Consider the following 243,793-nt stretch of genomic DNA (forward strand, 5'->3'; position numbering starts at 1 on the left):
CTCCCTGTCACAAGTCCTACAGCAGGTCAAGCTGGTCTCCTTGTTATTTTCCACAAATAGCAAACTCATTCCTGTGCTGTGCCTCTGCTCGTGATGTTCTTGGTCACCTGATAAGCCAGTGGCCCTCTGCTGAGTGTCTGAGCCCCTCTCAAGCCTTTGACCACATCTTGCCTCTCCCTTTTACAAATCTCCTGTGTACCCTCAGGCCCACAGCAGCTTCTGAAACGAGCACTTCAGTGGGCTCTCCTTGATGTGAGACAGAGCAAGTGATTGCCGTGGTTGAGCTTTATGTCTTTGGTAGGCTTAAGTCCTTGAGGACTAAGTACAGGCTCCAGTTGTTTGGTACTTTTCTTATACGAGCCTTGGCATTGAGCGTGAGGCTGAGTGTGCTGTGGGTGCTTGTGTTTATTTCTCTGCCACTCCTCGTTAGGAAATTGCCTTGGTCCTAGAACCCATAATCCTCACTTACTCACGTATCCAACATTTGTCAAGTACCTCGTAAGTGTGGGCTCTTTGCTGAGCTCTGGAGGTCCATAGTGAATAGAACACAGGCAAGGAACTCACAGTCTAGTGGTGGAGATGTGTTAAGAATTAGGTAGAGCAGAATGATCTATATAGACAATAACTGTATCTAGCTTTTCCCAGCTGTGGGTTCCCCTCTGAGGAACGAAAGGCATTCCACAGCTCCTGGGGGAAGAGCCAGACATTGTCTCCTAAGGTTTGGACTTTCTTAGCTCCCATGAGGATTTGTATGTTTCTGCATAGAAAGGAAAAGCTGCAAACAGCAGGCTGCCCTGAAGACAACTGCACATAGCCTTCCTTAGCAGAGTTTAGGATTGGAGGCTTAATGGCTCCCAGATTGAAGACTGATGGGCCCAACACAGGTGGGTGAGTTGGAGTTCTCAAGTCTAAAAAGGGAAGGAAGGTATGACTTCCATCAGAGCAGGGCCCTGATCTCACACAAAGGTAGGTTCCCTGAGGTGGGAGGACCTAGGAGGAAGAATCTTTAGATGAATACATTCATGATAATAATAACAGCCAGCATTTTTTGCACACTTACTGTATCCCAGGCTCTGTGTTAAGCCCTTTATTCACTCAGTTCACACAAAAACTCTTTGAAGTGAGTACAATCATGATTTCCATTTTACAGATGAGCCAAGAAAAACTAAATAAATTGCCCAGGTTGCTGGTCTGAGGATTGAACCCAGGCAGTTGCTGAGCACCATATGTGACTGAGCACCGGGCCCCAGTTTGGGGAGACCTGGCAAAGGTAAATGAATAAAATCTTAAAAAATAGACAATCACCGGCAGTGAGCACTTAGTTCATGTGCTTAGGGACAGGGTGGGGTGCTTACAGACTGGCCTTAGTGGAGTGGTTTTGCTCTGCCCCATGTGTCTTTTATCCTCCCTCCAGCACAGTAGGCTAGCCAGGGAACAGACTGAAGAAGCACAAGACTACCAGCCCCCAAGGCACAAGCCTATTTTAGGTCTTTGCATATGTCAAGTCTGCTAAAAGACCCCTGTTCAAAATAAGTCATGTGGCCAAGTGTAGAGTCAAGGGATGGAGAAACACACTCTGCCCAAAGGAGTGGCATGCAGAGTTACCCAGCAAAGAATGTAGCTGTATGATCCTGTTGCCTAGGAGGGAGGGAAGGGATGGAACAATAGTCTAGTGTTCTGACAGAACTTAAGCTGGATTTACTTTTGATTTAGAGAGAGAATGAAATCTCACACTGTATCATGGAGCAGTTCATGCCTGTTGCAAAGATAAATTCTATATTCAGGGACTACAAAATTTACTGTGTGAATATTTAGTTTTTATTTGAGTGAAAATCTTAAAAATACTTCTTCATATAAACATTATTTGGGTAGCCTTGTCACCTTCCAGTTTCCAAAGCCCCAGTGACCACCAGGAGTGCCAGTGTATAACTTTTCAACGTAGGGTTTTTCAAACTGGGGACTGTATCCTTAGGAAGCCATGCATTTTCCAGGTTGGAAAACATTACTGAGGATGAGACACAATGGACAATGGATGAAAGAGGCCCAGATATAGTGTAATAGGGCAGCAGCTATGGCGCTCAGGACAGGACTTGTGGTGCCTTACAGGGGAGCAGTGGTGGCATTTAACTAGGTCTTGAAGGATGGCAGGGTGGTGTCCTAGGGATAATCTCCAGGTTCCCTCTCTGTGTGGACATCACCAGATTCCTTGTTTCTAGGCCTGCTCTGGACAGAAAGAGCTCTATCTTCCATCTCTGCAAATCTGGAATCTGTTTTTACGTGCTTTTGCCTCAAGACTTTGTCCTTCACCTTCACAAATATGCTGCTAATTACAGGTTTTGAAGAGGAGGCTGGAGAGAGTAATGGCTAAGCTCTCTGACTTTGAAGCCAGGTCAGCCGAAGTTCAAATGTGGGTTTGACAATTACTAGTCTGGGCCCAAAGGCAAGTCATTAGAACTCCGGGAAGGAGTTTCCTCCACCAAGGAAAGGAGTCCTCTTTCTCTAATGGAGTGTTTTCAGAATTTCTACTCACCAGTGAAGACTAGGTGTTCTTTATGGGAGTATTTTTGACTCCGATTAAATTTCTTTTTTTTTTAAAGATTTTATTTATTCATGAGAGACACAGAGAGAGAGAGGCAGAGAGAAACAGGCTCCATGCAGGGAGCCCGGTGTGGGACCCAATCCCAGGTCTCCAGGATCACACCCTGGGCCAAAGGCAGATGCTCAACTGCTGAGCTACCCAGGTGTCCCCTGATTAAATTTCTCTAATGTTATAGGATTATCCATATTAGTAAGGTGTGTGTATCAAGCAATATGTTTATTTCACATAAATCTTCAGTTTTATTGGTACAAAGTTATTCATAATATTCTCTTCATTTCTTTCTAATGCCTGAAGCATCCATAACAATATCCTTCTTTTTATTTATGACACTGTTTATTTTTGTTTTCTTTCAAGTTTTTCTTGGTCAGTATCATCAGAGATTTATCCACTTTCACAGAACTAATTGGCTTTTGGCTTGGCTGATCTTCTCTGTTGCATATTTGGTTTTTGTTTCTTCAATGTGATTTCCTTATCTTGCTGTTTTCCTTCTACATCCTTTGAGTTTATTTTGCTCTATTCTTACTTATTAAGATAGATCCTTAGCTCATTAATTTTCAATCACTTTGCTTTTCTGAGATGTGCATTTAAGGGTCTCCATTTCGTTTTGGAAGCTTTAATGAAAAAGATATATCTAAGTAGCTGATCCCAAATAGGCACTTAGTAAATGTCTCATCATCACCATCATCATCATTATCCAGTGTCACTGGTAATGAGACTCCCTAGCATAGGCCCAGATCCTTGCTCTCTAATGTGACATGTTCCCTGAGTTTTCATCAGCAGACTCTGTGAGGACTTATTCTGGGCCATAGATCTCCTCCTCTTTCAGGTTTCTGGGGAGGCTTCCTCTGTAGGTAAAGGCAGGGCTTAGATAGGCATGTGTCTTTGGCCCCATCTTTCTCAGGGAGCTCAGACTTTCTCTTCCTAGGATGGCTGGCAAGGTCCCAGCCATGGGGAAGTATGAATTCTAGCCTGCAGGCCTGGGCCAGAATGTACTTTCCAAAATGGGTACAATACTACCTCCCACCCCACATGTTTTCTAGAGCTTTTTCATTCCCCTCAACTCGGGCAGCCCCGGTGGCTCAGTGGTTTAGCGCCGCCTACAGCCTAGGGTGTGATCCTGGAGACCGAGGATCGAGTCCCATGTCTGGCTCCCTGCATGAAGCCTGCTTCTCCCTCTGCCTGTGTCTCTGCCTCTCTCTGTTTGTGTCTCTCATGAATAAATAAATAAAATCTTAAAAAAAAAAAAGATATTTAATTCCCCTCAACTAGAGGTAGAGTATACACTAGAGGTAGAGTATACTTTCCCTACCTTTGAGTCCAGGAGGCTTGTGACTCCCTTACACATTAGAGATTACAGACCAGTCAGTTGCAGTGGAAGTGGTGCCAAGGAACTTCTGAGGCTTTGTCATAAAAGGAGATGTAGCCGCCACCTTGTTAGCTGAAAAACTCATGTTTAGAGGCCTGAGTCACCACAGAGGAAATCTGACGACCCTGCAGCCACCTTGCTGTAAGGAAGCCAGGGCACTAGGGAGGCCACATATAGGCTCTCTGGTCTCCCGTCCTAATCTTCTTTTTTTTTTTAATTTTATTTATTTATTCATGAGACACACAGAGAGAAGCAGAGACCTAGGCAGAGGGAGAAGCAGGCTCCCTACAGGGAGCCCGATGTGGGACTCCATCCAGGACCCCTTGGTCATGCCTTGGGCCAAAGTGAGACTCTCAACCACTGAGCCACCCAGGTGTCCCAGTCCTAATCTTCATGTCAACCCAGCCTAGGCACCAGACATGTAAGTGACTGAGCCTTTAGGGATTCCAGCCCCCAAAGGCTGAGAGACCCACATCCTTTTAATCTTACCAGCCAAGGCTTTAGACACTGAGGAACAGAAACAGACCATTCCCCACTTTGCCCTATCCAAATTCTTGATCCAGAGAATCATAAACATGAAAAAAAAAAAAAAAAAAGATTGTTTTAAGCTCTAAGCTGGGGCACCTGGGTGGCTCAGTGGTTGAGCTTCTGCCTTTGGCTCAGGGGTCCTGGGATCGAGTCTGCATTGGGCTCCCTGTAGGAAGCCTGCATCTCTGCCTCTGCCTCTCTCTCTCTGTTTCTCTCATGAATAAATAAATAAAATCTTTAACAAAACAAAACAAAACAAAAAAAGCTTTAAACTTTTTGCTACACAGCAATAGCTACCTGGAACACTGTTCATTACCTACTCCGGGACCTAACGCCTCCACTCTCCACCTCCGGCATGCTCATCATGCTCTGTATGCTCCGATTTCCCACTCAGGTGCAAGCAGAGCCCACAGAAGCAGAACACAGCCAAGGTCTTCTGCATGAGACTTGTGGGAGCATCCTGGAAATGGAGATTTTCTGATTCTAGCAATTTGTCTAAACTGAGCTATGCTAAGACTCTTGGTTCCCATCCTTTCTGGTACTAGGACCTCCTATGTCTCACCCAAAAGGCTGGGTGTCTCCCATAGAATGGTGGTTGTACTTTCAGTGTGGCTTCATAACATCGCTCACATTTACGGAGATCTTACTAAGTGCTGAGCACCACGCTGAGTCTTTTACGTACATTATCTCTTGAACCTAATAACACAGCTTGCTCTTAGGTTCCAGCTCAGGTGCTTCAGATCCTAGGCAGCAGCCTCACTGGCGCAGCAGTTTTAAACAATGGTTGTCATCATCTCTCATTTTGCTCTTCTAGCCCTGGGGCTGATAGTGTGATGTCCCACAGTCACTAATCTCTGGATAGCCTCATCTCCCTCTTTTTGCTCCTCCAGCCCTTTGAATGTATTTGTTACCAATTCCTCAAGTTAAATCCCTCGCAGTGGAAATATTTAAAGTGATTTCTGATTTTTCCTGAGTATCTAGTGACTAATTACTTGACTTTACAAAACTTCCTATAACCTGAGCTTTATTCAACTCTCCAATCTGACTTCCAGTCGTTCTCCCTCCTCTCTCTGTGCTTCAGCCACTCTTGTCTCCTTTCTGTTCCTCAAATACTTGCAATCTTTTCCTGCTTTGGGGTCATTTGCACCTATTGTTTCCAGTGCTTAGAATGCTTTTCCTCCAGCACTTTATAGAGCTTGCTTCTTCACATGCCTCCAGCCTCAGCATAAATGTCAGCTTTGCCAAACAGCTTTCTTCAACTAGAACCTACAGTGAGTTTACCCTTCACTTAAGTACTCATATCACATAACCCTTTTATTGTCTCAGCACTTATTACTAGCTGACCTTATCTTCCTGATTTATTCCTTAACTTGTTTATTGTCTGTTCCTAGACTGAAACAAGACTCTGAAAGAGCAGAGAGCTTGTCTGACTTGTTAACTACAATATCCAGTGCCTGGCACAGAGTTGATATTTAATACATATTTTTGAGTGAACGAATGATGGAATGAATGACATGCAAGCCTCTACTCAGGCCTGAGATGTGCCCTCGCACCTGCTAAGATATTTGACATTAGAGGCTACCCAAGCGAGAGATCTCTCTGCCTCCCTGGAGGTAGGACCACCAAGATTCATGCCCAGCAACAGGGCCCTGAGCTCCATTTGTGCCCTCAGGTAGGTCCCTTCTGGTCAGTGGGAAGCCTCCCTGTGGCTTTGTCCTTGTTTTCTGGCATGTTCTAGTCAGCCTGTTTCTTTCCATGCTTCCAGGAGGCTGCAGGGCATTAATGATTAAAAGTGCAAACTTGCCCAGGACCAGTGTCAATTAGACCACATGCCCACAATGCAGGTAGCTCATTAATTCCAATAAGCCAGGACCCCTTCTCAGAAACCTATTCCATCTGAGTACTACACTTGGTAACTATAAAGAAAACGAGTAAGATTGTCATAAAATTAATTTTACTGATCATCGCATTCTTATCAAATAATAAGCAGAAAGTTTCCGTTACATAATCATTTTTTAAAGATGTTATTTATTTATTCATAGAAACAGAGAGGGGGAGCAGAGGCACAGGCAGAGGGAGAAGCAGGCTCCATGCAGGGAGCCTGACATTGGACTCGATCCAGGGTCCCCAGGATCACACCCCAGGCTGCGGGCGGCGCTAAACTGCTGCGCCACCAGGGCTGCCCGTGTTACATAATCATTTAACTGAAATCACTGCTGTAATGAGAAGCTGAATCCAAAACACAATGAAATGCATACGGTAATGCAACAATAAAAACCCATTATATTTTCCTTTTATGACACTATGAACAAAATAAATTCTGGGATCTTACTCTATACAAAACAAAACAAACCTCATTTTACTGCTGCCGTGGACTAGAGCAGCCAGCAGGATGGAGCATTCTTTGTAAGGTTGGGTCTTTTACCAGGTCATCTTGTCCATCTCCCGGCCTCTGGGACAACTCTTTTTTGTTTTAAAATCTCCTAGTGTGGGTTTTGGAGATCCCTGGGTGACTCAGTGGTTTAGTGCCTGCCTTCAGCCCAGGGCATGATCCTGGAGTCTCGGGATCAAGTCCCATATCAGGCTCCCTGCATGAAGCCTGCTTCTCCCTCTGCCTGTGTGTCTCCCTTTCTCTGTGTGTGTGTCTCTCATGAATAAATAAATAAAATCTTTAGAAAAAAAAAATCTCCTAGTGTGGGAATATCCTTTGGATGGCATGATCCACATAGAGGAAACAAGCAGAAGACACATAGAAACCTTTATAAGAACATCAGCAGTGTGATTTCTTTTTTTTTTTTAATTTTTATTTATTTATGATAGTCCCACAGAGAGAGAGAGAGAGGCAAAGACATAGGCAGAGGGAGAAGCAGGCTCCATGCACCGGGAGCCCGACATGGGATTCGATCCCGGGTCTCCAGGATCGCGCCCTGGGCCAAAGGCAGGCACCAAACCACTGTGCCACTCAGGGATCCCAGGAGTGTGATTTCTAATAGAACTTTGAAAGAGGCATTGGGAGAAGCTGAGTGTGGACTAGGACCTGGCCTTGCCCAAGCCAAGAAGGGCGGAGGAGTCTAGCCCAAGGCCACCCTGGGCTCCCTTACTAGGGATTGCAAGCTGTCTCCCAGGGCAAGAACCCTGGCTGGGCAGCCGGGGCAGGTAGCGATTAGCACTTGTGTCTGCTCCTGGAGGCTGGCAGACATAACCACTTCGCCATCTTTCCACTATTTGCTCCCAATTCCTCCACTGTAGGCTAAGTCCTTATTTACATTTCCCACTTTCCCTCTTCTCTGGCTTTCTCCCACCCTGTCTGCTATAATGCCCTGTCTCCTTCTATACCCACCCATCTAGATCCTCTGGTATTGTTCAAGACACAGCCCAAAAGCCGCTTCCTCCAAAAAGCCTTCTCTGATCTCTCCCGTTTGAACTTCTTATACCTTGGATCAAGGGCTCTGATTTCTTTCTTTTGCATACTGAGCATTTATTTATGTGCTTCTACCCCTTTTATTGTTTTTAAGATTTTATTTTATTTATTCATGAGAGGCACAGAGAGAGAGAGAGAGAGGCAGAGGGAGAAGCAGGCTCCATACAGGGTGCCCGACGTGGGACTCGATCCTGGGTCTCCAGGATCTTGCTCCGGGCTGAAGGCTGCGCTAAACCTCTGGGCCACCAGGGCTGCCCTTTCTACCCCTTTTAGATGTTTATATTATCTTCCCCAATTATTCAGTTCTTTAAAAAAAGGGGGGGGGGGCAGCCCCTATGGCGCAGCCTTTTAGCACCGCCTGCAGCCTGGGGTGTGAACCTGGAGGCCCAGGATCGAGTTCCGCTTTGGGCTCCCTGCATGGAGCCTGCTTCTCCCTCTGCCTGTGTCTCTGCCTGTGTCTCTGCCTCTGTCCGTGTCTCTCATTAATAAATAAATAAAATATTTTTTTAAAGATTTTTATTTATTTATTCATAGAGACACAGAGAGAGAGGCAGAGACACAGGCAGAGGGAGAAGCAGCTCCATGCAGGGAGCCCGGAAAGTGGGACTAGATCCTGGGACTCCAGGACCACGCCCTGAGCTGAAGGCAGCCGCTCAACCACTGAGCCCTCTAGGGGTCCCCCCAATTACTCGGTTCCACCCCCTGTAAAGTACAATGAGTCACCACATATTGCCGTGTTACTCAATTCCTCCTTTGGAAGCCGGATACTTTATTACCTTATCATCAGTTTGGTCATGGGACTTGCTTTGGCCAATCAAATGCTTATAGAAGCAATGGGCACAGAAGCTTTATGAGCCATCACAGTGTCCTCTTGACCTTCTGCCACCGGATGGCATGTCCTATCCGAGAGAGAAGACTTTCACTGAGACAAAACTCACCTCAAGAAATAAACCATTGCTGTTATAAACCTGAAAGACTGAGAGGCGCCTAGCGGCTCAGTCGGTTAAGCCTTAGGTCATGATCCCAGGATCCTGGGATGAAGTCCCGTGTCCCTGATGAGCAGGATCCACCGAGCAGGGAGCCCACCTTTCCCTCTCCTGCTCCCCTCGCTTGTGCTCTCTCTGTCAAATAAATAAATAAAATCTGGGCAGCCCCGGTGGCGCAGCGGTTTAGCGCCGCCTGCAGCCCAGGGCGTGATCCTAGAGACCCTGGATCGAGTCCCATGTCAGGCTCTCTGCATGGAGCCTGCTTCTCCCTCTGCCTGTGTCTCTGCATCTCTATGAATAGATAGATAAATAAATAAATAAATAAATAAATAAATAAATAAAATCTTAAAATTAAAAAAAAAAACCTCAAAGATTCTGGGGCTGTTTGTTACCCAGCACAACCTGTCAAGAGATGACTGATACAGCCTAACTGCAGGCTCTATGGGGCAGGTCACATCATAGTCATGATGTGGCTCCTTCACAAACCTAGCACAAAGCCGGGGTCACTTGGAGGCTTAAGTAACTGTTCACTGAGTGAATAAACAAATCCATCATTTATTAAGCACTGCAGTAACAACCCCTCATCTTGTGTAGAGCTGCGCAGTTCACAGCGCAGCTTTACAGACACTGCCTCACCAGGGCCCAGGGCAACCTTGTGACAGCAGTATGGGGACAGTGGACAGCTGTTGCTTTTTTCTCTGTCCAACACCCCAGTTTTTGCCTAACATCCCCTCCTCCACATGGCTCTGCTGGGGCTGTGGGTGACAACAGCAGCCACTCCAGCCCCAGGCAGGGGCAGGCATGGGACCCAGATCTGCCCAACCACAGGACCTCATCCTCCGAGTACAGTGCCTGGGCCAGACACAGGCACATGCCCGGAATAGGCAGATCAGAACTCCTTCCTGACAGGCGTTACAGACTCTGAAGAAAGAGGTCCAGAAAGAGTCCCACATGTGAACGGGAAATCTGTTTTTTTAGATTTTATTTATTCATGAGAGACAGAGAGAAAGAGGCAGAAACTCCCTGAGTGGAAGAAACTCTGACGTGGGAGCCCGACGTGGGACTTGATCCTCGGTCTCCAGGATCAGGCCCTGGGCTGAAGGCGGAGCTAAGCCACTGAGCCACCCGGGCTGCCCCAGAGTGATCAATTGATCGGTTTATTATTTATTTATTTATTTATTTATTTATTTATTTATTTATTTATTTATATTTTTTAAAGATTTTATTTATTTATTTATGAGAGACAGAGAGAGAGAGGCAGAGACACAGGCAGAGGGAGAAGCAGGCTCCATGCAGGGAGCCTGACTTGGGACTCAATTCCAGGTCTCCAGGATCTCCCCCTGGGCCAAAGGCAGGTGCTCAATGGCTGAGCCACCCAGGCGTTCCCAGAGTGATCTTTTTAAAACATAAGTTAGACAACCTCCCTCTGTTGCTTAAAACCCTCCAAAGGCTTTCCAAAATCCTTAGAATGCAATAAAAATTCCATATCTTGGCCTACAAGATCCTTTGTGCTCTGGTCCCCCCCCCCCCCCCCCCCCCCCCCCCGCCCTTGGTTGTCATCTCTTACTGTTCTTTTCCTGACTCACTGCTCTCCACCCACACAGGCTTCCTTCTCATCCTTGAACAATCTCATTCCTGATTTGGGACCTTTTTCACTGAGTATTATATTATCTCTGCCTGGAGCTGCCCTATCCACAGATCTGTTCGTAACTGATCTTTCCTGATGTCTGAACATAATGTGGGCCTAGTTTCTACCATATCACCAAGTTTCATTTCCTTCACAGGAAAGCATGTCCCTATATGCTGAGTCCCTGGTTCTAGTCCCTGTGGCCTTGGTTCTGGGCTTCCTTTGACCTTTTGATTAGAATCTAATCTTTGATTAGAATCTGTGAGTCAGTGCATTCAATTTTTACTTAAGAATTTGAGAGGCGGGGATCCCGGGGTGGCTCAGCGAGGGGATCCCGGGGTGGCTCAGCGATTTAGTGCCTGCCTTCAGCCCAGGACATGATCCTGGAGTCCTGGGATCGAGTCCCACATCAGGCTCCCTGCATGGAGCCTGCTTCTCCCTCTGTCTGTGTCTCTGCCTCTCTCTCTCTCTCTCTCATGAATAAATAAATAAAATCTTTAAAAAAAAAAAAGAATTTGAGAGGCATTTCTGATACTTTCAGTGGAAAGAGTCTTACATAATCAAAGGCTGAGCCTAGTCTGTAAAGGATCACACCCCAAGGAAGGCTGCTTGTATGTCCAGGCCCTTCTTGTGCAAGAAGCCTGCCGGCTTCAGATTAGCATCTTCAAACTTTGTTCGTTTGTCTAATTTTTAATTTTTTTTGCATTTGCATTCTTACACTTTCTGTTCTGTGATGTCAAAAGGCCATTTCTAGTCTCTACCAAGGGCAGAGGGAGCCAGAGCTCATAGTTTATCTACCAAATGTCTTCACGCCCTCAACCAGCTAGCAGAGTTCCCCTGACCCTTGTTTCCTTGCAGACTGAGGGGGAAGCAGAGCAAGATGGAAAAATGTAGGAAGAGAGGGATTGTGTCTGTGTGATCTGCAGTTGGCTCTCATCTCCAGAGCTGAAAGGAGCTCTGCGGTTCTGCAGGGCCTCTGGGGGATGATGATCGCAGTTTCATTTACTGAGTGCATTCTGGACACCAAGCACTGTGCTAGGAATTTAATGATGATAGTTCATCAACTGCTGCCCTTTGGTGAGTGAAATATCTGGACAGGGCACAGTCCTCAGTGCTCTAGAAGCCTTCCAGCGTCTCGTTCTCACAACACCTCTCTGAGGTAGGTGTTATTCCCATCTCACAGATGAAGAAACAGACGCACTGTGCAGAAGGGACTTGCCAGGTGGTTTCTACTGCGAAGCTATGGTCTTCCTACCACATGACATCTCCTCTTTGCTAAACCTTCTGGCACCCAGTTCCCAGCATAAGAACAACCTATGACTCCATGCAGGTACTGGGATCTGCAAGTCTCCATTTCAGCCAGTAAGTCACCTAAATCAAGATCTGCCACCCTGGACTCTGACCCCCCAGGAAGCTGTCTGCAGCCCTTCTTGGGTGGTGCTTCAGAAGAGGATACTAAGGCCTGAGTCACTTCCCTGGGGACTTCCCTGCGGGGACCATCCTCAGAACAAGGTATGGTAGGATTCTGAGCTGGACCAGGCAAGGAGCTGATTCCTGCCAACTGCCAGAGGTGATTCGCCTCAGCCTGTTCAGGTTGCTACTGTGAAGGTGAGCTTGCAGCAAGGCCCCAGCAGGAGCTGCTCCAGAGTAGGAGGTAGGCCAGGTAGACAAAAGCTGCTGGGGTGGGACAACAGCATGTCTAGAGGGCCCCTGGGGGTGGAGATCTGAGAAAGGGATGCAGTGGGCATCTGCCCCCAAGAAAAGGATTCCTAAGGCTTCCTCCCAGGAGCCTAACCAGAATCGCAACCTGAGATTCAGTGGGTTAGGGGTGAGGCTACATTAGTGAGAGCTCCTTGGCCTGAGCCCTTAAAGGAGACATGGAGGCCATTGCTGCAAGCATGTGCTGTGGCCAAGAGCTCAGCAGGGGTTTGGCAAGCAAGCACCAGGCGCCTCAGACGGGGTGCTGATATAGGTCTGAGGGCCCAGAGAGAGTTCTCTGTGGCATGTGGGTGATGGGAGCCTGTTAGGGACATGAATTCCAACCTCTTTACTGCACAGATGAAGAAACCATAGCCCAGGTAGGGGAAGTGACCTGCTTATGGTCCCATAGCAAAGGAATCATGGAGCTGGTGCCTCCCACCCCTCGGTACACCCCCCACCCCACCCCCCGTGACAAAGTCCCCATCTCTTCCTTGCTCTACCATTAAAAATAGAGCAGGAGGGATCCCTGGGTGGCGCAGCGGTTTGGCGCCTGCCTTTGGCCCAGGGCGCGATCCTGGAGACCCGGGATCAAGTCCCACATCAAGCTCCCGGTGCATGGAGCCTGCTTCTCCCTCTGCCTGTGTCTCTGCCTCTCTCTCTCTCTCTGTGACTATCATAAATAAACAAAAATTTTTTAAAAAATTAGGGATCCCTGGGTGGCGCAGCGGTTTGGCGCCTGCCTTTGGCTCAGGGCGTGATCCTGGAGACCCAAGATCGAATCCCACATCGGGCTCCCGGTGCATGGAGCCTGCTTCTCCCTCTGCCTGTGTCTCTGCTTCTCTCTCTCTCTCTCTGTGACTATCATAAATAAAAAAATAAAAAAAAAAAAAACTTAAAAAAAAAAAAAAAGAAATTTGCAGGCCTCTTTTTTAAAAAAAAAAAAAATTTTTTTAAAAATTTAAAAAAAAATAGAGCAGGAAATACAGAAGGGGAACAGTACGTAGCATGGCTGCTTCTGGAGGGCCTCTATGTGGGCTCACGTGCTGTCCTCTGAGTATCCCTGGAAAGCCAAGTTGGTGCTCTGGGTTGTGTGGGTGTGGTTTACGCCTGTGCCAGTCACACAACAGCCCACCTCCAGACACAGAAGGGTGTTCCCCAAACCCTCTGGGCACAGCGTCTTCGCCTGTGATTTTCCTCTGATGATATCTTGTTTTGCCAACTAAATTAAGACTATGACAGAGAACAGAGACTACCTCTAGCAGTTTAGTTCAATTAAGATTTCACATCAACAAATTAAAATGCATTCTCACCGTCTGCAGAGTAAATCTGCCTGCGTTTAGAAGGAGGCTCTGACATTTGCTGTTCAGACACCTGGCCAACGTGAGCTGCTTGTGGAAGAAGGCCCACTTTCTCTGGGATTGGTTCAGGGGTTCAGGGCCAGGGGTCATCTTCAGGGACTTACAGCCTCTGCACAGGGTCTTCCCAGTCACAAGTGTGAGAACTAGGCTAAGACGCCAGTACAGTTTTCACTGGGCCTCCGTAAAATGATAAAAATGAGAAGAATGTCATCACATTTGCCATATGTATTTTTTTTTTAATTTTTATTTATTTATGATAGTCACAGAGAGAGAGAGAGAGAGAGGCAGAGACACAGGCAGAGGGAGAAGCAGGCTCCATGCACCAGGAGCCCGACGTGGGATTCGATCCCGGGTCTCCAGGATCGCGCCCTGGGCCAAAGGCAGGCGCCACACCGCTGCGCCACCCAGGGATCCCTTTTTTTATATGTATTTTTTTTAATTTTTATTTATTTATGATCACATTTGCCATAAAACTAAGTCACTTCAAACTAAAGGACTTTCAACAAATACTTTCTGAGTGCCTCATCTGTCGGTCAGTCTTCAAGGGACAGAGGATACAGCAAAACAGACCAACTCCTGGCTCTCTGAGCCTTTATTCTGTGGGGGAAAGACAGACACTATACAATACAAATGAAACATGCAGTGAATTAGAGAGAGATAAGAGCCATAGAGAAACATAAAGCCAGGAGAGAAGACAGGGAGTGTGGAGGGCCAGGGATTTGTCATTGTAAATACGCCATTGGGGAAGGCCTCTGTGAGAAGGTGACAATTGAGTCAAGCCCTGAGGAAGGGAGGAAGGGAGTGGTATGAATTTGGGGGTATGGAGGCAGCACTCTGGGCAGGGTGTGCAAGACGCTTGTGGGGCTGTGTGTGGGCAGAGAAGGCTGCAGGAACAGTGGAGGCCTGGAGACCGTGAGACAGACTCCACAGCACCTCCTGAGGGGATAGGAAGGTAGCGCAGGGCAGGAGCTGAGAGGAGGCAGGCCCTGTCCTAGAGCTGACAGAGGAAGAAGGCTGGGACCAGGGAGATCAGATAGGTGACGGACGTGGGGTATGGCGATGACCAGGGTGACAGCTGAGGACCTCAGGGGCCCCTGGGCTCACAGTGGTCGACATCAGTGATATCCTAGAAACCCCAGCATGTAACGTCTGCATCCCCTGAGACCTTCACTGGAGGTGTTCAGCCTTGGGAGGCTATACCGGGCCCAGTAGCAGCATGTACACTACCCACAGTGTGCTCTCTAAAAAGTGAACCTTTTCCTCTGCGAAATGAAGTGGATGATCTTTTCTTTCCAGAGAAGGCAGGTAAAGGGTGTTCCTTCGCTGAAAATCAGAGTCGGATACCTGGATATGCAAGCCCCACAGAGTGCAGTGCCCGCATCCTATTCACACATCTTCCCCAGCACCTATCTCAAGGCCCAGGACATGGGCATCCCCAAAATATATGTTGCACAAGTGAACAAGTACCCTTTCTCTTGCATTTGAGGTAGGAATTTAAACATTTTTAATAAACTCTGAAAATATATATCTTTTTTTTTTCCTTAAACCCAGAGGGCCATTTGTATGTGGAGTATTTTGTGTGTTTTCTCTAAATATAAAGAATTGTTGGGGCCCCTGGCTGGTTTAGTCAGTAGAGTGTGTAACTCTGGACCTCAGAGTTGTGAGTTCAGGCCCCACATTGGGTGTAGTAATTACCTAAAAATAATATCTTACAAAAGAAAAAAAGAATTGCCTTTAAGTAAATTAGCTTTTGCTTTTGAAGGATTAGGGTAACTGGGGGGTTGTTTCTTGATCTCTCCTTTCTTCTCTGTTTCTGTCCTCTCACTTCCTCTGTAATTTTAGTTGGCCATCTGTAAAAGTAGAGTTTTATGCTTCCTATTTCTACTATTTAAAGTGGATAAGTGGAATGTTTTTTATTTCTATCTCTCAGAAAAATCCAACAAGTAAATTAAATTCTTTTTTACTTGTATAACTCTCAATTGATTTTTCTCTCACTGTGTGTCAGCATTCCCACTTTCTGAGGCTCAGGAGTTGATACCACTTCCTGGTGAGAAGGAAAACACACACAACATGCTATTGGACTTCCTACTACTTCAGACTTCTCCCGTATTTAACTTGCCTGGTAATTTGCATAGATCTACATATGTTATGCAATCAGCCTACTCTCCTTTTACGTTAAGCCTAAAATAATTTTTCTTTTATGATGTTTTTCTTCTCTGCTGCTGTCTTTATTTCTTACTGGTCTTGAGATTTAGATTTTTGTAAGAGGAATCAATGGAAGGTCAAAGTTACAGATAAACACACAACCCAAACGGCCATGGGGGAGAAGACTGGAGAGTAGCATGGTGAGGTTGGCTCTGTGATTCATTTATTTAATTCACCAAATGTTCACTGAGTGCCTACTATGTGCTGGGCTCTATGCTAGGTGCTAGGAATACAGCAGTGAGCAAGCCAGGCCCAGTTCTTACTCACATGGAGCTTATACTCTACTGGGATAATAGGCAAGTGAACACATTCATAAAAACATGATTTCTGATAGTAATAAATGCTAAAATGAAAACATAGTAGCTGGAAAACTGGTTTAGGTTGGGTAGTTCGTAAAAAGTCTCTCTGGAAAAGTGACATTTGAGCTGAGGCCTGAAGGAGATAGCCAGGTGAACATCTGGTGGAAGACTATTCCAGACAATGAGGACAGCCCTGAAATGAGAATGAGGTTAGAGGGCTTGAGGAACAGAAAGGAACTGTACCATTTAGCATTCTTTCAATGGAAAGAAAGAGAAGTTGCTGCAATTCAAAACGGCACAATAGGAAGGAATTGTATTACCTCACATAAAGAGGCTAGGTACAGAGTGGGTAGGGTTCCAAGGGTTTCTAATTTATAGGTTTCCAATTTAGCAAATCAGCATCACTTAGGGCCAGACTATTCCCATCTTTCTGCTCAGCTACCCGCTTGTGTTGACTTCCTTCCAGATGCCAAAATGGCTGCCAAAGCTCCAATTCCCCATGACGTCTTCTCCTCAGTGTTCAGAGGGATAGGGAAGACGGCAAGCTCTTCACTTCTCAGAACAGGGAAACACTTCCCTTGATTCTGGGGAAATTTCCCTTCACTCTCATAACATAGCAAAATGGTCATTTTAGAGAATGAATGACTCAGGTTGGTTGAGAGTTGCACAAGGGAGCAACCTAACTTCTAATGAACTTCACTGAAGGACCTGTGCTCCCAATTTCTGACAAAAACCAGGCTTCTGAGAGTGAAACTAGGTTTCTGTGAGCAAGGAAGAAGTGGGGAATGGCCAACTCTAAGCTTGTACTTGAGAAAATCAGTCTCAGGAGGCTAGTGTGGCTGCAGGTGATAGAGATGGAATTGAGGGAATGCAGAGTCTGTTTTAGGTTCTTCAGTTGTAATCTGTCAGAATCCTGTGAGTACCTATAGACCTTAACCCATTTTGCACCAGTTACTATCCCCCCCCCCAGTCCCCGCCCCCAGGCCCTAGCCCCACCCCATGTGCATCAGACACCGACTCTAATGTTAGCTGATGATACTGGGTAAGTCACTTCTTTCGTTTAAGCCTTGGCTTCATTATCTGTTGACATGACACAACATTTGTCCTGCTAGCATGTCAGGGAGGTTGTAAAGATGGAATGGGGGACTATCTGTATGTCCTTTGGAAAGCATAAACTGCCATGGTTATTATTATTGCTATTAGCGTCATTCATCTTTCAGGAGAAACAAAGGGGTTTTAGATTTTGAATAGTCACATCCTCCAGCTTCCTATGGAAAGGACAGCTGTCATTTTTGAAAAACTATGTACACTGAGCGGGTATGGAGAGCCTCCTTGAGCACCCTTTTGCCTTTGTTCCCCTAGACCTTTCTTCCACATCCCTAGCACCACTCCCCATGCCCCCCTCCCAGCAGCTTTCTGTGCTTCACATCAGAGATGTCGTTAGAAACAAGCTGGGCTGATGTCTGATGTTCAATAAAATGTAGGCTAAAGCTGGCTGAGTTATTATCTTTTTTCCTTGATAAAAAGAGTGGATGTATTTTCATTACTGGCAGAGTGCTTTTAGCTGGTGCGGACAATTAAGCCCTGGGAATGTAGCAATCCATTTCACACTGAGAGGAGATTTGAGGGGTGACTCTCACAAAACACCCAGGCCCTAGGGACCAAAAACATGGCCATTGTGGCCAACAATAAAAAGCCATAGAATCTTTGTGTTAATAAAGTAAAGCAGCCTACAGCTGCCCCCAAGCGATTTGCCCCACAGTGGATGCTGCTGTTGCTGTGGTGACCCTGACACTTCTTACACATGCCTCAAGACTCTTCTCCTCCTTATCCTTCTCTTGGAAAGACAGGCAGGGAGGGGTTCCAGACTATGGGCAGTAGCTTCTAACAAATGTTTCCTTTTAGATTTAGACACTCTGCTTGATTTCTCTTCATGATCTTTTGATCTTCTCCCTCACCCCTCAAATCAGAATCAATGTCCAGAGAACCTGATCTCTGAGACCAACAGAGTTGTCCATTCCAAAGCTATTGAATCCATGGAGAATCCAGAGATTCTGGGAAGCATGACATCCCTCCTACCTCCTTTCATTCCCACCCTTCTTTCCTTTTCTGTTGTTTGGTTCTTTTTAATTTTTTTAAAAGATTTTATTTATTTATTCATGATAGACAGAGAGAGAGGCAGAGACACAGGCAGAGGGAGAAGCAGGCTCCATGCCGAGAGCCCAATGCGGGACTCAATCCGGGGCCTCCAGGATCACACCCTGGGCCAAAGGCAGGTGCTAAACCGCTGAGCCACCCAGGGATCCCCTGTTTGGTTCTTTCTTAAATGATAAATTAGCACCTCTAATCCTCTAATTTCCAGCCCCTAGAAGCAGAGGTGAGATGACTCTCCACCTTCCCTGTCCCAACCCAAACTAAGGGAAAGAGTCTTAAGCTGCAGATTTTTTTTAAAAGATTTATTTATTAGATACACAGAGAGGAAGAGAGTGTCAGAGACAGGCAGAGGAAGAAGCAGGCTCCATGCAGGGAGCCCCACGTGGGACTCCAGGATTATGCCCTGGGCCGAAGAAGGCAGGTGCTAAACCGCTGAGCCACCCAGAGATTCCCTAAGCTGCAGATTCTTAGAAGCAGCAAATGTGCTTGTAGTATGCTTATCTGGCTACACATTTGTCTCCCCATTTATACTTAGAGCAAGTGGGGCTAGGCAGGGTTTTCCCCACCTCCCTTGTCTCTGCATGTACTGCAGCCAGCTCAGTGTCTGGGACAGTCAGCTTTCCTGATCTTTGACCAATGGATGAATGAATGAACAAGACCACCTATGGATTTGTTTATTTCTCGTGGCTTTATCTCTTTGTTCTGTTCAACACCCACAGCTCCTCTCATTATAACTTAGAAAGTGGAAATTACTTCAGAGATGCAGGGACTGAGTATCAGTGGAGTGATAGAAATCTGGTCCATTATTACTTTTTTTTTTTTTTTTTCCTTAAACCACTTAAGCTCTAGGTTCCCTCCTGTTAGGAGGGATCCCAAATCAGCTGTGAACTTTCACCTGCCTGGAGGGAGTAAAAGGAGAGGGCTGAGGTGGTTGTCCAAGCTTATTATCTTCCCCATTACTCAGGCCTGTTCCCCTGAGCTTTCACATGATTTTATTTTAATGTGGTTATTTGTATTGGGCAAGTCTCCAGCTCAGCTAGGCCAAGAAGGGAGGTGGGGGAACCAGGGAGGAACTGATGGAAAAATAAATACCCTGAAGGTTCATGATGATCTGACCATGGGTTTAATATGAATCAAATTTTCTCTAACCTGCTTTCCTACAGTCAGCATTTCTGCTAGAAATAATTTGTAATTATCAAACTCCAGTTAGGCCAGAAGACTCCTTGCGAAGACTTTGATTTGATTAGAGAAAGGCTTGGAAATATAATTTGCATGGTTCTTGTCCTCTCTGCCTATGACATTCCTGGAGAAAGCACCTTGTCCTTCCGGGCAGGAGAAATTCCAAGGGTAGATAGGATCTGGGAACCAGACTTGAGGGTCAGTAAGGCTGCTCCAAGACTGGCCAAAGAATGGTATGCTTTCCTGGAATATAATAAGCTTGAGAGATTTCCCATCTCAGTATTTGAGAGTTGAGAGCCAGTGAGTGGCCCAGAGTGGGACAGTGCCAGGTCATGCTGACCAACAGCTGTGCCTAGCACTTCAGCATGAAAGCACTTGGGTAACTGCCCAGCATCCAGCATGGGTCATTCTAGAGGAGTTCTGGTGTTGCCTTTGATTGAGAAATAGTGACAACCACCACCACCCGTTCTCACATCTTAAATCCTTCAGCTCTGCAGCAACTGAGCCAAGGAAGGACAAAAGTCAAGCAAAGGTAGAGTGAAAAATACCAAATGTTGTTGAACGAAATCAAAGAAAACCTAAAGAAGTGGAAAGACATCCCATGTTCATGGAAGGCTCGATATTGGAAAGATGACAATACTCTCCAAAATAATCTATAGATTCAACTCAATTCCTTTTTTTTTTTTTTTTCAACTCAATTCCCAACAAAGTCCCAGCTGCCTCCCAACAAGAAAAATGCTGGACAAACTGAAAATCAACAACTTTTCTTAGATCCATCAGAAACTGAGGTCACAGGATAAACTGTGACCCTGAAAGCTGGAGAAACAGATGAATACAAAATATAGATCAATTTACCTGAAGCGGAAGCTCTTGAAGCCAGGAACCAAGAGGAATAAAGCACTAACACATGCTACACTACAGATGCACCTTGGAAATATTATGCTAAGTGAAAGAAGTCAGTGATAAGAGCACACATTATATAATTCCTTGATGTGAAAAATCTGGAAAATGCAAATCCATAGGGACTGAAATTAGATTATTGGTATCCAGGGCTAGTGGGAAATGACAAACTGCTAATTGAAACAGATTTCTTTCTGGGGTGGTGAAAATGTTCTAGTGTGAGATTATGTCACACATATAATCAGATAATAGTTGCTCAATTTTGTGACTATTTTAAGAATTATTGAATTGTACATTTTAAAATAGTATGCCATGTGACTTATTTCTCAATTAAAAAACAAAAATTAAGCAAAGATGATTTGAGATAGGAAGTCCAAATTTCCCATCAGATTCAGCCTGTAGGGACGCCTGGGTGTCAGCGGTTGAGCATCTCCCTATGGCTCAGGGCCTGATCCTGGATTACTGGGATCGAGTCTCCCATAGGGCTCCTTGCATGGAGCCTGCTTCTCCTCCCTCTGCCTGTGTCTCTGCCTCTCTTTCTGTGTCTCTCATGAATAAATAAATAAAATCTTAAAAAAAAAAAAAGATTCATCCTGAAGACCATTTTTGGGAACCAGAATCTTGGTAAATCCCAGCCTTTGACTATCCTCCTCCCACCTCTTCACAAGGCCCTCCCTGTGTTTTCCTGATTTGATAGGAAGAAGTCTGGAGAATGAGAAGAAAGAGTGAGGAAGGAAGCTGAAGAAAGGGGTTTGGGGTGCCTGGGTGGCTCAGTTGGTAAAGCATGCAACTCTTGATTTTGAGGTTGTGAGTTCAAGACCCATGTTTGGTATAGAGATTATTTAAAAAATAAAATCTTTGAAAGAAAGGAAAGAAAGAAAGAGGAGAAAGAAAGAGGTCTAGGACTGGAAAATGCTTAAAACAAGACTCCAGGGAATGCCTGGGTGGCTCAGTAGTTGAGCATCTGCCTTTGACTCAGGTCACGATCCTGGAGTCCTGGGATCGAGTCCCACATCGGGGTCCCTGCATGGAGCCTGCTTCTCCCTCTGCCTATGTCTCTGCCTCTCTCTCTGTGTATGTGTCTCTCATGAATAAATAAATAAATCTTGAGATCCCTGGGTGGCGCAGCGGTTTGGCGCCTGCCTTTGGCCCAGGGCATGATCCTGAAGACCCGGGATCGAATCCCACATCGGGCTCCCGGTGCATGGAGCCTGCTTCTCCCTCTGCCTGTATCTCTGCCTCTCTCTCTCTGTGTGACTATCGTAAATAAATAAAAATTTTAAAAAAATAAATAAATAAAAATAAATAAATCTTTAAAAAATAAAAAATAAAAAGACTCCAGAGCCTTGTGATCCCAGCCTGCAGGAGGCCACCCCCTTCATGAAGTCTCCCTGTTTTTTTGTTTTTTTTTCTTTCCCTGAAGCTTTTTATCCAGTGAACATCATTTTGACCCAAAGACTTGAAATCCTTTACTGGATTGTAGGATCTCTGACTATTCCATAGAGACCTAGTTTACTTGTCCCAGATACGTGTCCCGTCTACAGGGACACCACAGTCTCCTCCAGGGTAGGACCCCTGTCTTAGTTTCACAGCCAGCCACCACCCCCCTGCCCACCCCGAGTCTACTTAGTCTCTATGCCCAGCCGCATCCCTTCCCACAGATCTTTTTGTTTTTGTTTTTTTTTTAAAGATTTTCTTTATTCATGAGAGACATACAGAGAGAGGCAGAGACACAGGCAGAGGGAGAAGCAGGCTCCATGCAGGGAGACTGATGTGGGATTTGATCCCAGGACCCTGGGATCACGCCCTGAGCTGAAGGCAGACGCTCCACCTCTGAGCCACCCAGGCATCCCCCACAGACTTTTTTTTTTTTTTCCCCACAGACTTTTAATGCAGGAAAGAAATTTGGGCAATCCCTGGCCCTCTGTTCCTAATTTAAATGTAGCCCTACTGTCAAACTCTTGAGTTTATCCACATCTCCTAGCCTCCTGGGATTATCCTTCTCTCCATGTTTAAGTACAAAAATTCACCTCATGCTGCCCTCCACCCCTAAGTACCATAGGAAGCCTCATGTCCTCAACTGTAGACCTTTGGGAATACTTAAGGGCTGGTGTTGGGTAGTGTTTAAGAAGATGGCTTGGAATATGGGTTTACATCCCAGCTCTGCCACTTACTGGTCGGTATGACCTTGGGCAAGTCATGTAACTTCTCTGTGCCTCAGTTTTCTTGTATATGAAAAGGGGGTAATCAGAGCTCCTCCTTCACAGCATTCATATGAGCATTAAATTAGTTACTAGTAAGATATGGATATAAAGCCCTGAGAACTGTATCAGCCACTCCACAAGTGCTATAAAAGTATTTGTTCTTATTACCTGTTTCTGCTGAATTTGTGACCTGCTCTGCACCTCATCCTTTTCTCCTCTCAGGCTACTAATCTCTCTTTGCTCTTTGAAGCATCCCTTATTCAAGGATCCACATGGTAGACCTACTGAAAGCTTGAGTGAAACAGAAGAGGCCAAATATCACAGAGCCATCAACTTAAAAGTATGTCTTGGGCATCGTTGTTATTTAAAATTTCTTGGTTATTCTTGCCACTAGGCATCTCTCAACTGCTGTCCTGCCTTCTCTTCTCTGAGACCATCTTGCTGCCTTGCTGTGTACACTAATTTTCCATCAACATCTGCTCACATGTCCTCTCATTCCCCCAGCCCTTGCCTCAGAAGCTCAATATGTCACATGCAGAAGTTCAGGTGTTTTGTTAAGCCACAGTGCTTCAGATGGGCAGGGGCATGTGGGGACTGGCTGGGAGATGTTTCTTTTACTTCCAAAGGGTCCTTCCTACTAAACAGGGCTCTCTCATTACCAAGACCTAAAGAGGCCCTGCCTCAAACTTCACCTAGGTAAGGAGAAGCTGCCATCTCCCCAAAGAACGAATTGCTCACCTAGGAAAACTCCATCAGGCCCATGCTGCACAGAGCATCAGCCAGAAAGCTGCAGAAGGAAAATCAACCTCTTTGCACCACTTGCCCTGTATAATGTGTTACTAGGCCCAGATAATTGGGAAGTTATTGTTTTCAAGGGAGGGTGGAGGTGATATTTCAGCCTATTAAAGGTTCTGCTTCCCAAGGCCTAATTTTCCTCTGGCACAGCGCTGAACTTTTTCTTGAGCTGCCAAGGAAGGCAGGATTTCAGCCCAAGGTAATTTATGTTAATTTTTTCCCTTTCTGGTCCATTACATTTTGTGATGTTAATATATCTTACATGGGGCCTCCTTGACACGCTAGCTGCAGGCATCCGCATCCGTTGGGGGCTGCTGGGCCCATGCAGGGGCCACCTCTGCGCATTGCCTCCAGGGGCCTGTACTAGCCCTTCCTCCAATGCTGGGGGACTCTTCACTGTTGGGGGCTTTGGTTGAGGGAGGTCCGCTTGGCTCCTTTCAGCTTAGATGCAAATTAATGGTCCCATCTCCTAGGTCTCCTGGGAGCTCTGGGAGGGTAATGCTGCTAATGAGACCTTCCCTGGTTGTTCCTTTGGAGTTCCTTTGGCTACCCCTGTTCTAAGCTCAAGATGATAGAGTGCTAATGGAGGATCTCCTGAAAGAGGCTAAGGAGGAATAAATTGAGCAACACGACTTTCATGAGCGTCTGTTACATGTACTGTTCTGAGAGGGTTGGCTTTGGGGTTTACAATAGGAATAAATAAAAAAATAAATAAGGAATTAAAAAATACTCCCTACCCTTCTGGTGTTTTCTTTCTTTCTAGTTGGGGGATGAAGGAGAGGAAAGATGTGCCTAAGTATGGTCAGTTCAGTTATAAGGTAACATATGTGCTCCTAAAAATCATGGAATTTTGCAAAATCCCTCAGGGCTTATGGGAAGAATGAGATTGGGCACACACCAGTGAAAACTTCACCAGTGACACATTAAAAAAAGATAGGAGGGACACCTGGGTGGCTCAGGGGTTGAGTGTCTGCCTTTGGTTCAGGGTGTGATCCCGGGGTCCTGGGATCAAGTCCCATATCGGGCTCTCCACGGGGAGCCTGCTTCTCCCTCTGCCTGTGTCTCTGCCTCTGTGTGTGTGTGTCTCTCATGAATAAATAGATTAAATCTAAAGGAAAAAAAAAAAGAAATTGAGGTGCCTGAGTGGCTCAGGTTGTGATCTCAGGGTTGTGGATCAAGCTACCCCCACGCCCTACTCAGTGGGGAGCCTGCCTGAGAGTTTCTCTGTCCTTCTCCCTCTGCCCCTCTCCCCCTCTTCCACCTTCCCTCTCTAAAAAATAAAATAAAATAAAGATAGGAACCTATTGAAAATGGTAACACATTTTTACAGATGTTAAATGGTTAAGAGAAACATAAATATTGTAGTACATATGGCACTTGGATTGGAAAAAGACCTGAAGTTGGCTTGTGGAAGTGGATGTTGGAAAAATGCAGCTCGGGGATTGTTGTGAAGCAGTGGTGGGAGGGTTACATGAAATCTCATAGCGTGTCATCACACCACTGTGGATGGCTCCGCACACTGTGTGTAGTGTCTGTGTGTGTGTTGTGTGTCTCCGTGTGGGTCAGTTCAGGTGCGGGCATTTTGTGTGTGCTCACCTGGTTCCTGAGGATGAAGTGGTATTGAAGCAGACAAGAAATTTGCATTTTTATTCAAAGAACAGCAAGTTTCCATTTTGCGTTATTTTGTTTTCTCCCCTTAAACCCAAGCTCACTGATGGGACCGTCCCCGAGCAGGTGGGAGAGGGGACGGTGCCCTGGATGGCAGCCAGATGGGGAAGAAATATAAACTCAGGGACAGATTGACCCGTACGTGGATCTGAATCTGGCTGTTGGCTGTGCTTCCGGGGTGCCCTAGAGTGCTCAGACCCCCAAGAGACCCTGCTTCGAGTCTGGCCCCCAAACAGCAGAGTTTCCTGGGCCAAAGGGATGGGTGGTGGCCTCTGTGGTTGATGTGTAGAATGGCAGCCAGATCCTGCCTGAGACACTGAGCTTCATGTTAGTGGGTGAAACATCTGGGCCTCTGTGTCCTGCCCACTTGAGAAATCAGCCTGTGAGTCATCCTCACGTGAAGTTGAAGAGAAGGGAATGTAGTTACTTGGGAAGCATTGTAGATGGGCCGGTGCCCAGGCCTGGGTGTGAGGGAGACTAGGAAGGGCAGCAGGTGGGGCTGGGAGGAGAGGTATTCCTGCCATGGGAGTTCTACATCCTGAGTCTGAGTCAACGCTCCAGGTGTCTTCTGGGACTTTTGTAAGGGGTATAAAGGATCCTCTCGTTCAAGTCATTCTATAAACATTGGCTAAGAAGAACTTTTAATCTTTTGTCCATTTTGAGGAGGGTGGGAGTTCCACACGGGCATACCCAGGCCAGGACAAGGACAATGAGTACCTCTCTCCCGCAGTAAGAAGATAAAGGATGCAGAGCAAACAACTCTGGGTTTGAGTCCCAGGTTCCTCTCAGACAGGCTGTGTGATTTGGGACAAGTAAGCTCAGTGAATGAATCACTTTTTTCCTAGCCTCAGTTTACTTCATCAAATGGGACCTTACAAGTTTGAAACAAGGAACACATAACATATGCAAAATATCTTAAAAGAGCTCAGTAAATGCTTATCCCCCTTTTCTGTAGAATTGGCCAAAGTGGCTCCTAACAGCTTTGGCTCCAGAATCTTCCTGCAGCATGCTGTCCTAAGTCTCCGCTGTTTGACCTGGATTCTCCGTGGCATGCTCCAATCCCTTCATGGGTTTTTCTCCCCTGCATTAATTCCGAGCATCTGCTTGTTATTAAAGCAAAATTCTCTGTTTGCCTGGTGCCTTGTGCTCTGAAACAGCAGCTACAAACAGAATGTGCTCCCTGTGACGCAGCACCACCACCACAGGCATCCTGCTCTTTAAAGGTTAATGGCTGGGGCTGTACCTCTGGAAGACTGCCTATAGCACTCACTGGAAATTATTGCACCTGGAGGTGGGGCTGAGGGGAGGTGGTGTTGGAGATCTGCACAGTGGCTTGGTGAGTCTCTAAGGAGACTGGTACATCCTGGTAGAAACGAAGGGCCTCTGGAGACCCCCAGCCATGACAGGTAGCAGGACTGTGGCTTCCATTTGGCCTCTTTCCTGGACTGACTTCTTATTGCCTGTCCCTTGCAGAAGAGCAAGGGCTCTTGGGAGGACTTGTGATGATAATTCAGTGTGTGGTCGTGCTTCACTTGCAATTTATTTAAAGTTGACAATAGGAAAAAATAAAAAATAAAAAAAATAATAAAGTTGACAATAGGGTTTCTGCCTTTTGTAAGCAGATTCCCAGCGCTTGAATCTCTGAGCCTCGGTTTTTTTTTTTTGCCTTGATGGAAAAGTAGTTAAATTTCACACTTATTATAGCACCTGGCACCTGACACCCTCCAGAGACTTTAAATGAACCCTCAGCACCACTGTAAACAGGGAACAGAGAAGAGAGACCAGATCTCATATCCCTTCTCCACAGGAGACAAAGGACCAAACCCGCCTCACCTCCACCCCTTTTTTTTAAAGGCCAATCTTCAAAGGGCTTTTGGTGGGTCCTCAGAGAGGTGCTAGCTCAGAGCATCTCCTGGAGGTCAGGATCTGCCTGAAAAATGGGCCAATCTGGCACCAGCATACAGGCCTAACCTACTGGAGATAAGACCTCCAGACCCAAGAACCCTGCTCCAGCTTCTCATTCTCAGCATCAGATAATAACCATTAGAGAAGCTAGATCAATCTTTGCCAGGTGTGTCCAAATGTCCAAGTAGGTGGGCATATCTGTCCTGAGATGGGGAGGTGGGTACAGGATTTGCAGTGTGATTCAATTAAGGAAACATGGAACCGTATGATTCTGCCCAACCCCACAATCTAGCGAGTCCATACATCCCATCCCTGACTGGATCCCTCTGGAAAAACAATGGTCCTTATAGTCAGAAACCTGAGTTCACACGGTCCCTCTCCACTTACTAGCCTTAAAGCTTAATTTCTCCGAGTCTCAGTTTCTAGCTCTGTGCAACACGAATACTAATACTGTTAATGGTTTTTCTATTGCTGTGTAACAAACAATCCCACATTTTAGTGGCATAAAAAAATATATCATGCTCATAGATTCTGTGGGTCAGTAATTTGGACAAGGCACAATGGGAACGGGGTGTTTCTGTTTTGTGATATCCGGGGTTCAGCAGGGATGACCTGAAACAGCCCAGTTGGGACTCTTGACCAGGGCATCTATCCATGGGCTCTCCACATGGCTAGGGCTTCCTCATAGGATGGTGGCTTCTGAGCTCTGGGACTTCTTCCATGATGACTCATGATGCTGACAGTTTGTGTCCAAGCCAACAGGGTAGGAACTTTATGGCCTTTTATGATATGGTATTGGGAGTCACATAGCATTATTTCCACCAACTCTGCAGTCCAAGATGTCACCAGTTGGCCTCCATTCAAGGGAAGAAGCCATAAAGTAGACCCCATCTCTTGGAGACAGAAGGAGCAAAGAATTTGAAGCCACGTTCTACAATTGCCACCAAAACCTCACTCACTTGGGTCCTGTTAGGAATGAAATAACAGGGGCAGCCCCAGTGGCGCAGCGGTTTAGTGCCGCCTGCAGCCCAGGGCATGATCCTGGAGACCCGGGATTGAGTCCCACATCGGGCTCCCTGCATGGAGCCTGCTTCTCCCTCTGCCTGTGTCTCTGCCTCTCTCTCTCTCTCTCTCTCTCTCTCTGTGTCTCTATGAATAAATAAATAAAATCTTAAAAAAAAAAATAGTCCTGTATATAGTAGAGACTCAAGTACCCTGTATCTCCTTATCTCCTTTCTGCCTTTCAAAACAATTGGCCCCTACTCCAAAGCGAATAGAGAACGGAAACGGTCATATTGCCAAAATAACTAGAACTGCTTCCATCTTTTCTGTCCTCTGACCTTTCCTGAACTATTATAAAACCTGGGGAAATGGTCCCTCAATGCCAAATCCTAGGGTGGTGGCCTGGGCCAGGCAGGTGGTTTAATGACTGTTGGGAATTTTCAGAGCTACTTCTCACAGAAAATTAAGACAGAGAGGGGAAAACCAAGCCCCAGAGCTTGAATCCCCTGCTGATAAAGAAGCCAGCCCTATAATTCAGTTCTAGACATGTCCACACCCTGCACTCCAGCTTTAAGATAATTCTGTATTTAAGTGTATACTTCCTTCATGCCCTCCAAGGAAGCCACCCAGGGAAGTGTTTATATATATGTGCTGGGAAGAGCAGTCCAATGAGGCAGACAGACTGAATCAGAGGACAGTGAGGAAACTTTCAGGTTTGGAACCCACTCAGAGAACACAAATTCCACATTTAAAATCTAACTCCATCCAACCTTTCTTGAGGTCCAAGTTCCATTTATTCTTGCAGGCTCACTTCTTTGGTTCACAGAGAGAATAGAAGCTTCGAGGGGCTCAGAGAGAGAGACCTCTCACACCAAACCACTCTTCGAGGGCCATGGGAAAAAAATGAGGGTAAAGGAATCAGGAACTTATGTTCCTGGTTTTTTTTTTTTAAACTGTGAACCACAGGCTTTATTTTTAGCTCCTTCTATGCCCTCTTCCTTTGTGCCAAATACCCTGGAAGTCTGCTATGGTTCACAGAAGGTATGCTCATTTGAAAATGTTTGCTCATCTCTATTGCTTCAGAGTTCACGTTGATTGCCCTGAGACCTTTTACTAGTAGTGACCATATCAATGGGCTGAATCAAGTTCAAGATCAATCAGCTTCTAACGTGAGCCTTTTCTTTTTGCAGCTTTTAAAAAACGCAGTCTCTGGCCTCACGCACACCTTAATGGATCAGGCACTCTGGGGGGCAGGGCCCAGCAATCTGTCTTAACAAGCCTTCCAGTTGGCCTTGTGGTTCCAGTTTAAGCCAAGCAGAGTAAGTGGACCCCTCCCCCCAAAAGGCTTATTTTTTCCCCCTTAAGTTATATAAGGGAGCATAAATTAAGGGAAAAACTAGTAAGGGAAAGAAAAATATGAAGGGTTCTAGTCAGTTTTGAGACTTTGGAAGCACCTTCAGGATCACACTATAATGCTTTCTGTTGGGCCCACCAAGAGATGCTGGTGAACAGGTGGACGACAGGAACCACATGGGACAAGCAGAAAGGCTCTGGATATTAGGGGGAAGGTGAAAGCATAAAAGGTGGTATATTAGTTATTTATTGCTGTGTAACAAATTACCCCAAAATATAGCGGCTTAAAAAGTCTTATTATGGGACAACTGTGTGGCTCAGCAGTTGAGCATCTGCCTTTGGCTCAGGGCATGACCCCAGAGTCCCATGATCAAGTCCCACATCGGGCTCCTTGCATGGAGCCTTCTTCTCCCTCTGCCTGTGTCTCTGCCTCTCTCTCTGTGTCTCTCAATGAATAAATAAATAAAATCTTAAAAAAAAAAGATTTATTATCTGATAGTTTCTGAGGATCAGAAATCAGGGAGCGGTTTAGTGGGGTGGTTCTGTCTCTTAGGAGGTTGTATCACCTGGGCCTTGACTGGAGCTGAAGGATCTGCTGCTGCTGCTTTTTTTTTAAGATTTTTTAAATTAATTAATTAATTAATTACATTCATGAGAGACCCACAGAGAGAGGCAGAGACACAGACAGAGAAACAGGCTCCATGCAGGGAGCCCGTTGTGGGACTTGATCCCAGGACTCTGGGATCACTACCTGAGCCAAAGGCAGATGCTCTTGTGCGTTTATGTGCGGGCTCTTGCTGCTTGTACAGCCTAGAACACTCTTGTCACAATTTTTGTCGTGTTCAAGAAAGGTAACTGATAACAGAATAAAGGGTTGAAAGAAACAGTGTGAGCGTGCATGTGTGCGTATGTGTGTGTGTGTGTGTACAAAAGCACAAGTAGAAGGAAACTATTCCAAGCCCAGAGCAAAGAAAAAAAGAACGGATGACAGAAGTGTGTCTGTAAGCCAGCTTCCTCACCCTGAGGCAGGGCCAACCCTCCACGTGGTCTCCTGAGCTTCTCAGCAGATATGAGCCCCAGTTGTCCCTGTAGGAACCCGGCACCTTCCCCTCGCTTTCTTACTCCCCTGCCAGCGTCTCCTGAGTCACCTCCTAGGCAAAGTATTGCATATAAACCCATTTCAGAGTCTGTTGTGGCAGAACTCAAACCAGAGCAGCCACTTCACAAGGCACCAGCAGAGAGGTCCGTCCTGAGGTCCTCCTCAGGGGCCTGCAGGATGGGGCCTGCCTCTTCAAGGCCTCGTGTGAGGAGGAAGTATCTGCAGAGGCTTCGCCCACTTCCCGTATGACTGGGACTTGCTATGCTAACATGGTCCTCTGTCCCCATCTCTTTTCTCCATTTTTTCAAAACCTGCCTTCCAATGGCCTCATTGTGTAGGTCACCCTCCAGCTGTGTCACACATGCCGTGGAATTCATTTTATGTCTGATGGATCTGAAAGAACTTGATGAACTGTATAGTGTTGAGTAAATGGAACAAGTGAGGAAGTGGGGAGGCAGAGGAGGAGGAGGAGGAGGAGAAAAGGGGGAGGAGGAGGGGGAGGAGGAGAGGAGGAGGGCTAGGAAGATAGAACATCTAGTGCAGCATGGGACACAGAGGGCCAGGGCAGGGCAAGGGGCAGGCAGGGACAGAACTTGGCCTGAGCTTGGGTGGGAAGCAGGGGCCGAGCTGAGGCCTGGAAGGCAGCGAGGGGCCTCTGCTTGTGGCTGGTCCCTGACTCCCCTTGACCCTGTTTTCAGTCCCCCAGGCAGGCGTGGGCTGCGCGGAGCTGTTGTGACCGTGCTGGGGGCTGGGGACCTGCAGTTCTGAGGCCAGGCCTCCCAGGCGTGTGGCACCCCCAGCACCAGGGTCCTCCCAGAGCTGGCCTGCAGCTGACCCCTGGGGTGGGCGGGGCCCGGGAAGGAGGGCGGGATGGGCTGGGTTGGATGTCCGCCAGGCAGCCCAGCCCAGCCCAGCCCTCTGGGCTTTCCAGGGAGCTGGGGAGAGGAGGGCTGCCTCTGGGGAGAGGAGGCCTGCACCGGGTGGGTAGGAGTCAGGGGTGGCTGGTAGGGAAGCCCTCGGGGCCTTTTCCCAGGGCAGCGTCCCTGCTGCCTGGAGCCCTCTGACCAGAAGCTGGAGCAAGGAGGAAGGCCGGATCTGCTACTCCTGGGGCTGGGGGTGTGGGGGGGATTGTCAGTGAACACAGGCCACAGGCCTGGGAGGGAGGGGAGAGCTCTAACCTGAGGCCAGTAGTGGCTAGGAAGGCTGCTGTGTGCGTTCATTCTTTCATGCATGGGCGCATTCACAGGTTCACCTACTCGCAGGCATTTATTAGGTCCCCGCAAGGTACTGAGCTCTGAGCGGCCAGAGGCCAGAGCTTCCTGGTTTGCTGTCAGGGCGTTGCCCAGGGATGGCTCACCCACGGTGGTCTGCTCTCCGAGGAGCAGATTAGGGGTAGGGAGGAATTCCAGACCGCTGCCCCTGGAGGGGATTAGCTTCCAGGGCTAGGAGGCCTGGCACCACCAGTGTGTCTCGCTGTTCCGTGGGCCCTGAGTGGGCACACTCGTGTCTCCTGAAGCAAGTCCCTTTTCCTTGGGCAGTCTGCCCTTTGGTTTCTGCACTTCTTCATTCCAGCACCACTTCAGTCCCCAGGATGGAAGGGATGTGCAAGATGACAGATTTTTTTCCTTCCATCTAACCTTTCTTTCTTTTCCTTCTAGTATTTACTGAACATCTCCCAAGAGCCTGGCAAGCTACCAGGTGCCTTCCTTAAAGCTGTTGAAGAGAAACGATGCTTTCCAGACAGGAAGTGTTCCTTTGTCATTCCTTTCTCTCTGGCCACAGGGAACCACAGAGGCTGTTTCTCTCCCACTCTTTTTCTCTGCCTGAGTTCATTTCTTTGAGGTTCCAAAGCTAGCCTTTGGCCCCCTTCTTGGTGACAGTCCATTACACCCCCCTTCCTTTCCCCATTCTGTGGTGCCTAGGGCCCAGATGAGACCAGGGCGCCCTGGAGCCTGCCGTCTTTGCCTGTGTCTGTCCATGAGCATCGTGGACACTTTAGGGCCTCTGGGATCAAGTTCTGAGGAGCCAGGATACTTTCTCATAAACCCAGAGGAGGCCACGGTATCCAGCTTTCTGGAAGCCAAAGGTTCCTTCCCATGTGGCTCTTGCCTTAATAACCTATCCCCTTTTTTGTGTGTGTATTTTTTGGGGTTGGGTGTTTTTTTTTGGGTTTGTTTCTGCTTCAGGCACATTTTCTCTGTAATTTTTGGAACCCAAATATAAGGGAAATCTCATTTGCTCTGTTCTGACTCATTTACAATTAAATACACTTGTTCCCATCTGTGTCTGTATACATCTGCATACATTTGCTATAGCATCGCCCTTAATTTTGGAAAATGATGCAGCTAGTGTTATTTTTACCCTGATTCCCAAATTGGCTGAGAAGACCAGTGGGTGTTCACCCACACAGTGACAGCCCCCACCTGGGCCTGTCCCTGAGGGGGTAACGACATTTCTCCCAGGCAGGACACCCAGGCCCCTGACCAGTACAGCTTTTTATGTTTCCTTGTCTGAGGGCTCCAGTGACCTGGCCTGGGGGGTTCCTGTCTATTTCGGTGCGAAGGCTTCATTGACTTGACTTTACTCCCTGGGCCACTTGCTGGCAGCTGCCTCCCCATGCACTGGATTTGGATGTGGGAGTGGAGGACTTGCTGACTCTCAAGGAAGATAATACTGAGGAAGTACTGCCAGGTCTTCTAGGCCCATCCCTCCCAGTCTGGGAGGGGAGAGGAGCTATCCTTACTTTTCAGGGGGATACGGTACATTTGTGGGTGTTACCTCCCCTACATACCTAAAAATACCACGTAATGGTCGGCTACTGCTTTTCCCCCCAAATACCCAAGTTACGTGGTAAAGATATTCACATTTAATGAGATGGTGGTGCCTTTCAGCACACGTTGAGCCCTTCTGATACTATCTCATTGAGTAATTTTATTTAGACTCATACGCTAAAATAGAACATGGCCAATAAGAATTAAAGGATGCAGGGATCCCTGGGTGGCGCAGCGGTTTGGCGCCTGCCTTTGGCCCAGGGCGCGATCCTGGAGACCCGGGATCGAATCCCACGTCGGGCTCCCGGTGCATGGAGCCTGCTTCTCCCTCTGCCTGTGTCTCTGCCTCTCTCTCTCTCTCTGTGACTATCATAAATAAATAAATAAAAATTAAAAAAAAACAAAAAAAAAAAGAATTAAAGGATGCAGAAAATAAGATGCCAGTTGTTCTCAATAAGAAAAAATAATATTACAGCAGTACTTGAAACAATATTTACCCTCTCCTGATCGCCAACCTATTGTGGAAATTCTGTGATGGGCAGTGCAGCTGTTGCTCTTTTTTTTTTTTTTTTTTTTTTGCTCTTGATTAATAATTCAGATCTACTCAGGGAAAGGCCAGGCTTTCATATTTTTTTCTGGACTACTTCTAAGACCCTAGACTCCTTACTTCATGTTGAACCAACTGCACTCCTAAGAGGTGGCTTGAGATGATGCCAGAATCACCTAGAGTGTCATCCTGTTGCCTACGGCCTCTTTAGGTTGGAAAACAATGATGAATGGTGCCAGTTACAACCAAGGTTCCTCTTTGTGTTTGGCTGTGTCTTGGGCCTAGGAGCTCCACGGAGGTGGAGAAGCTGCCATCTCCCTGCCCTCGGAGAACTGAACGTTTGGTTAGTATTTCTAGTCCAAGGTTGGGGATCAGTTAGCTCCTCTCCTCTGGTGGGTTCCTGAGTATCTGCTTTTGAAAGTCTCCTCCCAAGATTCCTTGACTGGTTAAGGTCTTACCTTCCTCAGTCTGAGTTGCTGAGGCCACACACACACACACACACACACGCACACACGCACACACACTCATTAATCATTGTTTTTTTCAGTTGTAGGCAGAGTCAGATGCTCCTTAGGCAATCAAACCTATTCCATATAGACCCTGTGCCTAGGTTCTAGCACTATAATGCCTCTTAAAATATCTTCTCTTTTGTCTGCTTAACTCATCATCATTCCTGAGGTCTTGATGTAGATGCTTCTTTCTCCAGGAAGCCGGTTTGGGCTTGATGGCCTGGCTCTGAGACCACACAGCAGTGTGTTGTAATTGCCTGCTGATGTGTCTGTGGTTCCACTTGACTGTAGGCTTTCTGCAGGCAACAGCTGTGTCTGTCTTGTATCCCTTGATACAGGACAATGTATCAAGAGCAGTGTCTGATACTTGGTATTTGTTCAATAAATATGTATTAAACAGATGGATGAATGGATGCATTCCTGAACTCAGTTTATGGAATCCACACTCCCTAACTTTATCCCCACCCAATTCATCCTATGGGGAAAACCAGTTTCCTTAAAGAGAAACGTATATGCAGAGCTAAACATCTGGAGGGATCTACCCCATAACAAAACAGTAACGATAGTTATAGTTGGAAATGATCCAGGGCAGTAAAATAACAGGTGAATTTAATTTTCTTTTGCCTGCTGTGTGTTTCAACAATGAAACATATATAACAAAAAGAAGTTTCAGAAGGAATATACTATTTAGAATGAGGTGCAAACATTTAATGGGTCTAGAATTTCAGCTTGGGAAGATGAGAAAGTTCTGAAGGTGAATGATGGTGATGGTTGCACAACAATGTGAATGTACTTAATGCCACTGATTTGTATATTTGAAAACAGCTGGGATCCCTGGGTGGCGCAGCGGTTTGGCACCTGCCTTTAGCCCAGGGCGCGATCCTGGAGACCCGGGATCAAATCCCACGTCGGGCTTCTGGTGCATGGAACCTGCTTCTCCCTCTACCTGTGTCTCTGCCTCTCTCTCTCTGTGTGACTATCATAAATAAATAAAAATTAAAAAAAAAAAACAGCTAAAATGGTAAATTCAGTAAATTTCATGCTATGTATATTTTATCACATGCACACCAAAAGTTGCCCATCAGAGGAGTCCTGTGCTGCTGAGGATTGGCTCAGCTCTGGCACCCCTGCTGTGCCGTCTTAGGCTGAGAGTGGCCCAGCGGAAGCATGGCCTAGGTGTGGATGCTGTGATGGGTCTCCAGGTGGGTCAGCTCTGTTCACTACAACAGTTCTCTCAAAGGGACATCTGAGCAGCACATCTTCAGGGTCACCATATCTAGGTGATGCCTCTGGACTCAGACTGCCTGGGTCCAACACCCCGGTCTGGCACCTTCTGGCTCTGTGGCCATTGTGAAATTATTTTACTTCCCAGTGTATGCCTTTGTTTCTTTATAAAACAGGGGTGATGATATTAATTCCTAGCTTATAGGATGTTACATAAATGAGCTAATATATGAAAAATCCTTAAAACATTACCTGTCATAAAATGTGCTGGTTGTTAAGAATTTGCTTGTATGACCATGAAGCATTTGCTGTGATAGAAGTTCGGTGATAGGGCAGCCCCTGTGGTGCAGCGGTTTAGCGCCGCCTGCAGCCCGGAGTGTGATCCTGGAGACCCGGGATCGAGTCCCATGTCGGGCTCCCTGCATGGAGCCTGCTTCTCCCTCTGCCTGTGTCTATGCATCTCTCTCTCTCTGTGTCTCTCATGAATAAATAAATAAAATCTTAAAAAAAAAAAGAAGTTCGGTGATAATGGGAATTTAGATCAAATGAAAGGCAAGGCTTCCTCCTCATCAGCCCATTGCCCGTGGTGCCTGCTGTGGCTCCATTCAGATAGAAGGGTTCCCTCCTGGCCCTTGTGTTAAAGGATAGCATCTTCACCACCATCATTAATTGCCATCATCTTCAGCATCATCAGCATCATCAGCATCATCCAAAAGACTTTATTAAAAGCATCTAATTGCACATTCTGCTGTTCTGTATTTTAGACAACAATAATTACGCACACTTCCAGGAGTTTAGTGACTAAATCTTGGATGAGCATGTTAAAGGCTCCTGAATAGCAGAATAAAGGCACTGCTAAGAGAGCACCTCACTCCTGATGGTGTTTCCTCAGGCAGCCTGCTGGACCCCCCTGAGTCTCATTGATAGGATGAAAATTGCTTTCCTTTGCCCCAGACTCTAGTGATATAAGGCTTGAGGACATGTTTGGAGGTATGGAAACACTATGCAAACTTTAGCTGGCACTTCTCCAGGCCTCCTGAATTGATCCTGCCAAGAGTTGATAGCATTCTCCTGTACTTCCCACCCCTGAACTAACTGCTGCTGCCCACTTGGGAGTACGTGGATGGTGAGAAGCAGTGTCTTTTTGGCCATACCCATCCCCTTTTGCTTTGCATTATCAGAATTTAGTATGGTGTTATTTTCCTGGTTTGGCCTATAGGAAGAGGCTGCATCTCTACTGTAGGTCTAGATTTATGACAACCCCTCCTACCACTGCCAGAAGAATAACTGTGGCTTCCTAATCCATGTTTCTATGAATCACATTTTTTTTAAAGATTTTATTTATTTATTTATGAGAGGCACAGAGCGAGAGAGGCAGAGACAGAAGCAGGCTCCATGCAGTGAGCCTGATGTGGGACTCGATCCTGGGTCTCCAGGATCACACCCTGGGCCGAAGGTGGCACTAAACCGCTGAGCTACCCAGGCATCCCTGAATCACATTTTTCTATGTAGTCAGTCAAACATGAAGTGCCTACTGTGTGCTGATGACTGTCTTGTGTACTAGAGAGAAGGAGGTAAATGAATGTCTGCCTTTAGGAGCTCACAGACATGGGCAGGTGGGGTGGATGACAGGTAAATAAATTTCTCTATTGCAGTACAGTGAGATGAGCCTTGACAGAGGTATGTACCAGGCTTGAATATCTGGGGAGATTCCAGAATCTGGGAGAAAAGGGAGATTAATTGTGGGAGCCAGGAGGTTGGTGGCTAGAAAAGGAGGAATGTCATTCCAGGTTGACAAATGACAAATTAGGAGCTTCCGTTAGCAAGGCAGGTCTGAAGGCCTCCAAGGACCTCCATCCCTCCAAAGCTTAGGGAATAATGCAGGAATGGAGTGGGATGAGGTTCAAAAGATGGGCCAGGACTATTCATTCTTCTTCTTCTTTTTTTTAAAGATGTTATTTATTTGAGGGCAGCCCGGGTGGCTCAGCAGTTTAGTGCCGCCTTCAGCCCAGGGCATGATCCTGGAGACCCAGGATTGAGTCCCACGTCGGGCTTCCTGCATGGAGCCTGCTTCTCCCTCTGCCTGTGTCTCTGCCTCTCTCTCTCTCTCTCTCTGTCTCTCTCTCTGTCTCTCATGAATAAATAAATAAATAAAATATTTAAAAAAAAGATGTTGAGATGGAGAGTAAGAGCAGGGGTGGGGGTGGTAGGGGAGTAGCAGAGGGAGAGGGAGAAACAGGCTCCCCACTGAGCTGGAAGCCTAATGCAGATTCTGGGATCATGACCTGAGCCAAAGGCAGATGCTTAATTGACTGAACCACCCAGGCGCCCCAGGACTATTCATTTAGTCGGTACCTACTGTGTACTGGGTACTGAGTCATTTAGTTGGTACCTACATTGTCCTGGGTACTGAGGATAAAACAGTAAACAAGACAGACAAGAACCAAGCTGTCAGCCCACGTTCTAGAGGGAGACGACCAACAATTAGCAAGTAGATAAACAACTAATTTTGGATGGTGACATATGCTATGAAGAGAATACACTGGGGTGATGGGATATAGTGTGACTCTCCAGTTACTTAGAGTGGGTTGTCAGTAAGGCCAAATGGAGTAGGTGACATTTAGTTTGAGACCTGAACAATAAGAAGGCACCACCACAGGAATATCTGGGGGAAGAGCCCTCCAGACAGGGGGTCAGCTGGTAGAAGGGATTGATCCCCAAGGGCCCTCTCAGCCAAGTTAAAGTGTTTATATTTTCTTCCTGTAACAGTGGGAAGCCATTTGAGGCAGGAAGGACCTACCTAGGCCACATTTTGGAAATTTCACCCTGGTGTTGTGATCCTTAGCCTCAATGGAGACACTGGATACCTTCTCTCCACCCCTAAACCTGAAGACCCCCTGGAGGGCAGGGCAATCAGAAGACATAGCCCACCACCAGGCTTAAATGGCTTTGGTGTAGAGAGCTACATGTTTGGCTGAAAGTTCAAGGTGAGAGCAAAATGCTGAGTGCAAATGGTAGTATCTGGGGGTTCATAGCCTCACCCTAAGCAAATTAATGAGAGGAATAAGCCACTGAGATTGGAAGGGCCCTTGTTCTGTGGGCCACATTATGGCCCATGAGGCAAAGGAAATGGTTCCTTGTGGGCCCAGTTATAGAGGTACAGGTAACTTGCTCAGCACAACAAGCAGAGGTCTTCCGAATTCATGCCTCCTGATGGTCCTGTGCTGGGCATGGACAGAATGAAGAGGCAGTAATAGAGCCAAATAAGGTGGCCCAACTCATTTCCTAAATCGTTCCTCCCTCAACCCAGAGAGTCCTAAGAGGGATTTCATGGAGGGCATGATGTCTACTTTCAGTAGGATCTGCTCTGCTTGATAAAGTATGGCAGGCTGTGAGGGCTCAGCCTGTCTCCTCTTTGTGTCCAGAGAAGTCTCTAATACTTCATCTGGCCTGGTCTTTCTCTTGCTTAAAGTCCTTTAGTAGTTTCTTGCTGCCCTCAGAATGAAATTCAAAAGAATTATTAGCAGAGCATGATTCTAATTCTGCTTACTTCTCCATTCTCTTTGACCGTGCTGGGCCTTTCTACTCTACATACAACTTAGCCATACTGAACACTTTGCCCCCCCCACCCCGCCCCGCCCCACCCCAGAATCCATGATGTTTTTTTGTCTCCATGCCATTCCCTTGTTCTGGAATGTCTTCCTTTCCCCTCCAGCTCCCCTCACCTGGCTAACTTCCTCTTATGCTTCAGGACTCAGCTTAGACGTCAGAAAGTCTTCCCTGGCCCATGAAGCTAGCGCTGGCGCACAGTACTCTACCCCTTCTTTCCATCCCTTCTTTATTGACTTAAAATTAACAATCTTAGTCTCCTTTTTTTTTACCTACTTAACTGCATACTGCAGCTCATCCTTCAGGGCTCCTGAATCCTCCCAGACTGTATCAGGCTCCCCTCCTAGCCAGTCACATTATTTGTCTTCCATAGCTCATATCACAATGGGTAATGATAGGTCTGTGAGAGTGTTTAATTGATGTGTCTCCTCCACTAATCTGTAGATACTGTGGGGATATGTGCCTTGTCTGTTTACTTTGCCATTGTATCTTAAGAGTGTGGCACATAAATAATTACTAAATGAATGAATAAATGAATGAATGAATGAATTCTTCTGGGTTCCCATATCCCATGAAGGTTACTCCTAGCACAGCACTTAGCTCATTATAAGAACCTACTCCTCTGTCTCTCCAATTCTTGTAAGCTCCTTGAGGGAAGGAATACTGTTTTGCTCACCATAATTTCCCAGTGCTTGGTACATTGCCTGGCAATCAGGCACTACAATAATATTTTGAATAGATGAATAGATGATGATAGGCACTTATGTTCCCTTACATTCCATTCTTTTATTTTTTTATTTTTTTATTTATTTTTTTTTCATTCCATTCTTTTAAAAAAAAAATTTAAGGATTTTATTTATTTATTCATGAGACACACAAAGAGAGGCGGAAACACAGGCAGAGGGAGAAGCAGGCTCCATGCAGGGAACCTGACATGGGACTTGATCCCAGGTCTCCAGAATCAGGCCCTGGGCCAAAGGCAGGGCTAAACCACTGAGCCACCCGGGCTGCCCTTACATTCCATTCTTAATGCAACAAAGCTACCTTTTTTTTTTTTTTTTTTTTTTTTTTTTATTTATGATAGTCACACAGAGAGAGAGAGAGAGGCAGAGACATAGGCAGAGGGAGAAGCAGGCTCCATGCACCGGGAGCCCGACGTGGGATTCGATCCCGGGGCTCCAGGATCGCGCCCTGGGCCAAAGGCAGGCGCCAAACCGCAGCGCCACCCAGGAATCCCCACAAAGCTACCTTTTAAAAACGCAAATCAGGGCAGCCCGGGTGGCCCAGCGGTTTAGCACTGCCTGCAGCCCAGGGCGAGATCCTGGAGTCCCAGGATTGAGTCTCAGGATTGAGTCCCAGGTCGGGCTCCCTGCATGGAGCCTGCTTCTCCCTCTGCCTGTGTCTCTGCCTCTCTCTCTCTCTCTCTCTCTCTCTCTGTCATGAATAAATAAATAAAATATTTTTAAAAATTAAAAAAAATAGGGATCCCTGGGTGGCGCAGCGGTTTAGCGCCTGCCTTTGGCCCAGGGCGCGATCCTGGAGACCCGGGATCGAATCCCACGTCGGGCTCCCGGTGCATGGAGCCTGCTTCTCCCTCTGCCTATGTCTCTGCCCCTCTCTCTCTCTCTCTCTCTCTCTCTCTCTCTGTGACTATCATAAATAAATAAAAATTAAAAAAAAAATAAAAATAAAAATAAAAGCTAAATTTAAAAAAATAAATAAATAAATAAAAATGAAAATCAGATCATGTTCATTCCACTTCTTCACCCCTCTGTGGCCTCCCATTGTCTGAGAGGACAACCCAAGCTCCTTACCATCACCTACAGGGTCTTACATGGTTTGGCTCCTGCTTACCTTTCTGACCTCATCTAGTACTACTCTTTTTTTCACTACCCCTCAGGGCACTGGCCCTCCTTCTGTTCCTTGAATGTGTTGGGCTGATCCCCATCCTGGGGCTTTTGCACTTGGGACATTTGGCTCATCACCAAGCTCTTCTGGTCATTCTAGTCTCAGGGCAGACATCATCTTTTTAGTGAGGCTGTTCCTGACCTCCCTATCTAAGTGAGCACGCCTCTTCCCCATCACTCTAAACATCTACCCTTATCTGAAATCATTCTGTCCTTTTGTTACCTACTTACTGTCTGTCTTCCTCTCTAGAGTATAAATTTATTTATTTTAAAGATTTTATTTATTTATTTGAGAGAGAGAGAGAGACAGAGATAGTGAGAGGGAGTGGGAATGGGGAAAAGAGGGAGAAGCAGGCTCCCTGCTGAATGGGGAACCAGGGCAACCTGGGTGGCTCAGCGGTTTAGTGCCGCCTTCAGCCCAGGGTGTGATCCTGGGGTCCCGGGATCGAGTCCCACATTGGGCTCCCTGCATGGAGCCTGCTTCTCCCTCTGCCTGTGTCTCTGCCTCTCTCTCTCTCTCTCTCTCTGTGTGTGTGTCTCTCATGAATAAATAAATAAAATCTTTAAAAAATAAAATAAAAAGTGTTTTAAAAAAAAGGAATGGGGAGCCAGACGTGAGGCTCGATCCCAGGACCCTGGGGTCATGACCCAAGCTCAAGGCACTCAACCACCTGAGCCCCCCTGGTACCCCCTAGAATGTGACTCTCACAAGGGCTGCCCACTACTGTGTCTACAGGGTCTAGTACAATGTGTGCTATACAATAGGTGCTCCAAAATGTTTGCTAATTGAGCAAGTGAATGGACGCATGGCTATGATAACAGCCTTCTGTGAGGGAGGGGCAGCGTCTGCCAGACTCCCAGGCAGACAGGAGAGTGATTTATTGTGATTAAAGACATAAAGAAGCTGGACTGGCAGGAACCAACGGAGGGGGTCAGGATGGAATGTAGGTTTGCCACGTTCCACTGGGAGCTCATGGATCCGGGAATCCCAGGGCCAACTCAACCCGGAACCAGATTCACTCTGGGTAAACAAAAAATAAAGGCTGCCCTGGCTTCCATTTTCAGTTCTCAGGTATTCAGAATGCTTATATGGGACCTACAGGGGCATGTAAAGATTCCTGGCAGATGTAGCTCTCTGCTCTGTTCTAATGGATTTTTATTTTCTCAGAGTTTCTTGGAAGCTAGAAAAATTGTTGTCAGGCAACAGAAGCAATGAATGGAGACACATGACTCATTCACCAATACATCTGAGATCTAAAGTGTATTAGTTTAATTCCGTTTATGCTACAATGCAACAATTCTTATTTTGATAGCACTTTTCATACTCTTATAAAAATCTAAAAATGCCGACAAAAAAAGAATTTTTAGAATGCTGAATACAAAGAACCAGGTTTTCATAATAAAGGCCACTGATACTTTTAAAGAGAAGAATAAAGCCCATCCCCTACTCCTTCATCCCCCTCCCCTTTTTAAAAGACTTATTTTTAGATATAATTTTGCTTGGTTGTCACAGTCTTTAACTTTTTTCCTTTCAATTTCTCTTTCTCCATTGTCATCAACAAAAATATGAGCATAAAAGGGGTGGGAAGTGTTTGTTGTTGTGTACACATCTTTGATCATATCAGAGAGGAGAAAATCATGAACACCCGCTGCTGACTGATTTTAAGAACTAAATCTTTATTTCATTTTCTGCAGGGAAGATGAATAGCATGAATAAAGAGAACCTTACACATGTTTCATAAGTGTCAAGGGCCTAAGCTTTTTTGTTTTTTGTTGTAAATTTAAAAACCCATTGGTTAAAACCAATAGCACGGTCTGTTAGAAGAGGCTGGGAAGAGATGCATGTGAGCCCTGTCCTTTCCCCACCCCCAAGCCCCCAAACAGCCCCATTTGTTGAATTGAAGTTATGCAAAAAGACAAAATGTATATATATTTTTATTTATATTTTAAAAGATTTTTAATTTATTTATTCATGAGAGACACAGAGAGAGAGGCAGAGACACAGGCAGAGGGAGAAGCAGGCTCCATGTAGGGAGCCCGACATGGGATCTGATCCTGGGACCCTGGGATCATGTCCTGGGCTGAAGGCAGACGCTTAATCGTTGAGCCACCCAGGCATCCCAAGAAAAAATGTATATAGTATGAGAACCAGGAATTTATTATTTTTTTATTTTTTTAAATTTTTATTTATTTATGATAGTCACACACAGAGAGAGAGAGAGAGGCAGAGACACAGGGAGAAGCAGGCTCCATGCACCGGGAGCCCGACGTGGGATTCGATCCCGGGTCTCCAGGATCGCGCCCTGGGCCAAAGGCAGGCACCAAACCGCTGCACCACCCAGGGGTCCCAGAACCAGGAATTTTTTTTTTTTTATTTTTATTTATTTATTTATTTATTTATTTATTTATTTATTTATTTATTTATGATAGTCACAGAGAGAGAGAGAGGGGCAGAGACACAGGCAGAGGGAAAAGCAGGCTCCATGCACCGGGAGCCTGATGTGGGACTCGATCCCAGGTCTCCAGGATCGCGCCCTGGGCCAAAGGCAGGCGCCAAACCGCTGCGCCACCCAGGGATCCCAGAACCAGGAATTTAAATTACCTCTGTCATGGTGTAGTCTTGACATGAAAACTATTTTGAATTTGGCTTTTCAACAGAGTTTGTTTTTTTTTTTTTAATTTTATTTATTTATGATAGTCACAGAGAGAGAGAGAGAGGCAGAGACACAGGCAGAGGGAGAAGCAGGCTCCATGCACCGGGAGCCCGATGTGGGATTTGTTCCCGGGTCTCCAGGATCGTGCCCTGGGCCAAAGGCAGGCGCCAAACCGCTGCGCCACCCAGGGATCCCTCAACAGAGTTTTTATAAGCTACTGATATCTCAGAGGCTACGTTGGGCGGTGCTTAGAGGCTGGTTCTGGATTCTGGCAGACCTGGGTCCCAGCACTGGCACATACTTGCAGTTTGACCTCATTCTTAGAATGAGGAATACAATAGTAACTACTTCAGGATTGTTTAGAGATTTGGTGACAAATGAAGCTCTTAGCACAGAGCTTGGCATAAACTAAGACACAAACTATTATTATTTGTGGTTACTGAGTGTTAAAATTATTATTATTGCATGAGCAAATGAATTAATGAATGAATTTTAAGTATACATGACTTTGTTTTCTGCCCAGGCTTAGACTGGTTATCAGTGATTCTCAACTCTGGGTGCATATTAGAATCACCCTGGGGGGGAATCCCTGGGTGGCTCAGTGGTTGAGCGTCTGCCTTTGACTCAGGGCATGATCCTGGAGTTCTGGGATCGATTCCCGCGTCAGGTTCCCTGCATGGAGCCTGCTTCTCCCTCTGCTTGTGTCTCTGCCTCTTCTCTGTGTTTCTCATGAATAAATGAATCAAATCTTTAAAAAAAAAAAAAAAAAGAATCACCCTGGGGGATTTAAAAATTGTTTAGTTCCTGTCTAAGAAGAGTTGAATCCCAGCTTCTGGGGGGGGCACCTGGGTATCATATTTTTAAAAAGCTCTCCAGGTGATTCTAATGTGCCACCAGAGCTGTGAGTTACTGAACTACACAGAAATGAGAAAGATACCCTCATGGTAGCTCAGGTAATAGATAAAACTTCCAGGATGGCAGGGCTTTAATGCTTTCTCCCCACCCATCTGAAGAGGAACAGAAAGGCAGCCAGGGCCACCAGGCATGGCATCCATTTGTTTTTGACCCTGATGGTCCCACACTTTGGTTACCTTTGATTTTTACAGACTCTTGTCCAAATCTCACTCCTTTTGTTGCCTTTCCCCAGGCTAAGCCAAAGGTCCCTTTGATCTCTTCTATGGTACTTAATGGTGATGGTGGTCATAGGAGTGAGGGGTGGTGATCCAAGAGATAAAAGATTCTCCAGTCTTTTTTTTTTTTTTTTAAGATTTTATTTATTTATTCACAAGAGACACAGAGAGAAAGAGACATAGGCAGAAGGAGAAGCAGGCTCCATGCAGGGAGCCCATGTGGGACTCGATCCTGGATCCCAGGATCACGCCCTGAGCAAAAGGCAGACGCTCAACTTCTGAGCCACTCAGGCATCCCTCTAGTCTTTCATTCCAAAGCTTCCAGGCCAATTCTCATCTTCATCATTTTTGAATCTCTACTTATTTTGGTTTTTCCTTCCTTAAGGGTTATGAAGTGCCTCAAATGAGGTAACATCTAAGAAAAGTGCTTTTCAAACTGAAGCTATTTAACCAGCCCAATGTAGATAAATAATAATGAGGCCCTCATAATATAGAGAGTCTCCAGAATGATCTCTGATGGTTCATCTTTATTGACATTTTGACATTATTTTGTATTACTTTTATTTTTTATTTTTTAAAAAAGACTTATTTATTTATTCAGAGAGAGAGGCAGAGAAAGAAGCAGGCTCCATGCAGGAAGCCCGACTTAGGACTAGATCCCAGGTCTCCAGGATCACACCCAGGCTGCAGGCGGTGCTAAACCGCTGCGCCACCAGGGCTGCCCTGTATTACTTTTTAGAATACTCCATAAAGTCTTGCTGATTGACTTTTCTGATTGCTTTTCTATAACATTTTTGATGTAGTTTAACCCTCACGATTATGTGTACCGTTTCAACAACCCTGATGTGAGTTGAAACCTTACCTAATGTAAGCCTCAACCCAAATGTCATCAATTGACTTTAGTGAATGATTCCTTGGCTTCAGTACCACTTGCTTTTCCTTTCATATCTATGGCCACTCATTCTTTATGCAAATACATTTTTTTTTAAAGTTGCATTTATTTAGATCGTCTCTGCATGTGACATGGGGCTTGAACTCATCCTGAGATCATGAGTTGCATACTCTTCTGACTGAGCCAGCCAGGCACCCTGCAAATATTTTTATTTTTATTTTTTAAAGATTTTATTTATTTATTCATGAGAGACACAGAGAAAAAGAGAGGCAGAGACACAGGCAGAAGGAGAAGCAGGCTCCTGCGAGGAGCCCGATGCAGGACTCTATTCCAGGTCTCCAGGGTTACGCCCTGGGCTGAAGGCGGTGCTAAACTGCTGAGCCACCCGGGCTGCCCTTTGCAAATATTTTTAAAGTGCATTTTATGTTCTAGGAACTGTGCTAAATTATAGAAGCAGAGAAGTTAAAAAGCCAGACAAGATTCTTGTCCACATGGAACTTAGAATCTAATGGAGGAGAAAGAAAATAAACAAGTAAACAAAGAAGGCAATTCTAGAGAGGGATGAGTGCTATAGAGACTAGAAAATGTAGAGTGGCTGGGGCATAGGGGGTATGGTCAGGGAAGGCCTCTCTGACTGGGTAATGTCAAAATTGGCCCTAAGAATGAGAAGCAGAGGGGCACCTGGGTGGCTCAGGGGTTGAGCATCTGTCTTCAGCTCAGGTCATGATCCTGGGGTCCTGGAACCGAGCTCCTTGTCAGGCTCCCTGCTCAATAGGGGAGTCTGCTTCACCTTCTTCCTTCCCCTGCTTGTGGTCTCTCTCTCTCTGTGTCAAATAAATAAATAAATAAAATCTTAAAAAAAAAAAAAGAATGAGAAGCAGAGGCTGGGATGCATAAGCAGAGCACAGAGGATTTTTCAGGCAATGAAAATATGTTGTATGATATTATAATGACACATACATATTATTACGCATCTGTCCAAACCTATAGAATACACACCAAGAGTAAACCTTTTTTTTTTTTTTAAAGATTTTATTTATTTATTCATGAGAGACACAGAGAGAGAAAGAGAGGCAGAGACATAGGCAGAAGGAGAAGCAGGCTCCATACAGGGAGCCCGATGTAGGACTCGATCCTGGGTCTCCAGGATCAAGCCACTATGACTTTGGGTGATTATGATGTGTCAGTGTAGGCTCATCAGTTTTAACAAATGCACTACTCTGGTGGGGAATATTAATAATGGGCATGGCTATGAATGTGCGGGGATAGGGACTACATGGGAAACCTCTTTCTCTCTCTCTCTGTGAACCTAAAACTATTCTAAAGAGAATACAGTATTTTAAAAAGTGGCTGAAAAGGTTGGGGGAAAAACAGTGTAAGTGATCTCAGAAATCCAGTATATAAGTAGACACTAAATAAAAAATTAAAAAAAAAAAAGAATGAGGCAAGATGAAGAGTTAGGGCAAAAAGGTTTTTAAGTACAGTGCACAGGAAATGGCAAGATCCTGGTGAAATTTAGATATTTAGAATTAATTTAGAAATTAAGAAATTTATGAAAAGGAAAGGAGGGCTCTGGGCTGCCCAAGGGAGCTTGGTGTCCTGTTCTGGCTCCTCTTCCTCTTAAATGTTGATTTTGGGGGACGCCTGGGTGGCTCAGTGGTTGAGTGTCTGCCTTCTGCTCAGGGCCTGATCCCGGGGTCTGGGATCGAGTTCCACATCGGGCTCCCTGCATGGAGCCTGCTTTTCCCTCTGCCTATGTCTCTGCCTCTCTGTGTGTCTCTCATAAATAAATAAAATCTTAAAAAAAAAAAAAAAAAGTTGGTCTTGGGCCTCCATCTCTTCTAGCTACACATTTTCCAGGTACAGATGAGTTTGACACCTCTAGCTCCTCTCAGGGCCTTTCCTGAGTTCAGATTTAGATTTACTTCTGTCTACAGGATATCTCTTCTTTGATGTTTGGTAGGCACTAAAACCAAATAGCTCCTTGTGTGCACTGTTTTCTCCCCAGCCAGCCATACCCGCTTTACCTCCAGGGCTCTCTATCTGGGTAAATAGCACTGTTTCCTCAGCTGATCAAGTCCGATAGCTCTTTACCCAGTCTATTGGCAAGACCTAGGATCCTCTGTCCCTTTTCATAGCTCCCAAATCGACCCACCATGAGAAACACACCGAGAGAGAGAGAGAGAGAGAGAGAGAGAGAGAGAGGCAGAGACACAGGCAGAGGGAGAAGCAGGCTCCATGCAGGGAGCCTGACGTGGGACTCAATCCCGGGTCTCCAGGATCACGCCCTGGACTGAAGGCAGTGCTAACCCTCTGAGCCACCCGGGCTGCCCTACACTTATATTTTTATACTATTCTATACACAGTAAACCTAAAAGTCCTCCTAATTCTCCTCCCTGCATGTAACCACTGTAACACTTTGCTGTGTATCCTTACACACTTGTAACCATTCATTCATTCATTCATTCATTCATTCATTCAATTGAGTAGGCACAGTTCTAGGTGCTGGAACCACAATAGTAAACAGAAGAAAAAGTTACCTGCTTTATTGACACTTATATTCTTTTTTTTTTTTTTAAGATTTTATTTATTTATTCATGAGAGACACAGAGAGAGAGAGAGAGGCAGAGAGAGAAGCAGGGTCCATGCAAGGGGCCCGACGTGGGACTCGATCCTGGGACTCGATCCTGGGACTCCAGGATCGTGCCCTGGGCCAAAGGCAGGTGCTAAACCCCTGAGCCACCCAGGGATCCCCCAACATTTATATTCTAATGGAAAAGACCGTAAGTAACTAAATAGCCCATAGAATGTATTAGGTGGTGACAAGTGCTTTAAGGTATAGTAGGATAAAGAAGTAAAATGGAGGGACACCTGGGTAGTGCAGATGGCTGAGTCTCCTATTCTTGGTTTTGGTGCTGGTGATCTGAGTCTTGAGATCCAGCTCCAAGTCAGGCTCTGTGCTCAGCGCACAATCTGCTTAAGACTCTCCTGCCCCCCTGTCCCCTCTCCTATACTCCCATGTGTGCTCTCTCTCTCTCAAAAATAAATAAATTTTTTTTTTTTTTTTTTTTTTTTTTTTTAGTAAATCTTTAAAGAAAGAAAAAGAGGGGCACCTGGGCTCAGTGATTGAGCCTCTGTCTTCAGTCAGGGCGTGATCCCAGGGTCCTGGGATCAAGTCCTGCATCAGGTTCCCAGTAGGGAGCCGGTTTCTCCCTCTGCCTGTGTCTCTGCCTCTCTCTCTGTGTCTCTTATGAATTAAAAAAAAAAAAAAAAAAAAATCTGGGTATCCCTAGGTGGCTCTGCGGTTTGGCGCCTGCCTTCGGCCCAGGGCATGATCCTGGAGTCCCGGGATCGAGGCCCACATCGGGCTCCCAGCATGGAGCCTGCTTCTCCCTCTGCCTGTGTCTCTGCCTCTCTCTCTCTCTCTCTCTGTGTCTCTCATGAATAAATAAATAAAATCTTGGGCAGCCCTGGTGGCTCAGCGGTTTAGTGCCACCTTCAGCCCAGGGCCTGATCCTGGGGACCCGGGATCGAGTCCTGTGTCGGGCTCCCTGCGTGGAGCCAGCTTCTCCCTCTGCCTGTGTCTCTGCCTCTCTCTGTGTGTCTCTCATAAATAAATAAATAAAATATTTAAAAAAATAAAAAATAAATAAAATCTTTATAAATAAATAAATAAATAATAAAAAATCTTTAAAATAAAATAAAATGTAAAAAAAAATAAAAAAGAAAGAAAATGAAACAAAAAGGAAAGAAAGAAAATGGAGAGGGGAAGGGAGGAAAGTGGGTGCTAGTGTTATTTTACAGGGAGTGGTTAGGGAACGCCTCTTGGACAAAGAGACCTTTGAGATCTGAATGAGGCCATGGGGTGAGATAAAATGTTATGGGGGAAGACCATTCCAAGGAGAGGAAACTGGAAATGCAAAGGCCATGAGGTAGGAAGGTGTTTGATGTGTTATGGAAAGAAAAGTCTAGGACCCCAGTAGGCAGGAGGGAAAGATGCAAGGAAAAAGCCAAAGATGGGTCTGAGGTTGCTAGGCGAGATCATGTAGATTTTATTCAGAATGAGATAGGAAGAATGGGAGGGTTCTGAACAGATGATAAGTTTTAAATGGCTCAGTGGCTAGGAGAAAAGAGCATTAAAATGGATATGTATATATTGTTCAAACATAAATAGGGTATTATGTGCACTGCTTTACAATCTGCTTTTTTCCAAAGTAAAATTTTGAAAAACAAAATAAGATTATGATATCTCTTTGTTTAAAATCCTTTGTGATGTCTCATTCTCCTCACAATAAAGTGTAAAGCCTTAGAAAGTCCTCTCCAGTCTGGCCTCTACCTACCTCGCCAGCTCCTGAATCACAGAATTTCTTTTCTGAATGCAACTTGGAGCCTTCAGTACTAGTCCCCTTGGTCTAGAATCAAACTCTTTCCTTCCTTCCTTCTCCATCTTGTCAATGTCTTTTTTAAGGTCCCACTGATATTTTCATTCATTTAACACATATTTGTTGAGAGATCTACTATGTACCAAGCACTATTCTAGGCAGCAAGGACATAGCACTGAACAAAACAGACAAAGATTCTAGCCCTCACGAGGCTTAAATTCTAGGAGGAAGACAGGAGAAAATGGTAAGTTAAAAAATACATAAATATAAATATATGTATGACTTTCTATGTCAGATGGTGATATACCCTAAGGACAAATATAAAGCAAGGAAATAGGGATGGGAAAGATGGGGGAAGGGGTTGCAATTTTAAATAGGGTGGCCAACAGGAAGCTTCCCTCCAAAAGTGACAGCTGAGCCTAGACCTGGGGGAGGTGAGAGAGTGAGTCAGGCAGCTACGGAAGAAAACATTCCAGGCAGAAAGCAAAGGCCCTAAGGCGAGAGCCTGCCTGATGGGTTCCAGGAATAGTAAAGAGGCCAGTGTGTCAGAGAAGTGTGTAGGAGCAGGTGAGGTCTGTAGGCCCTTATAAGGACCTTGCCTTTTACTCTGGGTGGGATACGAGCCAATGAAGACTTTTGGGCAGAGTAGGAAGTGACATGTTTGGACTTATATTTTAACAGGATCACTCCTGCTCCTGAAGAAAGGCAAGGGTAAAAGTAAGGAGACCAGTCAGGAGGCTCCTGTGAAATTCAAGTAAGTGATAATGATGGCTTGATTCGGAATGGTAACAGTGGAAATGGTTAAGGAAAAAAAAATGTATATATATACTACACACACACACTGAATATATTTTGAAAGTAGAGGCACAGATCTGTTGAGGAAAGAGATATAAAATGTGTGCGGGAAAGAACATAGGATGACTCCAAAGTTTTTGGCCTCAACAACTAGAAGAATAGAGCTACCAATTTGAAAAATATCTTATTTATTTATTTGAGAGAGAGAGATATGAATGCACGCCTACACAAGCAAGGGGAGGGGCACAGGGAGAGGGAGACACAGACTCCTCAGCTGAGTAGGAGCCAGATGCAGGCTCAATCCCAGGAAGCTAGGATCACAACCTGAATATAAGACAGTTGCTTAGCTGACTGAGCCACCCAGGTGCCCCTGAAGTTGCCATTTAATGAAATGAAGAAAACTGTGGGATTAGCAGGTTTGGACAGTTACCAGGAAATCAGTTTTAGGCATACAGACATACAAAGTGCGAGATGCTTAGGTGCCTACTAGGTATCCAAATGGAGGTATCAAGTAGGGAAATATTATGGAAGTTTACAATTCAGGAGAAAGGCTGAGGTTGTGATATAAACCTGGAATTGTCATCATACATTATGGCAAAAGACTAGGTGAGATCACCAATGGGATTATTGCAAACAGAAAAAGAGGTCCAAGAATGGAGTCCTGGATACTGTAACAGCAGTTAAACTTTTGGATCTCAAGAATCTTCTACACTCAAAACTTTTTGAGGACCTCCAGAGGGCTTTTGTTTATGTGAGTTTTATCTATTAATGTTATTGTATTATTACATTATCATAAATATCATCTTTTAAAGAAAAATGATAATTTTTTTAAAACAAAAGGAAATTCAAGGAGACATGTCATTATTTTGCAAGTCTCTTTACTGTCTGGCTTAATTTTTTCTTTTTAAAGATTTTATTTATTTATTCATGAGAATACACAGAGAGGAGAGAGAGGGGCAGAGACACAGGCAGAGGGAGAAGCAGGCTCCATGCAGGGAGCCTGATGTGGGACTCGATCCTGGGTCTCCAGGACCACACCCTGAGCTGCAGGCGGCGCTAAACCACTGAGCCGCCGAGCCACCGGGGCTTCCCTGTCTGGCTTAATTAAAAGTAACTGGGACGCCTGGGTGGCTCAGATGCTTGAGCATCTGCCTTCAGCTCAGGGCATGATCCTGGGGTCCTGGGATCGAGTCCCGCATCCGGCTTCCTGCAGGGAGCCTTGTTCTCTGCCTGTGTCTCTGCCTCTCACTTTCTGTAACTCTCATGAATAAATAAGTAAAATCTTAAAAAATAAAATAAAAATAAAATATAATGAAAGAGACAGCTATTAAAACAGGTATACTATAAAAAGAAAGTTAAGTGTGAAGATAGAAGTCACAAATAGATTTGGGGAGAAATTAACCTAGTCTGGGTTCAGGGACCTGAGGAAGTGACCTTTGTGCTATGAGGCACTCCAGTCACACTTTAGCACTCACCTCTCCACCAAAACTGCTCTTATCAAGGTCCCTGATGACCTCCACGATGTCACATCCAGTGGTCAGTCTTTTTTTTTTTTTAAAAAGATTTTATTTGGGATCCCTGGGTGGCGCAGCGGTTTGGCGCCTGCCTTTGGCCCAGGGCGTGATCCTGGAGACCCGGGATCGAATCCCACATCGGGCTCCTGGTGCATGGAGCCTGCTTCTCCCTCTGCCTATGTCTCTGCCTCTCTCTCTCTCTGTGTGACTATCATGAATAAATAAATAAAAAAATAAAATAAAATAAAGATTTTATTTATTTATTCATGAGAGACAGAGAGAGAGAGAGAGAGAGAGAGGCAGAGACACAGAGAGAGAGGCAGGCTCCATGCAGGGAGCCCGATGTGGGACTCGATCCCAGGACTCTAGGATCATGCCCTGGCCTGAAGGCAGGTGCTCAACCACTGAGCCACCCAGGTGTCCCCAGTGGTCAGTCTTTGTGCACAGTTAACTGGTACCATCATTCATGTTTGATCACCTTTATCTTTAAGATTGATTTTATTCATTCATTCATTCATTTAAAAAATTATTTATTTGAGAGAGCACAAGCAGGGGGAGTGGCAGAGGGAGAGGGAAAAATAGGCTCCCTACTGAGCAGGGGGCCTGATGCGGGGCTTGATCAGAGGACCCCAAGATGATGACTGAGCTGAAGGCAGAAGCTTAATGGACTGAGCCGCCCAGGTGCTCCTGATTAGTTTCCTTGAAACACAATCTCCATTTGGCCTCTAGGGCACTAGGTTGGTTAAGTGTCTGCGTCTGGCTCAGGTCATGATCCCCAGGTCCTGGGATCAACCCCCAAGTAGGGCTCCCTTCTTAGTGGTGAATCTGCTTCTCCCCCTCCCTCTGTGCACTCTCTCTCTCAAAAAAAAAAAAAAAAAAAAATCTTAAAAAAATATATTAAAAAATATATTTGCATCCCTTAAAATTCCTATGTTGAAAACCTAATGCCAAAAGTTATGGCATTAAGAAATGAAGTTTTTGAAAGGTGATTAGGTCATGAGGAGTGCCCTTGTGCAGGAGATTAGTGTCCTCAGAAAAGAGGCCCCAGAGATGTCCCTTGCCCCTTCTGCCTTGTGAGGACATAGCAAGAAGGATCACACTGTAACCCAGGAAGACAGCTCTTACCAGAACATGACCATGCTGATGCCTTGATCTTGGACTTCGCAGCCTCCAGAACTGTGAGAAATACATGTCTGCTGTTTATGCTACCCATTCTGTGGTATTTCATTAGAGCAATGCAAAGGCCCTAAAGATGACAGTGCAGGGGTTGTTTGGGGGAAGAGAAGGGTCAGGTGACAAAAAGGATATGATGATGGACTTGTAGTGTTTCCTGTAAGCTAAGGGGAGTCAGCTTTCTATCTCTGAGAAACCTTGAAAGCTTACCAAGAAAGACTTGAGCATTCAAGTCCCAGGTACTTGCTTTGTGCCCAGGGCAAGAGGGGGAGGACATGACTGTGAATAAAACTAACCTGATCCTGTTCTCCCACAAATTATTATTATTATTATTTTTAATATTTTATTTATTCATGAGAGACACAGAAAGAGAAAGAGGCAGAGACACAGGCAGAGGGAGAAGCAGGCTCCACACAGCCCAACGCGGAACTTGATCCTGGGTCTCCAGGCCCTGGGCTGAAGGCGGCACTCAACTGCTGAGCCACCAGGGCTGCCCTCTTCCACAAATTGAAATGTAATGGAAGATGGGATGCCTGGGTGGCTCAGCTTTTTCTTTTTAAAGATTTTATTTAAAGGGATGCAAATATTAAAACTATAGTAGAGCCTTATGCTTAGAAAGGCTTCATTAACACTCCACTGTTGCTGTCTTGAAATTGATAATTTTTGTTTAAGGGGCTTCAGCAATTAAGTAGTTGCTCCTGAGTGAAGTGATGGATGTACAAAGCTATGGAGTATGATCCCTTTAATTGTCTCTAGTTGGTTTAGATAGATATTTATTGATTGATTACTATGTTCTGAGGTAGCCAAGGGTGGTGGGGGGAAGAAGCCATGACCATTCCAGGAGGAGTGGATGCTAAAGGGGCAAAGACTCTGAAGCCAGAAACAGAATGGGGTACTGATAGACAAGAATGGCCCTTTTGGGGCACCTGGGTGGCTTAGTTGGTTAAGCGTCGGCCTTCTGCTGCTGTCATGTTCCCGGGATCCTGGGATCAAGCTCCACATCCAGCTCCCTGCTCAGTGAGTCTCCCTTCCCTGCCACTCCCCTTACTTGTGCTCTCTCTGTGTCAAATAAATAAATAAAATCTTTAAAATAATGGCCTTGTTAAAGTCTTTCTCTTTAAGTTCATTCTCTCCCTTCATGGTCCTATTGCCTATTGTTCACACCTTTTAAAGTTTGTTTTTTTTTTAAGTTTATTTGAGAGAGAGCACAAGATAGCATGCATGACTGGGGGTAGTGGTGGCAGGAACAGAGGGAGAGGGACAAGCAGTTTCTGTGCTGAGTGTGGAGGCCAAGGCGGGCTCAATCCCATGACCCTGAGATCATGACCTGAATGGAAACCAAGAGTCTCATGGCTTAACCGCTGAGCCATGCAGTTGTCCTGTCCACAGCTCTCACTTACCACTCCCATAGTGCTTTGAATTACTGTGAGCACATTCACTTGTGGATGTTAACCTGGCACTGCCTAGGGATGAGCACTGAGCCGGGTGCTATAGGGAATACAGGTTCTGTCTTCCAGGAGTTTGCATTTCCTGGGGGAGAGGGAGATGTGAGTAGTAAAGGTAGACATGCCGAGGCAGCGTCCCCAGCACCCTGTTCAGTGTTGGCTCGGCATCAAGGTGGCAGTGGGTATTGGTCTTGCATTATTTTGGATTTCTAGGCCAATACTGAAATCAGCCTTGTTCATCATCCCATGATGAAAGAGTCGAAACCTTATAAGGGTTTTCTATACCAGGCTGATAGTGAATATGTAATTGTTATGTTTATTTGTTTGTTTGTTTTGAAGTTTTTTTTAGAGCATTCGCCAGGAAGATAAGGAAGAGTGGGGATGGCGTTCCCTAAATGGCTGGAGGGATCGGGACAGAAGCCAGGTCCATCAAATGTGTGTGTGCGCGCGCGCGCGTGTGTAGGGGGCAATCTCAGCTGATAGTGAATATGTAATTGTTATGTTTGTTTGTTTGTTTGTTTTTTTTTGTTCTGTTTGTTTTGAAGTTTTTTTTAGAGCATTCGCCAGGAAGATAAGGAAGAGTGGGGGTGGCATTCCCTAAATGGCTGGAGGGATCGGGACAGAAGCCAGGTCCATCAAATGTGTGTGCGCGTGCGCGCGTGTGTAGGGGGCAATCTCAGGAGCGGACGCTGCTGTAACGTGCTTCTTGTCCATCAACAGGAGGGTTCTTGGGTTCCCAATCCGTCAAGTGAGGGCTTGGAGTAGGTGACTTCCAGGAGGCCGCCCACCTCACAGTATGAAGCCCCTAGGGTCGGCTTCTAGCACCACTCGGCCTGGGGCCTTGAGGTCGTACGGCCAGTGGGTGGGCCTGAAGTACTTTCCTGGAAGCCTGTTACTCGGGAGCACCTGTGGCACTGTTCGGAGGAGCGTCCCCTGGACGGCGTCGTCGCGCCCGCTCCCCGCGGCAGCAGCTGGGGGGGGTGGGGTGGGGGTGGGGCCGGCGCGGGCAGCACCCGAGACTCACCTGTGCGCGGAGCGGTGACTCACCTGCCCTCCCCCGCTCTCAGGCTGTTCCAGGAGTCACCGCTCCTCCTTCCTGGGGTGGTGGGGGCGGGAATCACTCCTGGCCTGAACCCCCACTAGGGGCCTGAGGTGAAGTAACTCAGGGGTACAGGGCGGAGAGCAAGAGGTCCCGGCTCGGCGTCACCGGGGTCCCCCGGTCGGGGCCTCGTCCCCAAGGCGAGGGCCGGGAAAGCGGGACGGCGGCGGGAGGCGCCGGGAAGAGCGCCGGAGGGAGGTGCCGGGAAGGGCGGGCGGGGCCGGGGCCGCGGGCGGGGGGCGGGCCGGGGGCGGGGGCGCCTGGCGGCCCATTTCCTCCTCGGAGTCGGACTGGAGGGAGACAAAGCGGCGGCCGTCGGCTCCGGGCCTCGGGAACCTTCCTGCGCTCGCCCCCCCTCGCCGCAGGTAACTCTCTTGACGGGGGCGCGGGCTCCGCAGCCGGCCCGAGGGGCTCCTCCTGCGCGCGGGCCGCGGGCTCCGGGGCGACCCCGCCCTGACGGGCTCCCGGCGGGCTGCGGGGCGGCGATCGCCGGCTTCCCGTGCGGCTTCCCGTGCGGCTTCCCGTGCGGCTTCCCGTGCGGGGCCCCGGCCTGCGCTCCGGCCCGGCGGGCGGGGCGGCGCTCCCGGCGCTCGGCAAGTTGGGGGGCCGCGCGGCGGCTGGAGCGGAGCGGGCGGCGGGCCCGGCGGGGGCGCGGCGCTGCCTCTCGGGAAAGTTTCTCCGGGCTTCCAAACTTTGTCCCGGGCGGCTCGGGGCGCGCGCCGGGCCCCTCGGCCGCCTTCCGCCTGGAGGGGAGCCCGCGCCGTGTTTCCGGTGCGGGAGTGGCGGGGAGTTGAGCTTTCCTGGGAAGTGATTGCGGCTTGTGGTTTCCGTGGTCGCACCCTCCTCCCCCTCCCCCCTCCCCCTTCCTCCTCTCCCCTCCCCCCTCCCCCGAAACTGGGCGGTGCGCGGCCGGGAGTGGCGCTGGGCCCGGGCCCCCGCGGAGGGCGAGGTGGGGCGGCGGGTCTGCGCCCGGCCGGCGGGGAGGGGGCGCCGCCCCCGAGCGGACTTCGGCGAGAGCGCGGGGAACCTTTGTTGTGAGGTTGCTCGGCCTTCCGTGCGCTGCGCCCGGGGCGGTCCTTGTCCTCACGGGCGGCGCCGCAGGCTCCCTCTTGACTCTGGAAGGATCGTGCGTGATTGGAAGCACTTGTTGGAAAAAAATGTGGCCCGAATGCCTGACCCTGGCTTGGCGGGAGTGGCTTCCCGAGGTGCGGGCGGCCCTCGGCTCAGGCCGGGATTGGCCGACGTCCTCTTAGGGCCTCTGGCGTCTCTGTGACATTTCTTCGGTGTTCGTTTGGGACGGAATTTGCAATTTAGAAGAGTAAGATAGGTTAAGTCTCCCAACTAAAATTAAGGGCCGTTTCGTACTTATGTTGAAGGAAACGGTTACATCATTGTATTGTTGCAACAGGATGTGCGTTTCTATGAGGATATTTTGTTCAGCAGTGACTTTTTCAACGACTGCAAGTATATGTTACTTTAAAAAGATATATAAATTAGATTAATGAGGATATGTTAACTTTGTTTTACAAGGCGAAAGAGAAATTATCCATAGCCTCTGCTCAGTTGTTTACCCTTCTGGACTTTATTAAGTTAAATAAGCTTTAAAAAATTTATTTATTTATTTATTTATTTATTTATTTATTTATTTGAGAGAATGAGTGAGCGGGAGAGAGCACGAGTAGGGGGAGGAGCTGAGGGAGGAGGAGAATCGGGCTCCCTCCTGAGCACTGAACCCCTCGTGGTGTCGATCTGGAGAGGGGCCTAATAAATTTTGTTTGGAGAAGTCCAGAAAGTGTCTGGAAGGGAGTGGCATTTATTTGAACTGTATGAAACGCGATTCGGGTTTTGTCAGTGGAGGAAGCATAAAAGGCAATAGGAATTGGTGTAATTACAATATGACTCTTCTGATTTTCCTTGTTTTTGGCTCTTCTCTCTCTCTCTCTCTCTTTTTAAGATTGTATTTATTTATTCACCAGAGACACAGGCAGAGGGAGAAGCAGGCTCCATGCAGGGAGCCCGGTGTGGGACTTGATCCTGGGTCTCCAGGATCAGGCCCTGGGCTGAAGGCACGCTAAACCGCTGAGCCACCCAGGCTGCCCTTGGCTCTTGCTTCTTATTGTTTTTCTTTTTAATCCACTCCTACCCAAGATTTCTTTCAAACCTATCCCAGTCTCTGACATCATTGAGGTGGTATCACAGTCATTGCCATCAGCAGCATCTCATTCTGTACAGTAATTGAGATCTCCCTCTAAGCTGAGAATCCCTTCTCTGCCCAGTTTCCATGTCTTCAGACTTCAGCGCTCAAGTCCCAAGTTTTCTATTTCGGTAGTGGATGTCTCACCTCACCTGTGTGGTCACCTGTACACCAGAGAGCTATGTGTCCCAGGGGCTTCTCAAATTCAGCATGCCCCAAATGAGACACCTTTCTTTTCTGGAAACCTAAACCATTTGTGGAGATCAACAGTAACTGTTGATCAGGAATTTTTTGAGAAAGTAGTAGCCTGAGACATGACAGACCCACCTGGTTGTTGAAGGTGGTTACGTGTAGTGGTGGTGAAGATCTGGACCAAGGGAACAGTCCTCGGCTTGTGTAAAGATCCTGAGACAGGAAGGAACTTCATGTGTTTTGAGACCTAAGACCTGTATAGCTTGAGTACTTTTGGAGTGGGGAGAAGGTCTTCCACAAGATTGCCAGGGAACAGGTTTAGATTTTACTCTAAGATCTGTTAGAAGCCATAGTAGGGAGTTTCATGATGTGATATTTTATTTATTTATTTAAAAAAATTAAAAAAATTATTTATGATAGTCACACACACACACAGAGAGAGAGAGAGAGAGAGGCAGAGGGAGAAGCAGGCTCCATGCACCTGGAGCCCAACGTGGGATTTGATCCCGGGTCTCCAGGATTGCGCCCTGGGCCAAAGGCAGGCTCCAAACCACTGCGCCACTCAGGGATCCCCATGATGTGATATTTTAAAGGAAGATGGTGGGAGTGAGGTGGTGCTGATGAAAGAAGCTGTAGTTTGGGGAAGTGAGACAGGGTTTAAATAAGGATTGGGTGTAGGGGCCTAGGCTTATCTATAACTTGTAGAAACAAGTTATAGATGTTCAATGATGCATACCTCTCTCCCCAACTGTATTCTGTCCCTTTCATGATGAGCTCTTAGTCACGCCTCATGACTCAGGGCTTTTCTTTCTGATAGCGAACCTCTTCTTACCAGGAGATGTACTCCATTATTCTGTACCTTATATTATTGAGTCCCCATTTGCCTTTTCTGCTACAAAAAAGTGGTCCTGTGAGCCCCTTGGTAGCCTTAGCCTTTGACTTGCATGACCTGGAGGGCAAATGAGATACTGTTGAATGAATGAGGAAGAAAAAGAGTTTAACATCTAGAGTCTAGCTTGTGGGTGGAACTATGACAATGAGGCAATGGTCAGATTATGGAGAGCTTCACAGTCAAAACCGTCTCCATTCCATTGTTCCTCCTTTTCTCATCATGTCTAATCAGAGATGAAATCCTGTTCATCCAGTGTTCCTCTTACGTTAATTCCTTTTTTCTCTTTTCTTTGTTCCACTGCAGTTTAGATTATCTTTTTTTTTTTTTTTTAAGATTTTATTTATTTATTCATGAGAGACAGAGAGAGAGAGAGAGAGGCGCTGAGACACAGGCAGAGGGAGAAGCAGGCTCCATGCAGGGAGCCCGACCTGGGACTCCATTCCGGGTCTCCAGGATCATGCCCTGGGCTGAAGGTGGCGCTAAACCGCTGAGCCACGCGGGATGCCCATCTTCTTATCTTTGAGCTATTGAAACTACTTGAGGTTCTCTGGATAAATTTTTCTATTTTTGTTTGCTTTGGTGGCTTTTTCATATTCTTCCTTTGCCTGAACCTGTTCTCTTTTTTTCATCCATGTGACAAACTCATTTACTCTTTAAAATCTACCTTAGATGTCAGTGCCTCTGGGTTTTCTCTTAGAACTCAGTGCTTCTTGGGTAGCTTGTACATATTCTGTGGTTGCATTTTTCATACTGTTTGGCAAGTATTTTTATATATCTTTATCCCAGCTGGGGGTTTCTTAGAAATGGGGCCTGGGCTTTTATTTTTGACAAAACTTTTTAAAAGATTTTATTTATTTATTCATGAGAGACAGAGAGAGAGAGAGAGAGACAGAGAGAGAGAGAGGCAGAGACACAGGCAGAGGGAGAAGCAGGCTCCATGCGGGGAGCCTGACCTGGGACTTGATCCCAGGTCTCCAGGATCATGCCCTGGGCTGAAGGCGGCGCTAATCCGCTGAGCTACCCGGGGCTGCCCAAAACTTTTAGAAATTAGAGTATGATATACAAGTAGAAGAGTGCTCAAATCATGCGTACCTAACTACTTAATGAAGTATTTTTTTAAAGATTATTTGTTTATTTATTCATGAGAGAGAGAGAGAGATGGGCAGAGACACAGGCAGAGGGAGAAGCAGGCTTCATGCTGGGAGCAGGACGTGGGACTCGATCCCGGGTCTCCAGGATCACGCCCTGGGCTGCACACGGTGCTAAACCGCTGCGCCACCGGGGCTGCCCACCTTTCAGTTTTTAACACCTAAGCAGTACTTATGTTCATGTGAGAAACTTACTGCTATCTCCTTGCTGAACTGATCAGACTCAGGTTGGCATTCAAGACCTTCTAAATTCTAGGGACACCTTGGTGGCTCAGTTAAGTGTCTGTTCAGGTCATGATCCTGGGGTCTTGGGATTCAGCCCTGTGTCCAGCTCCCTGCTCAGCGCAAGTCTACTTCTCTCCCCACTCTCTGGCTCATGTGCGGTGTGCGCTCTCTTTCTCTCTCTAATAAATAAATAAAATCTTAAAAAAATGCCCCTTCTAAATTCTGGCCCTAAATTAATTTGTTCAGCTTTCCCTCCCTGCTCTCCCTTCCTTCCTTTCTCTCTCTCTCTTTCTTTGTTTCTTTCAAATTTTATTTATTTATTCATGAGAGACATGCAGAGAGAGATAGGCAGAGGGAGAAACAGGCTCCTCCCAGGGAGCAGGATGGGAGACTCCATCCCAGGACCCCAGGACCATGCCCTGAGCTAAAGGCAGATGCTCAACTGCTGAGCCACCCAGGATGGTTTATTTTACTTAGCATAATACTTTCAAGGTTCACTTGTGTTGTAGCATATGTCAGAATTTCCTTCCTTCTTTCTTTTCTTTTAAAGATTTATTTATTTATTTGTTTATTTATTTATTTATTTATGATAGAGAGAGAGGCAGAGACACAGGAGGAGGGAAAAGCAGGCTCCACGCTGGGAGCCTGACGTGGGCCTGGATCCCGGGACTCCAGGATCGCGCTCTGGGCCAAAGGCAGGCGCCAAACCGCTGAGCCACCCAGGGATCCCCATTTCCTTCCTTTTTTAAAGCAGAATTATAATCTCTTGTCCGTTCATCTGTTGATGGACACTTTGGTTGCTTCCACCTTTTAGCTGTTAGTAATGCTGACACGGACATGGGTGTATACATAATGTGTTTGTATCCCTGTTTTCAATTCCTTTGGATAGGAACCCAGAAATGGAATTTTTGGGTCATAAGATAAATTCAGTGCTTACAATTTGCACAGTTGCACAGCAGTGCAACTGCTGTACTATTTTCTACAGTAGCTGTGCCATTTTATATTTTTACTAGTAGTGTATGAGAGTTCTAGTTTCTCTTCACATCCTTACCAACAATTGTTATTTTTTTTCTTTCTTTTTTAAATAGCCATCCTAACAGAAGTGAGGTGATATTTCTTTGTGGTTTTGATTTGCATTTCTCTGATTAGTGACCTTGAACATCTTTTCATGTGATTATTGGCTATTTGTATATTTTCTTTGAGGAAATCTCTGTTCAAGTCCTCTGGTAATTTTAATCGGGTTGTTTCCTTTTTTGTTCAGTTGTAGATGTTCTTTATATGTTCTGAATTTAAAAAAAATTCCAGTGTAGTTAACAGAAAATGTTATCGTTTCAGTTGTACAGTGTAGTGTTTCAGCAATTCTGTTCATTACTCAGTACCTATTCATGTTAAGTGTACCCTTAATCCCCTTTACTGATTTCACTCATCCCCTACCCACCTCCCCCCTGGTACGAATCAGTTTGTTTTCTATAATTAAGAGTCTATTTTTTGGTTATCGTTTTTTTTTCCTTTGTTTTGTTTCTTAAATTGCACATATGAGTGAAATCATATTGTATTTGTCTCTCTGATTTATTTCCCTTAGCATTGTACTTTCTAGATCCACCCAGTTGCAAATGGCAAGATTTCGTTCTTTTTGATGACTAATATTCCATTGTGTATACCACATCTTCTTTATCTGTTCGTTAATCAGTGGACGCCTGGCTGCTTCCATAAGTTGGCTATTGTAAATAATACTGCAGTGAACATAAAGATGCATCTATCTTTTTGTTTTTGTTTTCTTAAGATTTTATTTATTTATTTGACAGAGAGCACAATCAGAGGGGTGGCAGGCAGAGGGAGAGGGAGAAGCAGGCGCAGGGTGCCTGATGTGGGACTCCATCCCAGGACCCTGAGATCACAGCCTGAGCTGAAGGCAGACGCGTAACTGACTGAGCCACCCAGGCGCCCTGCATGTATCTTTTTGAATGAATGTCTTCATATTCTTTGGGTAAATATCCAGTAGTGAACATACATTCTGGATATTAATCCCCTTTTAGTATATGTTTTGTAAATATTTTCTCTTAAGTTTTTGTGTTGCCTTTTCACCCTGTTGATAATGTCCTTTGATGCACAGAATTTTAAATTTTGATCAAGGTCAGTTTATCTATTTTTTCTTTTGTTGTCTGTTTTTGGTGTTACGTATAAAAAGTCGGTGAATACAATGGGTTGGAGCGTCTCTATTTTTTTCTTTTTCTTTTTAAATCATAAATTTATTTTTTATTGGTGTTCAATTTGCCAACATACGGAATAACACCCAGTGCTCATCCCGTCAAGTGCCCCCCTCAGTGCCAGTCACCCGTTCACCCCCACCCCCCGCCCTCTATTTTTTTTCTTTCTTTTTTTTTTTTTAAGATTTTTTTATTTTATTTTTTTAAAAGCTTTTTATCTTTTTTTTATTTTTATTTATTTATGATAGTCACAGAGAGAGAGAGAGAGAGAGAGAGAGAGAGAGAGGCAGAGACATAGGCAGAGGGAGAAGCAGGCTCCATGCACCGGGAGCCCGACGTGGGATTCGATCCCAGGTCTCCAGGATCGCGCCCTGGGCCAAAGGCAGGCGCTAAACCGCAGCGCCACCCAGGGATCCCTATTTTTTTTTTCTTTCACCACTTTAGCTATACTGTGGATACCTTGAAGGCAGGAACTAAGTTACTATTGTAGACCCTGTTTTCCTCCAGCAAAGTGAGCCAGAGTGAGCAAGGAAAAAGTAAGGACAATTTTTTAAATATAATTTTTATTTATTTTATTTTATTTAATTAATTTTTAAAAAGATTTTATTTATTTATTGATGAGAGACACAGAGAGAGGCAGAGACACAGGCAGAGGGAGAAGCAGACTCCATGCAGGGAGCCTGACCTGGGACTGGATCCCCGGTCTCCAGGATCATGCCCTGGGCCAAAGGTGGCGCTAAACTGCTGAGCCACCCGGGCTACTAAATATAATTTTTAAAAGGTCATAATGAACAATAACCAGTTATGTTTAGAGTGGGGTGTTTCCTGCTATTGCTAATTTGTCATTGATTGTGTCTGTCTCATGAATTATGATGATAACATGTTTTTAGGAGTTTTTAATCTAAAAGTCCCAAGTGGAGAGTGTATGGAGTTTGAACTTTGTCACCTGCATAATGAATAAGATTATTTATTTATTTATTTAGTTTGTTTTTTTTTTTTAAGATTTTTATTTATTTATTCATGAGAGACACAGAGAGAGAGAGAGGCAGAGACACAGGCAGAGGAAGAAGCAGGCTCCATGCAGGGAGCCCAACATGGGACTCAATCCCAATCCCGGGTCTTCAGGATCAGGCCCTGGGCTGAAGGCAGTGCTAAACCACTGAGCCCCCCCTCCCCCCCACCCCCCAGGCTGCCCCAAGAAGAGAATTTGTAAAGAATATTTATTTGTTTATTCTTTAAGATTTTATTTATTTACTTGACAGAGCGTAAGCAGGGGGAATGGCAGAGGGAGAGGGAGAAGCAGGTTCCTGGGGATCAGGGAGCCCAATGCCAGGCTCCATCCCAGGACCCTGGGATCATAGACCTGAGCCGATGTCAGATACTTAACCTGAGGAGCCACCCAGGTGCCCCTATGAAGGATATTTAACTTCTAATGTGATAAAATGGTAATTTATTCTTTCATTTATGGAGTCCTGAACAGGAAATGTTTTTATCCATATTAAGTGGGTTGTCCTACAAGTAAAACTAGTGAACTAGTTCAGTATTTAAATAGTATTAAATTGCTGCTTCCTTTAGACTCTCTTAGACAACAAATTCTTTGGCTAGATGCCGAGCTCCTTCAGGGCAATTCATTCTTCTGAATCTTTGACTCCTGTGATACCTGACTCATTTGTAAACCCATAGCAGATACTCTTTGATAAATACTGTATAAGTTATAATAGGTATACATATGCTATATGTAGGATTGTGCCAGGGGGTGGAGGCATGGCTTTACATTCAGCTTATTCAAGTTTTTTTGGTAATAAAATTTATAGCACTTAGAGATAAACTCTGTTAATAACATTTTGGTGTACATCTTCTAATCTTTTTTTCTAGGTATGTATACTGTCTGTAACTTATAAATATTTTATTTATTTATTCATTATTTATTTGTTTATTCATTCATCCACACAGAAAGAGAGGCAGGCTCCATGCAAGGAGTCCGATGTGGGACTTGATCCCGGGAATCAGGTTCAGGCCCTGAGCCAAAGGCAGACGCTCAACCGTTGAGCCACCCAGGTGTCCCTGTCTGTAACTTTTATAAAAATTAGTTTTTAATGTATGTGCTCTTTTGTAATCTTTGTAATCTACTGGCCATTTATTATAATTTGAACATTTCCCTATTAGTGGGATAAGATTGACTTTTTTTTTTTAAGATTGACTTTTATTTTAAGTATCACTTAGAAAAAAAGACTGCCAAATAAACTAGGCAATGACGTCATATGTAAGATACATCCGAATTTTAGAGACTTAAAAATGTAAAATACATATGCTTTAGAACTGATGACATGATTAATTGTATAATCCTAATATAGCATGTTAATGTTATTAATGCTAATAATGCCCCTACTATTCTGTTATGTAGCTTCTTTTTTTTTTTAATTTTTTTTTTTTTTTCATTTATCAATGATAGTCACACAGAGAGAGAGAGAGAGAGAGAGGCAGAGACACAGGCAGAGGGAGAAGCAGGCTCCATGCACCGGGAGCCTGACGTGGGATTCGATCCCGGGTCTCCAGGATCGCGCCCTGGGCCAAAGGCAGGCGCTAAACCGCTGCGCCACCCAGGGATCCCTGTTATGTAGCTTCTTTTTAATCAACTCTCTGTTAAACATTTAGTTTGCTTCCAGAGCTTCTTTAGTGTAGCTAAATCTTCTGCCCATCCTTGATTATTTATTATGGATAACTTTGAAGTGGAATTCCTGGGGAAAAGTTTTGCTGTTGTTTAAAAAATTTTTTCAGGGGTACCTGGGTGGCTCAATTGGTTGAGCATTGAGCATCTGCCTTTGGCACAGGTAATGAACCCATGGTCCTGGGGATTGTGGGATTGAGCCCCATGTAAGACTCCCTGAGTCGGCTTCTTCCTCTCTCCCTCCTCTCCCCTCCTCTCCGCTTGTGCATGATCTCTCAAATAAATAAAATCCTTAAAGTTTTATAAATCTCAAAAAAAAATCTTTAAAGAAAATAAAAATGTCTTGTTATGTTTTATCAACATGGATTATTTGGTACGTTAATTAAAAATTTTTTTTTAAGATTTTATTTATTCATGAGAGACAGAGAGAGAGAGAGAGAGAGGGAGAGAGAGGCAGAGAGAGAAGCAGGCTCCATGCAGGGAGCCTGATGTGGGACTCAGTCCCCCACCTCCAGGATCACACCCTGGGCTGAAGTTGACGCTAAACCGCTGAGCCACCCGGGCTGCCCCCTAATTTTAAATTTTTTTTAGGAACTGTCATACTTACCATATTACATTCCTACGGGCAGTACACAAGGGCTCTAATTTCTCCACATCTTTGACAACACTTTCTGTCTTATTTTTTTCTTTTTTCTTTGATGGTCGCCATCCTAATGAATATGAGGGGTTATTTCATTGTAGTGTTGATTTGCATTTCCCTAGTGACTCGTGGTGTTGAGTATCTTTTGATGTGTTTGTTGGACATCCCTGTGTATCTCTGGAGAAATGTTTATTCAGATCCTTTGCACATCATTGAGTTGTTTTTTTGGTGTTTGATTTTAGGAGTTCTCTGTATTTTCTGAGAATTAATCCCTTATCTCATATGACTTGAAAATATTTTCTTCCATTATCTAAGTTGCCTTTTTACCCTGTGGATTATGTCCTTTGTACACGGAAGTTTTTATTTTGATGAAGTCCAATTTACTTGTGCCTTTGGTGATGTATGAAGGAAATCATCTCCGTATCCAATGTCATGAAACTTTTGCCCTGTGTCTTTTTTCTAAGAGTTTAATAGTTTTAGCTTAACAGTTAGGTCTTTGGTCCATTTTGAGTTCATTTTTCTGTATGTTATTTGGTAATGATCCAATTTCATTCTTTTACATGTGGATATGCAGGTTACTCCGCACCATTTGTTGAAAAGACTGTCATTTCCTCTTTGAATGGTTTTGACACCTTTGTTGAAAATAATTTGATTGTAAATGTGAGCTTTTGTTTATGGATTGTTTATTCTCTTGGTCTTTTTTTTATTTTTTAAGGTTTTATTTATTTATTCATGAGAAACACAGAGAGAGGGAGGCAGAGACCTAGGCAGAGGGAGAAGCATCCTCCATGCCAAGTGCCCAGTGCGGGACTTGATCCCAGAAATCCGGGATCACACACTGAGCAAAAGGCAGATGCTCAACCGCTGAGCCACCCAGGCATCCCTACCATGCTGTTTTGATTGCTGTAGTTTTGTATTAAGCTGATGCCAAATTAGCTCCTGACACTAGTAACATTTTGTACATTTTTATTCTGTGATTCAAATGTGTACATGTGTTGTGAAAATAAATTCATTTATGTTATATATATTTTTATTGTGGAAGTGATTACAGAGCTGTGAGAGTTTGATAAAACTTGTGGAATAGTACACCAGAGTAAATCTTACTGTGTGTGAAAGTGATAAAATAGGTAAAAAATAGTCATCGAAAAAAATTTTTTTTGCAAATTTGATCTTTGACATATACATAAATAATGAAAACGAAGGTTAATTATCATTTCTGCTTTCTCAGCTTAAATAATTTTTTCCTTATGAGTGACTGTGAAGACACACCCTTAAAAGTATTCAAGGAATACTTGAATACGTTAAAATGTTATAATGTACACATTGGAGGATTTGAATCTTACTAGTTCCTTCTGTTTTCTTTGAAGAAAAAAAAAAAGAGAAACCTGGGTGGCTCAGTTGGTTGAGCCTATGCCTTTGGCTAGGATGGTGGTCCTGGAGTCCTGGATTTAAGCCTCACAAACGGCTCCCTGCTCAGCGGGAACCTGCTTCTCCCTCTTTGTCCCTCCACCCTGGTCACCCACATGTGCTCTCTCTCTCTCAAATGAATAAAACCTTAAAAAAAAATTCAGAAAAGAAAAATAGATAAATGCAAAATATATCAGGCTTCTTGGGAGAGCCTTCCTGAGCAACAATTCCTAAAATATACCCAGATGCTAGTGTGCTAGCTTCCAGACCTTGAGGGTCATTGCTTGTGTAGTGTGTTGATCAGCTCAGCCTCTCACAAGGTATGCCTGGGCCAAACAGTCTGGGGAAGTGAACAGTATGGCTTGATATGCCCTGTCTAATGCTGTTTGTTCACTTGCAAGAGCACTATACTAAATTTATGCATTATTGAAAGTTCAAAGCATGCAGAAATAACCGTGCTTCAAAATAAAACTTCCAACATTGCCCTTTCTAAACTCTTGGAGTCTCTAAATGTTCATTATTTTTTTCTTTAGTTTTTTTTTTTTTTTTTTGTAACTATCAAACTTCTCCATGTGCAAGCATGCCACCAACCCCATTTCCAATGGAGCTTGAAATTAACATGCATTTCTATTTGCTTGTTGATAGACTGCCATCTATCACCTCTACTTTTTGATTGTGGTTTAATTTGTGATTTGTGCATTTTCAGTGGCTCAAGTTTGGAGTAATGCGTATAATGTAAATATGATTTGAAAGGCTACTTTGTTATTTTTTTAAAGATTTTATTTATTCATAAGAGACACACAGAGGCAGAGAGACATAGGCAGAGGGAGAAGCAGGCCCCCTGCAGGGAGCCCGATGTGGGGACTGGATTTCGGGACCCCAGAATCATGCCCTGAGCCAAAGGCAGATGCTCAACCGCTGAGTGTTATTTTATTTTATTTTTTATTTTTTTAAAGATTTTATTTATTCATGAGAGACAGAGAGAGAGAGGCAGAGACACAGGCAGAGGGAGAAGCAGGCTCCATGCAGGTAGCCCGATGTGGGACTGGATCCTGGGTCTCTAGAATCACACCCTGGGCTGAAGGCTGCGCTAAACCGCTGAGCCACCCGGGCTGCCTTGAGTGTTATTTTAAATGTTTATAAAGATTGATTGTTTGGAACAAGTGTTATATGAATAGTATGATTTGGTTTTTAAAGTTCCTTGTGGTGTGTCCTGTGTCGTAATTGTAGTAGAGGAAGAGCATGAATTACACTGTGGAAAGTTGTTATAATTTTAAGCTGTGAAAATTTTTTTTAAAGAGACTTCCAGGGCTTTATAGAAGAAACAAACTATCATTTGCTTTAAAAATTTGTAATGAGGGCAGCCCGGGTGGCTCAGCGGTTTAGCGCCACCTTCAGCGCAGGGCCTGATCCTGGAGACCTAGGATCAAGTCCCATGTTGGGCTCCCTGCATGGAGCCTGCTTCTCCCTCTGCCTGTGTCTCTGCCTCTCTCTCTGTGTGTCTCTCATGAGTAAATAAATAAAATCTTTAAAAAAAACAAAACAAAACAAAACACAAAGGCAGATGCTCAACCACTGAGCCACTCAGGCGTCCCATGAATAATCCAATTTAATCTTAGTGTTAAATAACTGGTTTTTCTTCTTCTTTTTCTTTTTTTTTTTTTTTTTTTTTTTCTTCTTAATTGCTAATTTTAAAGCTAGTTCTTTCCTGGATTACTTAGTTTTGGCTATTGCATTTCATTTTTATTGAGCCTTAGATTCCCCTCATTTTCTTATTCTGAGATTTCATTAGTAAATATTGTCATAAATAAGTTGACCATCAGTTGCTTTTGAAAATGTTTTATTGTTATGGCTGATTAATATTTGACTTTACGAATTGAAGATGTGAGTTGGAAGCCTAATTATCAGGTTACATAATCCTGTACTGGTTTATTAACCAGGTAGGACTGAATCCCTGTTCTTGAAATTGAAAGTGCTGTCATTAACTCAGGAAATGCATTCAGTGTAGCCCATTTCAAGTGACATGAAGGATAGGAATCTTTGCTAATAGTCCATTTACCCTGTGCAGCTCCGATACATGCTTTTCTTTCTAAGCAAAGATGCACTGTTACTATTCTCCCATGGTATATTGAATATTTCATTACGTTAAATATTTCATTATTAATCTAGACTCTTAATCATGGTTTGTGAAAAATGATAGTGCAGTGAATAAGGCAGAACTGAAAGGATAAGTTACTCATCAGTGTTCATGGGGTTTTCTCTTCCTGGGGATCTCTGAATTGGCAAAGGTTTCTTACAATCATCTGTTATCATTTTCTTGCTTCCTTGGACCTGGGGTCATCATGTTCTCAGAAAAGCTGTGGTCTAACTTTGAAGTGTATCTTTAGAAACCTGTCATTTTGCAGGGAAGTGGCTAAGTGAAATGTGAGCTCTATCCCTTGGGAGAAGGGGGAAAAAAACCAAGGGAATGGAAGAAGACTGCAATACTTGAGAGAAATTTAAGCATCTTTGGGGTCATTAAGACCAATGAAAGATGTAATGTTTTCTAGGTGTCTTTATGGAGTCATGATCAAAGGCAACCTTTAGTTTGCTGTATCTCAGTTACAGTGGGAAGGGTTCAGTTAAATGCAATAAACATTTATTAAAAGTCTGCCTTTCAAAGCACTTATTGGGGAAGATGTTAAGAATTTCTAAGTCACCATTGCTAACCTCAAGAAATTTACAAACTAATGGGAGTATTAGCCTTAGTGATATCACTGACAGGTAAGAATTAGCAATCTGTAGCTGTTTTTGCTAATTTATAATACACATTGTTTTAAAGATTTATTTATTTATTTTAGAGACTGCCTGTGTTCGAGCAAGTTGGGGTGGGAGGTGGCAGAGGGAGAGGGAGAGGGAGAGGGAGAGAGAAACCTCTCAAGCCAACTCTTCCCTGAGCCTGGAGCCCAACATGGGGCTTGATCCCAGGACCCCAAGACTGTGACCTGAGTTGAAATCAAGAATCAGATGCTCAACCCACTGAGCCACCTGAGTACCTTGAGAGAGACATTTCTTACTTCTTCAACAAGTGTCACTTGCTAGATGAAACCTGAAACTGTCAAGCCAGTTGTTGATTATTTATAGAATGTTGTTAGGTCAAAGTTATGCTTAAAAAAGCCTTGGTTTCCCTGCTCAAAGGGGAGCTCCCAGTTTCCTGGGAGATGGATGCACGGATCTAGTGCTGTGTATTAAGTGCTGTAACAGAGAAGCTTGTGAAGTGCTGGGGGAACCCAGAAGAGAGGGAACGGCTCTCTCTGTGGGATTAGAGGACACTTGTTTGTGTCTTCAAGGAAGATGGAAAAGACTGGAAAGGTGCTCTGGACAGAGGAAAAGATTTATATAAAGGGGTCTGGACATATGCGTGTGCATTGGAGATTCACTGAGTGGATTCAGGTGATGAGTCTCAGGCTGAGTCAGGTTTGTTTACAGGAGTTTGGGCTTCATCCTGTTTGTGGTGGGGAAGCATCCTCATTTTTTTCAGGGGGGAGTAGGCTCTTAGGATAAATGAGGCTGTCTGGATAATGATTGGAAATGAGAAGATGCCTAGGTATTTTCAACTGGGACCTAGGCCAGAGCCCTGAGACTGAAGGGTTAGTAGAGTGAGGTATTTACTGAGTGCAGAGGAGGGGGGAGGGAGAGGATGAAAGAAGGGCCTAGAGTCTAGTAAGGCAGCTGGTTTGGTGGAACTTTGGTTAGCAGAAATGGGGAAAGCCCATGAGGGAATAGATAGGGAGGAAAATGCTTTCTTTGCAACCTATGGAGTTGGAGGAACTCAGCTCTTCAGTTGCTTGTGGGGAGAAGTCCTTTGAATTTGGGAAATGCCACTCTGGCCACTTTTGGCCTTCACTGTGGCAGCTATGAAGAGGTGAGATTTGCTGCTTTTTTTCAGGTGGGTGAATGGGTGGATAGGGTTGTAGGATTTCTCAAGTAGTATTATAAACAGTAAGAATAGAATGGGCCCAAAGTATTTTTAAGTTAGGAAAAATAAAGACCAAACAAACCTGTAATGCCCCTTAATTTCTTTGGTTATCTTTAAACCTTATTTTTTGCCATTTATTTCATTTTATTTTCCGCCATTTAAATATTTATCTTCTGTTTTCCACTCATGCTTCTTTTTGGAAGGCTTCGAAGTTCTTTGGTGCTATTGTCCCCTCCTATAAACTGAAACAGTTACCTTCCTTCGTCTTGGACAGCAGATTCTCAGTGAGGACTCCCTGGACTTTTGTGGACTCTGCTCTTGTGCACTGATGTATTGTAACTATTTTTTATTTGACTATTTTCTTATATAGACTGAGCCTTTTCCTCCAACTTTTTTTTTTTTAACATCTTCAAATGAATGGAAAAGTTGAAAGATGGGATCCCTGGGTGGCGCAGCGGTTTGGCGCCTGCCTTTGGCTCGGGCACGATCCTGGAGGCCTGGGATCGAATCCCACGTCGGGCTCCCTGCATGGAGCCTGCTTCTCCCTCTGCCTGTGTATCTGCCTCTCTGTCTCTCTCTGTGTAACTATCATGAATAAATAAATAAAATCTTTAAAAAAAAAAAAAAAAGGAAAAGTTGAAAGAGTAATAGAGTAAGCAATTGATTCATCAATTCACTTAGATTTACCAATTATTAACATCTTTCATATTTGTTCAGTTACTCTATATAAAGTTTTCGAGGCATTTGAAAGTAAACTTCAGATTCCAGGGTACTTCACCCTTAAGTTCTTCAGCATGTAATTCCTAAGAATAAGGACACAGATTTTACCTAACTGCAATATCACACAAGACATTTTACATTGATAAAGTAGTGTAATTCCTTTTAAAGAGTGGTCCAAGAACATTGTCGGTTCTCTCTGGGAACTTGGGAGAAATGCTGTCTCTGATGTTCTACCCTAGACATAATGTGGGAAACAAAGGCAAAAGAAAAATTAAATTTGCTTACTACTTACAGTCCATTAACAAGTCCTTGAAACGGGCAGAGTGACCTTCTCTAGAAGCCCAACTGCCTCTATCTTAATACTTTGCTAAGGGCAAAAGACAGTCTTACCCCTACTCCCAGGATCTTGTGAATCTACTTTGATATATAAAAATTCCTTTGGGAACTTCTTTACCTCTACCCGTCAAGATGTATGTTGGCAATCATTTTTCAAGCATGTGACCCACTAATGTACACCTGAAGGGTCTCAAGACTAAGGTTTTATTAGAAAGTAATAAACAACCTTTTCCTAACAATAGCTAGCTCAGTTAAGGTCCTGGAAACATTGTTTCTAAAATTCCTTAGAGACTTAGGCTATCCCTGATCCCCTCCCAACTTGAAACTATATAATCAGCCACTCCTCACGACCCCAGTGCAACTCTGTCTATGGGTCCCATCTCCGTGCTTTAATAAAATCACCTTTAAAAAAAAAAAGATTTTATTTATTTATTCATGAGAGACAGAGAGAGGCAGAGACATAGGCAGAGGGAGAAGCAGGCTCCATGCAGGGAGCCCAGTGTGGGACTTAATCACAGAACTCTGGGATCACATCCTGAGCCAAAGGCAGATAGATGTTCAACCACCCCAGGTATCCTTAATAAAATCACCTTTTGCACAAAAGATGTCTAAATTCTTTCTTGGCCATTGGCTCTGAACTCAACACTTTCCTACATCAACCTGCTGAATCAGAATTTGTCTTTTAACAGAATTCCCAGAAATACTGGTTTTATGGTAGAGTCCGTATTAAATTTGGTCAGTTGTCCCAGTGATTTTTTTTTTTTTTTTTTTAATCCAGGAATGAGGGGCACCTGGGTGGCTTAGTTGATTAAGCATCTGCCTTAGGCTCAGGTCATGGTCCTGGGGTCCTGGAATCAAGCGCCTTGTTGGGCAACCTGCTCACTGAGGGGGTTAGCTTCTCCCTGTCCCTCTGCCCCTCCCCCTGCTTTTGCTCACACGCGCTCTCTCTCTCTCTCTCCACCCCCTTTCCTCTCTCTCAAAAAAAAAAAAAAAAGGAATCAATACAAGATCACATACTACATTTAGTTGTCATATCTCTTTAGAGTTTCTATTTCTGTTCCCCTCCCCCCTTCATGACACTGACGCTTTTTAAAAATTTACTTTTTGTTTTTATTTTAATTTTTTAAAGAGACTTTATTTATTCATGAGATGCACACACACACACAGAGGCAGAGACACAGGCAGAGGGAGAAGCAGGCTCCATGCAGGGAGCCGGATGTGGGACTCGATCCCGGGACTCCAGGATCATGCCCTGGGCCGAAGGTAGGTGCTAAACCACTGAGCCACCCAGGGATCCCCAATACTGATGCTTTGTAAGAGTTTGGGCTGATTTTGTAGATACTCTATAGTTTGGATTGGTCTGATTGTTTCCATTTTTGGCAGTACTATGCATGTGATGTTGCTTCTTAATGAGGGCATTGCAACAGTTGTCATTGTTCTGGTGGTGATGCCAAGCTTAAATGCATGATTAATTAGCATCTGCCAGATTTCTCCCTTGTAAGGCACCTGTTTCCTTTTGCACTGTTGGGGTGGAAGAATTTCTTTTACCCTTCAAAGTCCTTGTGTTGCTAGACTAAGAATCAAATTTATGTAAGACCCATTAAAGGGAGAAAATAAAATTTAATAGTATACATAAGGGGAATCTACACAAACACTGAGATTCTAAAGATAGGCAACGTATATACGTGAATTAAGGACAAAGGGAGGGACATGAGGACATAAAGGGGAGAAAGACCGTTAGTAGGAAGGTGAAAGGAAATCCTTATAAAACAAAGGTCGCCCTGTTACGTAGGTAAGTGTCTTAGGTAAAGAGAAATCTGTTAATAGCTCTCTTTCTAATATAAGCAGGCAGTTGATGGGGGTGATAGGGTTTTTCCTGAATCCGCTGGGTTTTGATTTTTTTTTTAAAGATTTTATTTATTCATGAGGGACGCAGAGACTGAGGCAGAGGGAGAAGCAGGCTCCATGCATGGGTTCACGACCGGAGCCAAAGGCAGATGCTCAACTGCTGAGCCACCCAGGTGTCCTGATTGTTTTTTATTTAAAAGAATTAAAAAAATTTTTTTTAAAAATTTATTTGACAGAGAGCACGTGTGAGCTTGTGCATAAGCAGGGAGAGTGGTAGGCTGAGGGAGAGGGAGAAGCAGGCCCCCTGCTGAGCAGTGCTGGTGGCTGGATCCCACATCTCAGCAGAAGGCAGGCACTTAACCAACTGAGCCACCCAAGCACCCCTTGATTGCTTTTAACTCAATGTTTAAACCAAAGTGCCCCATCTTGCAGAGATTTACCTCTAGCCCCCACAGTTCTTAATTAATTGCTATGATGATCTGATAAGCATTTCTGATGTGTCTTTTGTGTCCCTTGCACCTACCAGGATCCCAGGATGTGATAATTGGTAAGTCAATGAATGACAAAATAGGTCATCAAAAATCTATATTACGGGGCACTTGGGTGGCTCAGTTGGTTAAGCATCTACCTTTGGCTCAGATCATGATACTGATGAAGTTTTGGAATATAGGTGAGGTTTGGAGGGGTGAGGTCCAGAGGTGACAACCAAGAAAGAATTATTGAGACATCTTTGGTGTGAAATGGTGGTTTTATTAAAGCCAGGGGACAGGACCTGTGGGCAGGAGGAACGGCTGCCCCGGGCCTGTGAGGGGTGGCTAATTATGTACCTGGGAATTGGGACGGGTTGGGGATAGCAGTACTCTCTAAAGAATTTTGGAAGCAAGGTTTCCAGGACCTTGAGGGGGCTAGCTGCTATTGTGAAAAGCTCACTTATTACTGTGTAATAAAACCTGAGTCATGAGACCCTTCAGATGTGTATCTGTGGGCCATGTGCTTGGGGGGTGATCGCCAACGCGTATCCTGGGGGTTTAGAGATAAAGGAAATTTTCTTTTCTTTTCTCTTTTCTTTTCTTTTCTTTTCTTTCTTTTCTTTCTTTCTTTCGATTTTATTTCGAGTTTATTTCTTTATAAGAGACACAGAAAGAGAGGCAGAGACACAGGCAGAGGGAGAAGCAGGCTCTCCACAAGGAGCCTGATGTGAGACTTGATCCCGGGACACAGGGATCACGCCCTGAGCCAAAGGCTGATACTCAACCACTGAGCCACCCATGCGTCCTTAAAGAAAATTTCTAAAGGAGTTTTTATGTGTTAAAGTAGACTTACAGGCTCTTGGGAGTTGGGCTAAGATTGCCTTGTGCCCTTAGGAAAGTATGAACATCAAGGCAGCTGAGTCTGTAGAGGAGTGGCCCTCTGCCTGTTTCAAGGACTTGTCAATCAATGTGCTGCCCCAAGCTCATGCCTTGTCCTCAGCTAACCCTGTGTTCCCCCATCGATACCGGAGCCCCTACCAGAGCCCCGAGGTGGACTCCCTGCTCAGCGGGGAGTTTTTACCCCTACCAGCTTCTCTGTGGGTTCTCTCTCTCACTCAAATCTTTAAAAAAAAAAAAAAAAAAGTATATGTTACAAGTTTTATTTTTTTTTTTTTTTTTTTTTTTTTTTTTTTTTTAAACTTCTTTTTTTTTTTTTAATTTTTTTTTTCATTTATTTATGATAGTCACACAGAGAGAGAGAGAGAGAGAGAGGCAGAGACACAGGCAGAGGGAGAAGCAGGCTCCATGCAGGGAGCCCGACGTGGGATTCGATCCGGGGTCTCCAGGATCGCGCCCTGGGCCAAAGGCAGGCGCCAAACCGCTGCGCCACCCAGGGATCCCTATGTTACAAGTTTTAGAGGCAATTCTTTATTTTCTTCCTCAGTCTAGTTAACCCCCCCCCTTTTTAAAAATTATTTATTTATGAGAGACAGGGCACTGTCTCTAAAAGTGAGGCTCCTTTCTTTTTTTTTTTTTTAAATTTTTTTTTTTTTATTTATTTATGATAGTCACACACAGAGAGAGAGAGAGGCAGAGACACAGGCAGAGGGAGAAGTAGGCTCCATGCACCTGGAGCCCGACGTGGGACTCGATCCCGGGTCTCCAGGATCGCGCCCTGGGCCAAAGGCAGGCGCCAAACCGCTGTGCCACCCAGGGATCCCCGAGGCTCCTTTCTAGGACCCCGGGATCCAAACGCTCAACTGCTGAGCCATCCAGGCATCCCAATCTGGGTAATTTTCTAATCTCATTCCAAGTTCAGGGATCTTTTCCCCTGAGTTTCTAAGAAAAATATAATTTTTTTCCCTGTGGGCTGCTTCTCAGTTGTGAAAAGTTTCTTTGCCTTTTAGTCCCATTCCTCTAAAACAAAAACCGCCTTTCCCTTTGTCTCTTTTCTCTTGTGCCTTCAGTTCTGATGCCGGTTTCAATCTTCCTTGCTTTTTTGACTAGTCATCCAGCTTCTTAGGGACATAGGGACTTACTGCGCATCCATAATCAGTTGTTACCATGACTTAGTGCAGCTTTCTCTGGAACACTCTTCCATTGTTAATGGCCTCAGTCATATGGGGTGGAAGCTAAGTAAAGGAATATAGATATCTGGTTCATATTGTAAATAGTCACTTCAGGCAGCTCTGGAGCTTTTGTTTTTTCTTTCCCTTCATCTCTTATGTCTTCTTGCTCCATGCGCTGGCCACTTGGGCCTTCTCTTTCTGTAAGTCCTGGGATCTGCTGCTTTGTCTATGGTACCTCAGCCTGCAGTGTTCTCTCAGATACTCACTTGCTCAGTCTTCCTTGACTTTCAGGTTACAGTTCAAATGTCAGAAAGGCCCTTGAAAGACCCTACCTAACCCTATTATCATTATCCCCTTTAATTTTCTTCCTATCCTAGTATATGGTCTTCTTCCTAGCCTAGTATAGTCTTAGTGTTTCTTGAAGGCAGATTTTTTTAGTTCCCTGCCGGCTGGAATAATGCTTATAGGGAGAAGGGGCTCAAATAGTTGCTGAGGGAGTGGCTAAATGGTTGATTGAGTTTTTTTTTTTTTTTTTTAAATATTTTATTTATTCATGAGAGACACAGAGAGGCAGAGACACAGACAGAGGGAGAAGCAGGCTCCATGCAGGGAGCCCGATGCGGGACCCGATCCCGGGACTCCAAGATCACGCCCTGGGCCAAAGGCAGGCGCCAAACCACTGAGCCACCCAGGGATCCCCGAATTTTTTTTTTTTTAGGTTTACCTTTTGTCCTTTGCTTAGCGCTTTTGGTAATCATCATATCTTCTGATGCATGTGGCATGACAGTTTTTCATTTAGGTCTTTTGTCTTTTTTTCTTTCTTTCTTTTGTCTTGTCTCCTTGTCTTTGGTGCTCTCAAGAAAACAAGAAAAGGAACAAAATTTAAAGTGATAACTGGGATCCCTGGGTGGCGCAGCGGTTTAGTGCCTGCCTTTTGCCCAGGGCGAGATCCTGGAGACCCGGGATCGAATCCCACGTCGGGCTCCCGGTGCATGGAGCCTGCTTCTCCCTCTGCCTATGTCTCTGCCTCTCTCTCTTTCTCTGTGTGACTATCATTAAAAAAAAAAAAAAAAAAAAAAGAAATCATGGTTTATGGAATCCAGTTAGTTACTCTGCCTTAGATAAGAAACTTTTTACTCTGATTTTGGCTCTCCATTTAGATCAAGGTTAAGCTTTTTTTTTTTTTTTTTTTTTTTTTTTTTTATATTTTATTTACTTTTTCATGAGAGACACCGAGAGAGGCAGGCTCTATGCAGGGAGCCCGATATGGGACTTGATCCCAAGGACTCTGGTATCGTTCCCTGAGCTGAAGGCAGACGCTCAACCACCGAGCCACTCAGGCGTTCCATTTTTGTCTTTTTTGATGATGATATTGTACTTGGGTTTAGAAAGTGACCACATTGTGGAGGGAAAAAAAAAAACAAGTTTTCTTTTTGTTTACATGAGCCATCTGTGTTTTATACCTCTTATCTTACCCTTCTTTCCTCCCTCTGCCTGTATCACCAACCTGTTTACATTTTAGAAGAAAGTGACAGGCTTGGTTGTAGGGAATTTAGTAAAATAGGCATGTGTCAGAGTGAATCTTAATTATAAGGGTTACCTTATAACCGTCTTTGTTTTTGTTTTGATAGTTACTGGGAGATTTGGGAGTTGAGATTCCAACAGCTGTATTAACTCTGTTTAATGCAGATGCAGCCTGGCATCCTTGTTGCTGCAGTGGAGTAATCCATAATCCTTTATCTTGTGCAGTGTGACAGTTAACGTTACTGTAGGTACTTTTAATTTTAAAATTTCCTGATTTGCATTTAAATGAACCATCTTTACATTGCATTAACTTAACCTTGATGTTAGAAAAAATGGCTTCAAGTAGCAAAGTAAGGATATTCTATAGCTTTGGAGCAGACGGGATTTAAGAATGATGTGGCTATTCTGTTGTAAATGAACATTTAATGTCTTTAGAGAAGGTATGTAAGCTCTTTGCAGAAATGAGGCAGTTTGCCAACAATCAGCCTCCTGGTTCTGATAGAACTATGCTTTTATTTTCTGCTTGTTGCTTTTCCATTTCTCTTTCTATCCTAGAGATTGCTAGTCAAACGCCTACATCCCTGCCCCTTTCTGAATGTATAGTGAACTTTTGCGTAATAGCCAGGATTGCTATTTATAAATACGGTAATGAAGACTGAATAACTACAGTTTAACTTCTTACTTGGTTCCGCTAAGCATGATCCCTCCTAGATAAACCTTAAGGTTTCTGTACTACATTAAGGTTGGCTAGCTCTAGTAGGTTTTGCAATAGATCTTATGAAGAAGTACTCTGTAAGTTGATTGGAAAACTAGAAACTGCCAAGAGTTTAAAACTTATTTGTTTAGGTACTCTAAACAATACTATTAATTGTAAAGAAGCAAAGATATGACTAAGATTAAGGCAGGAGCTTTCTCCTGGTAGACTTGTAAATATTTTATTTTATTTTATTTTATTTTATTTTATTTTATTTTATTTTATTTTATTTTATTTTATTTTTTTTAAATTTTTATTTATTTATGATAGTCTCACAGAGAGAGAGAGAGAGGCAGAGACACAGGCAGAGGGAGAAGCAGGCTCCATGCACCGGGAGCCCGACGTGGGATTCGATCCCGGGTCTCCAGGATCGCGCCCTGGGCCAAAGGCAGGCGCCAAACCGCTGCGCCACCCAGGGATCCCGACTTGTAAATATTTTAAAATCAGTTTGCATAAATTCAGTTCAGCTAATACTATGCTCTGCATAAAGCAGCTTGCCAGCAACTTAAGTGATATAAGGAAGCATAAACATAGGTACTATCCTTAAACTTAAAATACAGCTAGGAAGACCATAGGCTAAACCTGGGAGAAATTAATTAAATTTAATAAAATAATTCAGAAGTTACTGAGAGGTGACGTAAATGAAAGGAATACTAGAATTTCAATCCTGGAAGGACTTGGAGCCTAGAATTCAACCCTTTGCTGTTTATAGACGAGAAAACTGAGGATCCAGAAAGGTCATGTGACTTGTCTTAAGGTCAGAGGGTAAGTTAGTGACAAAGCTGGTACCAGAAGGTATGTTCTTTCCAGAGAACATACTCTCATTAGATTTTATTTACTGTATTTTTAAATTTTTATTTTTAAAATATTTATCTATTCAAGAGAGAGAGAGAGGCAGAGAGAGAAGCAGGCTCCATGCATGGAGCCCAGTGCGGTGCTTGATCCCGGGTCTCCAGGATTACACCCTGGGATGAAGGCAGGCACCAAACCGCTGAGCCACCCAGGGATCCCTCTCATTAGATTTTAAATGCTCTACTTCTACTTTCTGAAATCCTTTTTGGGTTGGGGTCACCAAAAGCATAAATTGGCTCTGTTGTATAGTTTAATAATGTTGGCGTCACTCTTGGCAGGGCCTTTGATTAAAGGTGCTCCACAAGGCAGTCACTCTGCTTCCATCTTGGTTATTGAAAGACTTGAAAACATACTGAATGGGTTCTCAATTTTCAAATGTCAGTATATTTCAAGTGTTTCAATGTGAGTGAGTGATTGAGTCTTTTGCCTTAACACTTAGCAGCAGCAGCCTGAGTCTGGTGAATTTTTATGGGGACGCTGAAGACCTCCTCAGAGATATTACTTAACAGGATTGTAGAGTTCTGGAATATAGAACTGGAAGGGACCTCAGGGGAGAACTCGTTCTTAGTTACAAAGTCTTTTTTTTTTTTTTTTTTTTTTAAGTTACAAAGTCTTGACTAGCTGGGCAAACCTAGCACTCAGATGTTTTTGTTTGCTTTACACAGTGAGATATTTTGGAACAAGGAGATTCACATAAAATTCTGTGTCTCTGGGTCTCTTAAAAAATGATCTGCCAACCCTTCATCTGCATAATAGAGTGCCCGCCTGGAGCTAATGGGCAGCTGGCCACATGCTTTCTTCACTCACCTGTCCTGGCTTCTCCTGGTGGCCTCCCTGAGTGATTAGGTATCATTTGCAATTTCTTACTGTTCTTAATGCTTTGCCTTTTTTTCAAGTTAAGAGAATGGAGTAATTTTTATCCCTAAATATCAAAATAAGAAAAACAAAAGACCCTTTTTTTGAGGGGTGGGGGGACAGTGTTGTTATCAGCAAGTGTACAAATCTTCAGGGTACTCTTCTTCTCTAGGTCAAAAAGCTAGTTTTTCCTCCAAGTTTCAGAGAAGCCTTTTCTTTTTCTGACTTGGCCTACCCAGTCTTCACAGGCCTACTTTGGGCAGCTTCCTCCCTCTTTGTGGTATCTCCCAAACAGCTTTCCTTCTTTTCTGTGTCTTCCCTGGTGGCCCGAGACCTTGTTTCTCAGCTCAGGATTTTCACCTTTGTCCCCACTTTTGCTCATGAAGTAAAAGTTGGCCTGAGTTGTGGATTCTAAAGCACTAGGAAAAGCGATGCCTGGGTGGCTCAGTTGGTTATGTCCGACTCTGGATTTCAGCTCATGTCATGATCTCAGAGTCATGAGATCGATCCCTGTGTCAGGCTCCATGCTTACCTCTCCCTTCTGCTTGTGTTCTGTTTCTTTCTCAGATAAATAAATCTTAAAAAAAAAAAAAGGGCATTAGGAATGCATTTGTGCCGTTTGGACCTTGATTTGCTGCTTTTCCAAAGTTACCAAGTTCTCAGACCTAGTGATTTTTTTTTTCCTCAGGCAGAGGTTGAGCTAACTCTTCTTTTCAAGAAAAAAAATTTTTTTTTCCAAAAAAAAAAAAAAAAAAAAAAAAAGAGTTTATTTCTTTGGGAAACTGAATTGTTTCATTGTTGTATTTGCTTAATAATTAAAACACAGGTATGACCACGTCTTTCTGCAAGTGGCTTCACTTACCTCTTTGCACCTTCCCTCTACTATCCTTGAAAGGTTTTCTGTTTTGTGTTGCTGCAATGGTTGTGCAATGCAGGGTCCCTGGGGCAAATCATTCTTTCTGAAATGTCTTATCTGTGACATTTGATGACATTTGCTTTAGCTGTTGTCAGCCCTTTAGCAAACTAGAGCACTCCATCTCCTAAGGTTTACTGACTTGGGCTGATCAGTTGCATGGACAAACAACCTTTAAAAACCAAAGTGTAGGCCTGACATAATGTAAGTGTAGAGAGGAAATTTACCCACTTGGAATGAAACAAATTTCCTGGAAACTGGCATTCTGTGTTACCAGATTAAGCAAATCTAAATTTCTTTTGGCATCCCATCCCTAGTGATTGTAGGATGTTTTAATGCTTAGATAAATCTATGAAATGTTAGATGATGCCTGCACTAATGTTTTAAAAAGTATCTAAAGGGTCTATTTGTGCCTCAAGCATGCATTTGTGGGAGAAGACATTTTTTATTTTTTATTTTTTATTTATTTATTTTTTTTTTCATTTTTTATATTAAAGTTATCAAGTGGGCTAGTCACAGACATGTACCGTTCTATACTGGTTGTCATTTAGGTGTTTTTTTTTTTTTTTTTTTTTTTTTTTTTTCCATTTAGGTGTTGATGTTGCTTTCTGTAGGGTCTAGAACTGTGTTCTCTGATAAGGTAGTCACTAGTGGCTATTTAACATTAATTAAAATGAAATAAAATTAAATCAATCCTTCAGCTACACTAGCCACAGCTCTAGACACCCTTCTTTCTTCCTCTCTCCTTCCTCCTCCTCCTCTCCCTTCCTACTTTTCTCTCTTGGCTCTTTTTTCTCCTCTCACCTTCATCCCCTTCCTTCCCCTTCCCTTCCCCTTCCCTTCCCCTTCTCCCTTCCCTTCCCTTCTGCTTCCCCCCTTTCCCTTCCCTGCCCCCGCTTCCCCTCCCTTCCTCCCTCCCTTCCCCTCTTTGGTAAATATTTTATTTATTCATGAGGGACACAGAGAGGCAGAGACAGGCAGAGGGAGAAGCAGGATCTCCCTCCTGGGAGCCCGATGCGGACTTAATCTCAGGACTCCAGGATCTTGACCTGAGCAGAAGACAGATGGTCAACCACTGAGCCACCCAGGTGCGCCTTATCCTTCCCTGCTGTCTTTACTCTTGCTCCCTTCTCCTTCTACCCCTCACTCTGTTTACAGCTCCTCTCCATTTCCCCCTTTCCTTGTGCCTCTTCTTCGCCCTCCCTCCCTTTTTTCTTCTTTCCATTCTCTTTTCCACTTTCCATTCCTTTCTGTATATGGAACATATTTAGTGTATTATATTTTTTAAAACCATATGAGAGCAAGTTGCAGACATCATGTCCATTACATGCAACAAGGACATAACTACAGTAGAATGAAGACATGCAAATTTGATACAACACTATTGTCTAATTTAGAATCTACTTAGATTTTTATGGTTTGTCTCAGTTCCCCCCCCCCCCCCCCCCCCCTTCAAGTACAATTTCAGTCCAGGATTACAGCATTCTGCATTCAGTTGTCATATCTCTTTAGGCTCCTTTAGTCTGGAAGAAATTCTCAGTCTATCTTTGTTTTTTCTGATCTTGACATCTTTGAAGACTATAGCCATTTATTTTGTAGACTATGCTTCACTTTGAGTTTGGTATTTCCTCATGACAAGATTGAGGCTATGTAGTTTTGGTAGGAAATATCAAAGTGATGTTATATCCTTCTTAGTTCGTCATATCAGGAACTATATGATGTTAATTTGTCCTATTATTTGGGATGTTCATTTTGATCACTTGGTTAAGGTAGTGTCTGCCAGGTTTTTTCACTTTAAAGTTATAACCCACCCCCTTTCTGTGATCAGAAAATAATCTGTTGGGAATTACCATGTGAATATGTAAGCAATCAGTTTCTTTATAAACTTGGCAACCACTTGGTTTAACATTCGATTTTTGCCTGTATCAATTATATTATGATGGCTTTTATTTTTTTATTTTTTATTTTGTTATTTTTTTAATTTTTATTTATTTATGATAGTCACACACACACACACAGAGGCAGAGACACAGGCAGAGGGAGAAGCAGGCTCCATGCACCGGGAGCCCGAGGATCCCGGGTCTCCAGGATCGTGCCCCGGGCCAAAGGCAGGCGCTAAACCACTGCGCCACCCAGGGATCCCCTATTATGATGGTTTTTTTTTTTTAATTTTTTATTTATTTATGATAGTCACAGAGAGAGAGAGAGAGAGGCAGAGACATAGGCAGAGGGAGAAGCAGGCTCCATGCACCGGGAGCCCGACGTGGGATTTGATCCCGGGTCTCCAGGATCGCGCCCTGGGCCAAAGGCAGGCGCCAAACCGCTGCGCCACCCAGGGATCCCTATGATGGTTTTTAAATGGTGATTTTGTTAAACATTATTCCTCTGCATTTATTAGTTTTCTGTTGTGTGGGAGAACTTCTCCTTTTTCTTATTAGCCTGGGTTCTCATTGAGTGGATCATAATCTAATTTAATCTTCATGAAAGCCCTCTTTAGGTAATGATTGTCTTATTTTACAAAAGAGAAAGGAAGTTCACATGGTTAAGTGATGCTCAAACATGCCTTTTGATTGTATTGTCCTCCTAAAATAAAAATGTGAAGATTATAAAATGATTCAGCTTTAAAAAAAAATGATTCAGCTTTAAAAATTTATTTATTTATTTTTTATTTTAAAGATTTTATTTATTTATTCATGAGAGACACACAGAGAGAGGGGCAGAGTCACAGGCTTAGGGAGAAGCAGGCTCCATGCAGGGAGCCCAACCTGGGACTCAATCCCAGGACTCCAGGATCATGCCCTGGGCTGAAGGCAGGCACTAAACCACACAGGGATCCCTGATTCAGCTTTTTAAATTACAAAAGTAATTAATTCTAAATGCCTGTATGATTTTATATAAAAAATACAGTTAAATAAAAAGAATATTAAAACTACCCATAATTCTCAGTCTTGAGATAAAACTATCGGGCATGCCTGTGTGGCTCAGCCTTTGAGCCCCTGCCTTGGGATCAGGGCCTGATCCCGGGGTCCTGGTTGGAGTCCCACATCATGTTCCCCGCAGGGAGCCTGCTTCTCCCTCTGTCTGTGTCTCTGTCCCCCCCCCCCCCCCCCCCCCCCGCTCCATGAATAAATGAACGAAATCTTTAAAAAGATAAAACTGTTGTTAATATTTTGGTTTATACATCTAGATATCTTTAGTTCTCTCTGCGGTGATACTTCATATTGTTTTGAAACTCTTTACCATCTTTAATAGTATATACTTTGAGCATTTTTTTTTAAGGTTTTATTTATTTAAGAGACAGAGCATGAAAGAGCACAAGCAGAGAGGAGTGGAGGGAGAAGCAGACTTCCACTGAGCAGGGACCCCAATGCAGGGCTCCATCCCAGGACTCTGGGATCATGACCTGAGCCGAAGGCAAATGCTTAACCAGCTGAGCCACTCAGGCACCCCTATTTTGAGCTTTTTCTCATAAACTTCTATAACATCTTTGTCATATTTTTAGATGAGAAATTTCAGGTATACAAAGAAGCTAAAAGAATAAATCTAAGAACAGCCATCCACATGTTCACTACCTAGATTGATTTTTTTTTTTTTTTAAGATTGTATGTATTTGAGAGAGAGAGCAAGCACGAGTGGGGAGGAGGGGTAGAGGAGAGGGAGAAACAGACTGACAGCCAAGCAGGGAGCCAGATCCCAGGACCCCAGGATCATGACCTGAGCCTAAGGAAGACTCTTAACCAACTGAGCCAACCCAGGGGCCCCATCCTCTACTAGATTTAATAGTTATGAGTATTTTTTTTTTCATGGTTCCTTCATCTCTGTATGTACATATTTTAACTTTTGCTGAATTGTTTGAAAGTTGCAGACGTCTTAACATTTAACCCCTAAATGTTTCAGCATGCATTTCCTAGAAGTAGTCATTTTTCTATATAGCCACAATGTCATCATCACCTATGAAATTGAACAGTAATTCTGTGATAACATCTACTATTTAATAAGTATTAAACACCAGTTTCCTTATAAATATCATAGTTGCTTGTTTCAAACTATTGTCTAAACAAGATACTAGTAGTGCATGAGATTTCTTAGGTCTCTTGAATCTTTCTGTCTAGAATAGCCTTCTTACCTACTCTCTCCCCCAAAATACTGACTTTCTGAAGAATTGAGGCCCTCTTGTCTTCTAAAGTATTCTACATTCTGGATGTGTTTTCCCATGATGTTACATAATATGTTTCTTTTCTTTTTTTTTTTTTTTTTAAAGATTTGTTTTTTTATAATAGACATAGAGAGGCAGAGACACAGGAAGAGGGAGAAGCAGGCTCCATGCGAGGAGCCTGATGTGGGACTCCATCCCGCGACTCCAGGATCACGCCCTGGGCCAAAGGCAGGCACTAAACCGCTGAGCCACCCACGGATCCCCCACATAATATGTTTCCGTATCCCCTATAAGCTTGAAATTGAGTCTAGGTTAGGTTTTTTGCAGTGAATTTGAATTTGAAAAATTTTGTCTTTGTTTTCACTATTAAGGAATTTAGCATTTCTACAAACTACAGTTGAACCTGTAACTTTTTCACCAGTAGGAATCTCAGTTTTTCATATCTGCAATAATTATAATATTACGTCGAAAAAAATATGTGGGTTCATTATTACTTTGAAGTAGTTGTCAGACTTCTTGCTAAGTCTTATTTAATATTAATATAGAAGCACATATAATTACTGTATCATCCATTTGTAAAGTATCTCGATAACTATTTCATTAAATGTCTTTCCTTTGTAATCTTTTGGTTTGTGTTTTATGCATTTGAAAAATGTTTTGAGAAAGGGTCTTATAGCTGCCCTATCGAAGTACAGAAGCCACTAGGTTGGCTCTTAAACAGGTGAAATGTGGCTTCTTTGACTTTAAATGTGCCATGAGTGTAAAGCAAATTCCAGATTTGGACACTTAGTATTTATGTATAATATCTTTAATAATGTAAAAAATACTGTATATATGCTGTAACGATTTTTTGAATGTATTATGTTCAGTCATTTCTTTTTATTTTTTAAAATGATTTTATTTATTCATGAGAGACACAGAGAGAGGCAGAGACACAGGGAGAGGGAGAAGCAGGCTCCATGCAGGGAGCTGGATGTGGGACTTGATCCCTGGATCATGCCCTGAGCTGAAGGCAGACGCTTAATTGCTGAGCCACCCAAGTGTCCCCCATTTCTTTTTAATATCACTACTAAAAAATTGAAAATTACATAGGTGGGGCAGCCCTGGTGGCTCAGCGGTTTAGTGCCTGATTTCGGCCCAGGGTGTGATCCTGGAGACAGACCCGGGATCCAGTCCCACGTCGGGCTCCTTGCATGGAGCCTGCTTCTCCCTCTCCCTGTGTCTTTGCCTAGCCCCCCTCTGTGTCTGTCATGAATAAATAAATAAAATCTTAAAAAAAAATTACATAGGTGGTTTACACTGTATTTTTATTGGACAAAACCTTTGGTCTTTAGGCTTCACTAGACTGCCAAAAGGATCCATGGTATTGAAAAAGGTTTTGAATCCCTATATAGAAGCTTCAGTAGACTCTGGTTAAACATTTATTTTTGCTGTTGCACAGCTACTCATTTTACAGTAACACTGAGACTTAAAAAACATTTAAAGCTTTTTTTTTCATCAAGAGTACTTAATAGATAATACATTCTTTATATCAGGAGGCATATAATAATACCAGGTGTTTCATTATTAGTGATACTAAGTTTAGTTATCTGTTTAAGAGGGTGGCCATTAGATCACAAATTTATAAAAATAAGTCTTGGTCCAGTTAATTAATAAGTAACTTGTCAAGTGATACTTTGATACCTTACAAGTATTCTGTTTCCCAGTAGCCTTTCACTAAGGGTGTTAATAACATCCACTGATAATCATTGCCTGAATCAGTTACTACCCTGGGGTTTACAAAATGATCGTTTTCTTTCTTTTCTTTTCTTTTCTTTTCTTTTCTTTTCTTTTCTTTTCTTTTCTTTTCTTTTCTTTTCTTTTCTTCTTTTCTTTTCTTTTCTTTTTTTTTTTTAAAGATTTTATTTATTTATTCATGAGAATACACAGAGAGGAGAGAGAGAGAGGCAGAGACACAGGCAGAGGGAGAAGCAGGCTCCATGCAGGGAGCCCGATGTGGGACTGCATCCGGCGTCTCCAGGATCACGCCTTGGGCTGAAGGCGGCGCTAGACCGCTGAGCCACCCGGGCTGCCCAAATTATCCTTTTCTTTTCTTTTCTTTTCTTTTCTTTTCTTTTCTTTTCTTTTCTTTTCTTTTCTTTTCTTTTCTTTTCTTTTCTTTTCTTTTCTTTTCTTTTCTTTTCTTTTCTTTTCTTTCTTTTCTTTCTCTTTCTCTTTCTCTTTTCTTTTCTTTTCTTTTCTTTTCTCTCTTCTCTTCTCTCTTCTCTCTTTTCTCTTCTCTTCTCCTTTTCTTTCTCTTCTCTTTTCTTTCTCTTCTCTTCTTTCTTTTCAGGAAACCTTTTTTATTTATTTTTTATTTTTTAAAGATTTATTTATTTATTTATTCATAGAGACACACACAGAGAGGCAGAGACACAGGCAGAGGGAGAAGCAGGCACCATGCAGAGAGCCCGACGTGGGACTCGATCCAGGGTCTCCAGGATCACGCCCTAGGCTGCAGGCGGAGCTAAACCACTGCGCCACAGGGGCTGCCCTATAATTTTCTTTCTTTCTTTCTTTTTTTTTTTTGCCCTATCATTTTCTAATTCTGTTTTACATTCATGGTAAAGAAATTGCCTATTTCTTTTGAGAATCTCTGTGGTTACAGGATAATTTCCTATGTACCTACCTGCCTGCCTACCTGTCAATCAGGCAGTTGTAGTCATGCTTTTTATACTCAATTTGTCTTATTGGCCAGTGGAGCCTTTGGTTCCTCTCTGTTTTGATAGGTTAGTCTTTGTACCCTTCTTTACTTTCTGCAGAATAGAACAGCTTAGACCTGAAAGAAACTCCCTCCCTCTTTTTTGGAGGAGCCCTGGTTCCCTTTAACAGGAAATGGTATTTAATAGAAATAAAGACCTGGGCAGTGAGAACACTGTTTTCTTTTTTGTTTTTGTTTTTCCTAAATTTTGTAAACATTGTTTTTTAAGAGTGGCACAGGGTTGTGTGGTAAGTTATATGATTTATTTATTCAGTGTTCTCTGAAATTGAGGTAGTTTATAATTTTTAATGATTATATGTGCTGCTGTTGTGAACATCATTATATCCAAGTTTTTACATGCACCTTGGTTTTTCCTTTATTTATTTTTTAAAGATTTTATTTATTCATGAGAGACACAGAGAGAGGCAGAGACATAGGCAGAGGGAGAAGCAGGCTCCATGTGGGGACCATCCGATGTAGGGCTCGATTCCAGGACCCCAGGATCACGACCTGAGCCAAAGGCATATGCTTAACTACTGAGCCACCCAGGTGCCCTGGTTTTTCCTTTAGAATAAAATCTAAAAGTAGAATTTCTGGGTCATAAAACCTTTTTTTTTTTTTTTAAGATTTTATTTATTTATTCATGAGCGACACAGAGAGGCCGAGACATAGGCAAAGGGAGAAGCAGGCTCCCTTGGGGAGCCCTATGAAGGACTCATCCCAGGATCCCTACATCACACAACCTGAGATAAAGGCAGATGCTCAACCACTGAGCCACCCAGGTGCCCCAAGAACACATTCTTTTTTTTAAGATTTATTTATTTATTTATTCATTCAGAGAGAGCGAGAGAGGCAGAGACACAGGCAGAGGGAGAAGCAGCCTCCACGCAGGAAGCCCGATTTGGGACTCGATCCTGGGTCTCCAGGATCACACCCCTGGCTGCAGGCGGCGCTAAACCGCTGCGCCATCAGGGCTACCCAAGAACACATTCTTTTATTTTATTTTATTTTTTTTTTATTTATTTATGATAGTCACAGAGAGAGAGAGAGGCAGAGACACAGGCAGAGGGAGAAGCAGGCTCCATGCACCAGGAGCCTGATGTGGGATTCGATCCCGGGTCTCCAGGATCACGCCCTGGGCCAAAGGCAGGCGCCAAACCGCTGCGCCACCCAGGGATCCCAAGAACACATTCTTTTAAAGTTTTAAATATCTACCAAATTGGTTGTCTAGAAAGTTTATAGTTAGTGTTTACTTCCGTTATGTACCTCTCGTGTCTTTTTTTTTTTCCCTTTCTTTCAGTCACTAACTTTTATTTTTTTATTTTTATTTTTACTTTATTTTTTTTAATTTTTATTTATTTATGATAGGCACACAGTGAGAGAGAGAGGCAGAGACATAGGCAGAGGGAGAAGCAGGCTCCATGCACCGGGAGCCCGACGTGGGATTTGATCCCGGGTCTCCAGGATCGCGCCCTGGGTCAAAGGCAGGCGCTAAACCGCTGCGCCACCCAGGGATCCCTAGTCACTAACTTTTAGAAGCGAACACTAACTGGTATTTTTGTTGAGTCTTTTCTCTTAGTCGTAAAGCCTCTGTCTAATGGAAGTCTACATTGATACTTGACTAAGTGTGACTTGAAATTTCTTCTCACTATGAATGATAATAGCTGTAGGTGCAGAGGGCAGCAGACTTCTGCATTATGTTTTAATAGAGTAAGACAAGCTATTCTCCAAGAACCTATCCAAAAATGAAGGAGTTATGCCTTTTAGGTAATACTGTGATACAAATGTTGTGGAGTAAGATAAACCAGAATCAGGCCTTCATTCACTTTAGCTTTTCATCCTACGTCTAAGTTGGTGTTGAAAAACTGAAAGTAGAAGTGTCTTGGTGCCAGAGAAGCCCAAAGGGAGTGCCTCTTATAGTACTTCTACTGTTTATAAGCTTGACATCTGAAAGTGTAAGAGATTAAGTTACTGGGTTCTCTAGTGCAGGCTCTGTAAGAAATTTTTCCCCATCTAGAATGTAGCTGTGCTGATATAAAAGTCCTTTATAAAAGTAGGAGATTTGTTATATACTTCATGTTTGTGTTTGATGTTTGCCTAACTTTGTCCTTTTTGTTTCTTTTTCAGAAATGACTTCTGTCCACACAGGCAACATAAACTTCAAATGGGACCCCAAAAGTCTAGAGATCCGAACTCTGGCAGTTGAAAGACTGTTGGAGCCTCTTGTTACACAGGTAGGACTCTGCAGATAAATACATAGTTATAATATGATCTGTAGTAATAGGCCTAGGAAACAAATACAGAGCAAATTTAGCTCAAAGCTTTAATTTGAGTGGTTGAGTTTAGATTGATAGTATTTAGATGATGTGGCGCCACTAATTACTTAAATATTGATGCATTCATTTAACCCTATAGGAACATAATTACTGCATGTTCTTGAGTCTTATTGGTAGTAATAGGGGATAAGTGGTATATAATGCAACTTACCAAATGTTTGTATTTTGTAGACAATTTCTTGGCATCACTTTTTCTTGGAAAGGATAGGTTATATTCAAGAAAGATGGGCTATGAAGCCTTGACTGTTGTCTCTTTACCATGCCTAAGAAACTTTTCATTGTCCAGGATCACTTAGCCGGTAATTTGAGGTGTGGGTTTGGTATGTTCTGTTAAAATATCACATTGTGATGCCATTTCATTAATTGTTAGCAGCTAGTATTATAAATACACACATGTATATATACATATATATTTACATATTTTAATAATTATACGTAGAAGTGTGTGGAAAGACTCAGGAATATTTACTTTCTTGGAGTCCATCCAGTATAGCTCTCAGCAGGTCTCTTGCGTGGCAAGCTATGCTAAGTAACAAATCTTTAGTCATCTTTAATCTACAGATCATCTGGTACTGTATATATTAATGATGGTTAATGTTCTGGGACTTAAAGCACCATCACTACTTTGGGCATCCTTCCTTTGTTAAGGACCTTTACCAATTAATTCCTGAGATTTACTTGAATAAACTGTAAAACAAATTTAGAAACAAGTTACCTTAAAACATTTTGCACAGGTTGAAAACAGTGGAAAATGTGACCTCCATGTAAAATAACAAGTTCATTGTCAGCCTCTTTCTGGAATTTCTTGATGACATGTAGTGGTGTTTAACATGTTTCTAATCAGTTTCTGGTTTGTAAAATGAAACTAAAATCTAGTTATCATGTTTGAAGAATTAAAATATTGTCTTGTACATTGAGATGGCCAAATTATTTTGGGACCTAAATTGAGTATTGTTGTTATATATCTTAAATACGGAGAGTTTACTTGTTAATGCTTAGTGGAATTCATAAATGTGATGTTTCATTTTGTTAGGAATCATTAATCTTCCTATCTTTAACAATAGTCATCTTTCTGTTGTTTTCATTTTAATTGACTACAGTTTAATTTGTAAAAATGAAACTTTTAGGTCACAACTCTGGTAAACACCAATAGTAAGGGGCCGTCAAATAAGAAGAGAGGCCGTTCTAAGAAGGCCCATGTTTTGGCTGCATCCGTTGAACAAGCAACTGAGAATTTTTTGGAGAAGGGGGATAAAATTGCAAAGGAGAGTCAGTTTCTCAAGGAAGAGCTTGTGGCTGCTGTAGAAGATGTTCGAAAACAAGGTAGGTCAATATTGCTTTTTATTTAGAGAGAGGCAGGCTTTTCTAATTTTTTTTTTTGTAAGATTTTATTTATTCATGAGAGACACTGAGAGAGAAGCAGAGACGTAGGTAGAGGGAGAAACAGGTTCCCTGCGGGGAGTCTGATGCAGGGCTCAACCCTGGAATTCTGGGATCACTCCCTGAACCAAAGGCAGATGCTCCGCCACTCAGCTACCCAGGAAAAATAATTTTAATTAGAAAATCAATCCTTGAAGGTGACTTTTTTGTGGTCAGTATTCTCATTCTTACACTTGCTGTATGCTCAGTAACTTATAAGAATATTGAGTTGTCAGAGATGGATTAAGTTGTACTGACTTTTAATCAGGAGATAGGCTAATAAAGAAACATTGTATTTGGAGATTCTGAATCTACTTTTTTTGGGTGTGCCAAATAATACTTGAGTCTTAGAAATGTTCTAACAGTTTAATAGGAAATAAACGGAAAAAAAAAAGAAAAAAAAAAGGAAATAAACGGGACAGAAGTTTACCTTTCATCCTCTATAATACCTCTTTTTAGTTCATGCTTGAAGATATAGGGGTGATAAAATGGAAAAATGTCCAGCCCTTCTGAAAATACTCTAGAAGTTGCCTCATTCTGTCAGGTTGGTATGTTAAATTAGCCATACAAACTTGAGTGTTTAGAGTTTGAAATAAAAACAAATCTGGGCTTAAAGGAATCCTATTTTGGAAAACTCAGAATTTTTTTTCTTTTTTTTAAAGATTTAATTTATTTATTCATGAGAAACACACACAGAGAGAGGCAGAGACACACAGGCAGAGAGAGAAGCAGGCTCCACGCAGGGAGCCCGACGTGGGACTCGATCTCTGGGTCTCCAGGATCCTTTGGCTCTGGGCTGAAGGCGCGCTAAACCGCTGAGCCACCCAGGGATCCCCCGGAAAACTCAGAATTAATAAAAAGTGAAATTATAACCCGCAGCTTGCCAGCAGTGCCTATTAGAGAAACTTGTTATTATGATGCTTACAAGTATGGTAAGAAGACTTTACATCTGGAGCATTAAATTCTTGAAACTCGTACTTTTTTGTTAAACTTCTGGTTCAGCAGAAGGACTTAAAGAGAGAGAGTTTTTTGTAGAACTGTTGGGTAGCAACTAAGGTGAACTGAGCTCCTGCTCTGTCCAGTTGCTTTACTGGCCTTCGGGAGAACGTCACTGGATCTCTAATGGCTGACAGTAGTGTGCATAGTCCATTGGAGTCTTATGTCAAATTCATCCCTCTGACAATACTCAAAAAAAGGAGCAGTATATTAAATGGTCATGCTGTCTCCAGTTATTGTGAATTTATGAACTAAGAACCTTGAGTGGTAAATACTTTTCTTAATTTTCAGGCTCAAGATAAATGTTTCTAATATTGTAAATGATGACATTATTTAAATTTAATGTTACTAGCCATAATATGGGTGGATATATTAGTTATCTAGGGCTGTCATAATGTAAATTACTATAAACTTGGTGGCTTAGATAACAGAAGTTTACTCCCTCACAGTTCTGGAGGCCAGCTACCTGAAATCAAGGTGTCAGCAGGATTGATTCTTGGAGACTCAGTGGAAGAATTTGTTGCATGTTCTCTGCTAGCTTCTTGTGTTTGCTAGCAATCCTTGGCATTCCTTGACTGGTATAGATTTGTCACTCCAATCTCTTCATTTGTTGTCTTGTCACATGGCATTCCCCCTGTGTATCTCTTTGTACAAAGTTTCCTCTTATAAGGATATTAAGCATTGAATTCGAGTCCTCTCTAAATCCAGTATGACCTCATCTTTACTTGATTATATCTGCAAAAACCCTATTTGCAAAGAAGGCCACATTCATAGGTTCTGGGTTGGTATGAGTTTTGGGGGACACTATTCAGCACATTAGAGTGGACTTTGAATGAATTTATTTACTTTTAAAGATTCTGTTTATTTGACAGAGAGAATGAGCAACAGCAAGTGAGCACAAGCAGGGGTAGAGGCAGGCGGAAGGAGAGGGAGAAGCAGGCTCCCTGTGTAAAAGGAGCCTGATGGGGGCTCGATCCCAGGACCCTGGGATCATGACCCGAGCCTAAGTCAGATTCCCAACTGACTGAGCCATCCAGGCACCACTGGATTAATTTTATCTATCTATCTATCTATCTATCTATCTATCTATCTATCTATCTATCTATCTTTTAAAAAAGATTTTATTTATTCATGAGAGAGAGAGAGAGAGAGAGAGAGATTGGCAGAGGCACAGGCAGAGGGAGAAGCAGGCTCCATGCAGGGAGCCTGACATGGGACTCGATCCCAGGTCTCCAGGATCCCACCCTGGGCTGAAGGTGGCTCTAAACTGCTGAGCCAACCGGCCTGCCCAGTGAATTTATTTTAAAGCTGTTTAATTGTCTATCTAGTTCAGGACAATATTTGAGCTTCTTAGTAAGGAAATCAACATAACCATTACTTCATTGTCCTCTGAGAAAGTTTTGCTCCCAGGCCTTTTTGCCTCAAAATAATAGCAAGTAATGAATTTCACCAAATTTTCCTTGAGTCTAGTAACTAAGATGTTTATTTTCAAAATACATTTAATGGTTATAGGTAACTTTTAATTTAACTCTATATATTCCTTGTTTCGGAAGTTTATCTGATGTAAATTTGTAGCAATCCTGGTATAATACATGCACCCCCCCAAAAAAAATCCCACAAATTTTGAATGCATATCTGAATTTGTTTTCTTGTTTTTATTTATATCTGAGAAAATCTTTTATGTGGCTCAGAATCGTAAGTACTTGTCTGTCCTAGTCCAACTTTGCAATTATTTATGATCATGATCTATTCACCGTAATTTGCCTTCTCTCCTTGTTTTTTTGCCATGGGGGGAGAAAAAGCTAAAACAAAAATATAACTGCCTCCCATCATCATTACTGCATCAGATATGAAAAACTGAAGTGCCTTGCTTTTTTCTGTTGGCTTACTTTTTTTTTTTTTTTTTTGAGAATCATAGCAAGTGGTGATGAAACATCTCTGCTCATAAATAGAACAAAGTACATGTTATGAAAATGGTTAAGTGCATATTCTTTAATCAACTAAGCCTTGTTGGTTATGTTGTTAAAACTGTTTGCTCATCATTTGAAACCCTGTAGTGGTGTTAGTATGTTTGCAGATTCTTTGACACCCTCCCCTGAAAAAAGTAGAGCCCAGCTTTGATCCTCTTGAACGTATGTTGGACTTAAAGACTTTCACTTCTATAAAGAATAGGATATAGTGGAAATGATACTATCTACTTTGAAAGGAAAATCATAAAGAGAATATAGTATCTGCCTGACTCTTTCTCATGGGTTATTCACTTTGGGGGAAGCTGTCAGTACCAGTTTGCCAAACTTCTGAGTAATCTACTTTAGAAGCAGATCTCCAGCTCCAGTCAGGTGTTAAAAGATGGCAACCCTAACCATCTCGAAATTCTGACCCACAGAAAACTTAGAAGATAAATAAATGTTTAATTTAAGCTACCAAATTTTTGGGAGAATTTGTTAGGCAGCAAAAGATAATTAATACAAACACCTTTTCCCAGCCCTGGCTTTAGTGGTCCTGAGCCCTTATACAAAAATCTGACCTAACTGCTCTGAATTTTACTGGTATATAAAACACAGACTAGTAACGATTTACCTAGAACTCCACAGAAGATTGACAAGTAGAATTCTTTGTATTTTGAGTTCGTTGCTTATCCACTGGGATACTTCATTGTTAAAAGATACGTAAGATTTCTTTGTTCTGAAGCAATGTGAAGTACCTCTATCTATCTATCTATCTATCTATCTATCTATCTATCTATCTCTTAAAGATTTTATTTTTTATTTATTCATGAGAGACACAGAGCGAGAGAGAGAGATAGAGATAGAGAGAGAGAGGCAGAGACACAGGCAGAGGGAGAAGCAGGCTCCATGCAGGGAGCCTGATGTGGGACTTGATCCTGGGTCTCCAGGATCACGCCCTGGGCTGCAGGCGGCACTAAACCGCTGCACCACCGGGGCTGCCCAAGTACTTCTATTTAGTACACGTTTAAAAAAAAAATTTTTTTTTTGTAAAGGGCCAAATAGTAAATATTTTATACCTTATTGGTTTTAAGGTCTCTGTTAACACTATTCAGTTCTACTGTCGTGTTAGGAAAGGATGTATAAGTAATATATAAATAATTGGGTGTGGCCATGTTCCTTTAGAACTTAAAAAACAGATGGTGGGCCTCATTTGACCCATCGGCTCTGGTTAGCTGACTTCATATTAGGGTTTTCACAGAGTTAAAGATAGGAGCTTACTATTTTCAATAAACAATTTAAGTATTTATTTATAACACTTTTGAGCCAAAAGTTAAACTTTTTACATTTTTGAGTTTGTACAAAAGTGCTGTGTTTTCTGCGCAATCATCATTATAAATGGAGACTTAAATATGTTTTTCAGCATAACTTAATTTTCTTTTTGTATTTGCCCCTGATAACATCAATAATAAACACAAACATAGGAGTACATTAAAACCTCACCATACTAACACCGTCAGTAGGCAAAACATTCACATGCTTACACATGGCTACTCTACCTCAAGGCAGTGGACGCGTGAGCCTCCTGTGGTAGTTGGTAGCCAATTACCATTTGCATGCCATCCAAATTCTTGTGATCTAGGAGTTTCATTTTACTGCCAATCACCTCTAACTAGTTATTGAGTTAACTACCTACCTTATGTGGGCTGAGGCATATGCATGCCTCTTAGATGTGCTCTTTTTTCTTGGAGACCCTTTCTATCCCTATGCCCCCTACTCCAATTAGGTCATTCTTACTTATACTTTCTTTTCCTAGCTCTTTTTTTTTTTTTTTTTAATTTATTCATGAGAGACCCTGAGAGAGGCAGAGATACAGGCAGAGGGAGAAGCAGGCTCCATGCAGGGAGCTCAATGTGGGACTTGATCCTGGGACTCCAGGATCGTGCCCTGGGACGAAGGGCAGACGCTCACCCACTGAGCCACCCAGATGTCCCTCTTTTCCTAGCTCTTATCACAGTGGTAATTAGATAATTGGTGTCTTTCCCTTTCTAGGCTCCAGTAGGACAGGTTCTATGCTGGTCTGATGACCAATCTCTCAAGCTCCTGTCATGGTACCTGGTCTGTGATAGGCACTTAATTGTTTGGGGAGTATACTTGACCATATTCTCCAAGAAGTGTGTGACAAAAAAGGTTCTTGTCTCAAAAATTACAGTGAGTTTTTCCTTCATAGTGCCAAATGTAAATACAGGGGTAGGTTTAGAGAATCTTTCTTTAAAAAAAAATTGAGATACGATTCATATAACATATGAATGTTATAAAACTCACTCCTTAAAGTATATACATTGGTGGTTTTAGTAGATTCATAGAGTGGTGCAGCTGTCATTATTATCTAATTCCAGAATTTTTCATCTCCCCAAAAGGAAATCTTATATTAGCAGTGACTCCTCATATATACATATATATGTGTGTGTGTGTGTGTGTCTGTGTGTATTTTTAACAATACCTAAAAAAGAGTATCAGTGTATTTTATGAATGCTTGAATAGTAAGTACTCTGATGAAAAAAAGAGGGCTCTTAGCTGGGTAGGAGATATCCAAAGGATAGAGATAGAAAGGGCATTAATGCTTGAAAAAGGACAGACGTTAAAAAATGCTTGAAAAAAGACAGACCAGTGATGGTAAGTTGGAAGTAGAGTGATGAGGAATAGTTTTTACTAGAACAGAGTTATAAAAATCTTCTAGTTATATTTCATGATTGGGTCTCAGACACCAAGACCAGAGACTTTTGCATAATGGACATTTCTGGGTGGTTGAAGGAGAAGACCCAAAGAAGCTGAGGTACATGTTGGTGTACTCCTGCACTGCTTCTGAGGGTAATGTGTTGAGCAAAGTGGGTGGATGATAGGTGTACTGGACATTAGTATGTTTCCTGGGAAAAGTCTCACGTCACAGAAATCACAGTGCGGAAAGAACTGGGTGACCATGTGGTCTCTGAGGAGAGACTGTCTGCTAGCAGATAGGAGGCTGTTTTTCGAGTTTGTCCCAGAGCTTATATTAGGACACCTGGACATGAAAAGTAAGTAGCATGAGTAGGAGAGTAAGCATGGGGTTGGAAAAGCTTTCAGAGGTGCACTGGCTCTTCTAAGGTGAAAGGAGAGGAGAAAAAGTCATCTAGTTCAGAAAAACAGACTATGTAAGATGTGCATGGGGAATAATTGGGCCTAGATTGGTCAAGGGTGCTGGGAGAAAAGGTTAGAAGGAGAAAGGTTGGATCTAAATTTTAGTGGATAGTTTGGAATGCCAGGTGAAGGAGGGAGAATTCTCCAGGAAATGATAGGGAATCAGAATTCCAGGGTTGGAATAGTGTGGTCTCAAGGTTCAGGTTCCCCTATACTTGAATATATCTAATGACACAGGACTTGCTAACCTCTGGAAGCAGCTTTTCCCAGCATTGCTTTATGTTTATTTTTAAAGCTCTTTTTCTTCTTAAATTAAACTGAAATATGTCTCGTTAACATTCTTCCTGTTTTGAGAAGTTCTGCCATCTGGGTGACATGGAATATGAGGAAGAGGGGTGTTCTGGGAGATGAGTCTCTCAGCTGTGTGCAGGAAGAGTTAAATGGGTTGGGAGAGGCCTAGAGGCAGAACCAGTAGTCAGGTGACCATCACAGTGGTCAGGGGTTAGATGGAGCTGTTAAGGAAGGGACTGCTGTAATCGTCAGAAAGGAGAACTGGGCCAGTTCTGCAGGTTAACTGCCAGCTTGGCCTAAGCAAATAGCTGATCTTCTTTATAGATAAAAATGAGGGGCCAAGTGTGTGAAAAATTGTAATAATTTATTTTCCTGTAAGTTGAATCATTTAGGGTATATGTTAAGACTGTGTGTGCTCCTAAAAAACTTCAGGGGATTTACCTACTATTAGCATATTCTCCTTAGCTTAGAGCCATTAAGATTCTGCTGTGCCAGTTCTCAGTCAAGTCAAAAAAAATTCTGTTAAACTGTTTGCTTTAGTGTTTATTTACGCTAATAAAAAGTCACTTTTTAGTCACAGGTGAATTTTATTTTTCTTAACTTTTAATTTTGTATCTCAGGAATTTCCAAAGATAGCACAGAGTGGTTCAGTGTATCCTTTATTGAGTTTCTCCCAGTCGTTTTATGTTAAGGAACTGTGGTACAGTATGAACACCAGGAAATCCATACTGGCACAATATACCTGTATAACTCTCTGGTTTTATCACTTGTGTAGATTTGTGCAGCCACCAGTGCAATCGAGATACAGAACTATCACCTTCACCATAGTAAAGTCGTCCCCCATGCTTACCTCCATATATTTATAGTCACACCCATTCCGCTTACACTCCCCAGCACCCCTAACCCTTGTCAGCCAATCTGTCTCCATGTCTAATTCTGTCATTTCAAGCAAATGTATAAATGGAATCAGACTGTATATGACCTTTGAGATTGGCTTTTTTTAGTCAACAGGAGGCCCTTGAGAGCCTTTTAAGTTGGTATATCAATAGTTTGTAACTTTTTGTTGTTAGGTAGTATTCTGTGACTGCTTCATGGTGTGGATATAGCTTGTTGTTTCATCCTGTTAACAAGTGTTTTGCATAGTAAAGGTCTTTAGTTTGAGGAAGTCCAGTTTATTGACCTCCTACTTTCATGAATGGTGCTTTTGGTATCAAAGAAGTCTTCACCAGGGTTTAGTCAGGAGGATTTTCTATATATATATAATATATATATAATATATATATAATAAAATATAAAATATTTATATTTTATATATATTTTAAAGTTTTTTAGTTTTATATATATATTTTCACTCTCTATATATATATTAAAGTTTTTTAGTTTTATGTTTTACATTTAAATCTATGACTCCTAAATAAAATCTTAAAAAAAAAAAAAAAAGGGCAGCCCCGGTGGCGCAGTGGTTTAGTGCTGCCTGAGCCTGGGGTGTGATCCTGGAGACCTGGGATCGAGTCCCATGTCTGGCTCCCTGCATGAAGCCTGCTTCTCCCTCTGCCTGTGTCTCTGTTTCTCATGAATAAGTAAATAAAATCTTAAAAAAAAAAAATCTATGACTCCTCTTGTGTTAAATTTTGTATAACATGTGAAGTTTAGGATGCGTTAACCCCCTCCCGTCCCCACCCCATGGACATCTAGTTCCCCCATTACCATTTGTTGAAAAGGCTCTATTTTCTCCATTGAATTGCTTTTGCACCCTTGTTAAAAATTCGTCAGCTGTGATCGAGTGGGATTATGTCTGAGTTCTTTATTTTGTTCCATTGATTTCTGTGTCTTTCCTTTGCCAATACCCACGTAGGCTTTATTGCTATATCTGTGGGAGACTGAGAATTGGGTAGAATGATTCCTCCCATTTAATATTTTCCTGAATTGTTATTCTATCTCTTGTTTTTCCATATAAATTTTAGATAAACTTATCTGTATCTGCAAAAAATCTGGTGTTTTGATAGAATTACGTTAAACTTGTAATTAATTTGGGAGAATTGATATTTTTAGTGTATTTAATCATCCAGTCTACAACAAAAATATTCCTTCTATTTAGATCTTTTTTTGATTCTTTCATCAATGTTTACGTAGAAGTCCTCTATGTTATTTTAGATTTACACTATTACATTTTTTAATGATTATAAGTAATATTTTATATTTATATAGCTTTGTGTTTCCTTTCAAGTCTTTGGCTAAATGCATATGCATTTTACTCTAGTTTTTTTTTTTTTTTCTTTTTTAAGATTTTATTTATGTATTCATGAGAGAGAGATACAGGCAGAGGGAGAAACAGGCTCTATACAGGGAGCTCGATATGGGACTCAATCCTGGGTCTCCAGGATCATGCCCTGGGCTGAGGGCCCAGGCTCTAAACCACTGAGCCACCTAGGCATCCCAGTTTTTTTTTTGTTTGTTTTTTTTTTTTAAGATTTTATTTATTCATGAAAGACACCCAGAGAGGCAGAGACACAGGCAAAGAAGCAGGCTCCATGCAGGGAGCCTGATGTGGGACTCCATCCCAGAACTCTGGGATCACGCCCTGAGCCAAAGGCAGACAGACGCTCAACCACTGAGCCACCCAGGTGTCCCCATTTTACCCTTGTTTTAATTCTAGCCGTGACAGCATTTTATTTTCTTGTAAAAAATTTTACACTAATTAGAGGAATTTTTTTTTTTTAGCTTAGTGTAACTTTGGAATTTATAATGTTTAAAACTATTTTTTAGGGCAGCCCAGGTGGCTCAGCGGTTTAGCACCGCCTTCAGCCCAGGGTGTGATCCTGGAGAGCCAGGATCGAGTCCCACGTCAGGCTCCCTGCATGGAGCCTGCTTCTCCCTCTGCCTGTGTCTTTGAGCCTTTCTCTCTCTCTCTCTCTCTCTCTCTCTCATAAATAAATAAAATAAAAAAAAACCAAAACTATTTTTTTAAAGGATTTCTTTTTTTTTTTTTTTAAAGATTTTATTTATTTATTCATAGACACAGAGAGAGACGCAGAGACACAGGCAGAGGGAGAAGCAGGCTCCATGCAGGGAGCCCGATGTGGGACTCGATTCCAGGTCTTCCAGGATCACGCCCCAGGCTGCAGGCGGCTCCAAACCGCTGTGCCACCGGGCCTGCCTCCCAAAACTATTTTTTATTAAATAATTTCCCAGTTGGACTTAAAAGTTTTTATCTTTTTGATATCTGTGCAACAAGACTGTTAAAGATAAGCTCACCAATCAACTATAGCTACTAAGATCAAGCAGATGCTAGCAAACTGAACAGTTTTAACTCCATTTTTTTAAAAATTTTTATTTATTTATGATAGTCACAGAGAGAGAGAGGGGCAGAGACACAGGCAGAGGGAGAAGCAGGCTCCACGAACCGGGAGCCCGATGTGGGATTTGATCCCAGGTCTCCAGGATCGCGCCCTGGGCCAAAGGCAGGCGCCAAACCGCTGCGCCACCCAGGGATCCCTTAACTCCATTTTTTTAGTAGACCAATATTACTGTTATTTTGCTCTACACTGACAAGATATTTTCTACAGAAAAGATGGTTCTTTTAATGACTGAGACTTAGTATTGAATGACATCAATTGCTCTCAATAAGTTGAAGTTCTACTTCCATGCAAGGACAAAACACTTGGACTATAATCAAAGCTTACCTGAAATGGAATACCAATTCAAAAGCCAGAACTTGGGGGGAAAAAAAGCCTCCAAAGAAATCTTAAGACAAATACTGTCTAATATAAATAAACATGAAAAAGGGAAAACTATAAACCAAACATTAAAGTATTTGATTTTTATTTATTGGACAAGTTCAGTAAAAGAAATTTACTCTATTTTCACCTTCTAGCCATTTGAGAAGATCTATCTGGTTTCACTATTAAATGTTTTCTCAAGTGGTGCCTGGGTGGCTCAGTGGGTTAAATGTCTGCCTTTGGCTCAGGTCGTGATCCCAGGGTCTTGGGATAGAGCCCCACATCTAGCTTCCTGCTCAGTGGGAAGCCTGCTTCTCCCTCTTCTGCTTGTGCTCCGTCAAATAAATAACATCTTAAAAAAAAAGTTTTCTCAAAGGGTGCCTGGGTTGTGTAGTCTGTTCAGCATCCAACTCTTGGTTTCTGTTCAGGTCATGATCTTGTGATCGCACGATCTCAGGGTCATCAGAGTTGTCCAGGCTTTGTGCTCAGGGTGAAGTCTGCTTTAAGACACTCTCTCCCTCGCTCACTGCTGTTCCCCCTGCACACTTCCAACCCCATAAGACCTCTCAATCCCTGAGAATGTGGTAAAATTCCAATCAATAAGAAAAATAACAGGGATTCAACCAATCAATAAAGGAGGATGAAGAAGATTAGATTAGAAGAACCTTTCTTTTTTTTTTTTTTTAAGGATTTATTTATTCATGAGAATACACACAGAGAGGAGAGAGAGAGAGAGAGAGAGAGAGGCAGAGGCAGAGGCAGAAGCAGGCTCCCTGCAGAGAGCCCGATGTGGGACTCAATCCTGGAACCCTGGGATCATGACCTGAGCCAAAGGCAGATGCTCAACCGCTGAGCCACCCAGGTGCCCCAGCAATGAGGATTTTTAATTGATATTATGAGTCATTTTTTACTTTATTTTTTTTAAAATGTTTAAAGGGACATTCTTTTGTTTATCTTGGTAATTGTGTGGTTAAAATTGAGGACATAGGTGCCATCTTCTTTGGTATAGCTTGAATCATTTGTATATATAGAGAAAAATATACACATATATGGAGAGGTATTTGCACATGTATGTATGTGTATGTATTTTACATATATATATATGTGTGTGTGTATGTATATATATTTTAATGTTATGAATCTTGGCAAGGCAGCTTTAAGGAAAATAATGATGTATTTTATCCTTGACAAAAGGATATTGAGCACAAGCTGTCAGGTTCTCAAGGCATAATTTTCTCCCTGGCAACTGCCTAGAGTTAGATTGAAGGAGGTAAAAATTGGTCTCCTGTCCAGGGCAGATGTTGACAGCCTCAGACTGATGTACTCACATCTAATATAGGCAGCCTAGAAGATAGATGTTAAAAGGCAGATGTGATCAGGACAAAGTAACTGTCAATTACTTCTTTGAGTAGGGTTTGAGAGGTAGACAGGAGACAGTGGAATCTGGGTTTGGGAAGTTGATGATGTGAAGACTTGAAGCATTGCTTTGTATGTGAGAGATGGCATTTTAATTTGGTCTTGTTAGTGTGATTTTAATCAGGTTGGAATCATGAACTCTATCTTATATATGGGCTCTTTGATATTTCACAGGAGAAAATTGATAAGTATTCCTACCCTGGAATGTTGAGTATGGGTTTCAAAAAGTGTTCTTAATGATAGTCTAGAAGAGCAATAGTAGAGAAATATTTAACATTTTGAGAAAGATAAAAGTTAATTAGGTTTTCAGATTAGTATGATCATTTTCTTCATTAAAGCTACCAAGAAATCTGCTTTTTTTTTTTCTCATACTCTTGTTTTGAGTTCTGGCATCTTTGAGTGTTGTCCTGACTTTTCCCCTTGCCATCTTGGTATCATTTTCATCCTGTTTTCTCCTCTTATTGTTGTGGATGTCTTCTTTTATGTGCTCCCCTGATGGCTTGGTCTGATGTTGGGTCCCATTCCAGTTCCTTCCCTTGCCATGTTTCTGAGAACTGTGATTAATTTAAAACGTACTCATTATTGATTCCCATTCCTCCACTCCCATCATTTAATTCATTTTCTCTTGGTCTTCATTTAACTTGAGCAGGAAAAGCAAAATATAAATTCCAAAAAATCATTAACTGCTTGTCATCTGTATGTTTTATGTCTTAAAGTTGTCTTTCTGACTTAAACTGTAAGTCTCTAGGGTGGAGGGTATATTTTCTTTGACTTGGGATGTGTCAAGCATGCTGTCTGCTTCTGGATCACTACCCTTATGTAAGCATATGCTGCTCTGCAGAGACTTGGTTTCTGGTATAGCCAGCTTGAAAGTGAGGAAAGGAGAGTCATTAAATTCTAATGTTTCTTTTTGGGTTGAAATTCTTCTTTTTTAATTCTGTCTCGTTACACATTTAATAAATAACACTAACCAACACAATAATACTTTTAAGTTATAGTGGGTAATAGTATCGACTTAATATTTTTGTACAGTGTAGCTGAGGAAGTTATCTTAGGTATTAAAATTTTGACTTTGGCATGACTTCAACCATGATGTTGCAGTAACGTGGTTTCTACTAGTTAATTTCTTAAGAAAGTGATTCCAAGTTGAAATGCATGTTATGCATTTATTTGAATGTGTAATCAGGAAGTAAGTGCCTCTCTTTGAAGTGTTTCTGAATAGCAGCAGGGCACACTTGAATTAGTAAGGAAAATGAGAACATGAATATGTGTGGTACTCTATTTTAACTTTTAAAAAAAATCCATTTTGTCGCCTGGAAAAAGAAATTTCAAAGCTCTTTTCGTTATCCCTAGGGGAAGAGAAGCGGTGAGTAGTTTGAGAGTTTTTCTAGGCACTCCCTGAGCTGATTCAGAGGGGTTTATAGTAGTTATATAAGATGACATAAATGTTTATTTCCTGGGTTGATCTTCAAAAGATGAACAGTTTTGTGAATTAAAAATGGCCCCCAGGAGTTCTATTAAAGCATCTGTTAGGAATTCTTTGAATCATTGTCATTTTTTTCTCTAATTATGGAAGTATTATCTAGAGGTCTGTGATTTTTGCCATATATTCCCCACTGATGAATGGAAAGGGGAAAGAAGATTAAGTGCTCATCTTCCTGTCAAGGGGCATATGGGTTATATCTGACACATACTATAATTTGTTTCCTTCCTGTAAGGACTGTGTAATGAAAGCTGTTACTCTTTGCAACAGTATTGCCATTTTATCTTTATTCACAATTGAGAAAAATACTTTATTACTAGATCCTGGAAAATGAATTTTAAAATTTGGATGCAGGGTGGGTGGGGCAAATTGAGAAATGGATGTTAATTTTCTTTTTTAAGATTTTATTTATTTATTCATGGGAGAGAGAGAGAGAGGGGCAGAGAGGCAGAGGCAGAGGGAGAAGCAGGCTCCCTGCAAGTGGGACTCAATCCTGGGTCTCCAGGATCACATCCTGGGCTGAAGGCAGGCGCTAAACTGCCGAGCCACCCAAGGATCCCCCACTAGCAAATAATTTTTGAAGCCTTGCTCCTGTCAGTTTATTATTATAATTGTTAAAGATTTTATTTATTTATTTAATAGAGAGAGGGAGAGAACATAAGCAGGGGAGCAGCAGCAGGCAGAGGCAGAGTGAGAGGGAGAAGCATATTCCCTACTGAGCAGGGAGCCTGATGTGGGATTTAATCCTAGGACCCTGGGGTCATGACCTGAGCTGAAAGCAGGTGCTTAACTGACTGAAGCACCGAGGTGCCCCCTCTCAGTTTATTATTTTGTAAAAATGAAATTGGTAGAATAACAAATAACTGTTATATCACTTTTTGGTGAGATCTATTAATCAGATATATTTAGTAGGCCTGCCAGTGGACCTAAAGTATTAAAAAAGTAACTTTCAAGAATTAGGAATCCCATGGTAGGGAACTTTTAGCCATTCAGATTCAAGGCTGGGTATTTTCTACTTTTCTCTATAAAAATGCCAAGCTATCAAGTGCAGGGTGATTTATAACTGATTTACTTGTGATGTTGGTTGCTTGCTCTTTTTTTTTCTTTCTCTTCTTCTAATTCTACTCCTTGGATAGAATTGAAACCTTTTTTTTTTTTTTTTAATTTTATTCATGAAAGACCCAGAAAGCCAGAGGCAGAGACATAGGCAGAGGGAGAAGCAGGCTCCTTGCAGATAGCCCAATGTGGGACTCCACCGGGACCCTGGGATCTTGACCCTTGAGTCAAAGGCAGACGCTCAGCCACTGAGCCATCCAGGAGCCTTTGTGTTGACAGTCTTGATTTTATGGCACATAGAACACTGTTAGGGATTCTTTTTAAATTTCATCTGTTTTATATTATAGTGAATATACCATGCAGTGTGTAGTTAGTTGACTGGATACAGTTGGGACAAAGTGAGAAGACCTAGTTAGTTTTCACCCTCTAATGCTCACCACATGACTTTGGACAGATTGCCTGTCTGCTGCAGTTTTCTTAGTTTGCCTTGTTGTGTGCTGAAAGAATGTTTTTGATAACTCTTAAAACTTTGCTCTGTAAACTGACAGTTAAATTTTATTCTTTTTTTTTTCTTTAAGGATTTTTAAAATTTATTTGAGAGAAAGCATGTTAGGAGAGGGACAGGCAGAGGAAGAAGCAGACTCTTTGTTGAGCAGGGAGCCCGAATGTGGAGCACAGTCCCAGGACCCTGGGATTAGGACTCGAACTCAAGGCAGACGCTCAACCAATTGAGCCATCCATGCGCCCCAATTTATTGAAGAATTTTTTTTAAAAAAAGATTTAAAAAATTTATTTATTCATGAGAGATAGAGGCAGAGACATAGGCAGAGAGAGAGAAGCAGGCTCCATGCAGGGAGCCCAACATGGGACTTGATCCCAGGTTTCCAGGATCATGCCCTGGGCCAAAGGCAGGCGCCAAACCGCTGAGCCACCCAGAATCCCTGTTCTAAAGAATTCTTGATTCTTCTATTTATTTTTTAACACGTAGTAAACATCTCAAATCAGTCTTAGTGTAATGATCATTTTAGAGAGATGACCATTCAGCAGAAGCTTGCGGACCTTGTTTTTAGGTAATGGCTTATTTACATATTTGTTTATAGGTTTGTGAGTAGAGAAAATGTGAAGATTTTAATCTACCATATGGTTTATTTCTGATGTATTGTTTTCATTACTAATACTGTTAGCTGTGAAGTTAAAGATATGTCATTATGGCTTTGAGCTGGAAGAGATTAGGGTGGACGTATATGTACTGAATTTACTTTTCTTTTTTCCTGCTACTTATTTGTTGTCATTTGGCCTGATTTTAATTTGGACTGATATGCTAGCTGTAGAAGGCATGAGGCTATTGAAGAGGAACTTGTGTGGGAGTAAGAATTTAGAAGGAGGAAGTTTTGGTGAAAGAGATTAGAGTTGGTAAAAAAAAAATTGTGGGATTAATACAGTGATTATAAGTGATTAAAATTAAATTTAAAATTATCTACCATATTTGTCCATTTGAATGTAAGCTAATCATGAATGAATTTTGATTCATTTTAGTTGGAGTATAATTTTAAGAATCTACTTTAAGTTGATCCTGTTTAACCTGATCTGGGCCTTTTCTTCCACCTCCGGTTTTTTATACGTATCCCAGGCTAACTGTCTTTCATTTTCAGTAGCAGCTGATTCTGAGTTTATTCCACTCACCAGCCCTCACTTCCTTATCCACCCTGCTCAATGTTTAGGCTGAGCTTCATACTGTCTGGAAGCCAGCCTTTTGCTACCTCTGCTTTCACTTCTCATATGAGGGTCCAAGAACCTCCTTTTCCCCTTTCTTGGCTCTTACTTCCTCCTGTTGTCTTGAGTATGTATGTTCTGTTTGTGATCTAAAATCTTCATTTGTCAATTATGGGTCTTCTGTATCTTTTGCCTTCTTATCCCCCTTTATCTATAATTCCAGTAGTGGTAATAGATTCGTATGGGCATTCAGGCACTGTCATAAGCAGTTTATTGAACATTTTCTTCATCTCTTCATCATACAGCAACCCTAGGAAGTAGATACAGGCAATACTCACTTTTGCATGGTTCCACTATATACAGATTTCCCTTACACAGTTTCGTTAAATAATACCAGTCCTCCAGGACTTCTTGGTGGCTCATTCAGTTGAGCATCCAACTCTTGATAGCAGCTCAGGTTATGATCTGTGAGAAGGTTGTGAGATGGAGAAAGAACAAATTTGCTGGGCAGCCCCAGTGGCGCAGCAGTTTGGTGCCGCCTGCAGCCTGGGGTATGGTCCTGGAGACCCTGGATCGAGTCCCACGTTGGGTTCCCTGCATGGAGCCTGCTTCTCCCTCTGCCTGTGTCTCTGCTTCTCTCTCTCTGTGTCTATGAATGGATAAATAAAATCTTTAAAAAAAAAAAAAAAAGAACAAATTTGCTAACAAAGCTGGAAGTGCAGCAAAACAACAAAAAGGGATAAGCTTGGAATTTAAATTTGAATATAATGTAAACTAAGTTATAGGAGAAATAGCTGACTGGAAATGTTGACACCACTGCTGAGGGATGCAGCTGTTTAAACAGGCAACTCTTGGTTTCAGCTCAGGCCCTGATCTTGGGGTCGTGAGATTGAGCCCCATGTGGGGCTCAGTGCAGTCTGCTGGAGATTCTCTCCCTCTGCCCTCCCCCACACTCTTGCACATACTTTCTCTCTCAAGTAAATATGTAGAAAAATCTAAAATAATAATTTAAAAAACCTTCCCTCTCCTTCTGCCCTTTCCCTTTCCCCACCCCCCCCTTAAGAAGTCTTTTTTTTGTTTTGTTTTTTTTGTTTTGTTTTTGTTTAAAGAGATTCTAGATATGCAGTCAGAGGGACTTAGTGAAGGCAGAGTTACTGACAAAGGAGTTACTGGAGGAAAGTGGCTGAGATGAAGAGTGATGGTGTCCAAGACAGGGTGGTGTGTTCAAAACCTTTACACTAAAGGAACTCTTTGAGATATTTTGTGACATTGAAAGTGCAAAGGATAAGATGTTGGAAACTGATCCAAATTTAGAAGCGTAGGACAATTTGCCCAGGGGCAGAAGAGATCCATTATCTGTATCCTAAATTAAATGCTGAAGAAGGCATGTGGTGTTCAAAAACTTTGTGTAGTTCTCTTACAAAGAAAAAACACTAATTCTCATTGTTTATAATGTTGTAAGTAACAGTGTATTAAATATTAATTATACTATTTTTTCATTTCTCTATATATTTATACTTAGTAGTAAAGGAGCTTTTAACATTTTGTCAAAAAATGTTAAAGGTCACAGGGTAACCATAATTTTCCAATTAAGTTTACTTTGCAGTGTTAGAGCTTGTATGGTTGTTTTTATGGACCTGTACTACTGTGCAAAGCGAGGATTATCTGTATCATCTGTTTTACAGTTGTGGAAACTGAGGCCTGTTTAGTGGCGAAACTGCAGTTTCTGTCTGTGTGACTTCTAATTTTATGATCCTATTCTTTGCTATTTTACTGCTACCCATCTACGCACATGAAGAAAGTTTCTTTAATAGGCCCATGATTTCTCCTGGTCACAGACCAGATTCTTCAAAGAGTATTCTTGTTCTGTTATCCTTGAAATCTGTCTTTTGCATTTCCCACAAAGTTGCTCCCTCTCATTCCCTCCTTATCAGCTACACTGGCTTCCTTGACTTTATAGGATTGTTTTTTTTTTTTTTTTTAAAGATTTATTTATTTATTCATGAGAGACACAGAGAGAGGCAGAGACACAGACTGAGGGAGAAGCAGGCTTTCTGCAAGGAGCGTGATGTGGGACTGGATCCTGGATCCTGGGATCACGCTCTGAGCCAAAGGCAGACACTCCACTGCCGAGCCACCCAGGTGTCCCTACAGGATTGTTTTTGTGTGCATCTGCCCTGGGTCCTTTGAGTTGGTACTCCCTCTCTTTGGAACTTTTTTTAAAGAGCCAGATTGCTCCTGTGTTTCCTTTTTTAAGACTCTCCTCAAGTGGTGCCTTTTCATTGAAGTCTGACTTGATCCCCGTATGTATGTATGTATGTATGTATGTATTTATTTATTTATTTATTCATTCATTTATGATGTTAATGATTTTATTTATTTTTTAATTTCTTTTTTTATTGGGGTTCAGTTGCCAACATATTGCCTAAAACCCAGTGCTCATTCCTCCAAGTGCCCCCCCTCAGTGCCCATAACCCAGTCACCCCAACCCCCCCCCCCCCCCCCCCCCCCCGCTCACTTCCCCTTCCACTACCCCTTGTTCATTTCCCAGAGTTAGGTGTCTCTCATGTTTTGTCACCCTCACTGATATTTTCATTTTCTTTTTCTTTCCTTTCCCTTTATTCCCTTTTACTAATTTTTATATTCCCCAAATGAATGAGACCATATAATGTTTGTCCTTTTCCTATTGACTAATTTCACTCAGCATAATACCCTCCAGGTCCCTCCACGTCGGAGCAAATAGTGGGTATTTGTCATTTCTAATGGCTGAGTAATATTCCATTGTATACATAGACCACATCTTCTGTATCTATTCATCTTTCGATGGACACCGAGGATGAGCACTGGGTGTTATGCTGTATGTTGGCAAATTGAACTCCAGTCCCCGTATTTTAAATTATATATTGTATCCCCATTCTCCTTGTCCTTAACATCACTGCTGTTCTCTCTCACAAGTACTTTTGTTTCACAGCTTGATTGTGTTTATCATCTTCCCCTCACATTAGAATGTAAGCTCTCTGGAGGCAGGGATTTTTGTCTGGTTAGTTAGTTTTTTAAAAAAGATTTTATTTATTTACTTTAGAGAGAGGGAGAAAGATAGCATCTCTGCAGGGGGAGCAGCAGAGGGAGAGGGACAAGCTGACTTTACGCTTAATCCCCTAATCCTGAGATCAAGACCTGAGCTGAAATTAAGAGTTAGACTCTTTACCACCTGAGCCATCTGAGCACCCCTGGTTAGTTAATTTCTATCCCAAATGGTTAGAATGGTGCCTGGCTCCTAGAAGATATTCAGTAAACATTTGTTATTAAAAGGCATTAATTAATGCTCTTAAAGGTGGTTGTTGAACAGATAGATGCTCACGAAACACAATGAAGACCTTTTTCACTGTCTTCTCTTCTAATTTTACCTAATAATTTCTGCCAACCTTGTATTGTTTCCTAGTGCAAGCTGACGAAAGGCATTTTAGATATTTTACCTTGGTTCACCCTCATGGCAAAGTACTGCCTGTACTTTGGAAAGAAAAAACAGACAATGGAGTCTAGTCACATAGCTAGTAAGTGGAAAAGCCAAAATTTAGGCTTATCTCAAACTCCAAGGCCTGTGCTCTTTGAAGTCACTGCATTTGATACTCTTTAGGTCTTTATTGAGCCATAATTCACATTCCATAATATTCACTCTTTTAAAATGTACAGTTCAGTGCTTTTTAATATATTTACAAGGTTGTGCAGCCATTCACTACTATGTAACTTCAGAACATTTTCATTACTCCGGAAAGAAACCCCATACCTATTAGCAGTTAGTCCTCACTCTTTCTTTTTGCCCCACCTGCTGGCAACCACTAATCTGGCTTTTGTCTCTCTCTGGATTTACTTATTTTAGACATTACACATCAGTGGAATAATACAATATGTGGCCTTTTGTAACTGCCTTCTTTCACATAGTATATGCTCAGAAGATTCATTCATGTTGTAGCATGTATCAGTACTTAATTCCTTTTTATGGTTAACTGTCGTATGGATAATACCACATTTTCTTTATCCATTCATTAGTAGATGAATGTTTTGGTTGTTCTCACATTTCAGCTATTGTGAATAGTGCTGCTATGAACATTTATGTATAAGTTTTTGTGTAGACCTACATTTTCAGTGTTTTAGGAATATACCTAGGAGTGGAATTGCTGGATCATACTGTAACTTTACATTTAACCTTTTGAGGGCCTACTAGAGTGTTTTCAAAGTCACTGCACCATTTCACTTTCCTACCAATGGAGTATGACATTTCCAGTTTTTGAACATTTCTCACCAGCATTTATTATTATCTTTGATTTTAGCCTTCTCAGTAGACCTGAAGTGATATTGTGATTTTGTTATATATTGCCTTTATGACTGATGAGACTGAGCATTTTTTCATGTACTTATTAGCTGTTCATATATCATCTTTGGAGAGATACCTGTAATGCCTTTGCCTATTTTAAATTGGACTGTCTTTTTATTTAGTCATATGAGTTCTTTTTATATTGTATCTGCTAGATTTTTATTTTATAGACCGTTTTCAGAAAATTTCTTCTGTTGATCTTTTCACTTTCTGGTGGTGTCTTTTGAAGCACAAAAATTTCAGATTTTGATGATGCTGTTTTATCTAGTTTTTCTTCTATTATTTATCCTTTTGGTGTCCTAGCTTAGAAACTGTTGCCTGTTCAGAGGCCATGAAGAAATATGTTAATGTTTTCTTCTAAGTGTTAATAATTGTAGCTCTTAAATTTAAGTTTAGATCTGCTTTGAAACTATATGGTGTGAGGTAGAGGTCCAAGTTCATTCTTTTGCGTGTGGAAATCCATTGTCCCAGTACTGTTTGTTTGAAAGACTGTTTTTTTCCTATTGAATGGTCTTGGCAGCCTTGTTGAAAATTCATTGACTATATTTCTGGAATCTCAGTTCTTTTCTTTTGATCTGTATGTATGCATTTGATTTTTTTTGTCACCTTGGTTCTCTTTGTTTCTTTTTTCAGAAAAGGAAGTCTTTGTCCTCTACTCCTAATTTCACAGTCTGAGGGGCTACCTTTTACCCCCTCCCCTTTTAAATCTTCATACAGTGCTCTTGCCCTTTTCTCTAACTACAACCCTAGCTTGAAACCTTTAAGTCACCTTTGATGCTTGCTTTTTCTTCACTCTTTATTATGAAAGGTTGTTAAATCATTTGACGCCTATCTTTATAATCTATTACTATTCTTTCCTGGGCTCTCACTTTGGCTTCTGACCCATCTGTGTGGTCAGATTTATTTTATGTGCTTTTGTTGGGTTAATCCTGTGTATCTGTGACTTTGACTTCCCTCTTTGGCTCAGGAATTCTTTGTACTTTTTGTCCATGGCTTTTCCATCCCCATCTTCTTTTTCTATACATGTCCTTCACATCCCAGTTAGACTGGAGGGTTCCGCCTCCAAATATGCCTTATTATTATGTATCTCGACTTGATAAGTGGTTCTAACAGCATAAACATTGGCATTACAAATCCTGGCTCTTCCACTTAGTGTCTTACCTGATAGTGTGATTAAGTTAGTTAGCCTTTCTAAGGTTTAGTTGTCTCATTGGTATAGATGGGCTAATACCACCGACTTTTGGGGTGATTTATAGGACTAAATAAAATATGTAGAGTGGATATATAATAAATGTTGGATATTATGTTGCTGTTCCTTTTGCTTGAGATGCTAACTTCCTTAATATTACTGCCAAGAAATCCTTCCCATCCTTTGAGAGCATAGCCTGTTTCAGAGTACCATGTTTCCCATAAAAACTGTTGCTGGCATTTCACTTCTTCCTCAGGCTGGTTGTTAGTGCTTTCTCCTTTGAAACTCTGTACTTTCATGTCTTTCTTATAGCCTGTGCATTAAAATGCCACATAATTTCTGTATGATCATGTTCTTTTTCTGGATTATAAACTACTTGAAAGCAGAGATAGTCCTGTTCAGCTATGTATCCCTAGCAGTAGATTTATTTATTTTTTAATTTTAACTTTTTTTTTTAAATTTTAATTTATAATAGTCACACACACACACACACACAGAGAGAGAGAGAGAGAGAGAGGCGCAGAGACATAGGCAGAGGGAGAAGCAGGCTCCATGCACCGGGAGCCTGACATGGGATTTGATTCAGGGTCTCCAGGATCGTGCCCTGGGCCAAAGGCAGGCGCCAAACCGCTGCGCCACCCAGGGATCCCTAATTTTAACTTTTATTTTTAAAGATTTTATTTATTCACAAGAAGAGACAGAGAGAGGCAGAGGCACAGGCAGAGGGAGAAGCAGGCTCCCTGCAGGGAGCCTGATGCGGGACTCCAGAACCCTGGGATCAAAACTGGAGTGGAAGGCAGACGCTCAACCACTGAAGCACCCAGGTGCCCTGAGATGTTTGCCTTAATCAGGCTTTAATTGCTTATCTGTCTTCTGCCCCCACCTTTACAGTTCCATGAGGACATGGGCTGTGTCCTGTGTGCTGTATCACTGACACCTAATTCAGACTTTGATACCAATGGGTGCAATAAATATATGAATAAATGAGTTTGGTCTTTTTAAGCATCATACAATAATATTTTCAGTGTTATGTATCCATATAATCATTTCCATATGTCTTTATCTTTCTTTTTTTTTTTTTTTTTAAACTTTTTATTTATTTATTCATAGAGACACAGACAGAGAGAGAGGCAGAGACACAGGTAGAGGAAGAAGCAGGCTCCATACAGGGAGCCCGACGTGGGACTCGATCCCAAGTCCCTGGGATCAGGCCCTGGGCTGGAGGTGGTGCTAAACCCGCTGAGCCACCAGGGCTGCCCTGTCTTTATCTTTCTATGTCTGTTTATTTATTTATTTTTTTAAATTTTTAAAAATTTTTATTTATTTATGATAGTCACATAGAGAGAGAGAGAGAGAGAGAGAGAAAGAGGCAGAGACATAGGCAGAGGGAGAAGCAGGCTCCATGCACCAGGAGCCCGACGTGGGATTTGATCCCGGGGCTCCAGGATCGCGCCCTGGGCCAAAGGCAGGCGCTAAACCGCTGCGCCACCCAGGGATCCCCTCTTTCTATGTCTGTATCTTAGGTCTAGGAAAATGTTTTAACTCTGAAATTCTTCATTGTGAGTTAAATCTGACTTGACATAGGTAGAAATTATCTTTACTCTTTTTTTTTAAATCTTTACTCTTAATACTATATGGAGCTTCTGAGCCCAATTAGTACATGAATTTGAGACTGAATTCAACCTTTTCCCCCCTAAGCTCAAATTCTGCAGCTAAATTTGATAGGTAGGAGAGATCTGGTAGGACTGTTCAGAAGTCACTAGGCTTCTTGGGAGAGTTTTTTTTTTTTTTTTTTTTTTTTTTAATTTTAGTGGAAGAACTGAGTGGCCTTTAGGCTTTATTTATGTTTTAAAAATTTTTATTTAATTATTTATGATAGTCACACAGAGAGAGAGAGAGAGAGAGGCAGAGACACAGGCAGAGGGAGAAGCAGGCTCCATGCACCAGGAGCCCGACGTGGGATTCGATCCCAGGTCTCCAGGATCACACCCTGGGCCAAAGGCAGGCGCCAAACCGCTGCGCCACCCAGGGATCCCGGCCTTTAGGCTTTTTTTTTCTTTTTTTTTTTTTTTTTTTTCCGGCCTTTAGGCTTTAATCTTGAGTGGACACATTCAGCCAAGGGAGGGAGTAATTATTTTTCCAGGAACCCAAATGTAGTCATCATATAGGTACTGTATAACTGTATACTGTGTAACTGCTGCATCACAGTTCTGGCCCTCCATTTTTTGCTATAAGAAAAGAGGGCCAGTAGGCACTCGAAATGATTATTAATAGAAATGAATGACAAAAAGTGTAAGTGGGATCCCTGGGTGGCTCGATGGTTTAGCGCCTGCCTTTGGCCCAGGGTGCGATCCTGGAGCCCCGGGATCGAGGTCCACATCGGGCTCCTAGCATGTAGCCTGTGTCTCTGCCCTGCCCCCCCCCGTCTATCATAAATAAATAAATAAATCTTAAAAAAAACAAAACAAAAAGTAAGTTATTTTACAAGTGTCTAAGAAGCGTTATAAATAAATTCTTAGTATTGTTGAATTTAGGATTGTATAATATAACCTCATATTCCTAATAACTATAGGAAAATGTATATGTTTTTGGTGTAACTTTTAAAATTATGGATATAATACATATTCATTATGGAAAATAGTTTTGTAAATACAGAATAATGTAAGGAGATTGTAACCTAGTAGAACTGCTATTTGCCTTTGGATTCCTGTCTTCTTTTTTTTTTTTTTTTTAAACACATTACTCAGATTTTTTTTGTTTTCTTTATGCTTACAGTTTCATCATAATTTTTTTAAAGATTTTATTTATTTATTCATGAGAGAGAGACAGAGAGAGGCAGAGACCACACAGGCGGAGGGAGAAGCAGGCTCCATGCAGGGAGCCTGACGTGGGACTCGATCCCTTTATCCCCGTTCTCCAGGATCACACCCTGGGCTGTAGGCGGCGCTAAACCGCTGCACCACTGGGGCTGCCCAGTTTCATCATAAATTTTAACATTTTTTCATATAGAGTCTAATATTTGCATAATAGTCAATTGTAGGATATTACATAATTTACTTAACTAGATAGTTATTGTTGAGCATTTGAGCTGTTGTCATTGTCTTACTATGAGGAAAATGAATTAGTCATTGATTCAGCTTTGTCTTTTCATATGCCAGTAAGCCTTTCTTGAGGTAGTTAATGAAGTGTGGAGGTCCTACCTATTGGTTGCTGTATTTCTGTATCATTTTGTGGATGTGAGGGTAGATCACATTAGATCCATTTTTCCCCCCCACAGAAATCTTTTCCCCCCTTAGGAGCCCCCCCCCTTGGAGGCTTAAAGCTCTTTTTTGAAAGGAGTGTTTTTAAGTCTCTTTATATATATCACCAAATCACTTTCCAGATACTGTTTTCACCAGCAGTATATGAGAGTGCTTTTCTTAGTGACCTGTAAAACAAACAAAAGAAAACACAATAAAAATGAGAGCCCTTAAATTAAATTCTGTGCATGAACTATACAAAGTTTGAATTATTATTTTTGACGAAGACCACTTATTTAGTTCATTACTGATGAGTTTGTTTTTTTTATGCTGTAAAACAGGTGATTTGATGAAGACTGCAGCCGGAGAGTTTGCAGATGATCCCTGTTCTTCTGTGAAGCGTGGCAACATGGTTCGGGCAGCTCGAGCTTTGCTCTCTGCTGTTACCCGGCTGCTTATTTTGGCTGACATGGCAGATGTCTACAAATTACTTGTTCAGCTGAAAGTTGTAAGTACAGGCCTGTCTCTGTAATTTTGTTCTTTCCATCACAGTGAGGCTGCTGCTGGCCATAGTTAATTCAGCATTCCTTAGAGTTTGTTTTGGTTTTGAACTTGGTTTATCTAAGTGGACCAGGAATGTTTTCCTTTAGTTTCCATTTTCTGTTCCCCTCTAAGTACACCTCAGACTTGCTATCAGCTTATGCAGCCTTGATTTTAATGAAGAACTTCTAGCAAAGGTACTGTTTTGACTCTCCTTCTGCACTAGTGATTAAGCATTTCCTTGTTCCAGAGTTAAGAAGCCAAGATATGTTAAATTGTAACATTTTAGATAGAAGTCAATATAATGTTCCCATGTAGGAGGTGATCAAATATTTGAGGGCCTTGAAAACTGAAGAAAAAGTTTAGATTGCTATCTGAGTAGCTGTTAAAAAGAATAAAATAGTATAGATGTTTTTTTAGACACAGATTTGTATTGTTTAGAATTTTTCTTATTTAGGGGTATGTTTTATAGGTGGAAGAAGGTATCTTGAAACTGAGGAATGCTGGCACTGAACAAGACTTAGGAATACAGTATAAAGCCCTAAAACCTGAAGTGGATAAGCTGAACATTATGGCAGCCAAAAGACAACAGGTACAATCATGATTTGGGGCATATATTAAGGTTGTTTATATTATTATCTGGTAGGAAAAATCGATTTTAAGTTTTCTGAAGGTAACAGTACCTCCCTCTGCCAGTATAATTCTATTGAAACATATAATTTATGAAGTATCCTTTTAGTATTGTATTGTTAATAAAACTGTAATTAAGTTTCATTCATGTTATACCCCTGTTTTAATTCTCATGGAAATTTTACTTTAAATAGCTTGGCAATTTGCAATTGTGTCTAGAGAGGTGATAGATAAGGTCTTTGTTATGTGCTTTCAAGGATTAATTTGAGTTGGTGGTAGAGTTACATTCAGATTTTTAAAAACCTTAAGCCAGTTGAAAATTATTAGAATTACTTGCATATCAGAAACTAACCCCATCTCTTCTCCCCATATTTGGCCACTTTTTAAGTATTTCTTATTAAGCATCTTTTTAAAAAAGATTTTATTTTACTTTATTTTTTATTTATTTTATTTTAGATTTTATTTTATTTTAGATTTTATTTTAGATTTATTTATTCGGAGACAGAGAGAGAGAGAGAGAGAGGGGCAGAGATACAGGCAGAGTGAAGAAGCAGGCTCCATGCAGGAAGCCTGATGTGGGACTCGATCCTGGGACTCCAGGGTCATGCCCTGGGCCGAAGGCAGGTGCCAAACCGCTGAGCCACCCAGGGATCCCCAGATTTGATTTGTTCATTTATTCATGAGAGACCGAGACCGAGAGAGAGAGGCAGAGGGAGCCTGATGCAGGACTCTATCCCAGGACCCCAGGATCACGACCTGAGCCAAAGGCAGACACTTAACCTCTGAGCCACCCAGGTGACCCTTTTAAGCATCCTTAGTAGTTTCCATAGTATTACGAATTTGTGTTGTGTGGCATGTGGATCATTGTTCTCATTTTTCCAAGCTTTGCTAACCCTTTGGCATTTTGGCACCTAGGGTGCTTTGAAGTCGTCTTTGTGCCCATTCTGTTGGATGTGGTGTGCGCTGTAGGGGAGATGCACTTGTCACCATCCAGTTTATTAAAACTTCCATAGGTCTTTTATTTTTAATTTTTAAAAAGATTCTGTTTATTTATTTGAAAGGGAGAGAGTGCGCTCGCACGCACAGGCAATGGGGAAGGGCAGAGGGACAAACAGGCTCTCCACTGACCTGGGAGCCTGATTGGAGGGGGGGCGAGCGGGGCTCCATGCGGAACCCCAATCCCAGAACCCTGGGATCATGCATGACCTGAGCCAAGGCAGATGCTTAACTGACTGAGCCACCCAGGCGCCCAGAACTTCCTTAGTTCTGATCAAGCTCATACTTCTTCATAAAGCCTTGAAAAGATCTATTCTTGTTCACTGATACCTCTATCAGTAAGGATATTTCATGCTACAGTTCACAGAAAACCCAGCTCCAAAACTGCTTGAACAGTGGGAGATTTATTTTCTCACTAATTAGAAGTTCGAATTAGATGTGACTTTGAAGGGGTTAAGATGAAATGTTTTGTGTGGTATTATCAAGGATCCAGGTATTTGACATTTTCCAGTTGCTGTGTTCAGCGTGCCTAGTACTGGATGTTAATAGAAACTCTAGGCTGTGTCCAGCAAGAAAAAAAGAACCATTTCTTCATATATCTTTTTTTAGAAGCAAATGATCTAGAAGCCCATAACAGATTTGCCCTAAATCTAAATTGTGTAACATACTCATTCTGTACTAATCATTAGTGAGAGGACAGAGAGGGACCCCCGACAAGAGCTCTGACAGGCATAAGGAAAATGAAGTCAGTACTGTACATGTCCAGTGTCTGCAGTCCTCAGCTTTGGAGTCTTCTTAGTAACTTTCATTTAGTTATATTGAAGTAGTGGAAAAACTTTACCCTACAGGATTGAGAAGATTAAATAATATATGTAAAGTACTTAATAAGGTTATTGACTATATTTTAAGGTTAGGTTGTGAGCAGACAGGATCTGCACATATGAGATCCTGGTTTTACATTTCTATTACTTAATATTACACATGATAATATAGCTAGATTTGATGTGTTGCCTGAGTAATTTAGTTCTTGCAGGCTTAGTGTGTTTTTATCACTTATCCCTGCATTGGCTTCTGTTTTCATCACATAAATTGCAAGTTTTTTTCTTTTTACTGGGCCTGATAGGTTCTAAGAACTTGTTTAATAGTATGATAATTCTGTAAATATAGCACACTGGCCCGATTATGTTCACAGTTTATTTTACTTAATGTTTTTGACCTAAATTCTCATTTGAATACGTAAAGTAAATATGTATTTAAAAAATAAAGTTTGATGAATAGTCCTACTGTCTTAAAACCTAGTATGATTTTGGTTTTTGAAGCTTATTATTTGAGGAAAATGAGAACATTTGCACTGATAAGATATTGGCTGTCTTTGCAAAAATGGTAGAATAAGTAAATTGATGATGTTCTTGAGATAGAACACAATGATAGTTGAGACTTTTGGAAAAGCTTACTGAAAAGTATTACTTGCCTGTCTTTTTTATTCTGTATGCCAAAATATATGAAGAGTTCCTTGAACATAATCCCTGATGTACTTAAAAAAAAAAAAAAAAAACCATAACCAACAGTGAATTTCATGTATTTCTGAAATAAGATGTAATTAAAATCTTGAAGTTATTACTTAACATGCTGGGTATTCTTATATTTATCCCTCCATATCTCTTGTCACCCTTGTTCATCCAGTTCTCTGCCCCAGAAACCTAATTTGTCTGGACTATATCCAGGGCTCCTTTGCCCTCAAGATCCTGATTGGGTTTGGCCAATGGGAGCATCAGTAGGGATCAGAGGAGATAGAAGAGCAAGGCCTGGGATTCATTCCCCTGGTTCCCATCTTGCTTGTTGATCTGGGTGGCTAAAAGTCATAGCTCCTGTCAGGGGATATTCTCCACACACCTTGCTCCCTGGATTCTGGTGACTGCTGCCTCCCTGTCTCATCAGGCCTAAGTGTCTTAACAGCCTCGTGGGTTCCCTGTACTTTCCCCATACCTTTATAGCATAGTTGTCTTGTTTTTATAGTATATCCTGGTCATTTATAGTTTTCCTTGGGCCTAATTCTTAAACCTTTGGCCTTAACCCTCTGCAGTAGAGTCTGAGTTGGCTGGCTGTGGGCTCCTTTGTGCCTCCTGATCATAAAATGCTCTTTTGTAGGTTGTGGGTCTTGGTGTGTATTCCTGTAAAGTAATGCTTTCTTTGGGAATTAAATGTCTGCCTAATCATTTTACCCTAAGATCCCAGCCTGGTGGAAACTTCATTCTCCCTTTTGGATATTGCCCACTGGTCTCCTTCAGTAATTGTAACATTTTTTCACAGTGTGTTTTCTGGCAGGATTCCTGTACTGCTGTGTGCTTAGTCCTTTAGACTGTTTTTGCCTTTTACTTTTTCTTCTTTCCTCAGGCATTGTATGTAATAATTTACCTTCTTATGGAGACTCTTACCTTTGCAGACAGCCCATAGTCCAAAAAAGGAGTATTTACTAAAGAGCGATACTTGGGTGTGATGTATATACTGGCTTCTTTATTTTTATTATTTTTAAAAGATTTTATTTATTTAAGAGAGTGACAGAGCATGAGCAGGGGGGAAGAGGGAGAGAGGGAAGCAGACAACCTGCTGAGTGTGGAGCCTGAGGTGGGGTTTCATCCCAGGACCCTGGAATTATGACCTGAGCCACAGGCAACCACTTAACCAACTGAGCCACCCCGGTGCCCCTATACTGGCTTCTTTAGCTGCCCTTGTATCATTTAAGCAGTAAGCACCCATTGAGGAAATGCTAACCCTCATAAGATCTTTAGGCTCTTTGAAATTTTATCTGTTTCTCCTTAAGGTTTTTCTGGGGCATGGTCTGGTGGTGGTAATAAGGATGTTGCTGAAAATAATAATGAATAACTCTAAAAAGGTGTTTTCTATGTGCTAAAAACTGTTATAAACTCTTTGTTAATACAGACTCATTTAATCTTCACAAAGTAATATAAAGTAGATACTAAAATTGATCATTTTTATAGATGAAAGAACTGTAGCACAGGGAGGTTAAATAATTTGGCAAGGTCATTAATGTAGTCAGGTGGAGCCAGGTTTTAAACCCAGGCTGGAGACACCTGGGTGGCTCAGCGGTTGAGCGCCTGCCTTTGGCCTAGGGCGTGATCCTGGAGTCCCGGGATCGAGTCCCACATTGGGCTCCCTGCATGGAGCCTGCTTCTCTCTCTGCTTCTCTCTCTCTCTCTCTCTCTCTCTCTCTCTCTCTCTCATATAAATAAAATCTTAAACAAACAAACAAACCCAGGCTGTCTGGCCCCAGGGGCAGGGCAGATTTTTGTCTGTTTAAATTGCTGTTATAATTCCTAGTGCCTAGATCATTGCCCAGATGTGGTAGTGTTTACTAAATATTTAATGAAAAGCGAATAAGACACTTTTCTCTACTGCAGATCCATCCTGGAATGGGATTCTAAGTTTGGTCCTAATCTGTTATTTTTTTGGGCTGGAGTATAATTTGCTCTCTAGAAGTGTTGAGTTTCCATTAGGCTCTGGGGTCTCTTCCTGTAAGGGTAAAATAAATGGCAGAGGCATTGACCCTAGTTGCTGTGAGGACTGCCTTTGCAGTCAACTCTGTCTCTTCAGCCTGCTAGAGATGGAATACTTTGATGTTTACATTCTACCCACTCAGGTACATAGAGCTTGTTGAGATATTTGCTAAAAATATAATGCTTCTTACCTAGTCTATGAACTCTGGCTTTCATGATTTCTTTTTCTTAAAACCTGAACAGACATAGTCGTAATGGATAGTAATGTGTGTGTTTTTAAAAAGATTTTATTTATTTGACAGAGAGAGTGTGAGCATGTGCACAAAAAGCAAGGGGGAGCTGCAGACAGAGGGAAAGGCAGAAGCAGGTACATACAGAGTGGGGAGCCTTATGCGGGGCTCCATCCCAGGACTCCAAGATCATGACCTAAGCCAAAGGCAGACTCTGAACCAACTGAGCCACCCAGGGCCCTAGTCATGTGTTTTAAGTGTAAATAATCAGGCCTGGATGGTTTTGCCTATGCCCCCCCAACCCCCACCCCAAGATATATTTATTTGTTTGAGAAAGCATGAGTAGGAGTAGCCAAGGGAGAAGGAAAGAGAATCTCAAGCAGACTCTGTGCTGAGTGTGGAGCCTGACTCAGGGCTTGATTTTACAATCCTGAGATCACCACCTGATCTGAAACCAAGAGTCAGTAGTTAACAAACTGCATCACCCAAGCAGGCCATTTCTTTTTAAGTATGATTGTTTAAATCCAAGATAAGATATCTGATCACATGCGTGTATGGCTACGATTTTATATTGTTAAGAAGGAAAGGAGAGGAAACTTTTACTTGACTTTCTAGCTCTTGGGTAGGGAGAGTGCTATAGATTATTTAGAACTTAGCTTTTGTTTCTTGTTTACTGCCTGTTATGGTTAGTTCAAAAAGCATGTAGAAAGCAGTCATTTCTTTGTTTTCAGTTTGTTCCTGAACCTGCTTAAAACATAATTGGATTTTATTTATGTATTTATTTATTTATTTCTAAAAAATTTCATTTATTTATTCATGAGAGACAGGGGGCAGTGGTAGAGACACGGGCAGAGGGAGAAGCAGGCACCATGCAGGGAGCCTGACCTGGGACTCGATCCCAGGTCTCCAGGACCACGACCTGGGCGGAAGGCGGCGCTAAACTCCTGAGCCACCCCGGCTGCCCTAAAACATAATTGGATTGATAAAGTTTGGGAATCATGAAGGTTAAGGTAGATTAAGGGGCTCTAGTTTCGTAAGTAATCTATTAAATTCCTCAGCTCATTTTTTTCACCAATACAGATTACTTATCACCACTATATAGATAGTAAATAGTGCTGTCTTGTGATAGTGTCCATTTTCCTATCTTAACAAAATCTAGTTTCTTTGTATCATGGCAAACATGGTTCTTAGAGAAAGCAGAACATGTTAGCAGTTAGGACAAATTATATTTATTTTTTTTTAATTAATTTTTAAAAAAGATTTTATTTATTTAATCATGAGAGACACAGAGAGAGAGAGAGAAAGGCAGAGGCATAGGTAGAGTGAGAAGCAGGCTCCATGTAGGGAGCCCGATGTGGGACTCGATCCCAGGTTTCCAGGATCACGCCCTGGGCTGGAGGTGGTGTGAAGCCGCTGAGCCACCGGGGCTGCCCAAATGATGATATTTAGTTGTCATTTTCACCATAGATTAAAATACATTCTCCCCTCCCCAATTTGGTAAATAGTCTATCTGTCATAAATTCTGTGTGGGTAAAGCGTAGAAAATGCCACATGCTTGTGTATACTAGCTGCTTAAACATAATGGTTAGGTCACACCTTGAGTCTTGAGATGATCATCAATTCTCTAAATCCATGGGTTCCTGTTTCTGCATATTTTTTTACCTAGTGTAGTCTGTAGAAAGGTAGAAGTTCTCATACACCAGGGCAGGCAGTGGCTTTGGGAAAGTCAAGTGTTGAGTAGTAATTGTGGCACTTACTAACTTCAGGTGACCAGAGGTTTCTTTGGTAACTTTTATAAGAGACTATACTGATCTAGGTTATAAATACCTAGGGAAGAATTCCAGAGCTAATTGCAAAGCATTTTATTAAACAGAGGACAATACAAGTACTTAGAGGCAAATGCCTTCCTAGAAGACTTTAAGGCCCTGAGGTGGTGGTGAGGGCGAGACATTTAGAATATGCCACACAGAACAGATGCAGCTAAACGTAATGGTTATCCTTGGCCCCCTGTCATAGCTTGAGTCTGGAAATAATCGCTGATTTTTTAAATCCACAGGGTCCTGTTTCTGAATATTTAGCCTAATGTACTGTGCTACAGGGCATTTGGAGTACTCTGAGCTATTATTTGCAAATTCAGATTCCAAATGAGAAAAGAATTCTAGGAGGAAAAGTAAGCTGTCATATTCTACAAGGTTTGAATGAAGATGCAAACCTAAAATATATTGTGAGATGAAGGATCAGAAGAAAAAGAAGCCACTTAGGTGTCTCTAATGCTTAATTAGGAACTCATCTAAAAAAGATGAGCCATTAAATGGCTAAGTCAGACTTCAAATTGAGTTATTGACTTTGGCCTTTCTTAATTTTTTCTTACTGTTTACACATATAACACTCTTTTAAAAGACATTTAAATTTGTAATGTAGGATTTAGTTGGTGCAATTAACATTGAAATTCTGTGTTCACACATAAAATAGAGCTGATCTGGTGGTCAGTTAGGATTGTTACTTCTATTTTTCTTTTGTGGTGGTAATCCACATTTACTAAAGACAAATGTTTCTCCCCCCATTCTGAACACTTTCAGTAACAATGGTACCAGAAATATCCTCTTCCTATCTTGCTTGTCACTTATTTTGGTATCACTTATTTGTCATTTAGTGTATCCATTCAGCCTACAAAGTATTGGAAATCATGCCAGGAACTTCAAATTTTTTAAACTGTGGATTATAATTATAGGGTAGAGAAAATTGAGAAAGGACAGTTTCACTTAAGACCACATGTATATAGAGTATTACAGATGAAATAAAAACTTTTGGATAAAAGTCATGGAACACCTGAGCCTCAGCTTTATGGCTTAATGATGCATGTCCTAAGGCCATCTTTGGGATGAGGAAATGGGAGGGAAGGAGGGGGACAGAGTTGTGTACTTGAGAGAATAGCCTGCTATATCCTCACTTGGCTGATTTGTATAGTTCATGTACATCTGTGGTATCCCAGACCAAGTTTCACAAAACTCTTAGAGTGAACTTTTACAATTTAGTAAAAGAGAAATACTCAAACTAAATCTTCCTTCGTTTAAATAGTCTCTGAATGATTTTTCTAATTTGGTTGGAATTGGTTGGATTAGTTGTGCTGAAGGTGTTACTCAGTTTTAAGTTTTACTTTTTAGTTAGTGCTGTGCTAGGTGCTTTAATGCTAGATGCATTATCCCATTTGATCCTCAGGACAATTAGGGAACTATATTTTTGCTCCTATTTTATAGAAGGTGAAACCAAGTATGGGGGTTTTATTTTATTTTTTAGAGATTTTTAAAATTTTTAAGTAATTTCTACATCCAACATGGGGCTCAAACTTAAAAACCCAGAGATCAAAAGTCACATGCTCTACACTGAGCCAATCAGATGCTTCCTTGTGTAGGAGGATTTTTAAATAAGATCACAATAGCCAGGGAAAAGTAGAGCTGGAGATTCAAATTCAGATCTGTGTGGTTTGGTCATGTTTGAACTCTTACCTAATAACCCGTGCTACCTCCTTTGTTATGAAGCTAGACTCTTGATGAAACTATTGTATCTAATTAGTAGCATTTCTCACTTTTCAGCATTTACTGACAAATGTTTTTATGATTACTTGTTTTATAGGAACTGAAAGATGTGGGCCATCGTGATCAGATGGCTGCAGCCAGAGGAATCTTGCAGAAAAACGTTCCAATCCTCTATACTGCATCCCAGGCGTGCCTACAGCACCCTGATGTTGCAGCCTATAAGGCTAACAGAGACCTGATATATAAGCAGCTGCAGCAAGCGGTCACAGGCATTTCTAATGCAGCCCAAGCCACTGCATCAGATGATGCTTCCCAGCACCCGGGTGGAGGAGGAGGAGAACTGGCATATGCGCTCAATAATTTTGATGTAAGTTATACTTGGGAGGAAACTTCAGGTTCTTGACCATCGCCCAAAGTTAAGAGATTTCTAGGGAAATGTGATCATGGTTTCTTAAGAAAATTCATTTCCTACTTAGATTTGAGGCAATTTGTATGTCAAAAAGAAATTTTAGAAATCATCAGTCTACTTGATGTTGATTTGGCTTACAACATCTTTTTTCCCTCTTTTTGTTTTTCTTTTCTGTTGAACTTCTGAATTCCTTTATGAAAATTATGTTTCCCGTGGGGTCTTTATCTGTTGAGAATATGAGTTTAGTTCATTTCACCCAAGATTTTAACTTTTTGGCAAATGTAAAGCTTTGGGAGATAGAGGCAGAGTGCGTGGAGAGACTGTCCTCCAGGAGCTCACAGTCTAGTGGGTTTTTCCCAGATGTTTTAAGTGATGATGACAGAAGTATTGTCATGTTAATCTTACTTGTCTGCCTAGATGTAATTCTCAATGATTAAATTGTAGTAATATATAAAATTTAATCAGGTAGAAGCAAATTTGGGCATAAAGTACTCTCAGCATAATTTCATATAATTATCTTTTATAGCTGATGCCCTGGATCTGTTCTGTATATATGTTCTCTGTATACTCTGCTATATATCAACTCTAATCTTAATTTTCTTGGTGGTTTTTTATTTTTTATTTTTTTATTTTCTATTTTTTTAAAAACTTCTACCCACAGTGCCTCATGGCTTCCAGTAGATGGCAGCAATTTAAGATTTCTTTTTTTAATTTTGTTTTCTTTTATACCAACTGTTGGGTTACTCTTTTTGGGGGGTGTGGGGGTTGACATAAGAGAAAATTGCCTTCCACGTGGCCAGCGTCTTTTCATAAGTAGGGATGCTTTGAAGCAGAGAATCTATATAATGGAGTGCATTTTGTTTTTAACAGTTTTCCTTTGCTTTATCTTTTCTTCTTTCGTCTCACCCTTTACTTTGGCTTGGGTAAAGGGTGATCATTGCAGATATACATGACTGATTTAAGACTTCATAAATCATAAAGATAATGTTAATTCTGTGGACTCTGATGTTAGAACTGACTTTTTACCCTGAAGCCTTAAACCTTAAATGACTTTATAGTAAACTCTTATGCTGCATTTTAAGATGTATTGACACTTTTACCCACTTCACCTCAAATTTGGCAGTCTTAGGTATTGGCCTCTTTGAAGGCATTTAGTATTATATTTTGCCCTAAACTTAAGTAGTAACTGTCAGAGACTACTTAACCTCTTGGGGCTAGAGTGAGACTTCATAAAATGAGGGGGTTGGACAAAACGATTACAGGCCCATTGGAGCTCAATGATTGTTTTAGGATTCTATGACCATTCATTCCTCAGTCCTATTGGTCAGAAGGCATTGTAGATTGAATTTTGAGCAGAGAATTCTTGTAATAACTTAATCTGGTAAGAAAAATGGTCAGCTAAAATGTAGGTTAATCATGAACTGAAAGCATTGAATGTTCAGTTTTGAAACTGAGGGTTGTTGGGAATGGAAAGAAAAAATGTATACTTAATGGAAAAGGGCAAGCTCTTTTTAAAGAAAAAACTTGGTATTTGAAATCAGTAAGAATAGTCCGTATAAAGAAAAATTGAAGGCAAAGTATTTGCACAGACATTTGCCAGTGTGAGGATAAATTGTATTAAATGGAAAAATTGAAGCGAGGCTGTCCCGGGGGTATTGATGTTTGACCTTGTACCTGAAGCTTGCTTGTGACCTGACCTCACTCATCACTGGTAAAGCTGGATTTAAGTGAAATCAGGGGAGTGAAGAGAAGACAGCAAGGATTTATTCTTACTGGGGCAGTCATATCTCACAGAATGGCTTTTTTGGGATGGATTGCCATCATCTCTTAAAGTTCACCTGGAAGTCTTTAAGTGAAGAGAGCCCCTAATTTAGATATAACAGGATAAATATGAGACTGCATTGTTTTAAAAGTATGATGAGATGTGTAAGATGAGGAAAATAGATTAGAAATGATTAAATGCATTCTGTTCTGAAACTTAAAGGATAGAAATCAGTGTTGTGGTTTTTTTTTTGCTGTGAAACAGTTCTGCTAATGTCGTTTTTATACTCTGTATGTAGAAAAGAGAACTAACTTCTTTTCCTTGCAATTCTCATGTGGTAACTTTACTCCTACTGTATAGGCTGACATGAGATGTTCAGATTCAGTAGTGTGAACATTATTTTTATGCTGACGTATTTGTGTTGGCATATGTGATATATCTTACCGAGGCCCCATTCAGGTGGATAATACTACTTCCAGTGCCTTCTTTGAGAAGTGATCTACCATAGGCAAAATTGTGCAGCTGTCGTCTACCAAGATGTATAACTTTCTTTTTAGGCATTGGAATTTTCGTATTAAATCTTGATATTCCTTATCAACACTATGGTCACCTTCTTTAGTAATGGAGGGGACAGAGATTAACCCTAAGATTCAATAACATTTTCTCTGCAGAAACAAATCATTGTGGACCCCTTGAGCTTCAGCGAGGAGCGCTTTAGACCTTCCTTGGAGGAACGTCTAGAAAGTATCATTAGTGGGGCCGCCCTCATGGCTGACTCGTCTTGCACACGTGATGACCGGCGTGAGAGAATTGTGGCAGAGTGTAATGCTGTCCGTCAGGCCCTGCAGGACCTGCTCTCAGAATACATGGGCAATGTGAGTATCAGAACTTTTCTTTGAAGTGAGAGTTTTCTGTAACAAATGCTGAATCTGCCATGTTTTAACTAAAAGTGGCAAATATGCTCTTCGTTCCTTGATTGTTTAGGATGGGGCAAAATTTTCAAGGATTGTATGAAAAAGGGGCTTTCTATGGTTCCCCTTTCTTCCTAGCTTTTTTTTTTTTTTTTTTAATTTTTTTTTTAAATTTATTTATGATAGTCACAGAGAGAGAGAGAGAGAGAGAGAGGCAGAGACACAGGCAGAGGGAGAAGCAGGCTCCATGCACCGGGAGCCGACGTGGGATTCGATCCCGGGTCTCCAGGATCGCGCCCTGGGCCAAAGGCAGGCGCTAAACCGCTGCGCCACCCAGGGATCCCTTTTTATACTGAAAAATTTTAAACTTGTAAAAACCCTACAATGTATACCCATCTTTTTTTTTTTTTTTTTTGAAGATTTTATTTATTTATTCATGAGAGACAGAGGCAGAGACACAGGCAGAGGGAGAAGTAGGCTGCATGCGGGGAGCTCGATGTGGGGGGCTCCATCTCGGATTTCGAGGAACATGCCCTGGGCTGAAGGTGGCGCTAATCTGCTGAGCCACCCAGGCTACCCCCATCTATTCTTTATCTAGATTCACCAGTTAACACTTAGATACATGTGCACATTTGTGTGTACACATGAATGGTGTATTTGTATACAGATATACATAACCTCTTTTTCCATTGAACATTTGGTTGTAAGTTGCAGACATTGTGTTGCTTCAATTCTAAATACTTCAGCATCCATGTCCTAAGGATAATGACGTTCAGTATCCCTAAAATTTCATTATCACCTGTAGGCGTCTATCTAATTTTGGGCAGAAGGGAATGCTGAAAATATTTATAGTTGGTAGTTTTTTTCATGAACCATATAGAATGTCAAAAGAGGTAATTACCAACTAGAGCTATATTAGGCAGACTGAGTAGTGATTTTGAATTTTTAAGGTTTGTGTTTAAACACCAGTCCTTTAAAACCTTTTTTTTCTGTAGATGTTACTGCACTTGTTGATTTTTATCTCTCGTCGTTACCTTCCTTTTTCTTTCCCTAATACTTCTGCCATTCCAGTTATTTAATGCTTAGAGTTACTGTAATTTAGACCTTGTACCTAATATTTACTGTCACAGAAAAGGAGTACGTTAAATAAAATTTATATAAAATTATTTTAAAGGGAAGAGAACAATACAAACTAGTTCTCACTAGTGATTTTTGTCTCTTTAATGCTCTTCAGGGAAAGATGTTAGTACGTTCTCATTTATTCATTTGTCATACATCGTATTCACATATAAGCCTGTGTAAGTGAGTATAATCGTGAGTCATGATGGAATTCCTAGGGTGAAGATGAACGCCTTAGTGTGTTTATCTTTTTTCTACCATATTGTGAAATTAGTGAAGCATCTTGAATTTCTTTAAGCCATAGCCATGTTTTGATCATATGCAGTCTACCTCAGAAAATTGCGATTAGAGGCTTAGTTAAATCAAATGGAAAAAGCCGTTGATAAGTCAGAGTGAAAATATGGGGCACATTTAAAAATCCGTACCTAAGCTTGAAAGTCAGAAAATATAAAAAATGGATAATTTGAAGGATGGTTCATGATCTCAGAGTTTTAAACAGGGAAGCAAAGGACTCAGGGTATGTGTGTGGGTCAGTTATCTGCTATCACATGTAGTACCGGAGTAGTATAAAAATAAAAAATGTAGTTATGAGTAGGAAATCTCTTTGGTTGGGAAGGATATGTGATAAATTTCTTCATATTGTTCTATAGGAGAGCTTCCTAACCATTTTGCATTTGAGAGCTTCTTAATGATCTCTTGAGTCTTAGGGTTGGTTGGGTCTTGGCCTAGTCATCACTGGTCATGAGTAACCTTCTGGTTTCTTTCCAGAGTGTCATACAAATACTGTTTTGAGTTTGTGGCACAGATGTAAAGTTAAGGTAGGAAGCATTCATTTATACTTGAAGAGATGGAGACCATAACACCACTATTATGTATCATTTATTATGTAAAAAAGCTAGAACAAAGATCTTTGTCTGAAATTTAAAGATTATGGTGGAGGTTTTGGAAGAAATTATCTTGAGATTCAGAATATATTATATTTTATCTTATTTTTAAAAGATTTTATTAATTCATGAGAGACACAGAGAGGCAGAGTTACAGACAGAGGGAGAAACAGGTTCCCTGTGGGGAGCCCGATGTGGGACTCCATCCCAGGACCCCAGGATCACGCCCTGAGCTGAAGGCAGGCATTCAACCACTGAGCCACGCAGGCATCCCCAGATGGTACTTTAGAAGATGGTCTCTGGATCTTTCTTAAAGATAAAAATATTTAGTTCCCTTGTATTGACTCACGTAATGCTGAACAAGTTAGATGCTGTCAAAAATGATAGAATGAAGATAAAGCCAGGGAGGAGGGCAATGAAGCACGCTTGAAAGCTTAGAACATCATAGGGTCTGCAAGAAGCAGAAGCAACTAAGGTTAGATTTTTGCTCATTTAGGAAGCTTTCAAAAGCATTTAGAACCCTTAATGACAACCAGAACTTAACCAGCAGTGTTTGCCTATTGCTGATTTCATAACTGAGTATGTGTCAGATGCAAAGTAGAGTGCTGGGCACTGAGTAAGAGTAGGAATGAGGCAGTGATCTTTTCCTTCTAATACAGGATCTCTACAGAGTATTTATGGGGCGTGCCATCATACTACTAAAATGCCATGGGGATTGCGTGGACGATGAGGTTATTTCTAGCTGGGAAACCTGAGGCGTCTTTTTTTTTATTTTTTTTTTTTAAATTTTTTTTTAAATTTTTTATTTATTTATGATGGGCACACAGTGAGAGAGAGAGAGGCAGAGACACAGGCAGAGGGAGAAGCAGGCTCCATGCACCGGGAGCCTGACGTGGGATTCGATCCCGGGTCTCCAGGATCGCGCCCTGGGCCAAAGGCAGGCGCCAAACCGCTGCGCCACCCAGGGATCCCCTGAGGCGTCTTTAGAGAGGATTTATTTTACTTTTTTTTTTTTTTTAAATATTTATTTATTCATGAGAGACACCGAGTGAGTGAGAGAGAGGTAGAGACACAGGCAGAGGGAGAAGCAGGCTCTATGCAGGGAGCCTGACGTGGCACTTGATCCCAGGACTCCAGGATCACAACCTGGAGGAAGGCAGGTGCTAAACCGCTGAGTCACACGAGCTGCCCTGTTTTACATTCTTTAGGGTCAGCTCTACCTTGATTTTTAAGAAATGGCTCACTTTAAGTTTTGATTATTTCTCTTAAAGTTATACAAAAAATTATGTGGAAAATTAAGACAATCTGGCATAATTAAAATTGGTTCAGTACATGGAACTTTTTTGTTTTAAAGATTTATTTATTCATGAGAGACAGAGACACAGGCTGAGGGAGAAGCAGGCTCCCTGCAGGGAGCCGGATATGGGACTCCATCCCAGAACCCCAGGATCACACCCTGAGCCTAAGGCTGCTCAACCGCTGAGCCACCCAGGCATCCCTGTCTGCTTTTGCTGTATAGATCAGTTTGCAGTTTCTGGAGTTTCATATAAATTTAATAATTCAGTATGTACTCCTTCAGTCTGGTTCGTTACTGTTATATCATTATCTTGAGATTCATCCAGAATTCATCTTTTTTTTTTTTTTTTCTCAAGACTTTATTTATTTATTCATGTGAGACAGAGAGAGAGAGGCACAGAGACGTAGGCAGAGGGAGAAGCCGGGTCCATGTAGAGAGCCTGACGTGGGACTCGATCCTGGATCCTGGGATCACACCCTGAGCTGAAGGCAGATGCTCAACCACTGAGCCACCCTCTTCCAACGTCTTTAAAACCTAACTTGCTCTTGTTCAAGGCCCACATTTTTTCCCCTGCATCTGTTTGCTGAAGGCTATTTGAAACTGTACCATCCTGTTTTATTCCTTTGCTGTTTGAAGTTTTGTACCTAAGTTTTGACTTCCTTGAATTGTTATTCAATTATATTTTCTTTATTCATATAATTTTACAACTATGTTTAAGCTTGTAAAAGACAGGAACTGGAGTGCCTGGATTGGATGGGTATGGAGTCTACTTAAAATATTCTTTCTTGAGAGACACCTAACTGTGGGAAATGAACAAGGGGTAGTGGAAAGGGAGGTGGGGGGGGTTGGGGTGACTGGGTGACGGGCACTGAGGGGGGTACTTGATGGGATGAGCACTGGGTGTTATGCTATATGTTGGCAAATTGAACTCTAATAAAAAATTTAAAATATATTAAAAATTTTTCTTTCTCCCTTGCTCTTTGCCCCTCCCCTCTCCCCTCTAAAATGAATAAATGATGAGTTATTTAAAAAATATTTTCAGGGGCTGGTATAATACTAGAAAAGATATTCAGTAAGTGATTGCTTTATAGACTAACTCATGCTGACTTCGGATGAATAAAACGAACCATGCATATTCATGGTGCTGGGATATTAGTGAAAAAAAAAAGATGCTTGCTGCCTCACATTCTAGAAGGTTATAGGCAACGATGCCATGGGCAGTTTACCACTACTTCTGCCCATCTCTCAGTGTAGGATGACATTTGTAGAAAAATTTAAACCACTTACTCTGAAATAAGCAGTGGGGGAAATGGTGTCCTAGGTTATAGTAGAGTTAAATTTGTTTCATCAGGTGAGAGCCAAACTGCCTTTTAAGAGGCTTCAAGGTCCAGGAGGCCAACAGCCTTAATGCTCCTGCTTGCATTGTGGTTTAGAGTTGGAGGTTACTCTGGGCTGTATTGCTAACTTACTGTACTGAGAGCTAAGAGATATTGATGTTAAAAGTAATGCATTTGACCCCTACTTACTGAACATTATGGAAATGCCTCAGATGCATGACAATAGAGGTCTTTTGACATTCAGTGGATCTTTGTAAGTTCTGCAAATGACTTCCACATTTCCTTGGAATGAAATGTGGTGATTGTGGTTAAGTTTAATTTGTTCCTGCTCTGTCAGCTTGAGGTTACTCCTGGGAGAGTTGTAGAGGAAAAAAAAAAAAAAAAAAAAAAGCTTGGATGATTGGATGAGTGTCTAATCTTAAAAGCTTAAAAGTGAATAGATTGAAATTAAAAGGAAATGTAATTGAATTTGGAAAAAAAATTACCACTTTGTTTATTTTTCATAATTGAAAGTCATACGTATGCATTAAATTACTGAACCACCACTATTGTTAACATTTAAGAATATACATTCCCTTTCTTATATGTATCGTTTTTTTTTTTTTTTTTTAGTTTTAAAATAATCTTAGTCCTTTTAATGTTCTCTGGTCTATAAACAAAATATTATATAATTAGGGTTCAAACCATTATGTTAATGGGTTAAAACAGACAGATTAATGGGTTAAAATTTTTCTTTCTTAAATACATGGCTGACTTTTAGAGTGCAGTTGTGTGTTAGAATGTTCTCTGAAGTTATTTCAATGCCAGTGAAAAATGTTCTGAAGAGCATTGTACTTTATGTAGTTGAATTTTACATTTCACACTCTTCCTCCTGCTGAAGGATATGCTGATCATCATGTGTTCCTTTCTTCTTTTATTAGAACATGCACCTTTTTTTTTTTGGTAAAGATTTATTTATGTGGCGGAGAGTGCAAGTAAGAGAGCATGAGCCAGGGGAGAGGCAGTGAGAAGCAGGTTCCCCACAGAGCAGGAAACCAGAAGTGGGGCTCATTTCTAGGACCCTGGGATCATGACCTGCGCTGAAGGCTAGCTGCTTAACCCACTGAGCCACCCAGGTGCAGGAGCACATGCTTTGGATTTTCCCAATGGTAGAATTCACTGTGACCATGCTTGTTTGTTTTTGTTATCACACTCATCTTCAAACCCTCTGACCTCTCAAAAAATAAACAAAACTCCTCCTCCCTACCCCTTATACCCCAGATCTGAAAATACTTAACACGGTATCTGAAGTAACAGAAGACCGCCAGTCTTTGAAACATTCTGTTTGGTTTTGGCCTGAGCAGTCTTGGCCAGTTCATGGTACATGTGTTGACTGACTGAAGTGAGGACTTAGAATTGGTGAGAAAAAGCTTTGGGCTTGAGCTTGAGTAGCTCTGGCTCTGTGCCATCTGGTGTGGTAGGTAGCCAGTAGCCAGATGTGGCTATCAGGTACCTAAATAGGACTAATTTAAACTGAGATGTGCTATAAGTATAGACTACTCCCCATATTTCAAAGACCGAGTACATAAAAAAGTATGTAAAATATCTCAATATCATAATATTTTGGATATATTGGGTTGAATATAATCTCTTCTTAAAATTATTTTTTTTACCTGTTTCTTTTTATTTACAGCTACTAGAAAATTTAAAATTATATATGTAGTTTTTGGTTGGTCACATTATGTATCTCTTCAGTAGTTCTGACTACTGGATAACTTAACCAGTTGAGTACATAAGAGTTTAACATCAACCTCATTGAATGTCCAAAAGTGGTACCATATACATACATGGTAGCTATCATAGCTTGTATTTTTTTTATACCTAAAAGTATAGTTTCAGACAGAAGAAGATTGGTACAACTTAGAACCTGGCAAGGATGCTTTTGCTTGAAGATAAATTTTGTCTTTGTTCTTTGTTCTCAGGCCAAACCCAAAACACTGGATGCAGTGGTATTAGGATCCTAAAAGAGGAATGCAATAACTTGGGCATTTTTTGGGTACTGTACTGCGTATATATTTGAGGGGTTTGATTATGTTAATATAGCAGGCATAAAATTTTTATTTGATTTGGATAATAGTTTGATATGGAATGTATGAATAGGATGCAGTTAATATTCACTTTCAAAGATATATTGTTACTTTAGTGAAGGGAAGCACTTAATTTAGATGCTAATCTCTTCTCAGTTTTGCAAATGCCTTCCCGGAATCACTTTAGCCTAGCTTGAGCTTCCCAGCCTTTGGTGTCTTTGAAGAGCTTGTTACTACATTATTTTGTAGCTGCATTTCTTATTTTCAAAATTAGAATAGCTTACTTTTTTTCTGATTATAATTCTAAATTCATTGTATGTCACATGTAATCCTACCACCTATTTTTCGTGTCCAGCTTTACAGCTTCATTGTGCATATGTGTGTATGTATACACGTATCTGTTTTATTTTTTTATATCTGTTTTATTTTTACCACTTCTTTTATTAACAATAAAAATAAGGAATATCTATACTATTATACTGTATACCACAGGCCAGCCATTGTCCTAAAAGACACATATTACTGCCTATTTTACTGCCTTTTAATAAGTGTATAAGTTTTTTTTTTTTTAATTTTTATTTATTTATGATAGTCACACAGAGAGAGAGAGAGAGAGAGAGGCAGAGACACAGAGACACAGGCAGAGGGAGAAGCAGGCTCCATGCACCGGGAGCCTGATGTGGAATTCGATCCTGGGTCTCCAGGATCGCGCCCCGGGCCAAAGGCAGGCGCCAAACCGCTGTGCCACCCAGGGATCCCTATAAGTTGTTATTTGCTCAAAAATACATACACATACAGCTGAGATCTCTGACCTGAAAGTCTGGGCTCTTAATACTTTAATCATTGTGTGTGCATCTTTACTACAGCAAATGTGATTTTACATCATCCTCTTTAATGGCTACGGATATTTCCACTGTATTGCTTTATAAACGACTGTTCTGAAATTAAATATTCCACCCTAAATAAGATAAACCCAGGTCTGGTATAGCTGCTTGAAGTGAGCCAAACAGGAAAGCTTTTTACAGTGTCCTCCCAAGCCAGGCTTTCTGATGTGACTTGAGTGTCATAGATGTTTCATTTGGCTCTGTGATGTGCAGCTATGCAGCTAAGTTTTGTTATACAACATGCTGTGATTTCCATCTTGGTTTGACCCTTTGGGTTTCGTATAATCTGATCTCACCTGTATTGCTAGTCCATAATTCTGTAGCTGTGCTTGGATATGATTTTATTGATTTGTTAGTGTAAGCTTTTCTGTGAGCTGCCCAGCATATTTGAGAGAATTTAAACATAAATAGATGTTGCATTGAATGCAAAATTTGAGCATGTTGTAGGACTTGTTTCTATTGATGGAGCAGCATTTGTTTAATTTGGAAATCTAGTTGTCAAACATTGTGTGATTTTTTTTTTTTTTTTTTTTCTGTCCATGGAAGGCAAGAGGTTTAAAAGACCTTCTTAACTCTGAGGAGGACCTCTCCCCAAGATATATTTTGTGTTGCTTTTTAAGAGGTTCAGGGTTCTTCCTGTGTGTGCTACTCTAGTGTTATGAATTGCAGTATTTAACAGGCAAGTTTTTAACCTTTTATATACAGAAAGACACATGTTTATGTATTGAATGAAATGGTGCTGGTCTAATGGAACAGTAGTGGAATGGTCTCTTGAGATTGGGATGATGGAGTAGATATGGAAGCCTGCCCAGTGTCAGGCTGCAGATCAAGTTTTAGCCTCTGTTAGACTATCTTTGGTATTTACCTTATGTTCTTCAGATGGATAGGCTTGAAAAGATTTTATATCAAAAAATGTTTTTGTATTAAAAAGTTAAATCTCTAAATATATCACTGTTAGTAATTGTCGCTAGGTGGTGGGGTGACAGCCGGTATAAATTTTCTTCTCTATTTTCCCACAGTTTCTGGACAGTGTTACAGGAAAACTTTAAAAGTAAACTTAGATCCTTTAGTCCCATAACTCTCTTGGATTTTTGGTTTTAAAAGAATGATTTTATTTATTTTTAAAAAATATTTATTTATTTTAGAGAGAGCAAGTGTGTGTGCACAAGTGGGAGGAGCAGGGAGAGGGAAAGAGAATCCCAAGGAGACACAGAGCCTGACGTGGGACTCAATCCTAGGACCCTGAGACCGTGATCTGAACAGAAACAAATTCTGTTCGGTTTTGGCCTGAGCAGTATTGGTCCGTGGTGCTCAACCAGCTGTGCCATCCAGGCACCCCTAAAGATTTTATGTAGTCTCTATACCCAATGTGGGGCTCAAACCCCATGTCCCTGAGACCAAGAGTCATAAGCTCCACCATATATATATTTTACATATATTTTGAAACAGAGACCGAGAGCCAGCGAGTGAGCATGAGTAAAGGGAAGGGGAGTGGTCTCCCTGCTGAGCAGGAAGCCTGTTGTGGTGCTTGATTCTAGGACCCTGGGATCATGACCTGAGTCAAAGGCAGACATGTAACCAACTGAGCCACAACAAGGTAGCTAGTGCTTTTCGGGGTGAGGTTTAGCGGGAGGGGAGGGAGGGGAGGGGAGTGGCAGGAGGAGGGGATTGGAGGGGAGGTGTAGGTGGAAGGGGCGGGGAGGTGAGGGGAGGGGAGGGGAGGGGAGGGGGAGGGAGGGGGAGGGGGAGGGAGAGGGAGGGAGGGAGGGGAGGGAGGGAGGGGAGGGAGGGGAGGGGAGGGGGGAGGGAGGGGAGGGAGGGAGGGAGGGAGGGAGGGAGGGAGGGGGATGGGAGGGAGGGGGAGGGGAGGGGGAGGGAGAGGGAAAAAACGAAGAAGAAAGAAAGACAGGAAGGAGGGGGAGGGAGGAGGGAGGGGGGGAGGGGAGGGGAGGGGAGGGGAGGGAGGGGAGTGGGGGTAGGGAGGAGGAGAGGAGGGAGAGAGGGAGATGAGAGGGGGGGAGATGAAACAGGAAAACGCCATACGCACACCACGAAAGCAAGCCCTTCCATTCACGTCCTTCATTAGTCCTTCCTTCCTTCCTTCCTTCCTTCCTTCCTTCCTTCCTTCCTTCCTTCCCTCCTTCCTCCCCCCCCCCCCCTTTTAAAAGATTTTATTTATTTATTCATGAGAGACAGAGAAAGAGGCAGAGACACAGGCAGAGGGAGAAGCAGGCTCCATGCAGGGAGCCTGACGTGGGATTCGATCCCGGGACTCCAGGGTCATGTCCTTGGCCGAAGGCAGGCGCCAAACCGCTGAGCCACCCAGGGATCCCAGCTATTTCTAGTTTAATTAAAACTTAATATGACCAAAGAACATATTTTGAATAATTTCATTTCTTTAAGTTGTTTATTAAAATTTGTTTTATGAGCCAGTGCTACTTTTGTGAATGTTCTATCTGCATTTGGAAAGAATAGGTGAATTTTGCTCTTGTCAGATGCAGTGATTTTTTTTTAAAATATTTTATTTATTTATTCATGAGAGAGAGAGAGAGAGAGAGGTGCAGAGAGACACAGGCGGAGGGATTAGCAGGCTCCATGCAGGGAGCCCAATGCGGAACTCGATCCCAAGACTCCAGGATCACACCCTGGGCCAACGGCAGGCGCTAAACTGCTGAGCCACCCAGGGATCTCTGGATTGAGCCACCCAGGGATCTCTGGATGGAGTGATTTATAAATGTCTATTAGATCCAGTTGGTTGATGGTGTTGGTTGATCCAATTGGTTCAATTCTTCCATACATTGCTTCTCTCTCTCTCTCTCTCTCTCTCTGTACCCCACCCTGCCTCGCTGTCTGTCTGTCTGTCTGTCTGTCTATCTATCTATCTATCTATCAGCTTGCTCTTAAGGATTACTGAGAGAGGAGTGTTGCAGTGTACAGCTATAATTGTGGATTTGGCCCTTTCTCATTTCAGTTCTCAGATTGCTACTCTGTGCGTTCTGTCCGTGGATTTAAGTGTAGTCAGTGTGATAGAGTGGATTGCGTTTATTCATTCTTAACCAGAGAACTAAAACTCAGCCACCTATTTTCAAAACAGCCTGGAAGTAGGGATAACTTGGGCACAATAATACCCAAGTAAAGACAAGACTAGAGCCAAGGCTTCTGGGTTTTAGTCCAGGGCTACTCCTGTTGGTACTTTTCAGTGATGCCATAGACCGTGGGCAATAAGATGATGTTTCCAGAAAATAGAATTTATTAAGCTTGATCAAATTAACTTCCCTGGAGCTCTTTCCTAATGGTAAAACAGATTCGTTAATGGCTGCCTTTCCACCTGACCTGTTAAAAGGCACAGAGAGCCAAACAAGACCAAGTAAAATGATGATGATGGGATAATGGGTGATGATCTTGCAAAAATATCAAAATTCCTTGAAACAAAAGAATGGTAAATGAAGCATAGCCACAAACAAGGTAAACCAGGATCTGCATCTGCGGAGACTGAGGCTGTTCTTTCTTGTAAAGAGTGGCAGGTCCTTCTTGACTTTGTGTGACAACTCCATTCCTTGCTGTTTTTTTTTCCTATAGCAAAGAGTTGTAGTGGCACCACTCCATCCTCTTTATTAGTTCAGGCTTTTATTTTATTTTATTTTATTTTATTTTATTTTATTTTATTTTATATATTCTCATGAATAAATAAAAAAAATATATATAATATATATTTTTTATTTATTCATGAGAGACACAGAGAGAGAGAGAGAGGCAGAGGGAGAAGCAGGCTCCTTGCAGGGAGCCTGATGGTGGGACTCAATCCTGGGGTCACGACCTGAGTCAAAGGCAGAGGCTCAACCACTGAGCCTCCAGGTGCCCCGAAAATTGGCATTGTTTTACAGATTTTATTTATTTCGGGGGGGAGAGCGAACACACAGGAGCGTGGGCGTGCACAAGTAAGGGGGTGGGGCCGAGGGAGAAGCCGACTCCCCACTGAGCAGGGTGCCTGCCTGTGGGCTAGATACCAGGACCCTGGGATCTTAACCTGAGTCAAAGGCAGATGTGTAACTGACTGAGCCATCTAGGGGCTGGCAAGTTAGCATTGTTTTAGTTACATTTGTAATACTTCCTTTTCCCTCCATTATCCCTTTTGGCCCAAAAAGTAGGCTTTACTTTGGGCAAAATTGTCATGTGTTGATAATAAGAAATTCATTTAAAATATTGTAACTGTTTAAACATAGCAAACTAGGTGTTTTGGGAGGCTACCTATTTATTTTATCTAGAATACCCATATGTGACAAATGTAAAATTAAAGCTTATGAATTGTAACTTTCTACCTTAATGTTTTCTGTTCATTGATCTCAATATTTTTTTCCTGAAATTACATGTTTTAGAGGACTTAGGTGGTTAATAAAAACTCTTGGGTTTGCAAACTGCCCTTTCTTAATTAATTAAAGCTTATGAATTGTAACTTTCTACCTTAATGTTTTCTGTTCATTTTCTACCTTAATGTTTTCTGTTCATTGATCTCAATATTTTTTTCCTGAAATTACATGTTTTAGAGGACTTAGGTGGTTAATAAAAACTCTTGGGTTTGCAAACTGCCACAGGCAGAGGGAGAAGCAGGCTCCATGCACCGGGAGCCCGACATGGGATTCGATCCGGAGTCTCCAGGATCGCGCCCTGAGCCAAAGGCAGGCGCCAAACCACTGTGCCACCCAGGGATCCCTGTTTTCATATTTCTTAGTCATAAAATAAAAGGGTGGAAGTCTGTGGAATGTGGTATTTTCTTCTCTGAGTGAATGTCCTTATTCTTTGTTTATTTTGGGTTGAATCTGTGTTCATATCTGATGACTGCTAAGTAAGTGCTGGACAGTCAATAAATAGCTTATTTATTTTAAAGTGCAATATTGGATATCTAGAACTGAAGACTGCTAGAATTGATTTTGTTTGGTCATTCTCTGAAAATGGCCCTGGGACCTTTTCATAACGGCATGATTTGGAGACATACTGTACGAAAGATACGTTCTTTCATTGATTTATTCTAAAACAACATCTGGGCAGTAAATTGTCTTACGAGTGTTATTTTCAGATGTGTTGAAATGATTGGCCTCCTGGTTTGGTTTTACTCCAGTTGCAGATTGTCTGACTTTTAGTTTTGTAAAAAATTTGCATTTTGTAATTGTCTACCAAATAGAATGCAGTGTAGCATCTTATTTCAAAGCTTCCTTGCTAATTGTCCTTAAAATTTAATACCAGAGCATACTTGTCCTGAATTACTTCTTTCTACTTTGAGGGAGAATTATTGGTTTTGTAGATTCAGATATGAAACTGCTATTCTAGGAATGAAAAGATTTATGTTTTGGCTTGCCCTTGTTTTGTGTCTATATGAACATTGCTTATTATTCCTTGGTATTAAATAACCTGAAATACTGTTATAAGAAAAATGATAAATATTTGACCAGTGATACCCAATTATAATCTTTAAAGCTCATAATAATAAATATACTTGTTGCCAGGAAGCAGAACGTACTTGTTTATCTTGTCTTTTTTTTTTTTTTTTTGAAGATTCTCTACTGTGAAAAATAAATAAGGCCATTATATATGGGAAAATTGTCTGGCTATAAAAAAATTGGTTCATATATATAGTTGGTGACTTCTGTCGTGATTAAATTATCCCCTTTTGTCTCCCCCCTCCCCCCTGCCTTTTCAAAGCAGGTCTTTCTTAGACTATTAAAATTTCTTAATTGATAGAGTGGACTCAGGAGGACATTTGTTGAGTTTTCTTTTTTTAAAACAGTATTAAATTTTATAGCATTTAGAACAAAATGCAATTTTAAAACTGGAAATTTCTTTTTTTTAAGCCTTTTTTTTTTTTTTTTCCTTAAAGACTTTATTTATTTATTTATGAGAGACACAGAGAGAGGCAGAGACACAGGCAGAGGGAGAAGAAGGCTCCATGCAGGGACCTGATGTGGGACTCCATCCTGGGACTCCAGGATCATGCTCTGGGCCCAAGACAGGCACCCAACTGAGCCACCCAGGCATCCCTAAAACTGGAAATTTCTCATCAGTGTTTTTAAAAACTGACTGCATTGGCTATTTCTTTCTAGGGAGGGGAGGGTTGGTAGGGAGGGGGTCTTGTGGGGGGGGGAGGGAGGTTGGGGGATTGGGGCTTTTCTTGTCTTTCTTTCGTGTTCTTTCTTTCTTAGTTCTGTTCTTATTCTTTCTTTCTTTCTTTCTTTCTTTCTTTCTTTCTTTCTTTCTTTCTTTTTAATGATAGTCACACAGAGAGAGAGAGTGAGAGAGAGAGAGAGAGAGAGGCAGAGACATAGGCAGAGGGAGAAACAGGCTCCATGCATGGGGAGCCTGACGTGGGATTCGATCCCAGGTCTCCAGGATTGTGCCCTGGGCCAAAGGCAGGCACCAAACCGCTGCGCCACCCAGGGATCCCCATTGGCTATTTCTTTGATATCTATAGCTCTTTCATTTTGGCAAACTCTAGAAGCTAGAATGAAACTAATTTTTTTGACTAGGGTTTCCCAAGCAGTGCAGAATTACCATTTTCTTAAAACCACTCAGAATCAAGAATTACAGTAGTTATAGGGTATGATGATAAACATCAGTAACTATATATTTTTTTATTTGAGGCATTGGTCAAGTGATAGTTGATAGTTCCTTTGACTCCCAAGAGTTGACAAGATTTTAATATCTAGATATGAACATAGATGTATGGGGAATGGTATGTGTAGGATAATCCCTTATTAAATGGCCCAGTGTTGTGGATTTAAAATATTCCAGCAATAAAATAATAGTATCACAGATGGGATGCTTGGATGGTTCAATGGTTGAGCATCTGCTTTTGGCTCAGGCCGTGATCCTGGGATCCAGGATGAGTCCTACATGGGGCTCCCTGTGTGGCAAGCCTGCTTCTCCCTCTGCCTGCGTCTCTGCCTCTCTGCCTCTCTCTCTCTGTGTCTCTCAGGAATAAATAAATAAATCTTAAAAAAAAATAGTATCACAGATGAAACAAGAAAGCAAAGAGTTGATGATTGTTAAAGGCTGATGATATTGCATAAGGACATAAGATACTGACTATTCTCAGTCCTTTTGAATATGTTTGGAAAATCCTATAGTAAGTTAAAAAAGAAAGACATAGCATCATCATTATGGTTATTGAGTAGGCCAGGATAATATAATAACTTGTCTAAGGACATATTCCCTACCATGTGTTTTTAGCCCTTCTGAGGGCATCTGTTTGTCTTGTAAACTCTAGAAGGCCTTGTTTATCCCATCTTACTCCCCTTCTCTGTCCCCCAGTTCATAGTTTGGCCTTTGTTGTCTCTTAGGCCAGTTAGGTTCTCTTAAGAATTTGTATGGGAAAATAATGAGAAAATGATACAATTAGTATCTGGGAACTGAAATAGGAAATTATGACTTTAGGTACAGTTATGAAGGGTCATGGCAAGGTGACTTTGTTGGTTGAGCAGCAGCTATGAATTAGAAAGGCTGCACAGAGGATAAGAGTTTCGTGATCTAGTCCCACATTGAGCTCCCTTCCAGGAGCCTGCTTCTCCCTCAGCCTATGTCTCTGTCTCGCTCTGTGTGTCTCTCATGAACAAATAAATAAAATCTTAAGAAAAAAAAAAGAAATTTCTTACTGAGAAGTTGCCACAATACAGCCATTGGGTGGCTTAAACACTGTTTTGTTGGCCAGCATGATTTCAGAGTCCTTCCTTTTGCTGTTGATTATGAAGACATGGTTTACAGCTAGAGAAAGAAAGCCTTGCCTGAATATAAACATCCTGTCTACTATTATCTTTCTCTGTTTTTCCTTTTTTAGTACTCTTTCTTGGGCAAAAATAAGAATGAAGAGATCTGGCTTAGAAGAGATAACTGGTACAATGGAGTTTAAAAACCGAAAATGAAATTGTTTTATTATTATAAAGCACTGGAGCAAGTATAAAACTATATTAAATAGGATATACAAAGACAGAAAGACAAGGTTGACATTGATTGGCATTGAGTGGGCGAAGGGAGAAACAACAATAGATGTAGAATGAGGAGTAAATTAGTTTGCAGGGGATGGCGAATCTCTGGGCTTGGTGGAATGAAGAGGTATTAAAGAATCATTTTATGAGCAAGACTGACTAGAAACCATCCTGTTTTCCTCTGTTAGTGGGTGGCTCACTCACATTGTCAGAGGTCTTGGGAAATGTTTGCTTTTTCCCCTTTAATTTATTCCTGTGTAGAAATTCCTGTGTAGAAAGTTACTGTTCAGACTCTAGATTAGGGGCTTGTGGAGAGAGGTGTTTTGGTCATATTGTTATTTTCATATTATAACATCTTTAGTTGGCAGCTTTTTTGTAGGGTGGATTTAGCCTTTGATAGGTTTCCTCAGGCCTAAGAATGAGCTGCTAAAGTAAAAAGGAAACTATTCCATTTAGCCTCTAGACAGTGACACATTAAGGACTAATGACTGCCAAAAGGAAATGTCAAACGCTAAGCTAGTCTACTTTCTTTGGCAGCTGAGAATCCGGTGAATCAACAGTTTTAGGGGGTGTATATTTAATGTGGGTGGAGGAAGAGAGTGTCTAACATTCTTTAAGGCCCTGTTCGGCACTCTTGGACTTGGTACCGGTTTCTACTTTTCTAAACTCAAAGGCACATGGCATAGAATAAGGGTAGCTACTTTTCATATAGGTAATAGAACATTTTGAAATGTGTTTGTGGACTTTTTTTTCCCCCCTAAGATTTTATTTATTTGAGAGAGAGAGCGACAGAGCACAAGCAGGGGGAGAGGCAGAGGGGGAGGAAGAAGCAGTCTCCCCACCGAGCAGGGATTCCCAAGTGGGGCTTGATCCCAGGACCCTGGCATCATGACCTGAGAGGAAAGCAGGCAAAGCAGACGCTTAACTGATAAAGCCACTCAGGTGCCCTTGGGCTTTGTTTTTATGTATTTTTATTTAATTGTTGATAGCTGGCAGAAATGTGTTGGATTTGTGTGAGGGAAAATACTTTGGGGGTTTTGATTGCTTTTGTACCTTTGATCACAAACAGGAATTATTTGAAGAGTCATTTTTTTTTTTAAGATTTTATTTATTTATTCATGAGAGAGAGAGAGAGGCAGAGCCGCAGAGCCACAGGGAGCTTGATGTCAGACTGGATCAACCCAGTCTGGGTCTCCAGGATGGCAACCTGGGCTAAAGGTGGCTGCTGAGCCACCTGGGCTGCCCTTGAAGAGTCTCTTGAAAGACAAAGGATAAATTCCTGATTCTTGAGGTTTAAGAAGCAAATTTAGGCTGAATACTAAAAATAACTTTTAAGGAAAGGTAACACGTTTATAACTTTTAAACTTATAACCAAGCGTGGTCAATTGTGTTCTGTATATTTAAAATTTAACCCTTAAATATTCACATGCAGGGATGTGGGGATAGTGATAGCTAGAGGATACAGGTGATAAAAATGTTCTAATGGTAATAGTTGTACATATCTGGATATACTAAGAAAAAACCATGGAATTGTACACTTTAATTGTGTGATATATATATGAATTGTATTTTACTATGCATCCTAATATATATCTTAAAGCTATTTAAAAACATTCACATTTTTCCATACATGTATATATGTGTTTATATACATGTATCCATGCTAATGATCACCTCATCACATCATTACATGATCATTAGCATGGATTAGGAGCCAAGGAAATTTGTGTATCCTGTATGAAGTAAAGAATGCCTTCCCCACCCCCCCCGCCCCGAAATGGGGTCCATGTCGGTTATTGCTATCAAAATGACACTGGTTATATTAGCCTACATTGTGCACAAAGTTGGCCTTTTTAATCTCCTGGCTTTGTATTGAATACAGTAATGGCCTGCAATTTTGTGTGGCTATTTCATTTAAGGGTTTTTGAATCAAAAGTAGTTTAAAAAACTCAGAACATGTATCACTTCAATTCACTATTCTTCATTTTTATTTTGTCTCTTTGAAAAGGGGTAGATCTGTGCAATATGCATATTATTAGTCCTTAAATGATTATTTATAAAGATTTTATTCATTCACGAGAGACCGAGACCGAGAGAGAGAGAGAGAGAGAGAGAGGCAGAGACATAGGCAGAGAAGCAGGCACACAAGGAACGCGACGCTGGACTGGATGTCGAACCTTGGGATCATGCCCTGAGCCGGAGGCAGATGCTCAACCGCTGCGCCACCCAGGCATCCAAATTATCATGTTTTAAATACTTTGGATTTTTCACTTGAAGATTGTGCATATAATCACCTAGAATTTGATTATACGGGCAGCCCTGGTGGCGCAGCGGTTTAGTGCCGCCTGCAGCCCAGGGCATGATCCTGGAGACCCTGGATCGAGTCCCACATCGGGCTGTCTGCGTGGAGCCTGTGTCTCTGTCTCTCTCTCTCTCTCTGTGTCTCTCTCATGAATAAATAAAATCTTTAAAAAAAAATAAAAAAATAAAAAAATAAAAAAAAGAATTTGATTATACAATTTTAAGGACTATGAAAATGAATCAGGTTTTTTATTAATGACATAATCTTTTTCTTTTCTTTTCCTTTCTTTCTTTCTTTCTTTCTTTCTTTCTTTCTTTCTTTCTTTCTTTCTTTCTTTCTTTCTTTCTTTCTTTCTTTCTTTCTTTCTTTCTTCTTTCTTCTTTTTCTTTCTTTCTCAGAGGAATATGATGGACTGGGGGAGGGATTTTGATTGAAATAATGGTGCTAGGGATCTCTGGGTGGCGCAGCGGTTTAGCGCCTGCCTTTGGCCCAGGGCGTGATCCTGGAGACCCGGGATCGAATCCCACATCGGGCTCCCGGTGCATGGAGCCTGCTTCTCCCTCTGCCTGTGTCTCTGCCTCTCCCTCTCTCTCTGTGTGACTATCATAAATAAATAAAATAAAAAAAAAAAAGAAAAGAAATAATGGTGCTAATATCTTACAGCTGTATTCTAGGCCTGCTTGAACTTGAAAGAATTCAAAATTCAAAAAAGTTGTAGTAGAGGTTATAATGGAAATGGTCTATTTTAACCAACGATAATTACTTTGTTTACCTGTAGTAGGTTTTTGCTCTTACTGCTCTGGGGTAGTGCTTGTAGCTGAACAGCATGTATTTTCTTTTTCTTTTTTTTTTTTTTTTGAGATTGACAAATGCCTTTAAGTAAATAAAGCTCAAAGGAGGAGTTGTCACTGGTGGCATTGAGTCCTCCTTTCTCGCCCTGGTGCATCTCAGGCTGCCTCTTCGGTCACCTCCGCAGGGAGACCTGGGGCCTTCGGGCCGCTGCCCCTCAGTGGCACTCCAGGGCCTTGGCGAGCAGGTGGTTGAGGTGGCCCACCATGGGGCGGGGGTTGTCGACCAGCCCCGCGGTGATCATGGCGTTCGCGTAGATCTGATCAGCCAGTAGCTGGGCCAGTTCAGGCTCGCTGTCCCGCAGCTCACTGAGCTTCTTGATCAGTATGTGTCTGGGGTTGATCTCCAGCGTGGGCTGCAGGAGCTGGGCGCGCTTCTCCTGCGTCTTTTCAGGTCATATCATGCATACTTTTCCTGATTTTTGTGGTGCCCCTCCCCAACCAGCATGGCTTATCCTGTAGGGTTGCTGTTGCCTGACAGAACTAAGCTGTGAGTCTAACTTTGGTGAACCCCAAAGTTCCTTTTGGTGAAGGAACTTTTCTTATGATGAAGTGTAGGCCAAAGGCCAAAGTTAGCAGTCTCCTTATAGCTTTCAGTGATTCTCAGGCTTTATCATAGAAGTTTGTTCAGTTTTTTTTTTTTTTTAAGATTTTATTTATTTATTCATGAGACACACACACACACACACACACACACACACACACACACACAGAGGCAAAGACACAGAGGGAGAAGCTGTCTCCATGCAGGGAGCCTGACGTGGGACTTCATCCTGGGTCTCCAGGATCATGCCCTGGGCCAAAGGCAGGCACCAAACCGCTGAGCTACCCAGGGATCTCCTGTTCAGTTTTATCATAGAAGCCAACAACAGTTTTACAAGCAGAAAGAAAGTCTCACCTCATTCTGTATGTAGCACAAAATTACAGCTACTAGCAAGAGCTCATGTTAACTGTAATGAACTTTTCCCAGGCTTTTTCCATTAATGTTAATTTGATGTGTAGTTCATTCCTTTTATCAACTGGTCCTTGCTACCAGACCAAACTATAAAAGGCAACAGAAATGAATTAGTATGATGGAAAGAATTTAATTCTTCTTAAGTGTTTTCTGCAACTAGGGAAGAAACTGAAAGCATTTCCTTTTTAGCTGTCATAATTTATTAAAATGTTAATTGAAAAAGTCAAATGTGATCCCCTTTCCCCACTTTTTACTTTTGCTTTATTTGAGGATATTTGCATTCTCTGTCTTTTCCTTTCCTTTTCCTTCTTTTCCTTTCTTTGTAAATTCTCAAAGAGAGAACCCTTACGGTGGAAATTCAGGCACTGAGGCAGGAAGTGAGAAAGATGTGTTTTGATGGAGATGGTCATGGTCAGGTCACTGGGGCAGGTGTTTGTGAATCCTATTTTGGGGGGTAGGAAACTCTACCTAGGTTGATGTCCTGGGAAATGGAACATAGCTCTGCTGCCCCAAGTAAAATTTCTGGGGATTACAGAAAGGAAATATTTGGTCATCTCCAGTTCTGTTGCTTTTTGGAGCTGTACCAATATTAATGAATTTGGTATTTCTTTATATGGGACTAAGGAGTTAGAGAAGCTGAAAATGACAGATAACATAGGCTAATATCTGGAAATCAATCCAGTGGTTCTTCTTCATGACCTTTAGACCAGCTCTACAAGAAATTTAAGGGGGAGTCCTGAGTGGAAAAGAAAGACCGTAAGTTGAGTATAAGGAAAATAGGAAGCACAAAAGTATATCTGTAAAAATCATGGGATTCAAATCGATGTTTATGTTTGGGAGACGAGTAAAGAATGAGTTCAAACTTAAGTGACCATCAACTTAATACAGACTGTTACATGTAGAAGAAGTTTATACAAACCTAAGGTCACTACAAATCAAAAACTGGTAGTAGATATTCAGAAATTAGAGAAAAGAATCCAAATATATCACTAAAGAAAGCCAGCAAACTATGAGAAAAGAAAGAAGAAAGGATCAGAGAAGACTACAAAGACAACCACAAAACAAGTAACAAAATGGCAATAAAATACATACTTATCAATAATTACCTTAGAATGTAAATGTACTGAACACAAAAGATAATACAGTGATGGAATGAATTAAAAAACAAAAAACAAGACACGTTTATATGCTGCCTATAAGAAACTCATTTCAGACCTAAAAACACAAACTGAAAATGAGGGGATGGAGAACTATATCATGCAAATGAAGTTCAAAAGAAAGCCTGAGTAGCAGTACTTATACTGGTCAAAACAGATTTTAAAACAAAGACTGTAGCAAGAGACAAGGAAGGATACTGCATGGTAATAAAGGAGAAAATCCAGCAAGAAGATAACAGCAACTGTAAATACTTACGCACCTAACATGGAAACACTCAGATACATAAAACAATAACAAATACAATGGAACTATTGATAGTAATACAGTGATAGTAGGGATCTTTAACACCCCACTTACATCATTGGGCAGATCATGCAAACAAAATCAACAAGGAAATAGTAACTTTGAATGACACACTAGACCAGATGGATTCAACAGATATATTCAGAACATTCCATTCTAAAACAGCAAAATACACATATTTTCAAGTGCACGTGGAACATTCTCCAGAATAGATCCCATTTTAAGCCACAAAACAAGTCTCACTAAATTCAGAAAGATCCAGGTCATGTCATGCATGTTTCTGACCACGACGATATGAAACTGGAAATCAACCACCAGAAAAAAAATCTGGAACAATTGATTGATTGATTCATGACCAAAACCCACAATGGTACAAAACCTTTGGGCTGCAGCTAAGACAGTTCTGAGAGGGAAGTTTAGAGCAATACAGGCCTACCTTAAGCAAGAAAAATCCCAGTTGCACCTACAGGAGCTATAAAAAGAAGAAACCCAAAAACTAGTAGAAGAAAGGAGATAATAAAGATCATTATTAGCAACGGAAATAAATGATAAAGAACCAAAAAAACCCCAATAGAAAAGATCAATGAAACTAGGAGCTGTTTTTTTGAAAAGTTCAACAAAATTAGTAAATCTAGAGCCAGACTTACCCATCCTCAAAAAGAAAACAAAACAAAACAAAACAAAACAAAAAAAAGAACTCAAAATCACAAACGAAGGAGGAGAAATAATAATTGACAGAACAGAAATAAAAAGGGTTTATAAGAGACTATTATGAAAAATTACATGCCAGTGAATTGGACAACCTAGAAGAAATGGATAAGTTCCTAGAAATAAAAAACCTGCCAAAACCAAAGCAGGAAGAAATAGTAATTTGAGCATAGTGATTACCAGCAATGGAGTTGAATTAATGATTAAAAAAAAAAAAAAGCTCCCCCCAAAAAAGTACAGGACCAGATGGCTTCACAGATGAATTCTACCATTTATTTGTTTGTTTGTTTGCTTATGATTTTTATTTATTCATGAGAGACACCCAGAGAGAGAGGCAGAGACACAGGCAGAGGGAGAAGCAGGCTCCATGCAGGGAGCCTAACCTGGGACTCTCCCCCAGGTCTCCAGGATCACGCCCTGGCCTGAAGGCGGCGCTAAACCGCTGAGCCACCCGGGCTGCCCGAATTCTACCAAATATTTAAAAAAAGAGTTCATAGTTCATACTCCTCCTTCTCAAATCCCCGCCCCCCCCGCCCTCCCAAAAGAGGAAGGAGAACCTCCAAATTCATTCGGTGAGACCAGTATCGCCTTGATAACAAAACCAGGTAGAGACACCATAACAAAAGAGAACTATAGGCCAATATTTTTCATGAATATAGATAGAAAAATTCCTCAAGAAAATATTAGCACAATACATTAAAAAAATCATAAACCACAATCAAGTGGGATTTATTCCCAGAATGCGAGGGTGGTTCAGTATTTGCAAAACAACATTCAATAAGAGAAAGGATGAAAACCATATGATCATTTCAATAGATGCGGGAAAAGCATTCAACAATGTATAACATGGATTCATGATAAAAACTCTGCAAAGTAGGTCTAGATGGAGCCTTGTATGAAAAACCCACAGCTAACATCATACTTGATGGTGAAAAACCGAGAGCTTTCCCCCTAAGGTCAGGAAAAAGAAAAAGATGTCCCCTCTCACCACTTTTATTCAATGTAGTACTGGAAGTCCTAGCAAGAGCAGTCAGATAGCAAAAAGAAATAAAAGGCAGCCAAATAGGGAAGAAAGAACACTTTTAGTGTTCGTGGATAACATGATACTATATGTAGAAAACCCTAAAGACTGCACCAAAAAACTACTAGAACTGATAAATGAATTTGGTAAAGTTGCAGAATACAGAAATCAATGTACAGAAAGCCACTGCATTTTAAAAAAAGATTTATTTATTCATGAGAGACCTACAGAGAGGGGTAGAGACCTAGGCAGAGGGAGAAGCAGACTCCTTGCAGGGAGCCTCATGCTGGACTCTTCCCAGGACCCTGGGATCATGACCAGAGCTGAAGGCAGAGGCTCAGCCACTTAGCCACCCAGGTGCCCTGTCCATTGCATTTCTGTATAATAAGAAAGAAATTAGAGAATTCCGGTTACAATTGTACCAAAAATAATAAGATATCTGGGAATAAACCAAAGAGGTGTAAGACCTGTATTCTGAAAACTATAAAACGTTGATGAAAAAAATTGAAGATGAACCAAAAAAATGGGAAGACATTCCATGTTAAGGGATTGGAAGAACAAATATTGTAAAAGTGCCTATATTCCCAAAGTAATCTACACACTTAATGTAATCCCTATCAAGATAGCATTTTTCACAGAACTAGAATAAATAGTCATAAGTTTGTATGGAACCACAAAAGACCCCATATGGCCAAAACAGCCTTGAAAAAGAAAAGCTAGAAGCATCACGCAGTTTTGGACTTTAAGTTACATTACAAAGCTATAGTAGTCAAAACATTATGGTACAGGCACAAAAATAGACAACATAGATCAATGGAACTGAATAGAAAGCCCAGAAGTAAACCGTAATTATATGGTCAATTTATCTTTGATAAAGGAGTCAAGAATATGCAATGGGAAAAAGACAGTCTCTTCAACAAATGGTGTTGGGGAAACTGGAAAGCTACATGCAAAAGAATGAAACTAGACCACTTCATTACATCATATACGAAAATAAGTTCAGAATGGATTAAAGACCTAAATGTGAGACCTGAAACCATCAAAATCCCAGAAGAGAGGACAGATAGTAATGTCTCTGTCTGGCTGTAGCCACATCTTCCTACATATATCTCCTGAGGCAAGGGAAACAATAGCTAAAATAAATTATTAAGACTACCTCGAAATAGAAAGCTTCGGCACAGCAAAGAAAACAACAAAACTAAAGAACAACCTGCTCAATGGGAGAAGATATTTGCAAATGACAGATGTTTTTTTTTCTTTTTAAATATATTTTTAAAACTTATTTATTAATGAATGATACAGAGAAGAGAGGGGGGAGGCAGAGACACAGGCAGAAGGAGAAACAGGCTCCATGCAGGGAGCCCGATGCGGGACTCCATCCTGGGTCTCCAGGATCACACCCTGGGGTGAAGGCGATGCTAAACCGCTGAGCCACCAGAGCTGCCCGCAAATGACATATCTGATAAAGGGTTACTATAAAAAATATATAAACATCTTATGCACCTCAACACCCCCCAAATGATCAATCCAGGCAAAAAATGGGTAGAAGACAGGAGCAGACATTGCTCTAAGGAAGACATACAGGTGACCAATATACACCTGAAAAGTGCTCAGTATCATGGTCAGGGAAGTGCAAATCAAAACCACAGTAGAGATGGCACCTCATATCTGTCAAAATGGCTAAAATCAACAAGACAAGAAATAACGTGTTGGTGACGGAATGTATAAAAAGGAATTCTTACGCACCGTAGTTTGGAATGCAAACTAGTGCAGCCACTCTGGAAAACAGGATGGAGGTTCCTCAAAAAGTTAAAAACAAAACTGTCTTAGAATCCAACAATCACATTACTGGGTGTTTACCCAAAGAATACGAAAATAGTAACTCCAAGGGATACATTGACTCCGTGTTTATATAGCAGCATTATTTACAATAGCCAAATTATGGTAACCAAATGTCAGTGGATTAATGAACGGATAAAGAAGTGATATAATGCAATGGAATATCACTCAGCCATAAGAAGAATGAAGCTTTGCCATTTGCAACAACAGGAATGGATCTAAAGAGTACACTGGTAAGGACAATATGTCAGAGAACAAATTCCTTATGATTTCACTCATGTGCAATTTAATAAACAAATGAGCAAAGAAAGTGACAAACCAAAAAAGCAGTCTTAACTGTAGAGAAGTCAATTCCCACCAGAGAGGAGGTGGGTGGGGACATAGTTGAAATAGGTGAGGGGATTACTAGTACACCTGTCTTGATGAGCACTGAGTAGTATAAGGAACTTTGTGTTTAAATCACTATATTGTATACCAGAAACTAATATGGCACTGTATGTTAACTACATTGGAGTTAAAATCGTGTGGCTATTCTCTATTTTTAAAATTCTTGGGTAGCCCTGGTGGCGCAGCGGTTTAGTGCTGCCTGCAGCCTGGGGGATGATCCTGGAGACCCCGGATCGAGTCCCACGTTGGGCTCCCTGCATGGAGCCTGCTTCTCTCTCTGCCTGTGTCTCTGCCTCTCCCTCTCCCTCCCTCCTTCCCTCTCTCTCTCTCTCTCTCTCTGTGTCTATCATGAATAAATAAATACAATCTTAAAAAAAATTATAAAATTCTCTTAGATGAGATTTAGTGGTCCTGCTTCTGGTTTGATAAAATCTACCTCTTAGGAAGCTTTGTTTTCCCTCCAGAGATGTTTGAACTACATGTTTACTAATATGTATTAGTTATGGCATGAAGACAGCTTTTTTTTTTTTTTTTTAATCAGTGGGTTTTCTGTGGAGTGCTGTTGTAGTTCTTGACAGCTGCAGTGAGTATGAAAGTAACCTAAATTCCTTAAATGTTTGTGGCCTCAGCAGTGAGTTGGGGATGATGATCATGCCTATACATACACACAGCATGGTTAGAACAGGTGTTAATATTTTTTCAGTGTAATTACTAATTTTTAGTATTTTGAGTGGTTTAAACCTTCATGTTCTCTGTTTTTTTACTTTTATCTGTTGTGCTTTACTGGTTTACAGTGATTTTTTTTTTTTTTTTAGAGTAGCTGAATGTCTTTTTCAGAGTAGTTGCATTTCTCATTCTGCTGAGTGAAGGCTCCAAGCTTTCCTTCCCTCCATCTACCTTCTCTTTTCTTTCAGCAGTGGTCAAATATATTAGGAGTATTATCCTTTTTTAAATGTGCATTCTGGTAATAATATCTAAAGACCGCATTAATTTTTAGCCAAATGTATTCCTGCTGATTGTGTTGCAGAGGTTATTTTACTGCTCTCTGTTTGTCTTAACTGTCTTGCCTGAAGTTGGTGGCCTTATTCCCAGATTCATAATATGTCTCTGTACTAATAAAATGTATATTTTGCTTGGGTCTGGCATACTTCTTTATAGTTAATTTTGAGTTATCTGGCATGGGGAAGCGAGGCTCTGATCATCAATGTTCATTCTCTGAATCGAGTTTTGTATAGGCATCTGTATCAAATCCCTTCATTATTCTTTCCCACTCATTTTGGATTTATTTGGTGATTGCATTTGAAACAGATTTTTTATTTGAGTACTCTAACTATTCATATAGTTTCTTGTTCATTTTCTGTAAGTTGTGTTTATATTTCCTCTGTAGTTTATTAAACTATCTTTCTAACACTAGAGGAAAATGATGTTACAAGTAAGACTTCCTCTGTTCTTACTAGTAAACCTACTAGCTGATTATTTAAGAGAATTTCCATTCTGTAGAGCCAGTGAATAATTAACCAGAAACAATAACTTTAGGCCTTACCTTTATAGTGGGAAAAGATGTTGGAACAGGTAGTGTGAGGTGGAGAAGGTTCCTTGCCCTTTTTGTTACAATCTTTCTCTTTAGGATTCTAAAACGACTGAACAGGGATCCCTGGGTGGTGCAGCGGTTTGGCGCCTGCCTTTGGCCCAGGGCGTGATCCTGGAGACCCGGGATCGAATCCCACATCGGGCTCCCAGTGCATGGAGCCTGCTTCTCCCTCTGCCTGTGTCTCTACCTCTCTCTGTGTGTCTCTCATGAATAAATAAATAAAATGGTTTTTTTTTTAAAGTTTTAATTCTTAAAATAGGTAATGGCGTGTACACGGTTCAAAATTGAGAGGGTATAAGAGTGTTCAGTGAGTATATATATAAAGCCCCCTCTCATGACTCTTCTCTCCCCATCCACTTCCTCTTCTTAGAGTAAGTGCAGTAAGTACACCACAACATACATGCACATATACACGTGAGTTAAGGTTTGTATGTGTGTCTGTATTGAGGGTTATATCACTTGATTATAAAAATAGGCTTTACTATAATTTGCTGATACCTACTCCTCCCCCCCCCCCCCCCCCCCCCCCCCCCCCCCCCCCCCCGCCAAGTATTATATATTTTGCTCTAATGGCTGGTGCATTTCATTCCACATCCATTCTCTACACACCCTCAACCCCCTGGTTTTGCCAAAACCTTCTGTTTTCTTTTCTTTACTCTTAAGTAAGCTAGTTCTTTCTATCTTTGCTTTCATTCTTCTTACTTGGATATTTAAACTTGGAGATCTGTTCCTGTGTTTTATACTGTGGTGTTACTCAGACTCCCTTATTGGAATGAACTCTATAAATCTTACGTGTCTGGGATGTATTCATTGTGTTTTCTTTCACATCTGAACTGTTTTTCAACCAAGTCAGATTGAGTGGCTTTTGACTACATGTTCTGTTATTGATTGTCTGCATGATATTGAGGTTACTTTTATTTAACAAATAATTACTGTCAATAATAGCACATTTTAGCCTATTATCTGTATAGTCAGTAGGTATTTACTATCTTTCGAAACGTTTATTCCAGAATGTCAGTTCTCTTTACACCTTATAATTCATTACCTTTTCTCATCACAGATGGTTGAAAGTAGTCTTCATTCACTATGATAACTTTGAAGGTTTTGTCATTCTACTGCAGTCTCTTTCAGTTTTGCATATCTGACAATTCCTTTGGTTTTTGACTACTAATGCTGGCTTTTGTCCAGAGAATCTTCATTTGTTATTTACTCATTTTAAGTAATGGTTTTGGAGTCCATAAGGTGATACCACCACAGATTTAAAATTTGCCTGTTACTGCTACAAAATTTTATAAACAAAACAAAATATAAAAACACTGCTGTCTAATAAATATCTTTGGTTGACTGATAGTAGTTTCTCTTTACTACTACTGGACCTTTAACTTTAGCCATGCACAGAGTTTTTACATTCATTTTAGGTGATTTTGAATACTACCTAAAGCTGTGTGGTTGTAAAAAATTGATATGCTGTGCCCTAGGATGAAAGAAGACTGTTCAATAAATAAACACAAAGAGTACTCTTTGCCTTGTGGCAGTAGAAAGCATGTAGTGTAATGTTACCATTGATATATGCTTGGGAAGTTTAGGCTCAGGATGATTCCACAGAATATTCTGTCTAGGGCATGTCCTGAATAACCAGAAAAGGAGAGTCCAAGATCCCTTCTTTGTTTTCTTTGTTGGACTTCTGTCTTGTTCAGCCTCTCTTCCACTCATGCTGGTCACTGTTGTGCCTCATCTCTGACCTCAGCCAGGGCGTCTGGGGCCCATGGTCTTACAGCATCTAGAGGTTGTCTAATTGGTCATAGCAGCTGGTAATCATGGGAGGTAATGCTAAGTTTCTTGTGGCTATGATCATGTCGTCAGGATGGATGAATTCTGCCTCTCAGCAGGGGAGGTACTCAGTATCTGTATATCTGTTTAACACGGGTGCTGCCCAATCAGCAGAGCTCCAGTGCTGGAGCAGGATTGTGGAGGCCTTTTTCTGGGCCTAGCATTAGCCTCTTAAGTAATGGTGTGTGCGCTTGTGTATAAGCATGTGTATAAGGACTTGTAATATTTCAGTAGTTTTAATAGAGCCTCAGTGTATTCCCATGAATACACTGTGCCTTGCCTGTGAGGCTGTGGGCCAGTAGCAAAATTCCCTCAGCTCATATCAACATTTCTTGTTTCCATGCTCAGCTCAGGGAGGTACTTTCTTTCACCTTTTTCTTGGGCAGTGTTCCAGGACAATGATTCTGTCTACCCTCTTCTTCACAGTGTGTCTTTTTTTCTACCACCTTCTTTCTTTGATTTTCTCTTTTTTTCTCATTTTTACATAGTTGTAGCTTCCTTTCCAAGATCCAGTGAATGTCATGACTACAATAGTTCACTTAATAGTTCCTTCTCAAAGCCTATATTGCTTTTCAAAATATTATAATTATAAGAAATTAGGCTTCACTTTCAGCAGTGCATCTACATGATACAAAAATGAATAAATGCCAAGATAACCCTTTTAAAATATTTATACACAGTCTTCTCTGTGTTGCTACCCCCCACCCCTGTCTCTCACACACACACACACACACACACACACACACACACACACACAGCTTTTCCATAAGTGGGATCTCTATACCTGTGCTGGATCCTCTTAACTCCCCTTTCCCCTCATCTTCTTTCCACTCAACTTTCTCCCAAAGAACTCAGTATTAGCAGTCTGGTATGAATATCTGTGTACTTTTCTTTGTGTAACAGACCTCCAGTCTCCACACCCTTACTCCTAATACAGATTTTTTTTTTTCCTGAATAGGTATTTACTTGTTCAAAGTGAATAATTGTTTACAAACTGGTATCTTACTGTTCAGCAGTACCTCATGGTACTTCTTTTGGTTTACTTGTGATTCATTCTTTTAATTCTGAATAATAGTTCATGGTATGGATATATCATAAATTATTTGACAACTTCTCTCTTCTTTTGAGCATTGGTGGTTGTTATTATTATTATTATTATTATATTTTGGTTAAAATTTTTTAAGTACCATGAACAGTGTTTCACAGCCCTGTGTTTGCTTCCTTCCTTCCTTCCTTCCTTCCTTCCTTCCTTCCTTCCTTCCTTCCATGCGAGACACACACACAGAGAGAGAGAGAGAGAGAGAGGCAGAGACACAGGCAGAGGGAGAAGCAGGCTTCATGCAGGAGCCCGATGTGGGACTGGATCCCGGGTTCCCAGGATCACGCCCTGGGCCGAAGGTGACGCTAAACCGCTGAGCCACCCGGGCTGCCCTGCTGCTTTATTTCTATGAAATAGAGTCTTGATTTTATTTCTGTGATATTGCTGGGTTTCATGGTATATATATATCTTCATATGAAGAAATGTTGGCAGATTATTTCCCAAAAAAAGCCTCAACTATTTGTAGGTCTACCACCAATGTAAGAGAATAGCCTTTTCTTTTACATCCTCTAATAGAAGATGTTGTTTTAATTTTTCTAATATGATGAGTATGAAGCCATAGCTCATTATTATGTTAATTTACATTTCCCTTACTGCTTTGGGATTGAAATAATTTTTTTATAATCTTGTAGGTCATTAGATTTGCTCTTCTGTGAGTTGTTGATTCATTATCTTGTGCTCATTTTTCTAATGACTTATGTGTCTTTTTCTTTGCTGGAGTTCTTTGTATATTATGGGTATTAACCTAGGAGGAGTCCAACTGCATTGCATGTATTTTTTCTAAATATGTCATTTGTCTTTTGATATTGCATATTATGCATATGAAATTCTCCCCTTTCACCATATCAAAGTTTTATTTGTATTTTTATTTTTATGTGTTTATCTTTTGTGGCTGGGGGATCTCAAAGGGTAAAAATGCTTTTCCTGTCTTAGATTACTTACACATGCACACACGTACCTTTGTGTCACTTAGGGTTCATCTGCAGAAGTAGAGCAACTATGAAAGACACAAAGACTTTATTATAATAGAGATTTAACATTATGCAGTCATGGGAGCATAGTTTGTATGAGGCTTTTGCTTTTGTATCTAGTGCTAGAGCCAGCGGTGAGCAGGGCATGGGGTCTGTAAGCAAAGGTAGTACATGTGAGAAACAAGGTCACTCTGGAACATGAGCTGGGCCTCATATATAGGACTCTTATTACATTTAGGCCTCCAACTCTGATGATAGAGATTTCCTGAAGAAAATGGCTTCCTTTGTTACAGATTTAGTGCACTTGACTTAGAAGTCAGCAGAGCTAAAGGAGAAAATCCTATAGGAGTTGTGTTTTTTGACTGTTGCCCTATGCTAATAAAAGGAGCCAGCCAAACTCCAGTATCTGTGATCTGCCTTATTGCCTTGTATCTGCACCAGCCTTCCCAGCATAAGAAAGATGATTGCTGCTTCATTTCTGCCTTCCAAGTTTCATGCAAGGATGTCTCAATGTGGTCCAGGCTGATGTGGAACTATGTAGGAAAGGGACTTCTGGGAAATGTAGTTCCAGATTAGTTAACTTGGCACAGGACAAATAACACCACAATCTTTCATCTGCCTAGTGTGAGGTAAGTGCTCCAATTTAATATTTCTTCAGTTGGATAGGGACTTATGTTTATTTATTAAATAGACCATCTTTTTCCTCGAGTGAATGGAAATACAACTTTGTCACCTATCAGGTTATACTAGCAAATATTTACTTGAGTTTAAATTGAGAAACTGGTCCAAGCTTAGTTTGTTTTAACATTAACAATCTTATTTATTCTTTTTGGTTTTTGAAATGCTTATAGGTAAATGATAGAACATTTCCTACATTTACTATGTACTCATTCAGGTTTTTTTTTTTTTTTTTAAGATGTTATTTATTTGAGAGACAGAGAGCTCAAGCCGGGGGATGGGGAGGGGCAGAGGAAGAGGGAGAAGCAGGCTTACTCCTTGCTGAGCAGGAAGCTTGATACAGGGCTTGAGCCCAGGACCCTGAGATTATGACCTGAGCCAAAGGCAGACGCTTAACTGGCTGAGCCACCCAGGCCCCACTGTGCTCAATCAGTTTCATTAGGTTGGGAATTACTTGCAGCAATAGCTACTGCTTGAGACTTAGAAGCCTCCATTATTGATTACTCTTTAGGAAAGAAATCTTAATTCCATATCTGTTTAACACACCTGTACAGACAAAGACATATTTCCAATTCTTGCTTAAGAATGGAGAAAAAATATTCCGATGGGATATGGTGTGACTGCGTGTATGTTTATGAAACACATGCAGAAATAGTATAAAAGAGAAAAGACTGTTGAACTCAGTGGTTCTAGGAAGGAATTTTCACATTTCAAATGAGAGTTTCATGTAAATTGACATATTGTAAATACAAATTCGTTTGTAAAAATTTCATGGTTGAACATAAGGTAGTAATTAATTGCCTAACTTGAAGCTTTTAGATTGTATAAAAATTCCTTTCATGTAGGCCATTTTAATTGTTGAAGATCAAAATTCATTTGACCTGGATGGATGGAAGATGCTCAGTCAGGGAACTGGTCTAATGATGGTTTTCAGAGCCTTTCCTTCTATCGCAAAATATGATAAACCTGCCTTTCACAATTTTCATTGACATCACATCTGCAGGATTTTTATACTTGTAAATAGTTTTAAGAATATTTATTTTGTTTTTATTTTTACTCGCATCTGCAATATTTGTGTGGATATCTGCAGTTTATTTATAGATATAAAGTTTCTGAATGCGAGCATTGAATATGACTCTACACATATTCAAGTGAGGGGTTCTTTTTCTAATCAAGTAAAAATGGCCGGTACAAGACTCGAATTTAGAGGGAGGAGCCAAAGTTAAAAAAGAAAATCTTTGACAAGAAATGAGCTAAATAATGGCTTTCTCTGTGAAATAAATAGAGGCTGTTTTGTCTTGATCTCCGGTCTTTTTGCTTCCATTTTCCCTCACTGAACACATGTACTTGTGCCTGTACACACACTCTTTTACATAGACTTAAGTGAAAAGTGTAAATGCTCGAGCTCCCAAGTAAGGAAGGACAATGAAAGGATGAATGAGTAGGCTGCCAAGTATCACTGAAGAGAAACTTAAGTGGGAGAAAAAGAGAAAGAATGGTTTGACAGACTTCTTTAACTTTGCAGCAGTGTAAATAGAGACATTTTGGGGTACAATGAAAATGGAGTAAAGGATTTTAAGGGCAGAACTGATTTGAATCCACTAGATGCCTGTAGTAGGGAGAAAAATGCCCACTACGCCTTTCTGTAGACAGTTTTCCAGTTTTCTTTTTTGCTTTTTGTCTAATTTATTGTGATGTCATCTTATCCTTCCTACACTATATAGATGGTATTCATGAAAAGAGGTAATTGTGTGTGGGGGGGTTCTTTTTTTTTTTTTTTTTTTTTAAGGTAATTGTTTTTTAATGTCATCCTGTATGGAAAGGGATTTCTTACCCTATGGGACATACACTTTGATTCCTCCACAGCACTGGCAATATATTTTCACTAATCCCCAGAGTTTTGAGTACCATTTGTAACCCTGGACAGATAGTTTCATAGAGAAAATATATTGGGATTTAGAATGTGGAGACCAAAACTGGTCCCTACAAAGAACAAACCTTTTACTAGCTTTTTAACCTTTATGTTTTAACCAAGGAGGCTAATGAGCCAGCACTGACATATAGTTTCTGTATATAAATATTATTGTGGATGTAGGAAATTGCAGATTTACCAGTAGATACCTTTTTAATAGCAATGACAGGAAAATATCCAACGCATATAGGGTAAATAATTTTTTTCTATTTCCTAACAATTTGTATGTTACTGAGTTTTATTTTTTTAAAGCTTTAAATGCTGTTTTACCAGTGGTTCTTAGTTGTGGACAGTTTCCTGGAGGTGTGTGGAGTACCTACACTTCCATGCAGTGTTTGGTTGGTGAGACTAGGTCTCCACTCTGTCAGTAAGCGAGGACAGTATATCCCTTTTCTTGTAAAAAGGAAGCACTGGGGAAAAAAGGCAACAGTTCATTTCTGGTAGATTCTCTTCATTTGATTTTTTCCCCTACTTTTGTTAAATCAAAATTAATGTGGACTTGTTAAGTCTTGGGAAAAGTCTGCATGTCTGATAATTTTCATGGTTTGTCCAGGTGGAGAAATTTATTACCTAATCTTGATTATAATATACATGTGGGGGAAAAAAGAAATGTATGTTCATATTTGAAACATATTGAAGAGCTTTCATAAATAGGCTTTCTAAAAGAATATTTCTAAAGAAGGATAAAGTATTTGATTATGGGGAAAGACCTAAAAACATGATAGAGTTAATCCGGGTAAGGAATGAAGGAATTCTGAAATACTGAAACTTGTTGTTTATTTGGAAGTGTAACCCTTAAGATGTCATGTTTCATCTTCAATTTCTGTTATTAAGATGGGAGGTTAGATAACGGTTTGGGCTTTTATTAAGATTGTATTGGCAGCCATGCCACATAGTTTTTAACAAAAACAGCAGTTCCACTGAGGCTTCTAACAGTGAAGCCATTAATGAACCTCTTATATATGAAAGTAACAAATTAAACCTTATAATAAGATTCTTTTGTACTATGAGAGGGAGTAAAATTAACAGGTTGTCACTACACTGTGCTCCTGCATTCCTGTTTAGTATTTGCACTACACTAGGGAGTCAGAAATGATTATTCTAAAAGTTTAAAACTTTATCTTGCAAAAATGTTAACAGTGTATGATTAAGAGTGGGAAAAGGGGGTAGGTCTTAGTAGAATGAATGGGACCCCAGCAAGAGCTTTGCTTCATACTTTACAAAATAGAAACTAGTTCTGCCTTTTCTCTTCATTAGAGGAAGTCCTTACTGACACTTACGGGGGAAAAGCTGAAAAATGAAAATGTGGATAAACTATCTTTTCAGAAAAGTTTTAGATTGGAGATTAATAGTGAAACCTTGAGACTTCGTATGGGAACTTGGAGGCCCTTATTTTTTTTTTTTTTAAGTGTATCTTGGTGAATAAATGATAGAAATCATCTTTTCCCCTCATACCCTAAACTGCCCATTTCTCTTGAGCAAGGCTCTTGGAGAGAGCTATTTGTTCTTTCTCAGCTGACTGTTGGTTCTTACCCTTTGCCTGTCCTTAAGTAAATCTCTCTCCCTTTTCCTTCTTCCTTAGCAGCCCTTTTTGATAGTCAAAGCTCTGGGTTTTTTCTTCTCAGCAAAACAAAAATAATTGCCAGAATACATTTTTCTAAATCACCGCTCTGATCATCATATCCCAGCCATCTCCAGAGATTTGGAATGGGCTACACTTGCAGACTGTGTTAAATCTATATACACCCTTTCTGGTTCCAGAGTCACCCTGTCATGGGATTCACTTTAGCTGCACTTACTGGTAATTGGTAGTATCTGTAGGATTGGTGGTTCTGGCTACCCCTGCACCAACCATGTTGAAATCCTGTTTTCACTTTTTGTGTCAATGTTAAAGGCTCCTTTTCCACTACATTCTTCATTGCCCCTCTTGTTCTCTATCAGTAATTCAAGTAGCACTGTCCAGTTCACATGTTCAGGCTGCTTCTCTTTTATCAGCTCTTTATTGAATATTGTTTTATCTCATACCATGGAAGTTGAAGTAGTACTTGCTGAAATATTTAAAAATATTTAGTCATCATCATTATCCTCATCATAATACCGCTCATGCTTTAGCACTTACTGTATGCCAGGCAGTGTTACAATTGTTACACACATATTCCCATTTAATCTTCAGAGCAGGAATTATGTACCAGTAGGGCATAAATACTTGCTCATGATCTCACAGATAGCAGGTAGGTGTGCTATATTTTGAACCTAGACAGACTCAAGAGTCCATCATGTAGCACTGTTGGTCTGTTGAGAAGGGATAGTGTGTAGATTGTCAGTACCACAAATTCTGATTGTAAATATTTTATCTTCCTTTCCTCCCAACCTTTTATTAAGAAAAATTTCAAACATATAGAGAAGATGAAAGAGGTTTTTTTTGTGTGTGTATATATATATATGTATATATATATACACACACACACCCATTTGCTAGATTTTGTGATTAATGTTTTGTTAGATGCTTTATCACATATTTATCGATCTATCCCCATGTCCATCTTATTGTTTGGATGTATTTTCAAGTCAGTTTGCAGACACTTTTATCATCCCCTCTAAGCACTGCAGCATGCATATCGCTAACTGGAGTTCTTTCTTTCTTTCTTTTTTTTTTTTTAAGATTTTATTTATTTACTCATGAGAGACACAGGCAGAGGGAGAAGCAGGATCCATGCAAAGAGCCCGATGTGGGACTTGATCCCATGTCTCCAGGATCAGGCCCTGGGCTGAAGGTGGCACTAAACTGCTGAGCCACCCGGGCTGCCCTGGAGTTCAGTTTTTATTGGAAAATTTTATATACAACAAAATGTACAGATTTTAAGTGTACTTTCTGATAAGTTTTGATCAACACACTTTGTAACCCAAACCACTGTCAGAGATGGGTAAAATTATGTGGTTATCTTTTTAGTGAATATTTGACTATCTTATACTTCAAGTACATGAGCTAGCTATACCTTTGCCTCCAAATTAAAACCTGCTTTTCTGATTGTCCTATGATCTTTGATTGGTTCTTTAGTTTATTGCACTGATCTCATTGAGGGCAGGGCCATACCTAGTACTTAATTGGCATGGAGCACATACTCAGAGGTTAGTAATCATTCTCACTTCTGCAGCAGTGTATGTGCAGACCTTTAATTGGCAGCAGTTTCTTTAGGCAATGTTTTAAGATCATTTTCCTGAATTAAGCTGACCTTATTCCCATTGGTTTTCCAAGAGAACATGCTTTACTCAAGTGGCTTTGATGTTGATAGAATGCTGCCCTTGAAACCTGTCCTTTTTTTGTTGACTGCCATTTGACAAATGTTTTTTATGCCACAGACTGATAGAGAAGGAAGGTGTGTTTTTGTGACTCTCTCCTCCATCTATACTCATTCTCCTGATAATCTCGTTCAGTTTTGTGACCTTAAATACCCATGTTTAGTATGATGACTTCAAAATTTATATTTCCAGTCTAGATCTATACCCTGGACTTGTCATCTCTTTTTTTTTTTTTTAATTTTTAAAAATTTTTTTATTTATTTATGATAGTCACAGAGAAAGGGAGAGAGGCAGAGACATAGGCAGAGGGAGAGGCAGGCTCCATGCACCGGGAGCCCGATGTGGGATTCGATCCCAGGTCTCCAGGATCGCGCCCTGGGCCAAAGGCAGGCGCCAAACCGCTGCGCCACCCAGGGATCCCTTGTCATCTCTTCTTGAATGGCTAATAAACATTTCCATTTTAGCATGTCAGAAAGTGAATCTTAATCTTTCCCATCTCTCCCTTTCCCAAATAATGTTCTCCATTCCATTTGATACCAAGGCTTAGAATTCATTTTGTTTAAATGTTAGTTGATACCGGAATAAAGCAGCTAGGCTTTCATGGCTAATTTTATCTAATACCCAGGTCAGCCTACCTTCAATTTATCATCTATCTATTTATCTATCTATCTGTAAAAGGTTTTATCTATTTATTCATCAGAGACACACAGAGAGAGGCAGAGACATAGGCAAAGGAAGAAGCAGGCTCCCTGCGGGGAGCCCGATATGGGACTCCATCCCAGGATCACAACCTGAGCCAAAGGTAGACGCTCAACCACTAAGCCACCCAGGCGGCCCCCTACCTTCAATTTAAAGTGCGGAGTGTGAGTGCTTAAAAATGACATAAAGTATTTTAAAAAGTGAGATTTTCAAAATACTGTTTATATATTTTGGGAGGCTAGTTGATTTATGTTCTTTATGGAAATATGTTTGTTTAATAGTTTTTGTAATAACTTATGGTGATGCCTTTGGTGGGAATGTCAACTAGCTAGGCTTTAGATAAACTACAGTTTGTTTTGTTCTTCACTGTTTATCTGTAATTCATCTCACATCTAATTTTAAGTTAGCACAAAATGGATGATATCACTTATGCATTGTGATGGTTTTTGACACCTCAGGAATGTTACTTCAAAAGGGAGAGAATGCCTGACCACCAGCTGTTAGGTTTTCATGGAGAGTAATAGATAAATGTTAGACCGGCACTTTTAACACAATAATAAAATGGGCTCTAGTTGTTGGAAGTTGTCGGCAAGTGTCCGAGAGCAGTTCTGCACACATTGGCCTGAAGAGATTGTCAGGGGAGAAGAGGGAGATGTGGTGTTTTGGCACTGTTTTAGATGCCTCCAAGAGTGTGCTGAGAGTGGTAGATTCTTTTCCCTTTCTATCTCACTGTTTTGTTTTTTTCCTTGTGAATTTCCAGAGATAGTTAAGAAGGTTGATTGAGAGAAGTAGCACTGTCAGGGTCACTTCTGAACACGGTTTTTAGTGTGTGACACATGTGGCAGTCCTAGCATGAGTAGTCCTAACATTATCAGTGCCTGATGCTCATGTCGTTTTCCTTATTGGATTAAAAAACTCTCAGAAAGTACTTTCACATGAGAGATCAGTGTTTTTGTGGCCAGTTCTATGGAATCCTGACAAAACTAGTATAAAATTTCAGAGCATAGATGTGGGAAATAAGGATGATGGCCTGTCATTACCCCAGGAATTCTACATTTCTGAAATTTTCACAACCATGACCAGTGTACCCATGTCCTCTTTGCTCCAAGGCACATTACCCGCCCCCAAATAAAACCGGTGAAATAACTATTTATATTAAAGATGTAAAAAAATAATAATAAAAAAAATAAAGATATAGAGGATGTTTGGGATTTTATTTGGTCAGAGAGCTAGAGTGGATGCTAAATTGTTATGGCAAAAAGTTTACTTTTCTTAAATGATTGGTGTTTCTGGTCTTTTTAGAGTAAAAACAAAATGAATAACCATTATTTGATACTTGAACCTATACAAAAGGAAAGATAGACTGAGAGGACAACTCAGGTGAGTGAGTGTGTTTCTAATAGTGTCTCCCTAATTGTGGGGATCATTTTGCCACTAATAGGCCCTTAAGGTTTTGTGGAGTCAAGGAGTATCTTTAAAATAACTTGTATTTCTGGGGTACTGGGTTGCACAGTTGGTTAAGTGTCCATCTCTTGGTTTGGCTTAGGTTGTTATCTCATGGTGGTGAGATTGAGCCCTGTGTTGTGCTCCCATGCCCAGCATGGAGTCTACTTAAGATCCTCTCTCTCCTCCCCCACCCCCATCTCCCTCTCTCTCCCTCTCTCCTCTCTCCCTCGCTCCTTATCTCCCCCTTCCTCTGTCCTCCACCTCCTTATGCATGTGCTCTCTTGCATGTGCTCTCATGCGCGCGCTCTCTCTCTCTTTCTCTCTCTCTCTCTCTCTCTCTCGCTTGCTCAAGAAAAAATTACAGGTATTTTTTAGAAGTTGGCACTCAGCTTTGGATATACTGCAACTGAATGGTTTCTGCTCAGTAAGGTGGTTTCCCTTGGAATTTCTTTGGCAAATCAGGAATGGGAAAAGCTTGTAAATGTGCTGGTAAATGAGGATCCAAGAACAAACCCAGTGTCAAGAGATGTGGGAAAATGGGGAAAAGCTGTGGATGAAGGAGAAGATAAAGTGATCTTCCTTGGGATAAACTAGATCGTGATCTTGGAAAGACCATCAAAGAAGTTCATGTCTTAAAAAATTTGGCCCATAAGATTTGCAGTTATTTAATAAGACTCAATGAGTGTACTCATTTAAATAGGTTAATTCTGAGTGAGCTTTATATTTAATATTTTGGTAATAGAATCACCAGCAATCACAAAACATAACCCTCATATATGCACTGAACTGACAGGTTATCTTTATGTTATTAAATTCTCATACCTCTCTTCATATCAATAATTCTTGCAAATCTGCCACAATTGGGTGGACTGCTTCCTAAATAAATATGGTAGACTTGAAGTGCATTTATCTTCTAAGTAAAATTAAAAAAAAAAACAAAAACCCAAACATAATATTGATCCTCAATCCTCAGCCTTGTATTTTGTCTAAAATAAAATTGTCAGAAGCTGAGATATCAATGATATTATTTAATTCTTTTGAAAAATAGTATCTGTTTATGAAAGTGGATAATATATGTTGCCATATAGAATTTATTGAACAAAGAAAAGAAGCATCACTGGATTTTAAGTGCCTGCCTTACTCTGAAGAACTTTGAAATTTGAGATTCTATCTTTTGAAATTTAGCCTTCATTCATAAAGCCAAATTAATATGTATAAAATTTTAATACATTTTATAACAGTGCTATTTTCAATACTAGTAGTATTTTCAATACTAGATAGAAAAATGTATCCAGTCTGTTGGCTTACTAAAAGCTGTTGCTCATTATCAGTCTTCATTTTGGATATTATACATAAGTGAGGGAAGTTAGACCCGAAAGTAAAGAGTTTCATGGACTAATGCTTCGGTCTAGTATGTTTTTAATATGACTATATTCTCTACTTGATGGATCTGTTGCATCTAGTTCTTCACATATTGCTGTTAAAAAATAGCATGTGTTTATGGAAACTTTACTGTATTCTGGCTTGTTCCCAGTACTTTATGCATATTAAATTCCCCTTTGGATGTTACTACTATTAATTGCGTGTAGGGATGAGAAACTTAAGGCACAGTGCAGTTGAAGGACTTGTCCACGGTCACAGGTACAGCTGTGGAGCAGGTCTCTTAATGACTGTGTTCTTTATTCCTGTTGAAATCTTAAGTGTTTGTTCTAATAGCATATAGTATGAATTACATTTTAAAGGGACAGTAAAATTTCTGATAGCTATCAGACCAGTGAATGCTTCATTTTTAAAAATATATTCTTTCTTAAAAAATTTGTCATCTTGTAGATTCCTCTCAAGGAGAACATTTATGATTATCATCACTACAACTAGAGACTATGCATGCAATGTGCTTCTTTTCAGTTGTGACTTGGTAGAAGATTTTTAAATTTTAAGTCATACACCTCATCTAGAAGACTTGTAATGGAGCACATATTCAATGGGGGTCCCTCAGGGGATGAAATACTGTAGTTTGGGTTCCAGGGATGTGATAATGAGGGAACACGGACTGCTTTCCCAAGTACATTCATGTTCAGTCTCGTTGACTTTATAGGCTTCTTTTAGGTTTTTTCAAGGGTTTACGTGAAGAACAAGTCTGCCTGTTCTTCATAACACCCTTGGAGATACTCTCTGACATTTTTTCTTATTGTTCCTGCAGCCAGCTCCATTACAGCTCCTGTAAGTAATTCACAGGATTTTGCATTTAAGTGTCTTCACCCCCCAATAAACTGCTTCTTTTATCAGATGAAAGCCATTGGTTTTGTTCTTTTCTTTAGCCACCAGGAAGATCGAGGCCAAATTAGTATATATTAGAAATAACTATTTCATTACTCTACCAGAGCTTTTTAAAATAAGTTATCACAAGCCTTTAGAATCTGGTGAAATATTTAGATATACATAAAATACATTGTATTTTCAAGAGGTTCTTGCTTTCTGTGAAACATATATTGGACCCTTAGAATAAGAATCCCTGCTTCTGATCTTTTCATATCCTTATTTCAACCATTTAGCACATATGAATATATTATGCTATGTTTCCTTGACTTCATAGAAGTAAGTTATATGTAAATGAAAAAAAAGGGGGGGGTGCTCCCGGGTGGCTCAATTGATTAAGCTTCTGCCTTCAGCTCAGGTCATGATCCCAGGATACTGAGATCAAGCCCCGAGTTGGGCTCCTTGCTTCTTAGGGAGTCCCCGCGCCCCCCCCCCCCCACCCCTTGCTCTTATGCTTGCTCTCTCTCAAAATAAATAAATAATATCTTTTAAAAAATGATAAGTAAATAGTTTTCAAAGGTTTAAGGTGCTGAGCAGTTACCCTCTATATTTGGCAGCTAGGCCATGAGAAATGTTTTAGTCTATCTCAAGAGGAACTTTACTTCTCATGATGATGAAACAGATGGGCTAATATAAATGGCTGTATAGTTTTTGTCTCAGTTTTCAAAAGAAGCAACCTAGAGGTTTTATATATACATATGTGTATAAATGTGTATAAGTATGTACATGTATGCATGCTTTTTTTGTTCAAATAAATTGTGCTCTGAACACAATTTTGAATGGATAGTTAATGAAGTTACTTCATTTTTACATCTCTTTACCATGGGTCTCAGTAAAGTGTCTTGATGAAAGTTGTAAAACCGCCTTGAGTTTGTCTCTGGGGCTGCAGTTTTAAAATCTGGTTCTCAAGTGAGGGAAGAGTCTTCTTCTGTCTTAGGGTGGTGGTAGAATCACTGGTCCCTATCTTCAGGCTAATTATTCACAAATTCTCCTTCATGTTCAGTTTCTGGTGGGAGGTTCTGAGTTAGAGAGGCTTTGCCAGGCTTTGCTCTTGGGCTTCCATGTATAAGGGGATGGTGTATGTTCAGTTTGCAGACTTTGCAGGATAGGATGTCTCTTTGTACTTGGCTTTGGAAATCCTTCCTCTTTAATCTCCCCTTTGGATAGAGGAAGGGAGGCTTAACCTGTGTCCCTAAAGAGTGTTCCAAAAACTTTGGCTAGTGAGGAGGAACTCAAGCTAAGGAGAAATGTTTGAAATAGCTATGATTTTTCACCTCTCTTTCCTTTCTCTCTTTGTGAAAGACAATTTGTAGTACATTTTGTCTAAGGGAGATTTGAGTACCCAGCTGGTTAGATATATTTAAAGAAGGGAAAAAAATCACTTGAAACAGACCTTGAAGAAATCTATTATAAATTTGAGTGGGAATCTGAGAATGCTGTGGCATGCAGGCAAAACTAATTAAAATAACTGATAAAGAAATGAGATGTAGCTTTACTTGGGATTTTCAAGATTTATGTGTTCGAGAATTAGGTTAATAAGCCCTTTTAACTCCATAAAATATAGGAATTTTGTTCTTTGTGCAATTTGAAACCACCATCACCTGTGCCCTCTAGTGCATAGCTGATGAATTTGACAGTAAAATTTTGTGCTGTGGTTCCTGCCTCTGCCCTTGTTACTGCTTTGATTCCTGGTGTGATAGCTCTCTTAGCCTCTCTGATCCCATCATCCCTGGGTGAAAGTTGTGGCCTTGTTTCTTCCGCCTGTATGGTCCTGCTGCACTACTCTGGGCCTAGAGGAGTAGTATGTGCATCCTGGCAAGTATGGCTATCCCCCTATGCTGCCCAGGCATAGCATGCTTTCCTGGGGGTGTTTATTCTGAGGGAGGGACACTAGTTAAAAATCTCACCTTTCTTATCCCTATCCATATTTACTGAGCTGGTGTCTCAGAGTAGGGTATAGTAGGTCACGTGGGGATCTTAGTATGGTCAGCACTTGTGGGCATCCCTCCTGGAGTTGTGATATGTAAGGTGCTCCTGACATCTGCTCCCACCAATGGACCCCCAGTGTAATGGCCAAGTTGCTGTTTGCTGGGTACAGGCAACCTTTTTGAAGATCCCCCCAGCCTGTGGTGGCCGTCCACTTTCTGGGAAGACGGAAAGCCAGCCTTAAGCCCTGTGATCCCCACAGATAGCTGTTTGTCTACTTGCTAAAGCTGGTGACAGAGCAACTTCTTATTGCATAACTGCTAGTTATTGGCATGGTAGGTTTTTGGCTAGGCCTCCACACCCCCCACCCCACCTCCACCCCCGCCCCCACCCCCACCATGACCTTTACTTTGTTCTTAGCTCAGTTTAACCTTTCACTCAATGAAGACAGTTGATGAGCTGCCCTTTACTCAACTGGCACATTCGGCATTGTAGAGAATACTGTACAAAACAAATGTTCATTTAAGGTTTCTCTATCTGTCACAAATGGTTTTTCAAGTTTCACATGTCAAAATTGATAGCCTACCAAGGAAAAGCTTAAAAAAAAAAAAGACATTCACTTTTTACAGTATACACAATTTTAATAACAAATCTTTCCTGTACACTGCACTTTGTTACCACCCCGGACCCCCATTATAATAGTATTTTCTTCCCACCCCCCAACCCAGTTGCCCACCTCCCAGCAAAAACAAAACAAAACAAAATGGCTCTTAAGGTGATTGAACACAATGTGTTTGGACACTTTTAGTGTCCAGTCTCGGTGTTGACAGGAAGTTTTGCCAAACATTCCATGTATCAGACTTTTTTTTTTTTTTTTTTTTTTTTAAGATTACCAAGGAAGAAGAATAGGTTAGTTGAAGGAGTAGCCGATGTTTCCAAATGTTTGTAATAGCTGTATGAAAGCTTAAACAGTCATTTTCTATTTGTTTTTGGCCTTATTCAAGTACTATGAGTTTGCCCTAAGTTAAGAACAGAAATATTTTATTATCTATAGATGACCTTATTATCCTTATCTTCATCTTTTTCTGGTTGAAGCACTTTAGTCAATAAAATATGAAGATCATGTCTCAAAACAGACTTTTGAAATAGGTCTGTCACTGTATTGCTCTATTAGGAAAATGATCACATAAGTCAGCTTCTAAAAACATTCTTTTAAAATTTCATATAGATATATATCCACATTTTAGGGAGAGAACCAGGCATTTATAGCGTTTTGCCCTGATAGCATGTGTAGGAAGTATGCCTTAAGAAAATGATATGCCTGTTTTGAATTTTAGGATTTGTACCTAGCGATACAGAGGGCTCATTTTTATTGGAAAGATAGAGTCTAGCTCTTGGTGACTAGCATTAGAATAAGCAGATGGATTTTAATAATTAGTGGAGTTGGAAAGTTCAATCAATTCCATTCATTGAATTGGTATAGAAATTAACTTAGGCACATTAAGAAATTACATGTGTTAGTGCAGATTTTTGGCTTAAAAAATTAGTATCTTTGCTTTTTGATGTTGGCAGTGGGTATTCTCTGAGTTGTGTGTGGATTTGCAGAATTTATCAGCCCACTCTCATTTCAGAAAAGTGATTGAAATCCCTGGCAAGCTACAGAAATGAATATAAACGATTCCACAAGCTTTTGGTTACTAGGTGGGTACAGTATCATGGCCTTCTTAGCTTTTCTTTTTTGCAGAGAGATTTAATTCTTTCTCTGGTTCTTAATTAAATGGTCTTTTCCCTCTAACCATAAAAGTGAAAAAAGACTGGGGTTAGGGGGTAGGCGCCGAAGAGGATAAGACTATACTGATAAAACAAGAGCCCTGACATTGCGTTGCCAGGATCTGCAGTGTAGCTGTGATGCTCTTACACCCCAGCCAGTTGGTAAAAAGAGGACATATGACTAACAGTCTCATCTTCAAACCTGTGCCGATACCGAAGCACAAATAGGCCAAAATTAAATGGAATCCTGCCTTCTACAAGCAACTGAAAAGGGAAGTTTTCACTTTAAATGAAAAAGGAAAATGTCATCTGGCACTGTTAGTTACTTTTCTCTGAGAGCATTACCAAAAAAAATGGAGGGCAAAAAATACTATGGTTTTCGGCTGGAAAGTATTCCTTGGTTGCTTTGCTATGCAGTTTCCAGAATTTACTGAATGGCCTGCTTTTCCAGTTTACTTCTCTACATACATTCAGAATTTTGTCAGTTGATTTTAGCAAAGGTAATCTTTAATGTGAGAATTCTCAGCCAATTATTTCTCATCCTTCTCTTTACAGTTTCAGTTAATGTTGGTTGTGGATGGAAAATACTTCAGTGCTATCCTTCAGGGCTAGTGGATTCTGTGTGTTCAGGACACGGTTGTATTGTGACGGAGCTGTGCCCTGACAAATGGCCATGATTACCCTGATAAATGGGTTGGTAAATTTTAGCTCATGGAGCTCTCATTTGTAATGGGGCTTCTGATCCAGCCCCTCCATAGGGAAGCCATGAGCTGTGCTCTATGCCGTAAAATCAGCTTCTGTCGCTGCCCAGGCAGGCCCAGGGTCTGGTTTAACAAGAAATGCTCACCGCTCAAGATCAGCTGAACACAGCTGGGCTGAGACTTTGCCAAACTAATTTACCCACCTTAAAACAATAGAGAAAGCACATTTTTACCTTAATTTATGATCTCATCTGCTTTTTTACTGAGACCTTTTCTTTGAACTGTAGGTAGATACCCCTCTCTTAGTATTAAAGAAAAAAATTAAAATTAAATCTGATAGTTTAAACTGTAGTCTTAGCATGTTTGCTGTTCAATCCTGGGAAGAAAATATGCCTTGAATAGAAGGATTTCATGTTAATGGTCATCTTAAGGAAAAGATAACCTTTTTTTTTTTTTTTTTTAATGGTAGCTTTCATTTGTGGAAAAATTCTGCATGAATTGGTGACTTGGATCCTAAATCTCAAATATATCAGTTTATTTGTAGAAATCACAATCAAAGAAATGAAATACTTGCAGCCTTTTTTCTGTGTGAAGAGTATGGCATCATTATCATTTGTTAATTAGGGAATGTTTCTCTTAACACTCTTTCCCTTTCCAGCTGCAGGTCCCTGGGCCTTGCCCTGTTTGATGCAGATTGTGTAGTTAACCTTTGCTTCACTCTTGGCTGCCTTTTAGCTTAAGCTGAACTGCTTCTGTGGGTCACATTTCAAACTGCTGCCTTTCCCTTTCATCCCTTCACTTCCATGCCACCTTTGAGTTACCACTGTGTGGCTGCATAGGCATTTAGAGTGTTCTCCCACGGGAAGGCTTGGAAGGCTTGCTTCACTAATACGTTGTTTGCTTCACTTAGAAGGAACTGCTCTTAACAGTGTTGATATGTATCTTTACTAAACAGTAAATTTTAGCATGTAATATTTAGAAAGTAATTTTTTCTTGGTTCTATTAAGAATCAGTGTTATGCCTGTTGCTAGCCAATTATTTTTAATTGGGCTTTTTGAGGTTTGAAGATCAGGAAAAGGCAGAAGAAAGAGGTTTAAACCCCTTTGTCAAGGCATCTTTGATCGAGGAGTGAGGGAGAATTTTTGTGTGTGCTTTCAAACTAGAGGGAGCAGGTCACAGGATTGTTAAATTGACTCAGTTTATCTCTTTTCTCTCCAAAATAGTTTCTAAATCTTTTTTCACATGTAAATGTAAATATAGGATTTAGTAAACTAATTAGTAAAATGGTGATATAATACTAGTTTAAAAAATTGTCTAAATGCCACAAAAATCAACATTTCCATTCTAAGTCAAACTAGAGATGTAGCACATGAAGTCAGTGTAATTATTTACTATTGATTTCATTGTAATGAGACCTTTTCACAATCACTTGGATTCATTGTTTAAATATATTAAAGAGTCACTCAGCTTATTAGAATTACATAAAGGGTTCTGATTTCATAATGTGGATTTCGATAGTATCTACCAACCCAGGCAAAAACTCTAGAATAAGAGTGTTTAATATTTAACAGTCTTCAGCATACATGAAATTCTACTTCCCACACTGGCAGTAAATTGTAGATTTGAATAAATACCAAATTATCATATAAGAGAACTTTGCTAAGCCTCCTTTTAAGCAGCAAGCCAGTTGTGGTACTTGGGATGGAGAGCAGTGATCTAACAAGTATTGATCCATATCTTTTTCTGCTCGGTAGCTTCTTTCCAAACTGTTTTCAGTAGAAAAAAATAACATATGGAGATCTTAGTGTAAATGTTTACACATGATAGTATATAATTACATACATGAAATGTCTTATTTTGAAGTAAGCATTTTTAGACTTTGCAATGAGTGTGAATTAATATGAGTTTTGCTTCATATAACACTTAAAATATGGTTTCATTAAAAAAAATTAAAAATACTTCAACACTTCAAAAACTTAAGTTTCCACTTGGTTTGGAAAATTAGGCTTAATGTCACCATTGGTAAAAATTAGGTATGTATTTAGCCCCTACTATGTAAAATAGGTTACTTATCTGATGTAATTTTTGATGATGGGTCGGATATTATACTTCACATTCTTTGTATGGCAGCTGCTGGCATTTGCACTGTCCATAACCATTAATGATGATGAAGGGTCCTTCATGGGTGGGTTCATATTCATTATACGGTCCTTGGTCTGACATGTTTGACATATGGAGTCGTGTTTGGGATCGGAGCTGCCTGTGGTTCTGAATCATTGAGCACTGCCTAATTCTTCTTAAAGTGGGAGGGCAGCACTTCCTGGAGATGAACACTATAAAAATAATAAAAAAGAAAGAAAACAATAAAGCCATTGTTCCTGTAATTACCCGCTGAGTGAAAATGGCATTGTCTGGTTCGGGAAAGTGTTCCTCAGTAGTAACTGCTATGCCTGCAGTAGTTGGGATTTCTTTGTCTCCCACATGGTAACTTGATGAGCTTATTCTTTTTGTATATTCTGTGGTTGGATCTCTATAAGTTGTAGCCATGGCAGTGACAGTGGTTGATAAATTCCAGCAGAGCTGAAATCCGTGGACTGCATCTAGTATATCCTCTCCTTGGGTGTGGTCGGGGCTGTGACATAGGATGGAATGTTCCCACCGACCTTGGAAACTGCCCAGCCAGGAGGCCAGTGCACATATTCGAGGGCTGCATTCCCACAGATTGCCAGAGAGGCCAACGGTTGTGAGGGATCTCAGGGAGTTTAAGATCTTGGAATCAAGGCTATTTAACTTGTTGTTATCCATGAGGAGAATTTTAAGATTAGGCATTGTTTCAAACACTGTCAGGTCGATGGCTTTGATTTCATTTCCAGTCAGATCTAGCTTTTCTAAAGTGCCCCAGGTCCACTCCATTCCACATGTCAAGTTGCTAATTTTGTTCCATTGTAAGAAGAGCGTGTGCAGACTGCTTAGCCGTAGGAAATGAGCAAAATTAATCTTCGTCAGCTGGTTGTGCTCTAGGTGAAGCTCTCTCAGTTTGATTAATCCTGCAAATCCATTCCGAGCCAAACTTCGCAAACGGTTTGTGCTCAAATCCAGAAACTCCAGACTACGACAGTCCCAGAACAGACGTACTGGGATAGTCCGCAGGGAGTTGGACCGTAAATGCAAGGTCTGCAGCTTCCGAAGGCCGTAGAAGAGCTCTGGGTGCAGAGATGACAGCTGATTAAAAGACAGGTCCAAATTTTGCAGGTTAATCAGTTGAGTAAAAGTTGTGTTTGGCAAGTAAAATATTTTGTTGGAACTTAAGATTAATTCCTTAAGTTTATATAGTCCTTGAAAAGCATCTTCTTTTACTGTCGAAATTTGATTGTGGTCTAAGTGGAGCCAGGTAAGTTGACTGAAGCTGGCAAATTGATCCCTTTCGAGCTCTGTGATGTGATTGTGCCTCAGGGACAGGCCCAGAGAGCCCTTGTCTGTGGCGTTCGGCACTGAGCGGAAGCCCTGAGAGTCGCAGTAGAAGAGCAGCTTCTCACAGCGGCATTTGGGTGGACACGCCATACCCAGGGCAGGCAGCATTTTTAAAACCATACTCATTGCATATATTGCTGCCAGCATAGGGGCCCCTAATGGCCACTTGAAATGTAAGCCTGCAGAATATAATTTAAGGAAAACAAGAAGATAGGATATTTTTCAGCAGAATGCATGAGCTATTAAAAAAACAACGACATTATGGCGAAAGCTTTTACTGCATACAACTTATATTTCCTTTGCTGCAGGAAAACTAACCTTGTTAGTATGACTAGAACAGAACTTAAACCATTAAGAAAACAGATAAAGCCTGGACTGTCATTAGTAATCTATGCTTTTACCTAAACCTCAAAATCCAGAAATTTGACAGTGATTTCCTTCATCAAACATGAATTCAGTGGCTTATTTTAAAAAGCCTGATTCCTTGCTGACTGTACAAGACACACAAATGCATGGACTTACCCATTCTTCTGAGCACATTGGAGGCTGCATTCAGTCGCGGTTGTTAGACTCAACGCAGTGAGTCTGTAAAAGGCTCTAACATGCAGGAGCCTTTGACCAGTTTTGTGTTTCTGTGTCCCAGGCTTTCTGAGTAAAATTGAATCCACCAGGGTGAGTTATTTTTTCCTTAGGATATTCCTCTCGAAAGCATTGGTTTCATTTTCTGTGTTCTCTCTGCTTCCCTCAATCAGTTTTGAATGTAAGTTATTAATTGCGTCCTCCTTCTAACTGCTCAGCTGGTTAATCAAAGCTTCGATCTCTCCTTTCCGCAGCCGTTAGTTCTCTCGGTCTTAACTTGTTGATGGCAGATGGGCGGCTTGTTGCAGAGAAGAGCTCCTGGAGCAGCATGAGTGCATTTACTGAAAAGCTTTTCCGAGAAACGGCACAAGAATGGAATTGCTTATGTGCTGCGACCACACAGAACTGTATATAGGCTGACGTCACCGGGTGACGTGTCTTTTGTTTGGGTTTTCCAGAAGCTTTACTGTTATAAAGCACCGTGCTTTGTAACAGTATCGGGGTCGCTGTAAGACCCCTTGATTATAATAAAGCGAGAAAGAACTCCTGACTTAAAAACATGGTATTCCTTCAGTGTAGGAAGCAGCAGTGAGGTTATAATAAAGGCTGCATTCAGGAAGACCCATTGAACAGTGAGTTGGGATAGCAGAGTGATGATTTTTAATGCTTGGAAGAGCCAGTATTAGACTGCCGATTCTGCAGAGGGAGATCATCCAAATAGGCAGGAGCCTGCACGATTTATGAAGTGCAGATTTAACGCCAGCCTGTGCAAGGTAGTGCCTGCTGTTCTGTAGTTTGGAAAGCTACTCAATCACCTTGTTGTCATACTTGTTTAAAATAGAAATGTGACTAGGATTTGCTTTAGATGTGTTGGAAAACTAACCAGGTGGGCTTGGCTTCTTTGTCATTAAGAGCTAATACCATAAACCCAGCATAAAGCGGGGGGTGGGGAGGGGAACCTTGCAATACAAAGTATTTGGTCACTCTGCTCCTTGAGAATTAAAGGGGAACTTGAATTAAAAAGAGTTCTTTTCTGTCTCCTTTTATAACAATGTTTTAATCACATTGCTGATTGAAAAATAATGCTGATTTGACCTATAGATGTCTTACTAGCTAGGAGAAAAGGTTAGAGTGATACTCTATGCCCTAAATAAACATTAACAGAGGAACAGAAATGATTTAGGACAAGCAGTAGAGCGTGGTTGGATTCTGATATAGTCCCTTATATTTACCTCTGAATCTCACCTACTCCTTCAGCTGAAAGCCTCAGCTGATGCTGAGTGTGATTTTGGGGCATTGTGGCACCCATATAACAGAGCATGTGCATACTTAAGTGTTCCTACCGGCACTCTTAAGAACTGACTTTGAGTCTAATACTAACTGTTATTGGAATCTCTGGTGAATACAGAAGGTCACTTATACTTTGGAATAGGATCTTTGCCTTGGTTGTTTTTACTTGACCTAACTGTGTCTTCTCCCTGTCGAATAGTGTCCTCACTTTTCAGAACTTGGTTATGAACCTACAGTTTAATGTTAAAAAAGATTTTATTCATTTATCTGAGAGAGCGAGCACGCGCTAGAGAGGGAGAACAGGCACAAGTAGGGGCAGAGGGAGAAGGAGAAGCAGGCTCCTTCAATGTGGGGCTCGATCGCAGGACCTTGGGATCATGACCTGAGCCCAAGGCAGGGGCTTAACTGACTCAGCCATCCAGGTGCCCCTGGTTCCATGTTTAATGTATGTAAAGGATTTCTCTAACATCAGTCATGTCATATATTCAAGCGTGACAAATGTAAGGTTTTTTACATATCTTACCTAATGTTAATTTGGCCATCCATGCCAATTTCCGTCATACCATTGGTGTTTAACCTGGAGGCAAAATTTTAAAAACTACTCATGGTGTCTGTGAAACCAGAACGGTCATTGGCTTCCAGGGATTTTATCCTCCTGGGCAAGAAGTCATCTTAGCTTCTGTGGAAGCATGGTACTGAAGTGAGGGTTGGAAGAACCTGAGGTCCCTTCCTCAGTGCCATGTGTAAAGGTGCTGTGAAAAGAGTGGCAACTGCTGGTGTGTAGTCTGAGTCCTCTTAGAAGCAGACCCCATGATGGATTAGAAGTATTAGAGTTTTATTTGGGAAGTATAAAAGGAGAGAGAAAACAACAGGAATACCGTGAGGGCCAGTGGAGTCTTCAGACCACAGGGCAGGTCTGACGCCTCTGAAAGGAGAGAAGAAGGAAAGATTGGACAGTCTTAGACTGTAGTGCACCCCCAAGCCAGAGATAAGCTCCCAAGACAAAACTGCCTGTGAGTGAAACCCCACATTCTTTAGAATGAGCCTGTACTAGTACTTCCACATTTTCCTCCTTGCTGGTTAAGGAAGGGAGAGATCCTCTTTTAGACCTAAGGGATGCCACTCCCCCCACTGACCTTCATCTTTTCCATAGTCTTGTCTGTCCATAGGATACATGTTCTTAACCTAAGTCCATGGACTCGTTTGTAGAATTTTGTTGTGCATTTTTCTGTGAATAAGTTTTAATCAGATATTCATAGGGCCTGCAGTCCTGGGCTACAGAGTTCCTGCTCCTCAGGAGCATCTTTCTCCTAAAACATTGAAGGAGAGGGAATCTGATAGTAGTCCGCCCCCCCCCCCCCTTTAAGATTTTTATTTATTTATGAGCGAGAGACAGAGACAGAGAGAGACGCGCAGAGACACAGGCAGAGGGAGAAGCAGACTCCATGCAGGGAGCCTGACGGTGGGACTCTATCCCAGGTCTCTAGGATCACGCCCTGGGCCGAAGGTGGCGCTAAACTGCTGAGCCAGTTTTTTTTTTGTTTGTTTGTTTGTTTTTTTTTAAAAAGGAAAAGCAGTCCTTGGGATACTGTAAATGCCCTTATTGGATGAAGTCAGCCACTCTCTGATTTCAAAACAAAACAAAGAACAAAACCCCAACCTTCGCCAGGGAGAAGGAACTGGATTAAATTCTCCCTTGAAGTAACTACTTTAGTTCCATGTAGAGAAAAGCATTAGAGTCAATTGGATTAGAGCAACCACAATTAAGAATGAGTTGTATGTGAAAATTTAGAAGAAAAAGCATCTCCTTCCCCGTAGACGCTTGGTTCCTTGCAGCTCTTTAGTCTGCTTCCCTACTTCTTATATATTAACAAATGGAAAATGCTTAAATTATATTATCGTAGCACTGTTATACCAGATTTGTGGGCAAGGGAAATTGCTCCGAGAAGCACCAGTGCAATCAGGAGTAATTATTTTTTGACGCATCTGGAGAAGTGGGCAGTAATGCACAGGAGAAGTAGGTGGTAATACAGCATCACATACCCAGAGAGTTTCTTCTAAGTCACTAGGCATCTTGCTCACTGTACTTGCCTTCTCTTTGGGTTCAAAAGGTTCAGTCTCTGGAACCAAAGAAGATAAGGTGTTTGTCTTAAAGTTAGTGGATTACACGGTTTGCATTGATGGAATTTTGTCATTTTTTTATCTTGATCTTTCTTAAGCTCAAAGGACTAAACAGAGATCTGTGTTCTTTCTGAATTAAACTTGTTTTTGGTTTCATATTAGGACAGCTTTATTTTCCATTCATATGCCTTTGACTTAATTAAAGTGGCAGGACAGCCACTGGAAAGTACTATCCATATCATCTAAATTTTCACTGCTTTAGTTGTTCTTTATGACAAGGCAAAGGAGAAGTAAGATGTAATTCATTTCTCTGTGAATGGTTTTAAGCAAAGTGAGTCAAGCGGCAGGGCTTAGGTGCTGTAGTTACATGCATTACTCTACATGAAAGTTTGCTTTTAATATGTATTGCTGATTAAGGAGAATTATTTCCCTGCTCGGAGAGGCAGATGTACAGATAGATACATGGAATTTTCTGTTCTTTTGCAGTAGAGCCAGAGCTTGATTTTGAATTATGCTAAAAAGTCAAATGTTCCCATAATCATTCCCAAATCCAAAAATTGTATAACTCTAGCACCAGTGATATTGCACAAAGGTGCTCTGTAGAAGTATATTAAAATAAACCTTACTGCTGCCTGTCTTGATTGCTACTTGGAGGATCCCTTCACATTTATCAAAATGGGATAGTCATTTTTCCGGTGGAGGTCCTAGATATTATGGGTCTGAATATATTTCCTGCTAAGAACCTTTTAGTGTTCCTAGCTGGCAACCTCAAATTTGGGCCTGGGTTAGAGTAAGTGGGTTTTACTAGCCTTCTTTTGTAGAGAAGAAGGAAGGAAGATGAGAGAAAGATAATGTTAAATCCTAGAGTTGTTCATTTCTTTTAGACTGTATGTATTTGTGGCAAACACATGACTGTTCTTTTAAATTTTTTGATTTGCTATTTAGAAAAAAGGAAAACTCACTAAGATTTGTGCTGAACATTAGCTTGTCATCTTCCCAAGAAACAAGGTGTATAAGAGGCAGGTAGAATATATAAGGATTGATGGCCTTACCAGTTTATCATAGAGGTGGATAAAGATAGTGGATAGTCCCAGATGGAGCCAGAGGCATTCAGAACACTGGGCTCCAGGAGTCTTGGTGCTCACTAGACCACTGTCAATGTAAATAAATAGGTGTATGGTTGGGAATCTTTCTTTTTAAATGCCTTTTTAATAGCCAGCTGTCCACATAAGGACATTTTTAAAATCCCAATTTTTTAATTAGATCGTTGTCCCTATCCCTGTTCTTTCTCCATTGCTTTTGATTTTTTTTTAAATTTTTTTTTTAATTTTTATTTATTTATGATAGTCACAGAGAGAGAGAGAGAGGCAGAGACATAGGCAGAGGGAGAAGCAGGCTCCATGCACCGGGAGCCCGACGTGGGATTCGATCCCAGGTCTCCAGGATCGCGCCCTGGGCCAAAGGCAGGCGCCAAACCGCTGCGCCACCCAGGGATCCCTGCTTTTGATTTTTAAAAGTCCTTTTGTTCTCTTTTTAGTAAACGGGACTGAGAAAGCAGTAGGTTCCACAGTGATGGTAAACTGTGTTCCCTTTGATGCTATAAAACTTTGGGATTTCTTCTAGGGTAGTTGTTCCTTGTGGGGGTGGTGTGGCTAGGGTCATGGTGACAGCCTAATTCTGTTGTTCTAGTGTTATATTCTGTGTCCAGGGCTAAGTAATTCGGCAGTAAATCTTGGGGTGATGCACTTGAGTCAGACTCTAGGTCAGGGAAAATCTTTCATAGAAGTTTGGTCTGGGGTATGTTTTAGCCATGAAAATCTTTTATTTCACCTAGCATAGAGTTCAGACTAAATAGAACTATCCTAAAGTCTTGATTAATTCACAGACTGATTGAAATTTGTATTGCCAAGCCCTTTTCTTACTGTTGTGTTGACAGTGGCTTCATCGTGGTCATGTTTCCCCCCTTCCTCTGTGTGGCAGGCTTCATTTTCATTTATTCTGAAATACAGCTCAGTTTGGATTTGTCTTTCCTGTTTCTCCATCTCCAAGTAGCTTTCTGTTTAGGTATGTTTCCTCCTGCCAACATAGGTGGCCCACAGGTATACATACAAAACCATTTGCACAGAACGGAATTAAGAGTTAACATACTCATTCATATTTTCTTGAATAATCTCTTTCCGTGTTAGAGGCCTTTGACCCATTTGGTTAAACTTAAAGGGGTGAATTTGCATGTATATTGGCTAGATGCTTGCAGTCTTAATTACTGAACCTTAGAAATGACATTAACTCAGAAATCTGGGGTAGAAGAACAGTGAGTGACATGTGCTAAGACAAGCCAAAAAATTGAACATGTGATGGCATCAGTGCAAAGAAAATTAGTAACAAAAATTTGGCCCAAAGAGAAAAAGATCATTTCTTATTAAGAGAGGCTTATAGCAGACAGCCCAGGTGGCTCAGCAGTTTAGCACTGCTTTCAGCCCAGGGCATCATCCTGGAGTCCCGGGGTGGGTCCCACGTCGGGCTTCCTGCGTGGAGCCTGCTTCTCCCTCTGCCTGTGTCTCTGCCTCTCTCTGTGTGTCTCTCATGAATAAATAAATAAAATCTTTAAAAAAAGAAAGAGAGAGAAAGAGAGAGGGCAGCCCCAGTGGCCCAGTGGTTTAGCACCACCTTCAGCCCAGGGTGTGATCCTGGAGACCCAGGATCGAGTCCCACGTCCGGCTCCCTGCATGGAGCCTGCTTCTCCCTCTGCCTGTGTCTCTGCCTCTCTCTCTGTCTCTCATGAATAAATAAAAATAAAATCTTTAAAAAAAAAAAAAAAGAGAAGGGCTTATAGCAGGATGTCAACATTATAGTTGGGGTAGAGATGAGCCCATATCACTCAAACAGTACTGCTAAAGCTTGACATCCTGTGGGAGCTGGTTCTGAATCGCTGCTGTGTGTGTGGTGTGTGTGTGTGTGTGTGTGTGTGTGTGTGTGTGTATGTATGTATGTGTGTATTTGTAAGAGAGAGAGAGAATGGGGGGCTCTGTCTAATGGCTTCATAGTTTTTCAATTGTAGGGCTATACCATAATTTATGGACATGTAGTTTGAGGCTTTTGGCTTTTCCAGACAGAGTAAAATGAATATCCATTTGATATCTTTGGATTCTCAGGCAAGTTTATGTATAAATTCCTTTTTTTTTTTTTTAAAGATTTTATTTATTTATTCATGAGAGACACACAGAGAGAGAGCGAGGCAGAGACACAGGCAGAGGGAAAAGCAGGCTCCATGCAGAAGCCTGATGTGGGACTCGATCCCGGGACTCCAGGATCATGCCTTGGACCGAAGGCAGGCGCTAAACCGCTGAGCCACCCAGGGATCCCCTATGTATAAATTCCTAACCATAAAATCACTGGGTTGCAGAGTATATATGCTTAAAATTGATAGACATTGCCACATTGGCTTCCAAAAAGTTTTAAATCATTTCATACTTCCCCCAGAAGTCTGTAAGTGTTTACTAACCACCCATCACCTCCCTCCCTACCCCCACAATGTATTTAACAATATTTTGGAATAGGTGGAAAATGCTTTCTTTTGTTTCTCTTCACCTATGAGTAGCAGTGAACATCATTTTGTATGTAGATGTATTTCCATTTTTGTTCCTTTCTGCTAAATTTGTTATTGATTTTCTTTGCATTGATACCATCACATGTTCAGTATTTTTCCTTTGTATTTCATTTGGTCATTCCCATGTGGAATTGGTCATTTTCTTAAAGATTTGTAAGCTATTTTTTATTAAATTAATTTTGGGGGGCACCTAGGTGGCTTGGTCAGTTGAGCGTTTGGCCCTTCATTTTTGACTCAGGTAATACGATCTTGTGGTCATGGAATCAGGCCGCATGTTGGGCCCAGCACTCCTCTCAGAATCTGTTCTCTTCCTCTCCTTCTGCCCTTCCCTGTACTCGTGCACACTCTTTTAAAATAAATAAATATAAAATAAATAAAATCTTTTAAAAATTCTTTTTTTGTTTAGTATTTTATAAATATTTCTTCCAGTTATTCATCTTTGAAAGATTTTTGCTTTATATGTTTAGTGTCTAAAATGATGAGAATGTTCTTAAAGAAAGGAAACACACATGTGCTGTATCCAACGCCAGTTGTATGAACATGAGATGTAAAATCTTCAAGATTCCCTGTTAACCCATTATCTTAATTGAGTAGAGCAAAGAAGATCAGAGTCCTTTAGAAAGTTTTTTTGTAGTTAACATAGAAATCAAAGAGTTCCCTGGTTTATCAACAAATCTTAGCCTAATTTTCCCAATCAACTGAGCATTTAACAGTCCTGAAATATCCTTTTATTTATTTATTTATTTATTTATTTATTTATTTATTTATTTATTTATTTATTTATTTATGATAGTCACAGAGAGAGAGAGAGAGAGAGAGGCAGAGACACAGGCAGAGGGAGAAGCAGGCTCCATGCACCGGGAGCCCGATGTGGGATTCGATCCTGGGTCTCCAGGATCACGCCCTGGGCCAAAGGCAGGCGCCAAACCGCTGCGCCACCCAGGGATCCCCTGAAATATCCTTATAATTGAGTCATCTTACTCTTTTTTTCCCCCCTACGTTATTAGTAGTTTCAAAATTAAGACCTTATTTTATGGCCTTCAAGTACTTACTTTGTGTACCTGTTTGTTTTAAATGCCTGTTCGTGCTTCCAATTTACAGCACCAGTTTAATAAGTAGATGATGATTATCTGTTTTAAGAAAAAGAAACCTGATATCTCAAAAAGAGATTAGAATATCTCAGCTAAATGCTTTAGGTTGTGCCGGGACTCTCTGAGTATTGGCTCTCTAACTTTTCCATATCCTGGATTTCATCATAATTCCCCCCAGAAAGATAAAGGAATGGTTTACAGGTTCATTCTCATCTCCCAGGATTTGGCAGAAAAGATGCCACAAGTTATTTCACCGAAAGCACTGTGGAAGTTCACTCTGTGTTTTTTTCCCTGGAAGTACTGTGTTTCTTTTGTACCATTACCTTTTAGGTTGATTAGTCTTTTGTAGAGTCATCTGGGAACCTTTGTCACATTATTTCTAGGGATTAAAATACACCTTGAGATGCCACCAGCTGTGCCAGGGACATATTTCATCCCTTCCCAACTGGGAACAGTTGGACTAGTGCCATGGAGTTGAGAACTTATAGGGTAGAGATGAATAATTGGTGGACATATGCACCAGCCAAAGCAGTGAGGCCGGTGATACCTGTGGCAAAGGTAGAAGTGGTTTGGGGGAGTTTTGAGTTCATTATAGGAGAAAAATTATTCTTCTGATGCAAGGGTCTGGTCTTCGGGAGGAAACATGGTTGTTCTTTCACAGTTCACCACCAAAGTGAGTAAAATCCTCCAAGAAAGTTTAGTTTTTTAAAAAAGATTGTATGTATGTATGCATGTATTTAAGAGAGAGAGAGTGTGTGTGTGTGGGCACGCACCCTCACAGTGGAAGAGGTAGAGGGGAAGGGCGAGAATCTCAAGCAGACTGTACCAGGTGCCCAGCCCAGCACAGAACCTGATCCCACGACCCTGATGTCATGACCTGAGCCAAAACCAAGTGCTAGAATCCGCACCAAATAAGCTACCTATACACCCCTAGTTTTTAATACTTCTTAAAAATCAGTGTGTTACTTAAATTAACCCTGCGTGTAACTTTCCTGTCCAACTCTGACTCCCTCTTAGGTCGTTCAGAACTATCAGGCCCAGCACAGTGGAGAGTACTGCTGAATTATGTGTTGCTCTGAATTATTTTATCTCAGAGTATAAACTCTAAAAGAAGGATTTTGGCTAGTCCTGTCTACTTCAGTGGATGCAGAGTTAGGTGCGTAATAAAGAGTGTGTCTAAATAAACAGAAGTTTGGCCACACAGGAGAAAGGTGGAGTGGCTGCTTCTTGCTTCTGTTGAAGGTGGGTTTTGAAAGCCATTTCACTGTCTCCGCTGGGACTGGGTTGCTGGAGGCCATCTAGCAACCTTTGCCTCTCCCCAGTTCAGCTGTTACTTACTTGCCAAGGGAAGCTATATGTTGAAACCCCAAATATGCCATATCTTTTTCTTAGTTCTTTGTCACTGCTTTAGCAGGACATACATATCAAATATAATTGAACCTAGAGTCTCTCAGGTAGGTAGGAGCTGAGAGTCATTTATTTTAAATGTTTAAATGAGCAGCTTTCTTTTGGCATAACTAAAACTAGAAATAAAAAATCCTAACAGCTTTAATTTGAAAGAGAAGTAAAATCTTGTTTCACAGATCAACAACCTTTCCACTTTCATCAAGCCCATTCTTTTTTTTTTAATTCATCAAGCCCATTCTTAAGGTTGTATGTATATGCATGTGTCCTTACCCCTATTGTATCTTATCTTTTTTTTTTTTTTTTAATTTTATTTATTTATTCATGACAGAGACACAGGCAGAGGGAGAAGCAGGCACCATGCAGGGAGCCTGACTTGGGACTCAATCCCAGGTCTCCAGGATCACACCCCAGGCTGAAGGTGGCGCTAAACTGCTGGGCCACTGGGGCTGCCCACCGCTATTATATTTTAAATGATTGGAACCCTAACCTTGTGTGTGTATACACACACACATATTTTAAGGGGATGCCTCGATTTATTTATTTATTTAGGATGCTTTGATTTAAAACGTGGTCTATTTAGTTTAGCCTAAAAGCTTCAGCAAATGACGCTTCTGAACTGCCCCTTCCTGATCAATGTGGCATAAACTTTTATTTCCTAAAGTAACAAGAAAGACAAATTGATTTTTAGGGTAGTTTGACAAATACAGAATTAACAGATTCCTGGTGTGGATTGCATCTTAAAGTAAATTTTGCTCTGTGGCTATATACCTCAAAATCAAATTTGAGAATTTTCTTTTATGTAACTTGTAAAGTACATCCTTCTACACAAATTGGGAAAATTTCTGGATATTCGAGTTTATAAGGGTTTGGGTTCTCATGAGGTCATTGTGCCCAGCCTTTGCATTTCAGGTAACCGATATTTTCTGGGATAAAAGACCTACTAGAGGGGCACCTACGTGGCTCAGTTGATTGTCTGTCTTCAGCTCAGGTCATGATTTCAGGGCCCTGAGTGGGGAGTCTGCTTGTCCCTCTGCTCCTCCCCCTGCTCGTTCTCTCTCTCTCTCCCTCTCTCCAAGAAAATAAATAAAATCTTAAAAAAAAAAAGTGAGAGAAACGATCTACTAGAAACATCCTAAAAATGTGGTTAGGAGCAGCGTTAAATTATACTGGGTTAATTTGAGAAATATTCTTGACTTGTGCACTTGTGTGTTTATGGAATGTACCGAGACCTTCCTGATGAAAGCATTAGTTATAAGGTCAGTTTGATTTTTTTTTTTTTTAAATCTTGTTTTAATCACCTTTTCCTTAGAGCCTGTTATTTGATCTTTGAGATTGTCAGTAACTAATTATACTTGTCAAGTTCTTTTCTGACTGATGGCCATGAGTAAATCACAGTTAATTCCTTCAGGTTGAAATTCTCAGTCGGTTTTGTTGAGACTCTTCTTTTAAGAACCATTAAATTTTTTTTTCTTTGTTGAAAGAGAGAGAGAAAGAAGAGAGGGTACATTGAGGTAGAGGGGAAGAGAGAGAGAGAATCCGAAGCAGACTCTGCACTGGAGTCTGCTGCAGGGTTCCATCTCATGACCTTGAGATCACAACTTGAGCCGAAACCAAAAGTTGGACACTCAACCAACTGCATCACCCATACTCCTTCTTACTCCTTAATATTACTTAATTTTATTGGCATTACAGGATTATTAAGGGGAAAGGTAATGGATATGACCCTAAGCAGATAGGAGAGTGACTATATTAATTTAGCACTTTTATTTCAGCTCTCAATATTCCTAAAATCCCATCTTGTCTCCTCTCTCTCGTCTGCTAAATGATCTGTATCCCTCAGTATTTCTTTTCTCCTGTAACAATCCATAGAGACCCGGGGTGGGGGGGGGGGGCACAGAGGGGCAAGTGTCATTGTTCCCATTTAACAGATGGGGAATAAGACAGTGAGTAACAAATGTTACATACAAGGCACTGAGAAAACAGAAAACAAAACTCACCAAACTATTCATGTGCTGTACTTGTTTGTGTACTGATGGCATATCTATACCAGAACGTCTTGAGGGCATTGAAAAGTAGAACAATGGGTTAAATTCCTTTGTCCACTTGTCTCTCTCCTGTGATTAGTATGTGTTTTTTTTTTTTTTTATTTATTTATGATAGTCACAGAGAGAGAGAGAGAGAGGCAGAGACACAGACAGAGGGAGAAGCAGGTTCCATGCACTGGGAGCCTGATGTGGGATTCGATCCCGGGTCTCCAGGATCGCGCCCTGGGCCAAAGGCAGGCGCCAAACCGCTGTGCCACCCAGGGATCCCTAGTATGTGTTTTTTATTTTACATTTGTTGGGTGGGCATTTTGTCAGGATAAGCATTTTATGTACTTGTTAGACTAACCTACCTGATGTCTTACCAAGGTGTTTCCAAGTATATGGCTAGTTCTATCTGGGTGTCTTACTTTTGTCCCTTTTGCTTTCAGCTGCCATCGATTTTCCGTTCTGGTTAAAATGTTTCCCAGTGCAGGGCAGCCCCAGTGGCACAGCGGTTTGGCGCCGCCTGCAGCCCGGGGTGTGATCCTGGAGACCCTGGATCCCATGTTGGGCTCCCTGCATGGAGCCTGCTTCTCCCTCTGCCTGTGTCTCTGCCTCTCTCTCTCTCTGTCTCTATGAATAAGTAAATAAAATCTTTAAAAAAAATAAAATGTCATATTAAAAAATGTTTCCCAGTGCAAATTCAACTTCCTGACCTCTCAAGCAGTGTCCATTTACATAACTCTTTCAGAGTGACTATTACGTTCTTTTCTGTGCAATACAATTACATTAAGCTTGGGTAGAACCTAAATATATGGCTGAAGTAATGTTACAAAGCTGCATAAGATATATTATTAACTGTGATCTATCATGGTACATCTTAACTTTAAAATTCATTGTTTCACATTGTTTTAGTGCCAGGTACCATCTTTGACATTCATGTCTCAGAGTTCATCAAAATCAGGTGTAACCTGTTTGTGGTTGCAGTTCAAGGAGAACCGATTCATTAATGAAATTGGTGTAAGCGGAACCTTTTAAGTGAAAGTCATGCCTTGGCTTTTGTCTTCTTGTGCTAAAACTCCGGCAGGTCCTGCCATCAGATAATACGGAGCCTAAGCATTGTAAGCTTAGGTTTTTATAACCAAAGCCACATGGTTCTCCCCTACCCTAAATAAGCCCATTTATTTTCCAATCTTTGGCTTAAAAAAAAAAAAGAACGACTTTTAAGAAAATGTTGATTTGAACAAAAATAGATATTGGGTATAATTACATTTCCCTATGAGTCATTAAAATGTGTATCTCTTATTTTCCAGGCTGGACGTAAAGAAAGAAGTGATGCACTCAATTCTGCCATAGATAAAATGACCAAGAAGACAAGGGACTTACGTAGACAGGTAAACTGGAAAAATTGTCAGTTGCTTTCCCAAGTTCTCACTTTTGTAGTTTTGGTTAAAATTTTGATAAATACTGAGCTCATTTGTTTTATTGGCATAAAGGATAGATTTTTCCATAGGAAACTGCTTATCTCTCTTTGATGGCTAATAAGGTTCTAAATGACTAATAAAATCTTTTGGGGCCTGGCATAATACAGTCCCACCGGGATGGACTGAATAAATTAGGTCTAGTGTGAAAAGGATGTACAGCTAAGAAAATGAATTTACAATGACTTGGGGACTTGTGACAAAATCCTGAAGGATTGTGTGATATTAGCTTACATCCAGGAGAAACAGAAATTGCAGTTATTTACTTGACTTGCCCCATTCTGATTACACATTTAAAGCTCCCTTAGATCCTTAGGGGAGATGTTTTTCCAGTATAAATAGGTGGGTCTAGAGATAATTTCATTTGCTCAGTTTTCTTAGTAAATACATAGGAAAGAGTCTCTTCATTTGTTATATAGTCCCATTAACATTTTATTTTTATTTTAATTTTTTTCCCATTAACATTTTAGAATCCAATTGAGTTTTAGTGTTTAAAAAACATAGGGTTGAATTTAAAAAACAATGTATTACGATTTAAAACAAAGTTCATAGTAATAATAGTTTCCAGTCTTTAGTAAGGCGGCATTTTATTGATCATGTTTGATAAAAAGCAAAATTGATGGAATGTGTATTTGTTTTCCTTATGGTAAAGTCGTGTCAGAAATGTTTATAAAGATAACCTTTCAGGTGTAAGGTTTACAGTGTGCTGCTAACCCTGTTCAGATAAACTATAAAATACTTAATCTCTCTTTTCATTTTTAGTTAGCCATTTAGGCTAATGACATATATTCCAAGGTGATGTGTCAGTTCAGCCCAGATCTGCTTTCTGTTCAGCTTTGCTTTTATTCCTTTAAGATAAAAACTTCAGGTTTGTAATTCCCAAGGATAAAAAAGGGTATTATCTTGAAACCTGAGATTTTATTGCTAAAACGCTGTAACTATAGCATAACCATTATTTTCAGGATCATGTTTCCTATGTTGCAGATTATATAACTGCATGGCTTACATGAGTGATCCTTGTATAAGTATAGGCAGGCTTTCATGAGCTTCCATTAAGATTTAAAAGTACAAGAGAAAAATTGCCTAGTTCCTTGGTAGAAATAAAATCAAATTTTTACAATTTATTTATTAGCTCCGCAAAGCCGTCATGGACCATGTTTCAGATTCATTTTTGGAAACCAACGTTCCACTTTTAGTATTGATTGAAGCTGCAAAGAATGGAAATGAGAAAGAAGTTAAGGAATATGCCCAAGTTTTTCGTGAACATGCTAACAAATTAATAGAGGTAAGTGTATTAGCAGTTTCATTAACTGTAGGTAACTTGATAGAGTGTGGTGATTTTTAAAAATCATATCATTTAATCAAAAAATATTAGGGGCTTACCTAATATACAGTATGTATAAGGTCAAAGTATCATTACTTTACATCTATGCCAAACTACCATTTTGGTCAATTTACATTAATTATGTGCGTGATTAAATATGGATAGTTCCTACGTCCTAGAAACTTAACATTTCCATTTAATGTTAATGCAAATAAAGATAGGTCATGACATACCTGAACTTACAAAACACTGTAGAAGGGGATAGTAGTGCCTAGAATTTGAAGAAATTGCATGGTCTATATCCTAGGCTGCACCCTGGCAAATTACTTAACCTTTCTAAATTTCCATTTCTTTTCTGCAAAATGAGGGATACTAATGATACCTGTCTATGGATTATTTTGAGATCTGAAAGAGATGATGTATGTCAGGTGCTTAACTCTTTGTCTGAGATATAGACTCATTCCAGTTATCATGTTTTAAAGTTGAAGAAACTTGCTGTTAATTAGGTATGTTTGAACAGTAGAAATCTATCCAAGTGGTTGTTTTGTAAGATGAGAAGAAAAAAGGGAAGTCAATTGCTATTTAATTTCCAGATAAGTTGGGCTTGCTACTGCTTTTTGATAAGTGAAATTATGTTATTGTTTAACTTACTCATTATTTATTTTTAAAGTTTGACCCATAGTAAGCACATACTCAAGTTACTTGATTTTGTAACGTTAATGTAGAATATCTAATATTTGGAAAAGGTATTCCGTAGACCATTTGGTAAGATGGTCATTATATTAGAACAGAAAATTGGCCTATTATATAAAGTGTATGTCTCGTACATTTGTATTTATAATGACATTCGGCCAGGTTAATGCCATAAAAATATTCCAAGGAAAACATCAGTGGTCACATTAAATGCATTACTAATTTTACATCTGATTTTCTTTTACCAATTAAATGTTCCTTGACCTAAATTGATTATGTACAGAATACACAGATCAGTCTTTTTCTTTTTTTTTTTAATTTAAATTTTAGTTAAACTATAGTGGAGTATTGATTTCAGGAGTAGAATTCAGTGATTCATCATTTAAATACAACATGCATTCCTCATCATGACAAGTACCCTCTTTAAATACTCATCACCCCTTTTGCTATCCTCCACCCATTTCCCTTCATCAACCCTTAATTTGTTCTCTATCTTTAAGAGTCTCTTTTGGTTTATTCCTCACCTCCCTGCCAGCCCCATAATAGTTAATCTGTTTGGTTTCTTAAATTCCACATATGAGTGAAATCACATGGTATTTGTCTCTCTCTCTGATTTGTTTCATTTAACATAATACAATCTAGCTCCATCCTTGTCTGTTGCAAATGGTAAGATTTCATTCTTATTAATGTCTGAGTAATACTCCATTGTGTATATGTACCACATCCCTATCCATTTCTCAGTTGATGGACATTTGGGTTCTTTCCATACTTTGGCTATTATTGATAATGTTGCTATAAACATTGTGGTGCATGTAGCCCTTCTGTATTTTTGTATCCTTTGGTTAAATACCCAGTAATCCAATGGCTGGGTCATAGGGTAGTCTATTTTTAACTTTTTGAGGAAGCTCCATACTGTTTTTCACAGTGGCTGCACCAGTTTGCATTCCCACTAACAGTTCCAGGGGGTCCCCCTTTCCCCACATCCTCACCAACACCTCTAGTTTCTTGTGTTAATTTTTAGCCGTTCTGAAAGGTTTGAGGTGCTATCTCATCATGGTTTTGATTTGTATTTCCCTGATGCTGAGTGATGTTGAGCATCTTTCCATGTGTCTATTAGCCATCTGGATATCTTCTCATTTTAAATTATTTTTAAAGATTTTTTTCATTTATTTATTTGAGAGAGAGCAAGCAAGGAGAGGGACGATCAGAGAGGGAAAATTAGACTCCCTGCTGAGTGAGGAGCCTGATAGGGGCTGATCCTGGGACCCTGAGATCATGACTTGAGCCCAAGTCAGCTGCTTAACTGACTGAGACACCCAGGCACCCCAGCCATCTTGATGGTTTTTTTTTTCTGGGGGGGAGGGGAGAGTCTCTTTGTGTCTTCTGCCTATTTCTTTTATTTATTTATTTATTTTTATTTTATTTATTTATTTTTATTTATTTATGATAGTCACACACAGAGAGAGAGAGGCAGAGACACAGGCAGAGGGAGAAGCAGGCTCCATGCACCGGGAGCCCGACGTGGGATTTGATCCTGGGTTTCCAGGATCGCGCCCTGGGCCAAAGGCAGGCGCCAAACCGCTGCGCCACCCGGGGATCCCCGTCTTCTGCCCATTTCTTAACTGGGTTGTTTTTTGGGGTGTTGAGTTTGTAAGTTCTTCAGAGATTTTGGATTCTAGTCCTTTATCACATATGTTATTTTTGAATATCTTCTCCCATTCTGTAGTCTGCCTTTTAGTTTTTGTTGATTGTTCCTTTCTCTGTGCAGCTTTTTATCTTCATTCATTCATTCATTCATTCATTCATTCATTCATTCATGAGAGACACAGAGAGAGAGGCGCAGAGACATAGGCAGAGGGAGAAGCAGGCTCCATGCAGGGAGCCCGACATGGGACTTGATCCTGGGTCTCCAGGATCACGCCCGGGCCGAAGTCCGCACTAAACCGCTGAGCCACCGGGGCTGCCCAGAAGCTTTTTATCTTGAAGTCCCAGTAGTTCATTTTTGCTTTTGTTTCCCTTGCCTCTGGCAACGTGTCTAATAAGTTGCTATGGCCAAGGTCAAAGAATTTGCTGCCTGTGTTCTCCTATAGGATTTTGATGGTTCCTTATGTCACATTTAGGTCTTTCATCCATTTTTATTTATTTTTGTGTCTGGTGTAAGAAACTGGTCCATTTTCATTCTTCTGTGTGATGTCCAATTTTCCCAACATTATTTTTTGAAGAGACTTTTTTCCATTGGATATTCTTTCTTGCTTTGTCAAAAATTAGTTGACTCTATAGTTGTAAGTCATAGGTCCGTCGTCTTTTTTTTCTTTTTTTAATTTTTTAAAATTTATTTATGATAGTCACACAGAGAGAGAGAGAGGCAGAGACACAGGCAGAGGGAGAAGCAGGCTCCATGCACCGGGAGCCCTATATAAGTTAATGATTGTCTCATTTGGAATTAAAATCAGAAGAGTATTATTTTGTGTCTCCATTAAGCATTATTTTGTTCACAGTAGTCACACGATAGCACAAGGTATATACAAAGGAAGCCAACCTTCTATAAGTAGTCTCCATATCAGGAAGTATGCCTATAAGACGAAAGCAAGGACACTGTAAGCTCAAGGCCTAGAGTAACAGGTATTGGTAGTGGCATGGGCTCATTGTGGTCCCTGAGCCTGGTTCCTGAACCTCAGAGGGTAATAAGCCCTTGTCTGTAGTGCTGGAGGGCTCTTTATTTGGGTCTGCTGTGTCCTCCTCATCAACACAACTGACACTTGCTGGGCATCTGCTGTACAACCAGGTGTATGCAAATATAGTGCATTTTCCACAATAGCATTTCTTGGTAAGGAAATAGAGGCTTAGAGAGGTTAAGTCACTTACCTAAGGTTCTCCAGCAGTGAGGGCTGTGCCTTTTGAGCTTGCTAGTGTAGTGGACAGTGAGAAGTGTTATGTGTACCTGGTGGCTCTGGAGATCCTGCTTCAGGAGCATTGTCCATGCTTCTACTTTAAACAGAGGCCCCTTTGAGTTTAGAGTTTGTGTTCCCTAATACAACTCCATTCTGACCTCTTTATCACCCCTTCCTCCCATACTTATATGTGTATTAAATGACACATCCTTTTTATTGCTTGAGGCATAACTAAAGGCTTTGTACTACCACTCTACAAACAGTTGAATTGCATTTATGGTAATAGAGATACTAGAATATATAATTGCATATGTGCTTGAGAAGGAAATGAGTTTTAAAAGTGTTGTAGAAGCCTAAAATTCTTGACTCAAGGCAGAACGTTATTCTTCATTGTCAAGGCTTCTCTTCCCCATAATACTATTATATTATGGTGAACTCTGAACTAGGTAGAGACTTGTTTTAATAAACAAAGGTGAAATACTTCATTTGTTTTGTTATCTCTATACTTTTTGTTTCATTAGTTCCCCTTAAATGGGAGTAAATGTCCGCTGAAATTGGCTTTTGTAGCCATTTGTAGTTTTTTCCTTGGGATTTAGGGGAAGTAAGAGTACTTGAGAAAGTTGAGTAGGGCTAGTGGCCTCGTCAGGAAATGAGAGGCTCAGATTCTGTAGCCACTGAGAATTCTGCCAAATAGGTTTGTGTTTCTAAAATACTGCAGTAAAAAACACGATAAAATAGAATGAAATACTGAAGTAACATTCTGTGCTGACCATGCAGTTAGCACAGACCCCACAGGTAAAGGGCACGATCCCCAACAGGATTGTTCTCACTGTAGATACAAGCGGCCACATGTTCTTTTGACCCAAGTAGCTTTAAATTTAGGAGTTCCCATAACGCCCCTCACATGAATGCTGTACTTCAAATGCCAGCTGCAGGGCAACCGCAGTGGCTCAGTGGTTTAGCGCCGCCTTCAGCCCAGTGCCTGATCCTGGAGACCCCGGGATCGAGTCCCACGTTGGGCTCCCTGAATGGAACCTGCTTCTTCCTCTGCCTGTGTCCCGTCCGCCCCCCCCCCCCCCCGTGTGTGTGTCTCATGAATAAATAAATCTTTAAAAAAAACAAAACAAATCTTTAAAAAGGGGGAGGGGGAATCCCTGGGTGGCTCAGCGATTTAGCGCCTGCCTTTGGCCCAGGGCGCAATCCTGGAGTCCCAGGATCGAGTCCTGCGTCAGGCTCCCGGCATGGAGCCTGCTTCTCCCTCTTCCTGTGTCTCTGCCTCTCTTTTTCTCTATGTCTATCATAAATAAATAAATAAATTTAAACAAAACAAAACAAAAAAAATCAAATGCCAGCTGCAAGCTTGGAGTGTCCCCAGGCTGCCTCCACTTCTGATCAACTGGCTACGAATTTGAGGGCTTCCCATGGCCCACTTGAGGTCTGATAATATGCTAGAACAAATTCTAGAACTCAGGAGAGTGCTATGCTTCCCATAACATACCTAGGGGTCCACTAGGAGTTACCTCATTAGCATAAATTATCAGGGCCAATGAGGAATAATAAAGACATTCCTATCATTAACTAAAGCAATCTCAACCTGGAAGTTTCCTTCCTGGAAACCAAGACAGAGACTGAATATTCTTTAATATACACCTCCCCATCTTGAAGGAATGTGAAATGCCTGGTTGTCCGGTGGATGGCTATGCAGCCATAAAGCCACATGGAAGAGGTAAGACAGGGCTGTTTATTTCCTACAGCCATATTGCATCCTGTTTGTGGCCATTTACCCAGTGACATACCATTTTTCTTACCTGGTTCTTCTTGCATTGTTTTTGTTGTTCTTATCCCTGGAGGTTCTTCCCTTTGGGAGATAGGTTGTCTTTTCTCAGGAATTGGGTCCTTTTCTTCACACCACAGAGAGTGAGTTTTTTTCTCATAGAATCATAGATTCTCATTCTGGTATGTAAATCTCCTTCAATGTAACATTCGTGTATTGTTACTTACATTTTCTTGGACTGCTTCTGTGGGGGGACTTTGCTGGGTTTTCTGGTGGTTGGGAAAGGGAAGCCACAATCTCCTTTTCTGGAACTACTCTGTCTTTTTTTTACTGCTGTACACATGTGAGTTGAGAAGAGCTTTAAGTGTAATTTACATACCTGATTTGGATGAAACAGTATGGAAAAAGAATGTACAATATCTTATTAGCTTTTTGTATTGATGACATGTTGAAATATAATATCTTGAGATTAAAACAGCAAATTTTTTTCTAATTGCATCTTTTTTAATGTGGCTGCTCAAAAAAATTTAAATTCCTAGAACCTTTCAGCTTGCCACTAGAAATCATTCTCTTGATTAAAATAATTCTTAGTATATATTTGGCCATCCAGCCTGTTTATTTTTTTTTCTCTTTTCTCCTAATTTTTTTTCTAATAATTTTTTTATTGGTGTTCAATTTACCAACATACAGAATAACCCCTAGTGCCCGTCACCCAACAGTCTGTTTAGAATGTCTTTATTTTTATCTTGCTCGCTTAATTATCTAGATAACACATGTCTACCTTATTCCTGTATATCCTTTTTGGTAATTTCCATGATCACCCCACTAACATTGGGATAACTATAGGAAAAATAGTTTGTATTCTAGCATCAGCTTTGTGGATTCCAGCTGTCAGCCTCCCACAGGAGATTCTGTTACTGTGCTGTCCAATACTTTTTTTCTTTTTCTATTTCCCAATTTTCCCCATGAATACTTGGATGCTGCTGTGTATCAGATATCCACTCTGTGGGCTTAGATGCACTCCTCTCACATCTGATCCCTATACCGGGTAGTCTTGATATATTGGGTGTTAGAAAATGTTCTCTTCAGCAATGAATTGCAGCCAGGCTTTTCCCAGAACCATTTGGGGATGCTGTGCCATTGTGGTAGGGATCTAGACTCAACATAAAAGCTCTCACCAGCCAGATCTTGTTCAGGGTTACTGTATAACAGCAGTGCTTAGGCTCATTTGCTCATTTGCCCCTTCGCTGTTATCTCAATATTAGAGGTATATCAGGAGTTTTTGAAAGCATCCCTATGGACCAAGGTGCCTGAGGAGAATAAAAGCACCAGATTAGTTGGTGTGGTTTTGGGATACTGCCATTTAAAAATACAGTTATTTATAAAACTTATGAGTTGCATTTTAGAAAATTTGTAAAGTGAAAACACAAAGAAAAAGAGATAACATTTTGGAGGGATCCCTGGGTGGCGCAGCGGTTTGGCGCCCGCCTTTGGCCCAGGGCGCGATCCTGGAGACCCGGGATCGAATCCCACGTCGGGCTCCCGGTGCATGGAGCCTGCTTCTCCCTCTGCCTGTGTCTCTGCCTCTCTCTCTCTCTCTCTGTGACTATCATGAATAAAAAAAAAAAAAAAAAAAAAAAAAAAAAAAGAGAGATAACATTTTGGAGTAGATATATACTTACTTTCTATGTAGGTTGACTTTTGAAAAAAATATACAAAACTGATACGCTTGTTTTATTTGAAGCAAATGATACCTATTTTATTTGAGAGAGAGAGAGCACACCGGGGGGGAGGGGTAGAGGGAGAAGCCGACTCCCCACTCAGCTGGGAGCCCAATATTGGACTTAATACCAGGACCTTGGGATCATGACCTGAGCTGAAGGCAGTCACTTAACTTACTGAGCCACCCAGGTGCCCCAAGGCAAACGATACCATAATGTGTTATGATATAATGTGTTTTCCTCCTGCTTGCCATATCATAGCCATTTTATTGAATTATGAAGTAGTCATTTATAACATTTCTGTTGGTTGCTTACTGGTCCATTTATTTAACTAGTCCTCTGCCATTAGGCATGTAAATTTTTTAGTTTCAGTCTTTCATTATTGCATTAATGTTTTGATAAACATAATTGTGTTTTGGTTTTGGGTTTTTTGTTTTTAAAGATTTTAAAAATTTATTCATGAGAGACAGAGAGAGAGAGAGAGAGGCAGAGACACAGGCAAAGGGAGAAGCAGGCTCCATGCAGGGAGCCCGATGTGGGACTCAATCCTGGGACTCCAGGATCACACCCTGGGCCGAAGGCAGGCGCTAAACCACTGCACCACCCAGGCATCCCATGTTTTTTGCCATGGTTCAACCCAGTTGCTCAAGTCAGGTCATCCTTGATTTGTCTTTTTCCCCTCACATTCCAAATTTAATTTATAAGTCTTCATATTCTATTCTTTATTCCATGATCGCCTCCCTAATCCACGCCATCCTATCTGTTCTGCAATAGCTTCCCAGCTGATTCTTGTTCCTCTCTAGTCTCTTTTTTGCAGAGCAGCCAACATGACCCCTTTAAATCAGATCACATCATTCCTTTGCTTCAGGACCCATTCAGCTGTGGCTTTTTAGACACACTTGAGATAATATCCTAAAAACCCTCCTTTCTTCCTTTCCTTTCCTTTCCTTTCCTTTCCTTTCCTATGGAAGGGGAAGGGGAACGGGAAAGGGTAAATGAAAAGTGAACTGGTCAATTTCACCTTGCCAGTTAAATCTTTCCTTTCATTTCCCTTTCACTTTCCCTTTTACCCTTTCCCTTTCCCTTTCCCTTTCCCTTTCCCTTTCCCTTTCCCTTTCCCTTTCCCTTTCCCTTTCCCTTTCCCTTTCCCTTTTCCTTTCTTTCTTTCGATGTATTTATTTACACACAGAGTGCATGTGTGGGAGAGCAGTTGGGGGCAGGGGAAGGAACAGGGGCAGAAGGAGAGAGAATCTTAAGCAAGCTGCATACTCAGCTCAGAGCCTGATATGGGGCTGTCTCATGACCTCGAGACCATGACCTAAGCCAAAACCAAGAGTCAGTCCCTTAATTGACTGAGCCACCCAAGCCCCCCCTAAAACCACATTGTGAACTGTAGTACATAAGGTACCCTGCCTGCCTTTCCAACTGCCTCTAGTCTTTCTCTTCTTCTTTTTGTCCAAACCCCCCACCCCCACCCCTGCCTTTAAAAAGATTTTTTTCCACATGAACACTTGGGTGCTGCTATTGTATGATAGCTACCCCTTGGGGTTAGATGCACTCTTCTCACATTTGATCCCTAAACTGCATGATCTGATTTATTGGGTGTTAGAAAATGTGTTCTTCATCACTGAAGTGAAGCCAAACATCATATCACCACCTTATGTCCTCTGCACTGCCTGGGCTCTCTGCCTAGAATGTTCTATCCATTTATCTTCTCACCCTCAGGTTTCTGCTCAAATGTCACCTCTGCAGAGAGGCTTCTGGATCCCTCATCCTCTCCGTTCCACCTTCCACCATTTTTTTTTAAACCTATCACCTGTTTTATAGCTTCCCTAGCATTTTTCACTATTTGAAATTATTGGGTCTGTTTGGCTTTCTTATTTTTCTGTTCCCTACTTCATTCTCAAGGAATGTAAATTCTTTGAGAACATGGGCCTAGAACAGTGCCTGGAACATAGTAGGTGCTCTCACTAACTACTAGTTGAATGAATGTACTAGAACTTAGGTGCTTAACCTTCAGATCACCAGACCACCGTCCCCCAGGATTCTCAGTCACTGGTCTCAGGACCGTACTTTGAGAAATGCAGAGCTGTATGTTATGACCGAACATCACTGTTATTGAGCCCGATTTTCTTCTCTAGTGTTTGTAATATTTATACAAAAGAGCATCATAATACATCATTCCGTATAATGTATGCATGAAGGGATGAATTGTAAAATTTGGGGGGATGTGAAGATGAAGGAGAAAATTTTGAAACTTTTTAAAGATGAGTTGATATTGAGCAATATTTTTGTTTGCTAGCACAAAGCTTTCTAAAACGTATAGCAGGGACGCCTGGGTGGCTCAGCGGTTTGGCACCTGCCTTCGGCCCAGGGTGTGATCCTGGAGACCAGGGATCGAGTCCCATGTTGGGCTCCCTGCATGGAGCCTGCTTCTCTCTCTGCCTCTCTCTGTATCTCTCATGAGTAAATAAATAAAATCTTTAAAAAAAAAAAAAAAAAAAAAAAAAGTAAAGCAAATTTCTTATAGTAAAGGGAGGAAAAAAAATTGTGAAAGATTCTTACGACAGATATTTATAGTGTTCCTGATATGTCCCAGTCACTGTTCTAGGCCCTGGGGAGATAGTAATGAATAAAACAAAAATCCCCACCCCCATGAAGGGTTATGCTCTACTAGAGAGAGAAAGACAAAATAATTTATATAGTGTGTTTATTTTGTATAATGTGTTATAAACGGCACTGAGATGATACGTGAAAAAAGTTATCCATTTTATCAGCATTTTAAATGGAAGCTGAGCTAAAACTGCTATTTAAGTAGCATTTTAATACATGACCAAAATAAAATTGGAGCAGATGTGTTGGCACTTGCTAACTTGGTTTTTGGAAGTCTTATTTATTGCTTTAATAGAAATACTTTTTTTCCAGAGCAAGTAAAATAATATAAAAAGGTTATGCTTTAATTTGGGGTGTCACGTAAAGTTACTTCAAATATATAAATAGTTTCTGAGTAGTATTAGGGATAACACCCACTTAAAAATAGAAACCTTTTATGGTGCCTTCTTTGTATATTACAGTGTAGAAATACAAGATTAATATCACAAATAAAGACCATATACTGACTCTTAAGGTTTTACAAGCAGGAGAAAATTTCTCCAGCTCCTCTGTGTGCACCCATTTAGTGTCCAAAAGGCTGTGTGGAGCCGGCTGCCAATTGGATCTTTACTAAATTACACTGTGTTTTATTTGAAAAAGCAAATAACGGAGTGTTTGCTGTGAAGTAGTTCTTAACTTACTTTCTCAGGTTCTGGCTAGGACTTCTGCCTGTCTCATACCACATTTGTCAGTGGATTCTATTACCACATGGTATGGAAGTCCCTTTTCTTATGTGAGGAATGTACAGAGGTTGTGTGTCCCCAAGGTCAGTGAGTAAGGGAGTGAGAGCTGAGGGTCATAACTGGTGAGCTGGGTGATGCTTCTTTTCACCATTTTTTTTTTCCTGCTCTGCAGTTTAGCACTGAGGGCTTTTCTTTCATCTTATGAAAGGGCAAGGCTGTGCTTCAGGATAACGATAACAGCTTTTATACTTGACTCTTCCTCCCATATCAAGTTAATGATTTCTTTATGTCGCTCTTCAATTTAAAGTGTATTGAGGTAAAAAATTTATTTTGTTGGAAATATTAACCTTTTTGTCAATAATGCAACACCCGTGTGTCCATTTTAATTGCTTCATTCTTTGCCTACCTCCTTTGGCTGTGAGCAGCTTAATAGCTAAAGAGCAATCAGTTTTCCCTTTTAATTTTGCTTTTTTCTAAGTCCTTTTTCAATTTCATGAATTGAGAGTGAAATAGGGAAAATGCCATTCACGAGATCTTGCCTATAAAAACTATGTATCATTTAGTATCCCTTTCTCCACAGCCCCAGAGCTTGCATTAAAATAGGTCTCTTGGGCAGCCTGGGTGGCTCAGTGGTTTAGTGGTTTAGCGCCGCCTTCAGCCTAGGGCGTGATCCTGGAGACCCAGGATGAAGTCCCATGTCAGACTCCCTGCATGGAGCCTGCTTCTCCCTCTCCCTCTGCCTGTGTCTTTCTCTCTGTGTGTCTGGTGAATAAATAAAATCTTAAAAAAATAAAATAGGCCTCTTATTTTAATGAACTTGCTACAATTAGATTGTATCTCATTCCTTGTTTTGTGTATTAAGAACCAAAAAGTAAATGTAACTGGTATGCTTTTGAATTTTGAGTTGGATTATCATTACTTGTTGCATTGCCCCATGCTCCATCTGCACCCCAAAGTACTTCCCATTATGCAAGACTTAATGGCTTTAATGAGTCTTTTTACTGCAAATCAAATGATCTGCATTATTACTTATATTCTGTGGTTTGCTGATAATGCACAGTAGAGTAGCCCTGAAGAAGGCTCTTTAAGGAGTATTTGAATTGAACACTGACCTTATATGGTCCACCTGTGACATCTTCAGTATTTTATCAGAGCTTCTGTATAATACTGTAGACTGAAATTCTTGTAAATAGCAAATGAAACGAAGCTTCATTTTCTTAGGACTGTAGTATGTTAAAAGAAGTTGGTGTTCTTGGGGGGTGGGGAGGAATGCTGACTTTGGATTCCAAAAGAATTTGCTAAGCCTGTTGAGCTGGTCTGCTCACATTTTCAAAGGTCTATAAATTCAGATGCATGAGGCTATGCAAAACAAGTGTCTTGCGTGTACTATTTTAACACGTCATACCCAAAACAAGTGTTGTTGGCTGAGCTTAACCACCTAGTCAAATTTTAGGATGGTCTTGTGAAGGTAGTAGAGGAACCTTGTTTTCAGGGAACATCCAGATTCTTTTCTCTTGGAGCATCAGTAGGAATGACCAAGGAAGCATTCATTGCCCATTCTTCACCCTGCTCTAGAAGTGTTGGCATATCACTAGAGCTGATGAACTGATGTTTAGGCAGACACCCTATCTAGCTGTACTGAGAAATTACTCAGGCAGTTAGAAATAGGAACTTTTAAAGTGTACGTACGATAACAAAATAAATAGAAATTATTATTGTATCATCTGGGTGGTGATTTACAATTAAAGCCTTTAGAGGGGATCCCTGGGTTGCTCAGTGGTTTGGCACCTGCCTTCGGCCCAGGGCATGATCCTGGAGTCCCAGGATCGATTCCCACGTCGGGCTCCCTCCATGGAGCCTCCTTCTCCCTTTGCCTGTGTCTCTGCCTCCCTCTGCTCTCTGTCTCTCATGAATGAATAAATAAAATCTTAAAAAAAAAAAAAAAGCCTTTAGAAAAGTACCAAATAGCCAAACTGTTTAAAATAGTTCATGATATTTTAATAAAGTCACAGTTTCGGGATCCCTGGGTGGCGCAGCGGTTTGGCGCCTGCCTTTGGCCCAGGGCGTGATCCTGGAGATCCGGGATCGAATCCCACGTCAGGCTCCCGGTGCATGGAGCCTGGTTCTCCCTCTGCCTGCGTCTCTGCCTCTCTCTCTCTCACTGTGTGCCTATCATGAATAAATAAAAAAAAATAAAAAAAAATAAAGTCACAGTTTCTAATCCTGTTACTAGAAATGCTTGTATTTATATCCTGCCTCTTCCTAAAATTAGATTTGATAAGGCTCATTTCAAATAAAGATATACATCATAAAATAATGTAGATGTAGAAAATCAGAACCTATGAAAAGAATAATAGTGTTGAACCATAATTACAATGACTGCATTTGGATTTGGCGAGGAACTTCCTGGTAGCAAGGGGGGGGGGATGAAACAATGAATTGTTTAGTTCCTGTCTTTTTTTTTTTTTTTTTTTCCCTTTTAGGACTATTTATTTATTTGACAGATTGAGAGAGCACAAGCATGGGGAGTGGCAGAGACTGAGGGAGAAGCAGCGACCCTGGTGACACAGGGCTCAAGGCTCCATCCCAGGACCCTGGGATCATAAACTGAGCCAAAGGCAGACACTTAGCCGGCTGAGCCACTCAGTTGCCCCACTCCTTGTCTTTAGAATGGAGGGAAGATGCCCATTTTTTCATGGGAAATAAATCTACCCTACCCTAAACAATGTGAAAAGAATGCTTACATGGGGGATCCCTGGGTGGTGCAGCGGTTTAGCGCCTGCCTTTGGCCCAGGGCGCGATCCTGGAGACCCGGGATCGAGTCCCATGTCGGGCTCCCGGTGCATGGAGCCTGCTTCTCCCTCTGCCTCTGTCTCTGCCTGTCTCTCTCCTGTGTGCCTATCATAAATAAATAAATAAATTAAAAAAAAGAAAAAGAATGCCTACATGGGTCTTTTATATATTTATATATAAAGATTTAATGATTAAATAGATAGGGCCTCAACATTTTATTATCTAAAACGCTGACAGATTCCACATGACTCTTTTTTTATTCTCGTAATCTCTTAAAAGGCAAGGTCATATCATTCAGTTGCCACTGAGTTAAGATGCAAAGAGCTGTGATCTGGTGAGGTGCCTAGCATGTGGTCTTCAGCCTCCCAGTGACAATATTGGGGAGGACAGAGGGCTGTGAGTCCGGTGCTTCCTTTTGATCATCCCAGTATAGCTTTCTCCTTTCTTTTTAAAAATGGTGTACAACCTTTGTTTATGTTTTATTTTATTTTTAAAGATTTTATTTATTTATTCATATGAGAGAGAGAGAGAGAGAGAGGGGCAGAGACACACAGAGTGAGAAGCAGGCTCCATGCAAGGAGCCCGTCGAGGGACTTTATCCCAGGACTCCAGGATTACCCTTGGGCCAAAGGCAGGTGCCAAACCGCTGAGCCACCCAGGGATCCCCTTTGTTATGTCTTAAATGTATTTTATAAAGAGCATATGTTTACTTTTTTATTACTCAGTTTAGCTGGATTTTTTTTTCCAGTTAGAGAGTTTTGTACATACACATTCATTACCTTTATGATATGTGGATTGATTTGTACCATTGCATTTTGTTCTTTCTCCTTAACCCTCAGTTTCCATCCCTCCTCTGTTTCTAAGTATCTTTCCTCTTTTGGATTGATTGAGCCCTCTCACCTCGTATTTTTTTCCCCTTCTTCTTTGTAAGTGGTAAACTGTTTTATTTGTAGTGGCTGGGGGTGTTACAGCATGCATGTTTAAACTCAGAGGTTTAGGTTAATCAGTATCTTCTCCTCTTTCTGAAATAATGTCAGAATTTTAGAATGCTTTAACTTCCATCATTCTCCAATTCAAGTATTACTGTTGTCCAGTACTTTGGTTCTTTTAAGCTTTAGCCCCATTGATGTTTCTGTATTCATTTTTTTAACTTTGCTGAAATTGTACTTGATAGATTATTTTCATTGCTTCTCCTTTCTTCTCGCATGTTGTTAAGCCTTCGATCTGGAATTACTTCCCTTCTTCCTGAAGCATTTTTGTTAGAGACTCTTAGCTAGGGGAAAGATCTGTCTGGTGTAAATGCTATCAACTTGTTTTGGGTTTTTGTTGTCTTAATATTTTTATTGTGCCCTACGTGTTGGAAAAATAATTTCATTGAATGTACAGTCCTAAGATGATCTCTGCATGATGAGCACTCCCCCTACCCCCATCCCCCTCCTGCCATGATTTGAAGATATTATTTCCCCATCTCTGGCTTCCATTGTTGCTATTGAGAAGTCAGCATTCAATCTTACTGAGCTTGCTTTGTGAATAATTTGTATTAACTTTGACTGTTTTAAAGATCTTGTCTTTGTTGTTGTAAAGCTTCACTATAGTATGTCCAGGTATGGATTTTATTCACCTTGCTTAAAATTTGTCTACTGAAATCTGAAACTATATTTCATCCACTCTGACAAATTTTTAACCGATACCTCTTTCACTGTTGCTGCTCCCCCATTCTCTGTCTTTCCTTATGAATCCCTCATAGTTGAATAGTAGACCACAGTCTAACTGCACATCTCTTAATTCCATGCTTCGTTTCCATAAATAATTTGTTCAGTTTGACTTTACAGATTAATAATTCTCTAACAGTATTTAGTCGATATTATTTTCAACTTCTAGAAGTTACTAATTTTCTCTAGAAGTTCTACTTTGATCCTTCTCCCAATATGTCTAGGCATTTTTGAATACGTTTTCCTTTGCGTACTTTTTCTTTTAACACGAGGAACATATTTTTTAATACTCCAGTTTTGATCATTTGAATATCTGCAGTCATGGATCTGATTACACAATTGTTTAGCTTACTCCTGCCCAAGATAGCTTATTTCTTGTGTACATCTTGCATTTTTTATAGTAAATTAACATTCCTGGCATTTTGCATAGGAGAATTCTTTGAGACCAGGATTTAGACTGTCTTCCATCAGAGAAAATTTCCATTTATGTTTGCTCCTGCCAGTTGTTTAGGGATACCGCTAACACATAACCAGATCAGAGACATTTACCTCATGAGGGCCATGGTGTTGACCCATTAAAAACCCAAATTCTGATCATAGAATGGCTCATACTGTATTTCTCTTATTCACCACCCCGGTATAAACAGTTTCCAGTGTTTGCTTTTTCCTCTTTGAATTTCTGCCTTCTCATAGCCAGCTTTGGATAATTTTCCTTAATTAATTAATTACCTGGTTAGCCCTGCATTTAAAAAACAAAACAAAATACAAGTTTTGTTTTTAAGATTTTATTTATTTATTAATGAGAGAGACACAAAGAGAGGCAGAGACACAGGCAGAGGGAGAAGCAGGCTCCCTGCAAGGAGCCAGATGTAGGACTTGATCCTGGCACTCTAGGATTAGGCCCTGGGCGAAGGCAGGCACTCAATCGCTAAGCCACCCAGGTGTCTCCAGACCAAGATTTTTTGAGGTATAAATTATAGGCTATGAACTTCACCTTCACTCCTTTTTTTAAGTATACAATTCAGTGATTTTTACTAAATTTACAGAAGAATGCAGCCGGTACCACAATTCAGTTTTGAATTTTTCTGTCTTCCATGCTTGCTTCATTTTTTAGTGCCTCATCCTCTGTTCCGTCATCATGTCGCTTGTGGATTTGGGAGTAATTAGTAGAACTGGTTCTGAAATTTAGATGATGTGCAGTTGGGACTTCTCACTTAATGCATGGCAGGTTTGGAAAGTTGGGTTATTGTTATTCTGCACTTTTTTTTGAGAGATCATACTCAGCCATTTTAAAGAGGATAACGTAGGTGGTAGCTTGACCCAAAGCCATAATGGTGAGTAACTTAGGTTTTGAGCTTCAATCTCTTCAGCCTTATGGTTGTGGTATCACTACTTAGACTTCAAAGCTCCCTTTTCCAAAGTACTTCTCACTTGTTTCTCTCCCACAAAATGGGTATAGGCTATTATTAGGTCATTAATAGTTCCTTAATTTATTACCCCAAACAAAAAGAAATCTTCAGTTTCTTCAGATGCTCCAGAATAAAGGGCAGTGGAGCACCTCAGCCAAATATGAATGAGAAGTAGTTACTCAAGGCAGTGGGAAACAACTAGTATTTAAACAAACTTCAGTTTCATTTAAAGTCATTAATACATGTATAATAGAGAATTGTCAAAATAGGGTGTTTTTCTACTATAGAACTTCATAAATTTTATTTCATAGAAGAAAATCTAGTATAAAGGTAGAGTTTTCCTAAATGTCTGAAAAGTTGTCTTTTCTGTAATGTCTAGATGTTATATTTATTGGCTGACACAGCCTGGCTGTGACTTTTTTTTTCCCTCCACAGTGTAAGTTGTTACTGCAGTACTCCTGAAACCAGCAAAAATTGAGGGCTTTTTGTTTTGTTTTGTTTTTTGTTTTGTTTTGTCTTGTTTTAAATCACGGAGTTGCTGGTTTTCTGAAATGTTCTGCTCTTCTACAGGGCCCAAATTTACACAGTATAGGCGTAAGTAGTGCAAGAGGCCTTCATGATTTCAAAGCTAGTGGTCAGACAATCTTAAATCTTAGCCCACTTCTTGCATTAACAGGAATCAAAGACGTTTAAATTGTGAATACACAAGTTACTGTGATAGCAGAAAGACATTTATTCTCACAGCCAATACAGAGGTACTTAGAGTGCTGTGCCAGGTTCTCTACAAGTTAGCTGCTAAGTATTTTTATTTTAAACTTCAGAATCTTACTCAGTTTCAGTATTAATTACTCTCCCAAATTTCTAGAGCTCCAGAAGGATACATTAAGGGAAACCTGTCTCCTCACCCTCAGCTCTCACTGTAGTCCAGCCTGGAGGTAGTAGATGAGGTTAACCTCTTGAGTCTCTCTGAGAGCTGCAGAGCTACGGTTGAGATGTTGCACTTGCAAATTTGTCATTGTTAGAAGTGAGTAGCCCTGTCCCTGAAGGGTGAATAGAAGCTCATTCATCTGGAGAAGACTGTCAGTGACAGGCTCCCGCTTCCTCCTCCCCAGCCAGGCAGGGTGGCCTCCTGAAACAGGCAATGTACTCTTGGAGAACATTACTGCCTCAGCAGTGCATCAGAAACCATTTTAAGTAATGTTTTAAAATAAAGAACAAGTCTTCCATAACCATTATTTTAGGGTTTGCATTAGAAAACAGGAAAGATGGTTCACAGAAGTTAGCCATTTCAGTCCTAGCCACACACCATGCTCAAGTGTCTCATCTGCAGTTATGGTAGTTTACATAATCTTTGCTACTTAATTTAAGTATTTTTCTAGGTTTTACAGATTCATAAAATTGGGAGAGTATAAACTGAGGTAAAGTTGTGGTAGTAATGACTAGAGAATGGAAGATAGAAACACAGTGACAGACCTTCCTGAATTTAACACTTGGCTGGCCTCCCAAGTTGCAGGAGTGGTGTGGGGATGCTGGGTGTTTGTATGCTCACTTCGCCGGGAATTGTCATTAGTCCTAAACTGCTAATTCAGTGATGAACCTTCCAATTTTACATTTGTTTTTCAAAATGTCTTTTTAAGGAATTGAAGCAATAGGAGTTACAGATTCATGAACATGTCTAATTTAAGCTTTACCCTTCACTGTAGCATCATAAAATGTACATTTGAGGAATAATGTTTTTTAAAAGTTTCATATTCAATGAAATACAGTTTTGGTCATGTTTTGCAGTAATTTTTTTTAAGAGAGGGAAACAGTGCGGGGGGGGGGGGGTGGCAATGGAAGAGGGAGAGAGAATCTTAGCAGACTCCCTGCTGAGCACAGAGCCCAGTCAGAGCCCAACACTGGGCTCCATCCCACGACCTTGAGATCATGACCTGAGCTGAAACCCAGAGTGGGCAGCTTACCTAACTGAGCCACCCAGGCACTTCTGCAGTAACCTGTAAACAAATAGAAATCTACAGCCAACTTTATCTGTTACCATTGTGAAGACTAGTGCCTTGTTGCCCAGGTCCAGTTGCTATTAGAAAGTGGAACTGTAATCTTTAGAGGGAGTATAAATGTTAGTTCTTTATAGGATTTTGAAGGCCCCTAAACATTAAAGATCTGATTTAATTTTTCATTTCCTTACATGTTATGTTTAAATTGCACATTATTTCTTTTGTTTCTTCTTATGGTTAGTCATTGCTGGATCCTGATAGTGAACAGGCTTACAGAAAGCTTATAATCCCTAAACATACTACTGCAAATAACAGCCATAATAGTATGTAATTTTTCTTGTGCCTTTATATGCTTACGTCAGGTAAAGGAGTGAAAATCAAAGGTTATTGCCCTTGCCCTTGTTTACTCTGGCATTTAAGCTCCCAGAAAGTGCCTCTGCCATTCAGCTGCCTGCACCTCTGTCATTTATAACTCTATTTGCAACTGGGGGAAAGATGTGTCTTAGCGCTGTGTGTATTCATTTGGTCCTTGGGATTGCTAATGGAATTGGCAAGCCTGTTCATTTAGAAACATGGGTAAGTGATCACAACCCTCACAGTTGCTACAGAGTGGCTTTCTCAGCAGCAGCAGGGCCTCCACAGAGCAAGTATGATACAACTTGGGAAGATTGTTCCTGGCTACCTGAGCAGAGTCAGGAAGATGCTTGGGTGGGAAGGAAAGGATTAGTTCAGATGAGGCAGTACCATTCAGAAAAGAGTTGAGCAGTCAGTGCTTTGAAAAATGCAGTCAAAGGACAGTTTTGCTCTTAACTATAGGACATCATCCCTATTTTGTTTTACATTTCTGGTGAAGATGGTCTTGGGTATATCTTGATGTTGTCTTAACACTATTTTCCTTTTTTTTTTTTTTTTTTAAGATTTTATTTATTCATGAGAGAGAGAGAGAGAGAGAGAGAGGCAGAGACACAGAGACACAGGCAGAGGGAGAAGCAGGCTCCCCACAGGGTGGAACTTCATCCCAGGACTCCAGGATCATGCCCCGGGCCGAAGGTGGCGCCAAACCGCCAAGCCACCCCGGCTGCCCTTAACACTATTTTCTTAGGTGAAAAATAGCTTTGTGTTCAAGTAAAACTCCTCTTGGCTTAGTAAGCATCCATTCACCCGTCACATGAGAATAGCAACTCAGAATTTCTATTTCTTCAACAACAGCTGCGTAGTATATTTTTATTTGAGAATACCAACTATTCTTTCTTGATGCCCTTGGTTCCTTAGCTTTTCTCATGTTGTTGTCTGTACCATGAGAACCTCTTACTGAAGCTGCTGTTGGAGCAGGTTAGAGCACATGTAAAGCCTGAGTTATATGCCCTGAAATCTCTAAGGTTCTGCCACCAGTTACAGTGTGACCTTTGTTACAAGTCTATATAATCTCTTTAGCACAGAGATTTTAAAAAATTAATTTATCTTCCAAAGTAGGTAACCAATCTATGAGAAGTTAAACACCATTGGTGCTCTTGGCATGTGTTCTGTAGAAGATCAGGGGTGGGAGTAGGTATACCTGTGTTTTCTTTAGGGATCAAAAGGAAAATCTTCAAAGATCTTTTTATGGTGTTCCTTTCTTCTAGGTTGCCAACTTGGCCTGTTCCATCTCAAACAATGAAGAAGGTGTAAAGCTTGTTCGAATGTCAGCAAGCCAACTAGAAGCCCTCTGTCCTCAGGTAAGGTATGACCATGAATGTTTATGATACCACCAAATTGGATTTCGGTTACAGTGGAGATGAGGTTTGTTTTTTTTAGTTTTGTTTTTAGGATTTTACATGGAAGTCTTGTGGGGTACAGAACACCAATCCAGAGTTCACATAGCTTGGAGAAATTTGTGTTTAACTTCAAATGACATTTCCCTGAGGCATCACATGTTACTGTCCCCTTGCCCTTCATTTAAAATACATAGTGTGCTTCACTGCTGGTAAATGGAGGGGGATAGTGACCACAGTATTTGGTCTGTATCCTCCTTGAGAGAGGGCCATCTACAATATCTGGCAGTCCTGAAATTTGGGTAGTTCTCCTATGAGCATGAAGGAGTAACAGCCACCCTCCTATACTTCTTCTTTTTTACAATTTTTTAAAAAAGATTTTATTTATTTATTCATGAGATAGCAGAGAGAGAGCGAGCGAGGCAGAGACACAGGCAGAGGGAGAAGCAGGCTCCATGCAGGGAGCCTGACCTGGGATTCGATCCCAGGTGTCCAGGATCACACCCTGAGCTGAAGGCGGTGCTAAACCACTGAGCCACCTGGGCTGCCCTCCTATACTCCTTCTTAATGCCTCGGATTTGGATCTCTGTGTTGGAGAGAACAGGATTCAAGACCCACAACCATTACTCTGTAATGTCCTAAAGTAGCATTCTGATACAGATAGTAATAATGTAATCCAGCCTGCTCCTGAATTATAAAAGCTCAAGAACTTTTCTCCATTTATAATGGCATATTGGAAGACTAGTGATTAGGCTAGGTTAAACACCTGGGACTCTTAAGACTCTGAAGCTGGGGATCCCTGGGTGACTCAGTGGTTTGGTGCCTGCCTTCAGCCCGGGGCATGATCCTGGAGTCCTGGGATCGAGTCCTGTGTGTCGGGCTCCCTGCATGGGGCCTGCTTCTCCCTCTGCCTGTGTCTCTGCCTCTCTCTGTGTCTCTCATGAATAAATAAATAAAATCTTAAAAAAAAAAAAAAAAAAGATTCCAGCTTCTAGAAGAACAGTTGCTTTTTGTTAAATGCCCAGTGTGTTGCCTGCCTCCTGTGAGAGGAATGGGCTGTGTCTGTGGGGCCTGAAGCTCCTTGACAGTCCCAGGTGTTCTTAAACAATATAAGTGCCGTTTTCCATGGAAAGAGGTTCCCTCTCCGATTTCTCACTTCGAGACTGCTCATTAGAGTTCCAAGGATTTACATTTACTCTCTAAATGTCCTGCCAGATGGCAGTGGCCACAGATAAAGAGAAACAAAGCAGAGGGGCTGGAATAACAAAAGAGAGGTCCCAGGAATGCAGTTTCTATGTTAGTCTGCAACCAGCTTTAAAATATTTTGAGGGCAGCCCCGGTGGCTCAGTGGTTTGGCGCCACCTTCAGTCCAGGGCGTGATCCTGGAGACCCGGGATCGAGTCCCACATCGGGCTCCCTGCATTGGGCCTGCTTCTCCCTCTGCCTGTGTGTGTGTCTCTCTCTCTGTGTCTCTATGAATAAATAAATAAAATCTTAAAAAAATATATTTTGAGATCTCATTCATGTAAATAATTCCTGACAATCAAGCTAGGCCACCACAATGAGTAGCACCTGGTTATTAATCTGGGCTCCTAACTGGTGCACAGGTTTAGGGCATTTGTTCCTATCTCACCCATGTGGATCTAGCGTGTCAGTGAGAGTTGGTTTGTCTAAACACTAGTATGATGGGCTGATTGTGAATCCATATTATATTATGGGCATCTTTCCTGTTTTAATCCAGTCATGAAATCTGGTAGGAATTGGTAGCTGCTGTAAAGATAAAAACCACAATGGATTGAGTCACCTGTAGAAAGTTCATGGATGACCGAGTATATGAAGTAAATTTAGAGTAGATTCCTAACATTTGGCTTCCTTTTCTCAAGTTTGCCATTTTACCCTATCAGCACTTTGTTTTTAATGTCCTTGGTTCTCCATTTGGTTTTGAAATGCTTGAAAAGTGACAATACTTTCACATACCAGCTGAAACAGATGGTAACATACGCTGATCACACCTACCAAGATTATTTATATAAATGATCTTAAAGCTTAGGAGAAAAATTGTGTGGAGAGTCTTGTAGTTCATAATGAAATGTTGGTGTGCATAAATCATGTGTGGCGGGGGGCCATGTTGCACTGGTTTGAGTTTGCCCTCAGAGAGCAGTGTTTCTGCCTCTCTTGGGTGGTTTCATTTCTCCTGCTAGGACAAACCCTCTAGGAGAGTAGGCCTAAACTATGCCCAGATCACACTTGGTATTGAGTGTATGTTCTGGATACAAAGAGGTTTCTCTAAGTGTGTTGCTTACCCCCCAGACCCTGGCTTAGGTTCATTCCTGCCCATGCGCACAAGCAGGGCTGGGCAGGCTCACGATTGCAAATAGAGCAGATATTTGCAGGCATGGCAGGGACAAACTGTGCCATTTCTACGTGGGGCAGCTGCAACTCTTCTCCAGCCCATTGTTGTTAGGTCCTTTTCATTATTTTTAAAGAGAAGTCAGCAATTGAGATTTTTCTGTCCAGTCTCCATTTTAAATGATTGGTAACTAATGAAAAGTTATGAAATTCTTTGAGGATGGCAAAGAATTACGCTCTTCTGGGACTGCATCTGGCTTTATCTGGCCCATGTGTTGCACCCTCAGAGGACCTCTTCTTCAAAGGATCTGGTGGCCATCCCTCTGAGAAAGAGGGTTTTCAGTGAAGCCTTCTCCTCAGTCTTGATCCTGATGTGGGAAGCAATCTCCAGCACCAGGGCCCTTGTCCTGAGGTCTTCCCGTCCACAGTCAGTGGCTTGTTTGATAAACAGAGTCGAAGCAAGTTAATCCACTAGGCTAAATAGTGTGCCAGGAGTTTAAGGTCGGGTTTAATTAATATGCTATAGTGTGTAGACTGTATAGTGTGTAGACTGTTCCTAGGGAGTATCTTTCTTTATTGTGAGATTGCTGTCGGTATCTGGCCCCAGGATGGAGCACGTGTGACGTGTTTCCAGGCTATTTTTGTGCCTCTCATACAGGCTGTTGCATTTAGGAAGCCCACTCCCCTGTGCAGGGGGTGCCCTCTGTGCATAACTACGCTGGGGGCTGCTTTTCTCTGGCTCCACCTATAGTTCAGAGTTGGCTCCTAGACCTTATTATTCCTTTCTGAAAGGGAGAGATGATAGATGGAACTTCTAAAGGAACTTTTCCCCCATTTTGGGGTTCACCCCATAGCACATTAACTTTTGGAAATGGAGGGATCCCTGGGTGGCGCAGTGGTTTAGCGCCTGCCTTTGGCCCAGGGCGCGATCCTGGAGACCCGGGATCGAATCCCACGTCGGGTTCCCGGTGCATGGAGCCTGCTTCTCCCTCTGCCTGTGTCTCTGCCTCTCTCCGTCTCTCTCTGACTATCATAAATAAATAAAAAAATTAAAAAAAAAATTAAAAAAAAAAAAAAACTTTTGGAAATGGGAACTATTCTAAAGTACTAACTTTTTAGTGGTTAAGTGATGTGATGTTAGCTTCAAATATTTGAGATTAAAGTTGAGGAGGAAGGAACCTGAAAGTGGCTTTATTTTCTTGGGGGATAAAAAAGCACCCACATTTTTTGGTGACATGGCTATTATAAAAAGGAAGTAGGTCAGCTGTCTCTGCCTGCATTGCCTTCTACTCTCTGGCTGAGCTCTCTCTGCACCAGGAGGGGTCCCGCTTCCATCTGAGCAGAAACCCCTAGTCTCACATGCTTTTATAAGGAGAAATTCCAACTGTTTTGAGGAAAGATCTGAATCTGTACCCCACGTATTCCTGACATATCTTATTTGTGAATGTTCCTAAGTCTTAGTCCATGGTAGCTGCCTCAGACATTTCACTTTTTTAGTTCATTTGGTGCTGGCCAGGGGGGATAAAAGGAAAAAGAAAAAGAAGGTGATTTCTGACAATTGAGTCTTTAAAATTGTAGGAGGGCATTTTGGAAATGATCTCACTTAATATTTTATTTTCCTTAGTTCATTTGTGAGAATGAGCATTGTACATTTAGGTTAATACAGATCTGGCACTTTAATAATTCGCAGAGCCTGGCTTAATGCATGGCCTTTCTTAGAAATCTACACAAGGTCGAATTAAGTATTTCAAGCCACTGCTTATCTGCATTTCTTTTTCTTTTTTCCATTTTAGTACTTCTCGCTAACTAGAGGAATAACTTATGAAATTGACTGTTCTTTCTTGTGCCTCCTTAGATTTATCTTCCATATTGCTGCTTTTCCCTTTGTGCTTCTGGGAACACTGATCATTTTCAGTAGCTGACAGGCCTAACAAGCATCAAATAAAGCACAAACCCACACAGGCCTGGCCTGTTGGTGGTGAGAATATATAACTCTTAAAGGGGTATCCAAGGCCTATAGGCCAGGGTACCCTTGTGACCTCAGCTCTCACCCATCTGTTATTTCACAATCAGAAAACCATCTACCTCTGAACCAGCTCACTTTTCCATTTTTGATATTGTCTAACGTTTTCTTTCAAAGCAGTATCACAGAAGAGCTCGAAGGAGATGCTTCTGACTAGAAGTGTCTGTACCTTGCCTGCCCCACCCCACTTCCACCCACTCTGACAGGCATGTGCAAGGAACAGGCCAGCAGAGATACCAAGTCTCCTTGCAGGGCTTAGCACTTTGATACTACTGGTCTTTTGTTTTCTTTTTTCTGTAAAGTCTCATCTTCCATATCCTAACGTTTGGAAAGTTTCCTTCTCTTCTGTTTTCTTGAAAAGGCTGTATAATGAGTATTCTTCCTTTAAATGTTTGGGATCATTTACCAATGAAGTCACTGGGCCTGAGTTTTTCTTTGTGGGTGGGTTTTTTTGTTCTTGTTTTTTTGAGAGCGAGAGCGAGAAAGCACAAACATGGGGAGGGGACAGAGGGAGAAGCAGACCCTCCTGGAGCAGGGATCCTGATGTGGAGCTCAGTCCCAGGACCCACGGGATCAGGACCTGAGCTGAAGGCAGATGTTTGACCAACTGAGCCACTCAGGTGCCCTGTGGGAAGGTTTTTAACAATCCAATTTCTGTAGTAGATACAAGGATATTCACACTGGCTGTTGAGTGAGGTTTAGTGATTTATATTGCATTGATTACTACTCTGTTGTTCCTTCCACTTGCTTTGTGTTTAATGTGCTCTTATTTCTCTGGTCTCTAAAATTCTAAGCATTGAGACCATTGGTTTGATAGCTTCTTTTCTAATGTTATGCTTAAACATTTAATGCTATAAATTTCTTTTAAAGCACTGCTTTAGCCTCATCCCACAAAGTCTGATGTGTTAGAATGTCAGAAAAGATGTCACTGAGAACATGATTTAGAAGCAAAGACCTGGAGGAGATGACTGAGCAGGCTGTGGAGGGTACCTGAGGGGAGAGCACTCAGGTAGATCAAACAGCAAAGGCAGAGGCTTTGAGGAAAGGGATCAGATATCTAACAAGAGTCTGGGTGGTTTGGGGTCTTTTAAGGCCATGGTAAGGCTTTGGCTCTTTACTCTGAATGGGAAGCCATTATAGGATTTTGATTAGAGGATTGACATGATCTAACTTAGGTTTGAACACTCTCCCTGTGACTTTTGTCAGGAGGGTTAGAAACAGAGATACCTCTCAGCAGGCTGTGCTAAGCAGAATAATCTCTCCCTTCCCCCCCAACAAAGATGTTCATTTCCTAATTCCTGAAACCTATGAATATGTTGCCTTTTATGGCAAAAGGAACTTTGCAAAGGTTAAAAAAACCCACTAAGGATCTATAAGTGATTAGATTTTCCCGGTGGCTTCCCCAAAATAATCATAATTGTCCTCATAGGAGGGAGCCAAGGGTATCAGCATCCGAGAAGATACTGAGATCATGGAAGCAGGAATTGGAGCAATGTGGCCACAAGCAGAGGAATGTGGGCATCCTTTAGGAGTTGGACTGGATTCTCCCCTAAAGTGCCTAGAAAGAATAGGTCTGCCACTTGGATTTTAGCTCTGTAAGATCCACTTTAGACTTCTGGCATCTAGAACTTTAAGATACATATTTGTGTTGTTTTAAACTCAACTACTTTGATAATATGTTACAGTAGCAATAGGAAACCAAAACAGAGGCTATTATGCTAATCAAGGAAAAGAGTCCAGTGGACATGGTGGGTACAGGTTAGAGTCTGGATATATTTTGATGATAGAATTTACTGAAGGATTAGATGTGAGGTGGAGGGGAAAGAGAAGAGTCAGGGAGAAATCCAAGGTTTTCAGTATTAGTAGCTGGAAAGATGGAACTGTCATTTATTTTGATAGGAAAAAGTAGTTTGGGTGAAGAGTTGAGCTCGGTTTTGTTTTGTTTTTAACGATGTTATTTATTCATTGGAGAGAGAGAGAGCGTGTAGAGCGATAGACAGCAGGAGCTGAAGGGAGCAGCAGAGCGAAGGGGAGAAGCAGGCTCCCCTCTGACTGGGGAACCTGATGGTGGGGCTCGATCTCAGGACCCTGCGATCATGACATACGCTGAAGGCAGATGCTTAACCGACTGAGCCACCTAGGCACCACCAGGAGCTCAGTTTTGAGCATGTAAATTAGTATGCAGGCCGCTAAGTGAAATTCAGGGAGCAGATCTGGACAAATATATTAATTGAGATTCATTAACATACACGTAATGCTTAAAGCTGTGAGCCTGAAAGTACTTATTAATGGAATGAGTAGTATACGTAGAGTAAAAAGGTCTAAGAACCTCTGAAACTGGGATTCTCTAGCATTTAGAATTTGGGGAGGTGAGCAGTATCTAGCAATGGAGATTGAGGAAGAGTTAGTAAGACCAGAACACCAGAAACTGATTCTACTTGGAAGCCAAGTGAAAAACAGTGTTTCCAGGAAGGATGTTGATTCACATCAATAGTTGTAGAATGTGAACTGAGAATTGATCCTTGGATTCAGCAACATGTAGATGTCATAAATTACCTTGGACAAAAGAAGTCTATGTGGAGTTGAGGAGACACAAGCTTGAATGGAGTGGGTTCAAGAGAGAAGAGAGGGATTGAAGTTAGCATGTTGGCAGCTTTTTTAGGTTTATAGAAACATGAGATAGTATAACATAAGATGGATATAGAATTGAGAGAGTTCCTTTGTTTTTATTTTTAGTTGGGAGCTAAAATTAGCTTATAATCACATGGTTGGGTTTGTTTTTTGTGGTTTTTCGGGATTTATTTTTTTAGAGAGAAAATCCACATGCATGTGTGAGGGGAGTGGGAAGAGGGAGAGAGAGGATCTCAAGCATACGCCCTGTTGAGCGAGTAGCATCTGTATGATCAATAGAATTTAGAAGAGAATATTGATACAGATATTAATATCTGTATTAATAATACAGAATAGAGGGAGAATTGCTAGAGCAATGTCCTGGAGCACGGCAGATGAAATGAAATCTAGTGGACAGGCAGAAAGGTTGATCTGAGATGGGAGTGTAGATTGAACACCTCATTTTTAAAAAGGTAAGATAGTACATGGTTCAGATGCAGGTAGGTGGGTCGATGTGGTCATAGGAACCTATAGACATTATCTTTTGATTGCATTCACGTCATTTAAATAGGAAGCAGCTGAGTTATAAAAGTGAGGATGCTGGGGGGAAGTGTTACAGGTTTGAGGAGAAGATGTGACACAAATACTCATTTAGAGTCCAGACTTGAGAGGAGGACATTGACTGATTAAAGAAATGTCCTCAAACATTATTCATCTTGAGTGATCAAGAATTTTGAAGATAAAAGGCAGCCCAGGTGGCTCAGAGGTTTAGCGCCGCCTTCAGCCCAGGGTGTGATCCTGGAGACCCGAGATCAAGTCCCACGTCGGGCTCCCTGCGTGGAGCCTGCTTCTCCCTCTGCCTGTGTCTCTGCCTCTCTCTGTCTCTCATGAATAAATAAATAAAATCTAAAAAAAAAATTTTTTTTTTGAAGAAAGACCACTCAGCACGATTGAGTGCAGGAAATTGTGGGATATCAGAGTGGAGTTGGTTGGTACATAGCATGAATATGAGTTGGGAGCTAAAATGATTGGTCCAGGTAGGAGGTACAGGCGTAGGTAGCACCCACGTGGTATGCAGAATCGTGAAACTAGATGAGATTGCCCGCCGTGAGGGGAGGAGTACCAAAAGAGAGAAGGCAGCAGAGGTTGTAAACTTGAGGAACCTCATCGTTAGTAGAGAAAGACAAGGCAGCACAGGAGACAAGCAAAAAATAGCCAGAATAGTGGAAATAAAACAGAAAAAGCATTTGACAGAGTCTACCATCACAGCCTGATGAAAAACACCGTGTAAACCAGAATAGAAGGGAATTTGCTCAGCCTGATAACTTCCCACGTAATGGTGCAACATAATATTTAATGGGAACAGACTCCTTTTCCCCTACAGTCCGAAACGAGATGAGAATGTCCTGTTTGACGTTGTTCTAGAGATTTTAGCCAACAGCAGCATTTTTAAAGTTGCCAGCCATTCAGGATTGGATACCTGGGTGCCTCAGAGGTTGAGTGTCCGCCTTCATTCAGCTCAGGGCGTGACCCTGCAGGGAGCCTGCTTCTCCTTCTGCCTGTGCCTCTGCCTCCCTCTCTGTGTCTCTTATGAATAAGTAAATAAAATCCTGAAGAAAAAAAAAGGTTGCCATTCAACATGGTGTAATGCCTAGTTTTGGGCCTTTTGCAAATTTATTGAGGAAAAATATTAGCACATTAATTTTTATTTCTTTGATTTGTGACAGTATATATTTTCCCCTAGTTGTTTACTAGTCATTTTTCGTTGATCTTAGGTAGGCTGTCCATCTCTTCTCCCCATTTTTCTACTAGTATCTTGGTGTTCTCGTTAATAGATTTACCTAACACTATATACTTCATCTGTTATATATACTTAAATACAGAAGTAATGTAGTCAAATTTATGAATTGTCTTCTCCCACTGTTACTTGGAAATAGGGCAAGATAGGGTAGAGTTTTCTAAGAAGTAAGAAATAGGGCAGCCCGGTTGCTCAGTGGTTTAGCACCGCCTTCAGCCTAGGGCCTGGTCCTGGAGACCTGGGATCAAGTCCCACGTTGGGCTCCCTGCATGGAGCCTGCTTCTCCCTCTGCCTGTGTCTCTGCCCCCCACCCCCCTCTCATAAATAAAACCTTTAAAAAAAAAGGAAGTAAAATATTTCTATTTATTTGTTTTTAAAAATATTTCTATTTAAATATTAAATGAAAGCATAAACAAATGCTTTAGCTTTGTTATCTCATCTATCTGAAAACAATCTTAGCATTTAAATGTAAGCATGAAGTGAGGCTTTAATTTTATTTTTCTCCAGAGAGCACATCAAACATAAAAATAATGTACTTTTATTCCCCACTGGTCTGTGACGTCACTTTTATCGTACACTGAATTATGTTCTCTGATAGGGTCTGTTTTTAGATGATTCTGTTCTAATTACTTTAGCTTTGTATTACATTTTAATTATCTCACTTCATTTCTCTTGCTCTCCCCAAGATTTTTTTTTGCTATTCCCAGCTATTTATTGCTCCAGATTAATTTGTGGATAGGTCATGCTTCCTACCCCTAAACAAGAAATATGTTGCTATTTGAGTTTTTGTAATGTACCTTAGAAAAGTTTAGTCACTTAGCGTTATTTCAATCATGTGGGTTTCTTCACAGATTTAACCCCCTATATTTCCTATGAATTGCTTTCAAAAAGATATGATATTCTTATTTTATTTTCTAACTTTTTTCTGGCATATAGAACAATTTGTTCATTTTTAAAGTATATTTATATTGTCTAACTACCTTTTTTTTAAAAAAAAAGATTTTATTTATTTATTCATGAGAGACACAGGCAGAGGGAGAAGCAGGCTCCATGCAGGAGGTCTGATGTGGGACTCGATCCTGGATCCCGGGATCAGCCCTGACCAAAGGCAGATGCTCCACCCTTGAGCCATCCAGGCGTCCCTATGGTCTTAATGATTACTTAATGATTACTCTTAATAATTGTAAAATTCTTTTTAGGTGACTTTGCAGTTTCCTAGATGAACTAAGGTCATCTCTATCGAGAAGTAATTTTGTTGTCTTTTTTCTAAGAGCTTTTTCTTGTACTTCTCTTTCCCATTTTATTTTATTAGCTATTTTATTATATTATTATTTAACTAATGGTGATGATAGGTTAACATTAATAACATCTTTATTTTTAAGGTAAGTGGTTCTAGATTTCACCACTAAGTATTATGTTTTATGATTATTTAAAGTAGTATGTTAAGTATCTTTCTATTTCTGATTTACTATGAGTCATCAGAAATGAGTATTTAATTTATCACATGTCCTTTGTAAACAGTTTTGTAATGAAAATGAGAAAGTTAACCTCAGACAAAGTACTTTTTCTCCATTATACTGTTTGAGATAAGATATTACAGAACAAAGAGACCAATTTTCTCTTTGTAATAGAGGATTAATCGTATTTAAAACATATAATTAATTCCTTGCCCCTGTTTATTTGGCTCTCTTAGGAAACATTTTTTTCAGCCAGATATTCTTACAAGGTCTAACTCTGCTCTGATTCATTGATGCATTTAGTGAATCAATTAAAAAATGAAGAGCATAGTCCTCCCTGGTGAAACCTGGTGGAAAGTGAATGAATGGCAAGAAGGAAAAGAGACAGAACAAGCCTTGAAATGACACAGATGGGGGAAGACCACGGCATAGCTGTGAAAAGCTGATGGCATATCTCTTCTCATAAATACCTAATAGTTTAAACCCATATACCTTTGAAAGTGGTGGGCCATTAATAACTAGTAAGTGGATGGCCCAGTCCCCCACGTCTCCAAATCTGTATTTGCTAGTTTTGGTGGTCCGGCACTTCCACTTGTTTGTCGGGGGAAAGAGGGGCAGCTGCACTGGTCTGGAAAGTGTGATTGATTCTTCAGTTTGTTAACAAGTCTTTAAGGGCTAAATTGATAATTATTCTTGAGTACTGCTCCACTACATTGGGAATTAAACACATGACCTAAAGGCATGTGGTTCCTATGGCACCTCAGAAAATGAATCCTAGGTCCTCCCCTTGGTTTCCATGCTCAGTGCCTCTGTGGTAGCTGTCTTTCTGCTTTATCCGGATCTCCACTCCATCACCACTAGTTTCATCTTGTCTTTGCTTCCTTTCCAAGTTGCATTATTACAAATATATTTATTTCTAATAACTCTCATAAGGACCTTGTACCTAGAAGCGTTACTGATTATTCCCTCAGTTTCATTTAGTTGTTTACTCATTGAATGAAAACGGCAAAGGATCTGAGTAGGTACTTCTTTGAAGAATATATGCTAATGGTCAATAAGCACAGAAAAAGATGTGCAACATCCTGAGCCATCAGAGAAATGCAAATTAAAACCACAATGAGATCTCACTTCACACCCACTAGGATGGCTGTCATTAAAAAGGAAAGAGAAAGAGAGTGGGAGAAAAGAAAAGAAACAAGTGTTAGTGAAGATGTGGGGAAATTGGAACCTTGATACATGCTGGTGGGAATGTAAAATTGTGCAACTGCTTTGGAAAACAGTCTGGCAGTTTCTCTAAAGCTAAACACATGACGCAGCAGTTCCAGTCCTACTTATATATCCAAGAATAACGAAATATATATATGAATGTTCATTACAGCTTTATTCATGATGGCCAGAAGGTAGAAGTGGTTCAGATGTCCATCAACTGATGAATGGATGAATAAAATCTTATGTATCTGTTTAATGGCCTGTTATTCATCAATAAAAAGGAGTGAAATGCTGGCACATTCTCCAGCATGGAAAAACCTTGAAAACATTAAGTAAAAGAAGCTAGTTACAAAACCCCACATATTAATATGATTCCCTTTATATGAACTGCCTGGAATAGGCAAATGCATAGAATGAATGAAAAGTAAAGTTAGTGGTTGCCAGTAGGTCGGTTTAAGGAATGTTGAGGGAGATGGGAATGACCGATGGTGGATATAGGATTTGTTTTTGGAGTGATGAAAATGTTCTAAATGTTCCAAAAATTTCTGTGGTGATGGTTCACAACTGTGAATATTCCAAGAACTGTTGAATTGTGTGGCTTAAATGGGTGAAATTTTTGGCATATGAATTATATCTCCATAAAGCTGAGTACGTTTTGGTTGATTTTTGTTGTTTTGTTTTTACAGAGTACTTTTTATTTTATTGCTTATTTTTTAGAGAGAGCATGTATGAATGACGGGGGTGGGAGGCAGAGGGAAAGAGAGAATCTTAAGGAGGCTCCATGCTCTGTGGGATCGACGTGGAGCTCAATCTCACAATCCTGAGATCATGACCTGTGCTGAAATCAAGAGTTGGATGCTTAACTGACTGAGCCCCTCAGTCACCCCTAGAATTACTTTTTAAACTTAACAAATTTTACAGTTGCTGTGCAGAATCTGACATACCAGATGTTCATCACAAGGTAATTAGGAATGGTGGATAACTGAATCAAACCTAGAAATTGTGTAATAGGAAAATTGCAATGTACATCCATAGGATGTAATAAGAAACAATGTTTTTAACCTGTATTTAATGATATGGAGAAGTACTTAAAAGAAGAAACAAGATAGTGTGACATACATACTTAACATACATTTGTGTATAGAAAAAAGCCTGGGGCAGCCTGGGTGGCTTAGCAGTTTAGCGCCACCTTCAGCCCAGGGTGTGATCCTGAAGACCCGGGATAGAGTCCCATGTCAGGCTTCTCCCTCTGCCTGTGTCTCTGCCCGCGCCCCCCGCCCCCCCCCCCCAACAAACAAACTTGAAAAAAGCCTGAATACAGTGTCAAAAATTTTAAAGAGTTGCCATCACAGAGTGGAGAGAACAGAGATAGTTTTATTAGTTTGTTTCACTACATATGTGCATTTCCAGTGTCTTTCCTTTACGCTCACACTTACAGCCTATTGTCTAACACTTATCTCTTCCATCTTTGTGAGTGTTGTGGTGGAACATGCGGTGTCACCGGTGCTGGTGATTGGTACACGTGTGAGACAAAGCCGCAGCCACTCTACTGCCCAAAGTGTTCCACATACTTTATTTTCCTGACTCTGAAAGTGTAAACATGAAACTTCAATATCTTTGCAGGTTATCAATGCTGCACTGGCTTTAGCAGCAAAACCACAGAGTAAACTGGCCCAAGAGAACATGGATCTTTTTAAAGAACAGTGGGAAAAACAAGTTCGTGTTCTCACAGATGCTGTCGATGACATTACTTCCATTGATGACTTCTTGGCTGTCTCAGGTAATGAGCTGGTTCTCCAGAGAAGCATGTGAGAATGTGCAAAATTACTTTTGTCACAATAATGGACAATCAAAACGCCCCCTAGTCTGAGCAGATAAATTATTCTAGCAATGATATTGTGATGCTTTTCATTTTAATTAAAAAACAACAACAAACTAGCACTCCTGTGAAGTGGGAATTGGGGCTAGTCTTGATCTTAGAAGCAGGAATTAGAAAGCTGGCTGGCATTTTTGCCCTGTTCGTGTAGAGTTAAGATTTTGCAACTCAGCTGTTACCTGTATGGCACCGTCACCACCCAGCCCTTTTGCTGATATTGTATTTAGAAAACACATTGACCTGGGTCCTGGGAGAGGCTGTATTTGTTAGGAGCTTGTGAAACTTAGGAGAAGGGATTCATAACACCATCACCTTTAGTTCTTTTTTTTACCCACCCCCCACCCCCCCACTTCTTGGAAAGCTGCTTCCTTTCTTTCTCAGAAATGATCATAGTTTAACTGCACCATGACAGACAGAAAACAGAGAGGAAATATTTAAGTGCCATTTAATTATGAACTTGCAAAAAATAAATCTGGGTAATTCACCTCACAAAAACAGTTGATTTCATTATATAAACATAAACTGGTAATGACATAGTAAATTGCATTCATATAGAAAATGTCTGTCAACTGCAATTCACTGTTTATCACACAGAGATAAATTTCAATCCATCCCCTTCAAGTTGAGCAAGTAGAAATGCATTCTTCATTTAACAGGGCCTCTGCTGCCCTTAGCTGCACTGCTCGTTTTCTGGAGGTGCCAGGCTTCCTGTGGCTGGTGGCTGTGGGCAGTCAGTGGCTGGGTACTTGGAGGACTCAAATTTGCCTGTCACCCCAGGTAACACAGGCTGGAACATGGGAGATGTGAGTTTCAATGGGGCTTGAAAGAGAAGCAGGGCTTAAATACATGCATAGCACAGTCCTCCAGCAATTACCTGTATATAGGATGATAGTGTGCTCCGCATGCCAGTGTCCTCCTGTCTCTGCCTGTTCTCCCTGAGCTTGGTAGCTGTGGCTGTACATGAGAGTGGGGAGCAGGCAATCCATAAACTGCAGAGAGAGGGGATGAACCACGCTCCTGCAGGACTGCCAAATTGCAGGTGCTGGTACTTTAAAACAAAAAACCCATTTGCAAGCACATCTTTGCAGGTGCCAAAAATGCAGCAATGGCTTTTTTGGGAAATCTTGGCCTTCTGTTGTTTTTCCCAATGAAGTACTGAGTTACTCTTTTTCATAGGTTTAGAGAACAACATTCCACCTTCACAGCACACTTTTAAGCAAACAACAAAATCTGAAATCTAAACGTAAAGCCCCCTCTGGAGAGAAGAGACTACATTCCTACACTTCTTATGATTGGGTTGGGTATAGCTCAAGTTTGGTCTCAAGGGATTTTCAGTCCTTCTTACAGCAAAATAAAATGTAATAGAATCAAATGTCCTCCTGCAACAGTCTTCAAATTGGAGAACAAAAAGGATTCTACAGTAGCATTTAGTGGGATCCAGGCAGTATCTTTAGGGTATAGGATATAAAACAATAGCATGGCAAAGAGAAGACAAATTCTTTAACAGATATGCTTTTATCTGGTGAGTATGTTCAGTTTTTATACAAATGTAGGAGTGTGTAAGGGTTGACTCGATTGAATGAGTTTAGACAGTTTCTATTTAGCAAACACATGGAACATTTCTGTCAGAACATGGTGGTGGTTTCAGAGTATCTGAATTTTAGAGGTCTACCCTAGGCTTGCTTAGCAGAGTCAAGCAGTTAAATGATTAACAGGGCCAGGCTATTATTTATAATTCTTCTGACTCTCTTACATTATGCTTTATAGGGGCATGGGATGAAGAAGGAGACAACTAGATGCCTTTGCAGAGTTCTGCTTGATGGACCAGTTAGTTTTTAGCATTCACACTCGTTTATATCCTCACATACCTGCCTCACCTATGGGAGCTTTTAGCACTTTCTGTGTGGGGTGACTAGGGACATCTTCCCACCTCACCCGATACAGCCTTGCTAGGGAAGCGACTGGCTCTCATCATGAGGAACCTGCTTTGAACTGGGCAGGCCCCAGTGGCATGCAGTCCTTAGCATCACTAGTTGTGCACCATGGATTGGAGAGTAGATGTCGATCTGCGTTAGTGGGCAGCCTTTAGGCAAAAAGCCACATCTCGTCCTCATTCTAATCTGCCCCCCTTGCCATTTTCTCCTTGCCCTGTGGCACGCTGATGCTTTGGTAGTTCTATCAAGGAAATAGGCATTTTCTGAGTAAGGGGCTGCCAGGCATGTGCCCAGCACAGAGTCTGGCTTCGGCTTGGTGGGCTTCATAAATCCTTGCTAAGTGCAGATTAAAGAAGCAGCTAGACTCCCTAGAGTAGTTGTATTGTATTCTGGTACCTCCAGCAGTGTGATAGATTTTATGGAACATTTGCACTAGTGATTTTCCACCATCAGATCCTTGGAGTCCATGGTGCTTAGACGTTCACTGTAGCCTGTTCACTGAGTTCCAGTGAGAACCCATTTTTTAGGGATAGGACTGCTTTCTTGCTATTGTTCCTGGGTATTTGGTCCCCTTGGTTCCCAAAGTTCTCCCATACTTGTCACAAGTCCTATCTAAATTTGTGCTCAAAAAGTAATGGTCAGGGATCCCTGGGTAAGTAAGTAAGTAAAGTAAGTAATGGTCATTTTGTGTATATGGTGAAGCCACAAAGCATTTCTTGAGGCTGTAGGGCAAGGGAAACTTGGGTTGCTGTATATGAAATATGAGACAGTGGCACTTGAAAGAGAGGGTCATGCAGGCCACCTCCAGGGAAGAGGGAGCGGGGGCTCCTTTTCACCTAGTTCTATTCAAAATGTCCCTTGTAAATATTGGAAATGGGTAAGATGGTAGAGTGCATTCAGCAAATCCTGAGTATATTTATATTGACTGATCCTTAAGGACAGGAGTTTGAAATTTATCAAAGTGATAAAGGCTGAATTTCATTTGAATTGTATTTGATAAACATTTTCCATGGAAATGCAGTTTACTTTCTTGTGCATTTATTCTGCTTACATGTGGAAGTTTTAGTTCCTTTTCTTACCCCCTTAAATTCAAGTATTTGGTTAAAGTGGTTCTGATTGGGGTTATTATAGTTCTTTACCACATGCTCTTGGAAACAAATAGTATACTGTATTAGATACTTTAGGGCAACACCTAACTAAGATTGGTAATTTGTACTTCTTCATTAAGTGTCAGTGTGCTCAAAGAATTTGGTCTGATTGCAAGGTCATTATTTTTAACGGAAGGCCGTTAAATAAAAGGATTACTATATCAATTTTTTGTTTGTTTGTTTTTAAGAGCAAAATACCTATGAAACTGAAGATAAGGCAGTGGTGAAGTTGGGTTTTAATTTCCCATGCCCACTAGCTATGTGACCTTGTACAAGATAGTTAATACCTACATGTTCTGGCTTCCTCATGAATTAATGGTGATTTTTTTTTTTTAAATTTTTAAAAGATTTTATTTATTTTAGAGAGCAAGTGTAGGAGCATGGGGGAGTGGCAGGGGGAGAGAATCTCAGGCACACTCCACACTGTGCACGGAGCCCAGCACGCGGCTCAATCCAGGACTCTGAGCTCATGGCCTCAGCCAAAACCAAGAATCTGAGGCTTAGCCAGTTGAGCTTCCTGGGCACCCCTGGTTTGTTTTTTTTGTTTGTTTCCCAAATGGCTAGTCTATAACAGGGTAAATGTCAGTGACTCAGTATGTTTCCTGTTACAGATTATCATCTCTTATGTCTGCATAAGTATACATTGGTAGAGATAGAGATAGCCAGAAGCAAAGGGTACACAGAATGGGCCCTGTTATCCATTGTGGATTAAAGTATGAGTTCATGCAGCCTTTCTGAAGAATGCCAGTTGGCTCAGATCCTGGAGGGCAATTAGGCACCACATATCTACTTTAAACATGTATGCCCTCTGACTTGGTAATCCTATTGCTAGAAATTTTCTCCAGGGATATGTACACAGATGTTTCCCAAAATACCTGTACAAGGGTGTTCATGTCAATCAAAACGTCTAAGACAAGACTAGATAAGTAAATTATGGTACCTCTGTCTATTCAGTAGGGTACTTTGCAGCCATCAAAAAGAATGAGGTAGATAGTTGAAGGCTGGCCTAGAAAGATTTTGAAATGAAAAACATAGAATAGGGATCCCTGGGTGGCTCAGCGGTTTGGCGCCTGCCTTTGGCCCGGGATGCAATCTTGGAGTCCTGGGGTCGAGTCCTGCGTCAGGGTCCTAGCATGGAGCCTGCTTCTCCTTCCTCCTGTGTCTCTGCCTCTCTCTCTCTCTCTCTCTCTCTCTCTCTCTCTCTCTCTCTCATATAAATAATAAATAAATAAATCTTAAAAAAGAAAAACAGAATAGTGTCCATAATATGATCCTTACTAAATAGACTGTATCTGTGGATTTTTTTTCCACTTAGAGGCACCTCCAGTGTTGAACAGAGTCTTTAATGGGGTACAGATTGGTTTTTCTACCCATAATGGACCCCTGCTGAGTTTCCTTGAAAAGTCAATTAAAGCTAAAGGAATTTATGGTTTAAGGTAGCGTAGGTACCTCCAACCCTCCCATGTTTGTCCATGTCCACTGCAAACTCATTTCTGCTAAGGGGCCCAAGTGCAGAGAGCAGAATCGGTGCTTGTGTCCTGGGTATATGGTAGCCACAGCTGGATGGGGCTTTCCTAGAGACAGCTGTGCAGTGACTGTAGAGACTATTTAGTCAGCTTCCCAAAATAGAAGCCTTCCTTTGGTGCTGAAGCATGGCAAATCCTTCCCTGGTTTAGGCTCACTGGAGGAAAGCCAGTTTGAATTCAAGAAAGTCAAGATCGATTTTAAAAACATAGGTGTCTAGACGCAGGTTAACAAATCCTTGGTGGAAGTTCAGGCTGCTTTGTCTCATGAACAAAAAAGAATGCCATGCTTCATTGATTCTAAGATGTGCTTCCTGCCCTGTACTAAGAATCCTAAAACAGGATGAGTTTTAAAATCAGTATTATGAGAAAACATTGGTCCATGGTTTAGTGAGGACTCCTTTTTCCTTCTTTTTCGTTCCTTTCCATCCTTCTACTTTCCTTTCTTTGATAGGAAATACAAATGTAAAATGTGTTAGGTATTAGCAAACGCAGCAGTTCTTACCCCGCAGGCTGGTATGGTGCACAGGCTCAATCCCAGTCTGTTCAGTTTACATTAATTATGTAGAGAGTATGTATATAAATGATGCCTCCAGTGGCCTCCCCACTCATTTATTCCTGTGGTTGGTTCACATATCCTCCTCTGAAATTTGTTTATGTAAAAAGTTTGATCTGTTTTTTCTGTTAATAGTACAATGATGGAAACCCTAGCAAGTCCCCTCTAATTTTTTAATTAGTAGACTCAAAACTAGGGTCTTCTTAGCTACTTACTGTGGTAACTCATTTTTCCCTTCTGTAATAGGAAATTTTGGCTTTCATTGGAAATATTTTAATTTATTTAAAGAAAAGAAATAACTTTTGGAGCAATTTTAAGCTCACAGCAAAATTAAGTGGAGGATAGAGATTTTCCATCTGTCCATGACCCCACACATTCACAGCCTTCCCCATCATTAGCATCCCCCACTGTAGTAGCGCGTTTAGGACCATTGATGAACCTATACATTATTATCACCCAAAGCCCATGATGTACATTACTGTTCATTCTCGGTTGGTGTACTTTCCGTGGATTTGGATAAATGTATCCATCATTATGGTGTCGTATACAGTATTCACTGCCCTAAAAATCCTCTGTACTCTGCCTGTTTTTCCCTCCCCACCTCCAGTTCCTGATATTTTTTTACTGTCTCCATAGTTTTAACATTTTTCAGAATGTTATATAGTTGGAATTATAGTGTGTGTAGCCTTTCAGGTTGGCTTCTTTCATTTAATAATATGCAGTGAACGTGTCTCCATGTCTTTTCTTGGCTTCATCGCTCATTTCTTGTCAATGCTGAACAATATCCCATGGTCTGGATGTATCTTATTTTCCCCATTCACCCACTGAAGGACATCTTGGGTGCTTTCAAGTTTTGGCAGTTATGAACAAAGCTGTCCTAAACACCCATGTGCAGGTTTTTATGTGGACAGGAGTTTTCAGCTCCTTTGTATAAATACCAAGAAGTGTGACTCCTGGATCGTATGGGAGGGTGTGTTTAATTTTAGAGGAAACATGTTTTTGCCAAATCTCTTCAGTTCTTTCACGTTGTTACTTCTCGTAGTGATTTTTTTCATCTTATTCTATTATACCAGTGGTCTCAGAACAGAGAGACCCTTAGGGAGCCCCTGCCTACAGTCTCTTGGGAACTACAGAGAGGAAGGCTTTGGTTCTTGGGGCCTGCAGGGGATTCTGAAGCCCAGAGGCAGGGCATTGTGGTGCTCTGTTCTTTGCTGGATATGCTGAGTACCACTTGCCTCTGGCTCCCTTGGACATGAAAGGAAATAGCACCAGGACCCCTGTCTTGTTGGGAGTATCTTAAGAGGTCACGCTATCTGCTATCTCCCTTCTAGACACTGTCACCTATCACTTGACTATGTTAGCAGAGGTTGCAGGGGAAGGGTAATTGGGTTTTAGAAGTGGATTCAATCAGGAGGCAGTCCAGAATAATGACACGCCGATGTCTATGGTGGCCAGGGCTGGCAAAGAAATCACCTGTTGGCTTAGGCAAGGGAGCATGTCTTCTACAAGTTACTACGTCTTTTTTTTTTTCTTTTTTAAGATTTTATTTATGTATTTATGTATGTATGTATTTGTTTATGAGAATGAGCAGAGGGAGAGAGAGAAGCAGGGCTCCCCACTGAGCAGGGAGCCTGATGCAGGAGTTGATCCCAGAGCTCCAAGATCATGACCTGTGCTGAAGGCAGCTGCCCAGCTGACTGAGCCATCCAGGCGGCCTACATCTCATTTTTTGTTTGAGCAGGAATGGCCAGATGATTATGGGGCTTTCCTTTATGTCACTCTGCACCCACCCCATAGTCTGAGCAGCCCTGTTATCTGGGCTGTCTGCTGGTGGTCCCTGTATTTCTGGGTGAGTGAGAACAGTTGCCTGGACCATCCTGGCTCAGCTGTTACAGATGGACATCATCCATTTTAGTGGCTGTATAGTGCCCATAATTTATTACGTACTCTGCCCTTGGATATTTTAGTTGCTTCTACTTTGCTGTAATTACAGATGAAGCAGAAGCTCTTTACTCTGACGTTCCCAAACTCTAGTGTCAAGCATTTTGCTTTGAGGAAAAATAATTTTGGTGGGTCGTCCACATCCATTTCTCTGATTGGTAGGAGCCACCTGTCAGCTTAACACAATTCAAGGGTCTTTGCAAATACCACAGTAGGCCCATGGCCACCCATGAAAGGGATACTAAATGTTTTTGTATCAGGGAGGCTCCCTTGGTGCCCTCCAGGGGTGGCTTCATTCTGCTTTCTAGCACCTTCTACCCCAGGGCTGTCCTGGCTTCTTGGCAAATTGTCTGAGTACTGGCATCTACTAGAGGGAAGGGCAAAGGACTGGAAGGATAGAGACTTATAATGAACCCTTTCTTCTATTTAAGACTTTGTTTTGGACATAAGGCTAGTGAAATTATTTAAAGAAGAGAGAAGTTACCAAGGTCTCTGCGATCTGAATTTTCTGCCTGGCTTACAGAACAACTGTACTTTAAAGATCTCTTGATCACTTCCTCTCTCTCTCTATAAACTTGGAATTGAGGATTATTATCCTTGGAGGTGATTATGGGTTGAGTTTCTGTGGGACAGTTAATTAAGTGGTTAGTCTGGTCTTCAGTGAAATGATACATGGGAAGCTTTGGCTCTGCAGCTGGCACAAAATGAGCACTCGGTGAGCAGTAGATGCCAGCGTACCATTGTCCCCCTTCTAGTGGAATGCCCTTTCCCTTATTCGGCTTTTTGTTTGTTATTTAGAGAATCACATTTTGGAAGATGTGAACAAATGCGTCATTGCTCTCCAAGAGAAAGATGTGGATGGTCTGGACCGCACAGCTGGTGCAATTCGAGGACGGGCTGCTCGGGTCATTCATGTAGTCACTTCAGAGATGGACAACTATGAGCCAGGGGTCTACACGGAGAAGGTCCTGGAAGCCACGAAGCTGCTCTCCAACACAGGTTTGGGGACTCCCTCCCTTTTTGGTACTCCCCACACACACATGTCCACCCTGTGAGTGCAGGCCCTCGTGGTAGGAAGGACGAGATCAGGATGTAGCTCAGGCTTTCATACAGTAATGTCAGGGTGAATGTCAGACTGAGAAGTTGATGAGCCAAATTATAAGGCTTTGACAACTTTCCTTTCACATGTGTCCCCAGCTAATTATGGGATTAATTCTGAACATACTATTAAAGATGAACTTCTGAGTTAAGTCTCTTTTTAGTGAATAAATACTAAATTAAGGACGGTCCTAGTTTTAAGCAGGGCCTCCAATTTTTCTCACTTCATGTCTCTCCCATCCAAATCCAATACTGTAAAATCTGGTCAGAGACAAAGATGATTTGAGTCTTGGTAAAATATGGCATTTAGTTTATTTCAACTGTAAATACTCTTCACATGGGTTGGAGGCACAGGCTCTTCATCATGCACCTGGCTTCCTCTGTCTCCTTGAGGGATTTGGGGGGCAGGTAGAGTAATGCTGTCTGCTGGGCCAGCTGGACCTGCCGTGCCTCTTTCTCCACAGTCATGCCACGTTTTACCGAGCAAGTGGAGGCGGCTGTGGAAGCCCTCAGCTCGGATCCAGCCCAGCCCATGGATGAGAATGAGTTTATCGATGCCTCCCGCCTCGTGTACGACGGCATCCGGGACATCAGGAAAGCGGTGTTGATGATAAGGGTGAGTAACTGCATTTCAGACGTTTTAACAGCTTCTTTCTTATCGTTTGCTAAACTCGAGCAATGCATCATTCTGGAACTCAGCAGATGCGGTGGCAGTATATTAAAACCATGAATCTAAAAGCTGTTAGAATGAGATATATTTAATTATGTTGTCTAAAATGACTTTTAGTTGCAAGTTAGAGCCCAAACTTGGGCGAAGACAGGGAGCTAGGATGAGTTGGCTTTGATAATTTAGTTTCAGGCATAGATTCCCCACAGATAGGCAGACTGTGGTGTGCGACAGGGAACCCACAGTGAAGCCTCTTCAGTTATTTTCTGAGAAGGGAGTGTTTCCTTCATGCAGGTTGAAGCCATCCTTTGCATGGACGCCCCTGTCCTTGACAGTGGTGGGAGATCCCAGAGCCTCTGTATCCTTGGGGTGAGGAGGAGTGCCTGTGGCAGCCCTTGCTCAAGCTCCCCTGATGTGCCTTCTCTGTTCTGGGCCCCACATGACCCATTTTCTCTGACCTATGGGAGGGAATACCCAGCAGCCCTCCCAGGTGGCGTAAATACAAGGGTTTTGAGAAGCCACGGACACCACCCCCGTAATATGGCCCAGGGTGCCAGGGCTGGGTCTCCCAGTTGCCCTCCCCTGGCATGTGGTGTCTCACATCGTCTTCTGAGCACGAGCCTGTTGCTCTGGGAGCTGAGAGCAGGAAGTGTGCATCCCCGTCCCCCGGGGCCACCTGGGGGTCCCAAGGGCCTGGGCCAGAGCCCGCCTGCTGCAGGGAGCACTGCTGGCTGTGCGGCCTGGCTGGTGGGGTCAGGAGACGTTGTTTACACTTTCCCGGTTTACTAGACAGACCTCTCAGGGTGGGCAGGGATCCTGTCCCACTTTTTATCCTCCCAGCTCATCAGCTGGAAACAGGGGCCGTTTCTAAGGCAGCTGCATGAGGCTGGACCCACTTCATCTGCAGCGTAGAAACGTGTGGGCAAGAGGGCCGGGGCCCCCCGGGTGAGGCAGAAGGAGAAGTGTGCATGCCCTGGTTGGTGCCAGCTGTCCTGTAGGCCCCAGGTTCCCTGGCTGCACGGGGGCAGGAAATTGCTCTGCTTTCTCCATCTCTTTGTACTTGTACCTGAGAAGCAAGCTGGCTTGGTAGAATGATTGGTCACATGGGCCGCCCTGTCCCAGTGCCATGAAGGGGTCCCTGGGCATGCCATCGCTGGTAATGGACGCAGCCCTGTTTCTCCAGAGCCTTTTCTTAGACACTTAGAAATGGAATAAAAGGGACCTTAAGATAAAGAGGAGTCACTGGTGCTGAGGTTGACATCTTGGGGGGTTGGGCGGGCAGACACTGCGTATACAACGAGGGGACATGCTTGCAGACTCTGGAGCCCCGGCCCCTCCTGGACTCTCCTCATCTTCTCTGAAGAACAGAGGTGCTGGTGGTTCTAGTGAGCTGTGGTGTGGGCAACACAGGGCCCGACAGTGGAGTAGCGGTGCTGCACCTCCAGGGCCCAGTATGGTCCCTGGTACACAGATGCTCAGCAGAAAGGAAGGAACAGGAGGTACCTGGTCTCTTGGCAAGAATAGTTCTTGGGTCTCTGACGGGGCCAGCAGGGCTGGCACAAGAGCAGGTTCTCACAAGACAGCATGTCTCTGGGAAAGCCCCTCTGCAGGTATCTGTGACCAGGGATCTGGGATCCAAAGTGGCCAGCGGTGGGGTCGTGTGTGGCCGCCAAGTCAGAGAGACTCCGGGTCTTGCACTCATGTGTCCCCAGGGCTTGCTGGTGCCTGGCGTGACCCCCTGTCCTTACCTCACGTCACTGAGAGACAAGCTTAGTCTTGGGCAGCCCAGATGTTCCTCACACATCCTCTCACGGGAGCCCTGCAGCAAGCCCTGGGGCCCCGCCTTGGATTAGATCCTGGTACAGATAGGGGATGTGCCTCATTGCCCTTCTGTCACAGGCCGGTCCGCCAGGCCAGTAGCCAACCCCAGCTGTTCCGCCCACTGCCCATTACTAGTAACTTCCAGGAGACAACGTCAGGTTTCAAGTCAGCCACTAATCATGAGAGGCTGGAAGTTGTATGAAATAAGAATTTTTTTTTTTTTTGAAATAAGAATTTTTATTTCATAATTAAAGCTAGAGAGCTAGAACTGGAAACGGGACCTTGGAGACATACTCAGACCTTACCTGCCACGTTCTTTTCACATTGATAAAAGTAAAGCAGAAAAAAGTCCATGAAAATCCATTGCCTATTTCTTCTCTTCAAAGCATTGTCCTAAGGGAAAGCCTAATATTACTTCCTTCATTCATTTTCTTCTTGCCATCACATGGGAAGGTTCTAAGAATCTGCTTAATGTTGGATAAAATGTCTTTTCAATACAGTACGTTTCCCACCAGGATGAGCCTCACTTTTGTGTAGGGTGCAGGTGAGTCCTGACCCTCGTAGAAGCTGAAGCTCCTCGAGCCTCTGGGAAGTCCTGATGGGGGCCTAGCCTGGGACGCCTCACGTGTGTGTCAGTGAGGCGGGTCTCGAGTGAATCATGGCTGATGTTAACCTGATTGGCCCCAGCTGCTTGGAACATGGCTCATGTGAAGACCCAGAGTTCTGGGTGTTTGTACTTTGGACCCAAGGGCCTAGGGTGTTTCTGATTCGTGCTCTCCATATTGCTGGCAGACTCCCGAGGAACTGGATGACTCTGACTTTGAGACAGAAGACTTCGATGTCAGAAGTCGGACGAGTGTCCAGACAGAAGATGACCAGCTGATAGCTGGTCAGAGCGCCCGGGTAAGGAACATGTCCCTGTGCCTCCAGGAGCTTGGCTTTTTCTTTTCTGGGATCGATCACAGCGTTCCCACTTTGTCTCCCTGGCACCGGGATAGAGCTCACCCCAGGGGGTGGCACATGGCAGCCAGGAGCAGGGCGGGAGCAGGAGCAGGCCCTCGGCCTCAGCTGTGCCCTGGGGGCGTTGGCTGATGACAGGGCCCTGCGTCAGGAGAGCCCAGTGGCGGGTCAATGCCATGTTTGTTAAAAGGATTGTGACATTCAAAAAAGATGGCTATCTTTGCCCATCTCAGTGATAGCATGGTATGAGCTATTTAATTATTCATGGGTTAAAAAAAAATAACAGTGGTACATTCAAGAAAATCATTCAGAGCCATTGCATTCATTTGAGTCATTAAATCTTCAATCAATAGCATTTATGTTTTTGGGAGCATGCCAAGAAATATTTCCATGGAGCCTTTTCCAGTCCTCAGAAATCATTTTGAACAGCAAATGCAGCCTTGCTTTGGGCCCCTCTCCATCACGAGCACTTGGGGAAGCTGTGGCAGGGGGCTCACGGCCTGGAGTCTGTGGGCCTTGGGGTGGGCGCTGTGAGAGGGTTCAGAGGTGCCATGTCAGGGAGCTAAGGTGGGGCCCACCAGAGAGGGGCCCATGCACCACCCCTGGGATCGTGTCCTATCCCCCACAGCAGCAGGCAGACGAACTCACAGGGTATTAAGCGGCTTCCGTCCCTGTACAGGCCTGATCTGGAAGCCTCCATATTTGTTCTCTGTCCCTCGCACTGTGTTCTCCTCCACATGGAAACTTGTTTTTGAAAATGGGTTGGAAATTCAGGCTGCTGTGAACTTGTGCTCAAAGTGAGGAGAAATGGACCTTTAGGCAAAATGAAGCCCATTAAAGATCATCCCACCTCTGCCACAGGTTGCATCAGCTGATGTGCTGTGAGGGCTTCATACTCTCCTCACCTAAGAGCTCTTTGTGCTTCGGGTTTCAGGCGATCATGGCTCAGCTTCCCCAGGAGCAAAAAGCAAAGATTGCCGAACAGGTGGCCAGCTTCCAGGAAGAAAAAAGCAAGCTGGATGCTGAGGTGTCCAAGTGGGATGACAGCGGCAATGACATCATCGTGCTGGCCAAGCAGATGTGCATGATCATGATGGAAATGACGGACTTCACCCGGTGAGCTGCGCCGCCCCTGGGTGCCGGCCCACCCTGTGCTCCGCGGCCGGCCCCCTTCTTCCCCTTCACCGTCAGCCACACACAGTGATCTTTGCTCTCTTTTGTCAGAGGGAAAGGACCACTCAAGAACACGTCCGATGTGATCAGCGCCGCCAAGAAGATTGCGGAGGCAGGATCCAGGATGGACAAGCTCGGCCGGACCATCGCAGACCACGTGAGTGGGGGTCGCTGCAGGGCTGCCAGGTGCATCCCAAGGTGCTGACCGTCGTCCTGTTTTCCTTGGGGCATGGCGCTCCTCTCATCTCCAGACATGTGCTTGGCTTATCACCCTGCTGGGTTGGTACCCACATCGATGTGTGAGGATTTCTGAATTCCTCTTTGACAAGTCTTAGGAGCCCAGCCCAGCGTACGTTGAGAGCATGTCTATGGGGCAGGTGTGTGTATCCTGCCATCCTCCTGGGGGCTGCAGCATTGTTGTCTCCCTGTTTCCTGCACATCCTCACATACTGAACTAATCGGTCCCAAGGGGTAGAAGCCACTCTTGGCTCTGCTCTCTGCAGTCCAGGAGCAGGCACGTCTGCTGCCGTGTTTATCTTGACACCACCCAGTCTTCTCCCCGCTTCCATCACCAGCTCGGCCCAGCTCCCCACAGACCGTGCCTCGATAGCCACTCCTGTCCCCTGCTCCGTGCTGCCTCAGCTGCCAGCACGGTCTGGGTAGATGATCACCTAACACGTGGTCCCCCCAGGCCCGCAGCTCTTTCCTAGCCTCTGGACTCCAGGCCGCTCTCCCGGCCTCCTACACTCGGTGCATGAAGTGCCTCACAGGGCGGCAGTGGATACACTTGAGGGAGGTCACCCTGGAGTCCAGAGCACTTGTGCTTTGCTCCGGCAGGGAGAGCCCTGCCCAGGGTGGGGGAACCTTGGGCCTGGGGTGTGTGCTGATCCCTGCTGCTCTCCTGGCAGTGCCCGGACTCCGCCTGCAAGCAGGACCTGCTGGCCTATCTGCAGCGCATCGCACTCTACTGCCACCAGCTCAACATCTGCAGCAAGGTCAAGGCCGAGGTGCAGAACCTGGGTGGGGAGCTCGTCGTCTCTGGGGTAAGTTTGAGCCACGAGCATGGGTGCCTGGCGGGCGTGTGCTCGCATCTCTGCTGCGTAGACATCCTGCCTACCCTGATGTCAGGGACGTGTGCTGTGGAGAGACCCCAAGGGTCCTCTCGCTGGGAGGAAGTATTCTCATTTCTCTGTTGTCCTTCCCTCAAAGGGGACTTGAACCTGTTCAGAAATTACAAAGATAACATAGCTGGGCCCCCAGAGCACTCACGTGGTTCTGTTCTCTCACACTGGCTCTGGGTTCCACTGGGCCCTGCAGGGGTTTCCTTCCAAACAACTACTTTCTGTGTAGGATCCCCCTCGCCAATGCACCTCCGTCACTCAGAGACAGACCTTTCTCCAGGTTTTAAGAGCAAGTAGACTCTGGAGGGAGGGGAGGCAAGGTAATGGCGCCTTACGTTGCTTGGGTGCTGCACCCTCCTAAATATCTGGACCAGGTGTATCCCGTTTTCCCGGATAAGAACAGGGGCTGTGGGGAGAGCTGACCAGGACCGCGGCCACGGGCCCCGCGCCTTCCTCACTGCCCTGTCTGTCCCTCGCAGGTGGACAGTGCCATGTCCCTGATCCAGGCCGCCAAGAACCTGATGAATGCAGTGGTGCAGACCGTGAAGGCATCCTACGTGGCCTCTACCAAATACCAGAAATCTCAGGGCATGGCTTCCCTCAACCTACCGGCTGTGTCCTGGAAGATGAAGGCCCCCGAGAAGAAGCCCTTGGTGAAGAGGGAGAAGCAGGATGAGACACAGACCAAGATCAAACGGGCGTCACAGAAGAAGCATGTGAACCCGGTGCAGGCCCTGAGCGAGTTCAAAGCCATGGACAGCATCTAGGGCCACCGCGCCCGCCCGCCGCCTCCACCCCAGGGCTCCTGAGATCAGGCCCTGCTCCTCACTGATGTATCTGCTCAACACAACACCGTGTTAGATTCCATGGGGACATGGACAGATTTTAAACCTGGCCCGGTGGGGCATTTGGCCAGGATATACTTGTGTTTAAATTAGTCAAAAATACTTTTGGAATTCAGGAGCACATTTCTAACTATATTTTTTTTAAGCTTAAGTAAAAATTAAAGAAAAATTCCATAACCAAAGAGAAACCCACATTACCTGGTAGGGGACACTCTTGACCAAGGTCTCAGTGTGCACGATGGGTGGGGGGCCACTGGGGCCAGGTGACTGCAGGAGTTCCAAGGGGAGCCAGCCGGGTGCCTTAGAAGGAAGGGCTTGGAGGGACAGACCACATGGAGCTCAGTAAGACGTGACGCATCACCAGGAAAACTGATTACTCTCCTTATGACCCTAATAAAGTTGCTTTTTTCAGACTAGAATGTTGTGATGCCCTGATCGTAACATGCTTCTTCCCTTTCCTCAGCTTCAAATGTAAATTCATCACTGGGCTCACTTCTAATAATCGCAGTGTTTCCTGCCTCGGGCTTCGCAACACCAGCCTCACAAAATAGTGTTTGCTTAGGCGGTAACTTAGACTTTACCTGATTTTTGATTACGACAGCGATGGCTATAGCTATAAGGTATAATTTTACTGTCTTATTTAAATTTTATGAATTTGAATGTTTTTTACACTAACTTTCCCCAATAAAGTCCACTATGAAACCAAGTCTGAGAGGCAATATTGTTTTCTTTGCCTTCCAGTGGAGGCAGGTTCTACATACAGCAAACGTTTCCTGGACCTGCCTACAGCGTCTGCAGGGCCCTGGGCCTCTGGTATGTCTGCCCCAGGACAGCGGTGCTGGCACCACTCACCTGTGGCTCCAGGCAGATGGCTGCACGTCCTCGGAGCCCCCGGGCCTGTGGCCTCGCCCTCTTTGGAAACGCCCAATATTGGAGCCTCGAGTGTAGGTCAGAACCTCGGTGGGCGGCACCCATGAGGTCTCCATGGCGTCTCCCCTCTTCTGGGTCGTCCTAGCAGCTCACAGCTGTGATGGGGACATCTGTAAACACACAAACTCTCCCCAACCTTCTGTCTCTAGTGCATCCCCTCCTGAAGCTCAGGGCCTTCAATAGACCCGTGTGGTCCTTGTGTCCTCGTCCTCCCATTTTACTCGGCTGTGTCCCTACTGCTCTCTGCCATCCACCACGGCTGGCAGCGTGGCTCCTGGTCTCACCACCATCCCCATCCAGGTGGCCCAGGTGGACACTCCCTCTCCACCCCCACCATGGCCCCTCACCTGACTCCTGGACCCCAAGACTCTGGGCTCTGCCTTCCTCACTCTGTGCCCCTCTCCTCCTCCTTTTCTCCTGCCGCCCTCCCCCACCCCACTTGTCCAAGCATTCCCGGGGCTCAGTTCACTGGCTGGCTCTGGCTCTGCCCATTCTGATGGCGACCAGACTCCAGGCTGTGAATCCGGTCAGTGCTGGCTTCTCTCGGGCCTTGACCCTTCTGCCTCCTAGTTCTCCACCTTCGTTACCAGCACGCACCTAAGCGGTCCAATTCCTTGAACACGTAGGCAGGACCCGCTGTTAACACTTCTGTTTGCTCTTACCTGGCCGAGGCCATCATCACTGTCCGGTTATTTCCGTGTGACACACATAGCCCCAGAACTTAGAAGCTAAAGCGACACTCCTCACCTCAGTTTCTGAAGACTAAGAATCCAGGAGCTGCTCAGCGGGAGGCTCTGACTCGGAGTCTCCTGAGGCTGCAGTGTCCGCGGCCTGGGCGGGCTAGGGAGTCTGCTCCTGCTGCCCCGTGTTGGCAGAAGGCCCGGGCTCCAGGCCACGTGGGCCTTTCCATAGAGCTCACAACATGGCGGCTGGCTTTCCCCACAAGGAATGATCCAGAGAGACTGGCACCCGGAAGAGAGAACAGCAACAAGATGGAAGCTACAGGGTTGTTTTAAAAAACCTGATCTCAAAAAAAGTGATAAATCTTCCCTTTCATTGTACTGTGTTGGTCACACCAACCACCCCCCACCCTGTCCCTGGTGCAGTGAGAGGGGCGGGGGGGGGAGCATGGGCTCCCACAGTCTGCACCTCGACCACTGCAGCAACCCCCCCGCCAGGCTCCCCAGTCACCTGTCCCCTCACTGCATTCCCTCACCCAAGTCACTGGGACCCCGATAAACCCGTCTGATAGGT

The 243,793-nt window shown here is 41.7% G+C and overlaps 2 protein-coding genes and 1 long non-coding RNA gene across 3 annotated transcripts; 1 reads left to right on the forward strand and 2 right to left on the reverse strand.

Annotated features, from left to right (window-relative positions):
• Positions 1–56,235: 56,235 nt before the first annotated feature.
• On the forward strand, positions 56,236–242,315 carry CTNNA1 (catenin alpha 1). Its single transcript, XM_038552316.1, has 18 exons — positions 56,236–56,365; positions 90,896–91,002; positions 92,232–92,427; positions 117,465–117,631; positions 118,136–118,255; positions 126,668–126,937; positions 129,413–129,616; positions 191,936–192,016; positions 193,236–193,388; positions 213,372–213,464; positions 226,570–226,726; positions 234,723–234,923; positions 235,487–235,638; positions 238,303–238,413; positions 239,405–239,586; positions 239,695–239,800; positions 240,552–240,686; positions 241,244–242,315. The coding sequence occupies exons 2-18, from the start codon at positions 90,898–90,900 to the stop codon at positions 241,529–241,531; spliced, it is 2,721 nt and encodes a 906-aa protein (XP_038408244.1). The 5' UTR covers positions 56,236–56,365; positions 90,896–90,897; the 3' UTR covers positions 241,532–242,315.
• On the reverse strand, positions 175,454–179,771 carry LRRTM2 (leucine rich repeat transmembrane neuronal 2). The gene is made up of 2 exons (XM_038552317.1): positions 179,026–179,771; positions 175,454–178,682 (listed from the first exon to the last, which is right to left on the reverse strand). Exons 1-2 carry the CDS (start codon positions 179,027–179,029, stop codon positions 177,136–177,138), a joined length of 1,551 nt encoding a protein of 516 aa, XP_038408245.1. The 5' UTR covers positions 179,030–179,771; the 3' UTR covers positions 175,454–177,135.
• LOC119873903 lies at positions 227,252–230,939 on the reverse strand. The gene is made up of 2 exons (XR_005366730.1): positions 227,697–230,939; positions 227,252–227,609 (listed from the first exon to the last, which is right to left on the reverse strand). It is a non-coding gene; the product is annotated as an uncharacterized LOC119873903 (long non-coding RNA).
• Positions 242,316–243,793: the final 1,478 nt, after the last annotated feature.

The sequence above is a fragment of the Canis lupus genome, chromosome 11 (assembly GCF_011100685.1).
Source record: "Canis lupus familiaris isolate Mischka breed German Shepherd chromosome 11, alternate assembly UU_Cfam_GSD_1.0, whole genome shotgun sequence".
NCBI lineage: Eukaryota > Metazoa > Chordata > Mammalia > Carnivora > Canidae > Canis > Canis lupus.

Bases quoted from the DNA above. Each gene is read 5' to 3' on its own strand.
- CTNNA1 (XM_038552316.1), top strand. From the start codon at position 90,898: ATGACTTCTGTCCACACAGGCAACATAAACTTCAAATGGGACCCCAAA. The intron at 91,003-92,231 runs GTAGGACTCTGC...TGAAACTTTTAG, and splicing joins TGGAGCCTCTTGTTACACAG to GTCACAACTCTGGTAAACAC. The intron at 193,389-213,371 runs GTAAGTGTATTA...CCTTTCTTCTAG, and splicing joins ATGCTAACAAATTAATAGAG to GTTGCCAACTTGGCCTGTTC.